The sequence below is a fragment of the Cynocephalus volans genome, chromosome 3, assembly GCF_027409185.1.
Source record: "Cynocephalus volans isolate mCynVol1 chromosome 3, mCynVol1.pri, whole genome shotgun sequence".
NCBI lineage: Eukaryota > Metazoa > Chordata > Mammalia > Dermoptera > Cynocephalidae > Cynocephalus > Cynocephalus volans.
In genome coordinates this window covers 17766750-18055107 of record NC_084462.1, presented here as the reverse complement: position 1 = coordinate 18055107, position 288358 = coordinate 17766750, and the positions used below count along the sequence as shown (strand labels likewise).

Genomic DNA, 288358 nt, shown 5'->3' with positions numbered 1-288358 from the left:
TTCCAAGATACAATGGTGGGACAAGCATAGGGTACATATTCCCATTCAAAAAGGGAGAAATATGCCAAGAGAAAGGGGTAGAACGTCCTAAGCAACTCTGAAACCCAGCAGGGCAGGTGTTAAATCTTAAAGCTGGAGAATAATCTCCCTTGACTCCATGTCTGGCATCCTCTGCATGCTGGGGGTTGAGCCTCCAAGTCCTCAGGCAGCCCCACTCTTATGTCTTTCCTGTGCTTGGCCCACACTTCAGCTCTCCCAGGCTGGTGTTGCACTCTGGTAGCTCTACAATTCTGGGGTATCCATGGTGGTCCCACTCCCATGGCTTCACTAGGCATGGCACTGTTGGGGTTTTTCTGCTGCAACTCTGACCCTACATTTCCACTGGGAGTTGCTCTATGAAGGCTCTCTGGGGTGACTCCACCCCTGTGACAGATCTCTTCCTGGGTCCCCAGGCTTTTCCACACATCCTTTGAAATCGGGGTTCCACAGCTCTTGCATTCTGTGAGCTTGCAGACTTACTACCTAAACTATGCTAACACTTCCAGCTTGTATCTTCTGAAGCTCTGGGTCCAGCCGCACCTGGGGCCAATTTAGCTATAGTTAGGGCAACCAGAGAAGCCAGGGTGCTGAGAGCAGCATCCTGAGATGGCCCTGGGCAGCAAGCCCATGGTGGGTACCTCTGGCCTATTCCCTAAAACCACTCTGCCTCCCTAGGCCTGTGATTGGAGGGGTAGCCCCAAAGATATCTGAAATGCCTTCAGGGTCTTAATTCTCTTGATGATCCCTTCTTTTTTTTTTTTTTCTAACCTGATCTCCTTAGCAAAGAGTTGCTGGCTGCACCCTTGGTTTTCTCTACTGAACACGTCTCTTTACTCTTTATGTGACCAGGGTAAGAGTTTTTCAACTTTTTACCTTCTGCTTCCTTTTTAAATTTCAGCCTTACATCATGCCTTTCTGCCATAACTGAGCATAGCCTGTTAGGAGTAGCCATGCAGCTGCCTGAATGCTTTGCTGCCTAGAAATTTCTTCTGCCAAATACCCTATTTCATAACTCTTAAGTTCTACATTCCATAAAGCCCTCCAGCATGGACTTAATTCAGCTAAGTTTTCTGCCAGTTCATAACAGGGGTGACTTTTGGTCCAGTTTCCAATAAGCTCTTCCTTGTTTCCATCTGAAACCTCCTCAGAAGGGCCTTTACTGTCCTTATTTATATCAGCATTCTGGTCACCACCACTTAACCAGTGTCTAAGAAGTTCCAAACTTTCCCTGATCTTCTTGTCTGGTAAGCCCTCACCAGAATCTAGGGTTTCTCTAGCCTGCTCCTCCAAATTCTTCCAGACTCTGCCCACCACCCAGTTCCCAAGCTGCTTCCACACTGTCAGGTATTTGTTATAAGCAACACCCTACTTCTTGGTACCATTTTTCTGTATCAGTCCATTTCAGTTGCTTATAACAGAGTAGCTGAAACTGGGTAATTTAGAAAGAAATAAAATGTATTTCTTACACTTTGGGAGGCTTAGAAGTCCAAAGCTCAGGGGGCACATCTGGTGAGGGCATTTTTCTTGGTGGTGACTCTCCTAGCAATGCAGCATGTCACATTGCAAGAATGACATAAGAGGGGTGACCTTCTCACTTGCTCTCCTTTTAAAGCCATCAGAACCACTCCCATTATCTTATGAATCAATCAATCCATTCACAAGGGCACAGTCCTCACAATCTAATTACCTGTATCAAACACCTTTCGAATATCATAATTGGATTTCCCACTCTCTTAACACTGTTACAATGGGGATCAAGTTTCTAATACATGAACTTTTGGGGGATACAATTGACCCACTACAGTATGTATAGGAAAAAACATAGTACATGTAGGGTTTGGTAGCATTTGCAGCTTTGGGCATTCACTAGGGGTCTTAGAACATACCCTGAAGATAAGGAGGGACTGCTGTATAGATGTTGTCTAATTTATCAGTCTTCAGGTTTTTTCTTTTGGTAGATGAGGTTCACTTGTGTAAAGAATTCCTAGGGCCCCAGTGGGATTGAGTTTACTCCCAGGGTGTATGCTGAAATTCTACCCCTCTCCTCTGCCCACTGAGATATCATTACAGATTTTAGATGTGTGAAAGCACAGTATTGTTTTGGAGCAACCACCTCAAAATAAAGCACTCTTAATTTTTTTCTAAATTGAAATATACTTTGCACACCATGAAATGCACAGATCTTAAGTGTACAGTATATAGTTTAATCCTTTTTGACCAACGTACACCATCAAGATATTGAACATTTTCAACACTCCAGAAAGATCCATCATGCCCCTCCCAGTCTGTTTCCAACTTTCTCACCAGAAGCAGCCGCTGTCCTGATTTCTTTCACAATGGATGGTCTTGCTTGTTTGAGAGCTTACATAACTGGAATCATACAAAGTATGTGCTCTGTCGTGTCTGGCTTCTTTGCCTCAACATGTTTTTGAGATTTTCCCATGTTGTATGTATCAGTAGTTCTTTCCTTTTCATTTCTTTTTATTATCACAGTTTGTTTATCCATCCTTCTGTTGATGGGTGTTGGGGTTGTTTCCAGTTTGGGGCTATTCTGAATGAAGCTGTTATAAATAAACAGTCATGTACAGGTCTTTACATGAAGATGTTTTCATTTTTCTTGAGTGAATACATAGGGTCTTTAGTCATAGAATGCTAGGTATGTGCGGTGTCATGGGGATAAGTATATGTTTATTTAATCTGCCAAACCATTTTCTAAAGTGGTTGTACTGTTTCACACCACCACCACCTACATGTAAGAGTTCTAGTGGTTCCATATCCTCATCGCATTTGATTTTTTTATTTTAGCCGTTCTACTGGATTAGCTGGTATCTAATTGTGGTTTTAGTTTGCATTACCCTGATGACTAATGGTGTTGAGCACATTTTCATGTGATTATTGGCCATTTATGTTTCTTTCTTTCTGAAATGCCTGTTTAAGTCTTTTGCACACTTTTTATTGAGTTGTTCATCTTTGTAATTTTTATTTGGGGAGTCCTTTGTCAGATATACATATTGCAAATATTCTCTCCAAGTCTGTGGCTTACCTATTTGTTTTCTTATTAGTGTTTTGATGAGTAGTTTCTAATTTTGATGAAGTACAATTTATCAATTTTTTCCCTAATTTTATGCTTAAGTACTTTCTGGATCCTGTCCAGGAAATCTTTGCCTACCTCAAGGTTATAAAGGTTGTCTTATGTTTTCTTCTAGAAACATTATAGTTTTGGTTTTTATGGTTAAATCTGTGATCAATCTTGAATAACTTTTTGTATCCAGTGTGAGGTAGGAGTTGAAGTTCATTTTTCCCATGTGGGTATTCAGTTATTTCAACACCAGTTGTTGAAAAGACTTTCCTTTCACCATTGAATTGTCTTGGTGTCTTTGTCAAAAATTAATTGATTATATAAATGTAGGTCTATTTTTGGACTCACTATTCTGTTTCATTAATTTATTGTTTATCTTTACGCAAAATCCACACTGTCTTGATTATTGTAGCTTTACATTAAGCCTTAAAAGTCCTTCAATTTTGTTTTTTATTCTTTTTCCAAAATTGTTCTGGCTATTTAAAGTCCCTTGCTTTTCCATATACATTTTAGAATTAGTTTGCTCGTAGTCCACCAAAAAAAATGCTTGTTGGGATTTGATTAGAATGTATTGAAAATGTAAATCAATTTGGAGCTAACTTAATAGTATCTTAAAAATTTTAAGGAATCTTCCAGTCTGTGAACATGATATGTCTCTCCATTTGACTTAGGGCTGCTTTATTTTTCTTAGCAATTCTTTGTAGTTTTCAGTGTACACACTGTACACATCTTTTATTCTATTTAAATCTTAAGTATTTTATGGTTTTGGATATTAGGTTTTTTTATTTTTGTATTTGACCTTCTTTCCTGTGACCTTGGTAATTTGGTGAATAATTGGTATTAGTTATTACTAATTGGATTATTATTAATTTTAGTAGATTTTTCTGTAAATTCCTTTTGATTACTTTTTAGACAATCACATTGTCTGCAAATAATGAGTTTTGCCTTTTCCGTTTTAATTTTTATCCCTCATTTCTTCTTGCTTTATTGGACTGGCTAGAAACTCCAGTACAATGTTGAATAGAAGCAGGTAGTGTGAATATCCTTGCCTTGTTCCCAGTCTTAGAGGAAAAACACTCAGCCTTTCATCACAAAGTGTGGTGATAGCCGTTATCAGATTAAGAACAATTCCTTCTGTTCTAATTTGCCAAGAGTTTTTGATATGAATAAATGTTGGGTTTTGCCGAATGATTTTTCTGCATCTGTTGAAATAATAAGACTTTTTTTCCTTCTTTATTCTCTTAATGTGGTGAATTATATTGGTCGATTTTTGAATGTTGAACCAACCTTGCATTCCTGGAATAAATCCCACTTGGTCATGATGTAGTATCCTTTTAATATATTTCTAAAATTTTTGCTAAAATTCCATTAAGGATTTTTGTATCAATGTTCATGAAGGATGCTAGTTCATAGTTTTCTTTTCCTATAATGTTTTTGTCTGATTCTGGAATCAGCATAATATTGGCCACATAAAATGAAGTAGGAATTGTTATGTAATATTGGTGTTATTTCTTTTTGAAATGTTTGATAGAATTGACCATTGAAGCCATATGAGTCTGGAGTTTTCTTTGTGGGAGAGATTCTGATAATGACTTTAAGTTCTTTAATAAATATAGGGCTAGTTCAGATTGTCTATTTCTTCTTCTGTCCATTTTGGGAATTTGTGTCTTTTGAGTAAATTCTGTTATCATTCTATGTTGTAGAATTTGTGGGCGTAAAGTTTTTCATAATATTCCCCAATATACTCTTAATGCTTTTTGGGGTGTTAGTGATAGCCTCTCTCATTCCTGATATTGGTAAATTTTTTTTTCTTTTTTCTTAATCAGTCTAGCTAGAGGTTTATCAATTTTGTTGATCTTTTCAAAGAACCAGCTTTTGGTTGCATCGATTTTTCTGTGCTGTTTAAAAACTTTCTGTCATATTGCTTTCCACTCTTACCTTTTTAAAAAATCTCTTTTCCTCTTCCGACCTGGTATTTCTGGTTAATGTAAAAACAAAGACCATTAATTTTAAATCATTCTTTCCTAGTAGAAAATTATAAATTTATCTGTAAGCATTGATTTAGCTGCATGCCACAAATTTTGATGTTTTGCTTTTGTTTTCATTCATTCAAAATGTTTTCAGATTTCTTTTTAGTTTCTTTTTGGGCAAATGTGTTACTTAGGACTGGGCCATTTAAATTTCCAAATATCTAGGGAATTTCTAGGTATATTTCTACTTTAGCTCCATTGTATCAGAGAACATATTCTATATAATTTTCATCCTTTTATGTTATTGAGACTTGTTTGATGGACCAACATAAATCTTGGTGAATGTGCCATGTACATTCAAAAAGCATATGTATTCCACAAGGTATTTCACAGTTGTTAGCTGTAGTGTTTTTTTCTAAATGTCAATTAGCTCAAGTTGGTTGATAGTGTTACACAAATCTTCTGTATCCTTGATTTTTATCTACTGGTTCTACAAATTAGTGAGATAGGGCTGTTGAAATCTATGACTATAATTGTGGATTTGCCTATTTCTCCTTTCAATTTTATCAATATTTGAATAATGTGTTTTGAAGCTCTAGAATTGGTGCATACGCATTTAGGATCATTACATCTTCTTGATGAATTGATCTGTTATCGATATGAAATGCTCCTTTTTGCCTAAAGTCTACTTTTATGATATTAATATAGTTACTTCCATTTTTATGAAGTGTTTTCACTTTTCCACTTTTCCCTTATCTGTGTCTTTATATTTAAAGTGTGTCTGTTATAAACAGCATATAGTTGAATCGCTTTTTTAATCTACTGTAATAATCTCTGCCTATTCATTGAAGTGTTTTGTCTATTAACATTTGCCACATTTCCTTTCAATGTGTCTGTTCTTTGTTTCATTTTTCTTCCTTTCTTACCTTATCAAAAAAAATCAAGAATTTTTTGATGTTCCATTTATCTCCTCTACTGACTTGTTAGCCTACCTCTTTGTTTTATTTGTGTATGTGTGTGGTTGCTCTGTGGCTTATGAAATGCATCTTAAGCTTATTACAGACTACTTTGTATTAATATTATATCACTTCACATGTACTGTAAGAATCTTACCACCCTATGCTTCCATTTAACTCACTCTCATCCCTTGTGCTATTATTGTCATTTATTTTATTTCTACATATGTTATAAATTGCACAATAGATTGTTATTATTTTTGCTTTAAGAAATTGTCTTTGAAAGAAATTAAGAATGAGAAAAATACATTTACTCACATATCTACCATTTTTGTCACTTGTCAATCCTTTGTGCAAATCCAAGTTTTCATCTGGTATTATTTTTCCTTGGTCTGAAAAATGTCCTTTAACATTTCTTATATTGCAGGTATGCTGGTGATAAATATTATCAGCTTTTGATTTATCAAAGAAAGGGTCTTTATTTCAATCTTATTTTGAAAGATATTTCTCTGGATAAAGAATACTAAGCTGACTTGTTTGTTTCAGCACATTCCATTGTTTTCTTCCTTGCATTGTTTCTTATTAGGAGTGAACAGTGATTCTTATCTGTGTTCCATTGTATGTAATGTGTCCTTTTTTCTCTATCTGCTTTTAAGATTTTCTCTTTATATTTGGTTTTTAGCAGTTTGGTGAAGATATGCCTATGTATGGTTTTGTGTTTATTTTTCTTAGGATTCATTGAGTTTCTTGGATCTGTAGGTTAATATTTTCATTAAACGTGGAAAAATTTAGGTAATTACTTTTTTTATTTGGTCTTTTAATTTTTTTAAGTAATTTCTCTTCCAAACTTTCTCTTTATCTTCTACTTTTGGGAATATTAGACCACTGGATATTATCCCACAATTCACTGATTCACTATTCATTCTTCTCAGGTTTTTTTTCCTATGTGCCTTCATTATATAGTTTCTGTTGCCCTGTTGTCAAGTTCACTGTTATTTTCTTCTGCAATAGCCAAATTATTGTTAAGTCCATTCATTGAATTTGTAATTGAGATATTTAGATTTTTAGTCCTAGAATGTTCATTTGATAATTTTTATTTCATTTCTTATTTTCATGTTTACATTAAATTTTTGGCATATTTATAATAGCTGTTGTAATGTCTTTGCATGCCAGTCCCACCATTTCTTTAATTTCTGGGTCTGTTTCTGTTGAGTGGTTTTTCTCCTGATTATGGGTCAAATTTGCTAGCTTATGCATATGTTTAGTAAAAGTTTTTATTATGTTCTGGTCATTGTGGATGCCAGATGGTTGTGTTTCTGGATTTTTTGGTCTTTCCTTAAGTTGTGATAAGTCTTGATCTGGCAAATAGTTAATTTGTGTATGAACAGCCTTGATCCTCTTGAAACTTATTTTTCAGCTTTGTTAGGTATATCTAGAGTAGTTCTTATTCTAGAGTTAGAGTAGCTACTCCTAAGCTATGGACTTTTGGGGTCTTTTAATTCTGAGGCAACTCTGGGAGGTCTCTCCAGTCTGGCTACTTGGAACTCCAGCATCTCTCAGTCCTGTGTATCATCTAAATTCTCTTCAGTTCACAGGCCCTTGATAGTCGTTCTCTGCCAGGCATATGGAATCTTGCCCATGCATGTTTAGTTTAGTATTTAGCCAAACAGTCTTTCTCTGTGTAGTTGTCAGATTCCAGCCTCCTCAGCAGCCCTGAAGTCTGATCTCCATTGCCTCAGTTCAGTGAAGCTGCAATGCTCTGTCTGGGCTCCATCTCTCTGCCCCATGATGTCTAAAGTAAATCCAGGTGAAAAAAACCCAAAGTGATGGCAGGGATTACCATATGTATTTACCTTCTGTCAGTTTCTGTTCTGAGCTACCTGTTGTCCAATGTCTGCAAATGTCTTGTTCCATTTTATAATTGTTTAATACTTTCACTGTTATTGTTAACATGTTATTTTCCATACACCTCACAACTGATCCAGATTCACCAGGCCAAATTACAGGGTATTATAAAAGATTGGCCATGAGGTGGGATTTGTCGTAGGTAGAAATCATTGGGTACTCTGTAAGGAAAATAGACAAATGGTCAGGCTCCCTTAGATGTTCAGAATCTTGCTGACATGATCTAGCCTTTTTAATGTAGATATGTTAATTATGCATGTGTGCCCAGGTGTTCCTTGGTTATTGTCTGATGTAATCACGCATGAGCATCTAGGTGTTCCTTGGTTATTATCTAATGTAATTGCACATGTGTGCCCAGGTGTTCCTTGGTTATCTAACTTGCACCCAGGTGTCCCTGGTTTATCTGACTTAAGTATAAAGGACAAATGGCTCTGATCCACATGGTCCCTGGGATACCCGCCTCCCTGGGAAGCCACCAGGCCACTGCTGCAGGCTGCTGTAAGCTGCTGTTGCTGCTGCTGAGTAGGCTAGGGGCTGAGCTCATATCCAAATGAAGTATGTCAGCTTTGCCAACAGCTCCCAGGATCTCTTTCCAGTTACCTAGCTTGTGATCTGCATATGAGAGGTCTGTGACCCAGTCTGCATGGCATATGAGGGGTCTGTGATCCAGCCTGTGTGTGAGGGGTTTGTGACCCAGTCTGCATGGCATATGAGGGGTCTGTGACCCAGCCTACATAAGAGGGGTCTGTGACCCAGTCTGCATGGCATACGAGGGGTCTGTGACCCAGTCTGCACAGAACAGGTTTGAAGGGTCTATGACCCAGCCTGACAATGGGTTTGAAGGGTCTGTGAGCCCTAGCCTGACAGCACTCTGTCCCCCAATGAGACTTCAAGTACTCCCCAAAATCTTGTCATATGAAATATTGTTAGATTTTTATAAGAAACATTGTGGGGCTTAATTCTTACTTTGCACTTCACTTTACAAAAGGACTAGTCACAAATAGATAGTGCCTTCCTTAATCCACTTAAGCAATTGGAAGATGGTTCTTTGAAGCAGAGGTTGGTAGTGGGCAGTGGATCCCTAAGTCCTGGATGTTTTTTCTAGGTAGAGTTGTCCGTCAGGAATAAAGTTAACGTGTTGCAGTGTGCCCAAGTATGTGGGGCCCGCTAGCAAGGCCAGAACAAGGTGAGGACCACTGCAGGATGAAGTGTGAGGACTTGGCCCAGCTCGGGGCTCGGTTACCTAGAAGACCCTTGAGTGTGTGGAGCCAAGACAGGAAATCAAAGACCATCAAAACCAGGCAGAGGTGTGAGCCAGGAGAGACTCGCACATGTTTCAAAGAGATGTAAGCAGGGAGTGAAGAGGGAAGTCAGCAAGCTGTGTCTTGTGAGCCGGGAGGAGTGCATTAGGGAGTGAGCCAGAGTGGAGCTTATCGATGTGTATGTGAATCACCTGGGGAACTTGTTAAAGTGCAAGTGCCGGTTCAGAAGGTCTGAGGTGAGGTTTGAAATGCTGCAGGTCTGACAAGCTCAGGTGATGCTGATGCTGCGGCTGACAAGCGACACTTTGATTAGTGAGGAATTAAAGTCAGTGAGCAAGGGCTTGCATAGGACGGCTCCTCACGTGGGGAGTCAGCTGTGCTAAACCCAGTAAATGAGAGGAAAGGATTTGATTTACACAAACTTGGCTTATGCATGACATTTAATCATTGAAGCTAGCTGCAATTGTTGGGGCTGACAGTCATACCCAAAGAGGTTCAAGCTCCAGCATCCCAAAAATCTCAGTAGTGACCCAAATTCCCTGCAGAGCCACAAGTTGCTGAAACATGCTGTTCCTACTTGTTCAAGAGCCAGAACCCAAATGCCTGCAGAATTGCAATATGCTTCAGTTAAAAAAAATTTTAAAGCAAGAAGGAAAAAAACCTGTCAAAAACTCTATTACCTTCTTCCATAAACTTTTCTCTAGAATACAATCCTGTGTGCCTTGACTACAGACTAAGCCTAAAGTTTTATGCTGCAGGCTCCATCAGGAGGGAGTGTGGCTGTCTCTCTCTCTCGTGTCTAACAAGTATTCAAGTTTGGGGAGTCCGTGTACCCGCTCTGTGTGCAGAACACATGCAGGGGGGTGTGCACAGGCACGACCTCTGCATACTTGAGGGACGCAGCCTTGTACCATCCGCACACGCTGGGACTTTAAACACTGTAATGCAGAAGAGCTTGTGTGTGCACATGTGAACACGCTTTGGTGGATGTTAGCATTATGTCGGCGCCAACCATACATGGGTTGGGTTTTTCTCCAGCATGTTTGGGGAATTATCAACAATGTTTTAACTCCAGCTTTTTGGATAATGCTTTGAGTAGTCTTCTGATTTTAGTGACTTTGGGTTTAACTAATGATATTGTACAAAAATGATTAAAAAAAAAAAAGCTCCCATTTATTGAGCACCTACTATATTTCAGGCTTGTGCTTTAGAAATGCATTTAATCACCACTAAAATTCCATGAGCTGTGCGTGTTATTATTCCTACTTTATAGATAGAGAAATTGAGGCCAGGAGTGGATGGAGGAACAGGGCGGGTGTTGGGTTTTGCGTGTTTCATGAAGTGTGAAAGAGAAGTGCACAGCCCTTCTGACTTTGGGGGCTGTGAGAAGAAGTGAGCTGACAGCTACCACCAGGAAGGCTGGCTACTGGGGGTGAGTGCTCCTCAGCAAGCCGCTGTTTATCCTTCTATCTATCGTGAGGCAGAATGGACCAAGTGTTTTTTCCCACTCATGTTTAGCATCAAGCAGAGTAGCTGGGCTCTATCTAAGCTCTAGTGGCTTTTCCTTAAGCTGCTTTGCAGAGATCCCTAATTGTTCCTGGTCCCTCCTTTCTGCCGTGGACAATGTTCCATCACAGGAGTTTGAGAGAGAAGACAGAAGCCGGGCAGAGTCAGAGAACCAGAACCAAAAGGATAGAGAGAGACATATATAAGGGATTTATTATGGGAATTGGCTCATGCAGTGATGGGGTCCGAGAAGTCCCACCACCTGCCTTCTGCAAGCTGGAGACCCAGGAAAGCCAGTGGTTTAATTCCATCTGAGTTTAACAGCCTGCAAACCAGGAGCTCCAATGTCTGAGGGCAGGAGAGAGACAAAGAATTTGTCCTTCCTCTGCCTTTTTGTTCTACCTGGGCCCGCAACAGATGGGATGGTGTCCACCCACATTGGGGAGGGCGGATCTTCTCTACTCAGTCCACTTATTCAAATGCCAGTCTCTCCCAGAAACACCCTCACAGACACACCCAAAAATGTTTCACCAGCTATCAGGACATCCCTTAGCTCAGTCAAGTTGACACACAAAATTAACCATCACACAGTATGTGACTGCTGTGCCCAAGAGCTTCCCAGAGACGCAAGGAGGGGACACCTGCTCCCAAACCCACGTCTGCCTCTGCCTGAGTGAGCAGCCCCTCCTTGTCCTTCCCAGCCAGAGACTGCTCCTCTGCCAGCCACCTGCACTCCCAGGCTTGCCCAGCCACGTGGCCGTGGGAGGAGCCAGGAGGGGTTGGGGGAGAGAATAGCTAAGAGGGCGGTGGGTTCTGTGTTACGGGATGTTCTCTTTCCCTCTCGGCATCTCCAGGCTGGCTTCCATGGCAACTTCATTAGCAGCAAGCTGCTAATTAAATTTCATATTTATGATCAGAAAATAAAATCATTGGACTTTTCTGAAATAGGATTTTATGAGTTTGGGCTCAGGCAGCTGAGTCCGCAGTCAAGGGCCTGCACCGATTAGAACTGTAGCTTCAACGTGGAGATGGAGAAAACAAACCTGGGGAGGAGGCTGAATCCTAAGCCGTGGATGGGCCTGGTCCTGAACTGGTTTGGGGGCCTCAGGAGGGACAGACCTGGGCCCACTGTGGGAACGGCATCAGGAACAGGGGCTCCCTCCCAGCCCCCGTGCGGTTTGGGAGGGCTGGGTCTGAGGCTCGCACACCAGGGCCCCTAAGTTGAAGTCAGGTGCGTTCCGTCTCTGGGGTCGACGAGCTCCTGTGGGGCTGTTTTTCTGCAGAGCCGGCTGTTTCATGTTTTATTTTTCTAGCCATCCTAGAAAAGTCATTCATCACCCACAGCTCAGATGCGTAGCTCACTGGGCGTGCATGCCGGAAGCTCCCGGAGCCACTTCCTTTTCGAGTGTGACTCAGTTACTGCCACCTTGAGTGTCTCTGAAGTCCCCTCTCCCCTGAAGCCCCCAGCAGCTCCCATGAGAGAGCTCAGCTCCTTCTGCCCTCCACTGAGGGCCTGCCTGTGATGCTCCCTGGACGGGCCCAGTGGGAATCTCCTCCCCTCTCGTGAAGAAAAGGGAATTCAGCACTTAATTCTACCACTTACGTTTGGGTGTCTCTGATGGGGAGTGTTTTAGAATCCCAGAGGTGGAAGGGACTTTGAGGGGGTCTGACCCCACCTTTGAACGTGAGGACATCCTTTCCCCTGAAATCTCCAGCCCCCTGACGAGGCACCTTCCCTCAGCGTCTTTTGGGTGGGGTTAAGCCTCCTGCTGTCGTAATGGTTGTCTCCCCTGTCTGAGCTGCGGAGGGTCAGCTTTACTCGGGGGCAAGAAGAGAACAGGACGGGTGATGGACAGGCCGGTAGGCAGACGTGTGAGAAGACCGGGATCAGTCCCTGCTTCTCCCCTAACTCCCTGTGGGGGTCCTGGGGCTGGCATTCTTTGCCTCCCTCCTCCAGACCCTCTTCTGCAACGTGGAGGACAATGTGACCCACTCCACAGGACAGCTGTAGGGAAGATGATGTGAGAAAATGCAGATAAAGGTCCCAGCTGAATCTGCATGATGTAGGCACTGGGTGACTCACAGATGATTTTCATTCATTGACCCATTTTACCTCCTGCTATTTCTATTCCTGCAATTGTGAAATGGTGGTTTGGTGACTGCAATAGCGTCAAAGACCCCTCCCAGCTCTGAAGTGTTATCTTACTCTCTGGCTCGAAAAAACTGAATTTTCAGACTGTACGAGGTTGACATCTCAGCAGTGCCCACGCACAGCAGGTCACAAGAGGGTGGTCCCAACCTGTGTGGAGACTCAGCTGCTGCTCCTTCTGTTCCCAGCAGAGCCAACCCGTAAACCTCGTGCCACCCATGTGAGACCTTGGGCAGAGCCTACAACGTCTCTGAGCCTCGGTGTCCTGGGTATAATAGCAGCCGCCACTCAGGACTGCTGGAGGAGTTAAAGGGGACACAGCTAAGCAGGTCTCCCCACCATGTCCTTCCCATGGGTGGCAGCTTCCAGAACCAGAGTCCTTGAGAGCAAAGAAGAATAAGGAACTTTGCATCTCCTTAAGAGATAGAACCCATCGCCTGCCCTGAGAGAGGAGCAAGGCTGCCTTCTTCCTCCTTCCATCAGTTCATGTCAACAGGCACGCTCTGAGCCCTGGAGCATGTGTGTGGTCAGGAGACAATGCAGTCTCTTCCTATGCTGCTGGACAACACAAGGCTGGACATGCCTGAGGGGAGAGCACGCAGCTCCCAGGCCCCGGGCACTGCCTTTGCAGGCTTGCCTCTTCCAGCCATCATCTCTTTATCCTCACACTCACAAAGAAGTTGTCACCCTTGTCCCCAGAAGACAGAAGAGAATTGCACTGCAGACCTCCCCTCCAGTCCTCTGGGCCCAGACCCTGACCTGTGTAAGCCCCCTTCACGGCTTCTTTGGCTTCTGCTTGGGTTTGGCCCATGGGAGAGCAGAGAGAGGACAGAGGTCTGACATTGAGCCCCCTGGGCCCTTCCCTGGTGTGGCTGTGCCTGTCAGGCATCCAGCTCCATGCAGGTTTCCAGCCCTCCAACCTCGGGTGGGAACCCCCCCTCCATGGTTGTCAACCCCAGAGTGCTGCACTGTCCCCTGTTAGCTCCCTGCCCACACCTCTGTAAATTGTCCCCTTATTAAACTCTCCCCCAGACATCTGACATATGACATCTGTTTCCTACTGGCCCCTGATTGAATCACTCAGAGCCCTGCCCATAGCTACTGTGGGTCCTGTCTGGAGGTGCCCAGGGCCGGGGAGGACACGTGAGGTGAGGGCAGTCAGGGAAAGCCTCATGGAGGAGGTGGCGTTGATGAGGGACGGCCTTGTGGCTGGACAGGAGTTTGACTGGCAGAGACTGTTGGAGAAACTGGGGGTGTGTGAGTTTCCTGAAGCTGCTATAACAAATGACTGCAAATCAGGTGCCTTAAAACAATAGAAACTTATTCTCTCACAGTCATGGAAGCCAGAAGTCTGAAACCAAGATGTCAGCAGGGCAGCACTCCCTCAGGGGCTCTGGGGGAGGGTCCCTCCTTGCCTCTTCCAGCTTTGGGCATTGCGGTCTCCCTGGCACCATGGCTCCCCACTCCGGGTCTGCCCCTGTCCTCACTCGGGCTTCTCCATATCTGTGCACATTCTCTTCCTACAAAGATACCCGTCACTGGATTCAGGGCCCACCCTAATCCAGTGTGACTTCATCTTAATAATATCTGCAAAGGCCCTATTTCCAAATAAGGTCGTCTTCTGAGGTTCCAGGTGGACATAAATTCGGGGGACACTGTTCAACCCCCAGATGGGATTTGGGGTGGGCAGAGTACAAAAAAGAGGTCCAGATGGAGGGAAACGCCACAAGCAAGATGAGTCTGGAAGCGTGGGGTGTGCAAAGTGACAGGAGCAGTCCCCACCCCTAGGAGGAAGGCCTGAGATTCCAGAGCCTGCCGCTGCAGGTGTTGGCCGGGGTGTGGAGGAGCTGGGACTCTCAGCCACTGCTGCAGGAGGCAAAATGCAGAGCCACCTTGGAAAATGGTGCGGCCGTTCCCTGTTACATTAAGTGGACGCCCACCATAGAACTCACGGTCCTACCCCAGGATGTTTACCCAAAAAAATGGCAACATGCATCCACGCAAAGACTTGTACAAGAATGTCACAGTCCAACAGGAAACATCCCAGATGTCCACCAGCAGTGAACGGATAAACAAACTGGAACGTGATCATGGGGTACTGCTCAGTCACAGAAAGGAATGAGCTACTCATGCACCCTGCAGACGGCAGACACACCTCAAACGCTGAGTGACGAGCCTAGAGCCAGACCCAGCAGTGTACTTCCTGTGCCATTCTGTTCTCCTGACGTTCGAGAAAAGGCAGAGCTGATAGAAATCACAGTCACGGTGCCTCTGGGGATGGGGGATAGGATGGAAAGGCCCTTAGAGAACTTTCGGGGGTGGGGGTCATTGGGCTCCGTTTCTTCTTACACCGGTGTCTTCATAACTCATTGAATTGTGTACTTAAGATCCGTGCAGTTTACCAATTTCTCCTCTTTCAGAAACAGGAAAGGGAACACCAGGTGATCTTGCCATTGGTACAAGCTGAGAAATAGGGAGGAATCAGGCTAACGTGGTAGATTTGGGCCATGTTGTGTAGGGCAAGGAAACTCGGATGAGGAACTTGCGTTTGGCGGTACAGGAATGGAAGGGACATTGAGGACTTTTAGGAAGGGAAGGGGATAACTATTGATCCCCTGCATGTCCAGGACGCTCAGACAGGCGATTTCCATGCATGCCTCAGTCCATCCTTCCCACAACCCTTGTGGCCTCCATTGTCCTGTGAAGACACTGTGCTACCCCGTCGGGTCCCCAGGAGTCTACACCACTGGGCCTCCCAGGGGAATGAGGTGATCAGAGCTCTGCAGGCAGCGAGGGGTGTAAAGGGTACACCGGAGAGGGGCAGAGAGAAGACACAGATTATCAGAGGTGGTTAGTGGTCCCAAGGTGGACGCCAGCTGGTGGCAGCAGACAGGGCAAGTCCAGGGTACTTTGGGCTCCACACCCACTAACAAATGTCTAAGGGTCAAGAGGAGAAAGGGATGGAATATGATGTGTGCTCACAGAAGCATCTTCCCTGGAATATTCCGAGCCCTGCACTTCCCTCTGGATGGTCTTCCTCCTGGGTGGAGTTCAGAGGCAGAGGACCGGGGTCTCCTGGGTGAGGTCTGGCACAGCAGCAAGTGCCAGTAGGAAGGGCAGAGCTGCTGCGATCCTGGGCTCCTGCCCTGTTCCTCCCTCCCCTCCTGTGCCCCCCCACCCCCCACTGTGGCAGATGCAGCCCCAGTTCTCTGTGGGGCACCCCACCTACCCTACAGAGTATGTCTCCCCTTCTGTTCTCCCAGCCTCCCGCCTCCGTGGAGTAGAAAGTCACCCACAGATTCAGTTCAGAAAAAAAAAAAGGGAAGTACGGCAGCCCACCCTAGCCCCCCCCCACACCACAGCTAAAAATAGAGGCAGCCTCTGAGGGGGAGCCGTGCAGGCTTCCGGGGGAGGCCGCCGTTCCCTTGCAGCATCAGCGCTTTCTGGGGACCTTGCCAGCGATCAAATGGAGGAGAAATTTGGGATTTGCGAGAATCGCCAAGAGACCTTAGCCAGACCCAGGACATAGCTAGTTTATAGACACGTGAGTATGTTCTCCAGCTGGCTGTTTCTTGCTCAGCCCCACATGTGCTGAGCTGGCAGAGCCACATCCTGGGGGGCTGCTGTGTGATCCCCCCACCCAACACCTGGTCCTCTTGCTCCTGTCTGCACCCGTGTGCTCTCATGGCTTCATGTGTGTTCCTGTCCGTTTCTTAATCCTTAAGCAGGACAGTGGCATCTCAGCAGCTCAGGCTGTAGCTTGGATCATACAGAGCATGGAATCGAGCCCACAGAAGGCTCCCCATAGATGCCCGGTGATCCGTGCACACTGGGACACTCCTGTTGTCATGAGTTGGCTATTATCTTCTGACTAAGGACAGTGCCAGGGGCCAAGGAGCAGGCACCGTGCACAGAACGTGTCTTGTAGAAGGACTGAGTCTCCCATGACCCCCAGGGGGTGCGGAGGAAATGTGTTCCGCAGCTGTTTCAGAAGCTGAGGCCCTGCCTTGTTCGGAAGCACATGGCACTGCAGCCTGGCCCTTCCTGGGCCTGGGAGGGATTTCTATCCCCCCACCCCCCACCCTTTCAATCAGTTCCTCTGAGATTTCTTGAAATTCCAAATGCAAAGAAATGTGCCTGTTGCTAAATGTTGTCCAGCAGTTAACCCAAGGCCCAGCCCCGGCCGAGAAGCAAAATGGAATGAGAAAGAAACACTAGAGGCATTTGTAGGGCGCGCAGCCTCCCAAGGAGGCAGGAGGACCATGGGCTCCAATGGGGAAGTTCACCTCCCCCTGGGGGCTCCTGAAGGCATCCGAGAAGGTTTCTTGTTTCCTGATGGAATGCTTCAGAAATCCGCTAAGTCCTGCGGGGTTGCAGAGCTCTTGGCAGCGCCTTGAGATGGTTTGCTTATGAGAGACTACAGTCTTCTTTTATGGGTTAAACTGACTTCACTGGTTTGAAAAGTCTTAGAGGTCTCCTTTAAAATGAGGAATAGAATGATACATTCCTGGTGTCTCAAAGTCACACAGCGGACAACCTCCCTCCACACAGAACTTTCAGGGTGACCCTGCTGTCACCGTCTGCTGGGTAGAGCCCCCTCCTGCAACACGCTGTGGAACCTTCCAACCCAGCTTCCTAATGGACTCATTCAGAGCTCCTCTCTTCAGGCAAGAAGAGAGAGATGATGATGAAACTGCCGGGTTACCCCCGCTCCACTGCTAAGGAAAGGTGCCCCTGACAACCTCAGGTTCACACTGATCAGCAGCTGCTGGGTGCAGTTTTGAAGGTGCCTCATTTCATTATTGGTGATTGTAGCTCTTGGTGCACACTACAAAAGGTTTCTCTGTTTGCACCTGATTTATCATTGTTCACTCACATGGCAAGAAGCTAGAGATGATCTCTGAGCCTAAGGAGCCCCAAGCTCCTCTCCCTGGTGCAGGGTAATGTACTCCTTTCACAGCTGTGGGGTAGGAAGCAGAAAGCATCGGAAAAACGTGGCCTCGTGTTTGCTGTTCTTGTATTTTAGCAGAGAAAGTGAAAAGAAACGCCCACAAGCCTCCAACCCGACAAATTCATTTAAAGACATTTTTACACAATAGATTGTTAAAAGAGAAAGAGGGGAAGGAGAGAGGCCCGCTGCAGGAGTCTGTCCCCTTAGAAGGAAAATTGGTGTATTTTGAGATGTTTTGTGGCACCCCTTCCTCACTTCTCTTACCTTGCTCAGATCCATGGAAAGTGTGAGTCTAAGTATTTTTAAGTTTCAAGATCACCGATAGCTTTAAAACAGGTGAGCCGGCGTACGGGAAATTTCTCAAGTTCATGAGCAAGTGGCTTGCAGTCTCAGGAACTCTCAGGAGGAGGGATGTGACCTGAGACCCGCCCTGCACCCTGTGCCCACGCCGCCCCCCCACCTCTCCTCTGTCCATGTCGTCTTTCATTTCTCTTTCATTTTCTCAGCTCTGCACCTGTGGGTACTAAATAAAACTCTGAGTTCTTGTTCCCTTTTCTCTGTCACAAGCTCCCTGTCCCCACGGTCTCCTCTAACCCTGACCCCACCCCTTCTTTCTCCACCTCTGCTTCTCTTGTGCCTTTTCCTTGCTCTAGGGTCCTGCCAAAGTCATTCCTGTGATTCCCAAGAGTCTTCCAATGTCGAGCATATGGGCTTGCCTCCTGGGGCTCAAACCCCAGCTCCCCTCATCCCATGACGTTCCCCAGTGGTTTTATGGTTTCATCTGAGATGATGATATCTTCCTGGCCGAGCTGTTCTAGGAGTTACTGTTGGTTGGGGCCTGGCCCCTGCTCACATCGTCTCAAGAAATTGCAGCTTTTTAATTTTATTTTATTTATGGAAGTGAAATTCACATAACATAAAATTCACCATTTTAAAGTGAATGACTCCAGTGTGTGGCATTTACTACATTCACAGTGCCGTGCAACCACCACCTCTATCTAGTTCCAAAACATTTTCATCACCCCAAAATGCAACCCCATACTCATTAGCAGTCACCCCCTCCAATCCTCCCTCCCCCCAGCCCCTGGAAACCACCAATCTGCTTTCTACCTCTATGGATTTACCTGTTCTGGACATTTCATGTTAACAGAGTCATATAATACGAGTATGTGACCTTTTGTGACTGGCTTATTTCACGGAGCATAGTACTTTCAAAGCTCATCCATGTAGTAGTATGTATCACAACTTATTCCTTCTTACAGCTGAGTAATATCCATTGTGTAAATAAGATGTCTTTATTTTTAAATGTTATTGGCATTAAGGGTTCAGGGCTTTGGGGACTGTGAAGGGAGCTGGGCAGAGGGAGACGAGGAAACCTTGCTCGGCACCAAAGGCCACATGGAAGCTGGAAGCACTCTGCGAGTATCTCTGCAAGTCTCCCTCACTTGTCCCACAGGACAGTTCTGTCTTGCTCGTGAAGGCTGAACTCCGAGCCGGCCCTTGCAGGAGGCTTGTTGCAGAAATAAGCAGTTACGGCCAGCCTTCCCATGCTGCAGTTTGGCTCTGCTCCTGAGTACATTATAACAATTAATTACAGCCAGCCCTTGATTATCTGAAGTAATAGGGGACCAGAGTAACACAGAGCTAATTGAAATGTGGGGCTGCGTGGGTGGTAGGAATGGAGGGGGTCCCCTTCCGTGAGAGAGCTGTTTATTTTGTAGTTAATTATAAGTAAAGAGACACTTTTTGAATCCCCTTCTCTCACCATCTCTTTTTCTCCCTCTCAGAAGCCTAACATTTAATTGGATGCACAAACCTATTTCGCTCCCAACGTAGTGACTGCTCAATCAATGCATGTCAGCTAACAGACTGCCTTGGCATCTCTTTGGCAAAGCACCCCAGAATAGAAAATCTGACTGGTTTGAGTTTCGCTTCTGTACCCACGTAATCACAGATGGAAACCCTCACTGTTATAACAATAGTGGTAATAAGCTCGCCGGACGTAGGCATCGTGCTTTGTTCTAGAAATGCCTCCCATAAATGGTGGTGTTACCACAGACACACAGAAGAAAGGGACATGGGGAGAACAGGGAGTCTGCAGCCCCCACAAACTCGGGCCATTAGTCCCTGGGGACTGAGAGGTGGTGGTGTCTGTCCTGGTAGGTGCCCTTTCCTCAATGAATGGATCTTATTTTCCTGTCCCTTTAAAAATGAAAGATCTCTGTTGTGTCCTGCAATTTTCCATCACCAGCACCTGGATTATTCGTTTTCCTCCTGGTAAGCCCAGCCATGCACTAGAATAATCCTAGATGAGGTGACAGACGGCCTAAACGTAACCGTGCAGAGCTGGGGAGGGTGGACTTCCTGCTCTTCTGTGCTACAGCCGTCTTTTCTTAGATGCTGTCTGTCTCTGCCCTCAAGTCTGTTGTGGGTTTTGTTACTGAGTCATTCTGTCCTTCTCCAGGACTGAATGAGTGCCCAGTACGTGTCTAATGCTCACAGCACAAAGCCACTGTGCCCTGGTCGTTCAGTAATGTGCCTTCTGAAGGTCACCTGGTAAAGATGCGACCATAAGCTTCCTGTTCCCTCACACCATGCGGGAGTGAGGTGGCTGGTATAGGTTATCAATTTTCAAAGAATTAGAATTCCACAAATGGAGCAGAACTCCAGAACACCCAGATGGGTAGAACGGGCTCTCACCTTGATGTGGAAGGTCCTTCAGATTCGGGTAGTGCCCAAGTGGGCGCGCATTGGAGATAGCACTGATGCGGTGTTTGGGGACACCAGCTCTCCCTCATGAGATGTAGGACCAGCTGCTCTTCTGCATTTCACCCAGTAAAGATGGTTTGTCACAGGATAGCTCTGTCCCCGCAGGTCAGAAATTGGAGGGACGTCTCTTCTAGACTTCTAACCCATGACTGATTGAGAATACAAGATAGATGGGTGCTTGGCTCCAAATTGCCGACACAGCAAAACAGCCTGGGTACACACGGAGGGCATCTGAGCCCGTCAGCAGGCTGTCGTGGTAAGAACTCTCACCACACGTGGGGAGATAAAGGTCTTATCGGCGGAAGGGAGGAAACTACAACAAATAAGAGAAAGCCGGCGTTTATCCATTGGAAATCAATCACTTTATAAATATTAAATGCCTATTTACGTAAGACACTTGCTAGGACACAGAGTGTACAGGAAATATGAGATGGGTCCCTGCCCAGCGATTATAAGGAACATGGTAGATAAAAAGATGCTAACACCACCAGGTGGGTGAGCTTCAAATTGGAAGCCCAGATGGAAGGATTCAGGATAAGTCTTTTAAGTTTTTCTCTACATTCTGTTTGGTATAAAGGTAATGATACAGGATGACTAGGGAGAGAGTTCTTGTTTCTGTCACAAGGTTGCTACTGGCTGCTAAGTGACATTAAGTGCCCACCTTGTGTGCTACAACTGCCTTAAGATGTTAGTGCTGCTCGTTCAATGTTACAAACCAAAAAAGGGGGTCAAAGAGGTTAAGCAACATACCCAATGCCACACAGCAGCAAAAGGCAGAACTCGAGTTCAAACCCAGAGCTGTCTTCCTTCGGGACGTTTCCAGTAGAACACAGAGGGTCCCCGAATCAGCCAGCCACAAAAAAATAAAATGAGGAATGCATAGAACATAGAGGGGAGCTGTCACATAGCTGTCACATAGAACACAGACGGGAGCTCTTTATGCAAAGATTTTTTGGGTTTGACTTTCTTTTTGTTTGATTAGAATTCCTGTAATCCTTCCCCCCAACCCACACCTTTTTTGGGGGGAATGATGTCACTTCACACCACCAAGCATAACTTATTTTAATTTCTTGGGGGCAGGAGCTATGTCTTCCTTATTTGTGGGTGCCTGCATATGGAACCCAGCCACCCACTCTCTAAATCTACAACAGAAGGAATCTTCAGAGACTGCTCATTTTAGTAAAGTCAACTGAGCCTAGCCCTCATAAAACAACTCCCCGCCTCTTATTTTTTTCTACTGCCTGGAAATCTGGCCACTGAACTGATATATGAGAAAGTGCAGTTTTGATCTCAAGCTTGGAACACCTCGGGGTAAAATAAGGAAGCCTGAGGCCTAAATAAAACCCAGGTCTTCTGCTTCCTGCACCACATGCTGGCCAGACCTGAAGACCTTTCCAGAAAGAGGAGCTGGGAGCCCCGTGCCTCCCCAGGGAGAGCCAGGCCTCCAGCCTCCTGCTGGGGCTTTCCTGCTGTGGTTGAGGTGACTTACCCCTGATCTCACATGTTGGCAGATCCTGGGACAGTAATGGGAGAACTAGAAAGCTGGAGGCAGCAACCACTACCGCCACCCTTTTCCAATATAAAAAACCCTGAAATCCACATTTTTCTAGATACTAACCTTCTAGTTGATTGAAAAAGTTGGCAGAGTCGTTTTCAAACACATGGAAATGTGTTTAGAAGGGTTACTGCATTTCATAAAAGACATGGCCCCACAACTAGAAATGTATTTTAAATTGATCGCCGCGTCGACTCTAAGTATATTTTCAGGGTGTCTTATAAACGCAGAAGGGAGCGACTGGTGCTGGGTCTGTGTGCTGCGGCTGGGCCAGCTCTGGGCGTCGGAGATAACTTCATTTTAGCTGCAGGTAGTGACCCGAGTGATCTGCTCTGCATTCCCTTGGTAAATCACTGTGCTGTGCCTCTGATTTGCATTCTCTGAGCTAATGCTCCCCTTTAAAATATGAGCCAGACTGGGCTGAAATCCAGGCTTCCTTCTCCCTTCCTCTCCCTGTTCACCACTCATCAGCCCCCATCTTTCTTACCACTGCTTTCTTCCAGTGACCCTGAGTGCCTTTTTATCGTCATTCCTGCAAGTTTCTCCCTCCCTGCCTCTTTGACGCAGCTGTGAACGTTCCTACATTTGTTACTTGTGTCTTATTCTTACCTGTCTTTGTCTTTTTCTCCCCTGAATCTTGTCATAGTTAATTTCTTTCTTTCTTTTTTATTCTTCTGCCTTCTATACCTAGTGATGCTTGCTGAATCTAACGAGTGAGGGGATGGATGGATGGATGGATGGATGGATGGATGGATGGATGGATGGATGGATGGATGGATGGATGGGTAAATGAATGAGGGAGGCTCCCACTCCCCCGCCCCAAGTCCACTCTGGAATATCCTGGTCACCAAACTTTGCACACCCTCCCTGGGTTGACGTCCAAAGGCATCCAGTCCCTGGCCTGGTCTAACATTATCACCTTGTCCCATGCTCCTTTGGGACTCCAGTGCCAGCCAAGTGAGATGAGAAGAAAATAAAAGGGGGAGATTTAAGATCTGACTGTGGCTCCCACAGAATCTTCCTACTTCTGGTTCTTGGCCACTCTCCAAGTGGGACCCTTATTTGATGATGTTGGTGACCTTTTCTATGAAACTCAAGGGCCCAACCTTTTCACTTAGAAGATTCTTGGGGCCTCTGGGTCCACCTGACACATTCACTCGCCAGTCCCAACGGTTCCTGGGAGCAGGATTCTGCTGGTTAATGCTCAAGTTTAGGGCAGTGCCTTTCCCAGGACTGATTTAGCTCCTTCCAAACTGCCTCCCCAATTCCTCCAATCAAAAAGTAACCTCTCATCTTCCAGAATTTAATTTCCCTATGGTTTATGCACAGAAATACATGGTCTGTGTCACACATTGGGGCTGCTTTTGTATCTAGTCTTCCAGGCTCAACTCTGGAAAAAGACTTATTTATTCACGTGCTCTGCAGAGGTGTGCCAGGCAGACATGAGCACAGCACAGGCCTCCTCCCAGGGAATTCACAGCAGGCATGGGAGTAAGTAGGGACAACACAGGGCGACAAGCACAAGCTGCTGGTTCGTGCATGTCTGGGGTGGTTACATCACTGACACTAAGTTCTTCTTTGTTGACTGATAGTGAATACAATTCTGTGAACACAGAATGTTTTTCTCATAAAATCTTAGATCATTAGAGCACTCAGTTTAGCAAACATTTACTAAAAACCCACTACATGCCAGGTAGCGTCGTTCTAAACGTAGTCACGACGGACGTGAAGATTCAACGAGGGACAGTGGAGTCTTCTCTGAATCCAAAAGATAAGATGATAGCCAGGACATTGACAAATATGCCAATGAAAAAGAATTTCACTGGGTCTACAGATGAAGCAAAGTGTCCATGTTTGAAAGCATAGAGAAGTATTGAATTGGAATCAGATGGTGGTCTCAGTGACATACCAGTGTCCTGTGGTGAAGGCGGATTTGTTGACCAGGCTTTGAGCCTCAAAGGCAACAGCAGGAGAGAACAGTATTTCATTATTATCAAGAATTTCATTATAATCAAGCTGCACTTCATGATGACAAGGCTGCACATCACAGGAGTCTGAGAGGGTGACCTCACTCTGGGGTTTGGGTTTGGCAGAGTGATCCAGCTATGGCTCCTGGTGGCCATAAGAGCTGTCAATCTGCCGTGTGCACAGCCTGGAATCCAGACGGGGCAAATGCTCATAAAGAGCCAACATGATAAATTGATACGCATTTCAGAACAATTTAAATCTGTCACTCCTAATTGTGCTTTTTTTTCAAAAGCCTTTCTGCGGTAGTGTTAGAAAAATGAGAGCTGGAGAGAAAAAAAAAAAAAAATCACAGCAGTGTCCTTTGGTAGTGCAAGAGGTGTCGTGTCCTTCCAAAATCCGTTGTCTTGGTAAAAGTCTGGAGCCACTTGTTCGGATGCATGACAGGGCTGGTAGGGGGCAGGGTTGGGAGGGGACAGGGTTGGTGTTTGGTCATGACTTTGGTCTCTGGGGTTAGCAAATGTGCCCTGCCCATCCGTCCTTACTTCCTACTGATGCTTCCCCCTTTCTTAAAAAATAGCAAGTGTGAGACATTTTTATCCACAGAAACCATTGGCTGTTTGCCTGGGTCACCTGAAAATAGATGAATGTAGCCCCTTGAAGGGGTTTCAGGTATAAATATTATTGGCAGCCTGGTGCCCATGGAGGTGCCTGGGGGTGGTGAGCAGTGCTGTGGGCTGGGGAGCCGGGCTTGCCTAGGATGCTGGCCGAGAAGCTTGACCATGATGTGAGATGGGGAGGAGGCTGGAGCACGTGGACTAAAGAGGGCTGATGAGAGAAGAGATGGAGCCTGGTGGGTGTTCCAGAGGCTGGAGTAGTGACTACCTAGACAGAAAAATGAGGGGCGTGGCTGAGGATGTGAGGCAGGACCACAGCAGGCAGGTGAAATAAATTGTCCTCGCAACACACCCAAAGCCAGGAACAGTTAAGCAAATAAATGGATGGTGGTGTCGCGTGTTACCATTTCTTGGGCGATCCCTATCTCCTGTTGGTATTGGTAACCCCTTGAAGTTATGCTGTTTTTCTCCCCACAGCACTTTATACATGGGTAGTATTTAGTCCTTCCTGATAGCTTCTCAATGCTGGTTTTGTATCTAGAAGAAAGAAATGGGAACGAATAGACAGATAAGGCTGTTGTTCAGAGTTTAGGGCTCAGAAGTCTGTGGCTAAGAAGGCTTGGATCTTATTTTCACATGTCATTTGTCATATGACTAAGAAGGCTTGGAACTTATTTGTCACATGTATCTGTTAGGACTGTTTTCAGCTACAAGTTATAAAACCACAATAGATTTTATACATACAAGGGTTTTTATTCTTCTCATGGACCAAGAACTCAAAGGTAGCTGTCTAGGACTGCCTCAGTGACCCAAGGTTCTTTAGCATCCTCTTTGGTCATCCTTAAAGTGTGTCCTTGTCATCATGGTCACAGGATAGTGCACCGCTTCTCAGCATCACATCCACATTCCAGGTAGGAAGACAAGGACAAGGCTTTTCTAGACGTCTCACCCAGAAATTTCCACTTACATCTCAGTGGTCAGAAATGTGTCTACAGCCACCTTTTAGCTGCAAGGGAAGCTGGAAATACAGTTTTTTAGATGGGCACAGTAATGCCCCAAACAAAATCGAGGACCTGTTAATATGTAAGAGAGACGAATCCTGGCTTGGCAGCTGGCAGTCTGCCACTCCACTGTGAATTTTAAATGATAATTTCTGCTTTCAAAATATGTATCAGTGAAGCTCTACTGATTGCTGTACACATGTTAATTGATGGGAAATATTATCATCTCAATATTTCAGTTGAATGAGCTGAGATAGACGGAGGTTAAAAGTTAACTGGGATGCCAGGAAAAAGTCTTGCAGAGGGAATTTTCGAGCTGCTTCTGTAAGTGCTCTTCTTGGAGGAATGAAGGGGATTGGTGGGGTGGAGAAGACATGTGGAGGGGTGGTTCTGGTCCTCTTCTATGAAGCTTTTATTTCATAGCTGTAAACATTGTGGAGGGCTCGAGTCCAGGTATGTACCAGTGTCTCTGCAGTTCATTCTTGCAAGCAGTAGATCATCCTTTTAAATAATCTTTTCCCTTTTTTTTTGCCAGAAATCTTTTCAATTAAGTGGAGGTTTCACTGGAATAATTAAACTCTGCATGCCAAACCATTCACTCCAATCATCCAAGCAAATCAATTTACCAGAGATGCATTTATCTAACTGTCTGTTGATTCCCTTCTGGCTCCAAAGCTTTTGCACTGGGGCAGCTCTTGGAGAGAAGAGGTGTCTGTCTCTCAAAGATGGCTCATTCCCAAAGGGCTTGGTGTTTTCTGTGTTTGAAGCAAGAGAAACCTTATTGTTCATTTTATTCAAGATTTTATATTTATTTTTTATTTATTCTCCCAACAAGTATGTATTGAACACCTACTAAGAGTAAGGCCCCATGTTAAGTTCTCCTGAGGATAACAGAGCAGAGATGAGACAGACATGTGGCAAGTTGCTGGACCTCTCTGAACCTCAGTTTCCTCTTCTGGAAAATGAGGAGAGTAGTAGTAACTACCTAATAGGGTTGTGTGCATATTAAATGAAATAATACACACAGAGCAGTTAGCACTGTATCTGGCATATAGAGAGTATCATATCCCTTTTTATCAGCAGCTATTATAGTATATGCTCTAGCAAAATGAGCAAATAAAGCAATAAAGAGGAAGATATGGAGCCCAAGAAGCAAGAACTCTAATTGGTTAGATGACATTCTATGCTTAATAAATGTTAGCTGTGATGATTGATTATTTATTTATTTACTTGCTTATTTATTTATTTATTTATGGCAACTGGCTAGTATAGGGATCAGACCCTGGACTTTGGTGTTATCAGCACCACACTATAACCAACTGAGGTCATCAGCCAGCCCAAGATTACTAGTCTAATTAAGATCAGATGACATGGAGCTTGGAGGAATTTCTGCTCTTGTACTTATTGGCTATGAGTTCTCACTCCATTATTTAACTCTCTGGTCCTATCTCCTCATCCATAAAATGAGGATAATAAAACCTACCTTATTGAGCTCCTGTGAAGATTAGGCATGGTGACATCCAGGAAGGGCTGGGCACACAGTCAAACACCTCTAGTTTATGAAGGGGTGAGCTGTCTCACAAGCATTACAAAAGACAGAACATGGTGTGTGTGCAGAGAAAGGGGATAACTATTTGATTCTTCGTGCTTAAATGCGTTATTCATATTTTCAACAATTGGCATATGTTGTTTTTTTATTAATTTTTTACCAAAGTAATACATGAGTCATGCAGAGTTAGAAAGTAAAATAGGCTTGTAAGGAAAAACATCAATCCCCAATCCAGTCCTGATACCCAGAAACAACCACTTCTAACTCTTTTTTGATGTTGTTTTCTTGTCATTTCTTCTGTTATTTACTCATTTTTTCTAAACAATATGCTTTCATTGCTATTTACTAATATATTAATTTTACAACGTTATTGATTGACATATTGTTAGGTAAGTGAGAATTTAGCTCTTTTTTACTACTAATCTTCCACTCCAAGCACTTATTCCTCATTCTTTCATTATAGTAGGTGCAAGGTCATTATTATCAAGGAGTTCTTAAGTATCACATCTTTAAAATAAATAACTACAAAGTCCAAAAAGATTTTTTGAGTGTCAGATCATCAGTAGTGATAGGTAAATACTGCTCATGTCGAGGCAAGTTGTGTGCTCTGGTTGTTTCATTTTTTGTCTGTGTTTTTGTTTTTTCCTGGAGTTAATATTGCCTCTATTTTTTTTTTTCATTTGCTCAGTTTTAAAAATGTACCATCCTTAATTTTTTTCCCATTTGACTCTTAGATCTGTCATTTGCCTAATAATATCATTTCCTAAATTATCAGATAACCATTCAGGATATTTCCCCTGGCAACCTGCCCCTGGTGGGCCCTCCATGATCTGCTGTAATCTTGGCCAGCTGCTCCTTTCTGCTTTGCTTTATCCTGGGACTTCTTGCTGCTTTCTCCAATTAGATTCCTCACTTCCTGAGCTCCATACCTTCCTCTTTATTGCTTTACTCCCTTATTTTGCTGGAGCATATCCTTTAGTAGCTGCCTAATAATAGGCACATCAGAGATAAATATTTAGAGTTCTTGCCTTTCTGAAAATAATTTCATTCTTTATTTACACATAATAGTTTGAGTGGGTATAGAATTCTAGGTTAAAAAGTATTTTCCATCAAAAATGTGAAGGCATTGCTTCATTGTCTCCTAGTGTCCAGTATTGCTATTTAGAGGTCTGACACTACACTTGCTTCCAGTCCTCTGCATGCAACCTGAGGTTTTCCCTCTGGAAGCTTCTAGGGTCTTCTTTTATTCCCTGGTGGCCTGAATCCACAATGATGAGCTCCAAGAAGGTTATTTTCCACTGGTTGTACCAAGCACTTAAGGGGCCCTTTAAATCTGAAGACACATGTTCTTAAATCCAGAGAATTCTGTAATATAATTTCTCTGATAATTTCATCCCTTAATTTATTTTATATCCCAAAAAGATACACAAGAAAAGAAACACAGTCTCTGTAATCTCCTTCTAGGATTTCTATTTATTGGATATTAGTAGACCTTCTAAACTAATCTCATTTTTCTTATTTTTCCCCCCTTCTTACCTTTCTCTTTAACTTTTTATTTAACTTTTTGGGAAACTTTATCTTCCAACCCTTCTATTGATTTTACATTTTTGTTGCCTTTTTTGCCAAGAACTCATATATATAATTATATATATATATATTTGCCAAGAATTCATTCTTGTTCTTTGATTTTCTTGTTTTTTTTCATAGCATCCTACTATTGTTTTATCTCTTAATGGATCTTAATTATTGGTCTGTGTTTTTTTAAGTTTTCTCTTATTCTGTACATCGTCTGCTTCCTGCAGGTTCCTTGTATCAGTTTCTCTCTCTCTCACTCTCTCTCCCTCCCTCCCTCCAAACCCATAAAATTGGTGTTATAAGGCTGTGTTCTAACCAACTGAGATACCCAGCCAGCCAAAATGAGTTTTTGTTGATTTTTTTGTTTTGTTTTTTGGGGGCTGGCTGCTACAGGGATCAAACCCTAGCACCACAGTCTAACCACCCCCTGAGCTAACCAGCCAGCCCACTCACTAATTTGTCTCTTTTGATCTCTACCTTTCATGTGGAGAATTTCTTCAAACATCAAGTGATCCTTGGCTCTCTGTTTATTCCGAAATGGGAGGCAACCAAAACCACCATTCTGCTTGTCAACTAGAGGCCTTCACTGTAGGCTGAGGGGACACTGATTGTGCTTGAGTAACACCAATGATAAGGAATTTATAACCCACTGCAATTGATTCCTTTTGTGAGAAGCCATAGTTCTTTTTAACCTTGAGGTGGTATCTGCCATCTTAGAATTTGGTTTTCACTCTGTCTTAAGCTTGTTTGTTAAGGTGACATTTCAGGGAGTTTTGTACACACACATTCTCCTATAGCCTCTAAAAAGCAAACTTAAAAAAATGCAATTCTAGAGGCTGTATAGTAGTGATTAAGGGAAAATCAGAGAAGCCTGGGTCCAAATCCTACCTTTTATGCCAGTTATGTGACCTTGAACGTCTCCAGGCTTTTATTTTCGTGGCTGTAAGATGGTGGTGATGATGATGATGATAATAACACCCACCTCGAGGAGCTCTTGAGGTTTGTCAGTCATGCTTAACAAAGTGCCCAGCACACAGTGAATAGTCTATAAGCATTAGAGATGATATTTCGACCACTTAAATGTTACAAGTCAATCTCTCAGTGATCAAGAGATTGATTATCAATCCTAGAAATTTTCCCTGACATTAGGATCCAGTTCTCAAAGGCTATCCTCAAAAGTCTGAGGGCTTTTTGGTTGTCTTGTGCCTCAGTTTTCCCATCCTATGCTGATGTAATGGGAAAACTGAACGGCAGGCGTAGTTGTACAAACCCATTTTCCCTTGCTTGCAATTAAAACCTTTCATATAATTAAAAGGGGAGGGGGTGTTTATTCTCATGATGAAAGAAACACGTGCTCTCTTTAAGAAAAAGAAAAAAAACCCAGAAATGCAGAAAAGTATAATTTCCCTTTGCGTTTGCTCCTTGGCCTGTGGGCCGCTCTGCTGACCTTCACTGGGGTACTCGGCTCTGTAGATCACCTCCTCCCCAACCGCTGGTCACATTCCTGGGCAGCCATGTGGCTGCTTCTGTCCCAGCCACGAGGCAGGGGGCCATGGGGAGACCAAGGAGAAGGTGTCCTCCAAGGATGCACGTGGCAGCCACCTCCCCAGGGCTGAGGACCTCTGACAGCTCCCTCCAACCCAAGCTGACATCCAACAAGAGCAACCTCTGTCTGCCCTGGGAGATCTGATGTCACCTGTGATTAATCCTCAAAGCCACAGCCAAGCAAGTTCCTGATTAAACAGCAGCAGCCTAGGTCCCCGTCACTCCTGAGTGGAGCAGTCTTAGAGCAGCTGCCTGAGGCTGCCACAGGGTTCCAGGCAACTGTCAGGACAGGTGTAACGCTCCTCCTCATCTTCCCAGGGTTTGAACCCCATCCCCTTTCTCCAGAAGGAGAACTGGCCCTCCCAAAAAAACCTACAGCCGTAGCTGGGCTCCTGGAGCAGCTGAGCTGGGCATTAACAATGGCCTTGTCAGTCACTGTAAGGAACGTCACCTTTGGGATATTACAGAGTGTCTGCACCATGGCGTGATCCTGCCCAAACCCACAGCAAGCTGGAGGCTGAAGACATAATTCACAATGAAGGGAACTCTTCTGGGTTCAGGAACGTGGTTTGCTGCTTTTGACCTAATGAATTAGTAGCTGATTAAAGCATCTATACTCTGCAGATGCTGTTAGCAAAACACTGTAAAGATCTTCTACATTGGCCATGAGTAACCCCAAGGTGACCATCTGTCCTCTCCAGGCCCAGAGGTCTCAGGACCTGTGGTCAGTGGCCTTCCAGGCTGTTCACTCCACTGGCTAGGACAGAAACTTTTCCCTTCAGCAGCTCCTGGTGTGGTCTACCCTGTCAATGTCACCTGGAGAGACACATACCTTAGGACTTCCTGGCCTTTTCCTGGCAGAGCTTCCCTTCGATACTGGAATGGTTCCCTTTCTCTCCAACCTTTGTTTTCTACTCCAAGTCTGATTATCTTCTCCTTTTCAGATCCTGGCCATCTCAACTCCAGATCCAGCAGGAGACTGGCTCGAGGGAAGACAAGACACAGCCACAAAGTTTAAAAGTCAGACCCCAATAACAGGATAGCAGCTCCTGTTTATTGAGCACCTACCACATGCCAGGTACTTCACATGTATTACCTTTTTTATATTGAAAAACAGAGAGAGAGTGAGGATTACTTGAGGCTTGGTGGGGTAGTGGTAAAGGGAGGGAGCTCTGACAAGAGCCCGAGCTCAGTGGCCATTCAGCAAAAAAGTCAGCATGCCTGGGGTATGGTTGTGATGACACCGTGAGGACTGGCAGAAGGCAAGTCATGCAGGGCCTTGGAGGTCAAGATCAAGATTTTGAAATTTATTGTACCAGAAAGAGGAAACCACAGAATAAATGACTTGAGTGAATGTGGGAGGGAAGTGAGCCTAGCGGCTGTCACAGAGTCTGTGCAGGGACAGGTAGTTTCCTCGTCCTGTGCTTCCCAGGTAAAGGTGAGCAAAATGGCCCTTCCTGTGGAGCCTGGCCCAGGATCCTTGAACCTGATTTTAGGCTTTGTAGACAGACCGGTGTGGTCTAGGATCTGAAACAGACTGGAAGCCAAACGCTGCTGAGGGTTGGGTCAGAGTTGCCACAAGCTCTGGCTAAGACTGAGGGTGGAGACAGACCATCCAGCCCTGTAGGCTGTTAAAATTCAGAGCCTCGGTATCTAAGGGTACATTTATGGGTAAATTGTTTTCAAAGGAACTGCCCAGAGTTTGACACAAACCACTGGGTTTGTTCCAGATGATGAAGCTGAGTCAGGCTGAGTTATAGTGAAGTGTTTGGAAAGGAAAGTACATTTGAAATTGTGTCTGAGACATTGTTTTTTTTCTTTTGAGGCTAGCTACACTATTGGTAGTTTTTGTCCATCAAATATTTCACACAGTAAAAAAATATATATAATGTGCATCTATGAGACAAAGAACAACAAAATGGACACTCGTGTCCCCAGCTGAAGCAGCTTTATCATTGATGTCCCCTGGGTGTCCTTCCAAGGTCACACGTGTATGGCTGGCCCCTTCAGGGGGAGCCACATTATGATTTTTGTCAGTCCCTTGCTTCTCAGTATTGTCTTGCTCTATATCCTTAACAACACTAGGGTGTTTGGTTTCCAGGTCTTTGGGTACACGATGCTGCTGTGGAACATTCTTACACAGGTCTCCTGATGCACCTGGGTAGTTTCTCTAGGGATTCTACCTAGGAGGGAAACCTGGGTTGTGTGGTATGCATGTCGAAGCCTAATGGGCAAAGACAACTTGTTTTCCAGTCCTCAAGTTTCTTTCAACCACTAGCAAATGTCTATAGGCGGGCCACTGCTGGGAACAGAGGTGCGATGTCATCCTTACTCTTTGTCACTCCAAGTGGGAGCAGGTGGGTCCAGATCATCAATCCTGATGGCTCAGGTTCTTTGCCATGTGAATGCTAATCCTTCACTCAGCTACTTTATTTAACCTCTCCTTCTGCCCAGCAAACTCCCACTCAAAATGCTACCTGCTCTCTACAGAGAGGAATCTTCGGGAGCCTTAGTGGCGGGGGGAGGTCTGGGAGGGAACCCCAGTTAGGAAGTGCTGTGTGACCTTGAGCAAGTTGTTTCAGCTCTCTGTTTCTTGGTTTCCTTGTCTACAAAACAGGGACAATCACATCCATCTCTCAGAGTCACTGTGATAACTGAGATGATCTCTATAAAGGGTCAGACACAGTGCCTGGCACACAGTGGCAGTCCAAGCGGGGAGCACTTCCTGCCCTGTCGGCAGGGTTTACTGCTGCCTGCTGTGCAGGAGGTGCCACTCCTCATGCTGCAATGCAGTTGTTTGTGTAGGCGGCCGGCTCTCACCACCCAACTCTGAGCACCTCGCAGAGGCAGGGACTGTGTCGGAAACATCTTTGCATGTTCAGTTCCTAGCATAGCACTCAGTGTGGGGCTGACGCACACTCAGCATGGCTGAGGATGGGGAGGCCCTCACCACCTGGTCAGCCATCCCCGGTTCTACGTGACCAGTGGCTGCTAAGCAGCTGAGCTGCACAGGAATGTTCACAACAGGACAGGTTACAGTGAGATCGAGGGTCTGTGATTTCCTCGCATCTGAGGGTCCCTTTCATCTCTGTTTTGGAAAGGTTTTGCCCTAGTCATTTCCTGCTTGCTGACAGGCTGCTGAGGTGGCGACGGTGGCCATGCCGGTCCCTGGAGGAAGCGTTCCTATGGCACCGAGCACTCTCGTAAGGGGTTTCACGTGTGCCAACAACAACCTGCTTGTCCGCGAAGGGCAGTGAGAAATGCTTCTCGTTCCCTCCAGACCTGCCTGTCTTCCTGCCTTGAGCTGCCATTTGACCAACTGCTAGGCACGTGCCTTCTGACCTCACGAAAAGTGTAAACTTCTTAATATACCTGAATTTTGGTTCTCCTGCACACTCGCGGTGCTGAGCAAGCCTTTGTACAAAGTAGATACATTCACTAGTTAGGAGGCTTTGGGCTACAAATCACACTAGACCCAACTTCACATGGCTTAGGGCAAAGGGCATTTATTACCTTACAGATGAGGGAGTCTAGCGGTGGGAGGGGTCTAGTGCTAGTTAATTCAGTGCCCAGGAGGTGACATCCTCTAGGACCAGGGTCTTTCCATCTCTCTGGTGTGCCTGGAGGGTGTTAACCCTCAGGTGAGTCCTCAGGTCACAGGCTGGGTGCTGCACCCCCAAGTATCACGTACACATTAACATCCAAAACTCAATGTCAGGGTGTCCCTTCCATGCGTTCCTGTCAAAGATCAAGGAAAGGTACCAGAATTGCTCGCAGCAGACTTTCCTGCAGGTTACATGGGCGAAAAAGTGCTTGACATGTTTATTCCTAAACTGCTGGTAGAGACCAAAGGAGATCCACTCCTTGCAGCTCAGAAGATGCCTCACCTCCCTGAAGCATGAGACTGCCTGATTCCTGAAACAAAATTGGGATTCTGTTAGCAGGAAGAGTAAGGGGACAGTATGGATAAACAACAGCAGTGTCTGCCATATGCTCAGTAAAAACCTGTTGAATCAAATTCTTTGGATGTCGACTCCTTGAATATAATAAAGTTAAGTACATTTCCCTTTGTGAGTGACACATTGTCAGCATGAGCCATTGTAGTGGGCACATTTATGTTGTGCTGGAGTCACCAAGTGACCCAGGTAGCCAGTACCATGTATTAGCAAAATGGACTGTAGAGGTTAAGACTTAAATTTGTGAAGCAAAGTTTTTGTCTATGCAAATTTCCTTGGATTGAATGGAGACTAAATCCTCAGTTTTAATCACTTTAAATCCTCTTGTTGCTCTCAAAAATAAATAGATACTTTTACTCAGGGTTCTTAAGATTCATAGAACAAAAACCCACTTAAAATAGCCCAAATTAATGGGGAGTTTATTGAAGGCCTACAACAAGGACCAGACAGCACACGCAAGGACTGGAAACAGCATGCAGTCAAGGCTCATGGGGGCGAGAACTGAGTTATCCACCACGAGAGGCATCCCCTGCCATCTGTCTCTCATGCAACCTCATGATCTCACTGAAGCTTCACTCAGCAGACCAGCTTCCTCTGCTGACTTATCCCATCTCTGCCCCCACAGCCTCGACCAGCCTGTGTCTTTGACCTACCCTGGCCCAGCTTGAGCCTCCTTGGCTACCCCGATGCCACCTTCTAGCTCAGTTTCCCACAGCACACTTGTCTGTCCCACCATCTCTCTTTGGTCTCATATGAAATCCCCAGGTCTAGAAATTTGACTGTTGCCTGTGGATTGGCTCTCCTTGGCCAGGACAGTTAGCTGTGGCCAGAGGGTTTATTTGGTACCAACAAGGAATCAGGGGTGTGGCCTTCAGAGAGGATGTGGGAGGAAGGCTAATACTGGATATTGGGATATCTACTGCCCTAGACTTGACTTTCATCTTTGTTAACTTTACTTTTCTTTTTTTTTCAAACTATGCAAGTAATACATAGATACATGCTTGTTGTAAAATACTGAGACGGTGTTGACCACTAACCTCCGAACTCATTCCTGTTCCCAATATAATCATTGTAATGAGATCCCTTCAAATCTCTCTATCTCACGCACACGCACACACACACACACACACACACACAAACACCTATATAATTGTGGTAGGAATGGTTTTGCTTTGTGTTAGATTACACAAATGATTTCATATTGTTTATATTCTAAAATTTACTTTTTTTAAAAAGTGTTTTGGAGAAGTTTTCATGTCACCACATCCTTCAAAAATAGTATATGAGGGCACTTCAAAAAGTTCATGGAAAGATTCATATTATCTTTCAATTCTATTTTTCCAGGAACTTTTTGAAGTACCCATGTAGTATACTGCAAAAGGATCAGAAATGTCTATTGATGGACAATTAGGTTGTTTCCATTTTTTTTCCTGTTACAAACAGAGCTAAGTGTTCTTGTGAAATACTGGGGAAAAATGAAATATCCAGCAATAAGAGTATGCATAAATAAATTGTGTATTCTTGTAATGAAATAACATACAACAGTTAAAAATGAATGAACCAATCAAAGATCAGAGAAGATCAAGATCACCTCTATACTGTCTATAATAGACACACTTTAGATTCAAAGATATGAAGAGTTTGAAAGTAAAAGGACAGAAAGATATATCATGCTAACAACAATCATGATGGAGCTGGAGTGGCTATCTTAACATAAGAGACTTAAAAATAAAAATAAATAAAAAGACTTTAAAACAAACAAAAAAATTACTAGAGATAAAAAAGAACATTTTATAATGAAAAGGGTTAATACACCAGCAAGATATAACAGTTATAAGCATAGCGCATCTAACAGAGTCCCAAATACATGATGTAAAAACTGACAGAATTGGGAGGAAAAATATACAATTCAACAATAATAATTGGAGACTTTCTTATTCTACTTTAAATAATGGATAGAACAACTAAGCAGAAGATCAAGAAATAGGAGCCCTGAACAACACTGTAAACAAACTAGACCTAACAGATGCCTTCAGTACCTTCCAACCAACAGCAGCAGTAGGACACATTCTTCTCAAGCATACACCCAAAATATCTTCAGGATAGATTATATGCCAGTCCGTAAAACAAGCCTCAATGAATTTGAAAGAATTACAATGATACAAAGTGTGTTTTCCAACCACAATGTAATTAAATTAGAAATCAATAACAGAAAGAAATTTGGGGCCTTTACAAATATGGGGAAATTACACAGCACACTCCTAAATAACAAGTGGATCAAAGAAGAAATCACAAGGAAAATTAGAAAATGTGAGGGCTGGCCCACGGCTCACTTAGGAGAGTGCAGTGCTGATAACACCAAGGCCACGGGTTCAGATCCCTATATAGGGATGGCCGGTTCGCTCACTTGGGAGAGCGTGGTGCTGACAACACCAATCAAGGGTTGAGATCCCTTTACCGGTTATCTTTAAAAAAAAAAAAAAAAAGAAAGAAATTAGAAAATGTGTTTATACAAACTCAACATACCAAAACTTACGGGATGCAGTAAAGCAATAGTCAAAGGAAAAGTTATAGCTATAAATGCCTATATTAAAAAAATAAGAAAGATCTCAAATAAATAACTTAATCTTCCACCTTAACAAAAGAAGAAAAAGAAGCATTAACTAAACTCAAAGCAAGCAGCAGGAAGAAAATAATGAAGACTAGGGCAGAAATAAATGAATCTGAGATTAGAAAAGGAATAGAGAGAAGCAATGAAACCAAAAGTTGGTTCTTTGAATTATTAACAAAATTGACAAACATTTAGCTAGACTGACCAAGAAAAAGAGAGAGAAGACTCAAATTACTAGAATCAGAAATGAAAGAAGGGATATTATAATTGAACTTACAGAGATAAAAAGGATTGTGAAGGAAACTCTGAACAATTCTTGCCAGTAAATTAGGTAAGTTAGATGATATGGACAAATCCTAGAATGACAAACAATTGAAACTGGCTCAAAAAACCCAGAAAGTATGAACCAGATCTACAACAAGTAAAGAGAATGAATTCATAAAATAATAATAACAACCTACAAAAAAAGCCCATGCCCAGATGTCTTCACTTCTAAGTTCTACCAAACAAAAGAAAAAATTAATACCAATACTTCAAAAATTCTTCCAAAAAGTAGGAGAGGAGAAACACTTCCCAACTCATTCTATGAAGCAAGTATTACCCCAATATCAAAACCAGATAATGACATCACAGGAAAAGAAAACTGTATGCCGATATTTCCTGTGAATATGGATGCAAAAATCCTTTTTTAAAAAAGTAAGAAATTGAATCCAGCAACATATAAAAAGAATTATACATCATGATTAAGTGGGATATATACCAAGAATAGAAGATTTGTTTAATATCTGAAAACCAATTAATGTAATAAGCCATATCAATAGAATAAAAAATAAAAACGACATGATAATCCCAATAGATGCAGAAAAGCATTTGATAAAATCAAGCACTCTTTTATGACAAAAAAACTCAACAAACCAGAAATGTAAGAGAACTTTTTCAACCTGATAAAGGACATCTATTAAAACAAAAATTCCATAGCTAACGTCATGCTTTATGGTGAAAGATTGAATGCTTTCCCTTTAATATCAAGAACAAGACAAGGATGTTTGCTCTCACCACTTTTTGTCTATCATTGCACTGGAGGCTCTAGCCAGGGCAAATAGGCAAGAAAGAAAAGTAAAAGGCATCCAGATTGGGAGAGATAAAACTATCTCTATTTGCAAATGACGTGATCTTATATATACAATGTCATAAGGCATGTACTAACAAACTATTAAACCTAATAAATGATTTCAGCATGGTTGCAGAATTCAACATCAGTATACAAAAATCAGTTGTATACCTACATGCCAGCAATGAACATTCCACAAATGAAATTTTAAAAAAACAGTTCCCATTCGCAAGGTCATCAAAAATAATAAAATACTTAGGAATATAATTTAACAAAAGAAGTGAAAGGCTTGTACACTGAGAACTATAAAACATTGCTGAAATAAATTAAAGAAGATTTAAGTAAATGGAAATATATCCCATATTCATGGATCGGAATACTTAACATTGTGAGACAGCAGTGTTCCCCAAACTATCTACATATTCAGCAAATCATTATCAAAATATCAGCTGCCTTTTTTGCAGAAATTGACAAGCTAATCCTAAAATTCATATGGAATTGTACAGGGCACCTAATAGCCAAAATAATCTTGAAAAAGAAAAACAAGGCCGGAGGACTCATATTTCCTGACTTCAAAACCTACTACAAATCTACAGTAATCAAGACAATGTGGTACTGGCATAGGACAGACATATAGATCAATGGAATCGAATTGAGAGTCCAGAAACAAACCTTTGCATCTATAGTCAGTTGATTTTCAACAAGTGTGCCAAGACCATTTAATGGGGATAGAATAGTCATTTCAACAAATTGTGCTGAGACACCTGGATGTCCACACACAGAAGAAGGCAGTTGCACCCCTACCTCACACCATACACCAAGAAAACCTCAAAATGGATCATAGGCCTGAATATAAGAGCTAAAGTATAAAACTCTTAAGAAGAAGTCAGTAGGATGCTTTCATCCACTCGAATTAAACAGTAGTTTTTTACATGCCAAAGACAAAAGCGAATAAATAAATAAATAAATAAATTGGACTACATCAAAATTTAATACCTTTGTGCTACAAGGCCCTTAAGAAGGTAAAAAGACAACTGACAGAATGGGAGAAAATATTTGCAGGTCCTACATCTGATAAGGAACTTACATCCAGAGTACATAAAGAACTCCTACAACTCAATAAGAGACACACATTCAACTCTAACATGGGCAAAGGGTTTGAAGAGACATTTCTCAGTACACAAATGGTCAGTATTTGCATGAAATGATGCTGAACATGATTAGTCATTAGGAAAAGGGAAATCAAAACCACAATGAGACACCACTTCCCACCCTCTAGGAAAGCTGTAATGAAAAAGACAGAAAATAACAAGCGTTAGCAAGAATGTGGAGAAACTAGAACCCTCATACACTGCTGGTGGGAATGTAAAGTGATGCAGCTGCTTTGGAAAACAGTTTGGCAGTTCCTCAAAATGTTAAACATACAGTCACCATATGACTTAGCAATTCCACTCCTTCCCCATTTCCACTTCTACCCAAGGAAAATGAAAACATTCATCCGCCCAAAAACTTGTATATGAATGTTCATAACAGCATTATTCATAATAGACAAAAGCAAAAACAACTCACATGTCCATCAAGAGATGAATGGATAAACAAAATGTGGACTATACATGCAATGAAAAATCACACGGCAATTTTTAAAAAACGAATTCCAGTACATGCTACAACATGGACAGACCTCAGAAATATTAGGCCAGATGAAAGAAGCCAGTTGCAAAAGACCATAAATTGTATTATTTTATTTCTATGAAATGTCCAAAAAAGACAAATCCACAGAGACAGGAAGTAGATTAGTGGTCGTCAGGGACTAGAGAGATATTGGAGGAAAATGGGGAGTAACTAATAAAGCGTGAGGGGTTTCCTTTTGAAATGATAAAACCTTTAAAATTGACTGTGGTGATGATCGCACATCTCTGAATATACTAAACCAATTTAATTGTACAATTTAAAAAGGTTAATTGTATGGTATATGAATATCTCAATAAAGCTGCTTTTTAAAAAGAAAGAAATGATATTGACACAAGCTTCAACATAGATGAACCTTGAAAATATTATGCAAAGTAAAAGAAGCTAGTCACGGAAGGCCACGTATTTTAAGATTCTATGTATATTAAAAATCCAGAATAGGCGAATTTATAGAGACAAAGTAGATTTTTGGTTGTTAATGAGGGAGATGTCAGGGAGAAATCAAGAGTGCCTGCTAATGGACATGGGGTTTCTTTTAGGGAGGACAAGAGTATTCAAAAATCAGACAGTGGTGATAACTGCACAACGCTGTTGACTATGTTTTTTGTACATTGTATTGTACACTTTAAATCAGTAATTGTATGGTATGTGAGTTATATCTCAATAAAGCTGTTTTTTTTTTTAATTTATTCATTAGACCTATATGTACCCACCTTGGCAAATCTCAAAAAAATGTAGACGGGCGAAAAAGCAAATAGAAAAGGAACCATAAAGTATGGCACTGTTTATGTGAAAATTTAAGACAAAACACAGTAGTATATAGTGTTTGGGGAAAGATACAGTCTTAGTAAGATATAAAAACTTGGATGTAAAGGGATTTTCTCTTTATTCCTCTATAGATAATCTTTAAAACATTTTATGGCTTATCCTTCCATTGTTTGTTTAGTATGTAAGGAAATATATATATACACACATATCCTCTTCCTTTAGATAAAAGGTGAAATGCCACATATACTTTACTATACTTTCCTTTAACTTAACCATATATTCTAGAGATCACTCTAAAGGATGTTACAGAGCTGTCTCGGTAAGGCTCTTTTATTAACCTTGTTGGGGTTTACGTCCGCAAGGAGGAGGGCCAGAGATGGACGAATACATGGAGACGCTGAAGGATGAGGAGGACGCCCTGTGGGAGAACGTGGAATGCAACCGGCACATGCTGAGCCGCTACATCAACCCCGCCAAGCTCACCCCCTACCTGCGCCAGTGCAAGGTCATCGATGAGCAAGACGAAGATGAAGTGCTCAGTGCTCCCATGCTGCCATCCAAGATCAACCGGGCAGGTAACCTTAGGAGCACTCTGGGAGACAGGGTGGGTCACCACACTCGCCAGCCTTAGGACATGCCCTTCAGTTAGCTGTACCAAAACGAGGTATTTTTAGGTCAGGGACTTTTAAACTGTGGTCTGTAGACCACTGCCCACCCCTGTCCCCCACCCAAGCTGTGTATTTCTATACACAGAGGATCCATGAACTTGGAGGGAGGGGAATAACATCTTTATTTTACCAATTTAAACTGAAATTTAGGGCCGGCCCGTGGCTCACTCAGGAGGGTGCGGTGCTGGTAACACCAAGGCCACGGGTTCGGATCCCATATAGGGATGGCTGGTTAGCTCACTGGCTGAGCGTGGTGCTGACAACACCAAGTCAACGGTTAAGATCCCCTTACTGGTCATCTTTTAAGAAATAAATAAATTAATTAATTAATTAAACTGAAATTTAGCATTGCCTTCAATTATGAATGTCAGTAGGTAATAAATCACTGTAGTGATTAGTAATACCTTTGACACACAACACAAATTACAGATATTACATTACAGCTGTTGCAGATATCTCAGAATACCATTTATACTTATCTCTCTCTTGAAATTACAGTAGTTATTAGACCTGCCTAGTGATCTCGTTATTTAATGCATTAATAAAGTACATTTATTACTGAATCACAAATTTGTTTAATATTTGATAACCATATTTTATTATAATTGGCTTACTTTGTAATCTAAAGTATTGTATCTGTTTGAAAATATTATTTTGAGGCAGGGGATCATAGGCTTTTCTAGACTGCCTGAGGGGTCATGGTACTTTCTCATATTCAGTACTGGGAGTAAGTATGGTTTGTGACATTTGTTTTAGCTTATACATGTACATGTGTATATACATATATTTGGGTACTTATCTATGTACAGGGACAGTATGTAAAATGTATTTCTCTCTGTGGATCACAGTTTTAAAAGTTTAAAAATCACTATCCCACAGCATGACTGGTGATAAGTAGCTTAAGCGCTGTGACTCTTTTGCATCTATGGCAGACGTCACTAAGTACCCACAGCATGCTTTCCCACTGAGCTGGGATGTAACCTTGGGATCTTACTCAGCACAGTGCTCCAGGCAGCTTCACCAAACAACCAAGGCTGACACAAGATGAAACTTATTTATTACATCTATCCTACGAAAAAGTTAGAGTTTTAGGACCTCTGGGGAAGAAATATCCGAAAACAAATGTTTAAAGAAATGGCCAAGAAATGTAAACAATAAGTAGAATCAGTAGTATAGAAACTGGAAACTGCTGGGCAAAGTACATTCAGGTTAAAGATGTTTCCAGAGTGTGTAACAATTCCAAAAAAGAACATGGAGCTATGCCTCCTTTCTATGACTTTTCCAAGCTCCGCACCCAAACATTTGTCTTCCTGCTCTGAATCCCAGAGAGCCATGTGTTATTATTCCATAACTGATATTGTACTTCCAACCTCCTTCAGTCACAGAAGCGCTGGTGTCTGGATGGCTCATTTTGGCCCTGGTCAATTGGGAAGCTCTTTGAAACTGTTGGTTTCCTGTGGCTACAATTCCATTTATTCTGGTTCTACCAATTTGTTAGAAAAGGAAATGAATGCTCACTGAATCCCTGCTGAGAGCCTAGCACTTTGATTTACGTTATCTGAACTCCAAGATACAAGTCAGGAGTGATAGAATGTGGTGAGACTGTCATCTTAGAATTTATTGAGGGGTGTAAGTCCAGGATAAGAATGGACATGGAGACTTGAATCCAATCAGACATATATTCTTCTCATGGAGTGATATGGTCTTTCCTCCAGGCCGATTGTTGGATATTCTACATACCAAGGGGCAACGGGGCTACGTAGTGTTCTTGGAGAGCCTGGAATTTTACTACCCAGAACTGTACAAACTGGTGACTGGGAAGGAGCCCACACGGAGATTCTCCACTATTGTTGGTAAGTGGTTTTGCCATCAGGAACATTTGGACTCCAGTAGGAGGTGCGTGCGCGCGCACGCGCGCGCGCGCGCGCGCGTGTGTGTGTGTGTGTGTGTGTGTGTGTGTGTGTGTGTCCATGTCCCCAATGGTGGGACAATTTTAAAGATGAGAGTCTATGGCATTAGGACAGTGCCCTTGAAGGACTCTTGGACCATAATCCACTTATTTTGCCTGATAATGAAAGGTAGCTAGATGACAGAGGGTCAAACAAGCAGGGGCCAAGAGAAGTGGGAATTCACGGAACATCCCCATGAACGGTGCTGGGGTGGAACAGAATTTCATTCTACCCTCTGCACCTTGTCCTTGCCTTTTCTGCTCTCTTGCCAGTTTCCCATGGGCCAGAGCCCTCAGACATCTTGTCTTAATTTTCCTGCTAAACATTCTTGAATCAGTCTTCTCTCCATCTTCATCACTACCCCAGTCCAGACCCCCATAAGCCCATCAGCTCCCTACATTCATTCCTGATTTGTTCCAAAAGGTTACCACCCCCAGCTTAAAATCCTTCAGTGGTTTTCCATTGCTTCTATGTAAAGACCCAGGTCTTTAATGCAGTCAACTAAGACCCTAGATGGTCTCATACCTGCTGACACACTCCCAGCCTCACCTTTCTGTCTCCCTCTCTCACTCTGGGCTCCAGCCACTTTGATCTTCCTTCAGTTCCTAAAATATGCCAAGTTCCTCCCTCGTCCCCCTATGGCCTTGTTCCACCTTCCTAGAATGCTTTTGCCCTCCTAAACTTGTCCTTTGAGCTCCACCGTCAGGAACCTTGTCTAACCCCTCTGCCTACCAAACTGGATCTGGTCCCCTGCTACAAACTCTCACAGCCCCCTATACATTTACATTGTGAAATCCTCACAGTCTATAGTTATATTTGTGTGTGATCATTTGATTTTTTTTTTTTTTAATGTCTGTCTCTCTTACTAGACTATAAGCTCTACCAGGACCAAGGCTGTTTTGCTCACCCTGAATCCCCAGTACCTAATGGGTTGGGCAATAAGAGCTCAGTAAAATGTTGGTGAGTGAATGAGTGAACGAATGACCCCTGCCCGGCGTCTGGAACCTCCTTCCCCTCCCAGTCCCCAGGCCTGAGTGGGTGCCCCTTCTCCACAGTGGAGGAGGGCCACGAGGGCCTCACGCACTTCCTGATGAACGAAGTGATCAAGCTGCAGCAGCAGATGAAGGCCAAGGACCTGCAGAGGTGCGAGCTGCTGGCCAAGTCGCGACAGCTGGAAGATGAAAAGAAACAGCTGACGCTGACATGGGTGGAGCTGTCGACCTTCCAGGAGCGGTACTACAAGATGAAAGAGGAGCGGGACGGCTACAACGACGAGCTGGTCAAGGTGAAAGATGACAACTACAACTTGGCCATGCGCTATGCCCAGCTCAGTGAAGAGAAAAACATGGCAGTGATGAGGAGCAGAGACCTCCAACTTGAGGTGAGGGGTGCCCTGGGGGCCACTAGGCCCAGCTGAGTGAAGTGGAAACGAATGTGGCTGGGGTTCAAGAACCCCACACGGGTCACGTGTAGACTGGAGCACATTGGCCCACCAGATCTTTTCACCCAGCCAGGTGAGGGAGAATAGAGGACACGGCTTTGGAGGCCCAGACCCACCATGCGCACACGCATGCGGAGCCAGTAAGGCTTAGTGCCACTGGCTTAGCCGCCTAGATCCACTGTGCGCATGTGCAGACATGCGCAAACGGATCCAGTTGGGCTTTCCTCTTGTGGCTTGGGGCCCAGACCCACTGTGCGCATGCACGAACAGACCTGGTGGGGCTCAGCGCCACTAGATGCCCTCTGTGCATGCGCAGACACGCTCACGGCCCTACGGTAGGCGGGGTAAGACGGGAAATGGAAGACTGGGAGGTCCAGGCTATGGGCCTCGAGAACATTAGCAAGAAAGTGGGCATTGCACCTACTCTGTGGGAGCATGAACTCCTTGAGGCCAGGACTCTGTCTTTCAAGGCAATCCACAAAACTCAGCATGGCACCTGGCACACTGGCATAGTCAATGCATTTGTCACTGAGTGATCCACCAACCAAATGGCTGGTGTTGTTAATTTTACTTTTGAGATGGAGAAAGGCTAGAGGATTTGCTTCACTCATTCATCCCTTCTATTTTTTGAGTGCCACCATGCACCAGGCTCTTTTCCAGGGATACATAACTCAGGCTAAGGTCCTGCTGTCGTGGAGCTCACATTGTGATCAGTGAACACACACAAGTACCTGGTAATAATAAGTGCTATCAAGAAGAGAAGACAGAGTGTGAGGATAGAGAGTGAGGGGTAGTATGTTAAATAGAGGGGTCAGGAAAGGTCTTTGAGACGGGGATGCATCAGCAGAGATCTAAAGAAACGGAGGGAGCCACCATGCAAGTCTCAGGGCGGGTAAAGCAAATGTAAAGGCCCCAGGTAGGGAGCACGCTTTTTTTTTTTTTTTTTAATAGCAGGCGAGCCAGTATGGCTGGAGCCAACTGAGCAAATGGTACAAAAGGAAGAGGGAGAGATGGCCAGGGCCTAGATCACGGGGGCATGGTAAGAACTTTGGAATTTGTTCCAGTTGTGATGGGAAGCCACTGAAGGATTGAGAGCTGGGAGTGACAACTGATTTATGTCTTAGAAGGATCACTCTGGCTGCTGGGTGGAAAATAGATTCTCAGAATGTTTATTAAGCACCTGCCATGTGTAAGGCCTGTGCTAAGCACTGTGGGGGACACAGGGATAAATAACCTGAGCTCTGCTCAAGCCACTTACAATTTAGTGAAGCAGACAGATCAGTAAACAATCCACTAGAATTCGGGTGAATTGAGCAGTGGCAGAGTGGGCAGGAGAGTGTTTCAGTCAAAAGCATGAGCTTTCAAGTCTGATAGGTTTGAATTCAGATTCTGGCTTCTGGCTTAATCACTTACTTGGCTATTGGTCTCAGTTTCCTCCTTTGTAAATGGCAATAATGAAAACCATACCTATGCTTCAGGACTGCTGAGCTACAACACCGTTAAGTCTTTGGCAGAGTGGCTGACCTGTAAGCACCCCACAGTGTTAGCACTCCATGCCGACTCGTGTGGACCAGGACTCTTGGGTTGTTCTTTGAAGATGCTGAGGAGGATTTTTTTTTGCATGACCAGGAGAAGTTCCTGTGCTGTTTTCCCTAGGATTTGGGGAAATCAGCCTGCGTCAGGGACTTATAAGTTTCTATACTAGAACTTTCCCCTGTATTACGTTTCTCTGGAGGTATATTAGTAGTAAGAAAGTGTGTGTAGAACTTGAAAGAACATCTGGCCACCTGAGTCCCTGGGTCATTTCTCAGCCCCAGGCTGCTTCCCTGCCTGCCCCTTTCTTCGTTGTCTCAGACCACTGGGGTGCTTTCCCCACCACCAGATTTCTTGAGACCATTCTCCCCACAAGCTTAGACTTGGAAAACAACACCCACCCCTTTGTCGCCTCCTTTCCTTACAGCCCATGAGCACAGTCGTCTTTTTTGGGATGATTTACCAAGGCTAAACAGTTTGGGGAAACAGACAGGCTTAGTCACAAAGGTTCAAGAAGGCTTCGGCTGGTCCTAGTTCCTGACATTAAACTCTTGAGGGTAAAGCTCCGTACATCTCCAGTTGTTGAATTTGCAAATGCAGTAGCTGCCTCCTCCAGGAAGCCACTGTTTCTGGCACTAAGTCTGGGTAGGTCCTTTAGGCCATAGAGCCTGTGAAGTTACAGTCTGGCAGATTTTAAGCTGTTTTTGTTTTTGTTATTTTTAGCAGCAATGCCATTTATTCAAATAAAATTTTGTGTAAAACCTAAGAGGACAAAACATACAAGTGGAGTTGCTCTGGGGGGTGAAGTCAGGGTGTTTTAGTTGGTCGGTGGCTCTCAAACCTTCAGTGGTTTCCCATCACAACTAGAACATTCTAATTCCAAAGTTCTTACCATGACCCCATGATCTGGGCCCTGGTCATCTCTCCCTCCTCCTTTTGTACCATTCGCTCAGTTGGCTCCAACCCCAGTGGCTCTCCTGCCATTTCAAAAAAAGAAAAAGGCGTGCTCTCTACCTGGGGTCTTTACATTTGCTTTCCCCTTGCCCCCCAAGACTTGCATGGTGGCTCCCTCCCTTTCCTTAGATCTCTGCTCAAGGTGACTTCTTAGCCATCTCTTCATCCCCTTCGATAACCCTAGGATTCTTCAGGGGAATCCTGAGTCCCAAGGATCAGAATTTGCAGCCCACCATAAAAGGGCATTGAAATGGGTAATGTACCTTGAGAAAATACCGGCTGGAGTATCTTTTATCCAAATCTGTTACCTGCGTCACCCCGCAAAAGCGACTTGAGAGAATTTTCTAAGAGACATATAGCTCCTTTAGAACTATTCTAAATTAGCTAATCAGGAACTCCCCCCTCAACAAGGAGATGCTGGTTCGTTTTATTGGAGAAGGTTTCTTTGAGCCCTTCTCTGCCATCAACTGAAAGGGGGAGAAAGGGGGCATAACACAGTGGGAAGTCCAGCGGGATCTGAGAAAGCACTGCCTTTTCTGAATGTTTTTGCCAACTGCATTCTCCCCTCGGTCCCCTTGGGGTGTTTCAGATCGATCAACTAAAGCACCGATTGAATAAGATGGAGGAGGAATGCAAGCTGGAGAGAAATCAGTCGCTGAAACTGAAGAATGACATCGAGAATCGGCCCAAGAAGGAGCAGGTTCTGGAACTGGAGCGGGAGAATGAGATGCTGAAGACCAAAAACCAGGAGCTGCAGTCCATCATACAGGTGAGGCCCTGGGAATGGGGGACACTGTGGGCAGAGGGGAGGACGAGGTCTTGGGGGAGGGGCAGACACACCTGCCTCTGGGTGTGAGTCCCAGAGGCTCCACTTGCTGACTGTAGGACCCCAGACCATGCATGTCATCCGTGGGCATCTTAGTTTCCTCCTCTGTAGAGTGGGGGTAACCACACAAATGCTTGTGAGAGACATGACATTCTATAATAGTTGTGAAAACGCTTCCTTAATTGAAGAGCTCCGTGAAAATCACCATTCACACAGAAATCAATGCCCTGGGCCCTACAAGAAGAGAAAAGTACATCCAGGAAACCTACTTCCCCTTAAAGATGTCAAGAAACCCAACTATAAACTCTATGCCATTTCTTCAAACCTCAAGCCTCTCCCCACATTTGTCATCTCAGAATCATTTGTGGGTATGGAGGAGGAAGTTGCTGAGGAGTAATATCCCAAAATACGTCTGCAAGGAAAGAAAAAAAATGCATCCCCCTACTTCCTCCAGAATTATTCCCCCCAGGATTGGCAGCCTGGTGTTGGGGGCTCTGTTTCAGAGCAGAGGATGCATCCCGGTTTAATGGGAGCAGGTTAATTGATATTTCAGGGGAGGCGTCTGGAAAATAGATCAGCCTTCCCTTTGTTGTCACCTGTGAAGTGTGTTGAGGAGCAGCAACTGCTTCTCTGGGCTCTGATAAGAGCTGGAGCAGAACAAAAGGGTCAGGATATTCCTGAGCAGGAGTGAGTTTTATGCTTCTTTCCAGGTGATAAACTTCTTAAGTGATAAGCTGCTTAAAGACCCCAAGAGACACAAAACCTTCTGCTTTCCTGGCACAAAACCTTCTGCTCTGTCAGTGTCTTCCCTGTCTCTTTTGTCCCCTGCCTTCCAGGTACACCTTGCTCCCCACCCCACCCCACCCCAACACTGTTAAACCTTCCTACCTGTCCACCCAGGCTGGGAAGCGCAGCCTGCCAGACTCGGACAAGGCCATCCTGGACATCCTAGAGCATGACCGTAAGGAGGCCCTGGAGGACAGGCAAGAGCTTGTCAACAAGATCTACAACCTGCAGGAGGAGGTCCGCCAGGCAGAGGAGCTGCGAGACAAGGTGGGAGCCCTAAGGGACAGTAGGAGACAGTGTCTGCCCAGCCAGTTCCCTCAGACGGGACCCCTTCTCACGAGGGAGCATGGATGTGTGCTAGCAAGACCTCCCCAGCCCCACACTCCTTTCCAGGGACTAGGTCTGACCCCTGTTGTAAATTCCCTGTACCTCCCAGCATCCATCCCCCTTGCAGTTATTTACGAGGTACTCAATATTAGCACCTGTCTTCCTCTCCCGACCAAAGGCCACAGGAGGGCAGACACGGTATCTTCACTATCCTCCTATACTTGGCACATAGTAGGTCCACAACAGTCCTTAGTTGATTGGCTGAGTCTACTACCATGGTCGCTTCCAGTCGGACAGCTGGCTCTCAGGAGTTTAAGCCATGTTCTGTCCACAAGATCTTGGAGAAGGACAAGCCAACTCCAGCCAGCCAGCAGAAAGGCACATCGAGAAAACAGCTGCCAGCCCTGACCTATTGATTGCTTGATGCACGTATTGATTTCTCTGTGTCGCTCACAGTACCTGGAGGAGAAGGAAGACCTGGAGCTCAAGTGCTCGACCCTGGGAAAGGACTGTGAAATGTACAAGCACCGCATGAACACGGTCATGCTGCAGCTGGAGGAGGTGGAGCGGGAGCGGGATCAGGTACAGGCACCACCTGGAGCATGTGGGACCGAGAGGCTGCACGGCAAAGCCCACAGCCCAGGCCACTGCGGCCCATCAGAGTGTTTTGCCCAGTGTAGTGTCACTGACTATACAGGGATTACTCATGAATCCATCGTCCCTATTTCTATTCCAAAGAGGAATTCTATCTCAAAAGTCTTTCAGAATTCACAGGCATTTGGGTATCACAGGGGTCCGAGCTGGGTTCCTATGGCTCCCACAACCAAGCATGGTTCTTAAATGCCTGGTCTCTTGAGTGGGAGGGGCAAGTTGGGATCCTAGCCTGTCACTCATAAGGTAGGTGCCTACAGGCAAGTATCCACCCCCTGGAAACCTCAGCGCCTTCATCTGTAAAATTGGAATAATTACAGTAGCCCTACCTCATAAGCACAGGACGTGGACTCCAAGAGATGCTGCGTTGAAGCTCTTAACACAGTGCCTGACACTAGCAAGGGCTGGAAAAACAGCTCTAAGAGAGTATTAATGAGGATGGTAGCAACTGAAATGCCTGAGAGTTGGGGTCAAGAGAAGAGCAGCAGACGGTGTGGCTGACACCCGTGCTGGAGATGATGCAGGTCCCTGGATCCGATTTGGTTTGGTCGGGGGCGCGGGGAGGGGAACCTCAGCAGCCCTTGTCCTTCTCCCTGGCAGGCCTTCCACTCCCGAGACGAAGCGCAGACCCAATACTCACAGTGCTTAATCGAAAAGGACAAGTACAGGAAACAGATCCGCGAGCTGGAGGAGAAGAATGACGAGATGAGGATCGAGATGGTGCGGCGGGAGGCCTGCATCGTCAACCTTGAGAGCAAGCTCCGGCGCCTCTCCAAGGACAGCGGCAGCCTGGACCAGGTGGGACTGGGCTGGGCCGTGTCCCCCACACCTGAGCCAGGTACCCTCCTGACACCAGCTGATGGGTGTCCAGCGTCATCACCTTCTCGTGCAGTGGCTCCTCTTACATTTGAAGCCAGAAGGACCCCTTTTCCCTCCCACACCTTGTCCTTTAACCTTCTGCATGTGTCTGTGTAGTGATGAGTAGAAACCACTAATTTTGGAGTTAGAAGATGCAGGTTAAAATCCTGGCTTGGCCACTTCCTAGCTGGGTAACTTCTCCATTAGGAGCTTCGGCACCCTGTCAGTTGACAGCAGCCAGCTGCTCGCCTCTCATGGGGGCTGCCCCCACCATCTGAAGGGTCACTGGGTTTAAGATGCCCTGCTTTTGAAGTTGCTGGTGGCCCAGTGTAAACTCTCACTTACGGACAGTGTGAATTTCAAAGTACATTTCCCAGCAGGGCCCCAGGCACTCAAAAATGAGTGAATGCTGCCATCAAGGTAGATGACGTTGTCCTTATTGTAGCTGTGGGTTTTTCGGGCACCATCAAATGCAGGTACTGTGCTAAGTGCTTTCTGAGCAACATCTCACTTACCCCACAGAACTGTCCTGCAAGGAAGATACACTTACTGTCCTCATTTACAAAGGAAGGGACCCAGACACACATCGCTGCGTAACTTGCCAGAGAGCACAGCTAGTCCATGGCCTGGGGATACTGTGATAAGACCCACCCCCGCCCCTCAGAAGATTCAGAATCCAGCAGTGGAGGCAAATACAGGAAAAAGACATTTCAACATAATGTTGTAAATTCCAAGTTAAAGGGTTGCTACGGGAGGCCAGGGAGGAGGCCTTCACTCCCTCTGGGTTTCAGGAAAGATTCTCTACAATAGGAGCTCAGGACTCCCACCTGGAGTGCTCTTCCCCCAGCGTCACCTGGCCAGGTCACCTGGCCTTGGATGAAGTGCCATTTCCTCAGGGAGACTTTTTTTTTTTTTTAAAGATGACCAGTAAGGGGATCTCATTCCTTGGCTTGGTGTTGTCAGCACCACGCTCAACCAGTGAGCTAACCAGCCATCCCTATATAGGATCCGGGGCCTTGGTGTTCTCAGCACCACGTTCTCCCGAGTGAGCCATGGGCCGGCCCCCCAGGGAGACTTTTGTTGGCCCCCTTAATGGAAGCCAGGAGCCTCTGGATATGCTCTCACTCTCTCCTTGGAGTACTTACCATGGTTTGTAATTATGCATAAGCTCCATGCAGTCCCCTCTGTTTCCAATGCCTAGCATGGTGCCAGGCTCAGGGTAGACCCTCAGTGAGGATCTGCTGAATACATGCATGAAGGTGTGATGGCGCCTGATTAGGTGAGGAGAGATGGGCCAGGCATTCTAGGCCACAGGGACAGCATGAGCAAAGTCCTGGAGGCGTGACACCTCCTGTTGCAGGCCACGATGCAGCTGGAGTGGGAGGTGAGGAGAGGCAGGAGGAAGTAACGGAGCAAGCCAGGGTGGGCTGCGTGCTAAGGAGCTTTGCTGCTATTCTAGGACCGTGAGGGGTTTTGTGCAGGGAAGTATGGCAGCAAGCTTTGGGCTTGGAGACAGCACAGCATGAGAGTGTGTGTGGCTTTGTGGGGGCCACACGGAAGTCACATAATGCTCTTGCACCTCAGCTTCCTGTTTTATGAAAAATGATTATTGACGATGTATACTTGTCACAGAGGATTAAATCAGATCATGGATGTAAAGCACTCAGGACAGTTCCTGACACTGTTTTATTTTTTTTTTCATTAGTCAGTCATTCAGCGGTAGTTTTTGTATTTTTGGTTCAGGCACGGGGCTAGAAATTGGAACTATGATGATGGCACATTTGATGTAAGGGCCAAGGCCAGTTAGGAGGCAATCCCGTTACTGTTATAAAGAAGACAAAGGCCTGGTCCAGGTTGCTGGTAGGAGGGAGAGGGGACTGGAGGCCGTGAGGAGGAGAGACTTGAGCTAGAATGATGTTCTTGGCTTCCGGGTGGACGCTGGGCTCGAGGGAGAAAAACAGGCTGCCCTGAGTCTCAAGTCTGGGTGCCCGATGGAACGATGACACCATTAGCCAAGCTGCCCTGCTGGCCAGGCTGCTCGTCAAGCCCCACCACCAGCTCCGGCTTCTCTCTGTCTCCAGAGTCTGCCCAGGAACCTGCCAGTGACCATCATCTCTCAGAACTTTGGGGATGCCACCCCCAGGATCAACGGTCAAGAAGCGGATGATTCTTCAACCTCAGAGGAATCCCCTGAAGACAGCAAATACTTCCCACCCTACCACCCACCCAGGCGCAGGATGAATCTGAAGGGCATCCAGGTGCTTGGATGCGGAGGGGCCATGGTGCAGGTGGCGCAGGTGCCTTGTCAGGCCACTGAGGGGCGGGAGGGACAGGGAGATGGGAGCCCCCTGCAGGCGGGCGGTGGCACGGCGTGGCCATGCCTGGTTCTGCTTGGGACTTGGGCCCAGATGTGACTTGACCTGTTTCAGTCCCAGAAACAGAAATCATGCCAACTCATGTTTTTTACTTGTTTATTGTTTTTACTGATTCCTTCTCTCATAAAAGTAATAGAAATTTAAAAAATGAGAGAGAGAATGAAATAAGTATTATTTCCAAATTCATTTGTTTATTAACCAAATAAGTATTGAGTGCCTATTATACACCTATCCCATGCCAGGCACCGTTGTAGGAGCTGAAGTGACAGCAGTAATCTTGCCACTTTGCTCTGGATCTAGTGCAATCTGTGGCACATGGCTGACTCTTGATGAGTAGTGAATGAATGAGTGAGTGAGTGAGTGAGTGAGACCATTTCATAGAGGGCCCGACGTGCCTCTGCCTCTCCCCATCTTGCACACATCGGAGCCCAACTGGGGAGCCATTAGCATTCGTGCCAAGGTGGAGCAGCTGCCTGAGAGCCCCATCCTTCCTGAAGATTCCCCCGCATCATGACCCGCTCTGCCTAGCCTCACATTCCCCACACATCGCCCCTTCCCCTCTGCTGTGCTTGGCTCTTGTCCTGTCTTCTGCTAGAAGCCATATTGCACAGCCTCCCAGGAGGAGAGCTTGTCTGTACTAACAGCTGCCTGATCCAGGCCCAGGGGAGCTGCCACTCTTGTCCCGGCAGCAGGAGATGGGCATTGTGTGCGTTCTGTGCCGACCCAGGTGGCTGTGTGATGAGGGGCAGGATGGCTCGCCTTGTTTTATTTTTTTCCTTAGCTCCAGTGACATGTGTCTAGGGCCTTGTTTGATTTGTGTCCTGTGTCTTGTTTCTTCCCCTCCCCTCTCTTTCAGCTGCAGAGAGCCAAATCCCCCATCAGCCTGAAGCGAACATCAGATTTTCAAGGTTAGTGAGATGCCCGGATCCCTCTCGCCTGTCTCATCTGTCACTCTGACTCTCAGTCCATCTGTTTCTCCCACTAGAGCGATCAGTCCTGCAGGGTAAACCTGGGCTGGGCCTTAGGGGTCCCAGGGTGGTGGGGTGTCCATCCAGATGGTAATTAATGTTCATTGTTTATGAAGCAGGCAGGAGTCCTGACCGCTGAAACATCATCTCTGTGGTTCCTCCACCACCCCTGCCCCTCCCAGTGGGTCTGTCCAGAGCCCCCAGTGCTTCAGCTGAACTGTGCATTTTTGCTCATGGCTTATTAGCTGGAGGATTGCTTGACCTTTCTCCAAGACTTCTGGCTGGGTGGTCCCGGGCATGCGAGGCTGCCGGTTCATCCGTAAGCCCCTGGTTCTCTGAGATACACACACACTGCCTTCAGGATTCCTCTCTTTTGTCCTCACTGTGGCTCTAGGAGTGACAGATGGGCTAGCGAGGGTTTTCCCAGGCACATCAAGCACCTACTATGTGCCAGGTACTGGAAGGTCCAGGTAGATGACCCTGGAGCCTATGCACTCAGGCAGGACCATAGTGAGGAGGTGGAAAGTGTATGGGACACTCAAGGTTGGAGAAGGATCCATTAAGAAGGGGACATTTAAACTGGGCCTGGAAAAGAGAAAGTTTTGGCCAGTGGACAAAGTGTCTGGAAGGACTCCTCAGGATAGAGGGAGGGAGCATAAAGAGAGGTGGGACAGGCGTGCGTGGTGCGGAAAGCTGCTCTGCCGTTCCGGAGCACAGAGCAGGACAGTGTTGGGAGTGAGACCGTGGGGTGGGCAGGGCCTGGAGTGCCACGCTAAAGATGTGGACTTCATCCTGCCCCAGCAAGGGCTTTGAGGAGGGCAGGAGTGTGAGGAGTCCAGACCAGGGCTTTAGGCAGCTCTCTTGGGGTACAGAGGGCAGGGGAGGGAGCCCAGAGCCAGGGGTCTGGTCCAGCTCCCCCATGGCTACATCAGGTATCTCAGCGACCTTTTTTATCAGAATGGATGTGCAAAGGACCCAGGGCCTATGGGAGGTAGAGAGGGTGTCTGCCCCAAAAAGAAGAGAAAATGTGTAGTGGGGCCGTGGGGCTTTTTTGCTCCTCACCAGACCATGACGGGCTGCCTAGTGTGAGGTGCTGGTGGCCCAGGGAAGCACAACACACAGTTCCTCCCCTCAAGGTGCCCACAGCCTGGGTGCACGTGCACACACATGCATGAATGCACAGCGGTGGGGGAGGGACACAAGTGGCAAAGCCGTCTGATGAGGGCTGAGGGGAGTGTGCACAAAGCCCCAGGCAGCCCATGATGGAGCAGGGAGGGCACCAAGGAAGGTTTTTCTGAGGAGGTGACAGACTTTGCTCCCAATTTGCCCTAGTCCCCCAGCCAGCCAACCCTGTTTATCGGGGAAAGGTGGACTCCATTCTAGTGATGGAGTAATTGGGCAGGAGTATTCTTGCTCCACTGAGAGGCTTGTGCTCCCAGTTGTCCATTGTCCATTGCCAGCCAGGGACCCCCTCCCAACATAGATCCCCAGAGACAAGTGACATGCTTCAGCCTTGACTGAGGCCACACTGGGCCGGCCCCAGCTGGGGGCAGGGATATGTTGGTAAACAAGACCAGCCCCCCTCCGGGAAAAAAGAGTAGAAGGTTTTGAGGGCTCTTCTTCCAGCGGATGCCAGAGAGGGGCAAGCAAGCCCCCAAGGGAAAGAGGAGCCTCGTCCCCATCCTTGGCAAAAGGAGGTTTGGGACCCAGAGCCAGGCAGAAAAGCTGATTGCTCACTGGCCACAGTGGCTCTGATTTCCCTTTTCCCACCCTTTTTCCTCTCTCCCCTCTCTCTTCTACCTCAAACCCTCCCCCCGCCCTACCCCTTTCTCTGTCTCTCCTGCCCCATCTCCAATGAGGACAGTTAAGGGACACGAAGAAGACGGCACAGACGCCAGCCCCAGCTCCTCCAATTCTCTGCCTGTCACCAGCTCCTTCACCAAGATGGTGAGCTGCAGTCCTGCTTGACCCTGCCACCGACGCCCCTTGCAGAATGTTGTCCCCAGGGCCACCAGCTTTGTCCACCCCCAGGCCCCAACCGACCTTGCCTTCCTCTCTGAGCCCAGGCCTGTGAGCAGCGTCACTCTCTGTTCAGGGTTGCAGCCTTGGCCTTGCTTATGTTTATTTAAAGATGTTTCCACAGCCTTACAATGTATTTACACCTTCTTGCCGCCTCCTTTCCCAATTTAACACTTGGTGGGAGGAGGAGATGGGCCTCTGAGGGGCCATAGCGAATTGCACAGGCAGCTGAAAATTCTGCCGCAACTTCTCAGCCGCCGGCAACTCTGGCAGCCTGGGGAGGCAAGTGGCTGGAGGCAAGTGGCTGCAGAGCTTAGGCTTGGGGCCCCCTCGACCCAAGAGAGGCCCCCACTCCTCGGCTCCAGCCCACCTGGACAGAGCCAGGCAGGGTCCCAGCCACCAGATCCAGTGTCACTCGCCCCCAGCCAGACAGCAGAAGGCACAGGATTAGAAATTCTAACCCCAAGGGGAAGCGCTAGGAAGTTTGTCAGCTCAGCTTCCAAAATCAGGCCCTGGGGGAGGCAAAGATTTTATAATGAATGATTCCTGTCTGATAGCAGCTCTGAGTGGCAAAATCCAAGACTCTTATTTTAGGCAGCCCTTGCCAGGAGCCTGCAGGCCTAGTTTCAAAGGTCACCCTCCAGCAGCTGTGCTGCTGGGGGGGTATCCATTGCCCCTCCCACATGCCGGGCCCACACTCTCCATTGTGTCCAGAGCAGGTGCCCACAGCGGGCACAGCCTCGGGGACATGGACCTCAGCCTGTGCAGGGTAGCAAGGCACCACCTTGGCCTGCCGAGCCTTGGTTGGTTCCTCCTGCATCCTCCCCTGGAGCAGATGTGCGAGCAGATGTGCTCCAGGCTCAGTGGCTGCAGCCGCCCCAGGCTGAGCACAAGCCTTCTCCGGCCAAGGTTGCTGCTGAGAATGAGCTTGCTGCCGGAGTTGGAGGCAGGAACAAATCCAAGTTAAATTTAGTCCCCATGTATATAATATTTATGCCCACAGAGGCATTGGCGTATAAATATACAGCTCCCATAACACATTTGCGTGTGTGTGTTGGAAGCAGCCCCACCGGAGCCGCAGCAGCATCATGTCAATCACCGCCGAACCCCCAGGAAACGACTCCATCGTCAGACGTTATAAGGAAGACGCACCTCATCGCAGGTGTGTGGCAAGTGGAGGGAGGAGGCGGGGCATTTGCCTGGCCCTGCTGTGTGCCAGCTCACTTTCCTGTCCCCATGCCACTCCACTCTTACTAATTCAGCAGTCCTTGAAGCAACCTTGAAAGGTGGGCAGGATGGTGTGCATTGTTCACATGAGGAGACTGAGGCTCGGAGAAGGGAAGTGGCCTTCCCAGGGTCACCCAGCCAGCTGTCAAATGACAAAACCTGTGTCACTTGGCCCCATCCTGCCTAGAAATCAGGTTTTATCTCCTGTGGCCCCAGGGCTTGGCTATTTCAGCAGAAGAGTAAGAGACCCATGAGTGGCTTTCCCACTTTCTGCCCCCATCTTCCACACCTCCCAAAATAATTCATGTCCTCAACAGGGATAATCACAGTGGAGGTGACCCTGGCATCCAGGTGTTTACAATCAGCCAGATATTTGGCACATCACATTCAAAGTCAGAGGTTGTTGGGTGGTTTCCAAGGGGCTGAGAGCAAGGCGTGGCTGAGGGGGCTGGATGCACATCCCGGGTCCTGCCAAGAGCCTGCATGCAGCCCCCTCAGCGTGACCTTCCCTGTCCGGCTCTGGGCCAGCAGCAAAGAGCCACCCAAGTCCGTCCATCAGCTCGCTCCCCACTGTGGGACCACTCCTCACAGTCGTCGTTGGCAGGCTGCTGTCTCCTGGCCAGCTTGAGGAGGTGCTGGAGGTGGCTTTTGGAAGCCACATTGGCCCTACACTGATGCCGCCACCACCTTATGACTCTGTTGAGGACTCCTGGGGCACACTCAGGTTTGCTCCCATCCCCTCCTGTCTGGAGGGCACTCGGCTCTCTAGATCCATCCAGCCGTGCAGCCCATCTGAGTACAAATGGATATTAATTACTCTCTGTTTCAAAGAAGAGTGAAAAGGAAATGGATAGCAGTGGGGCTGTCGGGACCTCTGCGCACCTGCTCTTTATCTTTCCTCCTCACCTGCTGGAGGACGCAGCACCCTCTGCTAGCTGTCCTGCCGCCCCTAAACCTGCACGGTGCGGCTTCATCCAGCCCTTCTTGCCCCGTACCCCTCTGCCCAGCCTCTGGCCTTCCTTTCCTGCCCACACTGCCCTCTCAGAACCAAGGCCTCCCAGAAAGCTGGGGTGTTCCGGAAGCCCCCCACCTTTCACCCACCTACACACACGCACACAAATGCCCTCCCCATCCCTCCCTTGTGTCTTGCAGCACAGTCGAAGAGGACAATGACAGTGGTGGGTTTGACGCCTTAGACCTGGATGGTACGTACCTGTCGGATCTGAGGGGTGTCACGGGTGCAGTGTCGCCTGCACTCCAGCATGAGCAGGGCCACCGCCTACAGGCCTCTGACTCCCAGCAGGGCCTGCCTAGGAAGGAGCCTGGCCCATAGTAGGTCCTCAGGAAGTATGTACGGAATGAATTCAAAGGGTAGTGCCTGAGCACAGAAGATAAGCCTGTCTCAGGTGGGCTTCTTACCTGTGGCCGGGAGATGCACCAATTTTGTAGGCAATAGGGGGCCATCCAGCTGTTGAGCAAGGGATCAGAATTAGGTCTGGGTTTTTTAAAAAGAACAGTTCTCATGTACTGTAACTGAGCATTGTGAAGGTGCTTGACCTGTGTACCTGATCCAGCTTAATCTGATTTCCACAACTGCTTTCAGAAATGCTGTTGTCATCCTCATTTTACAGATGAAGAAACGAAGTCTTAGAGGCGCTAAAAACAGTAGAGTGGAGGGGGGATTAGAAGCAGGGAGTTCTCATAAGAAATGCTTGTGTTAAGCTGTTAACCAACCTACACAAAATGAGTAGTAAGAATGGGGCAGTGGGGACCGCAGCTGAAGCAGGTGGGAATCAAAGTTATTCTCCATCCCCTAAAATTGGAGGTATAAGGCAGGCAGACACTGGGGACTGAGACCATGTGATAACCCTGAAATGGCCCCATGGGTAGAACTGGAGTTATGGAGCGGGTATTCCCTTGGCCCAGAATAGGCCGTCCAGAGAGCCTGGTGTCCAGCTGCAGAGAACGTGTGTGAGACACCCACCACCCTCCTCTTCCAGCCAGGAAGTCCTCTTCAGCCCAGCACGTGCCTCGCCAGGCCCTGTGCTAGGTGCATGGGACACAGAGACTCATGTCCCTGAGTCCTTGCGTTGGCAGAGACTGTGGTGATATAGCTGTAACCCAGTGGGCAGGTAGATGCAGGTTTGCAAGCCCAAGGAGCATCTGGAGGATCAGCAGGTGGAGGCAGAAAAGGAAGGGCTGAGTAGGAAGGCCCCTCGGGAGATGGCTCAGTGCCTCGGGAAGGTGGTGGCTTCTCCTGGTTCTACAAAGCTGGCAGTAAGGGAGACTAGCTCGGAATCCTCCGGGTGTGCCCTGCCAGTCCCCTCAGTCACAGGGCTCCCCCTAACCTGCCTCCACCCCTTGCCAGCTAAGGCTGCAAGCAGATAAAAGATTAGTGGTCCTTCTTAATGGGGGACCATCAGAAGCTATCAAGTGTTAAAGAGAGGTTAGCACCTAATCGAGGCTGGGTAATGAGAAGAATTGAAAGAGTTTTGTAAAGGAGGGAGCTGGGAAGAGAATCCTGGGCAGCCATCCAAAGTATTTTTGCAGCGTCGGGAAAAAATCCCTTTGCAGAGAAGCCTTTGTTATCAACCCCAAGCAGGATTTGCAAATCCCTCCATCACAGTGTCCAGGAGTTGTATGGCCTGGTCATCTTTCCCCCAGGGTCCTTGGGGTCCAGCTGAGGTGAAAAGACAGGCAGGGGCCTCCATATCTGGTCCAGACCTGGGTCAGTCCCATAGGCCAGGAAGCCAGTGGGTGGTAGTGAGACCCAAGTGGTCCCAAAATGAAAATCTGGGGAACCAATTCAAAGCAGAGCTAGCAACTATTCACAGGAAGCTCCCCCCTTTCCAGATACAAAAAGGGATTCTTAAAAATCCAGATACTTGGTGAGGCTTCCTAATCAGAGGGGACTCCTGCAGGCAGGGAAATGGCTTTATTGGAGAACAATCGAGGACTCCACCGTCTGTCCTGGGGGCGCTCATAGACCACGCTCTTGAGAGACTGGGAGGGAGCTCAGAGGCTGGAGGACTCCAAGTCCACCACCCAGTGCCCAGGCCAACTTCCCTTCCGTCATTAATGGCCATCCCAGCAGGTCCAGGGCCACCCCTCAGCACTTCCCCTGGCTGTTGCTGGGGCCTAACAGTTCCTTTCTCCTTTGCAGATGACAGTCATGAGCGCTACTCCTTTGGGCCCCCCTCCATCCACTCCTCCTCCTCCTCCCACCAGTCTGAGGGTCTGGACGCCTATGATCTGGAGCAGGTCAACCTCATGTTTAGGAAGTTCTCTCTAGAAAGGTACCATGGCGGTTGTGGGAAAGGGGAAGCCAGGACGGGGAACAAGGACAGGATAAAGTCCTCTCACTCCCTCGCTCCCCTGCAAAGGGGACCATCTGAGTCAGTCTAGGAATCATAGCATCCCCGAGTCAGAAATCACTTCCTCTTGTCCCCCTTCCCCCAATTGTCCAAGTGAAGAAACCGAGGCCTCCAGATGAAGGGACTTGCCCAGGGCCACCCAGCACAGCTTAGTAGAAAAAGAAACGTTACCCAGCTGCCTGACAGGCCTGGGGCCCTTCCATGACACACCAAAGTTCAGTGAGCAGTGCTCAAGCAGCCCCTCCTGGTGTGGCGAGCAGGGGCAGGGTAGCCACTGCAGGCAGTCAGCCCTGTGGCCTCAGGTCTCAGCCTAGACAGTGTCTCACTGTGGCTGCTGCGGCCAGGGAGGGCGGCTCAGCTCCTCATCTGTGTTTCTTATGGCAGGAGCCAATTGTGAGCTCTCACTTGACGTAGCCAGTAAGGTGGCTGTGGTGTGATCGCAACCCCTGGGAGCCAGGACACCCCAGCATCTGATGAATGCAGGGGGCTGCACTACCGGGTCCCCACCCATCCTCTGGCATGTCCTGGGTAGAGTGTTTCCTCTTTTCAGCCCAGCTGCCTAACTACTGTTTTATTTCCTGATACAGACCATTCCGGCCCTCAGTCACATCTGGAGGGCACGTGCGGGGTCCTGGGCCTTCAGTGCAGCATACAACACTGAATGGTGACAGCCTCATCTCCCAGCTCACCCTGCTGGGGGGCAATGCACGAGGAAGCTTCATCCACTCAGTCAAGCCAGGCTCCCTGGCCGAGAAGGCGGGCCTCCATGAGGGCCACCAGCTACTGCTGGTGAGGAACCGGGGGCCGTGGGAGCGGGCAGCACAACCAAAGAGGTGTGACGTTTACTGATGGAGGGAGGGGGCAGATCCCCTGAGCCCTGCATTAAGCTACAGATTCCCGGCCAGGAGGTGGCCAGGCTGTCAGCATCTCCAGGTCCCTCCCTCCCCACTCCTCACTTGTGTTTCTAGAGCCTGTGCATAGGCACACATGCACACGCGTGCACACACCCCAGCACACGCGTGCTCTAGGAGAGTAGACGGGAGGCCAGTTCATCCCGCCAAAGCAGGATGCTTTCCTTCCTCTCAGCAGTGCTGAGCTAGTCATTCGTTCAGGGACAGATACTTTTATTTCCTGTGTGGAGCAGTCTCACACTGCAGCTCTGTTAGCCTATGGGCCCGGAGAAGAATAATGTTTCTTTGTATCTAGCTAGAAGGCTGCATCAAAGGCGAGAGGCAGAGCGTCCCCTTGGATACATGCACAAAGGAGGAGGTGCACTGGACCATCCAGAGGTGCAGTGGTCCCGTCACACTGCACTACAAGGTCAACCAGGAAGGTGAGGCCTCGGCCAACAGGACAGACAAGGGGGGCCCCCTGACTTTAGACAAGGAACCTCACCGCCCAGCGCCTCTACTTGCTCATCTGTTCCAGTGGGAGGAATGAACCCCTCCCCATGCTGTCAGGAGGATGGGGGCAGGGGCAGGTGTGGGAGAGCAGGCAGGGATGCAGACCACCGTGAGCAGGGCTTTTCTGTCTAGCACTGGGCTCTCTAGGTAAGTCCACATGCACCTGCCCTGGAGTGCCTCGGGCTGCCTGCCTGGTCATAGGGACACAGCATCCCCAGCCACAAGCACGTGTGTTGGAGCCAGGCAGGAGGAGACAAATGCCCCAGCTGACGGGCTGCTTCCCTGCCTGGCCCATCTCACCCCTCTGCCCGCCAGGTTGCTGTTTGCTTCCTCTCTCCAGCTTCCTGGCCCTGCCTTGGGCAGCAGCTGTGGGTGGCCTTGTCAGCCAAGCAGGCCACTGAGCCACATCTCAGCCCCCAAGCCTTTCACTCTGTGGTCCCCCAGCTCCAGGGCAGGTGGGCCTCACCGTTCTCATCTGGCGTCCAGCAGCTTTTTAATCGTATCTCCTCTTTCTCTTCCAAGACTCCTGGGCAGAGAGCTCTGAGCCTTGTTTTCTATTTCCCAAAGTCTGAGTTCTGTTCTCACCTCCGGGTTTTCCTGCATGATTATCTCTGCAGCTGGATCTTATTTTTAACCGCCAGGGCTCATGAATGTTTCAACAGAGCATAAATAGCCAGTTTCTCTCTAGCTGCTCTCCAAAGCTGCCTGCTCATGCTCCTTCCCAGCAGTCTCCTGCTGGAGCAAAAGATGATAACGACACTCTGTTCCCAAACACAGGGCTGAGTCGCTCCCACATGTAGGGCTGGCTCTTCCTGGCTCCTGTGGCCTGGTTTTCCAGCCTGGCAGAAAATCTCTGGGCATTGCCCTGCCCACTGGCCAGCCCTGTCACAAAACACAATGTGAGCAGTGCCCCTCCAGAGCTGTGAGCAGATAGCCCTACAGTATGGAGCTCCAGGGAAAGAAAGTTCTCTCTAGCAGGGTCCTGTTTGTAGGCACTTCACTCATGGCAGGCAGAGAGCTCAGACAGCAATTGGTGTTGACCCTGGCCCGGTGAGCAGGAAGGATTCTGAGATGCTCTGGACAAAGCCCCTGAAAGAACCAACAGGGAATCCCTGTCTCTCCATGCCCAGTCAATGGGAACATTAACCAGTCAACCCAGACAGCCAAAAATGTCCCTGGAACGTGCAGTGTGGACATTTGACAAGCCTCTCTGGGCCTGGCTGTGTTATGCAGCCCTCTGCATGTGCTACTGATTAAGGGATACATATTATAGATTTATATCATGGATATTCACTTAGAGCTTGCTGCATTTGTTGTATTCATGGCTTATGCCCTTCCAAAACATTTGCAAAAATTTACTTGAAAGGATGATGACATTTAAATAAGGTTAAAACAACATGTGCATGGTCCTACCACTTCGGAAAACCGTTTGGCAGTATCTACTAAAGCTAAGTATATGTATACTCAATGACCTAGTAATTCCACTTCTGTGTATATATCCAAGAGAAATGAGTGCACATGTCCACTGCAAGCAATGTGTAACTCATAGCAGATTTATTCATGATAGGCAAAACTGCAAATGATGCAAATGTGTGCACAAGAGAATGGGTAAATGCACTGGTGTGGAATACTACACAGCACTGAAAAAGAACACACTACTGCTACATTGCCACATCATGGATGCATCCCACAGACATAATGTTGAGCATAGAAGCCAGAAGTGAAAGACTATATTCTGCTTGGTTCCATTTCTATGAAGTGAGGTACAGCTTTTCTGTAGTGATAGCAGCCAGGATAAAGGTTACCCTTGTGAAGGAAATTGATAGAGAGGGTTCTCAGAGGTGGCTACCCACGTGTATACATTTGTGAAAATTCATCAAGTTGAATACTTAGGAATGTGTGCAGTTTATTGTGTGTAACTTAAGCATCAATTAAAAAATAAAGAATAAGAAGGAAGTACCATGTAATGGTGGGGAAGGCATAGAGATTATAGCAGAAATGCTAGGAAAGGTAATCATTGCAACATGGTAAAAATTTTAGCTCTAAGATTCCTGGCAGCCAAGACAGAGGAAAACCCATAAATGACATGGCTACCCATTCATCAGGGAGGAAAGACTTCCCTAGCCATGAATTGTAAAAGGAACGTATCCCACAGGCATATGCTCTGAGGATGGTGGTGAGTGAATTTGCTCTAGGAGGTGCCCTGACTGTTGGGGGCCCTACACAATAGACAGCTGGTGCACATTTGGAACATCTTTCCCTCTGCAGGGTACCGGAAACTGCTGAAGGACATGGAGGAGGGCCTGATCACATCAGGGGACTCATTCTACATCCGGCTGAACCTGAACATCTCCAGCCAGCTGGACGCCTGCTCCATGTCCCTGAAGTGTGATGATGTCGTGCATGTTCGTGACACCATGTACCAGGACAGGCACGAGTGGCTGTGTGCACGGGTCGACCCTTTCATGGACCATGACCTGGACATGGGCACCATTCCCAGCTACAGTAGGTGAGGCCAGAACCTGGGCAGGGCCTCAGTTTCCCTGACTCTGTGGAGGGACCAGGCGGGGGACGAGATGCTGTGAACATCAGCAAAGCGGCTTACAGAGGAGCCCAGGCCATGGAAGGCCACTCCTTTGCCCATTAACAGTGAGGTCCCCAGTCCCCACTCCTCCAGGAAACCTTTCCTGCCTCCCGGGGACATTGCTCTCGCCATTCACTAAAATCTCGTAGTAGCCTCTTTCAGTCTGGTAACAACTAGACAGCTTGGCACTCAATTTTTTGCCCTGTTGTGTTTGCTAGTCATTGCCTTTCCGTAGGCCACACCCCAACAATGTGGTGTAATTAGAGCAGTACTAGCTGGCAAGGACTGAGCACAGGCAATGTGTCAGATACCACAGCAGGTATCCAGAAAGCATCTATAAGACTTTAAAACTGCACATCAACACTATAGCATCTATAAGACTGTAACACTGTTTCTCAGGCCAGTCCTGCAAGGTAAGCAGCATCAGACCAGATTTACAGATGAGGAAACTGAAGCTCAGAGAAGTTAAGCCACTTTGCCTCAGCCCCACTATACATCCGTGCTAAAGTAGGATTCAGACAGTGATGTGAGGTGCCACATTCTCCCTGGGGTTCCCTCAGGCTCAGGGCTCACCCCATCCACAGGGCCGTTTCTGCACAGGGCCAGGTACACACCCCACCCACGTGGGCATGTTGCAGTGGCCCTGCTGGCTTCCACGTGCTTGGCCTTGGGTTCTGTTCCAGCCCCTGAGGCTCCTCTTCTCTTGCCTCCCCAGAGCCCAGCAGCTCCTCCTGGTCAAGCTGCAGCGCCTGATGCACAGGGGCAGCCGGGAGGAGGCAGACACCGCCCACCACACCCTAAGGGCACTCCGGGTAGGTCTGCGAGCAGCCCTCCCAGGGCAGCATGGACAGGGATCTTGCCAGCTTCAAACCTGCCTTTTGGAAGGAGTAAGAATATCCATTAATATTATTGGGATGGTCAATTATGGGGGACTTGGTTTCTTCGGAATAGGACACCTCCACCAGAAGGAGCCCCATCCTTTTGTGCTCTCCCCCAGGATCTTACTTTGTAAGAGAAGAGGGTGTTTGCTGAACCAAGGTTTTTGGTCCTGCTGGAATGCAGGAAGGCCTTTGTTCTACATCTCTGGTCCCTGTTGGGACAAGCAGCCTTCCCCAAGTCTCAGGACTCCTCTTACCCCTCCCCATCTGCTCCCCATCTGAAACTCTTTGATTCCACGGCTGAAGCTTTAGCACAGAGGGGGCTTGAGGACAGCTCTCTGGTTCTCAACAGTATTATTGCATTCATGAATCCTGCCAAGCCCAGCTAGGTCTGACTGATTGATAAACTCATTTCAGAACACTCTGCAGCCAGAAGAAACACTTTCAACCAGCGACCCCCGGGTCAGTCCCCGTCTGTCACGAGCAAGTTTCCTTTTTGGCCAACTCCTTCAGGTAAGGCTCCCCAGAGTGTCTGTTGACTTTTCAATCACATTTTGCTGCAGCTCTGCCCTCTTCCTACCAAGAAGAGAAACCCGTATCAAAATAACAGTGCTTTGTGTTTGTACACCACTCGCAACTTTTCATAGTGCTCACATCTCCTGTCCCATTTTATCCTCTCAATGACAGGTTGGTAGACACTCTCTACACCCATTGGAAGCAAATCCCACTTTCACAAAAGATTTGAGGAAACTTATGGCTAAAAGAAACTTAAACAACTTGGCTGTTAAAAATATTCATAGAAAAATCAGAATCAGGGGGCCGGCCCATGGCTCACTTGGGAGAGTGTGGTGCTGATAATACCAAGGCCATGGGTTCAAATCCCATATAGGGATGGCCGGTTTGCTCACTTCATAGAGTGTCGTGCTGACAACACCAAGTCAAGGGTTAAGATCCCCTTACCAGTCATCTTTAAAAAAAGAAAAAAAAGAAAAATCAGAATCAGTGTATCAGGAGAAGAAAACAAATATTCCAAATATCTAGGCAATTTAGTTCCTCAGATTGAGCATTCAGTTTAATTGAGCATCCTGGCAGCCACAGAAAAAAGCTAAACCCAGCAAGTTTTTAAAAATCCTACCTGACTATGAGAACATGGTAGCTCTTTGGGACCAGAAATGATTTTTCCCTTGTACTTAATTCTGAAAGGAAATTTTTTTTTTGCATGGATCGTTATACAAAGAACATTGACTAGCATAGCATGCAATATCCTCAGAAGTGATTTTACATAGATGCAGAAATGTTCTTTGTGGCCATTTCTTATAATACCAGTTGACAAAAGCTGAGAGAGTAATGTTGAAATGTGGCCACATGAGCATGTTCCTTTGCAGGAGCTGCACTAATTAGACCCCAGTGGAGTCATTGTGATGCTCCACTGCTCCGTCCTGATGTCGGAATAGACAAAACCCAGAGAAATGGCCTGCAGTGTGACACTAAACCCCAGGTAGACACAAGCAGGTGGTAGAGAGACACCCAGGTGGGACGGAACCCTGGCGAGTCTGCGCAGTGGGGCAGGACCATCTGAGATGACACATAACATGCCCACGTGTCAGCAAGTCTGAAACTTTGAGAGTCTCCTCCAGAGACACGTGACCAGTTAACCCCAGAGCCAGGCGGAGATTTCAGCCCCGTAGGATTTTCTTCGCTGCAGAAGGAAGGGTGTGGAGAGGCTCAGAGTAGCCCAGGGTATAGGTACAAACCTGGGCTCGGTACCCACTGCTGAGGTATCCATTTCTGCCCTCCAGGACTCAACTCTGTGAATTATAGAAGGGAGCAAGTGCTCTCCAGAGGGCTTGGGGATGCCAAGATGGGGGTTGTGGGGAGTGTTAGGGGAGATGAAGTTGTCTGCCTGCACATGCCCACCAGTCTGTGACTGTCCCTGCTGAAGGGGGCTCCCAGCCAGGGGTCTTCACCAGCTGGGGCATGTCAGGTCTCAAAGTGCCAGCCGAGGCTGCACCCAGAGTTTTCACGGGAATGTAGATGGACTGACTGATTCATCAAGGCCTGGTTGGGGAAGAGAGCAGGGACATTTTTTGACAGCTGATGGTATCTATCCAATAGCTAAAGAACTCCAGCCGCCTGCTAGGTATCTCCTATTTTTATAGGGGCAGTGGCTGGCCCTAGGTCCACCCCCCAGGGGCAGAGCTGGGATTTGAACAAAGGTCTGACTTTTTTCCAGATTGAGGCTGCTCAGTCTGGTTAGAATCAAAAACAGGGAGAACAGTACCCCTCTGTCCCTGCAGTTTGTCAGCAGGTCTGAGAACAAGTACAAGCGGATGAACAGCAATGAGCGGGTCCGCATCATCTCCGGGAGCCCGCTGGGGAGCCTGGCCCGGTCCTCCCTAGACGCCACCAAGCTCTTGACAGAGAAGCAGGAAGGTACGCAGTGACCTCCTGGCCCCTCCCTGCCACCCACGGGTCACACAGGCACACACCCCTCACCCCTGGGAGGTATATCAACCCCATGAAGCGGCTGGAAATCTGCTCCTTCAAAAGGGAAAGGGAAGAGGTGCAAGGGAAACTCTGGCCAGCCTTGGCTCAGGGGGCCATGCGCCTCCCGTGGTGACGTCCCTGCCAAGCTCACCCCCAACTGACACTTGCTGTAGCTGGTTTGGGCCCACACGCCCATGTTAATTGGCACTGTTTGCTGTGAAGTATTTATTTATTGATTTCTCTCCCCACTGAGTGCCTCTTGCCATTTGTCAAGCCAGTGAGGGGCTGCCCGGTCTGCCGTCCCCCGTGGCAAACCCAGCTGATTGCCAGCCAGCCCCTCCCCGCGTCCCTCCCGGGGCCAGGCTGGCCACGCTCGGGGAAAGGACGCCGAGCCCAGCGTTAATTGTCAGAGGAAGGCCAGGCCTCCTCCCACAGGCTGGCCATTCAGGAGTTGGAACAGCCAGGTCAGGGGACGAAGTGAAGGGACGAGCCGCTGGTTTCTGGGAAGCGGTTGGTCAGGCTGCCTGGGGCAGCCTTTAACAGATCCGCGCACCCCTGCCGGCCTCCACGTCGCTCCCCACACAGCAGCCAGAGACGGCTTGAAACTGCAGCGGAGGCTGTGCAGTCACGCCCTGCCTCAGCTTGAGGCTTCTCAGTGCTCCCGAAAGACACCCAAGGCCTTGCCCGGCCGTCCCTGCCCCCTTACCACTCCCACTCTTCCCTCGGCGTGGACTGCTCTTGCCCAGATCTTCTCACCATTCTGGTCCCAGTCAGGCGCCTGCTCCGAGAAGCTGTCCTTGACTATCCACTAAAGCGATGTCTTGCTTCCCAGCTCAGCCATGTCCACGATGAGCAGGGTTTATATGTATCTGTGACCCCTTCCTTGTCTGCCTCCCACCACCACCTGCCCTCCATGGCATGTGAGCACCCAGAGGGAGGGCTGGTCAGCCTGGATTCCAGAGCAGTGCCCGGCCCACGGTCACCTCAGGACGTTCCTGGATGGAGCGTGAGCGTCGCTCTGCGCAGTTGTCTGCAAGAACCAGCCCCAGGTGTCCCATCCTCCCCAGAAGGCCTTCAAGGCTCTGTGGGGCCAAGAGGCTGCCCAGGGCCTCCCTGCCCTGTGTCCCTGGCAGGCAGGACTCTGACAGCCAGCCTTCTCCTGTCCCCACCAGAGCTGGACCCCGAGAACGAGCTCAGCAGGAACCTCAGCCTCATCCCCTACAGCCTGGTGCGCGCCTTCCACTGCGAGCGCCGCCGGCCCGTCCTCTTCACGCCCACCATGCTGGCCAAGACGCTGGTCCAGAAGCTTCTCAACTCGGGGGGTGCCATGGAGTTCACCATATGCAAGTCAGGTGAGCACAGCCAGACACAGCCACCCTGGGACGCCCACCCACAGTGATGATCCTCCTCCCTGTTTCCTCCTTCATCCCAGGGCTGGAGAAGTGGATTCAATGGGCAGCACTTCCTCCTCGCCCGGGGTAGATGGCGAGGGAGTGGAAAGCCTTGGTCTCCACGTTTTCCCTGCCTGAGTTCCCAGTGGCCCAGGGGGTGGGGAGAGCAGACCTCCTCTCCCCCATTTACACTGAGGGTGACAGGGTGAGCCAGGAGTTCGGATCCCCACTCAAGGCCCTTAGGCACAAGGTGAGCCACCTGTCACTCTGGGCCTCAGTGTCCTCGTGTGTAGCCGGAGGCAGTGACAGTACCCACCCCACCAGCTGGCATGAGATGAGGCAGACGCTGAGCCCCAATCCTGGCTGGACACTAGAGTCACTGTCGGAATCGTCTGTATTTAAAATACAGATGTCCAGGCCCACCCCGGACCACTTAAATGTCAGACATTCAGGGTTTTTTAAATTGTGGTAAAATAAACATAACACAAAATTTACCATCTTCACCTTTTTAAGTGCACAGTTCAGTGGCGTTAAGTTCATTCACAATGTTGTTCAGCCATCACCTCGTTCATCCCTAGAACTTTTTATCCCACAATACTGAAACTCCGTGTCCATTGAACAGTACCTCTCCATTCCCCCCACTTCCAGCCCCTGGTAACCACAATTCTTTCTGTCTCCATGATTTCAGATAAGTTATCAACCTCTGTTTCCTCTTCTGTAAAACCAGGACAATGGCGGCCACTTTTCCTAGAGGTTGGGGAGCTTGTGGGTGGGCAGTGCCCAGCCCTCAGGGGTTCTCTGTCCCCCAGGTGGAGCAGACAGGGCACAGACATAGGTTCCACTCCTCTCTGAGCAGCAGCTATGGCCCAACTTGTTCCTCAGCAGGGTCTGAGTGCCTTCATGGCCCCCGAGGCCCAGCTGTTGGGGTGCAGGAACCTTTTGAGGGAATGCGCCCTGGTGCCCTTCTCCCTGACCCCTGAGAGTCACACACACCACTCCAGGGACAGGCTCAGGGAAAGGGTTTCACTTCTGCCTGAGGCCTCCAAGCACTTTTCAGCTGATACCTTGTCTGATAGGATGCTTGGTGAAAAGTCCTGCTTGAAAATCCCACTTAGCCCCCACTGGACTCTGCAGATGTGTCCCGTCTTTCCCTGGTGGCTGTGGACACTGTCAGGGTGGGAGAAGGAGGCTCCCTCTCAGACCCCTCCCAACTCACTAACCCATGGGCTGAGTTTGCACTCTGAACCTGAGGACTGAGGTGGGCTTCCCCAAGCCAGCCTGGACATGAGCAGAGACTTTCAGGCCTGGACTTACTTCTCTCTCATCCTTTCACAAGTGGAGAATCTGAGGCCCAGAGAGGTTAAAGACATGTTCAGGTTCACCCAGCAAGTGAATTGGTGCCTCCGAAATGCACCTTCTCCTCCAGGAAGCCTGCCTCTCTGCCACACATCCTCAGTGCTCTCAGAATGAGTAACCCATCATCACACCCTCTAAATTGTTTTATAATTATCCATGTTCCATATTCTTCTCCCCAGCTAGATCCTAGTTCCTTGAGTATAATAGCTGTGCTTTTATTATAGTTTTATTTCCAATGCCTGGCCTTTAGTAGGGTCAGGTAGGTGGGTGGATAGTTGGATGGATGGATGAATGGATGGATGGATAAACTGATGGATGGGTGGGTGGATGCTGGGTAGATGGATGGATGAATAGATGGATGAATGGATGGATGGATGGATGGATGGATAAACTGATGGATGGGTGGGTGGATGCTGGGTAGATGGATGGTTGAACAGACGGATACATGATAGGTGGATCGACGGGTGGGTGGATGGGTGGATGGATGGATGGATGGATAAACTGATGGATGGGTGGGTGGATGCTGGGTAGATGGATGGTTGAACAGACGGATGCATGATAGGTGGATCGACGGGTGGGTGGATGGGTGGATGGATGGATAGATGGATGGATAAACTGATGGATGGGTGGGTGGATGCTGGGTAGATGGATGGATGAATAGATGGATGAATGGATGGATGGATGGATGGATAAACTGATGGATGGGTGAAGCAGGAGATTCTTCATGATTGCCGACTGGTGATCAGAATTGCACCACAGTGCCTGAGCTGCTTTGTCCGGCAAAACTTACTGCTGAGAAGCCAAACCACAAGTATTTACTAAACACCTGCTGGGTGGGCTGCCGTGAGGAGTGAAGAAGTGTCACCTCGGCCCTGCCCTCAAGGAGCTTCACCGTCTAGTGGAGCAGACGAGATTCATTTAAACATGGCTAGAAGGGGATCAGACAACAAGTTCTGTAGAGCCCAGAAAGAGGCAGTCAGGGCCTGGGTGAGACAATCCACCCAAGACCACCTCGTGCCACCCTCAGGACAGACCCCTCTCTCCGCAGATATTGTCACAAGAGAGGAGTTCCTCAGAAAGCAGAAGACAGAGACCATCATCTACTCCCGAGAGAAGAACCCCAACACTTTTGAATGTGTTGTTCCTGCCAACATCGAGGCTGTGGCAGCCAAGGTAAGGGGGTGCTGGGGTGCTAGGAGGCTGGTCGGGGCCATGACACCGGCCTGGCTATCCTTGTGAAGCCACCTGGGCCATGGGCGAGGGTGGGGTGAACAGTCGCTCTCACCTCCTCATGGCCAAACTGTCTCGTTCCCCTCCTGTCCGCACCTGCCCATGTTAACTTTCTCCCCCATGCCCTCATTCTCTGGGCTCTGACGTGGTTTTAGATTTTGGAACTACCTTCTATTTTAGATGGCTTCCTGGTGCTGGTATGCTAGTTTGCATTGTTTAGGGGTGTGTGTGTCTGGCTGTGATAACAGGACCAGAGGTAGAGAGGGAGCATGTCAGAGCGAGAGACAGGACGCACGAGCGGGTGGCAGTCATTGCGTCCGCCAAACGAGGGGAAACCAGGACATCAGAAGAGTTATTGGCAGTGATGCAGAAAAGGCATCTGTGCAGATGTGACCCTCATCAGCCCTCAGCATTGGGTTCTTGTTCAAGAATTCGATGGAAGAAAAGCTCTCAGCCTGTGGCAGTGGGATGCTACCCCAGAGTCCTGGGGGGTTGGCTCCATGGTGGGCAGTGCCCTTGGGGACAGCAGTGGCAGGTGCCCAGCCAGGAACTCCATGCTTGCCACCCAGCTGATGGTCACTCCTGTGCCCTCTCCACATTGTCACTTACACAGATAAGAGCACAGGCAGAGCTGTCAGCCAGCTGGGAGCAGTTTGTTGTTTTTAAAAAAGTCTGGGACGTAGCAGATTAGAAAATTCTGATAGCTGGAGTGGACAGGAGGTGAGCAGGCAGGGTTGGAGCCAAGATCGTTTTAGTTGAAAAGGTGATGCTGTCTGATGAATCTGTGCCATTAGAAGTCTAGGTAGTGGCTACATGGTGACGGGTGGGTGATGGATTGAGACCACAGTGACTGGAAGGTAGCCTGAGAGGGCTCTGGGCTGGTCCTTTCCACCTCTGGACCTGGGTATGTTTAGTTCATGAAATCCATTGAGCCGTGCACTTAAAACACTATATTTATGTTCTATTTTGATGGAAAATTTTGTTTGTTTTTAAGTGATGCCTTCAGCAAAGCAGGGATTGTCCTTTCTCAGAAATGACAGGCTCATGGTTAAGAACACTTGCAGATACCCAGGGCCTTCCAGCCTGCCTCACATTTCATGTGTTTTCCACCCTCTCGCTAGTATCGAGAATGCCTTTGAAGTCCAGTAGAGTAGCAGGTGTTTCATCCCAACTTGTTCACGCTGCCTAATTCTCCCCAGACTGTGCCTGGTCTCTGCTGATGAGATCAAGATCGCTGTGCTCAGCAGAGTCATGCAAGGTGTCCAGATGTGCGGGGGCCTTGTCTCCCTGAGGCCCAGCTTCACCTTGGGTTTTTATCTGGTTCATCCAATGGCCCTCAGGGCTCTTCCCGCCACCCCCCCATCTGTCCCCTGGAGCCTGATGCTATGTCCAGTCCCCATCTGGGTGCCCCCATAGGTTGGGGAAGGTTGGGGCCCCCTGCTGACTTCTGGCTGCTGTGCCCACAGAACAAGCACTGTCTGCTGGAGGCCGGGATCAGCTGCACGAGGGACTTGATCAAGTCCAAGATCTACCCCATCGTGCTTTTCATCCGGGTGTCTGAGAAGAACATCAAGAGGTTCAGGTAGGGTCTCCCCGCGCCACCCCCTCCTCTCCCTAACATCTCCCCTGGGTGCCTTTGTCCCTCCGCCCATCCCTTTAGTAAATCTTCATTGAGGGCAGGACCCCAGTCCAGGGCAGACACAGCCCCTGACCTTGCAGTGGAGACAGTGACTCACACATGTAGGACACATCCAGTGGAGACAAGCACTAGAAGGGACAGGGTGGGGTGCCACAACACCTGGGTGGTCGGGGAGGGACATGGGGATGAGCCCACAAGACCCACTGCAGCGAGGGGAGGGCAGGGCAGATGTTAAAGGAGAAGCAGTCTGGGCAGAGGGAACAGCGGGCACCCAGAACCTGAGGCAGGGACAGCCCCAAGGACTCCAGAGTTTGGACAGAGCAGAGAGAGGAAGCAGGTGTAGACCAGGAAGGACCATCTTATTCCTCGTGAAGGTTTTGAGCAGAGGAGTGACATAGTCTAACTCAGTATGTAAAAGGCTCCCTCTTGCCTCTGTGTTGATAAACCCAGGTGAGGATGACAGTGTAGGGCCAGGGTCCTGTCTGGGAGACCATGAGAAACAGTCTGACTCTGGACCTGTGTTCAAGGTCGAGCCTGCAGGCTTTGTGAAAGGGTTAACTATGGGGTTTGAAAGAAAGAGAGGATGGCCCTGAGGTTCGGGGCCTGAGCAATGAGGACAGACCTGCCTGTAAGTGGCACTATCTTGGACCCCCATCTCTCTTTGTTCGCAACTACAAAATGAATGTCATGACCCCATTTTACAGAGGGGGAAACTGAGACTACAAGAGGTTAGGCCACTTCGTTCTTTTTCACCAAATATCTGCTGAGTACCCATTAAGTGCAAACAAGACAAAAATCCCTACTGACCACCTCACACCCATTAGGATGGCCACTAGCAGCAAACAGAAAATGACAAGTGTTGGAGGATGTGGAGACATTGGAATCTTGTGCACTGCTGATAGGAATTTAAAATGATGCTATGAAAGATAGTACAACGACGCATCAAAAAGCTAAAAATAGAATTACCGTATGTCTAGCAATTCCACTTGTGGGTACACACCCAAAAGAATCAAAAGCAGGGTCTCAAGAAGACATCTGTACACCCGTGTTCATAGCAGCATTATTCACAAGAGCTAAAAGATGAAAGCAACCCAAGTGTCCATCGATGGCTGAATGGATAAACTGAAGGTGGCCCATCCACACAATGGAATATGGTTCAGCCTTAAAAAGGAAGGAAATTCTGACACGTGCTGTAACGTGAGTGAACCTTGAGGACATTATGCTGAGTGAAAAAAGCCAGTCAGAAAAGGATAGATACTGTATGATTCCATCTACATGAGGTCCCTACAATAGTCAGATTCATAGAGACAGAAAGTAGAAGGGTGGGTGCCAGGGGCTGGGAGGAGGGGAAGTGGGAGTTCGTGTTCAGTGGGTGCAGAGTTTCAGTTTGGGAAGATGAAGTAGTTCTGGAAAGTGGTTGCAAAACAGTGTGAATATATACCTAGTACTACTGAACTACGTACCTTAAAAATAGTTAAAATGATACATTTTATTTTATGTTTATCTTATCACAATTAAAAACAATTTATTTTAAATCCTCACCTCTTGGGATTTCCATATGAAGGACATAAAAGGACAGTACACGGTGTGTTAGGAGGTGGTGGACGCTGTGGAGCTCAGGGCAGGGAGGAGGTGGGGAGCAGCAGCGGTCAGTGGGGTGGCCAGAGAAGCGAGGGTGACTCTGGCACCACAGTGTCTGGGCGGGTGCTCTGGCACCACAGTGGCTGGGCGGATGGGCACTGCATCAGCACCACTTCCTGAGGCTTTCCCAGGGGTTGGCAGACAATTGTCCCACACCATGGCAGTCCAGCCTCAGCCACAGCCCCCCACGTATCTCTCCTGCCAGGAAGCTGCTGCCCCGGCCTGAGACGGAGGAGGAGTTCCTGCGCGTGTGCCGGCTGAAGGAGAAGGAGCTGGAGGCGCTGCCGTGCCTGTACGCCACGGTGGAGGCCGAGATGTGGGGCAGCGTGGAGGAGCTGCTCCGCGTCATCAAAGACAAGATCGCCGAGGAGCAGCGCAAGACCATCTGGGTGGACGAGGACCAGCTGTGAGACGGGGGCACCCCTGAGTCTGAGCAATGCCGCAGGGGGCGAGGGGGCATCTTGCTGCCCACAGAGCTGCCCCAGCCTGGGGACTCTGTCCTACCCAGGGATGGAGCCCCTCCAGGGAGTCCCCGGGGACAGATACACCTGGGGAGGGAGGAGCAGGATGGGTTTATTCCACCTGAGGCTGACCTGGCTGAATCCTTTGGCCCATCTGGCATTAGCAGAGAGAGAGGGCCAAGCAAAGGACACCAAGCCAGGGGCCGAGGCCAGCCAGCCCATCAACACCGGAGCAGCAGTTGAATGTAACACATGGGACAGGTGTGCTACCTGTAGGGCTGGGACCCCACCAGCCAGGGTGCTCACCAGCCTGGGGATGCAGGAAAAGCACATTCCCAGGCAGGACAGGCGTGGGAGGGGAAGGGTACCATGCTATTTCTATTGCATTAAAATTTCTCCATTTCTTTGTTTTCAACCTTTTTTTTTTTAATTTAAGAGTTTGCAGAGGTTTTCAGCTCTAGCCACCTTCCTAACCTGAAAACCACTCCCAGCGAGCTTAGTTTAGGCCTAGAGGGGGCTCAGTCCCCATGTTCTTGTGTAGGGTGCAGGTAAGGTGACAATACATCCCAGTTTTTGCAGAACAAGCCTGATTTACACCTGAGTTTGGGGCGTAATTATTAATAGCACCCCCTTTGACTTAAATGCATCCTGATTTGGAAGATAAATTATATGGTCACTCTGGGACAGGCCCATCCTTTCATAGGCTGCTTGGGCGGGGGTCTTGCTGTTTATGTCCCTCCATCCCCCCAGCTCCAGCCCTGAGGCCGAGACACCCTCTTACTCAGCTCTTCCTTTCACGTTATTGTCCCTGTGCGCCTGTGCATTTAGCATTCCTACAGCACAGCCTCCCTTCATCCTCCTGTTCTGGAGGAAGCATGTGGGGTAAGGCCCTCTAGTGGACTTGCTTCTTACTGTCCAGGAGCTGGGGTTAAGGGAAGCCATGCTTCCTCCACAGCAGGTAGCAAAGTCCCTGTGGGTTCTAGAAGCATTCTTCTCCTTGACCCCCTTGATGCAAACTGTCCAAGCAAGGACCCAACAGGGCATGGCCAAACCAGGTTTGGAATCAAACCCAGGTCTGTCTGTCTGTGGGAACTGTGGGAGAAACTGCAAGCTGACAACTCAATATCCACACTCCTTTTCTTACTAACAGAATCCTTATTCTGCGAATCTGTGTGCACAGCTGAAAGACCATATTTCCCAGCCTCCCTTGCGGCTAGGGTAATCAGGGAAATATAAGAAAAGGTTCAGGGAGAGACAAAGCAGACAAACAACCAGTCTCCAGTTTCCTGCCTGGGATGCAGGCATGATGGCTGGAACTCCAGCAGTCATCTTGGATCTTGAGGTGATCATGAGGATGGAAACTGCACAAAAGACACAGCAGAAAGATAGAAGGAGCCAGAGTCACTGATTACAGTTAGGAGCCTGGGACTGCTGCCTGGGTTTCTTTTACATGAGACAGAAATAAATTTTATTTGTGTTAAATGGCTGTTATTTCAGTTCTCTGTTACTTGCAGCCTAGAGCAGTTCCTAACAGATATAGGAGCAACCTTTTTTATAGTTTCAGATACCATGGGCCTGGGGCATGGGTTGATCCTCTGCTAGGTTTTTGCCACATAGTCAAGGTATGAATTGTCAATAAAATAACTCTATTAATAAAATGTCTTATTCTAAAAAACAATACTGTGTGGCCTGTGGCATTTTCTGGCATTTTGACCCTCAGAAGACAAATGTGCACTGTAAAGCCCCAGGAGGTGCAAATGGATGGACTGAGGGGGGCCCCCAGGAGGGCACCTCATTCTCTCCTCCCTCCCTGATCCTCCACGTCTACACCACCTGCTCTGAGTTTGCGAGGGAGTGCAACACCTTTAAAAACAAAGTACTTCCCTCCAAGAACTACTCAGTGATGCTGCTTTCGCCAGAACTGCCCCCAGAAACAAGTTGAATGTGCTGGATGTGGAGAAGCCATGATTCCGAACCCAGTTGCGGTTCGTTAGAGCCAGATAAACTACCACACAAGGAGATGTGAGGGCTGAAAAGTCTTCTGCTTCCATCTTGTAAAAAACTTTAAGTTACACAGAAAATTCCCCCTAAGCCGAGGGCAACGTGTCTCCACTTAGAAGCCATGCTTCCTTGTAAAGTACTTAGTGCCGAGGGGACAGATGTGACTGGAAAAGAGTCCCGGATAAAAGGCCTGCTGATGTATTTATATTTATTTAAAGAATTCTCAGGCTGTTCATGCAGAATAACTGAACTTGTGGTTTGCATATAATTTGGGGGGGGGGGGTAAGGAGGGTGAAGATAGACAATGCATGCAGAAAGATAGCTGAAAAGAATTTGCCATGTTTGGGTTTTTTTTTCTGTTCCCCCAATGATTTCAGTCAGGCTTCAGCATGCAGGGCTGTGGGTAGATATGTGCTAATATGAGGATGGGAGGAGACAGGGCCAAGGGTGGGGTAAGTCAGCTGCAGTCTGGGATTGGCACCCCGAAAAATGGTCCAGTCTATGTGAAGACTTCAGAGAAGACCCCCTAACATCATCTGCTCCAGCCCCAGGCTCCTATTTATCAGCTGCCAGCAAAGCCTGTGGCTGCCTGAAGAGCCAGGCAGGTCCTGGGGGCGCTTGGGAGGGACTGAACAGGGCTCCCTGCACAGTCTATCTGCATCTCCAATTATCACATAAAGGTCTGAAAGCCGAGTTTTCACTTTGGAGCTGGCCCGGGGCTCAGGGAAGCTGTTGCACAGCCAGGAAGCCTGGAGCCTGAGGCTCTAGAAAGGAGCCTGTGCCCGGCTGATAACGCCAGTTTCAGTGCTGGGTCCACCTCCATAGCACCAGCCACGTAGCTCAGAGCCACTGCAAGAGGCGAGCCCCAGAAAGTGTCATATGTGCAGACGTACACTTTTCTGGGGAGAAAATCCAGGCTTTCTCAGATTCCCAAAGGATCCTGACACCCCAAAAAGATTAAGAACCATTGTTCTTGGGTTTGGCAAATATAAGCAACTATTCATTGATCTTCTGCTCTGTGCCAGCTCCTTGAAAATGTTATTTTACTTACTTATCCCAAAGCTCTTCTCCATTTTATACAGGAGAAAAATTGAGGCAAGCTGGAACTCCACCCAGGTCTGGCAGATTTACCCATTGCAGGATCTCGGTGAGAACTTCCAATTCAGAGGTGCTGTTTGAGGCCCTAGTCATGCTTCTCTGCTGCTCCACCAGTGACTGGGAAGTGGTTGGTGTCCCCAGGAGTGGCTAGTTTGGAGTTGGGGTCACAGGATGATCGGATTGGATGAGGCAGCCTGCTCACGCCCCAGCAGCACCTGGGTTTCTACCTAACCCGGCCACAATTCTGGGAAACATTGGCTTTCTCATGCAACCCAGAAAGGGACTACTTTGGGAAGGGAGGGGACACAGGAGGGGAATGTCTTTGAGCCCTGGCATCATGCCATCATGCTGCCCTCAAAAGCCACTGCACCCGCTGGCCTCATTTTCCTCTGAGTGCTTCTGTCTGGGTTAGAGTCCCACTCAGCCCTGCCTTACTCCCTTCTAGATTTTTTTTTTTTTTTTGGCAATTCCATCAAGGTCAAAGAGGATGCTCTGGTGGCTTGGTTGGGAGACCTGACTTCCAGCACCCACTCTGGTCCCTTTTATTACCCAGCGTGTCCTACGGGGGCTCCACCTGAGGAGCAGCCAGAGCAGCTGTCAGTGCTGACCTCGAGACCCCACCCCTGTTAATTTCCAAAGTCTTTAGGGGTGATGTAGATTGAGCCCCAAGAGAAACGATGCTGTTTGCCTTCGCTCCTCACCCACCTTCCCGTTTCCTGGGCATCTACCTGTGATGACTCCAGTGGACAGGGCCTCAGGGATGGCCTACGGAACTCCCCAAGGGCCCGGGTCAGCTCTATCCTATTAACCATCCTTTCCTTTCAGGGCTCATGGAAGCCCGCCTTCCTCTCCCTGACCCCAAGAAAGGTCTTCTGAGGTTTTGGCAGATAAAGGGGGCACAAATTCTTTAACCCTCCTCCCGTAGAGGGTTGGGGTCTGCTTTCCTTCCCCTCTAAACTGGGCTGGCCTGGGTGAGACTGTTTTGACCCAAAGAGTGACTCTCTGCTGTCTGTGGACACTTGAAGTCCTGAGCTGCCCTGTAAGAAATGGAAGAAACCCCATGGAGAAGCTCCAAGACTGCACGGAGAGGGAGAGGATCCAGCCTCCCAGCCATCCTCTCCAAGGCACCAGGCAGGTGAGGGCAGCCAGCTCAGACCTCCAGACCAGCCCAGGCTCCAGCTGAGAAATCCTGAGTGACCCCAGTGCACACCGCATGGAGCAGAAGGTAAGCCCAGCCAAGCCCCGCCACAGTCCTGATCCACGCCAGGAGATACAATAAAATTCAACAACAAAAATACAACAAAAACTCTCCGTCCTGCTTTCATTCCACTAAGTCCGGGGTGTCCTCGGGGGTTCACACCCAGGGCACATTCCAACTACTTCTGAAGAGTGGGCATCTTGGCCCTGTGCTCTGAGGACTGGGGCATGGGAGGTCTCCAGAGGCTGGGAGATCTTCACTGAAGCTGGAGCCTGGCTTCGGTTTCAATTTCGAACCCCAGAACCCAGACAAGAACAAAAGGAAGTGCACCCCCAGTCCCGCTGTCCTGGCCATCACATCCCCACCCCACGCAGGCCTGTGGTCACCAGCCTGCGGATCGCTGGGGAGGGAAGAAGAGAGACTCAGAACGATTCTGACCTCACGGGCTTGTCACGAGATCAAATAAAGCCGCAAGTGTAGAACACCTGCCGGGGCCTGTCCACAGGTGGCCACAGGACACAGGGGCGTCCGGCCTGTCGTCTCTCAGGCCAGCTGTGGACAGCGAACACTCACCCTTCTGTCCACAGAAGTCACAGAGCAAAAGTTGCAGGGAACCAGGAACCTCAGAAAGGAGAGAGGCTTCCTGGTCGTGAGCCTTTGCTTTTTATTTGAAATTCTGTATCTGTTTTAAGTAGATAAAATGTTCACAGAGTTCAAAAGCCACAGACTATAAAAGGCTGTACATTTAAAATACACACCTCTCCCCCTGTTGCCCTGCCCCACCTTCCCCCAGTACACACAGGAAACCACGTTTATCGGTGTTGGCATGTCCTCTCAGAGTTCTCTGTGCACGTGCAAACCACGTATATCCTTATTCCTGCCCCTCTTCGTTAAACAACAGGTAGCACGTTACACACTGTTCTCTACTTCTCTACCTTGCTGCTTTTTTTTTTCTTTTCGCACTTGAAACGTATCTGGGAGCTCTTTGCTCCTCGGTGCATATGTGCTCTGTGCTCACATGTTCTTTTCGACAGCTGTGTAATATTCCACTGATGGCGTCCCATCTTTATTTCACCAGCCCTTGTTGATGAAAGTCTCATTGTTTCCAGGAAATAACTGCCTGGGCATCATTTTGCGCAGAGTCTCTCTCTGCAGGATAAGCTCCCCCAAAAGGAATTTTGCACTTATTTCCTTGGAAGGGACCACATGGCCCTCCATAGAGGCAGCGCCTATGTCCACAGGCTGGGGCTTTCGTAGCTGATGGCCAGAGCAGGCTCGGGGCTGTGGTCTGGGACATTTCCATTTTGGCCCACCTGACCCACAGGGGCCGTTCACATACGGATAGTGGACTCACCTGTCACACTCCATGACTGAGTTCTAAGAACCTGATCCCAGGAGCTGCTCTTTACTGCAAAATGGTACCTGTGGTTTATGAACTGTGGTTCCACCCAGGGGTTCTGGGGGGATCTTGGTGCTGGGACACCCCCCCCACTCCCACCCCACCTCTGCTAGATACAAACTGGTCCCCTGCTCCTCCTGCCGTCCTCTGAACAACATTAGTACATGTAGGCCTAAAACTCAATTCATCCCTCTACGCCACAAACCTGCCCCACCCCCAACTCAGTCACTCAGCCAGAAACCTGACTCACTCTCCCCCACCCTCTCCCTCCTTTCATCCCTCCCTCCTTCCCCCTCTCTCCATCCATTTCTGGCCTTCTCTCTGTCTCTCTCTCAAACACACACACAAACACGCACACACATCCCCCAGTCACCTCATCCTGTTGATTAAACTCTCAACTCTCTCTCTCGGATTCATTCACTTCCCTTGCCCCCTACGGCCGCCACCGTGGTCCAGGCTGATTTATCTATCACTAGGCGATTAGGACACCCTCCCAAACCACACACGCCACACCAAACCACACCGGCCCCCTTCCTTTTCCTCTGGCTTCTGGGGTTTCACACACACTGTTCCTCTTCTTAGAAATGTTCCCTTCACGCTTTGCCTGGTGAACTCCTGCTCATCCTTCAGGTGTCAGCTGGAATGTCACCTCTGAGGGTGGGGAGCGGACTGGGTGGAACACACCCTTGTCACAATTCTCATCACCCCGCATTGGAATGACTTTCTTGATGATCTTTTCCTCTTGACCTTGAACTTCACAAGGGTGGAGAGCTGTCAGCCTGGTTCACCCCTCGCCTTCAGTGCCTGGAACATAGCTGATGTAAATCCTTACTAGTTTAGCACTCTTGCCTCTACTACGTGGCTGGGAAAACTTGGATAAGTCATATCCCCTCTCAATGTCTCAGTGTCCCTTGAGGAAATTTATGCTATACTTGTGAGATCTCCCACAAACCTACTATGAGGGGAAAGGCCAGGATACCCAGAAGGATGCTGGAAGGATCCGAGCACTCGACACCCAAGAGGTAGGCGAGGTCGGTTCCTCTACTGAGCCACGAAGGCTGGGACACAGGGAGAATTCCTCTCTGACCCTCAGACCCAGCAGGTCTATAGGTTGTAGAAGTCACACACTGCACAATAACAGAGTCTATGTGAATGGTGCCTCTCAGAGTTGTGTAGTGCAGAACCTGGGTGGCTGTTCATGGTGACCCTGTACCTGGCTGAATCCTGATGCACAGCAGGGCTCTGTGGGTCCTGAATGGCTCCCATGGGTGTGACTTTCCCTGTTTCCAGGGTGGCCAAAGGTCTAAGTGATAACAGCTTACATTATTGATCCCTCACCATGTGCCAAGCATGGCACAGAGTACATGCATATTCCCTTACACAGACCTTTCGATAGCCCTGTGAAGACAGAACTATTATTACCCTCACTTTCCAGCTGAGGACCCTGGGCTCAGAGAAGTAAGTGGCTGACCCACAGGGACACAGCTCACAGCAGACGAGCCTGGGTTCAGACCCCCAGCCCCGCTTTCATTCACTACACCCCATGCCTCAAGCATGGGCGACAGTGGACCCTCAGTAAAGAAAAAAGTGAAGAAAAAACTGACTGTAAAATTACAACATGATCCAGCAATTCCACTCCTAGACAGTTACCCAAAATAATTGAAAACAAGTATTCAAACAAATACTTGTACGCCCATGTTCACAGCAGCATGATTCACAATAGCCAAAAAATGGAAGCAAACCATGTCCATCAGCTGATGAACATATATATACAAATGTGGCCTGTCCAATGGAATACTGCTCAGCCATAGAGAGGAATGGAGCTCTGACACACAGTACAACCTAGACAACCTCAAGAGCATTACGCTAAGTGAAATAAGCCAGGCACGAAAGGACAAATATTGTAGGATTCTGTTTATACAAAATGTCCAGAATAGAAAAATCCATAGAGAGAGAAAATAGCGGTTGCCAGGGGTGGGAGGAGAGAGAAATAGGGAGCGATTGCTTAATGAGTGTGGGGTCTTTTTTAGGGGGTGATGATAAGGCTTTGGAACTAGATAGAGGTGCTGGTGGCACTACATTGTGAATGTACTAAATGGCATCGAGTTGCACACTATAAAATGATTAAAATGGTAAATTTTATGGTATGTGTATTTTACCACAATTTTTAAAAAAGAAAAAGATGGATCCTTCCTCTCCCTCTGGCTGCAGGAGGCAGGAGCACCAGCAGCAGAGGCCACAGGCCCCGACCATCTTTCCTTCCATCTCACATTCATTCAACAAGCAATTTCAGGGCATCCTTAGGGTGGGGCATGTCCCACATGAGGGGTGCCTGGTCAAAGTGTGGGAGAGAAATGGAGAAGAAAGAAGTTAATTCCTCCCTGCAGCCCAAATGGGGAGGGTCAGAGATGAGGCCAGGCTTGAAGGCTGAGTTGGATCTCACTGAGGGTGTTTCCAGTAGACTCTGCCGGGCCGAGGGAAAGCTGAAGCAAAGGTCTGAAGTCTGGAAGGAGTGGCCAGGAAACCGGTCAGGGCTCCAGCTGCTCATCACCCCAGCATGGCTGACCCATTGGGAAAATACTGGATTCTGCCAGATGGTGGGCAGTTCCTGCCCCAAACCCCACCCCTACCTCCCTGATTATGCGCCTCTGACAGTCCAGCAAGTGAAGGGTTAATGTGAGCACTGCAGGAAACCTCCAGCTCCTGATCCAGCCCTGGGCCAGGGTCCCTTCTGGCTGACAGAAGCCTGATAGCTATTGTAAACTTTCTGAACGTCATCTCAGGAGCTACCTGATGAATGGCCTATGAGTCTCTCTGTGTGGTGACCTGGAACTGGACCGTGTCTGGCTTTGAGTCAGTGGCTACTGGTGCAGGGGTGTGAGCAGGAACAGAGGGAGGTCCCCACATGCCCGTGTCTGGTTATCTGATGCTGCATAACTAATTGCCCCAAAGCTTAATGGCTTAAAACAGCATCCATTTCATTGAATCTCCCTATTTAGTGGATCAGGATTATAGGCAGGGCTCAGCTGGGGGCCTCTCCCGCTTCTTGTGCTGTCTGCAGAAGTTACTGGTTGGTTCTTGATGGTGCTCTCGTGGGGAGGGCTGGAAGGCCAGTGTCTTAGTCTATTTTGTGTTGCTATAACATAATACCGCAGACTGGGTAATTTTTATTTTATTTTATTTTTTTATTTTATTTTGTCGATATACAATGTGGTTGATTATTGTGGCCCATTACCGAAACCCCCTCCCTCCTCCGTCTCCCCTCTCCCACCCAACAATGTCCTTTCTGTTTGCTTGTCGTATCAATTTCAAGGAATTGTAGTTGTTGTCTTCTTCTCCCCACCCCTGGTTTTTTTTGTTTTTTGTTTTTTGTTTTGTGTGTGTGTGTGTGTGTGTGTGTGTATGTGTGTGTGTGAATTTATTTATTTATTTTTAGCTCCCACCAATAAGTGACAACATGTGGTATTTCTCTTTCTGTGCCTGACTTGTTTCACTTAATATAATTCTCTCAAGCTCCATCCATGTTGTTGCAAATGGCAGTATTTCATTCGTTTTTATGGCTGAGTAGTATTCCATTGTGTAGATATACCACATTATCCGTATCCACTCATCCGATGATGGACATTTGGGCTGGTTCCAACTCTTGGCTATTGTAAAGAGTGCTGCAATGAACACTGGGGAAAAGGTATACCTTCGACTTGATGATTTCCATTTCTCTGGGTATATTCCCAACAGTGGGATAGCTGGGTCATATGGCAGATCTATCTGCAATTGTTTGAGGAACCTCCATACCATTTTCCATAGAGGCTGCACCATTTTGCAGTCCCACCAACAATGTATGAGCGTTCCTTTTTCTCCACAACCTCGCCAGCATTTATCATTCAGAGTCTTTTGGATTTTAGCCATCCTAACTGGGGTGAGATGGTATCTCAGTGTAGTTTTGATTTACATTTCCCGGATGCTGAGTGATGTTGAGCATTTTTTCATATGTCTGTTGGCCATTTGTATATCTTCCTTAGAGAAATGCCTACTTAGCTCTTTTGCCCATTTTTTAATTGGGTTGCTTGTTTTTTCTTGTAAAGTTGTTTGAGTTCCTTGTATATTCTGGATATTAATCCTTTGTCAGATGTATATTTTGCAAATATTTTCTCCCACTCTGTTGGTTGTCTTTTAACTCTGTTAATTGTTTCTTTTGCTGTGCAGAAGCTCTTTAGTTTGATATAATCCCATTTGTTTATTTTTCCTTTGGTTGCCCGTGCTTTTGGGGTTGTATTCATGAAGTCTGTGCCCAGTCCTATTTCCTGAAGTGTCTCTCCTATGTTTTCTTTAAGAAGTTTTATTGTTTCAGGGTGTATATTTAATTCTTTAATCCCTTTTGAGTTGAGTTTAGTGTATGGTGAAAGGTATGGGTCTAGTTTCAATCTCCTGCATATTGATATCCAGTTCTCCCAGCACCATTTGCTAAAGAGGCAGTCTCTTCCCCAGTGTATAGGCTTGGTGCCTTTGTCAAAGATCAGATGGCTGTAGGTGTGTGGGTTGATTTCTGGATTCTCTATCCTATTCCATTGGTCAGTGTGTCTGTTTTTATGCCAGTACCATACTGTTTTGGTTATTATAGCTTTGTAGTATAGTTTAAAGTCAGGTAGTGTTATGCCTCCAGCTTTATTTTTTTTGGTCAGCATTGCTTTGGCTATGCGTGGTCTTTTATTGTTCCATATAAATGTCTGGATAGTTTTTTCCATTTCTGAGAAAAATGTCTTTGGAATTTTGATGGGGATTGCATTGAATTTGTATATCACTTTGGGTAGTATGGACATTTTCACTATGTTGATTCTTCCAATCCAAGAGCATGGGATATCTTTCCATCTTCTTGTATCCTCTCTAATTATTCTCAGCAGTGGTTTGTAGTTCTCATTATAAAGATTTTTCACATCCTTGGTTAACTCAATTCCTAAGTATTTTATTTTTTTGGTGGCTATTGTAAATGGGCAGGCTTTCTTGATTTCTCTTTCTGCTTGTTCACTATTGGAGAATAGAAATGCTACTGATTTTTGTGTGTTGATTTTGTATACTGCTACTGTGCTGAAATCATTTATCAACTCCAAGAGTTTTTTTGTAGAGGCTTTAGGCTGTTTGATATATAGGATCATGTCATCTGCAAACAGGGACAGTTTGACTTCATCTTTTCCAATCTGGATGCCCTTTATTTCCTTCTCTTCTCTGATTGCTCTGGCTAGTACTTCCAACACTATGTTGAATAGGAGTGGTGAGAGTGGGCATCCTTGTCTAGTTCCTGTTCTTAAAGGAAAAGCTTTCAGCTTTTCCCCATTCAGGATGATATTGGCAGTGGGTTTATCATATATGGCTTTGATTATGTTGAGATACTTTCCGTCTAAACCTAACTTATAGAGGGTCCATGTCATGACTGAGTGTTGATATTTATCAAATACTTTTTCAGTATCTATAGAGATGATCATATGGTCCTTGTGTTTGACTTTATTAATATGGTGTATCACATTTATTGATTTGTGTATGTTGAATCAACCTTGCATCCCTGGGATGAATCCCACTTGATCGTGGTGAATAATTTTACATATGTGTTGCTATATTCTGTTTGCTAGTATTTTAGTGAGGATTTTTGCATCTATATTCATCAAGGATATCAGCCTGTAGTTTTCTTTTTTGGTTATATCTTTACCTGGTTTTGGTATCAGGATGATGTTTGCTTCATAGAATGAGTTTGGGAGATTTGCGTCTGTTTCAGTCTTTTGGAATAGTTTGTAAAGAATCGGTGTCAATTCCTCTTTGAATGTTTGGTAAAATTCTGCTGTGAATCCATCTGGTCCTGGGCTTTTCTTTGTTGGGAGCCTTCTGATAACAGCTTCAATCTCCTTTATTGCTATTGGTCTGTTCAAATTTTCTGCGTCTTCATGGTTCAGTTTTGGGAGCTTGGGTGTGTCCAGAAATTTATCTATTTCCTCCAGATTTTCAAATTTGTTGGTGTATAGTTGCTTATAGTAGTCTCGAATGATTCCTTGTATTTCAGATGAATCAGTTGTAATATCGCCTTTTTCATTTCTAATTTTTCCTATTTGAATCTTCTCTCTTCTTTTTTTGTTAGCCATGCTAATGGTGTGTCCATTTTATTTATCTTTTCAAAAAACCAGCTTTTTGATTCATTGATCTTTTGTATTGTTTTTTGGGTTTCAATTTCATTAAGTTCTGCTCTGATCTTAATGATTTCTTTCCGTCTGCTAACTTTAGGTTTGGATTGTTCTTGTTTTTCTAGATCTTTAAGGTGAAGTGTTAGGTTGTTCACTTGCCATCTTTCCATTCTTCTGAGGTGAGCATTTAATGCAATAAATTTCCCCCTTAATACTGCTTTTGCAGTATCCCACAGGTTTTGGTGTGATGTATCATTATTTTCATTTGTTTCAATAAATTTTTTTATTTCCTGCTTGATTTTTTCTTGGACCCATATGTCATTAGGTAGAATGCTGTTTAATTTCCATGTGTTTGTATAGTTTCCAGAATTTCGTTTGTTATTGATTTCTAGTTTTAATCCATTATGGTCTGAGAAAATACATGGGATAATTCCAATTTTTTTGAATTTGTTGAGACTTGATTTGTGACCTAATATGTGATCTATCCTGCAGAATGATCCATGTGCTGATGAGGAGAATGAATATTCTGAGGTTGTTGGATGGAATGTTCTGTAGATATCTGCCAATTCCAATTGGTCTAGAGTATTGTTTAGATCTTGTGTTTCTCTGCTGATTCTTTGGCTAGATGATCTGTCCAATATTGACAGTGGGGTGTTCAGGTCCCCTGCTATCATGGTATTAGTGTCTATTTCCTTCTTTAGGTCTAATAGAGGTTGTTTTATATATCTGGCTGCTCCAACATTGGGTGCGTACATATTTATGATTGTTATGTCTTCTTTTTTTTTTTTTTTGTCTTTTTGTGATCGGTAAGGGGATCGCAACCCTTGGCGTGGTGTCGCCTGCACCGTGCTCAGCCAGTGAGTACACTGGCCATTCCTATATAGGATCCAAACCAGCGGCGGGAGCGCCACTGCGCTCCCAAGCGCTGCACTCTCCCGAGTGCACCACGGGGCCAGCCCATTGTTATGTCTTCTTGATGGATCAGTCCTTTTATCATTATGTAGTGTCCCTCATTGTCTCTTTTTATGGTTTTTAGTTTGAAGTCTACTTTGTCAGATATAAGAATAGCTACTCCAGCTCGTTTTTCTTTTCTGTTTGCATGGTAAATCTTTTTCCATCCTCTCACTCTTAGTCTATGTGAGTCTTTATGGGTGAGGTGGGTCTCTTGAAGGCAGCATATAGTTGGGTCCTCCTTTTAATCCAGTCAGCCAGTCTGTGTCTTTTGATTGGGAAATTTAAGCCTTTTACATTAAGAGTTGTTATTGAAAAGTGTTGATTTATTCCTAGCATTTTATTGATTGTTGTTTGGTTGTCTTAGGTGTCTTTTGTTCCTTGCTTTCTGATATACTGTTTGTTTTCTGTGTTTGTTGGTTCCTTAGGTTGTAGATAGCATTTTTGTTTGTTTGTTTTCTCTTCATGAATGCCATTTTTTATTATACTAGTGGGTTTAGATTTTTCTTGGGTTTTTATGGCAGTGGTAGTTATTTTTCAGGAACCAAGCCCAGTACTCCCTTGAGAATTTCTTGTAAGGGTGGTCATGTAGTGGTGAACTCCCGCAGTTTTTGTTTGTCTGAGAAATATACTATTTGCCCTTCATTTCGGAAGGATAGCCTTGCAGGGTAGAGTATTCTTGGCTGACAATCTCTGTCTTTTAGAATTTTGAATATATCATCCCATTCCTTTCTGGCTTTTAGGGTTTGTGATGTAAAGTCTAATGTTAGCCTGATTGGGGCTCCCTTATAGGTGATTTGATGCTTTTCTCTTGCAGCTTTTAAGATTCTCTCTTTGTCTTTGAGTTTTGCCAATTTGACTATAACTTGTCTTGGAGAAGACCTTTTTGGGTTGAATACATTTGGAGATCGTTGAGCTTCCTGGATCCGAAGATCTGTGATTTTTCCTATACCTGGGAAGTTTTCTGCCACTATTTTGTTGAATATGTTTTCAATGCAATCTCCTTTTTCCTGCCCTTCTGGAATACCCATGACTCGGATATTTGAGCGCTTAAGGTTGTCTGATATCTCTCTCAGATTTTCTACAATGCCTTTGATTCTTTTTTCTTTTTTTCTTTTTGTCTGCTTCTGTTATTTCAAACAGCCCATCTTCAAGTTCTGAGGTTCTCTCTTCAACTTCGACAAGCCTGCTGGTTAAACTCTCCGTTGTGTTTTTTATTTCACTGAATAACTTCTTCAGTTCAGCAAGTTCTGCTACATTTTTTTTCAGGGCATTGATTTCCTTGTACATTTCCTCTTTCAGGTCCTGTATACTTTTCCTCCTTTCATCATGATGTCTAGCTGAGTTTTCTTGTATCTCATTCAGTTTCCTTAGAATTATCACTGGAAATTCCTTGTCAGTCATTTCAAGGGCTTCTTGTTCTATAGGATCTAGAGCTTGAGATTTATTATCTTTGGGGGGTGTACTTTCTTGATTTTTCGTATTTCTGGTATCTTTTTTTGGATGTTTATTCATTGTGGCAGGGGGTTTCACAGTCCACAGGTTTGACACTATTGACTGACTAAGATGTTGCTGCGGTTGCCAATTTGGTATGGCTACCTCTGTGACTACTCAGTTGGCCACTAGTGCCTTGCGTGTGTGGTTGCCTCGGGTCTTGGGCCTCTCCGGGAGCCACCTCTCAGGTCACCTTGGACTCTGCCGGGCTGCTGGGTGACGGGACGGGACCGCAGGGTGTCGCTCCTGCTGCTGCCGCTTCCCCCGCTGCTGCCGCTGCCACCGGCACCAGTGCCGCTGGCTCCACTGCTGCAGCTTCCCCTGCTCCCACCACTGCTGCCGCTACCGCTGGTGCCACCTTCCCCCGCTGCTGCCGCTGGCACCGCTTCAACAAACTAGTTTCTGAGGCTTTGACAGCTTCTGAGAGAACAATGCCAGCAACTCCAGTCTTGCACGGGAACGTTGGTGGCTCAGTGTGCTGGTCCAGATCTTTGTCACATCCTCATCAGATGCTGCTTTGCTGAGCTTCAGGGTGAGCTGCATGATCCATGACTCAGTGCAGGAGATCTCTGGAAGCCCTGGGAAACTGACAGGAGCTGTTAGCCAGCCAGGAAGGATGTCCTCACTCAACGATGACGATGTGAACATGTATGGGGGCGTCTCCGACTCCCAAAACGTCCCGAGAAAAGAATGTGGTCAGAGGAGGCTGCAAGGCCTGAGCACACGACGGCTTCCCGCGTTCAGTCGGGAGGATTTCTTCCCTCGTCCCCTCAGTCCACGGGACCTGCCTCCGGCTGAGGATGAGCGAAGACGCCGCGGCTCCTCCAAGGAGCTAGAGTCCCTCTTAAAACACAATTTATTCTGCCAGTTTGGGGATTCTCTTTCATTTAACACCTCCACCAGGTCTGTGCAGTTCTCCGGTAATTTATTTTTTAAAAAAATGCATTCCATATAGTTTTGGAAGCTGGGAAGTCCGAGTTTGAGGGATTCGCATCTGGTAAGAGCCTTCCTGCTGTGTTATGCTATGGGGGAAGGCAGAAAGGCAAAGAGAGAGAGAGAGAAATTCATCCTTTTTTCAGGAACCCACTCCCTAGATCCCAAGATAACAGCATTGATTCATTCATGAGGGCAGCACCCTCATGACCTAATCACCTCTTAAAGGTCTCACCTCCCAACACTGTTGCATTGGGGATTAAGTTTCCAACACATGAATTTCAGGGAACACATTCAAATCATAGCAGCCAGGCTCAGCTGGGGCTGTCAACGGGAATGTCCGCACGTGGGCTCTCCAGCATGGCGGCTTCAGGGTACTGGATTTCTCACATGGAAGCTCAGGGCTCCCAGAAACAGTGTCTTAAGAGATTTTTATGACCTAGCCTTGGGAGTCCCAGCACAACACGTCCACATGTGTGAGTCATGAAGGCCAACCCAGGTTCAAAGGAAAGGGAGGTAAATTCCACTTCTAGTGGGAGAGTCCCAAAGAATTTTCAGCCTTGTTCAGTCTGTCTCATCCCCAAACACCCTACTCCGAAAACTGGGCTGAAACACTGGGAAAAGGAAGTCACCTTCTGCTCAAACAGGATGGGACAGAAGGAGCTGGGAAAGGGAGGAGTACTAGGGTGGCTGGAGCTGCTCCATTCATAACTCACCGACCAAATAGCTCTGAAAACAGAGCAGCAGAAAACTGCCCTGGAAGCTACAGAGAGATGGGCATGACTCTCTGTTACACTAATGGTAGCCACTAGCCACAATGGCTATTTAAATTTAAATCAATTAAAAGTAAATAAAATTAAAATTCCAGTTCCTCAGTCACACAAGCCACATCTCAAATCCTCAATGGCCTCATGAGGCTAGTGGCTACTGTATTGGGCAGAGCAGATTATAGAACTTTCCATCATTTCAGAAAGTTCTATTAGACCATGCTGCCTTACACAGTTGCTGAGTTCCTGCACAGGGATGGTTCCTAGAACCCAGAGATTTATCAGCTGCAGTCCCTATTCTCAGGGTGCTGGCAGCTCACTGGGATGGGCGTACAATTAAGCAAGTCACTGCACTGCTACTGGAGTTGCCCAGGGGCTAGTGAGGATGTAAATGAGTGAAGTGAGCCAGCATAATGCAATAGGGACAGGTGGGGAACATGGCACACTGGAGAGCACATAATCCACCTAAAAGGGGCCCGTGGTACTCAGCCGCAATTGCTTGATGTCATGTAGGAAGCAGGCTCTGTCTTGTCAGAACTAATGCTCAAGAGAACTGTTGGTTTTGTCAGGATAGAAGCCTCATCGTTCCCAGATGGCTGCCACAAATCCAGCCATCCCGTCCTCACAAGCTTGTGCTCAAAGCAGAAAGGGAGGAAAAGGGGGAAACCAAAGTCCTCCTCGTGGTGGGAGTCTCTCCTTTACTACAGAGGAACATCATGCAGTCCCCATAGTCCTTTCCTTACATCTGATCGGCCAATACTAAGTTGAATACTTACTGATTGGTGCCCCTCGGCCAGTCACTGGCAAGGGGAATGGGACGTGATTGGCTTTGACCAAACACGGTTCTCCCCCTGGGGCTATGCACATTACCACTGAGAGACAGAAAAGAGGGCTGGTCATTGCAGAGGCGAACGATGTGTTTGCCACAGGGGAGCTTGTTTAGATGGCATCGTTTCTTCGAGGAGGTGACATTTGAACAGAGGCTTACTAGGAAGCGATGCGAAGTTCTGAGGCAAGAGCACACCCAGCATTGGGAGCAGCCCATGCAAAGGTCCTGAAGCAGCCACAGAACCCTGTCCAAGCAAACTCAAGTGAAAAGGGGCAGGGCTTACCATGGGATAGGATAGACTTTCCTCTTCACTACCGAAGTTCGAACTGGCCTGCTCGGTTTCTTTCTCTCTCTCTCCCCCAAGAAGGGTTCTGCCACTCTCAGACTTGGGCCTTTTATATCAGGAGGAAGGTAAGAGATGCATTGGGGACAAGAACGGGGGTAAAAGTTTGGGGGAAATTTTCCAAGAGAAGAGAAGGCAGCTCAGCGTGAAAGAAGTCTATGGGAGAGAAAAGAAAATAATCTAACATGTTACTATGAACAATGTGTTTGCTTCATAATATTCAAGAAACGCAAGTCTTGGGATTGTTTTTTTTGGTTGCTGACTGTGTTTCTTGGCTTCAGACACTTCTGAGAGACTATCCTTGAGTCACATCTTCAGAGGGGCTGAAAATATCCATAGCCAGAAAGCTCTTGGGAGGGGTCAGCAGCCAGGCTCTGTGGGGATGGGAAAACCGTCAGAAACCAAGCTTGCATCCCATGGCGGGGCTGGAGCCACTGTGTACCAGCGAGAGCCCACTGGGGGCATCCCTTCCCAACTCCCCGGATTCAGTGACTCTACATTGGTAGCTTGATATTGGCATGGTGGGAGTGTTTATACCATGGGAATTGGCAAAAGCTATAAGTTAGGGCTTTCTTCCCCTGGGAAGCAGATTGTTAAACCTTTACCAGCACATCTGTCTACATCTGGCCCCCACCTTTTTGCACACCAGGCTCCACTTTCTCTCTCTCTCTCTGAGCCACTCCTCTTATACATGGCCCTGCATCTTCTTGACTTCCAGCTCAGTCCCCCAGGTCCCAATTCGTGTGGCAGGAATCTGATTGGACCAGCCTGCTTCGGGCTCTACCCACCGTGGGCAAGGGCAGGTGGTGAAAATGTGGTTGCCTGGGCCTGTGCGTTCACCTGGGTTGGGGGGAATGGTCATTCTCAAAGAAGAGGTCATGGGGGTGGGCACCCCAGGTACACCCACTCTCATAAGCCCACGAGGCCGCCTCCTCTATCATTCAGGCTTTTCTCATTGGCCCGTCTCATTCCTCAAGCCTTACACGACCAATATGCTGAGGAGGAAAAGAAAAGAAAAATCCAAGAAAACACCTGGGGGATAATATTACACGCTGACAGCTCAGAGATGCAGTTCAGAGAGAGAAGGGGCCGAGGAGGGCACTCGGGACAGCTCCATCTGTGACCTTTCCTTGGCTCATACTTATCTTTTCTTCTATCCAAGTGTTGCATTGAATTTTTATGCATTTAAAAAAAAAAAAACAGAAACCAACAGCAGGCGTTACTTTAACCCGTGGCCAGCTCATGGGGGCCTCAGGGGAGCAGGGCCCAGCTGTGCTCCACCTTAGGGTTAAAGGGTCTCCCCTCCTCGCGGGCTGGGGTCCCTTTGCCCTTGGCAGCTCCCCTCCCTGCCCTGGCAGCTCGCCCAGCCTCTCCTTATCAGATCTCTGCTTATGAATCGAAGCAGCAGCGTCGGGGCTGGGACAGCACAGCCCTGCCCGTGTTTCCATCGATCCTCCCATCACATTCCATTACCACTGTTTACTTGGTGTGCTTCTGCACACCCGCGGCAGGTGAGCCAGGCGGGGATTGCCTGTTCCCTTGGCTTGGGGCCTCTGGGTCTTCTAACCTCAAAGAATACCCTCGAAACTAGCCAAAGAAAGCCGCCTCCTCCAGGGGACGAAGACATCTACTGTGTGCTGGGCTCATGCACATGTGTTACTTCTGAACCTGACACCGATCTGTTCCCGTGGAGATTATCACCCCCATGTACAGATGGGGAAACCAAGGCTCAGAGGGGTCTCACAGCTGGGAAGACACAGAGCTGAGATTTAAAGAGGGGAACCTCAGGGCACTTGTCACAACTGCCTCAGGGCTTCTTTGGTGCGGGCTCCATTGGAGTGTGCAGCGGGCTCCGTTCCAAGGGCGAAGGTCAAGGTCAAAACAAAATTCAGGAAGGCTGGAGTGCCCAGGTCTTCAGGAAGGAGTGCTGAAGGAGAGGGGTGAAGACTCAGCTTGGCCCCTCCGTGTCACCTCTACCGGCCACCCCTCCATGCCTTCCCCCAGCTCTGAAAGTTTGGTCCTGGCTGAGCGTCCCCCAGCACCCTTTACTTCCCACATTGCCCCTGGTGCCCACAAAGCCCTTGGCTCCCAGGCCTTGTCCTACCCTGGCAGAGCCACTGCGAGGCTACCACAGCCAGTGGCAGGAAGCCTGGGGCTCGTGAACATGGGCAGGAGCCACATGCACCAGGAAGGGGGTAGGTGAGGAGAGGGTGTGGAGGAGAAAGGTGAGAGATTTTCGGCCTTCTGGTTTGTTTGTATACTAAAATTAGCCGTTTGCGAATGAGGGGGCCAGAGGCTCCCACCCTCTCCTCTCAGCACACGCTGCTTTGAAACCCCAGGTGCTTGGCTAAAAATTATATTGAAAATTTCCACACTGGTTGGGGTGACTGGAAATGAATCTCTAATACAGGAATTTTTTTATTTCTTATTGCATGTCATGTTTGGTTCTGATCTTGTTTTGACTGATGCTGCGTGCCTCCCCCGGCTTGTCTGGTGGGTGGGGTTATGAACGTGGGCAGAGGCTGTGAAATTGCATTTGCCTGTGTGTGTGTGAGAGAGAGGGAGAGGAAGGAAGGAAGGAAGGGAGGAGATGGAGAGACAGAGAGACAGAAAGAGGAAGTGGGAGAGCAATCAGGGAAGAAAGACAGAAAGAGACCATTAGCTCCTCAAGAACAAGATTGGCTCTTACTGCCCTGTGTCCCCACCCGCGGCCCAACATGGGTGAACATCAGACATCTTGGTGACAGGGGAGCCAAGCCCTAGCTGTGCTCAGCCGTGTGTGACTTTGTGGTGAGGAGTCCTTGGCAGTCGGAACTGGGTGGCTGGGAGATGCTTGTGACTCAGAGTGATGGGGATCTCAGGGATAGGAATGAGTACACCTGAGCTCTGAGACAACTTTCCATAAGCCTCAGGTTTCCATTTCCTCATCAGTAAAGTGAGACTACAAAAACCTGGGGGACATGCTACACGAGTCACTACGAAGACCAAGTGAACTCAGGCAAGTGGACCCCCAAACTAGCACCTGCAGCCCGGCTGCTGTTAAACTGCCAGCCTAGTGAAGCCAGGGCCCCTTGGCTTCTCCGCTTGGATTTCCCCAAATTAAACGTCCAAAACCAAACAAACTCAATGTTTCCCCCCTAAAACCTCTTCCTCTTCCCCCTTTGTAAATGGCATCATCAGTCCCTGTCACTCAGGCTAGAAGCCTACGACTGAGCCGTGATTCCCAGCATAACCCCAACATACATTTCAAATCCTCTACTTCTCTCCAGCCCCACCGCCAGCCCCCTTTGACCTTGCCTGACTGCATCCCCCACAAGTGGTCTTCCAGCTCCCTCTGTGTCAAACCAGCCAGCAATGAACCTCTTGAGCATCTGAAAACCCGGGGACCCCCTTCTCAAAGTAACATTTTTAAATGTGTAAAATAAAACACATAGGATTGCAAAGAAAACCAACTTTGCTGAAATAGTTATCAAAATATTTAAAGAGCAAATGTGTAATCTGGTAATTTATGTGCTTTTTTGGTGAATGCATTAAAAAGTAAGATTCAAATGACAAGCTCTCGAGATGGGCCAACAGCTGTCATTATTTCAAAATTGTGATGAGCATAAACAGTATTTCCAGTTACCCGCACCTGCTGCAGCAAGATGTAAAGATGCCCGTGTCTCTATCAGGGAATAAGTCCCGGGTGGCACAGAGGCCCCGGTGGTGTGTGGTCTCCGTTCACAATGGAAGGAAATGCCGACTTTCGATTAGGAGTTGGGGAAAGTAAAGATGTCATTCTTTTCTGGTCAAAATTCACAGACCCCCTGGGTTCTCTATTCACAATTCAAGTTAAGAACCCCTGATCGAGGGACATTTCTGGTGGAACACAAATTGGAATGTCACACCCCTGCTCTAGACCTTCCCACTGGAAGCTGGATATGTGCCCCTGGGCCAATCACTGGCAAGGGGAATGGGACACGATGGGCTTTGACCAAACCTGCGTTTCTCCCCCTGGGGCTATGCACATTACCACTGAGACACAGAAAACAGGGTTGGTCTTTGAGGAGGCAAATGATGTGTTTGCCACAGTGGAGCTTGTTTAGAAGGACTCGTTTCGGTGAGAACAACTTGCCCTGCCTGCGAAGCCCAGCCCCATCTGGCTCCTTCCAGTTCCTTCTTCCTCTTGGTCACTATATCTAGCCACACTGACCCCTGTTGGTTCCCAAGACTCTTTCTGTCTAAGGCCGGGGGCCTGCTGGTCCCTCTGCCACCCCTTCCTCTTCCCACCACTCTTCAGCCCTCTCATGCTTCCCTCTACAGCTCAGCCCTGCTTCTCTTATTTGCCACATTGCTTTCTTATTTATTGTCTCTCACCCTGTAGCCAACTGAACTATGTCCCCGCAAGAGTTATGCTCAAATCCTAATCCCCAGTACCTGTGAATGGGACCCTTATTTGGAAATAGGGTCTTTGCAGATGTCAGAAGGTCAAGATGCGGTCATACTGGGTGAAGATGAGCCCTCATCTAATGACGGTGTTCATCTCAGAGAAAGGAGAGGGAGATTTGGATACAGAGACACAGAGAAGGCCTAGTGAAGAGAGAGGCGGAGTTTGGAGAGATGCGGCTGTAGGCCAAAGAGCCCCAGGAGCCTCCAGAAGCTGGAAGAGACAGGAAGCATCCTCCCCTAGAGCCCTTGGAGGGAGGGAGGTCCTGCCAACACCTTGATCTCAGACTTCTGGCCTCGAGAAATGTGAGGAAATATATTTCTATTGTTTTAAGCCACCTAGTTTTCAGCAATTTGTTACAACAGCCTTGGAAACTAGTACAGGTTGAGCATCCCTAACCCCCAAATCCAAAATGCTCCAAAATCCAGAACTTTTTGAGTGCCAACATCAAAGGAAATGCCCATTGAAGCATTTCAGATTTTAGATTTTCAGATTAGGAATGCTCAAACAGCATGTTTCAAAAATCTGAAAAAAATCCAAAATCTCAAACATTTCTGGTCCCAAGCATTTCAGATAAGGGATACTCAACTGGACACACCCCAACTAGAGCTTAAGCTCCAGAGGAACAGGGGCTCTGCCTTCTTAGTCACTGCTATACACACAGTAGGTGCTTAATAAGTGTTTGTTGCGAGAATGAATGTGTTCTCGAAAATGTAAACATCTGTCCAGGTGTGAAGCGTTACGGTTATCCTCCCGGGTCTCCCTGCTGGCCACCACCTGCCACTCTGTCCACCTCATCCCACAGGTCTGCAGTCAGGATTGGTCCGACAGCTCCCTACTCCATTGGGAGCCCCTCCTGAACCCCCTCCATCCTTCTCTCCCCAAATCCAGCACAGTCTGGAGCATGTAGGAAGTGTTTGATTAAAGAATGCTGCAGAGATGGGGCCACGGCCCCCAGTCCTGCCTTCACTATACGGAGACAAGGAGCAAGGTACAGTCTGGGAAAAAGGACTGAGCAAGCCAGGACCCATTGCAGGCATGCTCTGGACTCAGAGCCCAGCAAGGCAGAGGGTCCCATGGCAGAGGCCACTCCAGCCATCTCATAAATGACCATGACCTTGAACATGGCTGAGTGTGGGCACCCTAAGCAGTCAGGAGAACAGCCCCTCAAACAAAACCAGAGCCCAGGAGGCCTGGCCCAGAGACGCACCTCTGAAAAAGCCCATCTTCTTCAGTCCTTGGAGACCCTGACAGCTTAAATAAAAACTACACAGACACACACATTTGCCACTTGCCTTGGATGAGAGCAAGGGAAGATACGCTGCAAACAGGAGTCAACTGAAAACAGCTCTTGCTGGTCCTGGTTCTCCAGGAGCGAGGTCTCTCCTGGGGCTGAGCAGGAAACCTGGAGCAGGGGAGGTGTCAGTAGCCCAGCCACTGCTGGGATCCCAACTGGGGTCCCTGCCCAGCAGAAAGGGATTAGACTGGCCACACGGAGACATTTGCAGGACCAGTTTCCTGCTGCATTTCGGGTCACTGTTGGAGAGCAGAATGGCTAAGATCCAGGGATGTCGCCGTTGGAAATGAGATTTCTTACACTGCCCCCAACCCACGTAGGTCTCAGTGATGCAGAGGGAAGTTATAAGGGAGGTTGGGAAGGAGGTGTACACACCTGCCACAGACCTATAGAAGGGCCAACTCTGGGTACACATGTCAGGAAAAATCTCAGTGCGGCTTATTGATCTGGGAGGGAAGGCATTAAATATCTGTGTTAATCTGGCAGTGTTCCGTTCGTACTTTATTATCAGCCTCCAGGATTTACGGGTGTCGTCGGCTTGAATTACCATCAGCTGCTATATTTTTCAGGAGATTTTCTTTTCTTTTTCTTTCTTTCTCTTTTTTGGCTCTCTCTCTCTCTCTCTCTCTCTCTCTCTCTGTGTGTGTGTGTGTGTGTGTGTGTGTGTGTGTGTGTGTGTGTGTGTGTGTGTGTGTGTGTGTGTTCATGCATCAGTTTCAGCAAATGAATTTCTGCTGGGAAGACTTCTAGTACCCTCTAGTGGTGAGAAGGGAAGGGATTCACTGTTGGCTGCATGTGCCTGTGCACACATGTGTTTGAGTATGTGCACGTGCACGTACATGCACGTGTGTGTGGATATGCATGTGTGCGTGTGTGTTTGGTTGCACACATGCACATGTGTTTGGGGGTGTGCACACATGCATGTGTGCTTGAGTATGTGTCATGTGTGTCTCTTCTCATGCTGGAATGTGGGGTGTCAGGTTCATGGTGGGGCCCTCACTGTGGTCCCACACACATGCATGGAGACCCCACCCCTGACTTTCTTTCCTCACCCCCAGCCCCACTGGTGGCCCTGTTTCCTCTAAGCTGTAACTGCCAGCTGCCCCTAATGCATTCCACCCTCTTCGCATCCCTCCAAACAGGCCCACGGCCAGCTCGACAAAACCCAGCCCCCCAGCAGACCCTCCCTCTCAGGCCCACTAACCCACCTTTCAGCCAGAGTGACAGAGAGTGGTGACTGGGACCCTGGTCTTCTGACCCAGAGTTCTGCAGTCCTTGGTGACATAAATCTCCCAGGATTAAGCTGTTCCCTGCTCTGTGGAGACATGGCATGGCCCTGTCACCTCACAGACCACAACTCTGTGCACCATCTTGCTGGAGCAAAGAGGTACTGATTTCCCTTCTGCAAAATCACACGGAGCCAAATGGCAGGCTCTTGGTTCTTCCCTTCTCCAAGTGACCTGGGCCCCCTGAGGCCTCACATTCCCAGGGAGGTCCCCACGTACTAAAAGTCATTCTTATAAATCCAAGCATCCTCATCCCTGGCCCAGGGTGGCCTGTGTGGAGGAGAACTTTATCTCCAGGGCCCCCTGTGATCACTAAATGAAAGAAACTTTGAAGTGAGAGTCCTAGGGTTCAAGCCTAGCTCTGGCACTCACGACTGTGTGCATTTGAGCAAGTGGCTCAGTCCCCTGGGCCTCAAGGTCTCCAACTGTAAAATGGGCACAGATCTATGAAACTGAAAAAATTACTATATATATTATTTATGGTTATGTACATACACAATAACAGTATAAATTCATGCAGTGGAAAAACAAATAATCTATTGAGAAGGTGGCTCTCTCTCAGGAGGGTGAGAAGGGGAAAGGACTAGGGTAGGATATATGGAGAGAGGGGCTTCTATAAGTTCTATCTTGATCTATTTCTTCATAAAGTCCAAGAAAAGTACTTGCATAGGAAATATCAGGATTCACTGGAGCTGAAAGGCAGGTGCATGGCAGTCGTTCTGCTGTTCTGTAGTTCTCTGCATGTTTGAATTATTTCGTAAAATCATAGTGAAATGAAGTGGGGATATGAAGACCCCTTCGAGGGCTGCTGGGATAGAGGCAAAGCATCCATTCCAGTGTCTGGTGCTCAGCAAGTGCTCGTTCTGCCCGCCCCTGCCACCTGGAGCCCAGCACCCCACCTCATGTTACCCTGCCCAGTCCTGATCCAGGGTGGTAGCCCCCATCAAAACTCAGCTATCCTCTGACCTTCCCCAGAATCCCAGAAGAGCAACCTAACCAGTTAACTCTCATGAGTGGGTTTGCTTTCATTCAAGGAACGCATATATTAACAACAGCCTGTAGCAGCCAAGAGTCCTTAACCCAAAAGAACTCAGTCACAGTCTCGGGCTAAGGGAGTGTTTCCCAACATGCAAGGTGATTTGAGAGGGTACACAAACTTTTAAAAATAATATTATATATAGAAGAATATATGTAGTATACATGTTATATATATCCATATATCATGTATGTAATATGTAATATAGGAGGGTACTTCAAAAAGTTTATGGAAACAGAATTAAATCGTAATATGAATACGAATCTTTCCACGAATTTTTTGAAGTACCCTTGTAAGAATACAAAGTGTATTGGAGACATTTATTTTTGTGTTATCTATTTTGGGGCAAGCAATACTGGTTTCCCATAAATCATGCCAATAAAGTTTCCTTTTATAATCACTTTGCTTATATTGAAAAAAAGTGATTTGACTTGAAAAAAGAAGAAGGTGGGGTGAGGGTGGCACCTGGGAGCCGATCAAGGTCCTTTGTACCCAGCCAGGTGTCTGAGTAGGGCTAAAGGCCAGCCTGTGCCTGCTCACCAGGCCACACATGCTGGTGCTGGGATAGGCCACCCAGAGGATGCGGCGTCTTTTTCTATACACAAAGGGAACCGTCTGCTCACCAAAAATTGTGAGAGTAGAATTTGAAGTCTGGAAATCAAAGGGAGAGCAGGACACCAGCCTCCTCTCTATCTGATGATGCAGGAGCAACCTACGTCTTTCCTATCCCCCTCATTCCATGGGGACCACAGGTCTGAGCATGCCTCACCCACGTCCACACCTCGGCTGGTCCCAGCTCTCCCGCTCACTTGCTGTGTGACCTCAGGTAAGTGCCCGTCCCTTTCTGGGCCTGAGTCTGTCCATCTATCAGATCAAAAGGTGGGAGCTGAAGATTTCTAATGGTTTCTAAAGACACCTCCAGTATAGACAATCTGGGATTCTCTCTCTCTCCCCCAGTCTCCCTCCCACACACATACCCTGCATTTAAACTGATGGCTTTACTTGATGGCTTCACTTGACAGCTCCTGACAGCACAAAACAGTCTCCACCTAAAACTGATGGATTTATGCCTTGCTCATCAGCCATGGCCTAATCAGTCTGTTCTAACTCACTGATGGGGGCAGCGCTGCCTTCTGGCCCCTGCACAGTGCACGTGTCACAGGCGGGGCTGGGAGGAGGACTCCTGCACTTGGGTGCCTGCGGGTGCTACGACAGGCAGGGCACAGGTGGGGAATGGTCCACAGGCCCTCAGCAGCCAGGCCGACCCTCAGTTTTACTAATGGGGGCCTGTGGCCTGCAGCTGAAGCAACGTGTCGAGGGTCACACAAAAGCCACATGGCAGGACCCAGATGAATGGCCAGGTGTCCTGACAGGGCCACCACAGAGGGAGAGGCACAGAACAAGTCCCAGGTGTTGCTCCCAGCCTCACAGGCAGGTCAGCAGAGCCCTGCAGCCCCTCCTTGACACCCCCCTGCCTCCCTACTCAGCCTCAGGGAAGGTCCTGGCCCTTTTAGCTCCTGCCTGGGTAGATATAACGCTTGCACCAGGATCTCTGCTCCCAAGAGGCCTCCCAGCCCCTCTGTGAGGCCCCCTCCTCACTGGGCCCTAAGGAGACCATTGTTCTACTGTGGCCTGGGGGTGGGGTCCTGGTGGCACTCGCCCCCAGCAAGGTCTGGGAAAGCCCTAGGTTCCTGCAAATTTTGCCATCATGGGGGGCCAGATGTTTGTAAACATGATGCCTGTAATCCTTAAAATGTTCAGGGGTATAGGTTCTCTTGTCATCTTTAACTTACAGAAGAGGAAACTGAGGCTCAGAGAGGGGAAGTAGGTTTCCAAGGCCAGGGATGTGCAGCTGGGATCTGGAACCAGGCCAACCTGACCCTGAAATGTTGAGCCTATGTGACCATCCAGGGCACATACACACCGACAGGAAATAAAGGCCACACAGATGCCCACAGGGAGCAGCGCCCGACGCTCAGCAAGCCCTGGAAAATACTATGCTAATATCGCGATACACAGCAGTGGGTTTTGATGCATCATTCTGGACACCTGGGAGAGGAAAGGAGCTGGGGACTCCTGAGGAGCCCCAAGAATCATTACCCTTCTCCCCCCAACACCTGGCGAAGCTTCTAGTTCCCATAAAGGGAAAGAATGGGGACTCCCCAGTTACTGAGCTTCCTAGAGGTTTACACCTGAGCAAGGCAGGAGTGACCAGGTAGGGGGATGCACCTTGCCCATAGCCCATGCTGGCAGCACCTTGGAACTTTGGGGTGCAGATGCTGCTGAGGTGCCCATCATTCCCTCCTGTAGGATTTGGCTGCTGGCGCCCTCACAGAGCGAGTCCCCATCCTCGGGCTGAGCCCATCTCTGCCCAGGCACACCCTCGCCCCCCACCGTGGCCTGAGATATAAATTAAAATTCAATTTCATTAAAGCCAGTGAGCAATCAATCCCTGGCTCTGGCTAACAATGCTGGGCAGGGGGCCTCCGCTTCCTCCACGGCTGTAACTCACTCGGCCTCCCCTTCTCTTGTTCGCAAACTGCTAGAGCTGCACTTTCCGCCCAAATTTATGGCACTGGCAGTGTCTGGGGCCTGAGTTACAGCTGCAGGTTTGATTGGGAACTGCATTATTCTGCATCTAATCCTCACACCCTGACAGCGAGGGGAGGGCCTGTTGTTCTCCCAAGCTGGGCATTGTCCTCTGGCCAGCCAGGCTCAAGGGGGGCCAGGGGTCCTGGGCCTAGGTGCTGAGCCATCCACCCCCAGGCAAGACACCAGCGATCAGAGAGCTCAACCCACACTATCTCTGACAACTGCCAAACACTCCCCCATTTAATCCTGTGAAAGAGGGAGTGCTGGAATCCCATTTCACAGATCAGCAAACTGAGGCACAATGAGGTCTTCTGACCCAGCAAGCCAGCTCTCAGCCTCTGCACCATACAAACACTCCCTCAATGGCACACCAATTATGTCCAATGGTGCCCACTGCAGCATTGCCTGTAATAGCTCAAAATCAGAAAAAAAAGAACGCACAACTATCAATAGGCCACAGAGCAAATCAATAATGAGACCCATGGACTTCTAGGCTTGTGAAAGAGCAAGGCAGCTCCATGTATCCTGACATGCAAATATGTACGAGGGATACTGGCACATGGAAGAAGTGGCATGTAAAACAGTGTATGTGGTACACGGGGGAAGCACGTATATATAGATATGCAAGTTTGTGTATGCACAGAAAAGTCTGGAAACATAGATTCTACATCATTGCTTCTGGGAACCATATGATTTTTTTCAAGACTCATTCCTCACACAGGGCATCTGGCTGCATCTGAAGTTTCTGCACCCCATCTGGGCATCAGATGTTCACTGCTGGTCTGTAGGAAGAAGGCTCAGCTGTCCATGTCTCCCACTCCCACCTACATGCAAAGTCTGATCTGCTGGGACCCTGGGCACCTCTCACAAGGGCTGGGACAACCAGTCCAGGCTCCCTGACCTCTGACCTCCTTGGCCAGCCTTGGCGGAAGGGGTGCAGGTGTCCACAGTGCATCCCGGAGGCAGCATCTCCCAACCTCTTCCAGAGACGCTGTGGATCCTGAGTCATTTCTGGCTCCCACAGCCAGGCTGGGCCCCCATCTGCCCACAGCCTCCATGAAATGAGGCTGATAATTCCTCCCACATAGGAGAGTTCCCAGGATCCTGCAGCAAAGTACTTGCCCCCTGTAGGGATCAATAAAAGGCGATTCTCTCCCCTTTTAGCATTTTTATTTTTTGAGTACCAGTATTGATTAAAGCCTCTTTTGTATCCCTGAGGGCTACAAGCAATTGTCAGACACAATCCCTGCCTTCCAGGGACTCACAGATTCAGAAGAGAAGCAGATCCAAAGTGAATGGGAGAGGCAGGCATGGACCCAGGCTGAGCCCATGCCAACCTGGGCAGCGGTCCAGACAAGGGAGCCTGCAGGGCAGGGGCCGCTCAGGGGAGGGCCCTGTCCAGCCTCCTGCCTGGATGTGTCTCATGGTCCCTTTCTCTCCATCATCGCCTGCACCTCCCAAGTCCAGGCCACCATCACCACTGGAGATAGCAAGGGTCTCCCCCTGTCCACTCTAGCCCCCTCCAGCCCACTCTCTTCCCCGTACCCAGAGGGATCTTTTTATATGCAAACGTGACCTGATCATTCTCCAGCATAAACCTTCCAGGACTCCCCACTGCCCTGGGGGCACAATCTGTCCTCTGTAGTCTGGTTTCCAATGCTCCGTGCAGTCTCTTCTCTGTTCCCTGCACTGACTTTATCACCGTGCCCCTACATGTATGCACATGAACACACACACATGCATGCACACACTCACAGGCACACACTCATGCATATACATACACATGCACACTCACACTCCAGCCATGGCGAACACTTGCTGTTCCTCCTTCCCTGCCTTTGCCTGGGCTGCCCCACCCCTATGTCTGGCTAATTTCTACTCCTTTAAAACTCTGCTGTGGTAGAGACTGCCTGTGCACAGCTACAAGGGTCCCCTCTTCTAGATACACAGGCAGTTTACGCTTCCCGCCCCCTTGAAGTCGAGCTGCATCACATGGCCAGGCATAACCAATGGACCATGTCACTTGCAGAGCCGGGCATCAAATTCACCCTCCAGTCCTCTCCCCCTTCACAGACCAGCACAGGCTGGGAGAGGGCACCAAAGATAGAAGGGACAACTCCCACTGAGAGTTGCGGGGACCCACAGCCAACTGTGTGTGACCCAGACATGAAGCTTTGCCATTCTAAGCAACTGGGATTTGAGAGTATTTGTTACTGTGGCATAACTGCAGCCTAATCTGACTATTACATACATCGATCCAAATGGCATTTCCTCCTAGAAGCCATTCCTCCCATCCCCAACACAAAACAAGGTTAGATAGCCTTTCTCTAGCACCCACAGCCCCACACTTCCTCCATGAACACCCTCAGCACAGTGCACCGTGTGCCTGCTCACACGGTAAACTCAAGGGCACGGGCTTTGCCCTGTTGGATTTAGATGCTACTGCAGGGCCCAGCAGAGACGAAGCGGTTTGGTAAATGATTGCTGAGTGAATGAATTAATTAGTTAAGGTTGGAAATGGAACCGGGCTTTGAGCAATGGGCAGGCATCAGATAGAAGAAAGTAAGGAGCACAGTCTGGGTGGGGGACACTGTGTAAGCAAAGGCACGGGGGCAGAAAGGAGCCCAGAGGAGGTGGGGGCTGGGAGACAGGGAGAGGCCCCATCGGGCTGGGTGGAGAGTAGCAAGAGGTGAGCCTGGGAGACTCAGGGCAAGCTTCCCTCCATGAGTAGTACTGAGTGTTAACTGCATGTGACCTGTTGTGCCTGTCCCTGCACCAGGATAATCCCAGAGGCCAGGTCCCCAGCCTGGAAGTCCAGGACCCACTGATCACACCAGCATGGGCTAAGACCAGCTGTGGCACAGACCAGGATTGGCTTCACGGGGCAGCCTACAATCTCACCCTCTCCCACCATGCTCTGGCTCTTTTGAGGTGACACCCTTCTGGGTCCTGTGTGCCCTTTCTCGGGGGACAGCTGCCTCTCCCCGAGAGCGACGACCCCTGGTGGGGCCAGGCTGCTCTTTGCTCATTCACTCGGCTACTTTGTGAGTTGGAATGTATTTTTTTCCTTTTCCTAATTAACTTCCTGCCACCCCGCTTGCAGTAAAGGCTGATTTATTTCCACCTTTCTGCATTCAGGGGACGGGCTATTTAATCTTAGCCGCGTGGACTCCGACACACTGTCTCAATGAAATGCAGATCGCTCATCCTGTGAGCATCCTGCCAACACTCTTCCATCTTCCTGCTGTCCACGAGCCTGGCCGTCCAGGTGGCTGCTGCTGTAAATCACACGGTCTCTCTTTTATAATAACACCCTTTGCCCTTTGGCCACACCTTCAGCAGGGCTTGGGACTCTGCCGAACCACAGTTGGCTGCTCACTTCTATGGGCAAACCAGCCTCAGGCAGGGCCTGCCTGGCTAATCCACAGGGAAGCCAGACATTTGGGAAAAAAAAAAAAAAAAAGCCTGATTTCTAACTTTCACCAATTTTGGTGGTGTAAATATTCCCACCGTGGCTAATTTCAAGTTAGAAACATAATGTCAGTGAAGGCAAAGTTAGGAAGAGATGCGCACATGCTGAGCTCTTGTTCCCTGATCGGAGCCGGCTCCAGCACACCAATGGGTGGGAGGGAGTGGACAGATGCCCCCGTACCTGTAAACATGACCTTATTTGGAAATAGGGTCATTGCAGATGTAATTGGTTAAGACGAAGTCACACTGTTATAGTGTGGGCCCTAATCCAATGACTGGTGTCCTTATAAGAAGGAAATTTGGACACAGACACATACACAGAAGAACTTCATGTGAAGACACAGAGGCACACTCACTCACAGGGAGGAGGCCATGTGAGAATGGAAGCTGAGGTTGGAGCAATGTGGCCACAAGCCAAGGAACACCACGGAATGCTGGCAGCCACCAGAAGCTGGAAAAGCACCAGGGAGGATCCTTCCTCGGAGAAAGAGGAAGAGAGGGAGAGTGGCCTTGCCAAAACCTTGATTGCAGGCTTCTGTCTTCTAGAACTGTGAGAAAATAAACTGTCATTGTTGTAAGCCATCCAGTTTATGATAATTTGTTATAGCAGCAAAACAAAACTCATACACCCTCAATATCACACACTCTATGGGCCTTCCTCCCTTCCCTGTCTCAGCTCCCATGTCTTTATGGTTGGTTCAGCGGTCACATACCAAATAAAATACTTGTACCCTGTACCCTCTCCCAAGAGTCAAGGAGTACATTGGATTCAGAACCTCAAAGCCCTGCTCCAATCCCAGCCTCGCCATGCCCAGGTGTGGCACTGGGCAAATCCCTCTTGGTCGTTATGAATGGTTCCTGTGTGGCCTGACCAGAGACAGGGGTCTCACCACCAAGTGACAAGACCTCAACCCTTCTCACTCTGAGTACCTAAACAATGAATTTGGGGACCCATAGTCTTCTCCAGAGGTAGCTGTCCTCCTTATTCCTGTGATGTCAGTGACCTGCCCTTGGCCTCTGATAGGTCCTTGGGGTTTCTTTTCTCACAATCACTGCAGCCTAGAACTGCTGCCACGAGCCTCCCAAAGCTCCAGCAACCCCCATTTTCTCCCTTATCAGGAGAGAGACACTTTTCTTTCTCACATTCCCCCACTTCAGGTGGTCCTTTATCTTCCTGTTCTCACACAGGGCAAAGCAGGAGAGCCAAGAGAAGGAAAGCAGTAAAGGTTCCACTCAACTCTGACCATAACATAAGGCATTGCTCCTTCTCCCGTAGCCCTTCTCCCTGAGTTTCCCCATGACGACCAACTCTTCTAATTATGGTGAGGCTTTTTTCTCAAGGGACCCTTTGCTTCTCCCCACAGGTTGGCTTTCATTGCCTTCCCTCCCTGCCTCTATCTATCAGACACATCCACACATGTTTAAAGCCCTGTTGGAAATATGGTTCAAATTCCTTCCCAGAAGACTCCTGGGCCCCATGCAAATCAGGGAATGTGACTAAAGCTAGGAGAAGTAAAGATGAAGAGAGATTTTCTAATTGCATATACCAGTACATCTGACTCCTGCTATTACCCAGTTTCAACCCTTTACATCAGTCAGCTTTGGCTGGATATCAAACAGCCACAAAAACCTCAGCAGAATAAAACAACAAGTATTTCTTGTATCCTGCTGTTCTAGACTGGGTTTCCTGGGCATGGCTCCAAGCTGCAGGTGAGGCTTATGCCTATGGCCCAGCAGGCTAGCCAAGGGATGTTCTTCTCATGGTCAAAAAGAGGGCAAGAGGGCAAGCCCAACCATGAGATGCATGTCAAGCCTCTGTTCTCATTACATCTGCTCACAGCCCGTTGGCCAAAGCAAGTCTCTTGGCAGAGCCCAAAGTCATAGTGCAGGGAAGTGAATAGCTGTGAACAGTAATATCATCTACCACACACCATGACACATGCAAATCCAAGAATTAGTGTTCCCGTCCTCAGCAAAGCATAAACTTGCTGATAACTTTGAGACCAGGCATGATCTGCTTTGCAGGAAGAAGGCTGTGGCTTCTCTCTCCTGATTGTGTCACTCCAGTCTAGCTTCTTGCAAGGATAAAGCAGGTCATTTCCAGTTGAGCTTGTGATCAGCATCTCTTAGCTTTATTCCTCACTGACATATCTTTCCATCCTATCCATGACATTCCCTGAGAACTTCATCGTGCCAGATCTCCCACTGGCAATGAATAACCAGACCCCATGGTGGCCTCAGCCTGTTTGGGGGGTGGGGGAGGACAGATGGGCCTCCTGTCCATGCAGGAACAAAATTAGCTCTAGAACAAAGGCACAGGCCATATATCTCGGACACTTGAGAATAGGATCAGAAAGCCAGTGGGTGCAAGTGGGAAGGAAGGGGCATTTGGGCTGGATATCAAAGGGTGAGTAGGAGCCTCACAGTCAGAAGAGGAGAGGAACAGAAGGGCACATTCTAGAAGAGCAGGAGCAAGACCTGAAGCATGGACAATTTACATGGCAAATTTTTTTTATCTGTTTCAGAAATTATGTACAGGGCAGGACCATCCTGACTGAGGGTAAGCACACCCTTACCATGGCATCCAACACTGCACCTGGCACCTAGCAAACATCCTCTCTGACTGCAACAAACAGATGAATTTCTCTTCCAGATGAATGAGCATATGAGTTCTATTTCATGATGACAATCATCCAGGTGTTTTTGGACAAGTCATAAGTTGGGTCCCCCAGATGCATTTTTTACTGAAGTCACTGGCCACATTCCTCACAGCCTAAAGGGCTAATGTGTTCTCTGTCCCCATTCAGCCACTCTCTGGGTGAAGGACCCAGAACAAACCTTGGCCTAAGTTCCCACCTGGGTGGAATGAGGAGATGGCAATAGACCAATGGTGTTTCTCAAACTCAGGAGGATGTAAGAACCATCGGGAAAGCTTATAAAATGCAGATTCTTGGACTCCACCTCCAAACATTCTCATTCTGTAGATCGGGTGTGGAGCCTGAGTGTCTACATTTTTAATAAGCTCTCAAGTGTGGCTGCTGGTCCACGGATCGCATTTTGAGTAGCTCTGGACTCCAACCCCAGAACCCTTCTCATTTGGATATTCTCTAAAGCCTGCATTGGAGAAAAAGTCATTCACCTCATCCTAGGACATCACACCAGTGGTGTTGGGCAGGAGTGGTCAGAATGCCAGAGAATACTAGGGGAGCATTCCCAAGGCTGGTAGGTAGCCTGGGGCCAGGGCCTAGACTAGGCCACTGCGGGTGTTTGGTTTGAGCTGGCCTGCCCATTGGAATCAAAGTGAGTCAGGACAGGACCCAAATCCTACTCATGGCCCTCAGGCCCTTCAAGACTGGCTCTTGCCACCTTCACAGCCTCACTTCACACCAGGACTCCTTCCCTCAACTTGCTCCCCTGATGCTGTCCTCTGTCCAGCCCCTCTGAGATGCTCTTCCTCGGGGCCTCTACCCTCTGACACTCTCGCACCGACCCCTTCTCCCTGGTTAACATCTCAGTTGTCAGGCACCTCCCAGGGAAGCCTCCCTGACCCCAGGCCCTTGGTCAGTTCCCTGCTGCATGTGTCGTATCAGCCTGTATGTCACACTCATGGCAGTGATGCTGCGGTTCGGTGGCAGTCCTGGTGGTGCTGCTCAACTCTCCCTTCAGGAGGCAACTGGCCGAGACTCTACGAGAGCAGCATCGCAGTGTGATGCTGCTCCCACCTAACCCTCCTTCCTTCCCCTTCTCCCTTCACAGGAACCAGACCTGCATCACGGTCCACCCTTCCACTGTATTTGTCCCAGGCATTTCCTGTAATAAATCTCTTGCACACCTACCTCTGTCATGTCATCTGTATCCCAGACAATCAAACCGACACAAGTAATCAAATGAGTAACGCTCTAATGCATTCCCTGAAGTCTGTCTGCCTTGACAGACTGCAGGCTCCATGAGAGCAGGCCTGCGTCTTTCTTATCATCACTGAATCCTCAGCATCTAGCATAGAGCTTCACAGGCCATATGTGCTCAGTAACTACCTGTCACATAAATAAACGAGTTAATGAGAAACCTGAGGGCAGTACCATGGGCCCCTGAGGCGTAGAAAAGACCTGGGTTCTTTTTTTTTTTTTTTTTTTTTTAAAAGATGACCGGTCAGGGGATCTTAACCCTTGACTTGGTGGTGTCAGCACCACGCTCAGCCAGTGAGCTAACCGGCCATCCCTATATGGGATCCGAACCCGTGGCCTTGGTGTTATCAGCACCACACTCTCCCAAGTGAGCCACGGGCCTGCCCAAGACCTGGGTTCTAATCCTGACTCCACCATGTATACAATGGACCATATTGGGCAAGTTTTTAAACAATCTGAACCTCAGTTTCTTCATGTGTAAACTGAAAGTGATAATAACATTGACCTTGCAGAGTTGTTGTAAAGATTAAATGTGTGTATAAAGTACTTAACACATTGTGAATGTTCAGAACTTGTGAGATACTAGAAATATTAACTGGGCTGGGCACACAGCGTTTTAATTTTTTTTATATATTTATTTTTTAAGATCCCCGGGAAGGGGATATTATCCCTTGACTTGGTGTTGTCAGCACCACGCTCTCCCAAGTGAGCGAACCGGCCATCCCTATATAGGGATCCGAACCCGTGGCCTTGGTGTTATCAGCACCACATTCTACCAAGTGAGCCATGGGCTGGCCCTTATCGTTTTTTATTTTTAATTGCAATATAATTTATATATAGTAAGATTCACTCTTGTTGGTGTATAGCTCTGTGTAGGAATGGATTCAGTTGTATGACCATTGCCGCAATCAGGATCCACAATTCCATCACGCCAAAAGGCCCTGTGCTGCCCTGTAGAGTCAACCCCCAGCCACCACTAATCTTTTCTGTCTGTACACTTTTGTCTTTTCCAGAATGCCGTATAAGTGGAAGCATACTGTAGGTATCCTTTTGGGACTGGATCAGTCCACGTTGTTGCATGTGTCAGTTGTTCATTCCTTCTTATTGCCGAGTACTGTTTCATCGTGTGAGAAATGCCCCGACCCATCCAATGCCAAAGGATGGACATGGAGACACAAGGTACAGCGAAGTGAGACTTTCATAACAAGCTTTCAAGTCTGGGTGTCTATGAATGGCACAGGCACACAGAAAAGAGCTGTAGCAAGCAATTTATGCCCTAGTATGCCAGTCCCTCGCCCCACTTCCTCATCGGCTAAGTACTACGGGGGGGGCACAATCTTCCCAAATGATGCCTGAAATTTATTACCCCCTTGCAAGGAATTCCTTTGTCTGCGGGCTCAGGACAAGCCTACAAAAAAGACCCACGTAAGCCCTGTGAAAGGAGAAGCACCAGGGAATGAAGAAAACAATGGGGGCTAGTAACTAATTACCATCTCAAGGAGAACTCTGTCTGTTCAGAGACCCTCTGGGAATGGGCTGGACCAGTCAGACAACTTTTGGGCTGGGCCTGAATCAGTTAACACACCCTCAGATAAGTCATTCCTGAATATGAATCCCTTAGATTATTTTCTTACAATTGTGTGGATGTTTATCCATTTTCTAGTGGAAGGACGCTCAGGTGGGCTCCACTGTTTGGCTATTGTATTAGTCCATCCCTGTTGTTTATAACAAAATACCTGGAACTGGATGATTTATCAAGAAAACAAAATGTATTGCTTATAGTTTCTGAAGCTGGAAAGTCCAAAGTCTATCTGATGATGGTGACAGTGATCCAGGGGTCTCACATTGCAAGATGGTGGAAGCAGAGAGAGCAAGAGAATAGCCTCCTCAGTCACTCTCCTTTTAAAGCCCTCAGAACCACGCCCCTGACCACCATTTTTAATCCACTCACTGCTGCAGGGTCCTACAATCCAATCACCTCTTCAAGGCTCCACACCATAATAGGATCTCCCACCCTCTTAACACTCACAGTGGGGGCCAAGTTTCTAATACATAAAACTTGGGGGACACAATTCAAGCTTCAGGGAGTTTGGGGGGAACATAAGTTAATCCATTACAGCTATTGTGAATCAAGACATCATAAACATTCTCATACAAACTTTTCTGTGGGGCTGGCCCTGTGGGAGAGTGTAGCGCTCGTAGCACCGAGGCTGCGGGTTCGGATCCTATATAGGGACGGCCAGTGCGCTCACTGGCTGAGCGTGGTGCAGACAACACCTTGCCGAGTGTTGTGATCCCCTTACCGGTCAAAAAAATAAATAAATAAAATAACAACTTTTGTGTGAACATAAGTTTCCATTTCTCTTGGGTAAGCACCTAGAAATGAGATGACTAGGATACATAGTGAGTGCATATTTAACACTATAGGAAACTGCCAAATCACTTTTCAAAGTGACTGTGTGCTTTGTATTCCCACCAGCAGCATAAGAGAGTTCCAGTTGTGCTGCATTCTTGCCTGTGCTTGATATTATCCATATATATATATTTTTTAATTTTTACCATTCTGACAGATGTGTCTCTCATTGTGGTTTTAGTTTGTATTTCACTAATGGCTAATGGTGCTAAATGTACCATCCACATATCATTTTTGGTGAAGTGCCTATTCAAATCTTTTGCCCATTTTTATTAGGTTTTTTTTTTTAATTATTAAGTTTTGAGAGCTCTTTATTCATTCTGGATACAAGTCCTTTGTCAGATATGTGTTTTGCTGCAGCCTCGTTTGAAGACCAAGGCCCAGCTCCCAAGGGTGAGTCTCCATGCACCTCAAAGTCACAGTCATTAATCTGTAAAACAAATCTGTACCACTGACCACTCAGAGGTCTGATCAGAACCCCAAAGCCAGGGGCTGGGGGAGTCTGGAGAAGCCAGCAGTGGGGCATCCTGCAAACCTGAGGGAAATGAGAGCTGATGGGTCAAGAGGAGCAAGACAGGTAAAGGAGGAGGAGAAAGTGTGCTAGGGGAGGGGGAGGAGAGAATGTTCTAGAACTGCTCTGTCCAACATGATATCCACCAGCCACATGTGACTATTGCGCACTTTAAATGTGGCTTGTGAGACTGAGAACCCAAATTTTTAATTTTATTTGATTTTAATTTGAAAACTCCTATAGGATTCAGTTACTGGGAAACTTTTTAGTATGTTTGAAACAACTCTGATATGTTAATCTGCTTTTTCAACTGTAGGTTTTGTGAAATCTTTAGATCAAGTATTGCTCGTTAAAATTTAGCATCTGACTGGAGATGCATTGTAGGTGTAAAACACACTCCAGACTCTAGAGACTTAATGTGAAAAGAACTTCAGCTATTTCATTAATAACTTTAATACCGATTACGTGTTGACATGATAATGTTTTGGACATATTGGCTCAAATAAAATATATTATTAAAATTCATTCCACCTGTTTCTTTTCACTTTTTTAACAAGGTTACCAGAAAATTTTAGGTGACATATGTGGCTCACATTGTGTTTCTAATGGTCAGCAGTTCTGTCCATTAGCTTCTCACCGTGGGAACAGCATGCCCAGCACACTGTCAGCATATGCCAGCCAGCCCGGCCGCACCTGCCCTGGCCCTCTGTGGGGCCTGGGCAGGTCTCTGCCATCTCAGTCTGCAGGTCCTTGCAGAGACAGTGCCCAGCAGCCATCCACCCAGAAAATCAGCTGGGTCAGAGTACTGGTGGCAGGCATGCTGGCAACCACACGACTCGGGCTCGGTCCACAGCCACAAAGCCCTACTCCAGAGGGGAGATTTGGAGCTCAGCTCCTGCTGCCAGGTGAGTCAGGCGTCTGGAGCTTCCTCCAGGAACTGAGCGCAAGGTAAAATGCCACTAGCCTGTAAGAGGCTCAGCCCAGCAGCTAGCCAGGAGAATTTATGTTTTCGGAGGCCCGAGATTAGCAATGCAGGGTGTTGGGGAGAGCAGAGGCCCACAGGCCACAGAATCTAGCCTTGGTCCTGATGGGTGCAGTGTGGATGCCCTAACTAGCCTTGACTTCATTCTTCTGGCTTCCAAGGCTTCAGTTTCCCCGCCTGTACAGTGAAGGGGGGTGGTTGAGCCATGCAGCCACAGAATTTACACGTAATCCCATGCCTGGCCCTCCCAGGCTTTGTAATCAAAATCTCCAAAGGGACTGATTGCATTCTTACAGCAAACCTATGAGCTAAGGACCACAGTCATCCCCAATTTACAGAAGAGCAAGCTGAGGCAGAAAGAGACTAAGTAACTTGCCCAAGGTCACAGCCAGTTGGTAGCAGAGCCTGTCTGACCGCGGGTGCTGTGCACAGCCAGGCCCGCACCCTGCCACACTTGGCCATTGAGCTCTGAGAGGGCTGAGAGGGGACAGGCAGGGAGGTCACAGGCAGAGAGGTCACGACACCACCTGCAAGGAGTGTTGCTTGTGTGGGGTCAGACTGGGGTAGGAGTGGGGGGTCCTGGGAGACCCTCAGCCCCTCCTGTGCATGTGGGAAAGGGAGGCCCAGAGAGGGCTGGAGGTCACAAGGGTACCTAACAACAACAGAACCAACAAAGTGCTTCCGGCCCATGAAGGTAAGGAAAGAGAAAGGTCTGTTGGTTCAAGTGTCTCGAAAAGCCACTGCATGGCTCACGGAGCGCAACAGGGCCCAGATCAGGTACTTAACTGTCTCTGGGTTCTTCCCCCACCCTTGCCACGGCCTGCGCTGCTGCTCTCTGGGTTCAGGCATCTTTCTGGGTACAGGCAGCCACTGCAGTCAGGCCCTTTCCATAGGGACACACAGGGCCCCCAGCACCCCAGCTCCTCCCTCCTGGGGGCCCAACCAGAACGGACTCTCCTGGGTATGTGCCTCTCCCTCAGGCCACATCACCACTGCCAGAGGTGTGCAGAGGTCCGGGTTACAGGCCCAGGACGTGTGTGTGTGTGTGTGTGTGTGTGTGTGTGTGTGTGTGTGTGTGTGTGAGAGAGAGACCATGCATGGGTGTGGGTGTGCACATGCGTGACTATGTGGTGTGTGTGCACACGTGTGTGACTCCTTGTGGTGTGTCTATGTGTGTATGACTCTGTGAGATGGAAGAGGGTGTGTGTGCATGTGTGTTTGCGTGTATCTGGGAAGGGCCCCACCAGAACTGCAGTGGGGAATGGGGAATCGCCCAAAGGAAACTGGGAGCCACTACTTAAATAGAAAAGACAGGATGCTGGTTAGACAAAAACAGAGCTGTCCAATACATATTGTCATTTCTTTTTCCTGAGCCTTAGTTTTTCCACCCATATAATGGGAATAATCATGTCTGCTGGACTTTTGTCAGGAGGCTGTTTCAGGAGTCAAAAAAAATGTGAGCAAAATGCTTCAAAGATTTAAAGAGCCGCACAGACGCAGGTACAGTGACAGCACAGACACCGTCACCTTCCGGTACTTAAAGAATACTGAGCTCTGAGTACTGCTCTAGACATGGATGCTCAAGAAGGATTTCATGAGGGTGGGAATGTCCACAGAAAGACACCTGCTATCGTGGGACCTCGGGGCTGGCCCACGCTCCTCCTCATCAGTAGCCTCCGTCTGGAACAGAGGCCAGGAGCACATCTCCAGGGATGAGGGTCACTTTGGTCTGCAGGTCAAAAAACCTTAGAGGAAATAGCTCAATAGACAGATGGGGAAACTGAGGCCTAGAAAGGTGAAGAGGACTGCCTAAGACTGCACAGCAAGTCAGTAGCAGAGCAAGGCCAGGAGCGCAGTGAGGTGCTCACTGTATGCAGATGGCAGGAATGAGGCCATGTCCCATTCACGTGGGGCAGGAGCGGTTCAGAGAAAGGAGGCAGCGCTGCTGGGTGTGTTAACCCGTGTCTCTCACGCACATGCACGTGCACACACATGCACACACACACAAGCACACCCTCTTCCTTTCAACCCCACGACCCTCCCTGTCCAATGGGGAGCCATCTCCTCAGGGCAGAGAACTTAGAATGCAAAATCTTCACCACAAAAAAAATAAGTTCCTGATGTGATGGATATGTTAATTAGCTTGATTTAATCTTTCTACTACATATACATAGATCAAAGCATCACATTGTACCCCATAAATATACACAATTATTTGTTAATTAAAAAGAGAAGGGGCCGACCCCGTGGCGCACTCGGGAGAGTGCGGCGCTGCGGGTTCGGATCCTATATAGGGATGGCTGGTGCGCTCACTGGGCAGCCGGTCACACAAAAAATAAATAAATAAAAATAAAAATAAAAATAAAATAAAAAGAGAAGGAGGGAAGGAAGGAAGGAAAGAAAGAGAAACTGCTCAAAATTAATTAACAAATGTAGTATTTGCTAGCTAACGTTTGATATTTTATAACTAGGAAATAATGTGGGGAAAACAAAATTTGAACTCATTTGAACTGAGACATTTTGTATTGTATTTTGAAAATCAATGAATAGATTTTAAGCATTCTCGCCACAAAAGCAGTAAGTATGTGAGGTAATGCATATGGTTATTAGCTTGATCGAACCATTCCATCGAACATGATTTCAAAACATCACGTTGTGTACAATAAATACACACGATTGTTCTTTGTCAATTTTTAAAAAATTAAACAAAAATAAATAAATAGAGGTATTTAACAGAAGGGGGGAAAAATGCAAAATCTTGGCTATTGTGTTCAAAACAATGCAGTTCCAGAAAGATTTGGGAAGCAAATCTCCCCACTCGATCAAGCTCCTTCCAGCTGGAGAGGCAGGAGGACGGTCGAGGGGCAGCAAGGGCTCTAGGTGCCCATGGGGGCTGCAAGAATGTCTTGCAGCTGCCCCCTCAGGAGGTAGAGAGGAAGAAACTCACACAGGCTGGACACCTGGGGACAGATGGAACCCAGGGAAATGGTTAAGTTGAGGGCACGTCATGCTAACATGGGCAGCAGCTGGCAGAGGGGCCAGAGAGGACAGTCCCCAAGTCTCCCAAGGCCCTCAGAGGGGCCTGGGAGGACAAAGGGCATAGAAGTTAGTAAGGGACAGCTAGCGGGCTGACACAGAAGATACGCCCTCCACAGAGAACCCAGCACCTCAGGGACACTCAGCACGGGGATGAGACATGACCATGTCCCTCCAGGGGATGCCAGCATAGTGAGTGACCAGGTGCCTCCCCAAACCTCTAGAGCATAACTGCCACTCCAAGCCAAAAGAAAACCAAAGGAACACTGAGATTGTCTGAGTTTCAGTAACTGAATTTACCTGGAATTGGCCAACATGACATTTTTCGCCCTCAGTCAGAATAGGGGCTCGAAATAGCGATTGGCTTGAGGTACAGAAAAACAGTCCTGGTTTTGCTTCCCTCAAGTACATGGAGTGAGAAATGAGTACCCGCTGGCCGAGTGATGTGACCATGTTCTTCCCATAGAGGCCAGGAAGCTCCTAGAACTTGGTTGTGTAGGCTGGAGGCAGGAATGGCCAACTCAGCCTCAGAGAGATATCGAGGTGACCCCCGGGGCTTGACATGCAGGCTGAGCTGAGACCCTGGCACAGGGAGAAGGGCAAATTCCCTCAGAGCAGTAGCAGGAAGCTGCATTTTCTCCTTAGGACCTGCTGATTGTTCCTGTTTGGGTGACAGCCTGGGAGGGGGCGTGTCTGGGAGAATGCCGCTAATGAATGGCCTTACCAAGCCAGCCTTTCTTGGGTGGCCAAAGACAAAGCTGGTGGCAGAAGAGGGCAGTGGCAGAGCTACTAGCTGAGTGGAAGTGATGGTCCCAGGCCTCAGCCCCTGCGTCCCCCTCTCCAACACCCTCCTGCTTTCTCATCTACAGCTGCCCATAACTGGGGAGAGGGGCCCTCGGCCCACAATGGTGGTCACACCTGTCTGGTTCTGGAGTAGGAAGTCCAGGTGCTAATGAGAACAAATGGCAGCCTGGAGAACTCATTTGTAGCTCACAGATGACATTTCTCCAGCCCCCCTGCACCAGTAATTCTGCAGAGCACATTAATGGGGTTCCTTTTGTGACATGAGCGACACCTGGTGGTCACGGGTGGAAATTTCAAGTCACTTTTTCCAGGATGCCAGGGGCGCCCCACCCCGATCCTATCCCTCTCTGGGCAAAGGCGGGACCACTTACTGAGCTTAGCAGCTGCTCAGCACATGCCTGAGGACTTAGCAGCAGCAAGGAGGTATAGATATGGGGACCACACCTCCCAATCAGGGGGCATTTTTTTCTTTCATTTATTTATTCATTCATTCATTCATTCCCCCAGGCCTTTATTGAGTGCTCGCGGCACGCTGGGCGTTAGGGATAGAGGAATGAACAAAATAGTCATGTACTTGGCTTCAGGAGTTTACATCCTAACAGGGGAGGCATATAACAAGCATGTAAATAATAAGATAATTTCATACTGTGTTAAGTGCTGTGAGAATTCACAAAGTTCAGAAATGGAGTTCAAAATCTTTCTCAGCACCTTCAGTGAACCTCATCTCGGCCTCATCTCCCAACACTCACTTGGTCCTGGGTTCTGGGCCCCATCTTCATGGTGATCCCATCAAGTCCAGATCTGCAGGGGCCGTCAAGGCCTCAGGGCCTTTGCACATGCTATTCTCTCTCTCTGCGGTGCCCTCCCCACCTCATCCCCCTAACCAATCCCACTTTTTACAACTAAACCCAAGGATCGCCTCTTCCATGAAGCCTTCCCAGATACTCTTACAGAAGGTCAGAGAGTAGACCAACTATGTGCAATAGATTTGGAGTCAGGAAGATCTTGGGTTCCAACCCTGACTTTTCTACCTCCTGATCTGGTGGCTTTGGGCACATTTCTTAACCTTTCTCATCCTCAGTTTCCTCAACAGAGAAAAATGGGAATTATACCAGGACCTTATAACAGGACCTATCTCCTAGTTGCAAAAACTTAAAAAGCTATAATGTCATAAAGTACTTAGAGCATCTCCTGGCACAGAGAAAACACTTTAAGTAAATATTAGCTGCTATCATTACTGATATTATTATTGAGCCCATACTCCAGACCAGCACCTGTTTTGTTGTCTGGCTTCTCCACTAAGCTGTGAGCATCTTCTGTATCTTATCCTACTGAGTGAGCCTTTTCCTGTTGCCTCAGAATTGATGCCTGGGACTCCAAGCTGGAGGCAGAGCAGTACCAAGTGCTCCCAAATGGCAGCAAAGGGAGTAAGAGGTGGCCAAAATGTTACCCCACCCTCTCCTCACCCTCCGCCCCAGCCATATTAGCAGGAAACTGTGGAGGAGGCTCCAGGAGAAAGCAGGAGTCATGCGCCAGGGGTGGGGAGTGCAGGGGTGCTGTGGTCCTGAGACCTCATCCACACTCCTTTTGGGTGCTGACCACAAAGAGGACACACTGGACAGAGGCAGTGACAGCCAAAGGCAGGCCACTGTGGCATGAGGTAAATAAAAAGCACTTGTTTCTCCGCCTCCTCACCCTTTCCCCCTCAAAAAAAGAAGGAGCAAGAGGAAGGACAAGCAGCCAGTCCCCCCCCCCCCAACCCCCTCCCATGCAGCTGATTCTACAGGAGGGGACAAGATGAGCATGAAATTGGATTTGAGATGGAAGTTTCAGATGCAATCAAACCGGGCTTTTTATTCCCTAAAGTGCACACGCCTTAGCGAAGGGACAGGAAGTGGAGACTGGAAAGGGCAAGGCTGAAGGGAGTGAGTCACCAGCGGGGAGAAAATGAACCATTTCCTGTGTGTTCCCACAGAGGTCAGAGCATTCAACAAACAGCTACGCTCGGCCCCCAGGGCCTCAGAGGGGCTCTGGTGCCCAGCCCAGCACCACCATCGCTGGAGGGCTGGCTGTTCTGGCTGCCCAGGGCGTTCGCAGGCCCCAGATGTGTTCCCAGTGAGGGGCTCAGCCTGGCTGTCCTCGGCTCCTTCCCCAGACCCTCCCCACGGCCACGTCCTCGGGAGCTCTGGGCCCACGCTTGGCTCAATGCTCCGCTATCGCTGTCTTGAAATTCTAAGTTCTTTTTGAAAAAGAGGCCCTGCATTTTCATTTTGCACTGGGCCTCACAGATTATGTAGTCAATCCAGGAGCACTTCTTGCTTTCCAAGGTCACAGCCAGTGAAGGGAACCAGCTCCAGGGTTCGTGTACGTCTGCACTCCACGAGTACTTTCTAGGGGTATCTGAGCCCAGGCAGATGCTCCCCGCCCTCCTCCTCTCCCAGGAGGCAGGCTTTGAGACCACTGCCCATTCTGTCCTTGCACTGTGAGAGCCTCTGTGCACAGACCATCGGAAGATGGGCTCAGCTGGCCAGGTCAGGGCTACCAGGGCACCGCTCTTGTGCATTTGTTGGCAGGGAGGTGGGGGGTATTGCTACAGGCCCTCTGGGGCAGGTAAACCTGCAGCAAGTTGGGTAGACTTTCCAGGCAGTCTTAGCAGGACAAGGAGGCCAAGGGCAAGAAGGGAGACAGACCCATAATGGGAATAATACTAAATGAACTCCTCATGTGCATTAGCCCATTAAATCTTCACAAACGTTCTACACTTAATTAGTTCATCTCCATCTTACAAAATAGAAACTGAGGCACAGAGAGGTAAGTACCTTGTTCAAGAGTCCACATAGCTAGTAAGTGGCAAAGCTGGGGTATTCCCAGGATATACTTTGCACCCTGGGTGTTTTCCATACATTATTTCTGATCTCGCCATTAACTCTGTGCTAGTTATTAGTACTAAGTATTTTGGATGTCTTCAGGGTAAATGATAGGACTGTTCTTCCTGGCTCCTTGGTTGGGGTGAGGGGGACACAGCTAGTATTGCATTAGTTTGGGCATTCTCCAGAGAAATAGAACCAATAGGAGATTATATATTCAATTAATAAGTAATATGTATAGTAGAGTCCTCCCTTGGTATCCATGGGGCTTTGGTTCCAGGACCTCTTGCAAATACCAAAATCCATGGATGCTCAAGTCCCTGATATAAAATGGTATAATATTTGCATATAACCTATGCACATACTCCTGTATACTTTGAATCATCTTTAGATTGCTTATAATAACTAATACAATGTAAATGCTAAGTAAATAGTTGTTATACTGTATTTTTTAGGGACTAATAACAAGGAAAAAAATCTGTAAATGTTCAGTACAGATACAATTTTTTTTCAAGTATTTTTGATTCGAGTTTGGTTGAATCCACTGAGGAGGAAACCACAGATGTGACGGCTGGCTGTACATTTATTTACATGTATTATATAACATAAAACACAATGAATAATATATTAATTATATAATATCTAGTATCTATATATACATGATATACATAAAGAGATTTATTTTAAGAAATTGGCTCCCAGAATTTTGGGAGTTAGCAAGTCTGAAATCTGTAGGGCAGGCCAGCAGTTTAGAAACTCAGGCTGGGGTTGAAGCTGCACTCTTGAGTCTTGAGGCAGAATTTGTTCTTCTCCAGGAAGCCTCAGTTTTTGCTCTGAAGGCCTTCAACTGATTGGCTTAGGCCCACCCACATTATCGAGGATAATCTTCTTTACTCAAAGTCCATTGGTGGTAGATGTTAGCCACACCTTCAAGATACCTTCACAGCAACACCTAGACTAGTGTTTGATTAAATAACTGAGTAGGAAGGCCTAGCCAGGTTGGCTCACAAAACTGACCGTCACAAGTTCTGTCCAGGAAGCCGCGTGCAGGATCGGCATGTCACCTCCAGGTTGCGCACTTGATTGTCAGTGCAAAACACTCTAGAGCTCTTTCCTTCCCTCTTCTCAGTGTCTGGCAATGTTCAAGTTAGTGGCTGCTGGGTCAGCCTGGGTCCTGGAGAGAGGTGACATGAAAGGGAGTCCCCAAACCAGAAATAAATCTTGAATATTAAAAGCCACAAAGGGGTGTTTGTTACTACATCATAACCTAACTTATCCTTACTGAAACAATGTCCACATAGCAGTGTAGTCTAATAATGAGACTTGGGGCACATCTGTCTACATTTGGATCCTGGCTCTACCTGCTACAAGCTGTGTGATCTTGAGCAAAGTACTTAACCTCACTGTGCCTCACTTTTCCTCATCTGTAAAGTGGGAGCAATAATGGCATGTATGACAGCAAAATAGGGTTGAAATCAAGATTTAGTGAAATAATAGAAAGTCCTAAGATCAGTGCCTGGCACAAAGCAAGCTCTCAAAAATATTAATGACTATTATTACTATTATTATCTTCATATTATAGACAATAAAACTCACACTCAGCAATGTAAAGTCTCTTGCTCAAACTCATACACCAAGGAAGTGGGAAGACCAGAATAGGAATTGCAGTGTTTTGGTCTTACTTGGCCCCTTAAGCTCACTGTCACTCCTTCAATTCTCTCCCAGGCATTCACCCTTGGGAGTTAGGCTCAGACATTACTTTCTCAGGAAAGCTGAACCAACTCCAAACTCTCCCCTACCCCACCAAACTAGGCCCAACTCCCATGGTCTTCCCCCCAACCCCAGTGCTCCATGCTTTTCATTCCTAGCATTTATCATACTTAAAATGATATGTGCAATCATATGCTTAATGTCTGGCTCCCCAACTTCATCCATGAGGCAGGGTCTGTGTCTCTATAGGTAGGGCTGGAGCCCCTGTGCCTGCTTATGGTAGGAACTCGACCACCGTTTGTGAGGTAGATGGGTGGAAGGAAGGAAAGATAGAAGGATGGGCAGATAGATGAATAAGTGGATCCATTGATGAGTAGATGGGTGGATGGATAGATGGACAGATGGATGGATGGATGGATGAGTTGATGGATGGGTGGACAGATGGACGGACAGATGGATAGATGGGTGGGTGTGTGGATGGATGGATAGATGAATGAGTTGATGGATGGGTGGATGAATGGATGGATGAGTGGGTAGATGGCTGGATGAGTTGATGGATGGGTGAATGGATGGATGCATGGGTGGGTGGATGGGTGGATGGATGGATGGATGGATGGATGGATGGCATAATCTCCAGGGGCCTTGAGAGCATTGTCAGAGGGCCCTCTCTTTAGAATGGTTTTGTCACTTCTCCTGGAAGTGGACAAGGGGACGCTCCAGGGTTCTTCCAGCCACATTTGGAAGAGAGAGTTAGTTGTCTTGCTTGCTGATATTCTCATTCAAAGTCAGCATATTTTTGAGGAAGAGTTGGTTGTCGGACCCAGGCCTCGTGTTCTGAGGCACTTCCCTATTTGAACCTAGGTTCTACTTACTTGTGCTCCAACCTTAGAAGGAGAACATTTATGGGAACTAATGGTCAGCAATCTTGAGAACTAAGTCAGCAGGTTGGAACAGAGGGTTACTTTCTCAGGCACTGATCGAAGTTCAAGCATCGTGGTTGGTACATGTTATCATTTCATTCTGGTAGCAATGCATAGAGCCTTTTATAACATTACCTATGACAAACAATCTGGGGCCTGGGGATACCCTTTGAGGATGTTCAAGAAACAGCAAGCCCATTCCTAAGAGCTGCACACATGCAAGATGAGAAGAGGAACTCAGCTTCTTTGGAACTGGCTTAGTTTCACAAAATTCTCCCTAAACCCAGTCTCTATATGGTATAGAATTTAAGGTATGTCTCTCAGATAGTTTTAGGAAAGTATCCCCAACAACAAATAAGAGGGAATGGGTGACTTGGGGGATTGAGGAGCTGGAGTTAGAACCAAAGCTGTTCTCCAAATGAAGGAAATACCTTAATTATCTTTAAAAATGCATGTGAATATCTCATGGTATTAAAGTATACTTTCATTTGTAAGCAACAGAAGAAAAAAAAATCTGGCCCAAGTTTTTAAAAAAAGTATGTGTGGTCTTGTGACTAATAAGTCCTGGAGCAGTGTGGTGGCCCTATGATCCCCACCTCCTGGTGTCCATGCCCTTGTGGGATCCCTGGCCCTGAGTTTGATGGACTTGTGAGTTGCTTCTAACCAACAGAATACAGCAAAGATGATAATATGTACATGATTGCAGGTGCATGATAGTGCTACATAAGATTGTAATGTCTGTCTGGCTGAGAGACTCTCTCCTTTGATAGCTGTAAAGAAGCAAGTTGCCTTGTCATGAACTGCCCTATGGAGAGGGCCACCTAAGGAGCTGAGGGCAGCCTCTGGTTGACAGCCTACAAGGAACTGAAACCCTTAGTGCAGCAGCCCACAAGGAACTGAATGCTGCCAACAAGCATGTGAGCTTGGTAGCAGATCCTTCCCCAGTCAAGCCTCAGATAAGAACCCAATCCTGACCAAGATTTTGACTACAGCCTTGCAGAGAACCCAGCTAAGCCATGCCCAGATTCCCATCCCACAGAAACTGCGAGATAATAAATTTGCGTTCTTATAAGCCACTAAATTTGTGGTACTATTGTTACATAGCAATAAATAACTTATATAAGTAGTATGCCTTCAGGCATGGCTAGATCCAGGAGCTCCAAAGGCCCTTCTGGCACGCACATTCTAGGATTGGATTTGGAAAACACATTTCCCCTTGAGCTTCCTGGAGACCAGCCAGTGACTGCCAAATTCAATTTGGAAGTTATAGCAGACCTAGTCAGTCTACATACCCTGAGCTTACCATTTTGTTGCCACCTGCCCGTATACAGAGGCTGGAATGCACATCTCTTTGCCTGGGGGCTTTCTCCAAAGCCACAGTAGACAGGGAATTAGCACTCCCTAATTCCCTAAATTCTAGGGAATTAGCACCACCCAGGTGCAGGCACCCACCAACAGGGAGTTGGTGGATAAATACCCCAGCTCCCTTGCTTTGTGCGTGGGGCAATTCAGACGTGTGTTCTACACTCTTTCCCGGAGTTCACCCAGCAGGATTAAGCTCCAGAGGCCCACAGTGGTAACTGGCATAGTAAGGCACTTTACTGACGGTCTTCTTTCCCTTTCCTACTTCTCCCGGATAAACTCTTTGTGATTGAATACTCGTCTCGTGGGCTGCTTTGGGGGTATCTATACTAAGACTGGGCTGGGGCTCTGAAGGGCTTGTCTGAAGACCAGAGTGTTTCTGATGTTTATCATGATGGTTAATTTTATGTGCCTTCTTGGCTGGGCCACAGTGCCCAGATACATGATCAAACATTATTCTTGATGTTTTTGTGAGGGTGTTTTTAGATGAGATTTACATTTAAATTAGCAGATTTGGAGTAAAGCGGATTGCCCTCCGTAATGTAGGTGGGCCTCATCAAATCAGTTGAAATTCTTAATAGACCAAAGACTGACCTCCCCTGAGCAAGAGTGAATTCGGCAGCAGACAGCCTTTGGACTTGAACTGCAACAAGTCCCTTTGATTGTTCCTGGGTCTCCAGCCTGCTGGCCCACCCTGCAGACTTTGGACCTGCCCATACAATTATGGACTCATCCATAATTGTATGAGTTAATTCCTTAAAATAAATCTCTTTATATGTGAGATTTATTTTATATATATACACACACACACAGTATACATACATACACACACACACCCTATTAGTTCTGTTTCTCTGGAGAAATCCAACTAAGGCAGATTTTATTCCAAAATTCACAGATTTAAACTGTCCCTCTCGTCAGGCCGTGATGCTCCCCAGAGTGAGGCAGCGAGAGGGAAAAGTCAGGGGCAAATTGTGTGCTCCTGCCGGATGGGCCAGCCCCTTTCAAAGGGTTTTCTGGAAGCCCCTCCCAATGACTGCCACCCACATGTCATCAGCTACCCTGTGCTACAAGGGAAGCTGGAACGGAAACATTTCCTTGAACAATTTGCCAACCCAGTAGAGGCAGGCTTTGGCTACCGAGGATCTGGGGGAGGCAGAAACATGGTTTACCACCAAGGACCCAGTTTCCTGGAAAAGTCTCTGATCTGACAGACAAGAGAGGGGCCAAGGCACCCAGTTGTTCCCTCTTCTTACCCAACTTCCTTACTTTTCCAAAGCCTTATTTTTCGTAGTGGACAGCATGCAGTCCTGGGAACCTGGAGACAAGGGCACAGTTGTTCGAGCTCTGCTACAGCTTGTGTGTATGACCTTGGGCTGGATGCTCAGCACCTTGAGGCCTGTTTCCTCAGCTGGAAAGTGATGTGGAATGGATTTCTAAGTGCCCCTTTAATTCCACGATGCTAATTCTGAACATTAACCCCTCTCAAGTCCTGGATCTACACTGGGTTCCATTAAAAGGCACATGCATTTGCATGAGGTCTGGGACCACAGCTGGCAGGCATTTGCCCAGATCAGAAGTGGAATGCCTGAGTGGGGCGGCTCCCACCAGCTGTGAAGCGGCTGCCCATCTGGGTTGCTGAAGCATCTGGGTCTGAGTGTCTCCAGGACCATGCCCCCCGTATGATCTTCAGGCATCAAAAGGAGACTCTACTGCTGTGCTGTGTACTGCTGTTGAAGGTGTTTCACTGTGCTCTGATTCTGAAAATTCATCCTGCACAGGGTGGGTCCAAGACAAATCATCTTAGTGGTGTCCTGGTGGAGTCAGACAGGGACTCAGAACCTGCCTGCTATGGTTTGAATGTTTGTCCCCTCTAAAACTCATGTTGAAACTTAATTGCCATTGTAACAGTATTAAGTTGTGGGACATTTAAGAGGTGATTACAAATTATCCAGTCTCCGGTACTCTGTTCTAGCAGCACAAAACAGACTAAGACACTGACCATGACCCGGTGGAACCGGCCCCTCCACATCTGTTTGCAAATTAATATAGGCCTCTTTGTGCTTCTTTCCTTAATGACTGAAGCGGGTGTTTGAGGAGGGCCAACTAGAGGTAAGAGCAGAGCCAAGAGGAGAGTGGAGTGCTCCTGAGGTGTTCCTGACCCCTTCCCAGTCCCCACGCCAGCTCAGCCTTGTTCTAATACATGTACCTTTTAAAGGGACTGAGTGTAGATCCGGAATTTAAGAGAGATTCAGGGTTTTTGCCTTTTGCAGATGAGGAAACTGAGGCTCTGTTTTCCACATGGGGCTTTGAGAAGGCTGAAGGGGTACAGCACCCACTCTTACAGATTTTTTTTTTTTTTTTAGCTTTAGGATGAACCACACAGGGACAGCTCCCAGGGAAGGAGGAGCCACAGTGGCAAACACACAGGGGGAACAGATGATCAGCAGACGCTGCAAATATCGATGGAACAAAGTAGATCTTAACAAGGGGCCTGGCTTATGAGCACTGTCTCCCTGGGGACACTTAGCTTTCCTGGGGGGCACCTCGCAGGAACTGAGACCCTGCAATTATCCAGGTGCTGGCTACCATGGCAACAGAAATCAGGAAGTAAAGTCAACACGACCTTGCATATTCTTGCAACATGTGAATCCAGGGGAAATTCAGGTAACACCAGAGTATTTGATTCAGAATGACACCCCATCTCCATGCAGGCTAGATAATAAAGCGACTCCTGAGCTACCACCTTTAATGCAGTGAAAGCCCTTTATCCCTGGAACTACAGTTGCAAAGAAATCAATGAATCAGCTAACAGATTTTGCATTAGTCAGCTATTGCCGTGATAATGCTGTATAACAACTCATCCTAAACCCAATGGCATCCAAGAATAATTTTTTCTTCTCACTCACCCATCTTTGGTTTGGCTGTGAATTAGCTGATCTAGTCTGGGCTCAGTTGGGCTCTGCTGGGTCCAGATCTGCTGCATGTATCTCTCCTCCTCCTTGGATCTGTGTTTCTCCAGAGCACAAGAGACCAGCCAAACCATACAATCTTATTTCAAGCCTCTGCTTATACCCTATCCATTAATATAACATTGGCCAAGGAAAATCACATGGTCAAGCCCAAAGTCAATGGGAGGAGAAGCCCACTTCTACCCACCGGGAGCCCCTGTCAGAGGTGCAAATGTGTACTCCAGTTGCAACAGAATGAAAAAGTTGGAACCAATAATTCAATCTACAGTTTTTAAAGGCTACTCTATCGGCCCGTTTTTGATGATATAAAGAGAAGGCCCACAGGAAATAATACTCCCACAGCAACTTGCTCTAGGCAGAAAGAAATATATTCAATCCAAACATCGGAAAGAGTAATACTGAGCTAGCCAAGAGAGAAGAGGGCCAGGGAAGTCCTGCCCATTGAGAAGTGCAGCCATTCACTCATGGAGTGGCAGGCTGGGGACACAGTTTAGTTTCCCTGAGTTATTCTGCCTGTCCCAGCCTAGTCCCAGCCTTGGCCAACTTCCTGGAAAGGGTTTGAATTGTACCTTCCTGGTGCTGATGTCATCAGAGATCTCACACCTCACTCACTTCAGGCACCCTTGAGGTTCATGTTATCCTATCAATGCCTTTTTTCTTCCTTCTTAAGGTTTATTTTGCTGTTCTTCTTCTAACTCATTATTTTGTATGCTTAGCTCAATAATATTCAACTTCTCTTCTTTTGTAGTATAAATATTTAAGACCATGAATTTCCCACTAAATTCATCCTCTGTTGCATCATGCATGTTTTGATATGTAGTAATATTATTGTTGTTCAGCTCTAAATACAGTAATTTTGCTTTAAGTTTCATCTTTGCTTGAAGAGTTTATTTATAAGTGTATTTTTAATTTCTATAACTCTAGAGTTTTCAGAAGATATCTTTATGTTAATACTTTTAAATTTAATTGCAACATGATCAGAGAATGTGGTCTGTATGATACCAATACTTTAAAATGCATTGAAACTTGCCTCGTGGCCTAACGTTTGGTCAATTTTTGAAAATGTTCCTTGTATTTGAACAGAATATGTTTTCTTTAATTCTTGGACACACTGTTCAGCATATATTTGGTAAAACTTGCTAGTTGTTGCTTCAGGTATCTATTGGTGCATAAAAAGCCACTCCAAAACTCCCGGGATTAAAACATATTTGGTCACGATTCTATGACCTGGGCTGGGTTCAGCTGGGCTGTTCTGCTAGTCCTTCGTATGACTACGTTCATCTAGCAGATTGGCTGACGACTTGGCTCAGCCAACACTGGAATGGCCGGGACTCTTTTCCTTCTAAGTACTCTCTAGGCCTTTGCCTTTCTCTGTGGTCTCTCCAGCAAACTTTTTACATGGCAGCTCAGGGCTCCAAGAGCACAAAATCAAAACCTATGAGGCTTTCTTAAAGCTTAGACCTGGAACTAACAGAATGTCATCTCTGCCACATGCTATTTGTCAAAACAAGTTCCAGGTCTAACCTAGATTCAAGCAGAGAGACTACATGAGGACATGAACATCAGAAGAAGAGGTTCATTTGGGGACTACTACTATTATGGACTACCACAATTGTACACCACACCCCAGCAATGATGGTGGATTCCTCAATTTATCCATGATATTCAGTCAATTTTTTGCCTTAAATATTTCAGGCTATGTTATTAGGTGCATACAAGTTTTGAATTGTTATAGGTTACGAATGAATTAAAACTTTTATTGTATAAAATTACCCTCTTTTTTACTAGAAATTCTCTTAGACTTAAAATCTACTTAGTCTCCTATTAATATTGATATGCCAGACTTCTTTTGGCTAGTATTTGCCTGGTAAATCTTTCTTCATTCTTTTACTTTGATCTTTTCTGGGTCCTTAGGTTTGTCCCTTATACACATGTAGCTGGACTTTGTTTTTATTTTCTTCAGACAGGCAGTCTTTGCCTTTGAACTATTTTAGTCTATATACATTTATTTTAATGAGCCATGTATTTGGATTTATTTCCACCTTCTTACTTTGTGCTGTTTTAAATTTTTATATTTCTTTTTTCTTCATTTCTCTCATTCTTTTGCATTGATTGGTTTCCTCATTTCATTTTCTCCCCTCTGCTAGTGTGTAATTTATACATTCTATTTCACTTCTTTTTCCATGTAACCTAGAAATTTTAACATGAATATTTAACTTTACAAAGTTTAACATTAATCAAAATATTTATTCTCTTCTCAAACAATTCAAAGATCTTAGAACACTTCAGTTATTAGGGCTTTCTTCCCTGCATGTACAAGTATGCCTTTAGTGTTAAATATTTTAGTTCTATTTTTTTCTTAACTTTGCAAGTTAAAATTATAATTGTTGTTAGTGCAGTCAATGATAAGAATTATCTATATGGTCACAAAATGTCTGCCCTCCCTTTTTATATATCAGACCTTCCTTTTGAGATTATTTTTCTTCTTCCTGAAGCACACTGTGTTAGTTTGCTCAGGCTGCCATAACAAAGAACCATAGTCTGGGTGGCTTAAAAACAGAAATTTATTTTCTCACAATTCTGGAAGCTAGAAGTCCAAAATTAAGGTGCTGGAAGGGTTGGTTTCTTCTGCGGTCTCTCCTCTTGGCTTGTAGGTGGCCATCCTCTCCTTGTGTCTTCACGTAGTCGTCCCTCTGTGCATGTCTGTGACCAAATTTCCTTTCCTTTTATGAATATCAGTCGTATTGGATTAGGCCCCACTGTAATAACCTCATTTCAACTTAATTACTTCTTTAAAGACCCTATCTCCAAATGCTCCTCATATTCTGAGGTACTGAGGTGTTAGGATTTCAACACATGAATTTTGGGATGGGAGGACACAATTCGGCCAGTAACACATATTATTAGTATAAAACCATACTCTGTTTTTGTTTGTCTGAAATGTCTTTATTTTCCCCATTTTCTTGGGAATATTTTTATTGAGTTTACAATTCTAGGTCAGTGAATATTTTCTCTGGATGCTTCTGAGATATTATTTCCCATCTGGCTTTCACTTTTGTCATTGAGATATCAGCTCTCAGTTTATGTGGTTCCTTTGAGGATGACATGAGTTAGTACATGCAAAGTGCCTGGCACCCAGTAACCATTACAGAAGTAGTAGCTATTACTATTTTCTCTCTGGCTGCTTTTAAGGTCTCTTTGTCTTTGATGTCCTTCTATTTCACTATGGAGTATCTTGGGCTGGATTTCTTTTTTTATTTATAAGCTAAGCATTTTATGTCATTTGTCAAATTAAAATTCCCAGCTATTATCCCTTCAAATATTCTCTCTATCCCTGTCTGGGTTTCTACTTAGATAGGTTTTTCTTCCTCTCTCTTTCCTGTCCCTTATTCTCCCATTCACACTGTCCCTACATTTGACCGTGTTGGATTCAGTGTAATTTTTTCAGATCTATATTCCACCTCATTCTCTTTAATCTGTGTCTTAGTCTGCAATTTAACATTCATTAAGTCTCTATTTCAATTATTATGTTTTTCATTTTTATATGTATTATTTGGTTCTTTTTCCACATCTACGCAGACATTTTTATATTCTCTTATTCCTTACTGATACTTTTGATACCCTCTTTTATTTCTTTGGAAATATTAAATATATTCTCTAATTTGTACGTGATAATTTCAGTATCTCCAATCTCTGTGGGTATGATTTTGCTGTCCGTAGTCTTGGCTGGCTTTCACTCATGATGCCTTCTTTTCTTGTATGTTTAGTGATTTTTTTTTTTTAATGTGTACTCACTTTCCTTGGAACTTAAACTGCTGATAAATAATTGGTATCAATACTATTGATTTTACTGGTTCATCTTTTTGCTGAACGCATGGTCCTTTGTGGTCTTGGGTTTATGCAGTGGCTTCTTATGAGACTCCCTACCTTTGAAGATCTCTAAGCTTTGTCTCCTGTTCCTTACCTGAAGCCAGGAATATAGAATGTCAGATATTTACAGTGGTTCAGCAGATGTCCTTGGGGCAGCTGGAGGCTTCACAACTTAGTTTAACTCTTTTAATTTCTGCTTTCACTTTGATTCTGGCTGCTGAGGCTTCCTTACTCAGCTCAGTGACACAAACAAAGTTTGGAGTAGTTTGCACAGTATTTTTATTTGTTGCTACAGGAGGGTTGGTCTGAGTATTTGGTCCACTATACTCTCAGTAAAGGAAGTCTCTATTATTTCCTTAAGTATTTCCTCTCCTCCATCTTTTTTCCCCTTCTCGTTCTGGAACTCTTATTCATATATTAGATCGCCTGGATTCTTCCTCTTATAATTTCCATCTCTTTATACTTTTCCTCTGCATTCTGAGATATTTCTTTCAGTTTATCTTCAGGTCTCTCATTTTGTTTTCAGCAGTTCTCAATGGTCAACACTCCCTCTTCTATTAACTTTTTTAAAAAAATCATGATTCACTGTTGTTGTACACCATCTTTTCATGCCTAGAACAATTCTCCTAAGGTGGGATGATGATAATGATGATGATGAAGGTGGTGATGATGGTGATGATGATGGTGATGATGATGATGATGACTGTGGAGTATACTAACATTTATAAAGCAAATGTATTTCACAGGGCCTAGTTTCCAATGCCCTGTAGTTTCAGGTATAACCTTACCTTTTAAAATTACACATAGAAATGTTAAGCTTGCAAAAGACAGGAAAACTTTCCTCAGGCTAAAGTCTCTGTTGTAGATAAAGAATTGTAACACAGCGAAATTGCAGGCTCAAGGACAGATGCCCTTGGAGCAGGTTAACCTAAAGTTACTTTATTGTTATGTAAACATACTGAGGAAACTGCTATAGGAAAAGACAGAATTTGCTAAGAACAAGCTTTTGTTGGTGGATTGACTTAACCTTTTGCAAATTGCATTATGGAATGTCACTTTGTTATTTCACTGATGTTACCATCCTCTATTGTTAAACTATACTTAGCCATAAATCCACCTATGTTCCTTTTCTGTAACTTTCTGGCCTGGAGGATAAATAGTGAGACAGAATCCCAGTTCAGGGTTAATTTCCTGAGGAGGAATGCCTCTCTGTTGAGGGTTCCTGGAAATTAACCCCTTTGGGGTTTCTCACTGCTCAGAAGAAATGGGCTTTGAGTAATCCTTTGAATCTCCATCACCCAGGGGAAGAGAGGTGACAAAGAGAGTGCAGCAGATGACGATGGTGACAATGATGGTTATGATGATGATGGTGGTGGTGATGGTGGTGGTGATAATGATGATGGTGGTGTTGGTGGTGGTAGTGATTGTATTGATGATGATATAAAGTTTCCATCTGTTTATCACTGTTTGAAATATTCTACTTTTCCTTCTTTTCTCTTGCACCTGAGTCCCCTTAAGTCTATTTAAATTTCTTTTTCTTACTCATTGCTCTTAGGCTTTTAGGGAAAGTCTTTAGGGCTCTTATGCAGTGGAAAGAGGTGGGATAACAGGCAAGATGCTGCTCCTCTGATGAGCACTGCCTTGGGTTGAAAGTCCCCCCAAAACTTAGGCCCCACTGTGACAGTGTAAAGAGTGTGGAAAATCCTATTATGGTAATTGAAAGGTAGGGCTTCGAAGAAGTGATTAGACTATAGGATGATGCCATAGTGAATGGATTAAAAATGGTGGTCATGGGCATGGTTCTGAGAGCTTTAAAAGAGAGGAGAGTCTGTCACTCTCTCTGCTCTGCCATTTTTTGCAATGTGATATTTTGCCATCACTGAAGTCACCACCAAAGAACGACTTCACCAGATGCGTTCACTGAGCTTTGGTCTTCCTAGCCTCCGAAATTATAAGCAATAAATATCATTTTCTTTACAAATTACCCAGTTCCAAGTATTTTTGTTACAAGCAACAAAAACGGACTGATAAAAGCACCAAAAGGAAGCTCCCAAGTCTCAGCAGTTGCAATTGTTGGCAACCTCCCATGCTCAGGGATGAGGAAAATCCACAGTCCCCTCACCTTATACAGCTCTTCCACATTCTCCCCAGACCAGAGAAGCCCTACTAGGACCTCACAAGGAGTCTGCATGGATGGGATCCAAGGGGATCCTACCCTATCTCAGGCCTCTGAGCTGCTGGTCTTCTCACTCCCACCCAGTGTGGAGAGTGGGAGTCCTGTGGCTGCTCCCTTTTCTAGAGATTCCACGTGAGCTCACTGTTGCACATACATGTTCCGGGCCCTGCCATCAGGACTTCCCTCCTGGCTGCTCCTTAACTTAGGAGGTAGGATTGAACACCAACTGGGAGGAGCAGTCGGTCCTCCCCTCCTACTACTCTTCCAATTATCTATCAACACGTTGCGGCCTAAGAAAGCACGTCTGTGAGCCATCTGTTTACAAATTTTGGCCTCACTTATTCTTTTTAGAAACTGTATGTTATTGCATTTATATGGATGTACCTTAATTTATTTAACCAGACCATTTCCCAGGTCTTAATTTTTAATATCATACAATGTATTGTCCTTATAGAGTCTTCATCATCATGCCATTACTATTATTCTAAATTTGCAGTACCTGCTTCCCAAAGTTCCGTGATGATGATAATAACAATGATACAACTTACTGAGTGTCTCTTATGTGCTAGGCTCTGTGCTAGGGACTTATATGTATTAACTTATTTAGTACTTATCACAGCCCTATTTTTATCCTGAGTTTACAGATAAGGAAATTAAGTCTCAGAAATGCTAAGCGACTCATTCAAGGTCACACAGCTAGTAGATGGCAGAGTCAAGCTTCAAAGCTCTCATACTTTCTTCCATCCTATACTGTACATGGAAAGTGCACTGTGTCAGGCTTCCAGTCCAGGTTCTGCAATTTACTAACCATGCTTCCTTGACAAGAGATTTTAGCTGCCTGGGACTCAGATTCGTCTAATACAATCATCTCTGTCATGCTTCCCTCCCAGCAGATTAGAGAGAACAAATGACATAACGCATGTGGAAGCACTTTAAAAATTGTAACATGTTTCCTTGTGCAGCTTGGCCAAAAAAAAAAAAATTATGATATGCCACTCAAATGTAAGGGATAATTAAGAGATTATTATTGAGTACACAGACAACCTTGTTTATTTCAAGCATCTTAGCCCCTTGACATATGTGAGGGATATGTCCAGAGACCTCGTCAAATTCCCAAATTGGATACCTCTAATAGTACATAATTTCTCCCATAAAATGCCATAATGTGTCACTAAAAAATGTAAGTGACCCTTTAAAATATTTAATGGGAGCTGGCTGGTTAGCTCAGATGGTTAGAGCGTGGTGTTAATAACACTAGGGTTTAGGGTTCGATCTCTGTACTGGCCAGCTGCCAAAAAATAAATAAAATAAAACATTTAATGATTATATAAACACAGGAATAAAACTATTTATAAAGATGTAAAGTTATTTGTAAATGTTGTATGGAGGACTTGCTGAAACTCTCCTGTGAATCACCTTTTCTTTTTATTTTCGCTGAATGAGGAATGAACTCTGCTCTGAATTCCACAGTCCCTTCTTTACAGGTTCAAAGTTCCCTATTTTCTGTCTCAGAAACATTGCTTTCTCAGGCCTCTCCACTTTCTCTACACTTCTGTCATAATACCAGTGTTTGGCTTTCTGTGGGAGGCCATTTTCACAAAGAAACAAGACTTTCTTTTTAGCCATTTTTCAAGGATTACAAAGTACTGGATAATAAGAGTCATAAGTGACACAAATTTATGCCGTGATTTGTAGCATTTGTAGCAAATGACAATTGCTGCATGTCATGTGCATTTAGGGTACTCAGGGAGTTTAGATCTCTGAGTTAAATCCTTTAATGTCATGGTTCTATGGCAGAAAGTAGAGATTCCTTTAGTCTCCACCTTGCCCAGTGATTTGAGCAGTCTGGCTCCATAAAGTTCCTGGAAAGATAGAATTGAAAGATAATAGAATATTTCCACGAACTTTTTGAAGTACACCCGTATAAATTTTTTGAAGCAAAGGTCGCATCTTCTCACTCTTCAGATTCCTCTCCAACAGTTCCCAGTGTCTGGTGTTTTCATGATCATGTAAAAATTATTTATAGAATTGGATGGAAGCATTCACTGATTGTTTTTTCTACTGAGCGTACTCCTCTTGGTTAGAAGCAGAATGATATAGTAAAAGAGCAGAGTTCTCGTCGGCCCTGGTGTGACCTTGGGTCAGTCGTTTTTCTGCTAGTCTTCATTGTATGCTCCTGTACATGGTGCGGCGGGGGGGGCTGGACAGGATAATCTTTAAGACCATGGTTCCCAAATCTGGCCTGTTACCTGAAGATCTTAAGAGATACCTGAGCTCCTTCCAAGAAGTTCTGATTCAATTCATAATCTCAGTTTATAGCTTCACAACCATGTGAGGTAGTCGCTATTATCTATCACCCGCATTTTACAGGTGAGGAAAGTGAAGCTAAGAACAGCAAAAAGAACAAATCAAGTTGCTGAAAAGGTTATGCAATTAGTACAACTGTTAACTGGTCGAGTGGAGATTCCAACTCAGGCCCAGCAACTCCAGATCCCACTGTCTCAATCACTATGCTAGATGAGACCTTTTCAGAGAGCTTCTGGTGATTCTGATGATTAGCCAGCTTTTAGAAAAGCTTCCCAGAGGCCGAAGCAGCTCTCACTGGGTACATTTGTTTGAAATGTATGACCCATCCCCCTCCAGTATTTCTGGAAAGAAAATCGTTCAGGAACAGGACTATCGGAGGGAATGAGACCAGCAGCTGGACTTCTTAGAGGCATTTCAGCTTTCGAGCAACGTCCCAGTCCACTCTGCGAGGTTCCAGGTCTCACAGCTAACCCGACTTGGGAACCAAGGGAGCCTTTTTCTGTACACCTGGCACTTCTGGTCACGCCTGGTTCCGCGAAACTCCAATCCCAAACCTGTTCACCATGATTGACTTCGCCTCGGAGCAACTATAATTGGCCATGGCGGACGACTGCTCCGCCTCCCCAGCGACTCCGCCTCCCTTTCATTCTGAAAGAACGAACCTTGGCCTGGGTGTCCAATGAGAAGCGCCCCCACCCCAAAGATCCCGCCTCTTTCGGCGCCGACCCCGCCCCGAGGGCGGGAGGGACGCCCGCCTCCTGAGGAAGGGTGGTCCAGTCGGAGGGCTCGCTCATCCGGAGAGACGACAGCCGCTCCAATCCGCCGGGCCTCGCGCGGAGCCGCTCCGCCCCGCCGCGCCCCTCCCCCGCCCTCAGCCGGGCCAAGCGGCGGCAGGGCTAGTGCGGGCCTCCGGGCGGCGGCGGCGGTGGCGGCGGCGGCGGCGACTGCAGACGCGGCCTGAGGGGAGCGCTGGCACGCCGCCCCGGGCGTGGGGCGGCGCTCAGCCCGGGCTCGCCCTCGCCGGCAGGCGCGTCCATGGCCCCCGGGCCCCGGCGGGGCGCGGCCGCGGCCTGAGGGGCCATGTCCGGGGTGGTGCGGACCCTCAGCCGCTGCCTGCTGCCGGCCGAGGCCGGCGGGGCCCGCGAGCGCAGGGCGGGTGGCGGGGCGCGCGACGCGGAGCGCGAGGCCCGACGGCGCAGCCGCGACATCGACGCGCTGCTGGCCCGCGAGCGGCGTGCGGTGAGGCGCCTGGTCAAGATCCTGCTGCTGGGCGCGGGCGAGAGCGGCAAGTCCACCTTCCTCAAGCAAATGCGCATCATCCACGGCCGCGAGTTCGACCAGAAGGCGCTGCTCGAGTTCCGCGACACCATCTTCGACAACATCCTCAAGGTGACGCGGGGGGCTCCCGTGCCCGCGGCCGGCCCCGCCCCACACACCTGTGCCCAGGTGGGGCACGGGAGCGGCCCGGCCGGCCGTGCCCGCGATCCCTTTTGTCTCCTGGGTTGCGGCGCCGGCCTGGTTCCCTCCATTGTCCGCTCACCGGCCCGGCCGCTCCGACCGCAGCCCGAGCGGCCCGGTGCCCCCAGCCGGCTCGGAGGGGCAGCTGCGGGGAGCCGGCCGGGGATGCTCTCTTTCTGTCCGGCCTGCACCCCTCCGTCGGCCTGATAGCTTTGCCTCTGCCCGTTCTCGGGTGCGTGGGAACGGTGGAAGAGGAAATTCGCTGGCCGACTTCTGGGGATTTGGAGGCGGGGGGTGTCTTAATACTGGAGAAAGCCCCCTTCTGGGCGCATCCACGCAGGATGGCATCTCCCCGTTTCCCACTTGCAGCTTCGTGGGGTGAGGGAGCCTAACTAGTCCTGCCCTCCAACAAACTCAGAAGAGCAGTGTGGACTGAAGAGGGAACCAGCCACAAGTCTCTCCTTTTAAACGTTTAGTAGGAAAATTTCGTACAGAAGTAGAGAAAATAGAACGGACTGTAATGTACCCAGCCCCCCAACTTCAACAATGATCAATTCTGCCTCCCCGCCCCCCCGCCCCCGTGATCGCGAAGCAAATCCCGGGCATTGTATGGTTGCATTAGAGAACATTTTAGTATGTGTCGCTAAAAGTTAAGTCCTCCTTTTAAAAGCATAACCACAGTACCAAAATCAAATCTCAAAATCAGTAATAATTCCTTAATGTCATCAAATAACCTGTCGGTGTGCAAGTTTCCCCCGTTGTTACATAATTGTCGTTTGAATCCGCGTACAAATCCGTACTTTGGGATTCATTTTCAGGTTCTCCTATGTCTTGCTCCCTTATTATTTTTTGCCATATTTGTGAAAGAGACTGTAGAGCTGACAAAGTCTGGGTTCCAGTCTGTCACTATTGTGAGCCTGTGCTAAAGGGCCCCAAAGAAGAAATCTGGAGAAAACTGATGATGAGAGAAAAATACAGTCTCTCCTGCACCTAGATAGGTTTTTTTGTTTGTTTAAGTTTCTTGTCTCTACCCTTTCTTTGCCCCCTCCCCACTTTTTCTCAAACCCATTTTATGGAAACCAAGTTACAGGTATGAGGAAAGTTATCCCAAAGCAGAGGTAGAGAGGTTTCTCATACAAGGAAACCTACCTGGAGACTAGATTTTATGGTGCCTGAGGGATTTTAAATTTAGCAAAGGGCTGTAGAAACCCAACTGGTACATTTCTTTCACTTCAACCATAAGGAAGCTCCAGGCTGGGCAGTGCAGATGAGGTCAGTCCTTACTGGGATTTCTGTGCTGGAACCCTGGGCTCCAGACTACCAGGCCAGTATTTCTACTTTACATATTTGTTATTAAACTATCTCATTTTAATAGAAATAGCTCTTTTAGGATTGTGATGGAAAGAAAATAATTTGAATGATAAAACATGTCTTTCCTTTTCACCTCTTTCAAAAGCCTCTTGGTGAGTCAGAGCTCTGGCCAAATAAGTACTTCATGAACTAGGTGCCCAGTGTAACCCACTAGGGATTGGTTGTGTGTTTAAAAATTCCCCTCGTCTTCTGGGGTAAAGTGCATTTTATTGTCTCTCAGGGCCTGCTGTCTAGCTTCTTTGTCAAAGACCCTGATTTTATTTTTGCTGCTTTTCTGGACCTCATAACCTGGCAGGCAGGGAAGTGTAGAGACTTAGCTGATTACTTCTCAATTTCTTTCAACTCGGGAGGTAAATATTTAGAAACATAGAAAATATTTAGAAACATAAAATCTTAGATCTAAATCAGTATATTAAGTGCGTGTTAGAAAAATCAGTCTTAACCTTTCCCAATGCATATAAACTTTAACTTTACTGACTTTCATGTCAATAGAAACAAGATTTGTTAGTTAATATTCTATTTTCCTTCCCAACTTCTTTACTCATTGTAGTCCCATATTAAACTCACTTTATCTGCTGTGGCCATTTCAGTAACTAGTTAGAAATTCATCTTTCAATTTAAAACCAAAAATTCTTCCTTTCCCCTCAACCCCCCATTTTTATTTGGACAGATCACTTTGGGAAGAGACTTTTTAAATAAATTGCTTTGTAGTGGCTTTAGTAGTGGACATTTGAATGATACGGTTCAGGGTAATACTTGTGTCTACATAGAGATTTAGTGTTAACGGGTTATTTTTTACATTGCACCAGGTCTTTTCATACAACGGCATTTAATTTTCATAATGTTCCATTTGGTATTGCTCCATTTAGCCAATGAGGAAATTGAAGATAAAGAGTTTAAAATCTGCTCAAGGTCAGCTACCTAATTAGCAGCAGGTGGCAGAGCTGGGCACAAAATCTGGTCTTTTTTTTTTTTAATTAAACTTTTAATTTTGAGATAATTGCAGTCCCATGCAGTTCTAAGAAATAATACAGAGATCCTATGTACCCTCTACCCACTTTCCCTCAATGGTAATATCTTGTAAAACTATACAACAGACTTACAGCCAGGATATTGACATCGATACAGTGAAGATACAGAACATTTCCATCACTAGAGGGATCTCTCATATTGCCCTTTTATACCTCCTTCCTCTCGCCTCTCCTTTCTGACCCTGGCAATGGCTAATCTCTTCTCCAATTCCATAATTTTGTAATTTCAAGAATATTATGTAAATGGAATCATGCAGAATGTGACTTTAAGGAATTGGTTCTTGTCACTCAACATAATTCCCTGGAGATACACTTGAGTGGTTGGGAGTATCAATAATTTATGCCTTTTTATTGATGAGTAGTATTCTGTGGTATGGATTGAACTACAATATACCATTTAACCATTCATCTCTTAAGGACATCTGGGTTGTTTCCAGTTTCTGCCCATTATGAATAAATCTTTCCTGAACATTCATGTACATGTTTTTGAATGTACATAAGTTTTTATTTATCTGGGATAAATGCCCAATTTCTGGGGTTGTATTGATAGTTGCATGGTTAGTTTTATGAGGAACTGCCAAACTGTCTCCAAAGTGGCTGGATGTACCATTTTACATTTCTACCAGCAATGTATAAGAGATCTACTTTCTCTGCATCCTTTCCAGCATTTGTTGCTGTCACTATTTTTTATTTCAGCCATTCTGATAGGTATGTAGTGATATCTTGTTATGGGTTTAATTTGCATTTCCCTAATGGCTAATGATGTTAACATCTTTTCATGTGCTTATCTGCCATGTATATATACTTTTTGGTGAAATGCCTCTTCATGTTTTTTACTCATTTTCTAATTAATTAGATTTCTTGTTTTTTTATTGTTGAGTTTTGAGAACTCTTTATATATCCTAGATACTAGTCCTCTGTCAAATATGTGGTTTGCAAACATTTCTTCCCAGTCTGTAGCTTGTCTTTTCATCCTCTTAATAGGGTCTTTCACACAGCAGAAGTTTTTTGTTTCAGTGAGGTCCAGTTCATCAATTTTTCGTTTTATGGATCATGCTTTTTGTATCAAGTCTAAGAACCCTTTGCTTAACCCTAGATCCCAAAGATTTTCTCTTATTTTTTTTCAAAGAGTTTTATAGTACTACATTTTACGTTTAAGTCTATGATCTATTTTGAGTTAATTTTTTATAAGGTATGGTTTAGGTTGAAGTTCATTTTTTTCTGTCTGTGGATTCCCAGTTGCTCCAGTGCCATTTGTTCAAAAGGCCATTCCTTTCCCTTTGAATTGCTTTTGTGCCTTTTCTTCCACTTTTTCTTTTTCAAGATTGTTTTTGCTATTGTAGGACCTGTGCCTTTTTCCCATATTAATTTTAAAATAAGCTGTCTATGTCTATAAAATACCTTGTTGGGATTTTGATAGCAATTGCATTAAACCCATAGATCAATTTGGAGAGAATTAATGTCTTTACTCTCTTGAGTCTTCCAATCCATGAACACAGTATGTTTCATTTATTTAGGTCTTTGATTTTTTTCATCAGCATTTTGTACTTTTCAGCATGTAGTTTCTGTACATGTTTTATTAAGTTTATACCAAAGTATTTTATTTTCTTTGAAGCAATTGTAGATGATATTGTGCTTTTATTTTCAGTTTCTACATGCTTGTTATTAGTGTATAGCAATGCACTTGATTTTTGTGTCATGGTCTTGTGTACCATGACGTTGCTGAACATAGTGGTTCTTAGAACCTTTCTGTGGATTCCTTGCAATTGTCTACATAGATCATCATGTTATCTGCAAGTAGGGATGGTTTTATTTCTTTCCCAGTAGGTATGCCTTTTACTTCTTTTTCTTGCCTTATTACAATGGCTAGAACTTCTAACATTATGTTGAATAAGAGTGGTGAGAATAGTGATATCTTCTGTTTCTTTACTGATATTGGTGATTTGTGTCTTCTCTCTTTTTATTTTTGTCAGTCTTAGAGATTTGTTAATTTTATTGATTTTTTTTTTCTGACCAAAAGGAACATTTCGTTGATTTTTCTCTATGGTTTTCCTGTTTTCAATTTCATTTATTTCTGCTCTTTATTTTTTCTTCTTTCTACTTGTTTTGAGTTTATTTTGCTCTTTTTTTTGTAGTTTCTTGAGGTAGAGACTTAGATTATTTATTGAGACTTTTCCTCTTTTCTAATATAAACATTTTAAGTGCTATAAATTTCCCTCTCAACACTGCTTTAGCTCTGTCCACATATTTTGATATGTTGTATTTTCATTTTTGTTCAGTTTCATGTGTATTTTTATTGACTTCTTTGATGTGGATTATTTAGAAATGTATTGTAGTTTCCAACTGTTTCGAGATTTTCCTGTTATCTTTCTGTTACTGATTTCTAGTTTGATTCTGCTGTGGTTAGAGGACATACTTTATATGATTTTAATTCTTTTGAATTTGTTGAGGTTTGTTTTATGGCCCAAAATATGGTCTGTTTGGCATATGATCTGTGGTCCTATGTTCGTGAATGTTCCATAGATACTTGAAAAAAATGTGTATTCTATTTGGTGGAGTGTTCTATGAATGTTAGTTAGATCCTATTGGTTGATAGTGATGCTAAGTTCTGTGTCCTTGCTGATTTTCTGTTTAGTAGTTGTATCAGTTGCTGAGAATGGGGTGTTGAAATCCCCAGCTATAATCACAGATTTGTCTGTTTCTCCTTTAGCTCTACAGGTTTTGATTCATGTATTTTGTGGTTCTTTTGTGTGGTGCATAACTATTCAGGATTATGATGTCTTCCTAGTAGATTGACCCTTTGTCATTATGTAATGTCCCTCTTTGTCTCCAGTAATTTTCTTTGCTCTGAAGTGTACTTTATCAGATATTCTAATATAGCCACTCCTGTTTTTGTTCATTTGTGGTTTATGGTTTTTTTATCCCTTTACTTTTAACCTACCCATGTTGTTTTGAAGTGAGTTTCACGTAGACAGCGTATTGTTGCATCATATTTTTCTAATCCACTTTGCCAATTTCTATTAATTAATTTGTATATGTAGATCATTTACATTTAAGGTTAAGGTTATTATTAATATGTTATGGAATAATTTACCCTTTTTTGTTGTTTGTTTTTTGTTTTTTGCTTGTTTCTTTTATTTTTACTTTCCTGTGGGTTATTTAAATGTTTTTAGGAATCCATCTTGATTAATTGGTTGGTTAGTTGATTTTTGAGTATATCGCTTTGTATTGTTTTCTTGGTAATTGCTCTAGGTATATAATATAGGTATGTAACTTATCCCAGTCTACCAGCATTGGTGTTTTATGACTTTAAGTGAAATGTAGAAACTTTACTTCCATTTAGGTCTCTTTACCCTCCCCTCTTTTTAAATATAAATGTCTTAGTATTTCTTATTAGACTTTGAGCACCATATCAGGTGGTTTTACTTCAATGATCAAATATGACTCAAGAAGCTCATAAGGAGTAGGATATTTATATCCTCTATTTACCCATTATATTTACCCTCTTTTACATATTCTGATGGTCCTCTTTTCTCTTTTCCTAACATTATGAACGTATGGAAATGATGGTCTTTTCTTTCTGAAATTCTAAGCTTTCTTCTGTTACCATTTTCTTTCCATTTAGAAAACTTTCTTTAGCCATTCTTTAAGGATAGGTTTACTTGCAACAAATTCTTTTAGCTTTCCTTCATCCAAGGATGTCTTTATTTCCTCTTCATTCTTGAAGGATATCTTTGCCAGATATAGAATTCACAGTTGACAGTTCTTTTCTTTTAGTATTTGAAAAATGTGCCACATTCTGCTGGCCTCCATGATTTCAGATGAGAAATCTATTGTCATTTGAATTGGTGTTCCTCTATAAATTGCTGTGTTATTTCTCTGTAGCTGCTTTTAAATTTTTTCCTTTGTTTTTAGTTTCCAGAAGTTTATGACTTGTCTTGGCATAGTTTTCTTTGTGTTTATTATATTTGGAGTTTTCTCAGCTTCTTGATGCTGTACATTTATGTCTTTTGCCAAATTTGAGACATTTTCAGCTGTTATTTCTTCAAATACTTTTTCAATCACACTGTCTTTCTCCTCTCCTTCTGGGACTCTGATGATAGGACTGTTAGCTCTTTTGTTATGGACCTCTGGATTCCTGAGACTGTTGCCTTGTTGAGTGGGATTGTAGCATCAGCTCCCCTCTGGGCCTGGCTGATGTCAGGGAAGGAGAGAATGGTAGCAGAGTGAAAGCTAGCCTGCCTCCCACCCCTTTCTTCTGCCTCATTGGTCCTAGGTGAGGGTCAAGCTCAGTTCCCCACTGGGCCCTGCTGACTACCCCAGTGTCAGCAGGGCCCAAGGCTTCTTGCAGGCAGAGGATAGAAGATTAGATCCCTGCTTGGCCCTGCTAACACTACCTGGTGAACCACTTGGAGTGTGCCATCTGGTTCCTTGGGTCAGAAACAAGGTGGAAGATCAACCTCCCTCTCAACCCTATTGAAACGTCAGTGGGTGGTATATGGGGTTTTCCTGTTGTATTCAGCCAGAATAGGGTGGATATTGCCAAAAAGGTCTTCTGTTGTAAGATCACCATTTTCCAGATCTTTTGGCTGGAGGAAGAGGCTCTTGGAACTCTTTTCCTCTTTGCCTTTTGGTTGTTCCAGGTTGGAAGCTTCTGTAGCCCCCTGTCTTGGATAGGTAGGAGGCCGTAAGGACACCTAGGAAACTCACTGCTCTGTTGCTTCTCAAGTCCTGAGGTCCCTAAACAGCCTGCCATCTTCTTTCCACCTTCCTTCCTATGCTTCCTTGTTGTGTTATATCTAGAGCTTTTTTTTAGCTGTAATGGGATGAACCTGAGAGGAATGAAGCTACTACATCTTGGCAGAAGTAGAAGTGTCCAGGGCCGAGCCCGTGGCGCACTCGGTAGCGTGCTGCGCTAGGAGCGCGTCGACGCTCCTGCCGCGGGTTCGGATCCTACATAGGAATGACTGGTGCACTCACTGGCTGAGTGCCGGTCACGAAAAGAAAAAAAAAAAAAAAAAGAAGAAGTAGAAGTGTCCATCATCCTAGTCTTTTGATTCCACATTCAAGGCTCTTCATCACAGCTATGCCTGAATTTGAACATACGATTCCTTTGACTTTATTATGTTGCATCATCCTCTACAATTGATTATTTGAATGTACTAGTTACTTTGACTTCCTCTACATATTCCTAGTAACACTTTCTAGTTTATTCTTTCTATTTTTATAATCTTAGAGATGATACTCTCTCACTTCCTAAGTGCACTGTCCTCAAAGTTCATGTCTTTGGTGTTTCTGAAATTGTGTAATAATGCCTCTGGTGATAATGTATGCCCAAACCAGCTTGGATTTGTCTCACAGTGGTTCCACTCCCCGATCTATGTGTGATGCATTAAATTTCAAGAGTATTTTTAATTACTGAATTTCATATCCAATTAGAAGTGAATAAAAATGTTAGCTGTTTAAAGGTTCTTTGTTACATGGACTGGAAATCATGATATCATCCATATAATAATTACATTGGTATATCATTTAAACACTCGAGATATATCTGCCTATGTGTATATGTATTGCTGATTTTAGAAACTTTTTGGATTAGATGATTAGAATGGGTGGTCTCTTGTTGACACTGATACAGAAGAATTAAATCCAAGAAAATATCCAAGGCATTGTGCTAGGATATTTAATGAATACTGCCCAGTCCCTACCCTTTAGGCACTCTGTCAAGCTGGGGAGACAGTTGCACAAGTAACTTTAGTACAGAGTATGAATGTGTACCATGTTAAATGCCATTGTAGAGGTAGAGAGATGATTCAGCGGGAGAACAGGGAAGATTAATTCTGGCTTAGGTATCTGAAAAGCCTTGTCAAGGAAGTGTGATTTGAGCTGGCCTTTGAAGGCTCCATTGGATTTCAACAGATAGAGAAGAATACAGAAATGAAACCATCTCAATGCTATACCTTTGTCCATCGGTTAGACAGAAAATTCTAATAGGTAGAGATATTAAAGAAGAATCAGGGTAGGATCTAGAAGGAACTTTCTAGTCCAAAGGAGTGACAGAAAAGGAAAGAAAAGAACTAAAGGAGTGGTCATAATGTGATTGCTTGCTGCAGACTGTAGTCACAACACTCTTTAGTTGAAAGATGTGGGCCTTCTCCCTAGAAAATTCATATATGTGCATATATGTAGTTTCAAGGGGTTGCCTACAAGTGACTTCAGGACTTCAGATTAAGAACTTTAGTTGTAGAATATCTAAGATTATATTAAATTGGGGGAAATTTAATTTTTTTTTTTCCTCTAAGAATTGTTTGCTGTATAACATTTATTTTTGCTAAGGTATACAGGACTTTGAAGACACCTCCATTGCTGTTCTGTATTTTTAAGCACTTTGACACTCCTGGCTTGCAATAGTCTTTGTTTCATGGGTTCAGAAGTACCACCTTGGGCTTGATGCTGCAGTGGTTCTGCATGAGAGCAGAAGCATAAGTGTGTTTCTGGGGTCTGGGAGCACAGTTAGGTTTTCATTGCCTTGTTGGCAAATTCCATCTAAGTAAGTAAGTTTACTTTTACACTTGGACACACATGGATGGTCCTTCTGTAATGCCAGAAAACAAAAACAAAAGCAAAAACATCTTTTTCCATCAGTTAAAAAAATCCAGAGACCTCTCTGGCCATTGTTGAGGATTTTGAGCACAAGAACGATTGATCTTGCCCTCCATCTTTCAAGTTTACATGTTAATTATTTTACCAAATCATTTAAGGGGAGCATTATTTGACCTTCAGTCATCTGTCATGTGAGATTTGTAGTATAGCTATGCTTGATGCTTGATAGTGTTCTGTTGACAGCTTATAATTATTTTGTTTTTACATAGTTGAGAGTAGGTACATGGATCTTATCAGTTTTAGATGGAACTGAAGATTTAAACTTAAGGGTTATCTAGAGATGTAATTACAGGATGATCTTCAAACCAAAGAAGCTAATGTTGTGTAATGGATCTGGTACTTAACTTGCATTACCTGAAGGACAATGCCATCTGTAATGACAGGCTGGTTCACTTTATGCTTTTACTATTATAGTTTGTTTGTATTTAAACAAAAGAAATGGAGTCATCTTTGCATCTTCTGTCAAGTGGGCTAGACAAAACAGCTGCTTAATATCAAATGTGCTCTTTTAAGGTGAGCAGAGTATGAATAATAGTTGCTGACCATATGATATAGATTAGTCTTTCTTTTTTTTTTTAAAGATGACTGGTAAGGGGATCTTAACCCTTGACTTGGTGTTGTCAGCACCACGCTCTCCCAAGTGAGCTAACTAGCCATCCCTATATAGGGATCCAAACCCATGGCCTTGGTATTATCAGAACCACACTCTCCCAAGTGAGCCACGGGCCAGCCCTAGATTGGTCTTTTTGTGTGTTTCTTTTGTAAATTAAGATTTTTGTCTTTCTCTACATTAGGATAAATGTTCAGGTATATTCAAGTACATTGGTTTTACTGAATGGAAAACATATTTTTTATTCTGCATTAATATATCTGTTAGGAAAGCTAAGACTTTTGTGTTGGTTCAGTGGGATGAATCCATTTGGACTTGAGCTTTGGAAGTGCAACATCCAAACATAAGAAAATGAACAGTCCTTATTCTTGTAAATGGGTAGTAAGTAGCTAGAGAGCAGCACATGAGGTTGTTCTAGATGTCAAGGAAAAGAAAATATACCTGATGCCTACTTTCTTAAAGAAGCAGAAGCCATGTAAATGGCAACTCTTTCTGAACTTTGGCGTGTATTTTTTTGTCTGGTCTAAAACCTGTGGCACCAACTTTGTTAATGGCCCTGTTACATCAAACTGCAGCAGCAAAGACTAGCCTTAATGGATATTCACTGGTGTTATCTGGTGCACTAGGCCTTAGGTACTCAAATAACTACTTAAACTAAGCTAAGCAGAAACTGTAAGCCAAGGGAACACTCAGACTCAAAGGATTTGTGTAAACATTGTCATTACCTTGGTGGAGTGTTCTAGTGACTGTGCATGGTGTGGATTCCACTGAGCCTCCGAGGGCCTGTTTGGGGCAGTCAAATGGAGGTTCCCTGCTATAACCTGGGAAAGCCCAGGCTGGATGCTGAGTCCACAGGAAGACTTGCTGCGTAGTCCAGAGCCAGGCTCGTTGTGCTATGCTATGTATACAGTGGTGAGAAGAGACATAGTCCTCATCTCATGGAGCTTATCTGCTGGTTGGCTTCTCTGGGGACAGGGAACACAAGGGGAGGGCAGGGCAGGAGATGGAATATTACTAGTTAAATCACTTGGAGGACAGGGGAGCCCTTGCCTAGCTGAAGGAGGCCATAAGACTGTGTATAAGATGCATGGTGAGATTATCCAGGCTAATCTAGCAATATCCTGGGGTGAAAATCAGTTATTAGGATTGCTGAGGAATTTGTAACAAAACAGTTCAGTGCTCAGTTTTGGTCAAGGTCAGCATACCTCTACAGTCATTGACAAAACACCTGTGATGCAAATTGCATTAATTTTTAAGGTAAAATTTTGTTCATCTTTGTAGGCAAGATACACAACGTTCCAAGTGAAAGACTTGACATTAACTGAGGAACACAGGGTAGTAAAATCTCACCTTACTTCTGGTTTCCATTACAGGTAAAAGGGGGAATAGCTGCTTCAGGTATTTTTTTTTAGAATTTTTATAATACTTATTAAAAGTATTTTAAATTGCTTTATGTCTACATGAGATGACCAATAACTGTACATTTTTCTGGCCACTTAAATGCTTTTTCAAGGAAATGAAGTTCTGTAGTTTTAGTTTTAGGACAGGGGAAGAAAATGTTTTTCCCTGGGGTTCTGATGACTTGATTAGATAGATATAGGTTGAAGCTCTCTTTAAAGTGTGGAGTGGTATGGAACAGGAGGAGAAACACCCTGGGAGATCAGCTGTTCAGAATTGAGAAATAGAAAACTGGTCATTTACCTTATCAGTACATGTTTGGTACAACTATAAAGTAACGAGACTTTAAACAAACATACCAGGACTACCAGAACATACTAGATAAAGCAGATGTCTCATTAAAAGTAATCATCTTGGGAAGCCAAGTCAACAAATACCTGTTAAGTGTTTGTTTATGTGCTAGACACTGCAAAAGCTGCAAAGGAGGAGACAGTCAGCCTAGAAGGAATGTTACCTTCTCTGTGTATTGGGAGCTTTTGTTTTTGAAGCACCTTATCTGTTATCTTATTTGATTTTCTGAGAGCCTGTAAGGTTAGGTTGGGAGTTGTACTCTGATGGGAGGGATTTTCACTTTCCTAGCCTCGTGCTTCTCTGTGGGGGGATTTCAGCTGCCATGTTCTCTTGCCTTCTCTCTCTGTCCCTTGTCCCTCTATATTCAGGAAAGGAGGAGCAACTTGCTTGACTGGTGAGTTTTGGAGAAGGAAGTGAGCAGTCTGGGCCCAACGCCTTCTAGGTTCTCTCTTCCGGAGCCACCCTGCCCACAGGGGACATACATTCTTGTTACTTCATGCCATATGATCTAGGGGCCACCTCATGTGTGTTTATGCACCTGTGCCAGTGGGCAAGCCTACTTGGCTGCAAATCTAAAACCAAACTCTTTAGTAAGAAAGCCAGTGTTTTTTGATCTCCAACTATCCGACTTCTGTTTTGATTTCCAAACCGATTCTAGACTTGGGAGCGGAAGAAGAAAAATTGAGACTCATGAGTATGAACACTGCAGCCAGGGGCAAAAAGAGAAGATTCTAGGGCCATGTAGTACATCTTTTGACCTCAGCCTCAGTCCCTAAAAGTAAAATTGAGGAAAGAAGGTGAGTCAGTGCAATCCTGAATATTCTCACTAATACCCTCTAATTTGGAGAGAAGCAGACCCAGGGGTCTGGATAAGCCCAGGGACAAGTTAGGGGAAAACAAAGCAAAGGGACCTTGGCAGAGGCACAAGTGTGTTATCTCCAGAGCACTGTGTCAACCCCAAGCTCCTGGGATGGGAAGCAAGCTCAAGGTCTAGGACACTTAAGAGGATTTCAGAAGAAAATCCATTCAGCCCAGACACATTTTCAATTCTCCTCACCTCCATTTCCTCAGACATGGATTGGAAGCAACATCTGTCTGTCAGATTCCATTTCTGATCTGAGAAGACAAGGTAAAAATGGTATCAGGGAAAATTAGCCTAGAGTGCTTACTTCTGAGAAGAATAGGTTGTAGAGAGCTAAGCATGGGAAAATTGCAAAGAAATGACATGGCAACTCTTAAGTACTATATCCAAAAAAAAGAAGGGCAGGAAGGAAAAATAGCATGCAAGAGAGTCTGGAAAAAAAGGTAAACAATGAAACAGAAGTAGATGCCCAAGAGTGCTTTATATTGTATAAGAATAACAAGCATGTAGGATACATAAAATGAGAGCTCAAGGATAGGAGGGAGATTGCACAGTTAATGAGATAAATCGAAAGCCCAGATGACATCAGCATAGATCTCAAAAATAAGTCAGAAACAGGAAGGAATTTAATAGACACAACTGAATAGTAAATTAATAATGATGTCAGGGATGAGTCCATATCTGACTCATCATCGGTGTTCCCCACAGCTATAGAGTTAGGAGTTAGAGAGACAACTGGACTTCTTTGGAAGTTTACCTGTAAAACTTACACCTAAACTTCAATGTCCAAAGAAGCCTACATGTTTTCTTATCAGTCCCCGCAGAGGGAAATAAAAAGGTGTATTTGCCAATTCTAAGGCTGTGCTCTCCTTCTCTCATCTCTCTAATTATAAATTGCTTAGGGCAGGGACTGTAAATGGCCTTTTGTACTGTTAGCCCATCTCTGCTGTCACTGCTTGGGCCCTGTTTACCTCATTGCAATCAGCAGGTCATTTTGATGTGGGTATATACACTAAAGAAGGATCTATTCCAGCAGGGGGAAATTTATTTCTTTGGACACCTGCTAAACTGAGTTCTTCAAGAGCAAGAATAATTTTATTCGTTTTTCTTTTCCTGGTGTTTAACCTAGTGCCCACACATAATAGGAATAGAAGACAAATTGGGTGCAGGGACCTACAACAAGTGTGGTAAGCAAGTCTTTGGCCTTTTTCCCAGCTGCTTGCTTGGTACCATATAACAATACTGAGTACTTTCACATGTTTATGTCTTTACAGTTTTCAGACCCCATTTAACATAATTATCTTGTTTGTTAACTGGTGGCAGGTTCACAATAAGTGGAGAAAGGCAAGGCAGGGTTATATTTCAGATGAGAAAACTGAGATAGTTGACCCTTTATAACACCTAACTCCCTATTGGGAACTATGTTGATTTAGTTAGGCTCAATCTTAAAAAATGGGAGTATTACATAAATGGTGGTAATGTTTCCAGCAATAGTTTGTAGTTTTTCCTGTACTGTGAGGCCAGTAGTAGATTTGGGAACTCTACCACAGTGTAGTAATTGCTACAAGTGAACATAGCATCGACTGAATCTTACATACGGCACAATGCAAAACTCAGAGGGAAACACATGCACACATAACACACTCACACATTCTCATAGTGACACACTCAAACACTCACACACTCTCAAACACACACAGTACAAAATAGTTCATGTACTGTGATTCTGTTGTAAAAATACATGTAATCATACCTAGAAAAAATATCAGAAGAGTAACAAAATATTGTGTTTATTTCTATAATTATGGACTTGTTATTTTTAAAAATATATTTTCTACACTAAACATTATTTTAGGAACTGCATTGGTAATAAGCAATTTTATAGTACAAGTCCTCAGGAATATAATTTAAATAGAAGTAATTATTTAAAGCTTTTTATCCTATGTTAATTCCTCTGCAATTACCAGAAAGTTTTCATTTTGAATTGTAGGTATGTTAACTTAATTTCTGGTGTGAAACTCGCTTTAGAATTTTTATCATCTTTAATATTTTCAGAATGTGTAAATATGTTCCAAGGAGACCACAGCATCTTCAGCATTTTTTTTTAATTGGAAACTTGTCTTGTTTCTTAATTCTTGATAACTTCAAGAAAAGAGCCACCAACTTGCCTGAGCTCTCTTTCCTGTTATCTGGTACAAATTAAAACTTTTTCTGTTAAGTAAGATGCCCTTTTCTAGTCTTTTATTAATTTTAAAAAAATTATTAAAAATAAAGAATTGGGGTAAGGAGAATGTTTTAAATGTGGGTGTTTTTGAAGCAGACTAAAAAGAATTAAATCTTGAATTGAGCTTTTTAAAAAAATGTCCAGTGTTTTTATAGTTAATTAGCAATACATTATAATAATAAACATGTATATTTATTTTCTTTGGTGTGTTTTTATAATCAGTACTCAGGGGATTGTTTCTTTGAATATGACTTCTTTTTCTCGGTAGTTTTGACATTAATCCTGTTGTCATCTATCCTGTTTTACGTAAAGTCCTGTTGACTTTTCATATCCTGAGTCCTTTTCTTTTCCTTCTGCAGTACTGATATCCTAGTCTAAACCCCACTCTCTCCTGCCTGGTTATGCAGAAGCCCCCCAGTGGTCCCTCATGGGAGTCAGTTTGTTGGTTATTTCCCCAGTTTAGGTGCTTTACGTTATTAGGATGACAGTGTTTGAATTTCTAGGGGACATTAGAAACTTCACCTAACCAGCTAAAGTTCCTTTAATAGAACCTTTTTATATTTACTCTGCTTTTTTTAATAATTGAGGTAAAATTTACAAAACATAAAATTAGTCACTTTAAAATATGCATTCAGGGGGGCTGGCTGGTTACCTCAGTTGGTTAGAGCATGGTGCTGATAAGGTATGTATTCAGTGGCATTTAGTACATTCACTATGTTTAATTAACCACCACCTCTATCTAGTTCCAAAACATTCTCATCATCCCGGAAGGAGACCTGGACTCATTAAGCACTCACTCCCCAGTACCCCCTCCCCCCTTCCCTGGCATCCACTAATTTGTTTTCTGTCTCCATGAATTTACCTATTCTGAATATTTCATAGAAATGGAATCATGTAATATGTAACCTTTTGTGTCTGGCTTCTTTCACTGACTTTTTTTTTTTTTTTTTTTTATTCATAAGCTTTAACTTTTAGAGCAATTTTACGTTTACAGAAAAACTGAGCACATTCCCCAAGGTTCCCCTATTAGTTACCACTCCCACCCCAAGTTTCCCCTACTCGTAACACCTTGCATTAGTGTGATACATTTGTTGTAACTAATGAACCATTACTGATACGTTAGTTTTAACTAAAGTTTGTAGTTTACACTAGGGTTCACTCTTTTTGTTGTATGTATAGTGCTATGGGTTTTGACAAATGTATCCACCACTGTAGTATCATACAGAGTTGTTTCACTGCCCTAAAAATCCCCTGTGCTTACCTATTCATCCCTGTCCCACTCCCCTCAACCCCTGGCAACCATTGATCTTTTACAGTCCCCATAGTTTTGCTTTTTCCAGTATGTCATGTATTTGGAATCATACAATATGTAGACTTTTCAGATTGGCTTTTTTCACTTGGCATTATGTATTTAAGGTTCCTCTGTGTCTTTTTGTGGCTTCATAAGTTTATTTCTTTTTATTACATATACTTTTATATGCATGTACCACAGTTTGTTTATCCATATACCTGTTGAAGGACATTTTGATTGCTTCCAAGTTTTTGGCAATTATGAATTAAGCTGCTTTAAACACTTGGGTGCAGGTTTTTGTGTAGATGTAAGTTTTCAACACATTTGAAACATAATTGCTGGATCATATGGTAAGAGTACTGTTAGTTTTGTAAGAAACTCCAAACTGTCTTCCTAATATTGCATTCCCAGCAGCAGTGAATGAGAGTTCCTGTTGCTGCACATCCTGGACAACACTTGCTATTGTCTGTCTTTTTTAGGATGGCCATTGTGGTTTTGATTTGCATTTCCCTAATTGTGTGGAGGATCTTTTCATGTGCTCCTCTGTGTTGTTCTGCTTTTGATTAAGACTCTTCTTTTTGACTTCTTGCCTTTCACTTCCTATTTAATCAAACCTATGTGAGAATTCATCATATTTTTATAATCGTCATATATTTGAGAGCTAGTGATGATTTGAGGCACTTGGATACCAAAGAATTGGAAATATTCAGTGATTTTAAAGAGTTTTATTATTAATATTTTGAAGAGAATGTTTGGAATGTAAATTGGAATGAAAGTACTTCAAAGACTTGTTCTTTTCATCTATCTTCATTGTTTTATGCCTGCATTTCCAGAACAGCTGTTTTGCTGGTTTCTCTACTTCCATGTGCTACTTCATTCGGTGTCCTATACACAACTGCCAGCATAAGCTTTCTTAGGCATTTTTCATAAGGCTGTTCTCCTACATAGGAAATTATAATATGTTGGAGGTAATAAAAATAAATAAATAATTTTTAAGAGGACAACAATCATAATAATTTCTTGAACTTGTTAAGAGAACAGAACTGAGGTTGCTGGGGGTGGGAAAGGGGGAGAGGGAGAGAGGAAAGGGAGAAATTGATAAAGGGCCACAAAAATCAATTACACTGTATAATGATAAATTAAAAAAAGAAAAAGAAATTATAGTGACTTTAACCTCCCATCAGGTGAAATAATTTCTAAGCCAGAAATGACAGTAGCTATACAGTGACACCAATGCACTCTCCTTCCTTGCTAGGATAGCTCCCGTCGCCCCAGTGTCCAGTGCCTTCTTCCCTACTTTATGCTTCCTTTTTTTTTTTTTGTGGAAGACAGGACATCCCCATCATAAGGATGCTGTATTTTATTTAATTATTTTATTTTATTTTTTAACAAGGGTATGTACATTTATTTACTCAAATAACAACCACATAAACGAATAACAGATGAATAACAATACTTTGTAGGAAGTAGGGCTTCTACTTTTCACAAAAACTAGAGATGTAAAATTTATTAAAATTTACATATTTCATTTTATAATCTCTACAATCATTTGAAACAGCTCTCTAAAGTCTTCCAAAAGCATGCAAATATCAAATTAATTTCAACAAAGGAAGATGAATAAATTTTTCAAAGGCAAATTAATGTCTATGCAAATCAACAAGTCCACTTAATAAAAAGAAATCAAGAACAGAGATTAAATATCTAAGTGTATAGCAGCATAAATTGCATAAAAATCAATGAAACAGAATATAAACACAAGCACACTTCAAAAAATTCATGGAAAAAATAGAATTGAAAGATAATGGAAATCTTTCCATGAACTTTTTGTTTGTTTAAATTTTTCCTGTTTTTCTTTTTTAAAAAAGACTAAGATCATGGAAAGTATGTTCTCTGACCTCAATAACAGAAGGAAATTTAGAAAATTCATAAATGAGTGGAAATTAATGGTCTGCTAAATAAACAATGGGTAAAAAAGAAAAAATCACAGAGAAATTAGTGAGTGCTTTGAGATAAAGATCAAAGCACAACATATTGAAATTTATAGGATGCAGGGCTCATGCAGTGCCTAAAGCAAAATTTATACTTGTAAACACCTATATTAAAAAGAAGAAAAATCTCAAATCAGTAATCTAAACTTCTACCTTAAGAAAATAGAAAAAGTAGAGCAAATTAAACCAAGAGCAAATATAGGAAGGAAATAACAAAGATTACAACAGAAATATATGAAAGAGTGTATTAACAAACAGTTGAGAAAATCAGCAAAACCAAAAGTTGATTCTCTAAAAAGATCAATAAAATTTGCAAACCTTTATCTAGACTGACCAAGAAAAAATAGAGAAGACTGAAATTACTAAAATCAGAAGTAAAGTAGGCGTATTATTACATTGTCACTGTGGCATTATGTGGTGGTAAGATTTGTTTCTTTCTGTTTCTCGTTTGCATTTTTGGTTCTACCAGTACATTTTGTTCTTTCTTGTGTATTCATGGTAGTGGTTATTGTTTTCCAGATTCCATATGCAGGACTCCCTTGAGGATTTCTTGTAGGGCTGGTTGTGTGATGGTGAACTCCCCCAGCTTTTGTTTGTCTGGAAAATACGCTACTTTTTCCTCATTTCTGTAGGATAGCCTTGCTGGATGTGATATTCTTGGCTGGCAGTTTTTTTCTTTTAATATTTTGAATATATCATTCCATTTTCTCCTGGCATGTAGAGTTTCTGTTGAGAAGTCCACTGATAGTCTGATAGAGGCTTCCTAATGGGTGACTTGACTCTTTTCTCTTGCTTCTTTTAAGATTCTCTCTTTGTCTTTGAGCTTTGCCAGTTTGGTATAATGTGTCTTGGAGAGGATCTTTTTCGGTTGAATCTGTTTGGGGATCTTTGAGCCTCCTGGATCTGAAGGTCCATGTCTTTCCTTATACCTGGGAAGTTTTCTGTTATTATTTCATTGAATAGGTTTTCCATGCTTTTTCCTTTATCCTCCCCTTCTGGAACACCCATGATTCAAATGTTTGTGCACTTAAGGTTGTCTGCTAGCTCTCTTAGATTTTCTTCATTTTTAAAAATTCTTTTTTCCTTTTTTTTTTTTGGTCCACCTGGGTTATTTCAAAAAGACTATCTTCAAGATCAGAAATTCTTTCTTCAGCTTGCTCTAGCCTGATGCTTACGTGCTTGGTTGTGTTATTTCATTGAGTGAATCAGTTCCACAAGATCTTCTATATTATTTTTTTTTAAGGTATTAATCTCTTTGTAAATTTCCTTCTTCATATCCTGAATTTTTTTTTTCTTGTTTCATTATTTTGTGTAACAGTCTCCTCATATCTCAGTGAGTTTCCTGAAGATTGGTGCTCGAAATTCCTTTTCAGTCATTTCAAGGGTTTCCTGCTTTACAGAGTCTGGTATTTGAGAATTACTGTAGTCTTTTGCTGGTGTCATATTTCCCTGGGATTTTGTGTTTCCAGTACCTCTACTATATACACTATGATGTCTGGTCGTCTGGTAGAGCAGTTGCTTCTTCTGTTACTCTAGAGTGGGCTTTGAGGAGAGAGAGATCTTTTTCTTTTATTGGTCTCTGCTGGTGACTCTCCCTGTGTCAATACAGTCAAGCATCTGGCAGGCTGCCTGCATGGTGGCATTGGCTGCTGCTGTGATGTCAAGCTGCTTTTTTGGCAGCTGTGGCTGTGGCAGTAGCTGTGGTAGGCAGAAATGGTGTTTTCAATGTGCTCTCTTGCCTGCTGTTGGGTGGAGGGTACTGCCATCGGCTCCTTGCCTAGCACCCCAGGCATTCTCTTTTGCCTTCTTCCATGCGGAGAGAGCTGTGGCCCTCAGCTCCTTGCCTAGGACCCTGGTGTGCTCTCTTGCCTGCTTCCAGGCAGAGGGGGCTGCAGCCCTTGGTTCCTTGCCTAGCACCCCAGGCGTGCTCTCTTGTCTGCTTCTGGGTGGAGGGGGCTGTGGCTCACAGTTTCTTGCTTAGGACACTGGGCATGCTGGCTTGCCTGCTTCTGGGCAGATGGGGCTGCAGCCCTTGGCTCCTTGCCTGGGACCCTGGGTGTGCTCCCTTGCCTGCTTCTGGGCCAAGGGGACTGCGGCCCTCGGCTCCTTGCCTAGAACCCCAGTCGTGCTGTTTTACCTGCTTCCGGGTGAAGGGGACTTTACACTTTCTTAATATTGGCTTCTTAATATTATCATACCAAGTGAAAACACACCCATTTTAGGTAAAGGGAAATGCTTCCTCATATACCACGGGGGGAGTGCATGCCAATAGTTTCTGTTTGTCCCTCTCCATTCTCCCTCCACCCTTCTGCCTGGCTCTCTGCCCTGGGGCTGACCTGTACAGACTATAGCAGCAAATTTTGTGCTTTCTGGCTTCTGGTTGGCCAGTGGGGAGTCCTGGCAAGAGATCAGAGGGAGGGGAGGGAGGGAAGAGAGTGAGATCAAAGTATTTATTCCCCCCAAATTTCCTCCCCTGTGCTGTGTCTTGTGGTTCCCCCACACCTTTGTAATTAATCACCAATTTGAGTGTACCATTTATTTTCCGTCAGATGCTGGATTGATTTAGGGCGTAAATTGGTATAACCTCCCCTTTGAGGACAATTTCATGATTAAAGATGGTCTTGAAGACTTGTGTACTACCCAGGGCCAGGTCTAGAATGAGACAAGCCAGGCATCTGTCATGCTTTCATGGCCTGAGAGAGAGAAGAGCCTCCTTGCTTCACCTTAGCACAGGCTCTGACCAGACAGTGCTCCTTAAACATTCATGTGCATATAATCAGCTGGCAGTCTTGTTAAAATGCAGATTCTAATTCAGTAGGCCTGGGTAGGGCCTAGGATTCTGTATTTCTGTAAGCTCCCTGGTGATGTTTATGCTGCTGCTGGTCCTTAACTCGCTTTGAGTAGCAAGGATATTCATTGTAGTGTAGTTCACAATATTAAAAACCTGGAACAACTTAACTGCCAACAGTTAAGGATAATTGGTTAAATTATAGCATGTAATAAGTGCCACATAGCCATTAATAAGTCATTTGATCAACTGATATTTATTGAGTGCCTGCTGTGTGTTAGGTGCTTAGGATATATCACTGGAAAAACAAAAACAAAAAACAAATTCTTACATTCTAGTGTGGGGAACAGATGATAAACGCAATAAACAGGTAAATCTTATAAAATGGTAGAAGGTGAGAAGTGCAGAAGTGTGGGGGAGTACAAAGGCTTACGTGGAATCAGAGTGGTGGGTGCAGAGGGAGGGAGGAAACCATGGGAATGGGACAAATACAGGTGTGAATCCCATGGGCCTCCGAGTGGCACAGGGTTCCTTTTGAGGGTTTCAGCAGAGGAGTGACAGGATCTGACTTGGACGTTCACAGGGTTACTCTGGCCACTGTCACCAGAGGGAGACCAGGGTGGAAGCAGGGGCAGCAGTTAGAGGCTCTTGTAGTGATCTGCGAGACCAGGTTGTAAGGAGGAGAGATGGTGAGAAGTAGTCAGATTCTGGAAATGTTTTGAAGGTGCTGATGTTGAAAACAATATTTTTTGAGGCATGGAAATGTGGTGTGATATGTTTAACTGGAAAAGGAGTGAACTATTTTTTAAAAAAAATAAATGATGCTGGTGGGGTATGATAATAACATTCACTAAAATGTAATGAGTATTTATCTCTAATTGAAGTGGATTGATTTTTATTTTTGCTTATGTCTATTTTCTAGAATGCACATTACTTTTAGAGAAAATAAAAACTTACAAAAAAGCCTTTGCTTTCTTTCTCTACATAATTTTACTGCATGCCCTTTATTCCATTAAGATTACTCATTTGCGTTGCATTTTATAGATGATAATAATATGTAGTTTGTACTTTATGTCTACAGCGTGTTTTTTAATTTAAATTTTTTTTGTAGTTTTTGTCTAGCCAGCTAGACTGCAAGATACTTTGAAGTTCAGGCTTGCATTTTGCTTTTCTTTGTACTTCAGCTTGTAACAGATTCTTCCTAAGTGCTTATTGAGTGAATTGTTTTAATTCTTTTGAGTAATGACTAGCCTCTTCCAAAACAGTTTTGTTTTTCTAAATCAGCAAAGGTTTATTATTAGCATGGTTGAAAGACCAAAAATTGATTGTCTAATTCTTTAAGGTTCTCATTTCTTCTTCTTCATATTCCTATTACCTTCCCCAAGTACTCTTCCCAAATACCATCAACAGGTTCTTAATTTGAGCTAGTACAAGTTGTAGTGTCAGAACATGCTTTTGCCCTTACTGGTATCAATTCTTTGGTTAGATATGTAGCCTTTTAATATAAATAGTTCCCTCTTGTCTCTGCGTAGTTGTAGAAAACAGGCCCCTGGGGTTTTCTTGTGTATTGTATGAAGCAGGGAAGAGGGCTCATCAGGGCATGGGCCAGCTCTTCGTGCACCAGGAAGTGTGGAAAAGGCCCCTCCATGAACAAAGGCTGCCATAGATGCCTCAGACCCAACTTTTTTTTGTTACAAATAATGTATGAATAGTTACTGAGAATTAAAATTACTTTTTTTCAAGGCCATAGTAGTGATTGGTAACTGTAGTGCTCCTGAAAGACTTATTGTCTCTAATCTCTTAACCATATTGAATTCCAGTAAATATGAGGTCAAGGAATGGGCAGAGGAACGCTGATGATAAATTCTTGTAGCATCTCTTTAGTTAGTGCTTTTAGGAGTGGTTTTAGCAGACTACCTTAGGGATTGGGGGTTTGAGAATGTTTATTTTGTTAACTCCTTTGCAAGTCACTGTCTTTGATCTTTATTAGGGTTTGAGAAAGGGACTCACTTTGATATATTTTAGATTTGGGAGGTAAGAGTGTGCCAAATCTCAGGCCCACATAATTTGGAATTATCACTCTTGGTTACTGGACAGTCTATAGATACTAGTTCCAACAGGTAGATCTTTGAATTTTGAAGAAATTACCCCAGTGTAACCTGGGAGGTGAAGCAGAGAAACAAAACCTACGAAAGGAGAATATCTCAAAGGAAGTGCAGCTTCAGAATTTGCGGGTTTGAGTAAAAAGTTATGAAACAGAATGGAAAAGCTGAATAAATAACATTATAACATTTGTAAGCTAGGTTTTTCAAGAAATTTTGGTGTTAATCCGAATCATCTTTGTTTGTTTATGTGCACATTACATTTTACATAGTCAGTGCATCCTGGAATGTCAGTCCTGAGTGGGCACGCAGGGACCTGGTCTAGTTCCCCCTGTATCCTTAGGGCCTGATGCAGTGCCAGCACATAGTAGGCATTCAGATATTTGTTGGCTATATGTTTATTTATTTATTTATTTCTCTCTCTTTTGTTGGCTATATGAATAATTACTTTTAGAGGAGAAAAGTCCGAATGAACTTGAAAACTAAATTTTAATATTGAGGATCTTGTCAACAAAATATGTTTCATGTTTCAGTAACACGAAGGTCAAGATTCTACTGAGCAGAAATATAGTTCATAGTTCAACTTTGTGTTTCCTGGCAGCTAGTTCTTTGCTGGTAGACTTGCCAAAGGAAGAAAAATAGCTACCTGGTATTGTTTATAGATCTCTTGCTAAGGTGTAAGGGAAAGTGGAGCAGAGAGCTCAGAAAATAGACTAACTGAAGGAATTTCCATTGTCCCTTGGGGAAATGGTTCAGGAGTGAATTGTTTTGCTTGGGGCCACCCAGTGAGTTAGCTGGGAGTTGGAAGCCTCATTTCCTTATATAGAGTCATTCATGCAATTTGGGAGTTTCATGAGTAGAGATGAAAGCAACTCTGTATTCATTATTCTCTGTGACAGCAAGTGGATATAATTTCTCTGCCTTCAGCTGGAGACGCACATCCATTTTCGCACACTATCTCTCTTTATTACTAAAGGGAACACTGGTTGCTTACTTCATTCCCATGGTCTTTGTGCACAGGTCAGCATCAAGACCGGCATCTGGCCTCAGAAAGCAGAGTGTATCAACTGTTGAGAGAAGAGGGAGTCTCTTCTCAAGATACAGGTGGAGTGATTGTATTTCTCAGCCTGTCTTTGTAGTAATCTAAGCATTGTCACAAAAATCCTTAAGCCTAGAATAAGCAGAATGTTAATCAGAAAGTAATTGATTAGCATCTTTCACTTAGACAGCATTTTTGTAGAATGGGAGTGATTCCTGTGGAGTTCTGTCCATGTTGATTAAAATGTGGTTGCAATTTCATCTTTATAAGATTATAAGGCAGAGGCTATGGTGGTTGATTAAACAGGAGATAGTAACTGTTGGGAGCAGGTCTGGAAAACAAACAGTTAGCATATTTTGTGTCATTTTTATACACAAAATAAAAAGTTCCCCAATAACTGTGCTTCACATCATTGGGGAATTGTCTTTTGCAACTTAAAAAAAAAATAGCAGCTTTATGTAGATATAACTCACATATTATTCACTCATTTAAAGTCTGCAATTCAGTGGACGTTAGTATATTTACAGAGTTGTGCAACCATTACAACAATTTTTTGTTGTTGTTGTTTTTGGTGACCGGTAAGGGGGTCGCAACCCTTGACTTGGTGTCTCCCGCACCGTGCTCAGCCAGTGAGCACACTGGCCATCCCTATATAGGATCCGAACCCGCGGTGGGAGCGCTGCTGTGCTCCTAGCGCCGCACTCTCCCAAGTGAGCCATGGGGTCGGCCCACAACAATCAATTTTTAAAACATTTTCTTCATCCCAAAAAGAAACCCTGTACCCATTGGCAGTCACTACCCATTTGCCTCAGTCTTCCTTCCCAGGCCCCAGGTAATCACTAACCTATTTTCTGTCTCCATTGATTTACCTTTTCTGGATATTTCATATAAATAAAATCATACAATATGTGGTCTTTTGTGACTGCCTTCTTTTGCTTAGCATACTTTTTTCAAAATTTACCTATGCTGTAGCATGGTAGAATTATTCCTTTATATAGCCAAATAGTATTCCATTTTGATATACCGCATTTTGTTTATCCATTCCTCAGCCAGTGAACATTTGGGTTGTTACCATCTTTTGGCAATTATGAATAATACTTCTGTAAACATTTATGTTCAATCTTTGTGTGAGTATGTTTTCATTTCTCTTGGGTCTATACCTAGGAGTTTCGGAATTGCTGGGTCAAACGGTAACCAACATTTTGAAGAGACTTTTCCAAATTGGCTGCGCCATTTATATTCCCACAAGTAATGTATGAGGGTTCTGATAACATTGTTTTTATCTCTCCTTTTGATTCTAGCCATCCTAATGGGTATGAGGTCCTACCTTATTGTGGTTTTGATTTGCATTTCCCGGATGGCTAATGAGACTGAGGATCTTTTCATGTGCTTATTGGCCATTGCATATCTTCTTTGGAGAAATGTCTATACAGATCCTTTCCCATCTTTTATTTGGATTTTTGTCTTTTTATTATGGATGCTGGAGAATTTAAAGGGACTGTTTTTGATTATTGTGTTTCTCACTTATTAATCTCACTTTTTAGTAATTGGTCACATACTCCTCCACAGCCGTTTTAGTTTTCTATTGTTGCTGTAACAAATTACCACAGACTTAAAACACTTATTTGTTAGCTCACAGTTTCTTGGGTCAGAAGTCTAGGCACAGTGTGGCTCAGTTGGTTGCTCTGGGTCTCATGCGACTGAAATGAAGGAGTCAGCTAGACTGCATTCGTTTCTGGAGGCTCTGAGGATGAATCGGCTTCTGAGTTCATTCAGGTTGCAGCAGAATTCAGTTCCCTGAGGTTGTAGGACTGAGGTCCTGCTTCCTTACTGGCTGTCAGCAGGTCCTCCCTCAGCAACTAGAGGCATCCCTCCAGTCTTGCACGTGGCCCCTGCATCTCAGAACTAGCAATGGCATGTTGAATTCAGTGCATGCCTGGAATCTGCCACACTTCTCCACCTTCCTTTTTTGTTGTAAGGACTCATGTATTTAGATCAGGCCCCTGAAATAATCCAGGATAATCTCCCAGTTTTAAGGTTAGCTGCTTGGTAACCTTAATTATGTTTGCAAAGTCCTTTCATTGCAGTACCTAGATTAGTGTTTGGTTGAGTAACCAGGGACATCTTTAGAATTCTGCCTACACCAAAGCTCATGGCCCTCCTTATGGCACTATTGGTGAGGGGACCAAAAAAGGGTGGTGAGGCTGATCAGAGAGAACAAGTAGAGACAGAAAATAAAACCTGTAAGAAAGGCTGGTTTGGAGAAAAACCTCCACTGTTTTTCTTTCTTTTTTTTTTTTTTCTATTATAAATTGGTATTTTTCTTATTACAAGCTGTAGTCTAGCTTCTAGGTCAGTAGTTCTCAATTGGGGTGATTTTACCCCCCACAGGGACATTTGGCAATGTCTGCAGACAGTTTTGGTTGCCACAGCTGGTGGGTGCTGCTGGCATTTAGTGGGTAGAGATTCTGCTAAACATCCTACGGTGCACAAGACAGCCCTCTAAAACAAACATTCACCCCAAAATGTCAGTACTTGTAGTGCTGAGGGTGAGAAACCTTGTTCTGTATCAAATGACCAGGTTTTTAATGGCAGGCTTGCACTGATGTAAATAACCGATGTTGTAGTGATGATCCTCCAGAGCCTACAAAATCCTGACATACCCTTTAGGTCATTGTGTAGATAATCATTCCATGTTAACTTATAGAATTAATTTTAATATATTGCATTGAATTTTAGTGCTGTTTGAAACGTTAAGATTAATTTTATGGTGTTCTAGTGCATTTTAAAGTAGTAATTCATGTGCAGTACTTATGGAGACTTAAAAAAAGAAAGGAAGAGAGGTAAAGCAGCAGAGGTTGGAGGGAAAGAAGGAAAGAGAAAAAAGGAGGGAGTGGAGGGAAGGTGGGAATGATAATAAACATTACCCACGATTAATGTGGTAACACTTGTCATACTTACTTTAGATGTTTCTTCCTTTTTATTTGCTTCTGGTATTTCTTTTATACTCTTTTTTCCTCCCCAGTCCTAGTACTGGAACCAGACTGCTAGGACTGGAATCTTGATTTTACTCTTCTCACTCTGTGATGTTGGATAAATTGCTCTCATTTATTAATTCCACAATTGTCTGAGTTCCAAGAGTTTTTTTCAGATTGGGAATATAGCAGTGGCCAAAACAGAGCCCTTGCTGTCATGGAACTTACATTCTGGGGGGTGGGCAGGTTAGGGATAAATTAAGGAATAAGTAAACAAATATGTAATGTCAGATGATAAGTGGTCTGAAGAAAAATAAAGCAGAAAAAAGGGAGGTAAAAATTGCTTGGAGTGGGGTGTGGTTATGTGCTATTTTAAAAGGAATGGCCTCTCTGGTTAGTTGATATTTGAGCAAAGACTTGCAGAGGAAGCAAACCATGCTTATCTGGAGAAAGAGTGCTCTAGGCAGAGGGATCCTTAACGGAGGAAGCCTAGAAGCTGGAGTGTGCCTGCGGGTTGTAGAGACACTGAGAGGCCAGTGTGGGTGGACCAGAGTGAGCAAGGGAGAGAAAGAGCAGTGGGACACAGGGGAGACCCAGGAGGGGGAGGATTGTGTAGTCTTGCAGGCCATGGTAAGGATTTTTTCATTTAACGTGATGTATGATGAGAAGTCATTAGAAAGTTTGAGAAGTGAAATGATCCAACTTATGTTTTTAGAAGGACCGCTTTGTGTGCTAAGTGGGGAATGTAGCCCAGGGTGGGAGGTGGGAGTGTGGGTGAGAATGAAAGCAGGGACATCCTTGGAGGACAGCAGTGGTCCAGACATGCTATGTTGGTTGTTTTATTAAGCGGGAGCAGTGGAAGTGGTAAGAAGTCATTGGAATGTATTTCACAGTTTTCATCATTTCACTAGCTTCAGTTTTCTCATCTGTCAGATAGAGATAATAATTGTACCTGTCTCATGGTTGCTGTAAGAATTGAGTGAGTTGATGCGTGCCAGACTTGTACCTGGATATAGTAAGAATTCAACTTATGTTAGCTTTATTATTCTTACAACTACTGTTTCTGCTACCCTTCCTCCCTAGAGGCAACCACTATCATGAGTTTAATACCTATTTAATCTATGTTTTTATACTTTTATTACTTATATGTGAACCCATAATCAATATATATATATATATTGTTTTTAAGAATTTATATAAACGGTATCATTTTGAATATATCATTTAAAAAATTGATTGGCTCAGCAATACGTTTGCATTTTGTCCATGTTTGTACATGAGATCTAGTTTGTTAATTTTCACCATCACATTACTTACCCTAATTTATAACCCATCCCCCTATTACTGCATATTTAGGTTGTTTTACCATTTTCCCTATGACCAACACACAGTGCTACACTGTGTGTCCTTGTCCACGTCTCCCAGGATATTGCAGTCACAGTTCCTCTGGTGTGTATACACATAGATGCAGAATTGCTGGGTCCGAATTATATGCAAGTCCAGCTTTCCTAGATGCTGTCAAATGTTGCTTCTCATGGGGAGTCTTTGTTAATAAGGCTATTAAATGAACTGCAAAACCATATTCCTTATTTTAGATAAATGAAAATTTCACTGCATATGTTTGTATAGGTAATTATTGGAATTTACTGAGTACATATGCCGCAGAAAGGAGTAGAGAGAGGATGATATGAGATGTCCTCGGGATTTGTTTTAGACAGGGAGGATAAGACACTCAGACGGAAATGGCTGTCATGAAGGAGGAGTTTATACTCACAAATGAGCAATACACCACACAAGGCCACACGGGAAGCACTGGGGTCAGTCAGGGGGCAGAGGGGTGCGGGGGATGTGGGCAAGGGCCTTCACTGTGGTTTCTGCAGAAGGAATGACCAAGGCAGGGTAAGCAGATGTGGATTGGATAGTTTGAATCATGTCAGAGGGCTCTGGGCTAAAGGGGTGGTCCCTAATTATTCAGTACCTGGCCCTGGGGTGATTAGGGCAGAGGCATGTTGCCTCCTGGAGTATAAAAGCCAGATGAAGGAGGTGGTTCTAAGTATGGGCTCTGGACTGGTTGTTTGCATATGAAATATGCTCATAGGGAAGTGTTCCACTATCTCTGGGAATTGGCTAGCCCTCGGACGGGGCAGTCTTTCCAGGGTCAGTAGGCCCCTAAGGTGTCAAAGCATCATAAATACAGAAAGGAGAAAACATGATTAATATAAGAAGTAATCCAAAGATAATTAGGTCATAGATTTTGAATGCTGATTGAGAAGTCAATCGTTTTTTCTCTGCAAGCCTGTTACCCTTCCTGGTTTAGCTCAGCAGTAGTTGGGATAGTAGAATCACCAAAGAGCTCTTGGCAGTACTCAGCTTGGGCTTCATCCCCAGAGACCCTGATTTAATTGGTCTGGGGTGCCGCCTGGAGATCAGGAGTTTTAAAACTCCTCAGCGATTCTGAGGGACAGCTGAGGCTGGGAAGCACTTATCTGGGGAGAGCAGATTCTCATAACCCACTTGTGAGGATTGTTTTGTGAGATAAACTAACCTTGAGAGGAAGAAGCCAAAGTCCTAGGAGTCAGCTGACTGTTTCTGTAAAGATCAGATAGTAAATATTTTACATTTTGCAAGCCAAGAGGCAATATCAAGGATATTATGTAGGTTCCTATATAACAACACCGAAAACAAATTTCCCTGAATTTTTTATTGATGATATTCAAAATATAATAATGATGACAGAGTACAATTTTTTGTGGTACAGGTGTACTAATGAGAAGTGTGGAATTCTTTCTGGGGGAATAGCATTTCACTTAATTGGTGTTCAAAGTTAGTGTTCTTTACCATCAAACCAATTGCAAACATTCATCTGTAAAAACCATTCCTAGCTCTCAGGGCTGACCAAAACAAGAAACAGGATGGATTTGGCCCACCAGCTATCCAGGAGATAAGCAGGCAGAAGTATCTGTCCTGTTGTGAACTAGGGTCATGAGTCCGTGTCTCTCTCTTGTTTCTGTGGCACAGGCAGAACAGCATTCCCTCCAACTCCTGGTAGTTCTTAAGCTAGGGTGGTATGGGGAGAAACTTTAATTTTATTCTTTGGTATTGTGATAGTATAATACAGACCCAGTCATAATGCTCTGAGGTTTTTGATGTTTTTACCCTTAGATTCAGACTGAATTATACTTTTCTTAACAAAGCTCAGCTCTGAAGAATATGCAGTCTCAGATAACCTCAGAATAAACGTTAATTGTAGCTCTTTGAATTTGTCAGTAAACATAAAAAACAATTTCTTAAAATCTCTGCTCTTCCCTAACTCTGATGCTGTGTGATGAGGACATATGTAAGTAGAATCCTCAGTTTTATTGTCTTGACTGATTGTGGAAAAATCTGAAAGTTCTTCGCCTTTCATGCACAGGATAAACATATAACCCAAAATGCCAAGTTCCCAAATGAGCCATTTCTGAGTCTACTTTGGCAGACTTTTAGAGATTTTTTTGATAAAATGACACTTTGGCATTAAATCTCTCCTATTCCTCAATTGTATTTTATAATATTTTCAAACAGTAGTCAAGAGAAAATCTAAAAGACCCATGTGGAGAATGGACCACCATTATAGAGCCATGCACTCACTGCTGCTTTTAGAATCTTCTTTCCCACATGCTCTAGCCTCTCTGATGTTTTGTTTAGTTTTTCAAAAATGCTAAGCTCAGGGCCTTTGCTCACGAAATTCCTTCCACTAGGAAAGTTCCTTCTGCTGCTTGCTGAGTGGCCGGCTCCTTCTTATCTTAAGGTCAGCTTAAATGTCACCTTCTTAGCGGTCTTCCCTAACAACCCTGTTTACTTACAGCAACCTCCTTTACCATTCCTTCTCCTCGCTCTTTGTTTTTGTTCCTTGTAGTTGCAAAAGAAATCCCCTAAAGGTCTTGGTTTATAACTTTGGCTTTATTCATGAGCTTGGATGGAGTTGAGAGGGGGCCTTTTTCTGATGTCTTTAATTGTCTTTAATTCTGGTTATTGGAATTCTTAAAGATAAGTGTTGACTTGCATGGTTCTGGAACCCTACCAGATGGAAACTTGAAAGTGCTGCCATTTTGAGCACACACTAATTGCAAGCTCTGGGTCTATGGTTGAGTCTTATTCAGCTCCACAGCTACAACATCGCTCGGAGCAAACAGAGTCTCCTTGATCTCTGTATGGGTCAGAGATCTCCAGAGAAACAGAATGAACAAGATATACAGATATATAAAAGAAGATTTATTATGAGAAATTGGCTCACACCATTGTGGAAGCTTAGAAGTCTCACCATCTGCGTCTGCAAGCTGAAGACCCAGGGAAGCTGGTGATGTAACTCAGTTTGAGCTGAAGGCCTGAGAACCAGGGAAGCTGATGGTTGAGATCCTAGTCCAAGAGCTGGGGAAGATGAAATGAGATGTCCCAGCTCAAGCAGTGAGGCAAAAAAAGGGGCGAATTCTTTCTTCTTCTGTTCTATTCTTCTGTTCTATTCAGGCCCTCAAGGATTGGAAGATGCTGGCCCATTGGAAGCCACCTATTCTAATGCTAATGTCCTCAGAAACACCTTCACAGACACACCTGGAAACAGTGTGTAATCTGGGCACCTAGTGGCCCAGTCATGCTGACATATAAATTTAAGCATCACAATCTCTGTGTTCTCTATCTTGTAGACAAGGAGTCTTTGCAGAAAAGCTGATATAAGGCATGGCCTCAATACTCTAAAATCTCGTAACTAATGCAAATTAGTTTCCTGTTTCCTGCTTCTCCAGTTCTAGTCACGTCACACTGGATGGTTGCCTCTCTTTCCATTTTTTACTTTCCTTCACAGATTGGTCTGCCTTAGTGAGAGCTCTCCTTGAATGACTGTCATTTTGTCTCCAGCTTCTTCCTTTGAGGTATCCTAGTTCACTTCCTACAAGGAATGCATCACCTGTATTTGACAATGATATTTCCTTAATGTTTCTGCCCCCTTAAGCAAACTTCACTGGCTGGGAACTTTTGTTTCCTCTGGGGAGGGGGAGGAAGGAGGATGGGGTAGGAGGGAGACTGTTCATTGGAAACCCTTCTGTACCTAATGAAATTTATACATGGCACATATTCATCTGTTTTTAAATGATTTAAAAAATAAAAATCAACCTGCTGAGAAAGAGCATTGTGTTTCATCAAAGCTTATAAATATTTACAATTTTGAAACTTTATTTCATCTTAGAGCTAGAAAATATAAACATTCTTTTTACTAGAGGTAAAGCAATTACATCTTAAAGGTTGCTTAATTCTTTTGATTTTATATATGTATTTGTCATTAAAACCATCAAAAAAAGCCTAAATATCTGTACTTTGTTCACCAACTTTTTTATTAGTTTGAGGGAGGGTTTTTCAAGTCATCTGGACAGACTTTGAGGTTTGTGATGTCTGTCCTTTCAAGTGGCTCTGAGAGACCACAGTTAGAGAAAGTGACTATAACTGATCAGGAGCATAAGTCACCCGAATTTAGCAAAGCACCAAGATGTAAAGGTTGTCTGCCAGTGACTTAGCAGCTTTAGAAGAAAAAAAAAGAAAGCTAAGAAAAACATTGTCTGAATGATTTATCATAATTTTGATATGTGAGTCCTGAAGGGGAGGGGTTCTTACTTTCTTGAAAACTGAAATTGGTTTTTTCATAGAATTAGTAACAAAGGAATTCACTCACTCAGTTTTCGAGTTTCTAGGAAAGAGTCGTCTGAAATTCTAGTTCTGTTTAGCACTTGAAATCTTTTCTGACTGCCCCTCAGGAAGGTGCAGTGCTGCCTCACTAGGGAAACTTCTGGGAGCTTCCCTCCAAACTTGAAGAACTAATGTTTTGTGTGTTAAATAACAGATTTCCTTCCGTTTCACGTGGAAGCAAAATGGGACTTTTGGCCTGATTCCTAATGGAAGGCACTTTTTGAGAAGTGGACACTGGTGTCCAGCGTGGCCTGCTGGATTGTTTCTTCCAATAGTCAGCAGAATCCATCTGAAGTGACCACCTGTCTCAGCAGTGTGTGTGCTGCTGAAAAGACTTGGATGTACATTAGAAGCCAACATGGTTCCTAGTCAGACTGGCCCAACAGGCCCTCCACCAGTGTTGGCTGGGTAGAATTTAATTGAGTGTTGCTCGTTGGGAGTCTATCAGTAGAAATAATTTTTGTTTTATAATTCTTCTTCACTACTTTATAATCTTATTAAATATTAGACAGTATACTTTCAGGTAAATTGATTTTACTTTGAGATCTCTTCTCAAATGATTTTTTAAGAAGTTGATATAGTAAACAAAAATTTGATAAAAGTTACTTTAGTGGTCATGACATTAAATTTATCTGAGTAATGATATGAGGATACTTCAAAAAGTTCATGGAAATATTTGTATTATCTTTTAATTCTGTTTTTCCACGAACTTTTTGAAGTATGCTCATAGCAAATTTTTTTTCCTACACCTTTGAGACATGTTGACACCTCTAGTTGTTCTGGGCTTTCTCAGCTACAGTTGAGAAGCTGTAAAGTCTTACAGCTTTGTTGCTCTTTCGTTTTCCATGTAAGTTGGCATAACTTTAGCCAGTTTGCCTTTTGAGTACAACATAGTCACTATGCTGAGGGGACTGGTATAAGGGAAAGCACTGGTTCTATGCAGACAGCCAGCCATAGGTAGATGTGATAGAGAGGAGTCAGCCCTACCCAGTTTAGTAGCTGAGCCTTCCTTTCTGGATCTGAAGTTGCTTTCCTGGACCCCACCTGTGCCCAGCCCAGGGGCTTTGTGTCTGGGTTTTCTGTATGCCTGTATTTTCTTTAAATTCTGATCCTCTTTTGCTGCTGGAAGGTGAAATACCATCACTCAGTTACTCAAGAAGCATCTGTTTCTTCTGATTCTCTGGACCCTCTGTCTCTAAAGGCTGAGCTCCTGGTCCGGGTGTCCCTGTTGAACTAGAGCTTTCCGGGGGCCTTCTTCCACATCTTTTTTCATTATCTTGCCACTAACTGCTGGGATCTGTCATTTGGGATTCAACTTTTATTATTATTGTTATCATCAGCATCATCATTATTATAAATAGGATCGGAGCTAAGTTCCTCCTAAAGGATATGGCATCGTTATTATTAGTAGTATTACTAATACCATTAGTATTATTTTACCCATTTGCAATGCTATGGTCTGAATGTTTGTGTCCCCCTAAAATTCATATGTTGAAATTCTAACCCCCAAGGTGATGGTATTAGGAGGTGGGGCCTTTGGCAGTTGATTAGGTCATGAAGGCAGAGCCCTCATGAATAGGTTTGTGTCTTTATAAAAGGGACCGCATGGAGGTTGATCACCCCTTCCAACATGTAAGAACACAGCCAGAACAGTAAGAACACATGCTGTCTATGAGCCAAGAAGTGGGCCCTCACCAGACACTGAATCTTTGGTCCCCTTGATCTTAGACTTTCCAGCCTCCAGAAATGAGAGAAATAAATTTCTGTTTATAAGTCATTCAATCTGTGGTATTTTGTTATAGCAGCCCTAATGGACTAAGACATGCAGCGAACCCTGAAAAATTAAGCTAGATACTTCATAAGAGATCCACTCCCTTCTTGGGGTTCACCCTTTTCTAATGTCAAACCATTTCCCTGCAAGAAAGTGATTGTACTTATAATATCTGTTGACTGGGAGAAGATATAATACTGGAAGTCTGCTCCAAATTCAGTAATGCTTTTAAAGTATTATCTATGCAGTATTTTATTAATCGTAAAAGCATCTGTATACTTTGAAAAAAAAGTAATACATAGATATGTGAAAATTGCTTCTATGTAAACTCTGTCAGTCACTTCACAGTTTTAATTTATCAGCGACAGTAAATTAAGCTGTCTTCTTGTTGGTTGAACTTTTCCTGTCAACAGGCTTTTTTCTTTTATCTTTGACATATGAGAAGGAGATCATTTTTAAAGTATTTTCCAGACCCATTATACCACTAAATTTTTTTCAAATAAAGTATGGACCAGTATTAATTTATTAACCTCTATAATGAGTCCTTCTGTTGTGAGATTTCCAGTGAAAAATAACTTGAAATGACTAATGATTTTTGGTTTGTATATTATTTGATCAATTTTGGTACAAGGCAGATCTAATTAGTGTAAATATCTAATATAAAATGTCTATTACTTCAGGTATTCCTCATGACAGTCTCTGAGGTAGAAAGGATTGTTGCCCTTATTTTGCAGATAAGGAACCTGAAATCCTTTCATTCATCCTCCCAACAAGTAGAGAGCATCTACTGTGTGTGGGACCTGGGAACATAGGAGTGGATAAAACAGAGTCCTGTCCTCATTCCATTGGCAGGAGGGAGATAATAAACAAGGTAAATGAGTGAACTCTAGAGTATGTTAGCTAGTGGAGGAAGCATGGGAAGAATGGGCATGGGTTGGGAGAAGGTGGCAATTTTGTATAAGATGGCTAAGGGACAGCCTCACTGAGAGAGGGAGTAAGCCCTATGGATATCTGGGGCAAAGGGGTTTCAGACATCAGGAACCAGAAGTACTATGGCCTCAAGGCAGAAACAAGGATGCAGGCATGGCTGGAATGGAGCAGGAAAGGGAAATGAGGAGGAGGAAATGAGGTAAGAAGTAACAGTGAGTCAGGTCACGTAGGGCCTTCTGGGCTTTTGCTCTGAATGAGATGATGACTCTCATAGGGTTTCAAGCAGAGAGAGATATGAACAGACTTAGGTTTAACAGACTGACTTGGCTGCAGGTTTTGAGAGTAGACTAAAGGGAACAAGCATAGACATGAAGAGACCAGCTAGAAGACTTGCAATAATCCAGGTGGGAGATGGTGGTGGCTGGACCAAAGAATTAGCCCTGGGAGTGTCAGGAAGTAGTCAAGTTCTAGATTTATCTTGAAGGTAGAGCCAAAGGCATTTGCTGAAGGGCCCACCTGGATAATGGGAGAGGAGTGAGATGCATTAGTTTTAGCTGTAGGCTGCTGCTGCACTCTAGCTGGTGAAGGCCTGTAGGAAACATGGTCCTCCTCTGTCCAATACAGGCCTTCTCTTGACCCTTGTGAATTCAGGTAGGGGTGGTTAACTTAGAGTGCCTGGGCACTGCCTACTGCTACCGGTGGTCAGCCTATAGAGGAGACGTGGGCTCCAAGGGCACAGTCTGTCTCTCGGCCCCTGCCCCTGGTGATCTACAAAGGGTACTGAAGTAACTTGTCCAAAGACATAGTGGTAGCAGGGCCTGTGCACTGCCAGATCTATCTCAACCTAAGCCCAGGTTGTTAACTGTTGAACTGTCCTACCACAGGTGAGGTGTTGGGAATTACTGTGTATGAAGGTCACTCTATTTATTAAGAAGCGGGGAGTAGGGTATGAATGAGAAGGAAATGTATTAACAGATTTCTGGAATAGATATTGAAAATTGCGGAGACCAACTCTGCTTTTTTATGTGTGCTAATTAAGTGTAAACTAAGATTTTTGTTTTTAACTATCTAAGCTATTATCCATCCAGTCTATAGAAGAGAAGACATGCCTGAAAGCAGGATTTCATTAAGAAGTAGCCCAAGTCCTAAAATGATATGAAAAATTTTATTGAAATTGTTGACTGAGCCTAGTTCTTCAGTTGGAAACAAGAGAGTTTAGAAATTAAAACATACTTGTGAAATTTAAGCATTTTTATTTTATGTATTATCTATTATTTATTATTGACTTATTATTAATGGGTCAGAGGAAAAATGAATATAAAATATAAAAATGAATATAAAAGCTTCTTTGAAGTATAGAAGTCAGATGTCTATTAATTTTCTATTTTTTTCTAACTTTGGGTTGTTAGTATACATATACCAAATTTGCTTCATTTTCAATTGCTAATTATGTGATTTCTCTTTGAGCTGTGGTTTGAAGATGTGACTGCTTAAATAATGTTGTTGGAGGACAATTTTAGTGAAGCAAATAGATTTTTAAAAAACGCTGGTTAGGGCCGAGCCCGTGGCGCACTCGTGAGAGTGCAGCTCTGGGAGCGAGGCGACGCTCCCGCCGCGGGTTTGGATCCTATATAGGACTGGCTGGTGCGCTCACTGGCTGAGTGCCGGTCACGAAAAGGACAAAATAAATAAATAAATAAAAAACGCTGGTTAGAGCGTGGTGTTATAACACCAAGGTCAAGGGTTCAGATCCCCATCTGGCCCGCCACCCAAAAAACACAAAAAATAACCAAACACAGAAATAAATAAATAAACAGTTTGAGGGAAATTAAAGGGAAATGAAAAGTTACTAAATGTAAATGTATAAATTACTGCAATCTTTCTAGAGAGCAGTTTAGTAATATTTATCAAAACCCTCAAAAATGTGTTGCATACCTTTTGACCCAGCATTTCTGTAATTTAATTTCTAGGAATTTATCACAAGAAAATAGATATGTGAAAATACATATGTATCAAGGAGTTGTTTGTATTGTCATTTATACTTTCTGTACATTGGAAATAATTTAGATATTCATTCAGCAATAAAGGATTAGTTTAATTATAGCATGTCTGTATGTTGGACTACTATGCAGCAATTACAGATCTAGAAATTTGAAGTATTTAATGACATGAGAAAGTACTGATATATTGCTAGAAATGTTTTTAAAGGGTTATAAACGTCTACATGTACACACAAAGAGAAAAAGAGAATTTCTGTAAAAACTGAGACAGATCGGTTCCCCTTACTGACCAGCCACCAAAAAAAAAAAGAAAGAGATAACATTCCCAGATGTTAATAACAGTTATTTCTAAGTAGTGATATTTTTGAGGATTTAATTTTCTTCTCTATGAATTTCTGTATTTTTCTCTATTTTCTACACTAGAAATATATTGTTTTTATGTTCAGAAAGAGACAAATTCCATTTTTAGAAGTGTTATCATACAACAGTGCTGTCCAGTAGAAATGAATGTGAGCCAAAAAAGTGAGCCATGTGTGCACTTTAAATTTTCTATTAGCTACATTAAGAAAACTAAAAAGAAACACATAAAATTGTTTTTAATAATGTATTTTGTTTAACCCATTATATCGAAAATATTATTATTCCAACATGTGATCAATACTTTTATTTTTTTTACAGAGATCCCTGATGGGATTTCTTAATTTTTTAAGCTTATGCCAAGTAGATTGATACACATATGGAATTGTGTATGTATTTGGTCAATAATTTGTACCCCGAAATTTCTTCATATTACAGTAGAAAATAGTGGAACATTTGAACAGATTTTTTTTAAAAATTTTTTTTTTTAATTTTATTTTGTCGATATACAATGTGGTTGATTATTGTGGCCCATTACCGAAACCTCCCTCCCTCCTCCCTCTCCTCCCTCCCACCCAACAATGTCCTTTCTGTTTGCTTGTCCTATCAACTTCAAGGAATTGTAGTTGTTATATCTTCTTCCCACCCCCGGTTTTGTGTGTGTGTGTGTGTGTGTGTGTGTGTGTGAATTTATTTATTTTTAGCTCCCACCAATAAGTGAGAACATGTGGTATTTCTCTTTCTGTGCCTGACTTGTTTCACTTAATATAATTCTCTCAAGGTCCATCCATGTTGTTGCAAATGGCAGTATTTCATTCGTTTTTATAGCTGAGTAGTATTCCATTGTGTAGATATACCACATTTTCCATATCCACTCATCCGATGATGGACATTTGGGCTGGTTCCAACTCTTGGCTATTGTAAAGAGTGCTGCGATGAACATTGGGGAACAGGTATACCTTCGACTTGATGATTTCCATTCCTCTGGGTATATTCCCAGCAGTGGGATAGCTGGGTCATATGGCAGATCTATCTGCAATTGTTTGAGGAACCTCCATACCATTTTCTATAGAGGCTGCACCATTTTGCAGTCCCACCAACAATGTATGAGAGTTCCTTTTTCTCCGCAACCTCGCCAGCATTTATCGTTCAGAGTCTTTTGGATTTTAGCCATCCTAACTGGGGTGAGATGGTATCTCAGTGTAGTTTTGATTTGCATTTCCCGGATGCTGAGTGATGTTGAGCATTTTTTCATATGTCTGTTGGCCATTTGTATATCTTCCTTAGTGAAATGCCTACTTAGCTCTTTTGCCCATTTTTTAATTGGGTTGCTTGTTTTTTTCTTGTAAAGTTGTTTGAGTTCCTTGTATATTCTGGATATTAATCCTTTGTCAGATGTATATTTTGCAAATATTTTCTCCCACTCTGTTGGTTGTCTTTTAACTCTGTTAATTGTCTCTTTTGCTGTGCAGAAGCTCTTTAGTTTGATATAATCCCATTTGTTTATTTTTCCTTTGGTTGCCCGTGCTTTTGGGGTCGTACTCATGAAGTCTGTGTCCAGTCCTATTTCCTGAAGTGTTTCTCCTATGTTTTCTTTAAGAAGTTTTATTGTTTCAGGGTGTATATTTAAATCCTTAATCCATTTTGAGTTGATTTTAGTATATGGTGAGAAGTATGGGTCTAGTTTCATTCTCCTGCATATGGATATCCAGTTATCCCAGCACCATTTGCTGAAGAGGCAGTCCTTTCCCCAGTGAATAGGCTTGGTGCCTTTGTCAAAGATCAGATGGCAGTAAGTGTGTGGGTTGATTTCTGGATTCTCTATTCTATTCCATTGGTCAGTGTGTCTGTTTTTATGCCAGTTCCATACTGTTTTGGTTATTATAGCTTTGTAGTATAGTTTAAAGTCAGGTAGTGTTATGCCTCCAGCTTTATTTTTTTTTGCTCAGCATTGCTTTGGCTATGCATGGTCTTTTATTATTCCATGTAAATGTCTGGATAGTTCTTTCCATTTCTGAGAAAAATGTCATTGGAATTTTGATGGGGATTGCGTTGAATTTGTATATCACTGTGAGTAGTATGGACATTTTCACTATGTTGATTCTTCCTATCCAAGAGCATGGGATATCTTTCCATCTTCTTGTATCCTCTCTAATTTCTCTCAGCAGTGGTTTGTAGTTCTCATTATAGAGATTTTTCACCTCCTTGGTTAACTCAATTCCTAAGTATTTTATTTTTTTGGTGGCTATTGTAAATGGGCAGGCTTTCTTGATTTCTCGTTCTGCATGTTCACTATCAGAGAATAGAAATGCTACTGATTTTTGTGTGTTGATTTTGTATACTGCTACTGTGCTGAAATCATTTATCAACTCCAAGAGTTTTTTTGTAGAGGCTTTAGGCTGTTTGATATATAGGATCATGTCATCTGCAAACAGGGACAGTTTGACTTCATCTTTTCCAATCTGGATGCCCTTTATTTCCTTCTCTTCTCTGATTGCTCTGGCTAGTACTTCCAACACTATGTTGAATAGGAGTGGTGAGAGTGGGCATCCTTGTCTAGTTGCTGTTCTTAAAGGAAAAGCTTTCAGCTTTTCCCCATTCAGGATGATATTGGCAGTGGGTTTATCATATATGGCTTTAATTATGTTGAGATACTTTCCCTCTATACCTAACTTATAGAGGGTCTTTGTCATGAATGAGTGCTGAATTTTATTGAATGCTTTTTCAGCATCTATAGAGATGATCATATGGTCCTTGTGTTTGACTTTATTAATATGGTGTATCACATGTATTGATTTGCATATGTTGAACCAACCTTGCATCCCTGGGATGAATCCCACTTGATCGTGGTGAATAATTTTACATATGTGTTGCTGTATTCTGTTTGCTAGTATTTTAGTGAGGATTTTTGCATCTATATTCATCAAGTATATCGGCCTGTAGTTTTCTTTTTTGGTTATATCTTTACCTGGTTTTGGTATCAGGATGATGTTTGCTTCATAGAATGAGTTTGGGAGATTTGCGTCTGTTTCAATCTTTTGGAATAGTTTGTAAAGAATCGGTGTCAATTCCTGTTTGAATGTTTGGTAAAATTCTGCTGTGAATCCATCTGGTCCTGGGCTTTTCTTTGTTGGGAGCCTTCTGATAACAGCTTCAATCTCCTTTATTGTTATTGGTCTGTTCAAATTTTCTGCGTCTTCATGGTTCAGTTTTGGGAGCTTGTGTGTGTCCAGAAATTTATCTATTTCCTCCAGATTTTCAAATTTGTTGGTGTATAGTTGCTTATAGTAGTCTCGAATGATTCCTTGTATTTCAGATGAATCAGTTGTAATATCGCCTTTTTCATTTCTAATTTTTGTTATTTGAAACTTCTCTCTTCTTTTTTTTTGTTAGCCATGCTAATGGTGTGTCCATTTTATTTATCTTTTCAAAAAACCAGCTTTTTGATTCATTGATCTTTTTGTATTGTTTTTGGGTTTCAATTTCATAAGTTCTGCTCTGATCTTAATGATTTCTTTACGTCAGCTAACTTTGGGTTTGGATTGTTCTTGTTTTTCTAGTTGTTTAAGGTGAAGTGTTAGGTTGTTCACTTGCCATCTTTCCATTCTTCTGAGGTGAGCATTTAATGCAATAAATTTCCCCCTTAATACTGCTTTTGCAGTATCCCACAGGTTTTGGTATGATGTATCATTATTTTCATTAGTTTCAATAAATTTTTTGATTCCCTGCCTGATTTCTTCATTAAGTAGAATGCTGTTTAATTTCCATGTGTTTGTATAGTTTCCAGAATTTCGTTTGTTATTGATTTCTAGTTTTAATCCATTGTGGTCTGAGAAAATACATGGGATAATTCCAATTTTTTTGAATTTATTGAGACTTGATTTGTGACCTAATATGTGATCTATCCTGGAGAATGATCCATGTGCTGATGAGAAGAATGAATATTCTGAAGTTGTTGGATTGAATGTTCTGTAGATATATGCCAAGTCCAATTGGTCTAGAGTCTTGTTTAGATCTTGTGTTTCTCTGCTGATTCTTTGCCTAAATGATCTGTCCAATATTGACAGTGGGGTGTTCAGGGGCCCTGCTATTATAGTATTAGTGTCTATTTCCTTCTTTAGGTCTAATACAGTTTGTTTTATAAATCTGGCTGCTCCAACATTGGGTGCGTACATATTTATGATTGTTATGTCTTCTTGATGGATCAGTCCTTTTATCATTAAGTAGTGTCCCTCATTGTCTCTTTTTATGGTTTTTAGTTTAAAGTCTATTTTGTCAGATATAAGAATAGCTACTCCAGCTTGTTTTTCTTTTCTGTTTGCATGGTAAATCTTTTTCCATCCTCTCACTCTTAGTCTATGTGAGTCTTTATGGGTGAGGTGGGTCTCTTGAAGGCAGCATATAGTTGGGTCCTCCTTTTTAATCTAGTCAGCTAGTCTGTGTCTTTTGATTGGGGAATTTAAGCCTTTTACATTCAGAGTTGTTATTGAAAGGTGTTGATTTATTCCTAGCATTTTACTGGTTGTTTAGTTGTCTTAGGTGTCTTTTGTTCCTTGCTTTCTGATTTACTGTTTTCTGTGTTTGTTGGTTCCTTAGGTTGTAGATAGCGTTTTTGTTTTCTCTTCATGAATGCCATTTTTATTATACTAGTGGGTTTAGATTTTTCTTGGGTTTTTATGGCAGTGGTAGTTATTTTTCAGGAACCAAACCCAGTACTCCCTTGAGAATTTCTTGTAAGGGTGGTCGTGTGGTGGTGAACTCCCGCAGTTTTTGTTTGTCTGAGAAATATACTATTTGCCCTTCATTTCAGAAGGATAGCCTTGCAGGGTAGAGTATTCTTGGCTGGCAATCTCTTTCTTTTAGTATTTTGAATATATCATCCCATTCCTTTCTAGCTTTTAGGGTTTGTGATGAAAAGTCTGATGTTAGCCTGATTGGGGCTCCCTTATAGGTGATTTGACGCTTTTCTCTTGCAGCTTTTAAGATTCTCTCTTTGGCTTTGAGTTTTGCCAATTTGACTATAACTTGTCTTGGAGAAGACCTTTTTGGGTTGAATATGTTTGGTGATCATTGAGCTTTCTGGATCTGAAGATCTGTGATTTTTCCTATACCTGGGAAGTTTTCTGCCACTATTTTGTTGAATATGTTTTCAATGCAATCTCCTTTTTCCTCCCCTTCTGGAATACCCATGACTCGGATATTTGAGCGCTTAAGGTTGTCTGATATCTCTCTCAGATTTTCTTCAATGTCTTTGATTCTTTTTTCTTTTTTTTTTGTCTGCTTGTGTTATTTCAAACAATCCATCTTCAAGTTCAGAGGTTCTCTCTTCAACTTCCGCAAGCCTGCTGGTTAAACTCTCCATTGTGTTTTTTATTTCGCTGAATAACTGCTTCAGTTCAGCAAGTTCTGCTACATTTTTTTTCAGGGCATTGATTTCCTTGTACATTTCCTCTTTCAGGTCCTGTATACTTTTCCTCATTTCATCATGATGTCTAGCTGAGTTTTCTTGTATCTCATTCAGTTTCCTTAGAATTATCACTCGAAATTCCTTGTCAGTCATTTCAAGGGCTTCTTGTTCTATAGGATCTAGAGCTTGAGATTTATTAACTTTTGGTGGTGTACTTTCTTGATTTTTTGTATTTCTGATATCTTTTTTTTGATGTTTATTCATTGTGGCAAGGGTTTTCACAGTCCACAGGTTTGACACAATTGACTAACTAAGATGTTGCTGTGGTTGCCAATTTGGTATGGATACCTCCGTGACTGCTCAGTTGGCCTCTAGTGCCTTGTGTGTGTGGTTGCCTCAGGTCTTGGGCCTCTCCAGGGAGCCACCTCTCAGGTCAGCTTGGACTCTGCAGGGCTGCTGGATCACGGGGCGGTACCGCAGGGTGTGCGGTCTCTGCTGAGTTTCCACTTCCCGTTCACGACTTCTCCCTGTTCCGTGCGCTCTGGCCCGGGCTGCTGGGATGCACCGAGGCACCGCAGAGCGTGTGGTCTCTGCAGAGCTTCCCCTTCCCCTACAGGATGTCTCCCTGCTCTATGCACGCTAGGCCAGGCTTGGGATGGAGCCGGCTGGCGGCAGTGAAGCCTACCTGCTGCTGGATCACATGGTGGTGGCCCCCCCACAGGGTGTGTGGACTCTACGGAGCTTCTATCTCCCTTGCTGGATGTCTCTGTGCTCAGTACACATTGGGCCAGGCTGCTGGATCGCATAGCAGCAGTGTGGTCCCCGTGGAGTTCCCCCCTCCCCTGCCGGATGTCTCCCTTCTCCGAGCGCACTAGGCGGGGCTGCTGGATCACGCAGTGGCAGCCCCACAGGGTATGTGGTTTCTGCCGAGTCTCCGCCTCCCTAGCCGGAAGTCTCCCCACTCTGTGCGCACTGGGCTGGGCTGCTTTAAGCAAGACGTCTGTTTGGTTGTCCTGGTGACCTTTATGGAGGCTGGGAAGTCCAAGGTCAAGGGGTCCACATCTGGCAAGGGCTTCCTCAATCCCTACAGCTTCTCAGACTACTTCAGATAATCTTCTCTGAACAGATATTCTAAATAGGCTATATTCCATGGCTGTTAGTTTCTGAGGCTGGGAAGTCCAAAGTCCATCTGATGGTGGCGACAGTGTCCCAGGAGTCTCACATTGCAAGATGGTGGAAGCAGAGAGAGCAGAGAGAAAGACCCCAACATGTGATCAATACTTTTTAAAATGATGTTTACATTTACTTTTTATACTAAGTCTTTGAAATCTAATATATATTTATAATACATCTCGATTCAGACTGGCCACATTTCCACCACTCAGTAGCTATGTATGGCTAGGACAGAGCAGCCAGAGGATGCTCTAATTCTGTGCTGCTAAGATAGTGTGTATGAGTGAAGTTTTTTACTATTTGGAGATTTTACTCAGTATGATCTGAACTCACAAAATTTCTTTTAATTCAGCCCGGTATACAGCCCATACTTCTAGATTTTAATTATTGTTTTTAAAAAACATTCTAGAGAACATCAGAAATGTTGGGTGCTTAAAGGTCAACTCAGATCTGGTTCTAGTCTCAATGCCTGCTGTTAGCTGAGTGAAAAGCAGGCAGCAGATAGGACATCTTCCACCTCCCACCTCCCCTTATCTCCCCGGATATACCCATAGCAGTATAGAATATAGTTTAAACATCTCTAGATTTAGAATCACTAAATCACACTTAATAGCTGTGTGACTTTGAGCTTCAGTTTTCTCATCTGTAAAATGGTCATAATGCTGTTCACCTCCCAGAGTTATAAAGATTAAATGAGCTAATGGATGTTGAGCACTTAACACAGTATTCACATGGCAAGTACTTAATACAACAAATGATGCATATTATAGTTTCTCTGAAACAGCATTTTGGTTGTGAGACTAGCATGAATTTTATATATATCTGCAAATGCTCATTCATTTGACACCTCAGTATTTACAGGCTTTGTGGAAAGGAATTGCAGTCACTTTTGTGACTTCTGAGCTTTTATTTACTAGAATATGCCAAGGCCCAAGCTTGATCAGGTTGGAAGCAGTGGCAGTTATTCAGGGAGAAGGTTCTAATGAACACTTCGTGGGGGTATAACCACCACCGTGAATGACACATGTCATGTTTGGATAAGTTAAAAGGCAGTCTTTCTAAAGTGAATATTCACTGCATATCCTCTTTAGTGTCTCTACTGGTAGAAAACATCATGTGATAGCTCTGTGGTTCTCAGACCTTGCGATTCAAAATGGCCATGACAAACGGGCCAAGATTGCATTTCATCAAAACACTGCCCCCCAAAGGACAAACATTGAGCACTTTTCTCACACCTCTTCACATAGTTTCTTTCCACTCTTAATCAGTTCTTCATAAAACCCAACTCACTACTGTTTGGACTTCTGACACTCAGCACAGTTCTGTTAGATTTGGAGTGGTGGGGCACAAGAAGGGGCCAGCCTCCTAGCAGGCTCATTTACAACTGTGTTGTCTAGTGGCTGTCAGACTACAATCCACAGAAAAAAATACACATTACCATTGCAACCTAGTGTGCAAGTGTGTGTGTGCATATATCACACAAACATAAATACATATACATATCCCTCCATATGGATATGTTTTACCTAAAATAAAAATTATATGAAACTCTTACCTTTACTGTTTACAATTTATTTAGATACAGTCCTTCAAATTGATGTTCATGGAAAAATAGAATTGAAAGATAATACCAACCTTTCTATGAACTTTTTAAAGTACCCTCATATTTCCATTATATTCTATTTCATTTTTAAAAAATGCCTACTAAGTTGTTTTCTAATGTGGGTCCTGGCTTGAATTTTGAAAACACTGAATTAGCACATTAAGCTATGCTACCCATGTTTGCAGGCTTTTTCCCCCTTGGAATGATATTTAACATTTATTTATTCTCAAATTTCTTTAATATTTTCTGTACTTAACAGGGAGGCTTTATCTTCCCCTTTGTACCAGTGTTTGTGTTTATAAAATTTAGTGAAATATTTGGTTAAAGAAGATTCCGAGAAGTATAGCCTGACACCTGGGAGAATAGAATAGAAAAATTTGTTCTATATATGTCTCCAGAAGGTGATTTCAAAGTCTCCAGTCTGCTGACTCTTGCGTTCTGAAATGTATCATGGGTTTTCACATTCCAGTTTAGGAGATCTGAGGAAATTTGAACTGATGTTAAATTCCTCTTCTTTTTTTTTTTTTTTTTTTTTTTCTTTTGACTTTCAGGAAAACGTTTTCCTAGGCAGCTGGGAAAAGCTAATGATGATAGTTTGCTTCTCCTGTGTACTTTCTAAGCCCAGAGTTTTTCCTACAGTTTCATCTATTTCCTGAACATTTAGCTTGGATTTCCTGTTGTCCCATTAAATTAAATTTGTCAAAAACTTACCCAAGTGTCAACCCTTTCAAGCCATCCCCTCATCTGGACTTAACATGGGAGAACTGGTTGGTGTCCTTCATTTGCACAGACTGGTCTCTCGCTGCCTCCTCTGCTCTGCATGTTGGGTGAATTCAGTTCTTTTGATTTTATATCTCATCGTCCTTTTGAGGGGCTCCTCAGGCGAGAGCATTTGGAGTCTCCTTCAGTCATGCCTTCCATTGCTGCCGGTCCCACCCACTGTGGGGTCTGGAGGCAGAGCTCTGACCTTGTCCTGCTCCTTTTCCAAAACCTTTGATCGTCCCTTGTTTCTTACAGAATAAATTCCAAATTTCTTAGCTTGCCACATCCTGTCTTTAAACTACTACTCTCACCAACAGTGACGTTCCTGGCTGTCCTTCAGCATTCCTCCTCTCTCCGATTATGGTGTTTATCTCTGGACTCCATATCTGATGCTCTTGTTGCTTATCGGCTGTGCTCTGTCCTGCTGCTGTGGTTGTTTTGAAAGCTCTCTTGAGCAGGAGCCATGTTTGCTACCTCTTGGACTTTTTCCCTGTTACCTGGCACTTTTCTTTGCCAAGACACCAGCCCTCAGCATAGTTGCTGGTAGAACTATGTAGATGGCTTTCCTAGGGAAATAATGTGCCTGTTCTATTAGAACAATACATTTGTTCCAAGAAGCAAACATGAGTTATAGTGGGGACAGGGGAACAGAACTAGGAGGCCATCCAGCTTTGTTGTAAAATAGAGGCACCTTCACCAACTGGCTTGTCTGCTGGCTGCTTCCTTTTCTCCCTTTTTCTCTGACCTTTAAATTAGAGGTATCCTACACCAAAGTTTTAGAGAGAAACTAAGAGGAGCTGTCTTTGCTTGCTGGATTCATTAGCTTAAAGAAATGTATCCTGTTTATATTTCTGGCAGCATTTCTTTTATTTGGATGGTGGCCAAAGGCAAACAACTCAACCTAGTGGGTTTTTAAAAGACAGAGCTTTCCAAGTACACACGCTGTTGTCTGAGTTAACATTCCAAACCTTAACACTGTTCATGTAACTGTTTCATCCTGTGGAACAAGCTAATTCTTCCTACTAGCATTTTATGTCTGTCTTAGCTTTTGTATTTATTGTGGGAAGATTTTAGTAAGGAATGACTAATCTAAAATGATTTGGTTTGATTAGGGGCTAAACTAACAAAAATCTATTTTGAAATGAGATAACATGAATTGCAGTTTTTGGTCTTCATCCAGTAAAACCAAAAACCCCCCAAATCTGTATCCCAGCAGCCAGGGAATCTATTCATTGACTAGAAGTTTAAATTGCTGGATTTGTACATTGTCTTAAAAAATGTGCTCCTTGAACAGTTTGAAGTGTTACATTGTGTTGGGATGCAGTTATCAAACCGAGACTTTAACTGTGTACATTTGAGTAGCTGTATAAAAGTGTGGTTATTGAAGACATTAATACTTTCTTGTAGCCATTTTAGAGACTTGAGTAAATTATCTTCTGCCTTATTTTTTTTTTTTTTTCTTTTAAGTGTATATGAGTTTTAGGATTTTCTTGCTCTTTTTGTGTTTTTGGAAATTGGTCTTTTATTGGAAAAGGATAGAGGCAAGATGTTTAATTATTATAGTATGCTTCCTATACTAGTATTTTACTGTTAGCCATAAACAACTTTATATAATGATGGTGAACTGTATAACTACCAATTCTGCAAAAGTACAGTAAATGCAGTGTTGCCAAAGACCTTAAGCTACAGAGAGAGCTTATATCTCTCTCTAAAAAGGAAAAAGAGTAGATCTGGAATTTAAGCAGTTGTCCCAAAGTAAAAAATTTCCCTAGAACTCAGTTTTGGATTTTCAGAACAAAGTTGGCAGAGAGAAGTTTTTGACTAGAATAATTTCAAAGGGCAAGAGAGACATCCTTTTTTCTTGATGCCTTTTTCCTCCAAATGAAGTGAAAACAGTATAGAAAATGGACTGTAGTTAAGTGCCGTAATTCAAAGTTTGTCAGCAGTTTTGTCAACTTCCTTGGATTTTGAAAAAGAGAAATAGGGAGTCTTTTCTTCGTGATTGGGTGCAGTTCCAGCTTGCTCGGGTGGCATTGTGCAGTGGAAATACAGACTGCTGTTGGACTGGCCAGTTTGTGTGTGTGTGTGTGTGTGTGTGTGTGTGTGTGTGTGTGTGTGTGTGTGTGTGTGTGTGTGTGTGTGTGTGTGTGTGTTTAAGTTAAACCTATGTTTACCTCAATAATTGGGGATGGTCTGGTTTGTGCAGTGTTGAAAACAGTCTTCGTAAATGACCTGAATTCAGGCTTCTAAGTTCATTTTCGTCCTGTGCCTTACTCTCTGATATATAAAAATTAAACTCCCAGGGATGATAGATTTGATTTAACTCATAAGTGAGGTCTCCCTCTTTGTGAAGCTAAACTTTTTAATGTGTAAAAATAGTACCTGAAAAGATATCTTGTGGCTCAGACCCGATTTGCTACATCCGAGTTGTTTAAGAAGGGCCATCAGGAATGGAACGTGGGTTGGTCCCTTGACTAGGAGGGCAGGTAGAGGGTGAAATCCTGTCAGGATCCTTTTGCAGACTTGGGGCTACATCTGCCTGGACAGTGGGGAGCCGCCTTCTGATTTGTACGAAGGGGCTGAGACCCTTTGCCAGGGACCTCACCACAAAAGTCTAAGCTACCTTCCACATACTCAGATATTTTTGTTGTGCATAATGTCGAAAATGGTAATAATCTTTGTTTCCATGGATTTTTGAACCTTTTTGGATTTGTTCTTTTGGGAAGCCAGGAGTTTTGGTGTGGTGTAGTCAAAAAAAGCAGGGAGATGGCAGGAATCAGAGGTGGAGAACAGAGTGGAAGGAAAGTGGAGGATTTATCTAAATCACATTTTCCCTATGAATAGATTCTAATCTACTGTTGCTGCTTGTTTAAATTAACCCACACTTCAGAAATCTGTTTGAGACCCATCTCCAGTTAGGATTTTTCCAAGCCTCACCTTCTCCTAATTTCTTTTCCTTTGGCCTTTAATAACCTTCCCTTTCCACACCACATAGTTGGAACATATATTGCCATGATTGCTAGTTAACTTTTGAAAAACTTTTTATTTTGAAATAATTATAGGTTCACAGGAAGTGGCAAAGATAGTACAGAGAGGTATCACCCAGTTTTCCCTAATAGTTATGACTTACATAATTACAGTACAATATCAAAGCCAGGAAATTGACACTGGTACAATGTGTGTATGGTTCTACACCCTCATTACCTGTGTAGGTTTGTGTAACTCCAGTACAATCAAGGCCACAAAGATCTCTTCATGATGCCCCTTTCTAGTCACACACACACCCTTTTCCTCCCCTTCACTAATCCCTGGCAACCAGTAATCTGTTTGTCCATCTCTGTAATTTTGCCACTTTGAGAATATTACATAAAAGGAATCACATAGTACATGACCTTTTGAGCTTGACTTTTTTCTTTTTGCATAGGTCTTTGAGATCCATCCAGGTCTTTGCATGTAAATAGTTGATTCCTTTTTATTGCTCAGGAATATTCCATGGTATGGATGTACCACAGTTTGTTTCCAGTTTTTAGCTATTATGAATAAAACTGCTATGAACATTCCTGTACAGGTTTTTCTGTAGACATTGGTTTTCATTTTTCCGGGATAAATGCTTAGGAGTGAGATTACTAGGTTGTATGATAAGTGTATGTTTAGTTTTTAAAGAATCTGCCAATATTTTCTAGAGTGGGTATATCATTTTACTTTCCTACCAGCAGTGTATGAGAAATCCAGTTTCTTTGCATCCTCATCACCACTTGATGTTGTCACTGTTTTCATTTTAGCTATTTTAGTAGGTGTGTAGTGATATCTCATTGAGGTCTTGGTCTGCTTTTCCCTAATGTCTAGTGATCTTAAACATTTTTTCACCTATTTGCTATCCGTATGTGTTATTCAGGGAAATATCTCTTCATATCTTTTTCCTATTTTCCAACTGGATTGTTTGCTTTGTTAACTGTTGAGTTTCAAGTGTTCTTTATATATTCTAAATATGAGTTCTTTGTCAGATTGTGGTTGGCAAATATTTTTTCCCAGTTCATAACTTGTCTTTTCAGCCTCTTAGAGAGTCTTTTGCAGAGAAAAAGGTTTTAGTTTTGATAAAGTTCAATGTATTGATTTTTCTTTTTTCTTTTTTCTTTTTTTTTTTAATGAATTATGCATTTGAGTTCATGTCTAAGAACTTTCACCAAGTCTTAGGTCCTGAAAATATTCTCCTGTGTTACAGTTTTACATTCTGAGTTAATTTTATATAAGCCGTGAGGTTTAGGCCAAGGTTCTTCTTCTTTTTTTTTTTTTTAATTTCTTTGCCTATGGATGTATAATTACCCCACCACCATTTGCTGAAAAGGCTATTTTTCCTCTATGTAATTGCTTTTGCATCTTTATAAAAACCAGTTGGCTGTATGTGCCAATACCATACAGTCTTGATTGCTATAGCTATGTGTAAGTCTATATGGAGTATTCCTTCCACTTAATTTTTCTTTTTCAAATTTTCTTTAGCTAGTGCTTTTCCATATACAGTTTATAATAATTATATCTATATTCATAAGAGATCTTGCTGGGATTTTATAGAAATTGTGTTAAAACTGTTTATCCATTTAGGGAGAATTGATATTGTTACTATCTTGAATTTTCCAATCCATGAACATGGTATATCTCTTCATTTATTAGATCTTTTTTGGTTTCCTTCATCAACATTTTGTAATTTTCAGCATATAAGTCCTATACATATTTTATACTTATTTCATTTTTTAGAAATTTATACCTATTTCATTTTTAGATTTATGCTTATTTCATTTTTTCAGTGATTGTTAATAGTATTGCATTTTTAATTTCAGTTTCCACATGTTCGTTGCTAGCATATAGCAAGACAATTGACATGTGTGATTTTATATACTACGACTTTGCTGAATTCATTTATTTATTCTAGGTTTTTGGTAGCTTCCTTGGGACTTTCTATGTAGACTATCATTTCATCTGCTAATAGGTTTAGTTTTATTCTTTTCTGTCTGATTGTTTCTTTTCCTTGCCTCATCACAAGGGCAAGCACTTTCAATACCATGTTGAGTAGCAGTGGTAAAAGTGGACATCCTTGTCTTGTTCCTAGTCTTAGAGGGAAAGCATTCAGTCTTTCACTATTATTTATGATGTTAACTGTATGTTTTTTGTCAGTGTTCTTTGTCAGGAAGACAAAGAGAAGTTCTTCTCTTAGAGTTATGTCATGAATCAGTGCTATTTTTTTTTTATCCATACATTTGTCTCTCTAGTCAGATTCTGAGTTTCTAGAGATCAGAAACTGCTTCTCAAACAGTTTGTTTTCCCCACAGTGCCTGACTTGGTGCCTTTCCCTGAGTAAGCATTGAACAAATGTTTGTGGTTTGATAGAACTGGACATGGTCAGTGAGGGCAGATAGATGAGGGAGGCCTTGAGGAGGGAGCTCATAGCAATATCCCTAACCAGACAGTCCTGGGCAGCTAGGTCTGGATGAGAGATTGTAGCTACTCCTTTTGATTATCATTACATTCAACTCTGGTTCAAGGCAGATGCAGAAGTTATAGGCACCAAACTGATGCTGCAGTAGAGATATGAAGAAGGCAGAATGAATTTATCTACTCTGCTCCAGGTGTTAGAAGTGAAACTTTTTTGGGTAAGTGCCAACTAAAAACCATTGAGTTGTACACTTTAAATGGGTGAATTGTGATGTATAAGAATTATATCACAATAAAGCTGTTGTTAAAAAAGGGGAAAAGGTAAATACCAAGTGGGCAGTGGTTGCCCTGGTGTTCTCTGTACTGGAGGGCAGGGTGTTGCTCTCAGTCTGCTCTGATGTGGGAAGGCTCTTCCAGATGGAAGGACATGCACTTTACTGCCTTCTTGGGGCCCTCTGCTCCTCTGCACTCACCTCAGCATTGATCACACAAGAAAGCATTCAGTGCCTCCCCTCAGAGGAACTCAGAAACTTTTGTAGTTACTGTCTTGCTCATTTTGAAGCATAATCTAAGAATGATGAAATAGACCTACTTACTGCACAGTGAGGCAGTTTTCACTGAGACACAGAGTATTTTCCACAGGCTGGATGCTTTCCCTAATACTATTTTAGTTTAGGCTGTTTCTCCATCCCCTTGACCCTGTTTGTGAGGTAAGAAAAAGGCAGAAAATACTAACTTTATTTTTAACAGTGAGAAAATAAGCAAAAGAATGAAAAATAGCTTCTCATTATCACAATCTAGATTTAATCTGGTGTTAAATCTAGAACATGATCCCCTGGCTCCTGCGTCAGCGGGCAGGCCATTCCGCTTGTGTCGTATTTTAGTCTTTTCCTGTCTCATGACTCTTGACTGCCTGTATTTGTATGTTTTCCCACCCATTTTAAGTTGGAACAAGCAATTGTACCCTCCTTGTGTTGAGGAGCTGCCAGGTTTCAGTGATAATGATAGCAGTAGTACTAACAGTAGTAATTATTGTTTTTAAAACATTGTCTGTTTTACTGATACCTTTTATTTTCCAGTGAAATTTGCTGAATTTGCTGCCACTTCTTCCCCTCATTCAGTTGTCTCCTTTCCAGTAGCTTTTTAAATGAGTGATAGCAAAAGGCAAACCTATTGGTGTGATACATATGTACACACCTGTCTAGGTAAGGTTATGTTCCTAGTAATTAAGACATTAATGCCATGACAGAACAAACAGACAGACAGATTCTGGTTGCAAATTTGATAGCTTGTGAGTTTTCTGTTTTATGACAGTTGGTGTCCATATTGAGGTTCCCTATTATGATTTAGTATTTAGTCTTTGGAGCACAATTAAATCCTCTTTTATTTCTTTTTTTCCCTAGGGCTCAAGGGTTCTTGTCGATGCACGAGACAAGCTTGGTATTCCTTGGCAGTATTCCGAAAATGAAAAGCATGGGATGTTCTTGATGGCCTTTGAGAACAAAGCAGGGCTGCCTGTGGAGCCTGCTACATTTCAGCTGTATGTCCCCGCTCTGAGTGCAATCTGGAGGGATTCTGGCATCAGGGAAGCTTTCAGCCGGAGGAGCGAGTTTCAGCTGGTGAGTGAGCCCTTTTTTGGGGCTACATGATTGTGTTTTACGTGACTGTTTTTGACCTTTGGTAGAATTTCCTTAAAAACTGCATGAAAGTACAGGCAAGCTATAAATTGCCTTAAGTCCTAATATTTAACAACAGAAACACATGAAAGAGGCAAGTTAAACTATCTAAATGGTCAAGAGGGAGCAAGATTCACTCAGGCTAGATAAATGTGTTTGTTCAGGGAATAAGAAGGATTCTTAAAATATTAAAGATGGGTGCAACTCAAGGAACTCAAATTTTTTGAGAAGGGTCTTATTCATAGTGGGAAGTAAACAACTTTCCAGCTTGTGATGTATGAATATGGGCAAATCATGAATGTTTTTAGATCAGTGCCTTGGAAGCTAATTTGACCCCTGCCAAGTCATTCCCTTTAGATTTGTTCCTTTCATTTTAAGGTCTGAAAGTTTCAGGGGTTTTTTGTTTTCGTTTTTTGTTTGTTTGTTTTTTTAGCAGCTGGTCAGTATAGGGATCCAATTCCTTGACCTTGGTGTTAAACACTGTGCTCTAACCAACTGAGCTAACTGACCAGCCCTTAAGGTCTGAAGGTTTTAACAAGGCTAGTCATTTTAGTCATTTAGACTCATTTAGGATATTAGTCTATAACCAGAAAATTTTGGGTGTTTTGCCTGTTCGCTCTTGGTTTTTTTCCTAACATTAACTGTATACAAAGAAAAGGATGTAATTTCTCCTATAACCAGAATAGATATGCACAGCTGATATTAATGCACACCCAGAGTATCCAGAAATACTACTGACTTTTGCATCCCTCAGTACCTAGAATCCCAGGTTGTGAGTCATTAGTCCCTTAACTTTCTTCATGGTTTTGTTATAATGTATATTTATTTGTAAACAATATAGGCTTGAGTTTTACTGGTTTTTAAACTTCATATAAATGGCTTCTTATTGTATATATTCTTCTGTGACTTAACTTTTTCACTCAGCATGTTGAAATGTATTCATGTGATGATAGTAGCTGTGGTTCTATTTTTTTCACTGGTGTCTGATATTCCATTGTGTGATTACACTGAGATTCACCCCTTCTCTCATCGGTGTATTTTTGAATTGTTTTCCATATTTTACTATTACAAACTGCTGTGATTTTTAGTTTTTGTTTTCAGATGCATGCGTTTAAGGGTTTCTCCAGGATTTATACCTTGGAATTGAATTGCCGGTTCATAGGGCGTATATGTCTTCAAATAGCCAAATTCTTTTCCAAAGTGGTTATACCAGCTGTACTCCAAGAAGTTGTTCCTGTTGTTCCTCATCCATGCCAATATTTAGTGTTATCACACTTAAAAAACTTTAATCGTGTCTCATTATGGTTTAATTGAAATATCCCTTATTATGTTTATTGGCTATATGTGTTTTCTCTTCTGGGAAATGCCTATTCATGTCTTTGCCATTTTTTTTCTATTGAGTTATTTTTATTTTTCTCATTCATCTGAGAGGTTCTGTATATAGTCTTCTATATGTTCAGTTTTCATATACTGTTCACCCAATTTCCCCTAATGTTAACATCTTATACAACCATAGTATAATTATCAAAATCAGAAAATTAACATTGGCACAATAGTATTGATTAAACTATAGACCTTATTTAAATTTGGTGTTTTTTCTCTAATGTCATTTTTGTGTGCCAGGATTCTCCATTGTGTTTAGTTATCATGTCCCTCTAGTGTCCTCTAATCTGTGACAGCTCCTCAGTCTTGTCTTGTATGACCTTGATACTTCAAGAGCACTGGCCAATTATTTTGTAGAATGTCCCTATTTGGGTTTCTGGTGTGTTACTTTTTGTTTGGCAAAAATACCACAGAAGTGATGTTGTCCCTTGCTCGGAGCATCACATCAGGAGGTGCATGATATCAATATGTCCCACTACTGGTGATGGGAGCCTTGGTCACTTGGTTAAGGCAGTGTTTGCCAGCAAATTACTATTTTTCCTTATGTTATTGATACATATCTTGGGGAGATACTTTGAGATTATGGAATTATGCTGTTTCTTTTCAAGCTTTTGCCAACTACTTTCAGTGTCCATCGGGGGATCTTAAGGAAGACGTTTTTATTAACCCTTTTTTCATTTGCACATTCTTTCTCAAGTTAACTTTAACAGTTAAGGTGAAAGAATCAAAAGAAGTGGAAAATGCAGTTGCCATGGAAAGGAAATTTTAATCTTCTGAAAGTCAGGAATATAAGGAACAACTGGGGAGTGCGAGTTAATACCAAAGTGTCGAATTGAGGTCTAAGTCCTTTTCACCATAAACTCACATGGTCTGGTAAAGAAGATTCTAGTCTATTCAGAACTTGAAAGGAAATTGCTATTGTTAATTGAGGTTTTCTCCAAAGGAGAAAATATAAACATCCAGAACCAATTATTTACAAATAATGTGCAAAAAGTATTCTGTCTAGGATATCAGTGTGGTAGGGTGGCGGTGTCAGACTTTTGTCATTTGCCTTATTCCATTGGATACAGTGTTTTAGAGCTGGATGGGACCTCCTAGCTTAGCAAGTCAAATCTTTGTATTGTTACAGACATGGAAGTAAGCCCAGAGAGGTTATGGCTTGCCTGAGGCCGCATCTTGGTAATCACTGTGAGAAGCATGGACCTGAAAGTTCATTCTGCCTATTTCTCCCTGTGTTCATCCATTCATTCATTCTAGGACCTACTAGGTGCTAGACAGCATGCTATATGCTGGGATTCAGCAGTGAATAAGACCAAAAATGAGCCTGTCTGTCCCCTGAGAGCTTTTAATCTAGACATAGACATGGCATATGATTAGGGTAATGTTGTCATGAAGTGAGTCAGTAGTCATCCCTTTGTTCTGAGCTTGTATTTCGAACAGCTAGACTTTTTGAGGATACACTGTTCAAGTCGATTGTGTGTTTTTAAGTATTGCAGTAACCAAAAGCAAACGTGACAGTGTTAAATTCTTGTTTATTGGGTAGTGGGTATATGGGTGTTTATCATTCCTATACTTTGTACATTTCTGTATTTTTCTTTTTCTTTTTCAAAAAAATTTATAGAGCATCTTATTAAAATAGCTAGATAGTAGGCCCTTAATAGCCATCACTGTCAAGATAACAATTACAGCAAAATTTAAAAAGCATAATTATCTTAATTCACTGTTATCAGGATTCCCCCGCCCCCCCACCACTTCAGTAGGCCCTTATTTCTCTTCTCTTTTAATCTTTTTCTTAGTGTCAAAAACCTTTCCAGGACAATGTTTCAGCAACTTGTTTTTTGCCTTTTTTTTCCCCCTCCCCAGCTGACAGAACTCTTAACAGCCTTTCAAAGTCTTACAGTGGAGACACCCAGCTGCTTTGAGAATTGCTGTCAGCCAGGTGTTCAGCTTTTCCTCCTCTGCCGTCTTGGTTGTGCTTGCCATTCCTGTCACAGAAACAAAAAGAGGAGGAAAAAAAGTCTGCGTCTGGTGATTACCTTGTGACGGCCCTTTCTCCCCTGAGGGGAGTCGGGTGGACTTTTGGGGGCTGCAGCAGGGGGGCAGCGATCTTCCCTTTCCAAAGAGAAGACAGCCTTGCCTTCTTCCTCACTAAACCCTTGTCACTGCATGTTCACTGGTCTCCACGGCCTTTTACACACAGGGTTTGATATCACTTCTGTAGCTCAATAAAAAAGAAAGGAAGATGACCTTGACACTTTAGACCTTATCTTTTAAAACACAGTTAAGACATAGGAAGACACTTAACAGAAAGGTTTTTGTATAACTAATATAAATGTTTTCTTATATGCCCTCTTTAATAAAAGTGAATTTAGAACATTTTATTTATTTTTTTTAATTAATATTTTTTTATATTCTATGATGTTGTTGCAGAGCTGTTGGGAGGGAGAGGGAGAGGGGAAAATGGGAGGAAATAGGATGGAAGAAGGAGGAAGGTGGGGGGACTGGATTGAGGCCTGTGGCACCCTCCTCATTCCCACAGGGGAAACCAGGGAGCTTTCAGCAGTGGCTTGATCATTGCCAGGCTGGGTGCAGATGTCACAGGGGTGTGGCAGATTCCCTCACCCCCCACCACCCTAGCTCGGGAACCTGGGGCCCTTCTTGCTGCCGCTCAGTGATCATCATTGGGCTGGTTGTGGGTGTCGGAAGGGGCATAGCCAAGGGCCCCCACTGCCCTGGCTTGGGAGAGCCTGAGGCACTTCCTGCAGTGGCTCAGTGGTCGTCGCTGGGCTGGTTATGGGTGTCGGGGGACACAGCCGAGACCCAAGGCCCCCCACCATCCCAGCTCAGGAGAGCCCAGGGTGCTTCCTGCAGTGGCTCGGTAGTCATCACTGCGTAGAACTTTTTAAATGTAGCATGCGAATTATCATTAACTAATGTGTTTATAATATAGCAAATGGATGATATTACTGTGGATTGTCTGCTTTCTATTACACCTTTTATTTGGGGGATTTAATTAATTAGAGTGGTACAACATGGGTTTATCAGTTTTCTTTTGTGTATAACTCTAAAGTGAGAGTGACAATGAATTTGTATATCATAATTCACCTGCTGTGCCATGTGGTGGGTGTTCTTTCAGTGAGTCCTTTCTGTATGCCAGGCACTGTGTTGAGGTTAAGTCCCATTTCTCAAAAAGCTGATAAAACAAAAAGACATCCCAGCAAATAATCACAATAAGATGTGATAAGAAACATAATTGAGGAATATATAGGCTAATTAGGCATAAAGGGAAAAAATACATAATTCTACTTGGCAGGAGGAAGTTAGGGGAGAGGTTTTGGAGGAGATTTTTCTGAAGATAGGTAGGGATGAACCAGGGGACAGTGGTAGTGAGGTGGTAGAGGTGGGGGACTGGGAAAGCCCCAGACAGCTACAGAAGTTCACTTAGCCAGAGGGCAGCAATGAGAGCAGCAGGTGCTAGCCCTGCAGAAATCCCAACTCAAACTGGCTTGACCAATAAAGGGACTTTATTAGCTCAGAATTGACAAAGCCCAGGGGATGGAGGACAAGGCAAGAGCTTTATGTGCAGTTTGAGCTGTTCAGTAAATTTCTTAACATCCAAGAAGTGTGAAGCAAGAGGTATCAGAGGAAAAGAAAAGAGTTCAGCCTTTCTACATGTATGGCATATCTATTTGTGTAGTCTCCCCAACATCTGAAACAAGCAGATGTGCAGCTCATGATTGGATAGTACAAATTGTGAATCATTATTATACATCATTTCAGTTCTTACTTCGAAGTGGAAGAGTATTGTGCTTTCTTGAAAATGTTTTCACTCTTTAGTCTTTGAGTTAGATAAAACACCCCAAATGACCAAAGAAATCCTAAGCAAAAAAAATAAAGCCAGAGGCATTACACGAGTTGGCTTCAAATTATACTACAAAGCTGTAGTAACCAAAACAGCATGGCACTGGCATAAAAACAGACACACAGACCAATGGAACAGAATAGAGAACCCAGAAATCATCCCTTGTACTTACAGCCAACTGATCTTCAACAAAGGCACCAAGAACATACACTGGAGAAAGGACAGCCTCTTCAATAAATGGTGCTGGGAAAACTGGATATCCATATGTAAAAAATTGAAACTAGACCTGGACTTCTCGCCATATGCCAAAATCAACACAAAATGATTAAATATTTAAATATAAGACCTGAAACTATAAAACTCCTAGAAGAAAACATAGGGAGAATACTTCAGGATGTAGGACTGAGCAAAAACTTTATGAATAAGACCTCAAAAGCACAGGCAACAAAAGAAAAATAAACAAATGGGATTATATCAAACTAAAAAGCTTCTGCATAGCAAAGGAAACAATCAACAGAGTGAAAAGACAACCTACAGAATGGGAGAAAATATTTGCAAACTGTACATCTGACAAGGGATTAATATCCAGAATATACAAGGAACTCAACCTAACAGTAAAAAAATAAGTAATCCAATTAAAAATGGGCAAAAGAGCTGAACAGACATTTCTCAAAGGAGGACATACACATGATCAACAGGTATATGAAAAATGCTCAACATCACTCATCATCAGAGAAAAGCAAATCAAAACCACACTGAGATATCTTCTCACCCCAGTTAGATTGGCTTTTATCAAAAAGACGGAATAACAAATGCCAATGAGGATGCAGAGAAAGGGGAACCCTTCTACACTGTTGGTGGGACTGTAAATTAGTATAGCAATTATGGAAAACAGTATGGAGGTTCCTCAAACAACTACAGATAGAACTACCATATGATTCGGCAATCCCACTAGTGGGTATATACCCAAAGGAATGGAAATTATCTTGTTGAAGGCATACCTGCACTCCCATGTTCATTGCAACTCTGTTTATAATAGCCAAGGTATGGAACCAACCTAAATGTCCATCGACATTTAGGAAAATCTGGTATATATACATGATGGAATACTACTCAGCCATACAAAAGAATGAAATTCTGCCATTCACAGCAACATGGATGAGCTTAGAGAAAATTATGTTAAATGAAATAAGCCAGGCACAGAAAGAGAAATACCACATGTCCTCACTCACAAAAAGGAGCTAAAAAATAAACAATAATCACAATAACATATTGGTCTTTCAGAAGGAGAGAGCAGAACTGTGGTTATTAGAGGTGGGGAAAGGGGGCTTATTGAGAAATTGTTAATGGACACAAAGCGTGAGTATGTTTTGTAATGATGAGTATGCTAATTATCCTGATTTGATCATCACATATCATACACAAGTATTGATAGTCAGCTCTGTACCCCATAAATATGTATAATCAATTCTGTTTCAATAAAAAAAGAAAGAGATCAAAACTCAGTTTGGAGGAGTCAATTCATGTTTTGTTTTTTTATTTTATTTCTATTTTTATTGAATCATAATTGATTATACATATTTTTGTTGCTTTGCCTCACACAGATTTGTCACTTTTCTTCCTCTGTGCAGAGCCACAGAAGGATTACTCAAAGCCCATCTCTTCCTAGCAGTGAGAGACCCTGAAGAGGTTAATCTCCCAGAACCCTCAAGAGAGAGGCATTCCTTCTTTTTGGGAAATTAACCACAAACTGGGGTTCTCGCCCCACATTTAGTCTCCAGACCAGGAAGTTACAGGAAAAGAACATAGGTGGGGTTATGGCCAATTATAGTTTAACAGTAAAGGCTGGTAACATTCAATGAAACAAGCAAGGTGACATTCCATAATGCAATTTGTAAAAGGTTAAGTCAGTCCACCAACAAAAGCTTGATCTTAGCAAACACTGTTTTTCCCTACAGTAATTTCCTGGTATCTTACATATCAATCAGTAACTTGTCTGTCCTTGAGCCAGCAACCTTGCTGTGCCACAACTCTTCATCCACATCAGAAACCCTAGCCTGAGGAAAGTTTCCTGTCTTTTGCAAGGTTAACATTTCTATATGTAATTTTAAGAAGTTAGGCTAAACCTGAAACTGCAGGGCTTTGGAGGCCTGTGGAATACATTTGCTTTGTAAATATTGGTATATTCCACATATTTGGGGGGTTCAACATTGACATGTGTTGTTCAAATCAATATTACAGTCAGTTTATGTTGATAGCACATTTCTTGATTTCTGGAAATCAAGTGATGTGCTTATTATAGAGATTTTTTTTCAGTCATGTTTAAAAGAATCAAATCTTTGTAACCTTACTAGGGATTGCCAAAAAGACTGGATGTATAGGATGAATTTTAGATGTAGAGGAAAAGCAAGAGAAAAGTTATCCATAGTGGTTGTGTGTGTGGATGCTGTTGCCTTAAAACCAAATGAGTGTGAAATTTTAAGAGGAAAATTACCCTGTGGCTTAGTGAGTAGCATGCTGAGAATAAAAAGAATCACTGAAATCACTGGCCTTGCTCCTGTTCTAAAATCCACATGTGTTGTGCTTAGTTGTTCTTCTTTTTTTAAGAAGATGACCAGTAAGGGGATCTTAACCCTTGACTTTGTGTTGTCAGCACCACACTCAGCCAGTGAGCGAACCAGCCATCCCTATATAGGATCCGAACCCGTGGCCTTGGTGTTATCAGCACCACACTCTCCTGAGTGAGCCATGGGCCAGCCCTTGTGCTTAGTTTTTCTGATGTCTGGCACCTCAGAATTTCCCCAGGTTAATTGCATTAGCACACACATCCACTGTTTTGTTAGCCCGGCCTTATCCCTGACATGTTGTGCTTTTAAGGGCCAAGGGCCATAGAAACATGGTTTACAAGTTCTCAGGCTTGGAATGATTTTTTGGTGAAGCTCTGGGATAAAGTGGTGCCCAAAATTCTCTTTTGCATTCCTGAAACAACTGTCAGTTTATGCTGTGTGATAGTTATGTCTTTTTAGAAAAGAACAAATGAATCACTTATTGAAATAACTTGATACCACTGGTTAACGTTCCTTTGGAAACTTGCCTGTGCTTTTGCTGATATTATTTTAATTGACTTTCAAAATACTTTCCCTGAGCTTTCTTAGTAAGCTTTTGAGACACTAGAGGGCTGGACTAAATAGAAGAGGTGGTGATTGATAGCTATAATAATTTTTTTGTGATTTTTCCCTGAGTCTGTGTTAAACTAAGTGACTTATACTGAACAGTGCTGTTTTGTGCATTTTCTGTGAATACATGTCCTTCTAGGAAAGAGATCTACTATATAATTATTTGGTGGTGACTGTCAGGTACTCAAGGAACAGTTTCATTGTAGCTGGTTTATTAGTAATAAGACCTGAAGTAGCAGCAATGCCTGTCAAATGACAAGTTATGTTTCTGGGTTGTTTGGGGACAACACTGAAGTGTTTTCCATTGTGTCCCTGCAGGCTGTTACTAGTCTAGTCGTTTCTTTGCCCACCTGAGTTTTACCTATGCCCACCCAGGATTAGTTGTAATCCTTTTGCAGGTGTAATTCATTGCCTTTTCCTTATTCTTTCCTCTTTTCTCTGTTATTAAGATATCCCATAGACTTGATTTTTAAAAATAAAAGACTAGAGGAAGAAGGGAAAACCCCAGCAAGTACAGATGAGGACGGTGCCTTTACCCTCTGATGTTTCTTGTACAATTTGGGACATTTCAAAGAATTTTTCTACTTTGAAACTGTATTGGTCTCCTCCTATTTGTAGCAAATGGCAAGAATTCCTGGATGTCTGACTGTTACAATTAAGTTTGGTTGCATGTCATGGAAAACCCAAATTAGCAGTGATACTTAAATGTGGTAAATTTTTTTTCTCTCTCATATGAAAAAAAATTCAGATAGCCAGTCCAGGAATGATATGGTGAGTCTATGTGCAAACCTTTTCCAATGACCTGTTTCATGGCTCCTGTTCTCAGGCTTGGTCCTCAGACTTTGTTCCAGACAGAAGGAGGAGGATGGGGAAAATGAGTTCACTTTCTTCCTTTTAGGGTGACTTCCTAGAAGTACCATCCAACACTTCCTCATAAATCTCATTAACTGGAACTTAGTCACATAGCCACACATGCAAGGGAGGCTGCCACATGTAGGTTCTTAGCTGACAAATTGTCACTGAGGATGAGAGGCAAAATGGTATGAGACGAGGCATCCAGCAGCCTCCACCAGAGCCCCTCTGGGACCTTTTCTGCCTCTAATCTGATGCTAGGAAAGTCAGTGCTTTGTGAGGAGCCCAAGCTAGGGATGACAAAGTTAGGCTTTGATAAGTTACTCTAACTCTCCTTTGCTGAGTAAAGGGGAACATAACACAATAGTCTTTGAAGTATTATGTGGGCTAATGGAGATAAATTACAAGTGTGCTTTCAGTCTTGTGTGTCTATTTCAATTTTATGCAATTCATTTATTCAGCAAATATTTATGGAGCAGTCACTGTGTATCTACTTATAAGTGCTGGGGAAATACTAGTAAATAAAGACCTTGCTCATATGGAGCTGACTTTCTAATAAGAAGAGATAGACAATAAATTAATAGATAGGAGTATATGTATGTGTGTGTGCACGCATGAGTGTTTGCGTATGTATGCACACATAAGGAAGTGTTATATGTATAGAGAAAAGTAAAGCAGGGAACTGGGGTAGAGAGTATGAGGAGAGAGGAGGCTGGATAGATACATAGGGTGGCCACGGGCATTTCTTCAGTAGATTCTTTGTTCTCCGGTTCTCTCCCACATTTGCTCTCTCTTCTTTCATGGTAGCAGGGTTGGGAATGTGGCCTCAAATCTACATTTTCTGCTTTCTCCATGGTTGTGAGTAGCCTTAGGACTAAATTCTGAGTCTTGCTCTTGAACTGACTGGATGTGTTCACCCCTAGCCTCTCTCCCGCTTTCTGATGGCTGTCCAGTTTCATGACTGAGCAGTCAACATGCACCCACAAGTGGCATATAGAGTGTGGCAGAGGCACTCCCAGCTCATCTTAAGCCTCTGTGTTTTGGCTGGTGGCCCTAACTAAAGGAGCTTTCTAGAGTGGTCTTTTCGCTGAGAGCTCAGAGAGAGGTGGGTGTCGAGGGAAGGGAAAAAGTGTCCTAGCTTGGAGACTAACAAGTGCAAAGGTGGGAGCAGGCTCTGTGATCCTGAGTGCAGCAAGAACACCAATGTGAGATGGAGCTGAGGGAGCAGATGAGATGAGAGAGGTGACAGATTCATGGTGCAGGTGAAACCACATTGTAGAAGGCTTGGGAGGGCTGCTGGAAGGACCTCGGCTTTGGGCAGAGGCCTAATATGGTTTGATTTACGTTTTTTGTTGGGGTTTTTTTTGGCGGCTGGCTGATATGAGGACCCAAAACCCCTAACCTTGGTGTTCTAGCACCGTGCTCTAACCAACTGAGCTAACCGGATAGCCACTTAATTTAGATTTAATAGCATTGCTTTGGTCGCCATACTAATGATAAAAATAGACCTATTTGGAGGCTTCTGCAATAATCTAGATGACAGATAATGAAGGTGATGAAACCTTCAGGTTCTGGGCACCTTAGAACTAGAGAGGAATTTAGAGGCCATCTAGTCTAACTACTCATCCAGGGTTCTCTGTGCATCAACCCTGGTGGTAGAAATTGAGCCCCAGTACTTTTTTTTAATTTAGGACACTTGATATAGTCTGTTTTTTGTCTTTGTGAGCAGCTCCCAGGCTTCCTCTGTCTGGAACCTGCTGCCCCAAGCATGCAAAGCTTGTGGAACTAAACCCTGTGCTGAGTGTGGCACCAGTGAATGTGTCTAGTGTCTGACTTCCCTAGGGCCTTGTTCTCTGCCAGAAGACTTGTTTTAGATCATAAGTCGCCAGTCTCCTTGTGAAGTCTGATTACCCTTCATTTCCTTCAGGTGTTGAGATGGGCGTCCTGGGTTAGGAATGCTCAGAGGAAAGATCTTGAATGGAGGAGGGAAAGGTTATGGCAGCTCAGAGATGTCTCAGGTAAAGCACCAGCCCCATTCTGTGCTGGTCGGGGAAGTAGTTGAGTTCTAAAGTGTTCAGTTAGTTTTTAATTAGGGTTTAATTGGTGGAAATTAAAATCAGCAAATCTATACCCACTTATACAGTATATGAAAGGATTTTTTCCCATACCCTCAGCCATGTAGTTTTATTCTTCTCAAGTTTTTGCCAGCTTGGTAAGTAAAAGTTTCTGTGATTATTGGTTCTTTTCATATGCTTATTTGCCATTTATATTTATTATTTTGTGAATTGGCTATTGACATCCTTTCCTTTTTTCTGTTGGGAACAAGTTTCTTTTTTTAACTTCTTATTTTGTAATAATTATAGATTGACAGAAAGTTGTAAAGATAGTCCCTCATATCCTTTACCCAGTCTTCCCCAATGGTTACATCTTACATGACCACAGTTTAGTATGAAAACCAGGAGACTGACATTGGTACAATATGTATGTGTAGTTCTCTGTCATTTTATTACACGTGTGGATTCATATAACCACTGTTCCGGTTGAGATGCAGAACTGTCCCATCACCAGGATCTCCCTGGTGCTGCTGCTCTATAGCCACACCCACTTCCCCATCACCATCCCTTACCCCTGGCAAACACTAATCTGTTCTTTATTGCTAAGATTTTGTCTTTAGGGGAATATTATATAAGTGGAGTCATACAGTATGTGACTTTTGAGGTTGACATTTGTCACTCATTGTAATGCCCTTGAGATCTATTCAAGTCATTGCATGTGTCAATAACATGTACAGCTTTTTATTTCTGAGTAGTATTCCATGGTGTGCAGGTACCACAGTTTATCAAAAAAGAAAAAAGAAATATATATATACATATAAACACACACGGATATAATATACACACACATATACATATATAAGAAGTATACATTGTTTTTATCTTATAGGATAGGTGAGAAATGTCAGAAATTAGTAAATAATTTCTGGAGAAAATGGAGTTATATTTGAGATACCAAAATATCAGAAATTACTCTCTCAGTTTTGTTTGGTACTTTGTATGTGTATGACAGTTTTTAACCTTTCAAACTAAATTAACTTTCAGTGTGATTCATAGTGGAAAATCTCAGCTTTCTTGAAACTTACTGTTAAAGTCAGAAGACTTTGAGTTCTTTAACCAAATCCTCCTGTTTGATATTGAAACTGTTTACTATTTGAGGCCTGAGAGTTGATGGAATTTGCCTGACATGACAGAGCTAATGAATGGCCAAGATTTGAGTGCAGGAACTTATAGTAGCCTATGCAGTTTAATGCTTATTTGGGTCCGGATCCCAGCTCCAAAGGGGGTAGGATGCTTAGTTTTCCTCTGGGGTGGCTCTTGCCTGAGGTCACAGAAGCAGGAAGCTGAGGTATTTGCTATTCTTGGATCATGTACTGGTGAGAAACTTGTGTGTTCCTGCTTATGATTTTGGCCTTTCCCCTTCATTTCATTAATCATGAATAGTATTATATACTTATAAACCTCTAGAAATCTACCCCTTTAGGGGGAAAAAAAAAAGAAGTGTTATGTATTTTAACCTATATCCTTATGGAAAACATTGCTAAAAAGCTTTACCTCTGGAGGGTTTGTAAGCCCATGACATAGTGGCCCAGGATGGAAATGTGATATTCGTATAGTCGAATTAGTAATGAAATCTTTTACATGATAACAGAGCCAGAAACCCTAAAGGAAAATAATTATGGATTTGATTACATAAACATTTTTAACTTTTGTCTGGCAAAAGTCAGCATAAAGAAAATTAAGAGGCAAATAACAAATTAGGGGGAAGAATTTCAACATATAAAAAAAGATGTTTTTATATGTTAAGAGAGTGTGTAAAACAACTGCAGGCTGCATAAAAGCGCTCTTATGAGTCAATAAATGAGGGATTTATCCCCAGTAGAAAACTGAGTGAGAGAAGAAATAAGATTACCAACCTTACTACTAATTGTTGTTGAAACATGTATTATTTTTATAATCAGAAAAGACCACGAAAGCATTTTTAGAATGAATTATAAAAGTTAACGTTCACAAAAAACAATTTGATAAATCTTATGCATTATTTCTGAAAGAAAGCTTATGGTTTAAGTAACTTTGGTTAACTATAATACACTATTAATCTGAAAGTTTCAAAGGATGGTAATATCAACCACATTCCCCACCTCCTTTTTTTCAGAGTTCAACAAATGTAACCAACTTCAGCAAGTACTGAATGAAGTCCAGTGAATGGCAAGAGCCCAGGACTCTCTCTCACCATTTTTTTCAGTTCCTTAGCTGTCAAAGAGGGCAGTAATACTCTTAGATTGATTCTGGGAGATGTGAAAACATCTAGCACCATGCTTGGCACATGGTATTTGTTTACTAAACTGGTTCAATGATTTAGAATTTTTGTGCTCAATACTGGGTTATGAGCTATAGGAAGAAGATTCCCTAACTTTCGTCTCACTGAGAGCCAGGGTTTGAATGCCCGAAGCAGGTGCCTGTATTATCCAGTGTGTGTAGATATCATTAGAATTTAGTTCCAACTCCGTGTAAGTGCGGAACTGATGGTCAGAGTGTCATGGAGGAAATTAGATTTCAACTTGGGTGGGTTTCTAATGAAAGATTAAATTCTCAAAGGAAATGAGAGGGAGGAGGACACGGAGGGTTGATAAAATCCGTAAGTGGTTATCAGACTCTGAAAAGCTGCGTTACTCTAATGACAGAGTCATGTAGAAAAGCAAGGGCTGCCCTATTCTGGCTGTTCTTAGGAACGCTTTTCTGAGAATTTTGCATTTAAGCCAAATGAAACAGTTGATTTATTAACTTGTTATGACTTTTTTCTTTCTTTCTTTTTTTATTGTGGTGAAATATACTTTTTTGCTCTTTTAAATCTCTTGTCACTAAATCTTTCTAGCAGAGCAGTATTAACAGTTGAACAACCATATCCCAGTGAGTCTTTGGAAAAGTTCAGGTTAAGGTGGCATAGATTAGTTTGTGTGTGAGCACTTCCTTCGAGGGATTCCTTGTGAATGTGAATGCAGTTGTGATTTACCATTAAGTAAATCAAGAGATTAGAAGGGGCCCTCATCTTCCGAAATTGGAAAACATCTTTCCTAGGATCACGAGGAACACCTCAAAAGTTATTATCAAATTTTTTTATTTCCTTGCTTCCTTCCTTTCCTTCCTTAAGGCTTTCAGATCTGAGTGGGCAGATTCCACAATAGAAGTATCTTCATCATATTTTCTGTCTTAGCGTGGGCTGCTATAACAAAATACCACAGCCTGGGTGACTTGAACAACAAACATTTATTTCCCACAGTTCTGAAGGCTAGGAAGTGCAAGATAAAGCCGCTGACAGAGTGGGTTCTTGGTGAGGGCTCTCTCCCTGACTTGCAGACTGCTGCTTTCTCTCTGTCTTCACATGGTGGAGAGATCTCTTCCTCTTCCTATGAGGGCACTAATCCTATCATGGGGGCCCACTCTCATGACCTCATCTAACCCTATTTACCTCCCAAATGCTCCATCTCCTAATGCCATCCCACTGGGGATTAGGGCTTCAACACAGAAATTTTGGAAGGACACAAACATTCAGTCCATAACAATGTTGTGACATTGTAAAATATATGTTTGGTTTTCAGCCCTGTTTCCAAATACACAGCTTCACCCTTTCAGGCACCTGGTATAATTGAGTTAGGAGACAATATTATCTCTTGCTCTGAAACCTCCTTTTAGGTGTTAATGTACTATTGAATTTTCCTCTTTATTAACCCATATTCATTCCTCTACCCTCAGCTTCTCTTCATTTCTACTCAGATTTTTAGGCAGCAATATAATCTAGCAAGTGCTTCCCCTTCAGTTCATTCCCATTCATATAGGATAAGATTGCACAGGTACAGAACTAGTGGGCTATATTTACCACCAGGCAATACAGCTGCATTCATTGTTAACTCCAATTTTGCCAGACGGGGTGAAGGCACAGCCTACCCTCATCAGACCCTTAGGAATTCTGACATAAGGTTTAAAAATACAGTTTACAGTTTCTTGCCTAGGAATCATCCCTGCTTATAGCGCTTGTAGTTGCAAGACCTGGTCCTAGGACCACTGCATCAGGTCAGGGGGAGTCAGGGGCAGTGTGGTTTGAGGTGATGTGGGGAAGAAAGAAAAAAAGTATAATCATATTAGCATACTCCTCCCTTGGCAAGAATTGCATAGTCATACCACTATCCTCTCATACCCATTCTTCCCTAGATCCACCAGAAAAACAGAGGAATATATAGTGGGGACACTCCTTTAGTCCCACTCATGCTGAGTGTGAGCACACACTTCTGAAGATGTGTGCTTTTATCTCCCCATGTTTCAGACAACTGTTTTAATTGCCTATTTCACTTCTCTATCAAACTGTTACTGAGGAGGATGTGTCTCTCTCCCCATTGTTGGACATTATGGGCTGTACAGTGTGTTCCTCAGCCTGAAGAAATGACAGTCAGCCATCCAAATCCATGCAATATCTTCTGTTCTAATTTTTCTTTGGCACTCTGAACATTTGCATCTTCCACTGAGTAAGCAAAGCCCAGTCCAGAGTCATTGTCTATTCCTGGCAAGACCCATTTGTAGCCCCCAGAGGCTGCCAGCATAAGTCTCACTTGCCAGCTGTGTTCAGGGCCTTCCCCCGCAGGGAATCTGCCCCCTAGCCATTGGCAGTCTCTGTTTCTCTTGCTGGCAGACAGAACAGTTACCATCAAGTTTAGCTGTACAGACCTTTTTCACAGTACAGATCTGGGCCCTCTACCCCTGGATAATCTGATTCCAGTAGTCCACAGGTGCAGGTGGGGCAGGGCCCAGACATCTCTGTGTGAGAATCTCCCTAGGTAATTCTGATGGCCAGCCAGTATTGAGAACCATTAATGAGCGTCTAAGGTCTTTTCCATTCCTGACATGATTTGGAAGCCTAGTTCCTTCTACTTTAATTCATAGGCAGGGTTTAATGGCGGATATCCCTTCCTAAGAAAATTCACCACTTTAGAACAGGCTATTTGGATATGACACAGGACACTTAGTATTCAGGGTTCTTCAAATGCACATAGACCAGGCAGTTCTGTTTTTCAGCTGCATTTATTAATAGAGTTGGCAGAGAGCTTCAGCTTCCAGCTCTTTTTGAGACACTGGGCACAATGGTCCTACTGAGCTCTGGTGACTAAGACAGAAAGAATTGAGAATCAAGGCTTTATTTTCAGATTATTTTTCCTCCTGTCTGTTATTCTTTACCATTTTTAATCTTCCAGAATTTTAGACCACATTCCTTATATCTCATCACCCAAGACAATTCAGACTGGCTCTATCTCATTCCAGCCAATTTATAGGATGATATTCAACCCTAAATTGGGTTGTAAAATAAAAAGCAGCATACTAACACTAGGAAAGGGTTACTTAATCAAGCCTGTTAAAATAAAACCTAAACACTCAAGAAACTAGTTACAGTGGTTGCCTATAGAGAAGAGAACTGGGTAGCTGGGAGACTGACTTATTTCTCTAGTGCTTGCCTCCCCCTTTATGGATTTTGTACTGTGTGCATGTATTATCTATTCAAAACTTCAGAGAATTTTAGTAGTTCATAATAGAGAAGGGGAAGTAATTCATAACGTAGTGAAAAGTTCAAATTCTGTAATACTTTAAGACAAGTGTATTACTACCAAATTCTAAAGAGATGTCAGTAAATGATACAAGTCATACTACTTTTAGAATATTATTGATAATAATAATATTAATAGTAACTTCCATATATTGAGTACTTGCTGTGCCAACCACTATGCATGAATCATAAACCAAACCTCAAGTAAGAAGCTGGCTCCTTAACACAAGATTTAGCTTCATAAATATGTATGACATTGTTTTTTTAAAAAAAAAAAGGGAAAAAGCAAATAACCTAGGCTTTATTTTTTTTTTAACGTATTTACTTATTTATTTATTTTTACATTCTAAGATGTTGTCACAGAGCAGTTGGGGGAGAGGGAAAGGAAGAGGGAGATAAGGTGCAAGGAAGAGGAATGGAGGGTGTGGTCAAGGCCCATGGCACCCCCCTCATTCCAGCTGGGGAGCCCAGGGGGCTTCTGGCTATGGCTTGGTTGTGGCTTGGCTGGATGTGGACTTTGGGGGCAGGGGATCATGGCTGAAGCCCTCGGCAGCCCCGCAACCTTGGAACCTGGGGAGTTTCTGGCAGCAGCCTGGTAGTTGTTGCTGGGCTGGATGCAGATGTCTGAGGGATGTGGCTGAGGTCCTCGGCCCCCCACCACCCCAGCTCTGGAGCCCAGGGTGCTTCTGGCGGTGGCCTGGTGGTTGTCGCTGGGCTGGATATGGATGTTGGGGGGCATGGCTGAGGCCCTTGGGCCCCCATATACTTATTTTTATACTTATAGTTGTTTGGTTTTATTTATCTTTGAAAGAGGTTTGTGTAAAAAGGAAGACAAATCTGTAAGTCTAAAAGGAATATTCATTGACTACTGTTGACTTTGGGTTCTTAAACCTTCTACTTTTTTTGAAATTTATACAATTAAAGCTTTCAATGAGTTAGTGATCTGGACTCCCATTGTTCTCCACAACCCCATCTACTACTACTCTTCCTCTCATTCATTCTGCTCCTGGCATATAGGCCTTCTTGCTATTCTTTGCATATTCTAAGCACGATAGGACCTCTGCACTTCCTTTCTGCCTAGAATACTCTTCCTCCTTTATCTTGTAAAGGTTTTGTCTCAGATGTTACCTTAGCAAAGTCTTCCTTGACAATCTTGATTAAAATCACGACCCCACCCACCACTGCCTCGCACTTTTCCCTGTTTCATTTTAAAAATATTTTTCTTGGAGAATTTGTTATATATGTATATATACACACACGTATATGCACATATATATGAAATACATATATAGAAATAAAAGTGCATATATGTTAACTCAATTGGTTTTTACAAACTGAACATAACTGTGTAACTAGCAATCATCTCAGGAAACAAAATTACCCACACTGCAGAACCTCTTTCATCTTTATTCAGTCACTACCTTCCACTCTCCAGAGGTAACCAATCCTGATCTTTAACAGCACAGAATAGTTTTGTCTGTTTTTGTACTTAATATGTATGTGGTATCATACAGTATTTATTCTTTTATACCTGGCTTCTTTATTTCAACATTATGTTTTGTGAGATTCACCCATATTGTGGCAGATAGTTAGATGATTCATTCTCGTTGCTATAAGGTATTTCATTATGTAAATATACCACAATGCCCATCATTGGTTGGTGATAGGCATTTGGGTAGATAATAGTTCAGGATTATTACAGAAGTGTTACTGTGAATATTCTAGTATGTGTCTTTTGGTGAACAGATGTAGGCATTTCTGTCAGGTATATCTGGGAGTGGAATTGGGACATCAGGTATGCCTCTGTTCAGTTTTAGTAGATTTTTCAAGATGGTTGCATCAATTTGTACTCCATCAGCAGAGTACAAGTTCCAGTTACCTCACCTTCTCACCAATGCTTGGTACTCTTTTTCATGTAGCCATTCTCGTGCCATGTAGAGGTATCTTGTGTTTGTTTTAATTGAAGTATAATTTATACATGTAAAATGCAGAAATCTTAAGTGTATACAGCAGAATGGATTTTTATTTGTGTACGTACTCATATAACCACCACTCAAATCAAGATAAAGGACATTTCAGTATCCCTTCTGCATCTTCCCAGTTGATGACACTCCTCCAAGGAATAACACTATTTGACTTTTCCACTATAGCATTTTGCCTGTTTATGAGGTTCATTTAAATGGGATAGTTTAGTATGTGCTCTTATATCTGGCTTCTTTGCTCAGCATAATGGCTGTGAGATTCATCTGTGTTGCTACATGTATTGGTAGTTTGTTCTTTTTTCTGTATAGCCTTTCATTAAATAAATACACAATAATTTATTTATTCCTTCTCCTGATATGGACATTTTGTTTGGGTCTAGTTTTTGGCTAATGTGAATATAGCAGCTTTGAGCATTCTTGTACATGTCTTTTTTTTTTTTTTTTGTCTTTTTGTGACCGGTAAGGGGATCGCAACCCTTGGCTTGGTGTCCCCCGCACCGCGCTCAGCCAGTGAGTGCACCGGCCATTCCTATATAGGATCCGAACCCACGGCGGGAGCGCCACTGCACTCCCAAGCGCTGCACTCTCCCGAGTGCGCCACGGGGCCGGCCCATACATGTCTTTTAATGAGCAGATGCACTCATTTCTCTTAGGAATATACCTGGGATTGCTGGGTTTGTAGGGAAATGCTGCCAAATATTTCTTCAAACTAGCCATACTAGTTTATACTCTCTTCAGCAATTTGTGAGAGTTGTCCCATATTCTAGTCAATACTTGGCATTGTCTTTCTAATTTTAAACATCCTGGTGGGTATCCCATTGATGTTTTACTTTGCATATCTAAGTAAGTACTTTGCTGACTAAATAAGTTTAGCAACTTTTAAAAGACTGACCAATGGAATATCCATTTCTTTAACAGGATTGTGCAAATATTTTGCACTTTTTTATATTGGACTGTCTGTCATTTTCTTGAGAATTCTTGATATTAGTCCATTATCTGATTAAGAATATCTTCACCGACAGTAGATTGCCTTTTTCTTTTTAACAGCACTACTGATGTGTAATTTACATACCACAACATCCACTTGTTTAAGTATACATTTCAACAATTTTTAGTAAATTTACAAAGTTTTATAACCATCACCATTCCAGAGTTGTCCAACCATCACCTCAGATATTGCCAACTGATAAAAAATGGAGGCATAGATAGAGCCAGCAACAGGCATTTTCCTAGCTTTTCCTTGCTGTTCAATCTGTACTTAAAAGATAGTTATCTTGGCCTCTAGCTGAAGTGGATTAAAAGGGACTGGATTTACTGTCCTTGCCTGAAGCAACCAAAAAACTGGACAAAATATGTGAAAGAACAGTGCTTATGAAACTGAACCCAAGGCAGTGAAGGACAGTGATTTCTGAAAGATGGGAGCAAACAAAGTGGCCCATACAATTGCCCCAGCTTGCTGCCTTCGAGAGTTTTGAATGTGCAGCACACAGGAGAGAAACAAACCCAGGTGTACCCCAGGAGAATCCCTGAGTTGAAGAGAGGGAGCTGAGAGTTTAGGGAGACCAAGGCAGATAGAATTTGCAGGACAGGGTGCAAGAAATTTTTGCCCATTGAGAACTCCAAAGATCCACAGAGACCCTCCTCAAATAGTCTGTGTGGTACTGACTGTTGCATGCAGTGAGAAACTACCCATGTCCAATCTGAAAGGATTAGTGGGAACAGCACCCAGTGCTTCACAGGGTTAGGAATAATGCCTAATACACAGAAAAAATATTTGAATCATTTTGGCCAAAATTTGTCTAAATGTGATGAAAACTATAAACCAACAGATCCAAGAAACTCAACAAACCCCAAGCTCAAGGAATGTTGAAGAAAACTACACTAAGGCACATAATAATCAAATTGCTTGAAACCACTAAGAAAAAGAGAATCTTAAAAGCAGCCAGGAAAAAAAGGACATGTTCCAAACATTGGAGCAATACAAGAATAAGGGAAGATTTTTTGTCAGAAACAATGCAAGTGAGAAGACAGTCGAGCAACATCTTTCAGGACTGAAAGAAGAACAAAAAATCCATCAGCCTAGAAATCTATACCCAGCAAAAGTACTTTTCAAAAATGAAGGTGAAATTAAGAGTTTTTGTTTAAGACTTGCAAAAGCTGAATGAGTTCATCACTATCAGACCCGCATTATAAGAAATGCTAAAGGAAGTCCTTCAAGCAGAAGGGCTATGATACCAGATAGAAATATGGATCTTTACAAGGGAATAAAGAGCATCAGAAATGGCAACTACATGGGTAAGTATACATTTTTTCTTATTATTTAAATATCTTAAAAGATAATAATCTAGACAGAAAGATAAGACCTGATAATATCATTTGCTCTGAAATATACTTTGTCTGATATGAATATAGTCACTCCAGTTTTCAGAGCTAATCCTTTTAGATAGGCCAAGGGTAGTTTTCTCACTGCATGTGACAGTCAGTACCATACAGTCTATTTGAGGAAGGTCTTTGTAGTTCTTCTTGTAGTAACAATGTAGAAGTGAAACATATGGTGACAGTAGCACAAAAGCTGGGAGGGGAAAAATGGGAATATGCTATTGTTAAGGTCCTATTTTAAACATGAAGTGGTATAACATTACTTGAAGGAATGCTGTGGTAATAAAGTTAAAGAGGAATACTATAAACCCTAATGTAACCACTAAAATATGAAAAAAGATATGGCCAATAAGCCAACAAAGGAAATAAAATGGAATCATAAAAAAACAAAACAAAACAAAAAAAAATCTAAAAGAATGTGTAAAAAGAGGAAAAGAGAACAAAGAACAGATGAGGCAAATGAAAAACAAATAATAAAAGGACAGGCTTAAAATTAATCATATCAAAGACATTAAATATGTGGTCTTAACACTCCAGTTAAAAGGTAGAGACTCTCAGATTGGATACAAAAGCAAGACTATATGCTGCCCATGAGAAATGCACTTTAACTATAAAGACACATAGATTAAAAGTAAAAGGATGGGGAAAGATCTATCATGTTATCATTAACCAAAAGAAAGCTGGAATGACTATATTAATATCAGACAAAGTATATTTCAGAGCAAAGAAAATTAACAGAGATGAGGGTCATTTCATAATGATAAAGGGGTCAGCTAACGAAAAAAACATTAACAATTCTAAATGTTTATGTGCCTAATAACAGAGCTTCACAATACATGGAGCAAAAACTGATTAAACTAGAGAAAATACAAGAGCCTGGATTATCTTGAAGTGTCAGAAAGTAAAGCAGTGCTCAAAAAACAAAAGGATGGGAGCATGTCAAAGGGACACAGGAGGCAACCTGAAGGGAATTCCCAGTAGCCAAAACTTGAAATATTTAAGCATCAAAATAAATAATGTAGTATTAGATTATAATCCAAGTATAAAATAAATATACCTGGGTCCATACTGATATAAATGATTGAATAAACAAGTCAATTGGGAGGTGGAGGGAGGAAGGAATACTTTTATACTTAGAATTCCAAAAAATATATGTAGATAAACCCCTCTCCAGGAGTTATATCTTAATCCCCCAATCCCTTTGGGTACAGGCTGGACTTAGTAAATCACTTCCAAAGAATAGAGAATGGAAAGGTAAAAATAGTAAGTTGATGGTGGAAAAACCCAGCAGACACTGCCTTAACCAAGTGATAGTAGTAACCGTATGATATTCTACACCCCCTGATGATATGATGAGAGTGGAATTTCATCTCTGGTGTTCTTCCCAGAAAACATATAATCCCAGTCTAATCCATGAGAAAAGTCACACAAACCCAAATTGAGGACATTCTGCAAAATATCTGACCAGTACCTTTCAAAACTATCAAGGTCATAAAAAACAAGGGAAAACTGAGACACTATCACTGACCAAACAAGGAAACATGAGTACTAAATGTAATGTGGTATCCTGGACAGTGGTGAGAGTTGCACAGCAATGTGAATGTACTTAATGTCACTGAAATGTACACTTAAAAATGGTTAAAATGGTAAATTTTATGTTATGTATTTTTACCACAACAGAAAATCCCAACAAAAAATGATGGAATTGCAAGGGAAAATAGACAAATCCATATCATAGTTGGAGATTTCAAACCTCTTTCAGTAAGTGATGGAATAAGTAAGCCTATGGAAGACTTCAACTTTATCAACCAGCCTGACCTAATTGGCCTAATAATAGCAAACCACACATTCTGTTTCAAGTCATACAGAATATTTCTCAAGAGAGAATTTTTTCCTTGGCCATTAAAAAAAAACCCAAAACTCAATAAATGTAAGAGGATTCAAGTCATAAAAAGTATTATCTGACCACAATGCAATTAAATTAGAAATCAATAAGTGAATGATCTCTGGAAAACTTCCAAATATCTGGAAAGTAAATAATACATTTATAGGGCTGGCCCGTGGCTCACTCGGGAGAGTGTGGTGCTGATAACACCAAGGCCACAGGTTCGGATCCCATATAGGGATGGCCGGTTAGCTCATTGGGTGAGCGTGGTGCTGACAACACCAAGTCAAGGGTTAAGATCCCCTTACCGGTCATCTTTAAAAAATAAATAAATAAATAAATAATAATAATAATACATTTATAAATAACTCATGGCTCAGAGAAGAAATCAAAAGAGAAATTAGAAAATATTTTGAAATGGATGAAAATAAACATACAACATCAAAATTTGTGGGATGCTGCTAAAGCAGTACTTAGGGAAACCTTTATAGCACTAAATGAACACATGAGAAAAGAAGAAAAGCCTCAAACTTCTCTGACCTCAGCTTCTACCTTAAAAAACTAGAAAAAGAAAGAAAACCAAACCCAGAGTAAGCAGAAGAAAAGAAAATTGAAGATCAGAACAGAAATCAATGAAATAGAAATAGAAAAACTAGACAATCAATAAAACCAAAACTAGTTCTCTTTTTTTTTTTTTTTTTTTGTCTTTGTCATGACCAGCACTCAGCCAGTGAGTGCACCGGCCATTCCCATATAGGATCCGAACCCGCAGTGGGAGCGTTGCTGCGCTCCCAGCGCCGCACTCTCCCAAGTGCACCACGGGCTTGGCCCCCAAAACTAGTTCTTAAGAAAATCAGTAAACTTGATCAACTTAGACTCATCAGGAAAAAAGAAGATAAAAATGGCCAATACCAAGGAGGGAGGTTATATCACTATAGATTCTACAGTTATTAATAGAATAATAAGGGAATATTATAAACAACTTTATGTCAATATAATTTAACAACTTAAAGAGACAAATTTCTTGATAGATACAAATTATGAAAGCTCACTCAAGAAGTATCAGATGACTTGAATAGCATTGTAACAAAGAAGTTAAATGTAGTTTAAAGCCTTCCTCAAAAGGGCCGGGCCGTGGCTCACTTGGGAGAGCGCGGTGCTGATAACACCAAGGCTGCGGGTTCAGATCCCTATATAGGGATGGCTGGTTAGCTCACTTGGGAGAGCGTGGTGCTGATAACACCAGGTCAAGGGTTACAATCCCCTCACTGGTTATCTTAAAAAAAAAAAAAAAAAAAAAAGCCCCAGAGAAAACTCCAGGCCCAGGTGGATTTACTGTTGAATTCTACCAAGAATTTAGGGAAGAAATCACAGCAATTCTATACAAACTCTTCTAGAAAGTTGAAGAAGAGGGAATGCTTCCTGATTCACTTTATGAGATCAGTGTTACCCTGTTACCAAAACCAGACAAAGACATTACAAGAGAAGGAAACTACATGCCAATATCTCTCATGGATATAGACACAAAAATTCTAAACAAAATATTAGTAAATCAAATAAACAACAAAAAGGATAATATATCATGAGCAACTGTTGCTTATCTCAGAAATGTGAAGTTTAACATTCAAAAATTAATCAGTATAATTTACCTTATTAACATATAAAAAGATCACATGATCATCTCAGCAAATCAAGAAAAGCATTTCACAAAATCTAATACCCATTGCTGATAACTCAGCAGAGCAAGGATAGAATGGAACTTCCTCAGCCTGATAATGGGCATTTACAAAAAACTCACTGCAAATATCACACCTTGTGATGGAAAAACTGATGCTTTCTGCTAAGATCAGGAAGAAGAAAAGGACACCTACTCTTACTACTTAAAATCAACATTGTATTAGATAGAGGTACAATAATATAAGAAAAATAAAGTTAAAACATCTAGATTGGAAAGAAGGATGTAATACTTTATTCTCAGATGACATGATTGTCTATGTAAAAAATCTAATTGGATCTACCAAAAAAGTTACCAGAACTAATAATTGAGTTTAGCTAGCTCACAGGGTATGAGAATAACATACAAAAAGCAATTGTATTTTTATATATTTGCAATGAATAATCAAAAATTGAAATAAAAGCATTTACAAAAGTTTGTCAAAAGATGTACAAAATTTTGAAATTTATTGAAAATTATAAAAACAAAGCTGAGTGAAATTAAGGAAGACCTAAATAAATGGATAGACTTATGGCCTGCATGGGTCAAAAGACTTAATATCATGAATATGTCGATTCCCAAACTGATCTACAGATTCAACACAATCCCTCTCAAAATCCCAACAGGCTTTTTTTGTAGAAGTTGACAATTTGATTCTAAAATGTATATGGAAATGCAAAGAACCTAGAATAGCCACAGTGTTGAAAAAGAATAATGAAGAGTGCTAACACTACCTGATTCTGAGACATATGTTATATTACACAGCCACAGTAATCAAGACTATGTGGAATCGGTATGATAGACAAATGGATTCATGGGACAGAATAGAGAGTCCAAAATAAAATTTTGTTTAATTAAATTTATTTTTTACTTTAATTAATTTAACTAAAATTAAAGTTTAATGAGTCCAAAAATTAAAATCTTCTGCTCTCAAACAAAACTGTTAAAAAGAATGAAAATAAAGTATTTGCAGTTGAATATCTGATAAATGATTTTTATCCAGAACATGTAAAGAATACTAAAAACTCAATAGTAAGAAAACAACCAAATTTTTTATTTAATGGACAAAAGATTAGAACAAAGAAGAGATTCAGATGGCACATAAGCACAAAAAAACATACACAGCATCATTTGTTGCTGTGGTTTGAATATCCCCCCAAGCTCATGTTAGAACTTAATCTCCAATATGGTATTTGAAAGGTGAGGCCTTTAAGAGGTGATTGGATTGTGAGGACTATGCCCTCATGAATGGATTAATGTTGAGGGTTAATTGTTTAATGGATTATCAGGGAGGAGACTGAGGGCTTTACAAGGAGAGCAACTGAGCACATAAGAACACTCATCCTCCCTCATCATGTGATGCCCTGCACTGCCTCAGGACTCTGTAGAGAGTTTCCACCAAGAAGAAGGCCCTCACCAGATACACCCCTCCACCTTGGACTTCCCATCCTCCAAAACTGTAAGAAATGAATTTCGTTTCCTCAGAGATTACCCAGTTTTGGGTATTCTGTTATGAGCAACAGAAACCAAACTAATATATTAGTCATGACATAAGTGCAAAATAAAGCCACTACACTCTCTTAGGATGGCTAAAATTTAGAATGCTGACCATACAAAGTATAGTGAGGATGTGGAGGAACTCAAACTCTCATACACTCCTGGTAGGAGTGTAAAGGGTAACCACTACGTCAGAAAAGAATGTGACACTTTCTTAAAAGTTAGGCATACACCTGTCACGTGAGCTAGCCTCTACTTCTAGGTATTTACTGAAGAGAGATGAAAACGTATGTTCATGCAAAGACTTGTGCATAAATGTTCATAGTAGCTGAAAACTGGAAATTTATCCATCAGCAATTGAATGGGTAAACAAATTGAGGAACATCCCTTCACTGGAATACTATTCAGTGATAAAAGGGAATGAACTATGGAGACTTGCAGCAGCATGGATGAATGTCAAAATAATTATGCTGAGTGAAAGAAGGCAAGCAAAAAACGGTACATGCTATATATGATTTTATTTACATAAGATTCTGGAAAATGCAGACTAATATAGGGACAGAACCAGATGGATTAATGGTTGCCTGGGGGCAGGAAGGGAGTGCAAGGGAAAGGAGGGTTTATTAAAGGGACATGTGGGAATTGTGGGAGGTGATGGATTATTTGTTCACTATTCACATTACAGTGATGGACCCACAGGTGTACTCACAGGTGTACTCATACATCAAAAGTCATCAAATTGTGGACTTTGAATATGTGTAGTTTCTTGCATATCAATTATATTTCAGTAAAGCTCTTTTAAAAAAGATAATGCTCTTAATTCACTGCGAGCAGTTATTGGGTCAGATTTTAAATGGATTATTTTCCTAGTGTCATATGAAACGTAACTCATTGAAAGGAAGCTTCTCTGAATGTGACTGTCTTGTTTTACATATTCAGTTCTCCTTGCCCTTGGATGATGATTGGGGAGGGGCAGGAAAGGACTTCCTTTCTTAAAGAGCTCCCAGAACAAAGCAATCTCCCTTAGTTACCACTGTCATACCTGAGGGTCTTCCCTTCACAACAGCGAGGGGTCCTGCTCCATGAGTTCCTTTTCCTTAGGATAATTGTCTTGAGGACTGCCTGGCCCCCAAAAGCAAGCGCCTTTGTATTTCTTGACTTAATTAGAACATTTCAGTGTAATTGTTTGGAGACGGATTTGTATAGTCCTTTTCAAGTTTATTTCTGTTGTGTAAGAGTAGTCTGCTGGTGATATTTTATCAAGCAAGCTGCTTCAAAAATTCTGTGCCACAGAATTGTATCCTGAAAATGTGGTACAGAAGTTGGAACTTTGGCACCCATTAGTTGGAACTTTGGCACCCATGAAAATGGAAAAGACGGACAAACCATGTATACATGGAAAGCAGAGATATTTTATTAGGAGAAGATGAAGGGACAGGGAGAGAGAGAGAAACCATAAATTATAAAACAGTATCCCCATCTTGTTGCAGTGGTTTAACCACACTAACTAGTAGACTTGGTTGTCATTTTGTAATTTTAGGCACAGGGATGTTGTTGTTTTATGTTTGTCTACAAAGCTGAGTGGAATGAAATTTGCATATCGAAGATTCGTAAGCTCTGCAAATTAGGTTCTTTTCTTTGATTTTAATAATTTGGTTTACTAATTCTATTCTCTGTCTATTTGCTCTGGCAGGAAATCATCAAAGTACAATGCTACCTGTACTGCCAGGTCCATGTTCATGTGGTTAAAGCATTGCCAAAATTCTAAATGAGGGCTTGGCATTTAAGCAGGCAGCACTATTATTCCTTTGGTATACAGTGAAGGAACAAATGGCTTCAATAATTCTGATTTGTAATAATCCCATATGAGGAAAGAGCATTACAAGTGCAAGATCCCATTAGCTGTGATACTCAGTAAAGTCTAAGTCTCGCATTCAGTGCCAACTCCAGTGGTCCAGCATTGCCCTAATAACAAACCTAGTTTCTCACACTTTAACTCTTTGCACTTGATGTGGTTCTAGTGGCTATTGAGCCACAGTGTGTCTAAATTTACAGTTTGTATGATTATATAATTGGATATCCAAACCAGTGCATGATTATAAGTAAGAAGAGACCCTACTGAATAATTTTGCCAAGACATTAAGCGTAAACTAAGACTCTCCAGGGCAAAGTGGAACATATATGGTTATCCTATTTATAATATATTATGGCAGTGAACTTCAGTAAAGTCATGCATTTTAGATTTGTTTACCTGTGGCTATCTATGCAGTTTAATAACGTTGGGAATATATTTTGTTTTCCTCACGATACTAGGACAATCTGTAGCTTGAATTGAATCTTATCTCTGCATATCACCATGATCTATTTTTATGGTGACTTTTTATTATAATTTTTTTTTTACTTTTTAAAAGTAAAGTAAATATGAAAAAATGCTTGACACCGGCCCTCTGCTGTGATTTTAAAAAGCAAAAGCAAAATCCTGGACTAAAAGTTAATAAAATATTACTTTTTACCCATTGAATCGGGGAAAAAATTAGATTGATAATATCTAGTGTGGCAAGAGTATGAGGAAATAGATATCTTAAACCCTTGTTCATAGGGATATACTCATAAATCAGTACAACATTTTAGGGAGGCAATTTGGCCAGAGTTATTAAAAATTTAAATGTGCATGCTCTTTGACCCAGCTATTCTATTTACAGGTATCTAGCTTAGAGATACACTTGTACATGTCCCGGAAGGGGTAGACATGAGAATATACTACGGTGTTGTTGGTAATAGCAGAAATTGAAACTCTAAATGCCCACCAGTATGTATGTCCACACTATAGAATAATGGGTGGTTGTTAGGAGGAATGAAGATCCACACAGAGTTTCTCTAAGACATGGTATGTGTAAAATCCAAGTTACAAAACGCTATGTAGTATATGATCCCATTTATATAAAACCAAACATATCATAAAACTGTGAATTTCTGCACATAGGTATATACATATTAAATACAGAGACAAAGATCTGGAAGAATATATACCAAAAGTAATAATAGTGGTTAATGGTCGCAGGGGTGAGTATAAAATTTTTTTACCTTGAGAGTATATCCAGCTGTTACCTAGTTTTATAAATGAATTAATTTTTTAAACATACATAACAGCATTACAACAATTTTGGAAAAGAAATTATCACTATTAGTATGTGGTTTTATTCTAGTCTTTTTTCCCCTGTATGTTATATCCATGATCTTTAAGGATAAATCTCAGAGGACTTGTAGGATGTTTTTCTTTCATTTCTAGCAGTCCTTTAATGTAGTTGTTTCACTGAGTTTCCTGAAGCATAAAAATATTGGGAAAACCTTATCTTGTTAAGGAAGGACCTAAAAAGGAATGCTACTCACCTTCATTGTATGAAACTAAGTAACTTCGAAGCTGACAGATACAGGTTTGCATTAGCATTTCCTTAGCCACTACATTTAGTGTATGTCAATTTTGAAAATGTCTGATAACTTATTTGGATACAAAACCTGATCTGACCCAATGTAGACTTGTTTGGTGGCAAAGCCTGCCCTCACTTACCTTTGGACATTTATGGTCTCCCTTCCTCTATTAGTATAACTATTCATGTGTGAGTGTGTTACTATAGAGATATTAGTGTATTTAATTATGAGGTGATACCCCAGACAAAACTGGTGATATTTAGTAATGTATAGCATATGTATAGCATTATCTTTCCAAAATCTAAAAATTTCTGAATCCAAAAATACATCTGGTACTAAGGGTTTCAAGGTAAGGGATCATAATACAAATGAAGAAATGAAGAAGTGAAAAATAAAATTTGAAACAAGCCAGCCAAGAGTTAATTTTAACTACTAAAAGACTGGGAGATAGTTGCTCTCATGTATGAGAGAGGCTTATATAATCCCATCATTATTCCTAATAGTAAAAGACTGGAAACATCCCAAATGGCTATTGATAGGGCCAAATACATTTTTGTACACTTATTCAGTGGAATGTTCTATAGCTATTTTATTTTATTTTTTTTAATTTAAAAAAGCTTATTTTTTTCTCTTTGGTCCTTTTACAAACCCTTGTGTTGAGGGCTGACTCTCAATAGATCGCAGCAAGGGAGATGTTCTGCTGCAGATGAAATCCCAAGATAGAAGTTGTGATAGCTATTTTTTTTTAAAGTATCATACATTATATTACACCGTGTACAAAAATTAACTCAAAATGGATTAAAGACCTAAACATAAGAGCTAAAAGTATAAAACTCCTAGAAGAAATTCAGGTGAACAGTTTCATGATAGTGGACTTGGAAGTGATTTCTTGGAATGACACCAAAAGCACAAGCAACAAAAGAAAAACAAACAAATGGGAATACATCAAACTTAAAAACTTCTGAACATCAAAGGATACAGTCAATAGAGTGAAAAGGCAACCAATGGAATGAGAGAAAGCATTTGCAAATTATATATCTGATATGGGGTTTATAATCAGAACATGTAGAGACTTCTACAACTCAACAACAAAAAATCAAATAACCCAATTAAAAAATAGGCAAAGAACTTATGCAAACATTTCTCCAAAGATGATATATAAATGGCCAACAAGCCTATGAAAGGATGCTCAACATCACTAATCATCAGAGAAATGCAAATCAAAACCACAATGAGATATCACTTCTCATCCTTTAGGATGGCTACTATCAAAAGAATAAAACAAAAAATAACAAGTATTGTCAAGGATGTGAAGAAATTGGAAGCCTTGTGCACTGTTGGTGGAATGTAAAATGGTGCAGCCGCTATAACAGTCTGGTGGTGCCTTAAAATATTGAAAGTAGAACTACCATATGATCTAGCAATTTCACTTCTATGTATATATACAAAAGAATTGAAAGCAGGGTCTCAGAGATATTTGTACACCCATGTGTACAGCATTATTCACAATAGCCAGAAGGTTGAAGTGACCCAAATGTCCCATCAGTGGAGGAATAAAAACAAAATGTGGTGTATACAGTCATACATCACTTAATAACGGGTACATCCTGAGAAATGCATAGTTATGTGATTTTGTTGTGTGAACATCATAGAGTGTACTTACACAAACTTTGATGGTATAACCTGCTACACAGCTAGTCTATGTGGTATAACCATTATAATCTCATGGGACCACCGTCATATATGCAATCTGTCGTTGACCGAAAAGTCACTGTGCAGTGCATGACTGTGCATATAGTGGAATAGTATTTAACAAGGAAGGAAGTACTGATACATGTTATACAAACAATGAACCTGGAAGACATTATGCTAAATGACATAAGCCAGATAAGACAAGAAGACAAATACTGTATGATTCGTTATATGAGGTATCTAAAGTCGTCAAATTCATAGAAATAGAAAGTAGAATAGTGGTTGCCAGAGGCTGGGTGTGTTAGTCCGTTTTGTGTTGCTATAACAGAATACCTGAAACTGGGTAATTTATAAAGAAGAGAGTCTTATTTGGCTTATGATTCTGGGACAGCTGCATCTGGCACAGGCCTCAGGCTGCTTCTACTCATGGCAGAAAGTGGCAGGCAGCCAATGGTACAAGCAGATCACATGGTGAGAGGAAGCAAGAGAGAGAGAGAGAAGGTGCCCAGGGTCTTTTTAAGCAACGAGCTCTCGTGGGATCTAATAGAGCGAGAACTCACTCATTAATCCCCCCTCCCCCAGGGAGAGCATTAATCCATTCATGAGGGATCCGCCCCCATGACTCAATCAGTTTCCAACACTGCCACATTGGAGATCAAATTTCCACATGAGTTTTGGAGGGGACAACACATCCAAACTCCATCACTGGGGAAGGGAGAAAGGAGTAGTTGTTTGTTGTTTAATGCATATAAAGTTTCAGATTTGCAAGATGAAAAGGTTCTGGAGATCTGTTCCACAACAATGTGAATACTTTACTGAACTGTACACTTAAAAATGGTTAAGATGGTAAATTTTATGTTAATGTGTTTGTTTGTTTGTTTGTTTGTTTGTTTAAAAGATGACCGGTAAGGGGATCTTAACCTTTGACTTGGTGTTGTCAGCACCACACTCTCCCAAGTGAGCTAACCAGCCATCTCTATATAGGGATCCGAACCTGTTACCTTGGCATTATCAGCACCACACTCTCCCAAGTGAGCCACGGGCCGGCCCTATGTTAATGTGTTTTTTACCACACACACACACACACACACACACACACACACACACACACAAAGACATGTATGTGGTAATGTGGAACAGAACATACAAGATATGTTGTTATGATAAAAACAGGATATAGAACTCCCTACTTGTTGTTGATTTTCTTTACATTTAATTAAATATTTGAGTCAGAATATTTGAGTCACAAAATTCAGAAGTAGAGTTTTCAAGTTTACAGAGCATCTACTATTCCCTTCCCGTTTATACATTTAGCAAAATCTTATTGTATTGACTTTTGCCATCAGCCTGGCAAAATTGATAAGTTCTTCTTCCCTTAAATTTTATCACACAGGGTTATGAATGTAAAGGGTTAAAATTTTGGAGAGTTACTAGGGGTTCCTGGAATCCAAATTTCTTCTTGTCCTTCAAGGAAAGATTTTCATTTCTTCATGATGCAGAGAGCAACCAGATTATTGCTTTTCCACCATACAAAATGCAGTTGACGTACCTTAACACTTTGTGTATTCAGCCTGAACAGAGCATTTAAAATAATTAATGCTTCCTTAAGGCTCTAAGGATTTCATTCACTAAGAGGATTGGGACAAAGCAAATTCAGCTGTAATTAATCTCTGCATTCCCTTCAGGATCCATTGGCACATGCTGTGAGAAATGAAAGAAGAGACTTGAGGTACTGCCCCAGTTTCCAACTGTGGCTAAAACTGCTAGGGTTTACTCAGCTCCTCTCCAGTTTTCACAGAAACAAAGAGAAACTTGAATACATTCAGATGGAACCCCAACTTAGAAGGCAGGCCTTGGCTTTTATTAAAGTAGCTAATAGGCATTGGGTCCCTAAATCATAGTAGAGAAAATAATTCATATATATGTTAGAAACAGAGCAAAACCTCTTGCCCAGATGCCAACAGAGAAGAGACTGGATTATGAAATAAAAGCTGAGTTCCACCATGATCATGATGAAAACTCTTTGTTATTGGGATGGTTTGGAGGATTCAAATAATTGAACAAATAAACTTCTTAGAGAATCTCAACTGGAATCTGGTCAGCAAAATCCCAGAAGTTTAAGATGCACTGTTCAGTAAATAATAAACCAGCCAGAGGACATCAGTGCAGCAGCCTTGGGGAGACTTGTAGAAATGTATGCAGGTCTCCCTTTAGGGGAGAGCTCTGTACTCATTCTTCTATGACATCTTTATAGGAAGGTTGGATACGTGACCAGGCAGACACGAGTTGTTTCATCTTGAGTCCCTAAAGCAGCAGTTCAGCAGAGAGGCTACCACCCATGGTGTGTGGTGATCTTGCTGTTCCAGGCTGTTCCAGACCTCCCAGGGCAAAGCAGAGACTGTGTGAGAGATTTAGTGAAGAAAAACCACTTTTAGGAGAAACTTTGGTTTCCCTAGATATTCCCTGGCTTTCTTATTCTTATCTAGTCAAAGAGAATTTCATGAAAGAGACTCTGAAGACACATTTATTTGGCTGCCTTTTTTGAAATATTGTTAACTACCTTCCTTAGGTAGTATTTGTGTGCACGTTCATGAATGCAAAATGTGTCCAATTATAATTTTTTTAACTTTTTGTTTTGAGATCATTTTAAACTTATAGAGTAGTTGCAGGAGGAGTTCTAAGAACTCTGGTCTGCCTGTCACCTGCATATCTGCATTATCTTTATCTTCATCCGTCTCCCCTCTCCCCCTCCGCGCCATATGATTTTTTTTTTTTTTTTATCTGAATAATGTCTCTTAATCCTTGCCGTATTTCTACCTCACGGTTGTAAGATACAGACATCCTGTTATACTTCCCATCAGGCACTAAACTGCTTTAATAAATTATAAAGATTATGATTTTCTCCCTTTCATAAGTGCACATAGTAAAGAGGGTTTTTTCCTAACTTTTAAAGAGTAGAGTAGGGCCAGCCCGTGGCTCACTCGGGAGAGTGCGGTGCTGATAACACCAAGGCCCCGGGTTCGGATCCCATATACGGATGGCCGGTTAGCTCACTGGCTGAGTGTGGTGCTCACAACACCAAGTCAAGGGTTAAGATCCCCTTACCGGTCATCTTTAAAAAATAAAAAAATAAAAAAAATAAAGAGTAGAGTAGTTTGGGTCTTACATGAAAAAGGATTTTGATGGTAAATAAATTTCAGAAAAACAGATAAAACAAAGAAGATAAAACAGATAGATAGGCTTCTGGGCAGAATGTCTTCCGGCCTCTGCTGCAGAATTGTGCCTCTCTAGGAAAGAGCTATAATTTGCTTCTACCCAGACCTCTCTTTGAGGAAGTGCATCAGCGGGGGATACACTCTGGGAATCCCCAGACTAGAAGCAATACCAAGCTAAAAGTTTGCTTCTGCTTTTCTAGGGGATTCTAAGAGGATGGAACTCTCTATCAGCACAAGTCATCCTCTTCACTGTGCCAGGGTTCTCAGGATCGTTTCTGTTCCTGCTTTCCGTTTATTGTGGGAGCATAAGATGTGCCTTTGAAGAGAACATGCAGAAGCCTGTAGTTCCATTTAGGGATATTACTGGGTTTCGTTTTCATTGACATTCAGGGTCTGTTTAACTTCGTGCTGCTATTTTGTTAAATAACTGTGGTTTAATAAAGTTGAAAAAGCCCTGTAACAGACTATAATTGAAGCTTTACCTGCCCTGAAAATTTTGAACCTCTCAAAGAGTTCCTAGACCTGAACCAATGTTGAGCTACTTACAAGTTATTAAGTGGGAGATTATTAATTCTCAGTGTGAGCAAAACAGGAGCATTCTTAAGTAAATAACTTGGTTTTTCTTTTTATGCAGTTCTTTAAAAGTGTACAAGTCAATGAGTTTTAGTAAGTTTACCAACTTGTATATCCATCACCATAAACCAGTTTTAAAACATTTCCATCATCACAGTGAGATCCCCCCTGCCCATTTACACTTAACCCCGGCTCCCAGCCCCAGGCAAACCTGCATCCACTTTCTGTCTCTGTACATTTTCTGGGTATTACCCATAAATGGAATCACACTATATGTGGCCCTTTTGTGTCTGGCTTCTTTCACTAAGCATAATGTGTTTGAGGCTCACTGATATTGTAAAATTCATCATCTACCAGGATTTCGTTCATTTTTATTTCTGAATAGTATCCTGTTTTATAGATAAACCACATTGTATTTTATCTATTCAGCAATTGTATGATGGACGTTTGTGTTCTTTCCTTTTTTGGCTACTAAAGATAATGCTGCTATGAATATTCTTATGCAGCTTTTTAAAAGGAATGATAAATATTAGTGGTGATTGTAAGAGAGCTGAAGTTTTGTTCTTTTTAGGGTGATTTTTACAATAAATAATATTTTATTTTTCTCCCCCTGTTTCCTTTTTATCCAGCATTATATAAGAGTCAGGATCTGTTAATGATGGTGAGTTTGATCATTTTAGTAAAAGTCAGTTTTTGGAAAAGAATGAATTTCTATCCAAGTAAACTTAGTTTAGCATTATGAAGTCAGTGAATAGTGAACCAAACAGCAAAGTCTCCTCCACAATATTGATCTTTCTCCCTTTCTCCCTGACCAGCTAATAACTGAGCCTTAAGGAACAAAATTGTGTGAAATAACCCTACAATTCACTTTTATTTACTGAGCTTAAAAGAATTTCAGAAATATCAAGCAAAATTCTCTGAGAAGATGGAAAACATATTGCTTTCAGAAGTGATTTATTGACACCTTTCAAATGTCACCTTTGTTCAAGAGGTTCCTGCTGCTCAGGCTGTGGGTGGCTTACGTTTTGTTTGGCTCTGTTCCTGAACAAATCCCTAATGTTGTTCTAAGGAGGCACCCCAAAAGCAGCCTGAATTCAGTGTGTGCGCATTCATAGGCTGTTCCATGGATGGGCTGTTCCACCTACTCCTGTAGGTGGACACTTTGCTTGCAAAGGTCCAAGTTCCAAGTGCTTGCGTGGCTGGCACCAGTTCTGGAAGGAAGAGAGCTGATTGGATATTTATTTTACATCCCATTTTCTAATGCAAAAAAATTTTAAAAGAGGCAGGGAATTGATCAGGAAGCTTGGTTACTGATTGAGGTTTGATTTCTAAATTGCTTAGCAAATCAGTTTCACAGAAGTAATTTTATTAAGACTTTCATTTTCTGCCTTGAACTGCACATTACTTCCATAGATGATTTTTGTCAGGCTGTTCTTGTATTGAAGTTGTCTCCTGTGGTAACAAATCAGGACCTAATTAAGTAAAGATCATTTTGTTCAGCCTGATTTGTTTTATAAGGTAATTTTTATTTAAGACTGAGGTTAACTAAAATGAACTTTTTTTTAGGTTAATTAAGAGCAATTGTGAAAGTACCAAATTTTGAAGTACGATGGCATGATCCAATAATAAACAATAGTAATAAACAATACACACAGGTACCAGAAGATGCCTGTGTCAAGAATCTTCTTTTTTCTGCCTATTATTAGGAAATGTAAAAATTTTTATTGCAGCTCTGTTCGGATATTTTAGACCTTGAAATAATTCTTTTTTGTTTTGACCTAGCTTTAGATTGTAGTGCCATTTCGAGTTGAAATACTGCTTAGTACACATGTATCAGAGCTTCATCCTCACTCACAGAACAGTGCTGTTGCCAGGGTTGAGAGAGTTTGGGTAGCTTTTTCAGACAAGGCATTTACTCAGACAGTTGGCAAGGCCAAAGGAAGAACTCCTTTGTGGGCTACCTGTGCTGGAACTCTGAGTGTTCCCTGCCAGATGAAGCAAATAAACTGTGGCGAGTGCATGCTGGCATTCATGCCGCAAGAAGGTCGTTTTGTGTCTGAATTTCACACGATTCCTCTTGTAGATCATGGGGACATGAGTTTCTCCTATGAATTACCTTTGCTATTTATACCACTCTGTGTGTGTGTGTGTGTTTGGGAAGGAGGATTCTCTTATGAAATCCTCCTCCTCTTGTCAGCAGAAAATTTGAGAAATGATTTTGAGAGGAGAGAGGAAGACAACTGAGGCTGTCAGTCTCTGGTCAGAGGCCAGTAAGGAGTTCTCTGATCTTTTGCAGTACAAGTTCAGAGTACTGGTGTAGGGGATGGGTGTGCTGAGTCAGTGGTCCTGTGGCCTACAGGCCTGTTAGGCATCTCATAGCCACAAGGGACAGCACAAGGGTTCTTTGTGAGGAGAGGGAGGGCCCTGGCTTGAGTGTCTGGGGCATCCCTGCCTCTGGCCCCTTCTCGCAGCCGGCCACAGCACAAGGGTTCCATGAGCAGAGCTTGCCTCTTCTTGCTTCAGAGAGCCAAGCTGCTGAGCACTGTGGATGACTCAGTGTTTGGCAGACAGAAGGCTACTTTGAGCACTTTGCTTTCCCTTTTGTTCAGCCTGTGGCGGGGGAGGAGAAGGCCTGGTAAACATCCAGCTGGAGGGCGCTGTGACCCCTTCCCTTTGGCACTCCTCCACCATTGAGTGGAGGTGATTTCCAAATGATTTATCCTCTCATTGTCTTCCATCTCTGTGCTCCGTCTCCACTACATTCATGTCTTATCAGGAATGGCATTACTGTCCTTGTTCAGATTTTTTAATTAAATTTTTAGGAAATGCAATTGGACCTAACTACTAAAAGAAAGCTTGGAATATAGTCTTTTGAAGTCAACAGTTCACTACTCATCTCTCAAGCCCTGCACACAGAGTGGTTAAGGGTTTGGACTTTGGAGTTAAATAGCTTCTTTGACCTTGGTCAAGTTAACTTCTAAGCTTTTGTTTCTTCAGCTAAGGAAATGGAAATCATTGTACTAGTCTGGATTAGATGAGATAATATATGTCAAGTGCACAGTCACACAATACCTGGCACCTAGTAACTGTTACTGGTGTTATCATCCAGCTGAGTGATGGACTGTGCTGATCCAGCCTCATTCCCTATTTGTGATCTTTCATAAATTAGATAGTCATCATAAATCAGATAGCCATTGGCCATTTATGAGCAGGGCATAATGCTAAGCCCTTATCACTTCTCCTAGAAATGAAACCTGTGATAACCTCTTCAACCTCAGTGTCAGAGTTTTGGGGTGTTTTGAATCAATATCTCTGGCATGTCTTGATTTCACAGATTTCTCCACTGCTTTACCTTTTCTATTGAGGGACTGGAGGTGGAGATAATAATTGTGGTGAGGAATAAGGATCTAGCCACAGCATCTCTGAAAGTGTTGTCTGTGAATGTCTGTGAGATACGTAAGTGATGGTCTGGCTGTAGTGTTGGTTAGACTGGGGGGCAGCCAGGGGGCATTCTACATGATTCTCTTAAGTTCTGGCATGTTGTTGATATGGCAGATGGGAACAGGTGGACCGGTTGGGAGCTGAGTTTTAAGTAGTGATTAAAGAGGTGTTTGGCACTAACCACTATCAAAAGAATGAATGCAATATTTTCAGTTGCCATCTCTTTACTTTTTTATTGCAATAGTGCTTGCTAATGGTCTTTTTGTTTTCTGGTAGCCCCCCCCCCCTTTTTTTTTTTTAGCAAATTCAAAGAAGAACCAATACCTGCAAATTGTAAATCAAGTAAAATTTTATTTGAGTTAGGGCTGAGAGGCTGGTTTTGGAAATATGCCCTCTGTAAAATGGGAATTGTTTCTATCCGTAGAAATTAAATAGATAAAATAGTAATAATTCTGGAGGATAATACAGTAAGTTCTGATAGCTATGGAGGAGGACATAGCTCTTTAAACTTTCTCTTCCATTTGACCTGAATAACATCAGGTTAAAAAAAAAGTTTGGGTTTCCTTCCTTATTTTACTTTCCTTCTGTAATATCTCAAATCCTGTCATCTGGTCAGCCATCCCTGGAATCATGTGTAGCAAAGATGTCTGGCTTCAGTAAAATAATTAGTTACCATTTGAGTGCCTACCCTGTATCATTCATGCATTCTCAGCCTGAAGACAACTCTGAGTTCTGACTTTATACAAAAGGAAACTGAGGCTCAGAGAGATGGTCTGCCATCCACAGTGAAGTGCCAGAGCTGGGGTATGAACTTCCTGTGGATTTTTGTGCTGATTGTTGCTCATAGTGACTTAAATAAAGTGGCCACTTTTTTTTCTTCTATAAGTATAGATTTTATAAAAGGATCCCCACAATTAAGATCCAGGTGGTATAGGAAACTGGTTTTTGTGAGGTATGTGCTGTGTTCATGACTCCATTTAAATTTTATTGTTTTGAATCTAAAACAACAAGCTATCCCAAAATGAGTCATGAACTATGAGGACTCATACCAGGCAGACTGTGTTGAGACTGTGTAGGATAGAACATTCTGGAGCAAGGAAGATTCCAGTCAGAAGAGGTCCCCTTTCCCCAAAAAAGAAACCAAACTGTTGTAAGGATTTGATGTGTCTTCAGCATGTCGCTTGACTCTTGTAGCAATGCAAGTGTCCAGTGCTTTTGTAAAGCCTTGCAGCTGGGACAGTCCCCAGCAGTGGGGAACTCAATCATGACCCTGGAGGAAAGATTAGAAATGCTGGTAGCTAAACTTAGCTCCCTGGATAAGCTGCCTGTAGAAGGAAATGAAGATGGATTTGGAGGGGGTTGGGAAGACTTAAAGGGACAGGGTGCGTTAGGGGTGTGTGTGTGTGTGTGTGTGTGTGTGTGTGTGTGTGTGTGTGTGTGTGTGTGTGTGTGTGTGTGTGTGTGTGTGTGTGTGTGTGTGTGTGTGTGTGTGTGTGTGAGAGAGAGAGAGACAGTATTGTCATGCATTAGGGTGTGTGTGTGTGTGTGTGTGAGAGAGAGAGAGAGAGAGAGACAGTATTGTCATGCATTAGGGTGTGTGTGTGTGTGTGTGACAGAGAGAGAGAGAGAGAGAGAGCGCCTTCATGGGCTCTGCTGTGGTGCCCCTCAGAGACTTCACTGATTTGACATTATGCCATAGATATGTCTTAGGCATAAAGAATAAGCTGTGCCCAGAAGTAAGTAAAAGCACAGTGTTGACTTGATGGGTGGAAGAGCATTTTAAGCTCTCAAGAGTTTCCCGTTGTGTCTGGGAAAGACTGATGGGATTGGTTACTTTGGTTTACCTGGCACTTAGTGATAAGCTTATTCAGAACCTCTGACCTGGTGTTCCACTGGTGTGCTGATAAAATGTTTGGATTAACTCAGTGATGTATAGAAAACAGAAGGTGTATGGACTTAGAAAAGGCAGCACTATTTAGAAGTAAGCCTGAGTAATTAATTTTGGTAAAAGTGATCTCTCTCCTACTTGGAATCCTGAATAATTCATAATTTAATGTCTTTTTAATTATCTTTCGACATTCTCTACTTCTTCCCCAAGGCAGAGACATGGGTAAATAGGAAAGAACAGAGCAGAGTGATGGTCAGCAAACACAAGTACCTAAACACACAGTGCTTTTTTTTTTCCAGCCATGTATACAATTTATATATTGTGAACAAAGGTCTTTGATCTTTTTGACTTTTAGTTCCTCAACCTTGAGGTACCAGGTATTTTTATGTTTTTTAAAAATACTTTTTAAATTGAGTATCCATGTCATTTTTGTGTGTTCTTAGTCAGATGACAAAGCCACTGGTTGCTTCTAGCCTGAGCAGTCTGTGTGGCAGGAGGCAAAGAGCACAGCCTTGTCTGAACGACCCTCAGCTGAGTGTGGGGCTTTGAAAAAAGAGGTGAATGCTCATATTTAATGAGATCTGCACATATCTGAAAAACCACTTGTAGGGAGTTGCCTGCTTAAGGGTTGTTTTTTAATGCCCTTCATTGTGGTTTTTTTTCTCCCCTACTCTTTTAAAAGTGTGAAATATATAAATATTTCTCATGTCCTATATGACTACAGAACAGAGACTTAAAACGTGCATGCACAGTTTAAAAAACAATAAACCAAACATACCTGTACCTACAACACAGATTAAGAACATCAACAATAACTTATAAATCTTTGTGTGCACCACTACCACCACCCCTATATAACCACTGTTCTGATTTTTGGCTAATTATTCCTTTTCTTTTACTTGTATTTTTACCACCTACATATCCCTAAACAGTAAATTATGGAACCATATAACTTGCCACTTAGGCAAGTTACTTAACCCCTGTATGTCTCAGTTTTATCATCTGTGAAATGGGGATAACAGTAATACCTACCTTAAGTATTACTGTGAGGATTAATTGAGTTAATATATGTAAGGCACTTAGAACAGTGTCTAGCACACAGTAAGCACTATTTATGTATTAGTTTTTATAACTATCATTATTTTTAGTTCTGCCTGTTTTTTAACTTCATGTAAATAAAAAATAGAGTAGAAATTTTACTATGGGGCCGGCCCAGTGGCTCACTTGGGAGAGTGCGGTGCTGGTAGCACCAAGGCCGCGGGTTCGGATCCTATATAGGGATGGCTGGTGCACTCACTAGCTGAGCGTGGTGCGGACGACACCAAGCCAAGGGTTGAGATCCCCTTACCGGTCAAAAAAAAAAGAAAGAAATTTTACTATGACTTGTTTCTTTAGTTCAACAATATATTTGAGATTCGTGTTGATGCACATGTTTGTCATCCTCTCATATTCATTCTTCTCTGGTATTCTATTATATGAATAGACTGCAAATTACTATCGATTAAACTAGAGGTGGATATTAGTTGCTTCCAGCTTTGAGTTATCAGGACCCTACTGCTAGGGGCATTCTGGTACACACATACCAGTCTCTAGGGCAGTGGTTCTCTAGGTGTGGTCTGGGCGTCCCTGAGACCTTTTCAAGGGTTCTGCAAGGTCAAAACTATTTTCCTAATAATGCTGAGACGTTGTTTGTCGTTTTCACCCTCTTTGACTTAGGAGAGTAGGGTGGAGCTTTCCAGAGGCCATGTGGCTATGACAGTGTTATCTCTTGGATGGCTAACTAGATACATGCTTGTATATTCTTGGTTTTTAAAAATGCTCTCAGTTTTTCTTTCTAATATGATAATTATTGATAGTTTAGGAAATGATGAGTTTTTTGTCTTTGTTTTATTTGAAAATAGGGTAGTAAAAATACAGGGGCTTTCCATAAAGAGCCTGAAGAAACCAGATGCTGACTCATCCCATTTGTTTTGACTTAGCTAATGACTAATGCCTAAGCAAGTGATTTTTCAGACATTTATTAGGTTTTTAGTGCTTATGTTCCATGTTAATCAGGCAGCTCCATTTGTAAGAGGGAGGGAAGAATCATTCCTTCTTATTGCTATTCTGATGTGGAGGCAAGCTTTTCTAGTAGGTCCTAGACAGTGAACAGAAGTCAGGAAATCACTAAGCTATTAAAGGAAAAAATGTTTAAGCTAGCATGAGAGGAATTAGCTTTGAAAGAAAAACCTGACTTTACTCAGCAAGCATTCAGTACCTATGAAGTGCAGAAGACTTCTGGGGCTGAGGATATACAAGTGAAGATGACATTTTCTTTTATGTTTCATGTTTTTTGCCCTAAGAAATTAATTAAGTTTTTTGTTGCTGGATAATAGATTACCACAATGTAGCGACTTAAAACAATACACATGTATTATCTCACAGTGTATATGTGTCAGAAGCCTGGGTACTTGGAGTTTGCTGGGTTGTCCACTCAGGGGTTTCACCAGGCTGAAATCATGTCATTTGGGGCTGCAGTCTCAACTAAGGCTTGCGGTTGTTTTCCTAGTTCACTGGTTATTGGCAAAATTGATTTCCTTGCAGTTGTACAACTGACATCCTCATTTCCCTGTTAGCTGTCAGCCAGGGACCACTCTCAGCTCCAAGGGGCTGCCTCAGTTCCTTGCCATTTGGCTCCCTCCTTTCATAACATGGCTGTTTGCTTTCTTCCAAGCCAGCAGAAGGGCACCTCTTTTAAAAGGCATGTCTGATTAGATCAGGCCCACCAAAGTCACCTCCCTTTTGATTAGCCTAAAGTAACCTAATTGCTGGAGTGATGCCCCATCATATTTGCAGGCTCCTCCCAGATTCAAGGGGAAGAAATTGAGCAAGAACATGTGTCATCGAGGCTCATCTTAGAATTCTGACAGCACAGAAATCTTTTACTAACCCAACTTCACAAACATTTTCTCCTGTTTTTTTGGTTTTTTTTGGTTTTTTTTTCTAGAAGATGACCAGTAAGGGGATCGTAACCCTTGACTTGGTGTTGTCAGCACCACGCTCACCCAGTGAGCTAACCGGCCATCCCTATATAGGGATCCAAACCTATGGCCTTGGTGTTATCAGCACCACACTCTCCCGAGTGAGCCATGGGCTGGCCTTTCTCCTGTTTTTTTTTTTTTTAAAGGCTTTTGGTTTTGGTTTTTACATTTAGATCTGTATCCATTTTGAGTTAGTTTTGTATATGATTTGGTTAGGGTCAATGGGATTTCTTTTTTTGTTTGTTTTTGTATTGTTGTTGTTGTTTATCCATACAGATCACCAGTTCTTTCAGCATCATTTGTTGAAAGTCTTCCCTTTCCGCATTGAGCTGCCTTGACAACTTTTCAAAAATCAGTTGGCCATATATATGTGGCCCTATTTCTGGACTCTCATTTCTATTCAGTTGATCTGTATATTTTTTCTTTTGCCAGTACAAAACTCTACTATCACTTTATAGCAAGTCTTGAAATGCGGCATTGTAAAAACTTTGTTCTTGTTTTATAAAATCATTTGTTATTCTGTGTTGTTTAAAATACTTTTTGAAACAAACTTGTCAACTTCTCCCAAAAATTTCCTTGCTGGAATTTTGCTTGGGATTGTTTTGAGTCTACAGATCAATTTAGGAAGAATTGATGTCTTAACAATATTGAATATTTCAACTCATGAACAAAATATATCTCTTCAATTATTTAGGTCTTGAATTTTTTGCACAAGTGGTCTACAGTTTTTAATGAAGAGGTTTTTCACATTTTAAAAAAAGAATTTCTGTTTTAGCCAATGGAATAAGATAAGAAAAAGGAATATAAGACATACAAATCAGAAAATAAGAAATAAAACTGTTCCTGTTAGCAGATGACATGGAAAATCCCAAGGAATCTACACCAAAAAGTCATAGAACTAGTAAGTCAGCTTATTGGCAAGGTTACAAGGTACAAGATCAATACACAAAAAATACATTTTATTTCTATATACTGTAACAAACACATAGAAGGAGAAATTTAAAATATGATACTATTAATAGTCTCTTAAAAAATGAAATACTTTGGTGTAAACTTAGCAAAACGTATGCAGGACTTGTATGATAAAAGCTATAAGACATTCATTAAAGAAATCAGAGAAGATCTAAACAAATGCAGAGACATATTGTGTTCATGGATTGGAAGACTGAACATTGTAAAGTTGTCAATTCTCGCCCAAATTGAAATACAGGTTTAACACAATTTCTATCAAAATCTCAGGACTATCTTTTGTAAACATAGATGTGGTTATTCTAAAAGTTATCTGGAAAAGCACTGGAATAGCCCAAAAATTTTGAAAAGGAAAAATAAAGCAGGAGGAATCACTCTGTATGACTTTAAGACTTATTATATGCATAAAGTATTCAAAACTTTAGCAAAGGGATAGACACATGGGTCAGTGAAACAGATTCATAGATAGTTCCACACAAGAATGTCAACTGATTTTTGACAAAGAGGAAAGAGCAATTTAATGAAGGAAGGATAGCCTTTTCAATAAATGGTGCTGGAGCAATCAGATATCTGCAGGCAAGAAAAACTGAACCTTGACCTAAATCTTAAGCCTTATACAATAGTTAACTCAAACTGAATTACAGATTTAAATATAAAATGTAAAACTCTAAAACTATGAGAAGAAACTCCTTGGGACCTAGAACTTGGTGAAGAGTTCTTATACATTATGAATAAAGTGTAATCCTTAAAAAAAAAATCAGTTTTGAAAAACAGTAATTTTGGTTGCACCAAATGTGAAACTTTTGCACTGCAAAAGATCCTATTAAGAGGATGAAAAGACAAGCTACAGACGGAGAAAATATTTACCAACCACATGTCTGACAAAGCACTCATATCTACAATACATAAAGAACTCTCAAAACCATACTTAAAACAGTACTCAGTGGTTCTAAAACAGCCCAAATAGAATGTGAGCAAAAGATATGAAGAGATTTCACCAGAGAGAATGCACAGATGGCAAATAAGCTCATGAAAAGATATTCAACATCACTAGCCATTGGGTTATTACAAATTAAGGGAAATGCAAATTAAGACCACCTTGAGATATCACTACATAGCTATTAGAACAAATAAAATAAAAAAGAGTGGAAATACCAAATGCTGGTTAGAATACTGAGAAACTGGATTTCTCATTCATCACTGGTGGGAATATAAAGTGGTACAACCATTCTGGAAAACACTTTGGCAGTTTCTTTAAAAAACTAAGTATACATTTATCATATGACCTAGCAATCACACTCCTGGGCATTTATCCCAGAGAAATGAAAACTTATGTTCACACAAAACCTATACATGAATGTTGATAGCAGCTTTGTTTGTGATAGCTAAAATATGAAAACTACCAAAATGTCTCTAGATCAGTGAGTGATTAAATAGACTGTTCCATATCATGGAATACTACTCAGCAGTAAAAAGGAACAAACTATCGACACACTCAACAACTTGAGTGGATTTCAAGGGCATTATGCTCAGTGAAAAAAAAACGATTTTAAAAGGCTACATACCATATGATTCCTTTTCAAGCACATTCTAGGAAAGCAAACTATAGGAACAGGAAACATCAGTGACTATAAACTATAGAGATGGAAGTCAAATTAGTGGTTGCCAGGGATTCAGATGGTGGAGGAAGGAGGGTACATGTGACTACAAAGTGGTGGGACACAAGGGAGACATTTGTGGTGGTGGTACAGTTCTGTATCTTGATTGTGGTAGTGTTTACATGAATCGACATAGGTGATGAAGTGCATAGAACTATACACACACATTGTACAATGTTAGTTCTCTGGCTTGAATATCGTACTGTAAGTATGTAAGATGTGACCATTGGGGAAAATGGGTTAGAAGTACACTAGATCTCTCTGTACTATTTTTCCAACTTCCTATGTGTCTATAATTATTTCAAAATAGAAAATTTATAGCAAAACAAAAAAAATTCTAAATATTTTATGTTTCTGGGTGCTATTGTAAATGGAATTGCTTTTTTAAAACCTTATATTCTAGTTGTTTACTGCTAGTATATAAAACTGCACTTGATTTTGGTACATCGGCGTTGTATCTTGTGAATTTGCTAAACTCACTGGTTCTATTGTTAGTTTTTTAATAGATTCTTAAGGATTTTGTATTCAAACCATTATGTGATCTGCAAAATCAGTTTTATTTCTTGCTTTCCAGTCCCTATGCCTTTTATTTGTTCTGTTTGTTTACTTGCTGTTTTGCTTTTTTGCACTGATAAGACCCTCCAACACAGTGTTAACCAGAAGCAGTAAAAGTGGGCAACCTCGCTTTATACCAAATGTTAGAGTGAAAATATCATCATTTCACCATTAATTATGATGTTAGCTGTAGGTTTTTCAGATTAAGAAGGTTCCTTTGAATTTGTAGTTTCGTAAGTTTTAGCCATATTTTCAAGTGCTTTTTTCTGCATCTATTGGAATGTTCATGTGTTTGTTCTTCCTTAAAATGGTATTCATTTTCTATTTTTTTGATGTATCATCCTTGTTATATATTGTTGAGTTAGATTTGCTAAGGTTTTGTTAAGGATATTGTGTCTATGTTCAAGAGGGATATTGGTCTGTAATTTGCCTTTTTTGGTAATGTCCTTATCAGTCTTGATTTTGCTGGTCTCATAAAAGGAGTTTGGAATTATTCCTTCCTCTTTGATTTTCTGAAAAAGTTTGCATAAGATTAGTGTTATTTCTTCTTTGTGTTTAATAGAATTCACCCTTGAAACCATTTGAGCCTGGAGTTTTCCTTTGGGGAAGATTTTTAATAACAAATTCAATTTTTAAAAATAAATATAGGTCTATCCAGATCTTTTGATTTTATACTGTGTCATTTTGGTAAATTGAATTTTTTAGAGCATTTTATCCATTTCATCTATGATGTCCAGTCTGTTAGCATAAAGTATTTCATAACATTCTCAATATCCTTTTAATGGTGTAGGATCTCTAGTACTTCTTTCTCCAGATACTGGATATTTGTCTTCTCTTTTTCTTACTTGATTCCTCTGGCTAGGAGTTTATTAATTTTGTTGACCTTTTTAAAGAACTAACTTTTGGTCTTGTTAATTTTTTCCATTGCTTGGTTGTTTTATATTTCATTGATGTCTTTATTATTTTCTTCTTTCTTACTTTGCTATTCTTTTTTAAACTCTTTGAGGTAGAACCTTTGGTCAATGATTTGGGATCATTTTTCTTTTCTAATATAAGCATTAAAAGTTACAGATTTCTCCTCTACGTACTGCATTTGATTTTCATTATCTTTCTTTTGATTTTTTTTCTTGATTTTTAGCATTTCTGGGTGATTCTCTCTTAGAGTTTCCATCTCCCTGCTTACATTACCCATCTGTTCTTGCATGTTGTCCACTTTTCCATTAGTGCCTTTAGCATATTAATCGTAGTTATTTTAAATAACTGACCTGATCATTCCAAAACTTCTGCCATATCTGAATCTGGTCTGATGCTTGCTTTGTTCCTTTAGGTTTTTTGTTGTTGTTTTGTTTTTTGTGGAGGTTTTTGTCTTTTAACATGCCTGTAACTTTTTCTCGAAAGGTGGACATAATATGTCAGTTGCTGGCTCGAACCACGTCTTCTGTTCCTGGTAAGCTGTGATTCTCTGTATTCATCTGTCTGTCTCTCTGTCTTTCCCATTTGGGGCAGCAGTTTGCCCTATTACGTCAGTTCTCTGGTGGATCTAAGAAGAGTTGTTGATTTTCAGTTTGTTCTTTTTTTTTTTTTTTTTTTTCTTGTTAAGATGGAAGTAACAACTTCCAAGCTCTTTACACGTCAGACCAGAATCGTGTGATTTTTTTCTTTGACCCATGGGTTGTTCAGAAGTGTGTTGTGTTAAATATCCTTGGTAAAATTTTCTTCATATTTATCATGTTTGGAATTTGTGGAGCTTCTTGAAATCTGTAAACTTATGTCTTCCAACAAATTTGGAAAGTTTTCTGCTTTTTAAAAAAATTCTCTGCCCCATTCTCCTTGTTCTGTCCTGTGGGATTCCAGTTACTTGTGTGTTAGGCCTTTTGAAATTGCCCCCACAGATGCCTGCATCTTCTTCTTTGTTCTTTTTTTCTCTTTGTATTTTAGATATTGTATGCTTTAGTTCTTAGATTTCCATTTGGTTCTCTTTATATTTTCTGTGTATCTGCTAGGATTTTCTATGTCTTTATTCATTATAAGCATATTTAACCTAATTGAGCATCATTATAATAGCTGCTTTTAAGTCTTTTTCTAATAAGTCCAATATCTAGGTTACCTGGGTTGGTAAATAGTGCTTATTGTGGTGTTATCACACCAAGGTCAAGGGTTTAGATCCCTGTACTGGCCAGCTGCCAAAAAGACAAATAAAAAAAAAAAAAATAGTGATTATTTCTCTTCAGGATGAGTGCTCTCCATATATCGAATGATTTGGGATTGTATCCTGGCCATTATTAACGTTATTTTAGGACTCTAGATCCTTTTATATTCATCCAACTAATGTTGATATTTTTGCTTTAGTAGACAGTTAACTTGGTGAGAACAAACTGCCAACTCAGTCATGCCTGCACTGGCAGTAGCTCAGATCTCAGTTGGACTGCTTTCAGTTTACCCCACACATGTATGGTCACGGGGTCATCCAGAATCATAGGCACAGTTTATGCACAGAATTTGAGGTTTCGCTCCTCTGACCCTCTTCTTTCTCTGGTTCCCACCTCACCCCCTGGCAATCCTGATTGCTCTTTCCTCTTGTGCTGGACAAAAAGATGGTAGGCTTTTCAGCAGAATGTTAGGTGTTGCTGCATCCCACTGTGACTGTGGCTCTCAGCTGATAGGATGTGTATCTGGAAAATTCAAAAGATTCTGCAGATACAGACACACCTCAGAGATATTGCAGGTTCAATTTCAGACCACCACAATAAAACTAATATTGCAATAAAGCAAGTCACACAAATTCTTGATTTCCAAGTGCATATAAAAGTTATGATTACATTATACTGTAGTCTGTTAAGTATGCAATAAATAGCATTATGTCTAAAATCAATGTACATACCTTAATTAAAAAAAACTTTATTGCTAAAAAATGTTAACAATTATCTGAACCTTTAGCAAATCATAATCTTTTTGCTGGTAGAAGGTCTGGCTGCTGACTGATCAGTGATGGTTGCTGAGGGTGGGGTGGCTGTGGTAATTTCTTAAAATAACATAACAATGAAGTTTGCCACATTGATTGACTCTTCGTTTCATGAAAGATTTCTGTAGCGTGAGATGCCATTTGGTAGCATTTTACCCACAGTAGAACTTCTCTCAAAATTGGAGTTAATCTCCTCAAACCCTGCCACTGCTTTATCAACTAAATTTATGTAATATTCTAAATTCTTTGTGGTTTAAACAATGTTCACAGCATCTTCACCAAGGATAGATTCCATCTTAGAAACCACTTTCTTTGCTCATCCATAAAATTTTGTCATGAGATTGCAGCAATTCAGTCACATCTTCAGGCTCCACTTCTAATCCTACTTCTCTTGCAGTTTCTACCACATCTGCAGTTACTCCTTCCACTGAAGCCTTCAGCCACTCAAAGTCATCCATGAGAGTTGGAATCAACTTCTTCCAAACTCCTGTTAATGTTGATATTTTGACCTCCTCCCACGAGTCACAAATGTTCTTAATGGCATCTAGAATGGCAAATCTATTCCACAAGGTTTTCAATTTACTTTACCCAGATCCATCAGAGGAATCATTATCTATGGCAGCTATAGTCTGACAAAATGTATTTCTTAAATAGCAAGATTTGGAAGTCAAAATTACTCCTTGATCGATGGGCTACAGAATGGGTATTGTTTTAGCAGGCATGAAAACAACATTGATCTCCTTGTACATCTCCCTCAGAGCTCTTGGGTGAGTGGGTGCATTGTCAGTGAGCAGTAATATTTTGAAAGGAATCTTTTTTTCTGAACAGTAAGGAGGTCCCAACAGTGGGCTTAAAATATTCAGTAAATCATACTATGAGCAGATATGCTGTCATCCAGGCTTTGTTTTTCCATTTATAGAGCACAGGCTGAGTACATTTATCATAATTCTTTGGGCCCTAGGATTTGGGGATGGTAAATGAACAATGGCTTCACCTTAAAGTTACCAACTGCATCAGCCCCTAACAAGAGAGTCAGTCTGTCGTTTGAAGCTTTGAAGGCAGGCATTGACTTCTCTCTAACTATAAAAGTCCTAAATAGCATCTTCTTCCAGAAGTGATCTTAGTTAGATCTTCTGGATCACTTGCTGCAGCTACTGCATCAGCACTTGCTGATTCTCCTTGCGCTTTTGTTATGGAGACAGCTTCTTTCCTAAACCCTCATGAACCAACCTCTGCTAGCTACCAACTTTTCTTCTGCAGCTTCCTCACCTCTCAGCCTTCATAGAGTTGAAGAGAGTTCGGGCCTTGCTCTGGATTAGGCTTTGGCTTAAAGGGAATATTTGGCTGGTTTGATCTTCTATACAGATCACACAAACTTTCTCCATATCAGCAGTAAAGCAGTAAAGCTGTTTTGCTTTCTTAGCATTCGTGTGTTCGCTGGAGTTTCATTTCCTTCAGGAACTTTTTCTTTGCATTCACAACTTGGCTACCTGTTTGGCACAAGAGGCCTAGCTTTTGGCCTGTCTTGGCTTTCAACATGCCTTCCTCATTAAGCTTTCTAGCTTTTGATTTAAAGTGAGAGATGTGAGACTCCTCCTTAGCGGTCACTGTAGGGTTATTAATTGGTCTAATTTCAATATTGTTGTGTCTCAGAGAATAGGGAGACCCGAGGAGAAGGTGAAAGGCAAGGGCACAGCCAGTCAGTGGAGCGGTCAGAACACACACAACATTTATCAATTAAGTTTGCCATCTTATATGGGCTTGGTTCCTGGCTCCCTAAAACAGTCACAATAGTAATGTCAAAGATCATTGACCACAGATCACCATAACAGATATTATAATAGTGACAGTGTTTGAAATATTGCAAGAATTACCAAAGTGTGACACAGAGACACAAAGTGAACACATGCTGTTAGGAAAATGGCGCTGATTAGACTTGCTCGTTGCAGGGTAGCCACAGACCTTCAGTTTTTAAAAAACACAGTATCTGCAAAGCGCAACAACATAATAAAATGTATGCCTGTATATTGTTAGAATGAATATAGAGCTTAGCAGAGTTACTAGACACAAGTCAATGTTCAAAAATCAGTTGTAATTCTATAAACTGGCACAAAGAATTAGAAAATGAAAAAATTTTAAAGGTACCATTTACAAGCAGCTAAAAAATTAAATATCTAAGAATAAATCCAATAAAAAGATATGTAAAACCTCTGTGCAGAAAATGTGTAACATTACCAAGAGGAGTTAAAGACCCTGTTCAAAACTCTGCAGATTTGGAGGGTAGGGGGGGGTAGAAATTGACAACTGATTTTGGAACTAGTATGGAAGAGCAGAGGGCCAAAAAGACCCAATACATTCTTCAGTGTGAGCACCAAAATAATGAAGGACAGTAATGAATTGCAAACCATGAAAAATAAAGGCATCCATGAGTCCATATAGATAGTAAATAGATAAACAAGGGAGAAGGGAGGACTCTTGTTTGCAGTAGAATGTCACCACAGGCTGGCGAATGTGGAGTAGAGCTGATTGGAAAATCATTTTGCGACTATCACGTTAAAGATTGGAAACATTACAAAAAACCCAAGGGGCCAGGGGGTTGGGGGCAAGGGGTACATGTGTGGCTGTATTCTCCAAAAATGTCAGTGTTTCAGATCAAAGGAGACTAAAGAGACATGACAACTAAATGCAATACTTGATTCTAGACTGAATTCTGGGCTGGAGGAGGAAAATGCTACAAGGATAGCAGTATTACATCAGTGTTAAATTGCCTGATTTATCATGGTTGTAGAAGCAAATGTCCTCATTCTTAGGGCATACCCACTGAAGTTTTTAGGGGTCAACAGGCAGCTTGCACTGAAATAGTTCAAGAAGGAAAAAGAATATATATTGAAAGGGAGAGAACAAATGACAAAACAAATGAGGCAGGATGTTAACAATGGGTGGCTCTATATAAAACATGGATGGAAGTTCTTTGCAATATGCTTACAACTTTTCACATGTACCTCTGTCCTGGTCCAAAAGAGGCCTGGAATTTGGGTTCTGGCTACTACATTGAAGAGGCTGGAATCTGGTGTGAATTTCCCCCAAAAGTAGAAAGGTAAAGGGGAGCCGTGACTGTGACATGCCGAGTACAGTTTTTAGGGATTCTGTGGTAGAAGCCTTTAAAAATTGGGTAAGCTCTCCTCACCTTCACCCCTAGTCTTATTATTGAAGTGCTTTCTTATCTGGAGGCAAGGGAATATCTGCAAACATGCTCTAAAATTTCTTTCTAGCTAATTTTTCTCTGTTGACCCCTGTGGTATGAATGAAGAATCCAAATCTACAATTTTAAAGGCTGAATATATAATTTGGACCATTTCACTTTTGTTTAAGAATGAGCCTGACAGATCCTCATATACCCACTGCCCAATATTAACATATGCTAACATTTTGCCATCTTTGCCTCTGCTATAAAAAAAATGCATGAGTTCATAATTGTGTTAATCAGCTCGGGCTGCCATAACAAAATACAATGAGTGGGTGGCTTAAACAATAGAAATCTATTTTCTCACACTTCTGGAGATTGGAAGTCCAAGATCAGGATGCCAGCAGGGTTAGGTTCTGGTAACGGCTTCTTCCTGACTCGCAGACAAAAGCCTGCCTTCTCAGAGTGTCCTCATATGGAGGAGAGAGCGCACATGCAAGCTCACACTGTCTGGTACCTCTTATAAGGGCACCAGTCACATCATGAGGGCCCCCTTTATGACCTCATCTAACCCTAATTACCTCCCAAAGACCCCGTCTCTAAATACCATCACACTGGGGGTTAGGCCTTCAACATACAAATTTTGAGGAGATATAAACATTCAATTTATAACGATAATGATACAGATAGAACTACCTTAAAACCCAGACAAGACTATAATATTATGCCACTTCACACCCATTAGGATGGCTACAATCAAAAAATCAGAAAATAACAAATGTCAACAAGGATATAGATAAATTGAAACCTATGTACATTGCTGGTGAGAATGTAAGTGGCGCAGCTGCTATGGAAAACAGCTTGGTGATTCCTCAAAAAATTAAGCATAGAATTACCATATGACCAAACAATTCCACTTCTAGGCATACACCCAAAAGAACTGAAAACAGATATTCAAACAAAAACAGATATTCAAACAAAAACTTGTGCACAAACATTCGTAGCACTATTCGCAATAGCCAAAAGTTGGTAACAGTCCAAATGTCCATCCACTGACAAATGGATTAACGAAATGTGGTATATCCATACAAAGGAATACAGGTATTATTCAGCTTTGAAAAGGAATAAAGTCCTGGTAGATGCTACAACATAGATGAACCTTGAAAACATTCCACCAATGGATGAGATTACTGACAGAGAAAAAGGTAGGACCAAAGTCATCCCCTAGTACAGTGATCTCAAGGGCCTGGTCTTGTATAGTGTTGAAAGATTTGAGGTGCTTTCATTATAGTCCTAAATTAACTGAAGGAGGTGCATGAGGCCCGCAGACATCCATGAGGGGGCAGCTTCATTAATGCAGAGATGTCAGAGCATGGACAGATGGGTCTGCAGCAGGGTGGGCGTGATGGTGTCTGACAGAAGCCTTGAGCAGCAGCAAGCCCAGCATATATCATCCACCCTCTGGAGGGCTACATGGCAGATGCTTCCAAAGAAGATTTGGTGAAGGATGAAGTTGGTCTGCTGAAAGGTGGTTCTGTTTACTGGGGTGTTCACCTAGGCCCTGCCTGCTATCTTCATGTCACATCGCCTGTCTGTGCCTAGCACAAGTCATCGGCCCCCAAATCAACCTGCTGTTTCTTGAAGCAGACAGCCGATCTAACCCCTGCCTCACACTCATGCGTTCTGGTGCTAATGAGAAGTGTTTTACTCAGAGACTGAGTCAGGAAGGCAGGCCCGTGTCAAGTATGTGCTCAGTGGCCTCTGGTCCCCACCCTGAGGAATTTGTTTTGTTTAATCCATGAATCCATCTCCTTATTAATCTTAAGTGATTTAATTTTTCAAACCAAGGAGGATTATAAAAAGCCCATTTTGGATTTACACTTTTTTGTTAGACCATGTTACTTCAGTAGCTGTCAAAAGAGTCCTCTAAGATTGTTTTGGCATGCATTATACTCTCTCTATAATTGTGCTAAGCAGTTAGTTTCATGTTAACATCTCAGTTTCTGCCACATGCTGTTTCTCTAAAGAAATGACTGAGTTCTCCTAGTGTTGAAAATATATTGGGATTTTAAACCTGGACCTTCTAATGAGCTGATGCTATGGAATTGAGAAATCCATTGCAAACAATTGTCCTGTAGGCTACATGCCAAATCAAATGATGCATTATTCAATCTAATAAACCACAGTATACTAAACCTTAGTTCCAACTCAGCCCAGTAGGATAGCAGAGTGGACTTTAGGGACTGAGTTCTGGTTTGAACCAAGTGGATTGTGTTCCCTTCCTCCCTCCCTTCCAACAGACCCTCTGCACCTTGCAGTTCAGCAGCAGCTTTTACATGGACCCTCTAGGTTATTTATCCAGACAGGCCAATATGGTGTGAAGTTGGGTTTGACTCCTCCTGTGTGGTCCTTCCTAGAAAGAGTTGATGTCACCAACCATGCAAAAGGCTAAAAATCACAGATAAGTTATGTACATTTAAAGTAGTGAAACAAACTGCTGAGATAAGTTAAGTGAGCCATTCTGGTGGAGAAGGAAACAATAAAGATCTTTTTATATTAGCATTTGTTTTAAAGTACAGTTGGGATGATCCTGGTTTCAAACTCAATAGGAATATTCAAATTTAAACTGGGAGAAAATATCCTTACTTTTTAATACTTTGTATTTGGCTCATTGTGTCCTCTGAGGCACTTTTCATTTCATGTCTGTACCATTTGGGTAAAGCACATGCACCCAAGTCTCAGTATCTTATGGTGATGAGAACATTGACTGTGGCATTTGCCTTGCTGTGACTTCTTATGTCCAGCAAAGGTAAGACTGCTGGTAGGAGAGCTTATTCCTCTTTCTTTCGCCTGGTGCCACCACCTGAGCAGAAACGGGGAAGAGTGGCCCAGCCTGTGAGCTGCTGCCCCTGCCCACCCTTCCTGGAAGAATGTGGCGAGCACCTCTGTGATTCAGACATGGCAGGCGGTGGGTGAGGGACAGTGTCTCGATTCTTCATGAGCTCTCATTACGCCTGCGAGGACCCTGGGTGAGAGGCAGTAGGAGCAAGCGAGAGGTAAGAGAGAAGGCATTTAGGGGAAGGAATACGTCATGAGTCAGGTGAGTTCGCTGTTTGCTCCAGCAGCTTTCTTGCCCCCCAGCTGTTTCCTGTCTGAGTGTGGGAGGCGGCAGGATGTGCAGACAAAGCAAGACTACATAGCTCAGCCAGCGGAAAGGGCTGAGTTGCCTCACACCATCCAGACGATGGCTTTCCCCACATCGAAGACTGGTGCGGAAGGGAAAGAGAAAGGCATAAAAGCCGATTCAGTTGTGCTGTGGAGCTCAGGGTGCCTGGGAAAGTGAGGTTTTTGTCCTGGACTCTTGGATGCCTTTTCCCTGTGTGGCCTCTTGAAAGCGAGCTGTCAGGAAATCAGACTGTGCTCCAACAGTATCTAACATTAAGGAAGAAAATTTTATTTGCTAATTATAATCATTGCTATCATGGGGGGAAAATGTGTATGTTTGTATCCCCTGAAACAGAATACTCTCTTTTGAGTCACCTAAAAGGCCTTCATTCTAAAATGAGAAGGATGATTCTCCACTAAATGAAATTTACTCCCTTTGGACTTGCCTGGGACCAAGGAGGGAAAGATGAACTAGATCAGGAACTAGTTGTTCCTGTTGTTCCTCATCCTTTTTTTTTTTTTTTAAATGAAGTCACAAGCTCAGACTGTAATCTAGTGCCCTTCCAATGGTTTTTCCTCCTTAAAAATCTAAAATGTCAATTTTCCGTGTGTGTGTGTGTGTGTGTGTGTGTGTGTGTGTGTGTGTGTGTGTGTGTGTGTGATGTGACCTCACCATTTTGTACATTATGTGAGAATGTAGAAAATGACATAAACTTTTCCTAGGGCAACTCTTCCCACATACTCTTATGTAAGGGTAGCACATGAAGCCTAGGACTGGCTTTGGTATCTTTCAGAGTAAGGTTCCAAATGAAATGGTTTAGAAAGCTGCATGCTTTTTGTATATGTGGTATAATTAATTTTCAACATTCCACCTTCTAAGGGAAACTTGTGCATGCCTGTTCCCATACTACTTCCTCTATTTAGCTCCATTTCAGACAAAATTTGAACACCCTGTGAAGTCTTCTCATGCCCTGTGAGTGCCACTGCGTTTGTTCGTTCAACACTTCCTAAAACAGAATCATGAGTGATTTTCTTCTGGACTGAATGTCAATACAGACTTATCCCTCTACCACAGGAATCCAAATTAAAGACTCTCCTTTATTCTTTACTGTAAATCAGGTCATAAAAATGTGTGAAGTAATAATAGAATATTTCTAGAAACTGGAAAATGTTTTGTCTCATGCCCCTTCTCTTCAATATTTACTCTCTTTGAAAACAAGGAATGAGCTAAGCCAGTTAGCTGTATCGGTTAGAGCACAGCTTTATAACACCAAGGTCATAGGTTTGGATCCCCATGCCAGTGCCAAAAATGTCTTGGGTCCATTGGGCCATCTTTGTCAGAAGCAAAAGTGTGCATAGGAACTGAAATCTAAAATTCTGGTTCTAGTCCCCTCCCTTCCTGGCGGCATGGCCTGGAGCAGGCTGGTCTCCACATCTGGAAAGGAAGAGATTAGCCTGGTCGGAGGGGCCAGCATCCTGCCAAGCATCGGAGTCCAGTTGGGGAGCTTTGAAAAACACAGTCTGAATTTAAATCTTGGGGTTGGAGCTAGAGAAACTGCATTTTTTAATTTTTTTAAAAAGTTATGTGCTTTTAATTTTAAAAGTACATATACACTCTAGTCCTTTTATTTTGTTTTACTGTTTACACAGAGGCAAAATAACACTCTTGTTCCTCTATTAAGTTTCTTCTATATGCCAAATCAGGATTCCCCAATCAAGGCTGAGTCATGAATATTTTTCCTTCTTGACAGGGTGAATCAGTGAAGTACTTCCTGGATAACTTGGACCGGATCGGCCAGCTGGTGAGTAGAAGACTCCCCCACCCTGAGAATCTGTAATCCAGGATTAGAAAACATTTGTGTTGAGACCAGAGCCATAAGCTATACTTATGGGCCATGATTGTTACATCAGATAACTGTGGATACTATGATAATGTCATGCTCCTGCTTAGACCTGGGTTTTGTCTTACATTGTAGGGGAAGAAATTGCTCTGTAAGAATGACTTCACCCAAATCACAAAAAAGGAGACGGAGGAGTTCTTTAATCAAAGGAGGATTTCCTGTAACTTTTCGTATGGAAAATTCAAACATGTATAAAAATAAATAGTATAATGAAACCCCAGGTGCAATAATTATCACTCATGACCACCTCGTTTCATTGACCCTAACCCCACCCCTAGGAACAAATCGGTCATCATATCATTTCATCAATATTTTAGAGTGTATCTCTAAAAGATAAGACTCTAAAAACCATAACCACAATACCACATGCTCCTAAAACATTAGCAATAATTCCATAATGTAAACCAGTGTCCAGTCAGTTTTGAGATTTTTCCCAATTGCCTCATTAATGTTTTCTTGTTGATGTTGCTTTATTTTAGCAGTTTGTGTTAACATCCTTATGAGGTCCATACATCGCAACTGGTTGATGTCACCTAAATTTCTTCTCATCTATAGGTTTCTCCATTTTTTTCTTCTTTCAGTTTATTTATTGAAATAACCGGATTATTAATCCTGTTCCATCCCTGCAGTGTTATTGAAGATGTTTCTGTGTCCCCTGTACCTCCTGTGAATTGGTAGTTAGTCCTGTAGATCTAGGCTTGATTATATACCGATTTCATTTTTTGGTGAGACTGCTGTGATCGTGTGCACTAGTCACTGGAGGATTTTTAATAGTGCAAAATCGAAGTGGTTCGAGAGTTCTATGGATGTCCGTGTGTTGCCAAAGATTCTACAGTTTTCCAAGAATAACATATTAAATATATTGCAGACTAAATTTAAATAGAATTGCAAAACCTAAATTAAATTAGTTCATAGTAATGTAGATGCTCTGGAAGTTAGAGAAATTGGAAGGTATCTATGGTATGGAAACAGAAGAGATGATAAATTTCCTTTGGAGAAGAAAAGGAATGAGATTTTGCATTAGGGCTGACAGTGAGAATTCTGATAATTCTTCCTCAGACTAATGAGCCTCCATTCATTTTGAAATGAGGAGTTTAATTCTTTCACTTTTAGTTTCATGGTAAATCTGTAATTTTATAAATGAAATTTGCTTTTGGTATTTGGTTCAACTTCTTACAAAAGTCAGTCTCTCCCTCCACCCTATCTATTGCCATCTTTTTGTTATTTTCTGACTTTTTTCTTCCCCTCCTAAACCTCTCCCTTATTTTATATTTCACAGAATTACTTTCCTAGTAAGCAAGACATCCTGCTGGCTAGGAAAGCCACCAAGGGAATTGTGGAACATGACTTCGTTATTAAAAAAATTCCTTTTAAGATGGTGGATGTGGGTGGACAGCGGTCTCAGCGCCAAAAGTGGTTCCAGTGCTTTGATGGGATCACATCAATCCTGTTCATGGTCTCCTCTAGTGAATATGACCAGGTCCTCATGGAAGACAGGCGTACCAACCGGCTGGTGGAGTCGATGAACATCTTTGAGACAATAGTCAACAACAAGCTCTTCTTCAATGTTTCCATAATTCTGTTCCTCAACAAGATGGACCTCCTGGTGGAGAAAGTGAAGACTGTCAGCATCAAGAAGCACTTCCCAGATTTCAAGGGTGACCCACACAGGCTGGAGGATGTCCAACGCTACTTGGTCCAGTGTTTTGACAGAAAGAGACGAAATCGCAGTAAGCCACTGTTCCACCACTTCACCACTGCTATAGACACTGAGAATATCCGCTTCGTGTTTCATGCTGTGAAGGACACAATCCTGCAAGAGAATCTAAAAGATATTATGTTGCAGTGAAAGAGAAAGTCCCCTTTTTTTTGTCATCCTTCAGCAGCCTCCATGGCTACTGGTCAGATCTCTTTGGTGTGTATTATCTATATGATTCTTGAGTTGGTTTCTCGGATCCATGTCATCGAATACCTGGCTCAAGAATGCTGTAAAACCAGCCAGGCCAGCGAGCTCTAGGCAAAAGGACATGGAAACTTTGATGTTAGCTACTGAATCCTGGGGACTAATGAAACTACTGATAATCCAAGTGATCACTTTGGTATTAATTTGTAATACCTAATAACACAGCTTCCTTTCTTTTTGCAGAAACTTTTTTCCTTTTTTGACACAATTTAACTGATGTTTGTGTGTGTGTATGCACATGCACACTCTCTCTTTAATGACAAAAACACAAAAACCAGCTGGCCTTGCAGATGGCTTTTCTCTCTAACTTGCAAGTCTTCACTGAGACACTCTAACCGGAAAGTTTTGCCAAATAGTAGTTTGTAGGGATCAAGTGCATGCTGATGCTGCTAAACTCAGAGTGCCTGAGCCTGGCCTTGCACCCCCAGCCTCAGGGTCTGATACCACCTCCCAAAGTGAATATGTTGCCTTTTAAAACTTGTGCCAATTTCCTAAGAGACCCTGGTCCAGGCATATTAGATTAAGCCGAGGAGCTGTGCCAAGGATTCCCCCCTTCCCAGCTGTAGAGGACGGAATTGGGAGCTTTGCAGGTGTGGACTTGCCTTAACGCCCCTGCAGCATGCTTGGCTCTTCCTGCCTTGTCAAATTGCCCAGCAACACAGCATGGAGTGGAGATGGGACGCTGACGGTGAATGTTGCCCTATCTGTATGCACATAGTGGTGCTTCTGACTTCTTCCCACCCAGTGGCAAAGACATAGAAACCAAGTAACCTTGCAGATGACTTTTCTATCTTACTTGCAAGTCATCTTCTGACACTACAGTTGGCAGCATGTAACATTTCCTCCTTTTGGAAATAATAAAGAGCTTCATATTCCTCTTCTGGAGCTTCTGAAAGCTGGCAAGATTACTAGCAAAGCTTTTGTTAATGCCACAGCTATGTGGTGAGTTCCTAACAGCTGACCTTTCAGGAAGCCCACAAACTCTGGAGAAATTGGAGTTTCTCCAAACTGCCTGTACACCAATGCCTTTGGACAGGTGGCCCTGTCCTCAGCTCTCCTTTAAGACTGATTCTTATCAAAGGCTCTTGCTTCTATTACTGTACATGCAGAACAAGTAAACACTATCTGATATAGTTCTCATCGGGGTGAATCTGCAGAAGGCTGTGAATGTTGATATGAGCTGGTAAATCTTCAGCTCATTTACCTGCCAGGTTATTTTTCACTGTGTTTAAAAATACACTGCATTCCAAACTGGTCCCCTGTGTGTATTACTCTACTACAAGAGTCTGCCTAGTGTGTTTAGGGATTTTTCCTAGCATTTAAAAGAAAAAAAGCTTCCTTTTCACTGGCACCAGAATGTTACTGTGGCTTAAAAACATATCCAAGGGACCTTGTCCTGAGGCCACGCTGTTCCTGACCCTCGTGTTCCTTTTGTATCTCACTCTTGGCTTGTTTTCAGCAAACCAGATAAACATGAATCTCGTGGCAGATGCTGAACCAGAAGAAGAAGGAGGAAAAAAACCTGCTTCTGAGTCATCCTTGTTATCACAGCATTTTAATTAGGAGACAACATGCAATGCTCTTTCTCTTTGGAGGCTGAAGGGTTTGTGTCAATGTTTGCTGGGGTTTTGCCCCCCCCCCCTTTTTTAAATTTGGCTGGGAAAGAAAATGTTGCTGTTTTTGTACTGCTTCCTGTGGCTTTTCACAAACTGTAAGGATGTGACCCAGGATTAGTGCCAATGACCATATTTTAAAGGAAAAAATATACTCTTTTTTTTTAGGGTTCATCAGCATGGTCTCGTATCACATTTTCAGTTTGCAGCAGGTTCACAGCGTGGTGAGCTTTCCCTGCCCGGGTCACCTTTCTGTATCTCATACATTTGTTAGGATCCAAAGCCCAGAGGAAATGCAAGATACTCTTCATGTGTCTGTTGGAGAGTGCTGCCTCCATGATTGGTATAACTGGTGGAATTGTTTGAAACACCTTCCTGAAGAGTTTCAGGGAGCCTTGTCACTGGGTGCTTTTTTCCCTTTCAAGTCTGATACATTTACTAATCACTTCAAACCCGCGGAAGCATGTAGTAATGAGCTAGCATGACTTCTGTTTAACTGATCAGAAAGCCAGGGTGGGACGGCCCAAAGGCCTGGGTCCTTACCAGCTCAGCCACTGACCCCACCGCCTGGTTGCAGCACTGGCTTTGCTGAGCCTGGACCTTCCCCTTCTTTCTAATGACCGGAGTGAATTAGAATGTCTTTAAAGATGCCCCTGCTCTAAATTCTGTGACATACTGTAATTGGAGAAGAAGACAACTATTTGCAAGGCCAACCTGAAATTATTTACAACTTTTCTAAACATAGATTGTAGTCATTTTTGTCTCCAAAACCCTTAGGCTTTTGTAATTTTTTAATTTCACTGTTAATCCTTGATTATTGTCTTTTTTTATTGAGATGTTGGAGAAGCAGGAGGCAGTTGTGCCTCATCCATTATTGCAAAAAGGTAACAATAAACTTCCTCAAAATAAGATATTTTCCTCATAGTGATACTGTTTACACATAAGAACGCATGTAGGTTTTTTACTGAAATATATTTTTTAACTCTTCTGTTTGCAGAGAAATTGTTTCAGAGATTTTGAGTCATATCTCAATAATTTATAGAGATCTCTAGAATTCTTATTCTTGTAATTTTTCTACTTCTTTGATTTTAAAAAAAAGGTTATTTTAATTCCAAGATTAAAAAAAATCTTAAAACAAGATTATAAGTTATGACTGACTAATTTAGGGATCCTAGGAACAGACATAAAGATACTCATTAGCATGAAAGCAATCTGGACTCAGCTGCTCATGGCTTACACCTTGCACACTGTATTAGCATTGACTGGGAGGGTCTGGTTTGCATATTAACCACCTTCAGTTTCTGGATATTTACTAAAATAAATCCTTAGTTTTTCTTTGCTTAATATAAAATATTGCTCTGCATTCAAAACTAACACTAAATTTTTTTTTCCCAAAAATTCAGAGTAAATAATTCCAATCCTAATTTTATTTGAAGGTTCATTATTTGTTAATCACAGTGTTTATTTCTACATACTAAACAAAGCCTGGCAGGCGGGAGAACCAGCCTAAACATTGTCTTGAATAAAAAACCTCTGGAACACATCTTCAAAGCATGTAATAGTGGCACATGCACATAAAGCACACCTGTGTGTGTGTAGGAGAGGGGGAAGCCCTGCTGTCGAAGACCTGGCTGCCCCAAGAGGAAGGACCTGCTGACTGACACTTGCCTAGAGGAGCCCCAGGGAATGAATGATGGGGTGAGGGTTCTATGTTGCAGCTCCTCCTGCTCAAGAAGCGTAGACCTCTTCCAGTCATCGGCATTGTTTGTGATCAGAGCCTTCTCATGGTCAGGATTCTGCCATAACTGGCTCTTCTGCACAATTGGTCATCTCTTTTTCCCAAACAAGCAGGTTTCTAGAAAGAGGAATGTGACAATCGTTCAGTGCTGTTGCCTGTGTGTGGTGGTGGGGGCTTGGACCAAACACAAGTGGGAAAAATGCCAGCCATACTACACCATGGGCTGACCTCTTTGAGTTTCAATTTCTTCATTTGTCAAAGTTGGACAAGATAGTGATTCTCAGCTCTGGGGACACAGCCAAATCACCTGAGGAGCTTTTACCCCATCCCTGTACTGAGCCTCCCAAGACCAAATACAAACATCATATATAGAACTTCAATTTCCTAATGTCCCAGGTGCTTCTGTGTACAGCCAGGGTTGAGAGTCACTGAAGTAGACACTCTTGGAGGTTTCTTCAGGTTTGTGGAATTCTGTATTTATCATGGTGAGAATTATGTTTCACCATAAAACGAGTCACTGAGTCTTTCCCTCGCTGTGACCAGCAACCTGCTTCAATAAGTACAGTGATCATGGATTTTCTTTTAGGATTTAAGTAAGTGAAAAGAGGAAGTCCTTGCTAATAAGCCTTTCACAACTTGCATGCAGCCCTTTCAGATCATATGGTGCCGTTTTCTCTGAAAGGTACATCAGATATGCTAGCTGACTCATTCTAAAATGATACCTTAAAATTTAGGAAGCTCTACTTATTACTTAATTTGCACAGCAGCTCCAGGCAGAGACGATCATTAAATATGTGGTCCTTGTGTGTTTCCTTGATGCCTTGGCATTTAGGGGAGATAGCTCTGGTCTGAGACTCAGCCGTGGGTCTGCAGCTTCTGCTTACATGAAGATGGCACCAGAGGAGAGAACCTGCATGACATCGGCTGAAAGGGGATGATTCTACTGACTTTGGCTTTTCAGTTTCCGGCTTCTTTTGTGAGGCATTGTGTTGGGCGTGTTGGGCTGTGAATAGAAAGGTGTCAGGTTCCCCGAGATAGGGAGCCCATTTAGTTTAGTTCAGACAGTTTGGAAGCTAAAACTGCTCTTAACAGACTCTAAGGGCAGATGGCATGCTGTTTTGTGCTGTGTCCAGAGGAAGGTCTGATCTGAAGTTTGGGTGGTGACTGCAGGTGGGGCTGGGCCCTGGGATGTGGACATACCACTCCTTCCTCCGCAGTCCCACCTTCAGGGTTTGTTTTTCCTGAAGAAAGACGTCAGGTACTGGAGACCTGTTCTCAGGGCTTTTCACTCACTGCTCTCTCTCCCTTCAGAACTCTCTGGAACTTGAAGGCTGGTTATTCTTTAGTGTTCATAATGGCATATTAAAATTGGTGGGCTTGATTTCCAGACAACAGTGTTGGTATCTCTTCAGGTGAAAACTTACCTCAAACCACAAACAGGTTACCAATTGCCCAAGGCATCCCTGTCCCCCTTCTCTCACATGGTTATAGCTGAGGCCTCCCAGGCAGAGTGGCTCCTTCATGTAGACCGCAGGTGAAGAGTGGTCCTGCTGATTCTGAAGATTGTGACTGCACCTCTATGTTGGGCATTGCCTGACCCATATCTTGCTGAACTACTCCCTAGTAGAGCTGAGCTTTTCTCAACATTTGCATTTCCTATTCAAAGGATACAGTCCCAAGGACACAGCAGGAAGAAGCAGAATGTCACCAGAAATACTTGAGTTCCCAAATAGCCTGGCAGGATGGGTAGTCCTAGGAATTGGTGTCTACGGGTAGTGAGGGGGTAGGAAATGGGGTGGGACTCAGAAATAGACCACAGGTTCCCGTTCAGACAAGCAGACTATACATTAGAGCAGCAGGGCTTCTCTCTCTAGCAGGTTGGGGTATGGTATAGCCAAGACCAAGATAAGAATTGCTCTTATATTTAACCCTAACCTTTGGAAATTCTGAAAATGTCATGGTGAGATTCTTACTTTAAGAGACCTGGCAGGCATTGCCTCTGGTTGATAATGCATTTTCTAGGAGCTACAGTGGAAACGTGGCTTTGTTGCTGACTTCACAGTAAAAGTGGACACCTAGCTAAACCTAAAAATTAGGTGCCCTGTTTCTGAGCTGGTTATAGAAGGTAGTTTTTCTTCTGAAGGTGTTCTTTTTTGTGTGTGTATGTAACATGAACCAAAGCGGAACACTAGAGCAGCTCCTTTGGCATTCCTGAGTTAGCCTGGATTTCTTGCTGGGCAGCCTGGCCCTCTGACAAGCAGCGTGGGCGGGGCTGGGGGAAGACACCGAGGGGTGATGGCTGGTAAAAGACTGCCCTTTACTAGCCAGGTCCTATTCAGTGAAAATAAAGGGCTATTGTTCCAGGCCTGTCACTTTGGTGCCTTTTTATTAACAATGAATTCACTTATTTTGTATTTTTAAAAGCTGATGTATTTCACCCAACTGAAGTCAAGGTGGACTTTTCCTGTGGAACCACATTTTCTCGACAGGTCGCAGAATCCAGCCTTGCCCAGGGTTTGTCAGTCTTGGCTGACTTGGACCCCAAGAAGTTCAGACCAGAGGAAGTTCATCTCCTCAGAGGCAGATAGAAGAGTAGGCAAGAGCATGACCCTTCAATCCCAGTTCTGGTGCTCTCTGGTCCTGGTGCAGGGGTTTGCCTCTTCTAGCTGACTTCAGAGTGACTCCTGTCCAAAAGGGAGACTCTGAGAACAGGCTTGCGGGGGAAGGCCCCAGTGTCTGGCCTGCAGCCCTGTTACATCTGAAACTTCAGTGTCTACCCTGAAGTTGTGGTCAAAGACTGATCCGAGCTGTCACTGACAGTCTGAGAGGGTTTTCAGGCAGCTGGACATCAGCCCCTCTCTTGACTGCAGGGGGCCGTCCTCCTCTTCCACCCAACAACCAGTTCCTGTAGCAGCCTTCCACAGCCTTGGGGTGATGCAGGAGGGCTTCACCACCAATGTCTTTCACATTTGCCCTCCCCAAAAATGGTTAGTCCAAACTGTATGCAGAGACAACTCAGGCATCTAAAAGACTTTGAAACTCGGATGTCAAAAATTGAACCAGACGTGCATCTGAAAATAAGACTAATAAAGTCAGCTTTTGTGTCTCTCCTACTTACTCAATCTGTTTGGATAAACCTAGGTACATTCTTCCAGATTCACCTGCAAATAATGAACAGAGCTCTTGCTGGCTCTTCTGTGGGTGGCGGGTGGAGACGCGTGTCTACAGCAGGACTCCCGTGCAGCCTATAGACAGCCTAGGCCTTCTCCTCCCTCATGTTTTCCTGTTAGGAATTAACCTGTTAGGTTCTTTAACGAGACTATTTTATTAAAAAGTTAAAGTAGATCTCTGTTGAGTCTGTCAGTCTCTAGAATCTTGAAGAATTACTTTTTGACCTATTATGCAAATTGATTCAAAATGTCCTTTTTCTTAACTCCATTTGAATTAAGTAAAATTGACTGGCATGTTATTCTCTGTTGACACAAGGGTAGCCAGGAAACTCAGTGTTACTGTGCCCAACCCCTACTTGTTCTCACTCTGTCCTGAACTTGCCCTGTCAGTGCTTTAGCTTGTAGCCTGTCCATGTAGTGCAGCAGCGCACGCTGCTGAGGTAACTTGGAGAACCCTGCAGAAGGGACAAGGTAAAGATGGCATTTTGGCTGTGGCGCCTAAGCGTTCACTACAGAAACAGAACCTTGAACCCTTCAAGGGTCTTCAGTACTGAAAGGAAATGAGTGCTTCATCACGGGCACCTCCCTCGGAAGTAGCCCGTTGTGCTGTGATCGGTCTCAGTTTATGAATACTGTGTACTAGGTTAAAATATATATGATGAAGTGTAAAAAATGTATTTTATAGTTGTGGTGGTTAGTTTAACATGTTTTGTATATATGATTTTTATAAATCTATTAAAATTTGCCTTAAATTACATTCATGTCCCTGGTGTGTTGTATCATGTCACAGTGCCAGCTCCTGCTGCCCCCACAGCTACTGCGCAAGGACGCCTTCTGAATGTGGCCACCACCCCCCACCATGCTCTTGTGAATGGAGCGATATATGTAACAGTTGATCCTGGGATGGCTGTGTAGTGTTGCATCCACGGGCTTCCTGGGTGAAATCCTACCTTTTGGGCAGGCACCCTGCTATGTACACACATGTCTGATTCAAAGGCCACCAAGCAGGAAGATGAGGCAAGTGGTTGTCACAGTGCGTGCTCGGCCTGAGCCCCTTCCCCGTGCACCCTTAGCTCTGCCGCCTCCTCCTCCAGGCGCTGGCGTCCTGGGCTCCTCTCATCATGCCCGTTGACAGGAATCTCATATGCCATCCAGTGACTGTTTCACAATAGAGTCAGTCATTTTTCAACTTAATAACCATCACAAGCACAGACCTGTAGGTGTGGGTGAAATAGAAGAAAGCAGCTGGGTGACAACGTGGGACCTGCAGGGTCAAGGTAGTGAAAATGCTATAGGTGACATTAATATAAATAGAAATAATGACGCTACCACCCCCAAACAAACAAAAACTGGCCTTTCCTTTTGTTATATCAAAAGCATCAACCCTGACCCTGGAAAATATGGAAACCGGGAGTGAGCATTTATGAAGTGACCCAGTTCGGCTGACCTGTTAGCTCAGGTGGTTAGAGTGCAGTGTTATAACACCAAGGTCAAGGGTTCAGATCCCCATACCAGCCAGCCACCACAGAAAAACAAAATACATTGATGTAAAGTGACCCAGTTTGATAAGTTTTTTTAAAACCTCCAGCAGAGTGATTGACCAGAGGGGTCCCTGGTAAATGTTTGCTGCATGGATCCATGCATGGGTAAATGAAATAAAGACTCTTCCAACCTGTCCACGTCAGCAAAGGAACAAAGTGTCAGAGAGGAGGGCCCTCCCTGGAGTAGAGCAGAACATTCATTGCTATAAGCAGTGCCTCACACAAAAAACTCATACAAGGAGAGGCGACCTTATAAATAAATTCTAATGGGTACCTTGTATGCTAAACAGGAAGGAATTACTTATTAAATTCAAATAGTGAATTCTGTTTTTAATTGACTGGAATTTCATCTATTTTCTTTAAGGCTTTTTTCTTAATATGGGTTTATAGCATTTATTACTTTTGAGAATGAAAATGTAGTATGTAAGCATTATAGAAAGTCTAGATAACAAGAATTTGTTCTGTACATCACAGTCATCCATAATCTCTGTATGATGATGTCTACGTTTAGGTGTATTTACACTTGGACTGGACTTTTAAAAATAAGAACAATGCAGTACAACCTAGTAGTGATTAAAGCTCGTGTGATTAGGGCCAAGTTGCTGCCATCGAGAGAGGCCTTTTGGGGGCTAATGCTCTGGGGTCTGCGGGTGCTCTGGGCCCTGCTGTCCAGGCCAGTGGAGGGAGCTGTGCCCGGTGGACTCTCCATGCCTCCTTCAGGCATCGCTCCTGTGCAGAGTCCATGGCAAGCTTTGAGTTTGTTATCAAGAGCCCCACATGGAATGACTGTTTGAGGGTGAAGCAGACAGGAACAGCAGCCCAGAAGAACAGCAGGAGAAAAAAGAAAATGATGTTTGGCTGTCGCCTCCCCCATAAACCCTGCAGGGCCTTAGCTCTATCCCATCAGAGGTGTTGGGGTGGCACCCAGGACGGTGCTGACCCCGCCCTGCCTGTCCACTAAAAAGGGCCTCTGGAGCTCCTCACTAATGGGACATCTGAGGGAACCGCCACAGGTCATTCCAGAGGGGCATGGGGGGAACGTGGTTAAGGTTTGATCTCATTTCAGATTAAAGAAAAAAGATAACCGTCTTTTCTACTTGTGCATTTAGAACAAATGACTAGAGCTCTTCTGTACCCCTGCCTGTGACATTAAGTGACTCCTCTTAGAAAAGTGCGTTTTCTGCATGCTCAGGCCTTCTGTTGTGTGGAATGGTCTCACCTCTTTTTCTCAGGAGCCCCTTTGATCAACCAGCTCCATTTCTCCTGGTTCTTGTGACTCCTCTGTTAAATGAAACAAGGATGAGAAGCCTGTCACATATGGCCAGACTTCTCCCAGGAGCATTCCCACTGATGGGCTGAAGACCGGGAAAAGAAAGCCCCTGCCCAACGGGAAGCAGCTCGGCCCCGGCCCGTGTCCTGGGGCTGGCCTCAGCGCCACCTGCCCGGCCATTCCCTTACCACATGACGAAGCCTGGTTAAAGCATTTCTTCAGGATGAAAAAAACTGGCCCAGTATAGAACAGCCAGTAACTGCATTTGTAATTCAGCTTTTACTTTAGACAGTGTTGGGAGAAACAGTGAAAAGTCAATTGCCTTTTATTACTAAAAGGTTGACTGAGAAGAGGTAGCTTCAGACTGGATCAGATGCTGCCCTGAGGGGACCCTGCCATGCATGTTCTCCTATGTCTGGGTGGCAGGTGAAGTGCATGCGTGCCTGTGTGTGCTGGAACGTGCCCAGAGTCGGGGCTGGACAAAAGATGACATCCTCATTAGTACCCACCGATCACAGACCAATGAGAGATGCCCATTAAACAAACATATAAACTGGTAAATGCCATCGAGAAACAGAAGATGGTACTTAGAACATCTGTGGGACCAAGAAGGAAGACATATTAGCCTTTGCCAAGATTGACATTAAAGCTGTGCTCTATCCAGAAAGCCAGACACACGGTGGAGGGAAGAACACCCACCTCAAGAGAGACAAGTATAGAAAGGGCCCAAAGTGCAGGAAGGCCGTTAAGGGTCGAGAAGCTAGAGCGTCTGGACCGTGAGAGGAGAGTGGGGCCCAGGTTTCAGTACAACAAACGCGCGTGCATTAAAATGCCTGGGTAGGAGACATTTGGGGCGGCCCTCTTGTGGAACCTGGTTGATTTAGCTTCTGGATAATTTGGTGAGAGCATGGGGTTATTTCAGAGAGGACACCGGACTAGACGGGCCTTGCTGGGGTGGACTCTCAGTGGGAGCGAGTCCTTTTGCAGCCCCAGGAAGGAGTTACATTCAATCGACTCCGATGAATATTTTGGATCACAGCAGATCATCACTGGGAATACTGGAGGGGGGAGGATAGGACTGAATGTGTAGTGACCCCAGGACATTTCTTGGAAATGGCTTTTTAAAATAATCCCCTGACATAAGCTTGTTTTCATTTGTCTCTTTACCCAAGAAGCCAAGTTCAAAAATAAACCTGTTATTTTGGGTTCTCATTAATCAAGGTGATGTTGTATGATTTTGGAAAAGGAAAGACTTTATTAGTCATTCTCACCAGTTATTTGCATTTATTTTAACAGCTTTCAAAAGCCATGGCTCTTTACAGTAAAGCAGGAGGTATTTCCTAGATTACTCTGCAGTGTTTATCTTTGACAGCCTGTTGTTCTAAGGGCCATAAATTTGCTATTTCCTTGGGTTTCCTTGAAACTGGGTTCCTCTATGTGGATAGTGGCCCCCACAGGGATCAAGACTAATACAGCTTGACTAAAGACTTCAGCTCAGCCTCTCCAACCCCCAGCTCTGGGAGCAGGCTGCGGGGAGAGTGCCAGACAGCCCTCGGAGCTAGGGCAGCTGCTCCCCGGGGCCCCTCCTGGACGGCGGCCGGGCTCCCTGGCTGTAGCTGCTGAGCCCAGCTGGTGGGAGGCAGGCCTTTTGTTCACTGAGAGCACACGTAGGCAGGCTCCGGGTCAGGTTCACGAGCCTCCTGATGAAGCCCTGATTCTCCCTGTCTTCACAAGGATAAAAATATTCCTGTTGGGGACTCACCCTCTTTATACAAACACATCGATGAAGCCCCAGCAACTCTGGGTTTTGCTTTAGTTGACCTCTTCACCTAAGAGAGCCGGCCAACCACCCAGGCTGTTCCTCGGAGAGCCTGAAAGTGCTGCCACTGCCAACAGGCTTCCTGGTGATCTTAGAGGCCAACGGCTAAGAACGGGGGTGGGGGTTTGTTCAGGGATCCGGGGTGCAGGATTCCCAGACCCTTGTGCCTTCTTTCTTATTCTCCTTCCTATTCAGACGTATCCAGTTTGCTTTCCTAAGAAAGCCCGTAGAACACAGCGGGCTGGAATTAAAGCAGACTAAGTCAGAATTCAGCTCCGCCGCTTCTTAGGCCGGGCAAGTCACCAAATCTGCCTGTCCCAGCTTCCGCAACCATAAACTGGGGGTGAAAGCATCTGCCTTGCACAGTTGTTTTGAGAATTGAGGATGATGGATGTAAAAAATTCCCTGCTACTTAGAAGGGACTCGTTAAGATGTGGGGGTTATTTACGAGAGAAGATTTGCCTGTCCTTCCCAAGCAGATTTGAGCAGAACAGCCATCCTGCCTTCAGAGGCCTGGCCATTCCAGCCTGTCGGGTCTGGAGAGCAGCTCCTCTTGGCACTATATGTGGACCTTTGACGTGTGGTGTGTTCCCGGAATGTTCTAGCATCCCCTTTGAACTTGTGGGATCTAAATTTGGACTCCTTTACCATTAGCTGCTTGACTAAGCCACTCCATGTTTATTTTTTGTAAGCCCTTTGGAGATTTCTTTCATCACAGAAAGGTCTGAATCAGATGTGACAGGACAGCATCCCTCCTTCCTGACCCATGCTCTGGAAATGGGGGGAGGGGGAGGCTAAATTCACTTTCCCATCAGGGTTTACACCATGGGCAGGAATTGGAATGAGCCTCCCCTCGCTCATCTGATGATAAGTTTGGGTTCTGGGGGAAGAGAAGGAAGCCAGGGCTGCCCGAAGAGGCACTTAGCTGGGGGCACTGCTTTTCCCCGTGCCTTTGATGCGATTTTGATGTGTGAGTGTGTTAAAGCCCCTGTTGGAGGCACGCGTCAGGTTTCCTAGCCCTTCTCACACGCTAACGGCAATGCAGATAGTGTATGTCATGACCCTAAAGTATTTTTAGCTCCATTCAAGCTCCTCCAATAACCAACAGAGACATGCGAGGCTCTCGGAAGAGAGGCCATCATCAGGCTAGAAGACCTATCCTTGCAAATCACAGGGACATTTGACAGATAAGGAGAAGAGAAAGCAATTGAGTCGACTTTGTACATTTCTTTTTTTTTTTTTTTTAATTTTAAACCACGGCCCTTTGTTTCTTGGAAACCATTATCTCTAAATGTCAGTTCTACTCTGTTATGGTGCTCAGCTGTGTCCTGTCTCAGGCTTGAAGAGTTTACAAAGATTTGTGAACTGTGACTACTGGAGGAGATAACGTTCATTACCTCTTCCTCTGCCTCAGCCCTTTCCCATGGTGACTGTCCCAGATTACAGAACCTGAGGCTAACATCTGAGCCGAGGAAGGAAACTTTGATCTCTGTTCCTAAAAGTTTTATTTTCAAAATGTTCCTCCCAGCAGCTGTCTTAAAAAATTTCACTCCCGTCTGCAACTGGTAAAGGCTGTGGATAAAAGTTCTGTTTTTAGTGGTTTGCTCCTTCCCACTTCAAAGTGCTTTTGGGGGACACTCGTCACAGTTGAGAGCCAAAGGGCATGTGTGCAGATAGGCAGCACTGAGGATTAGGTACGGACCACCCTGGCATGTCCGTAACCCCAGTGAGCTCCCACCCTCAGTCTGAGCCAGGCTGTTCTGTCCTCGTCACCTCTGTTTAATCTGACATCATTCCAGTCATTAACCTTTTTCAGAAGACAGAAGGGAACTGGAAAACAGGTAAGATTATGTAGCAGGTGTGATTGCCAAATCCAAGCAGTGAACACTGAGTGGGACAGATTTTTTATAAATGGCCACAACAATATTTTCTTATCTTGCATGCTCTTCCAGAACCTTGCCATGCCTGCATTCAGAGGTGGAACCTGTGTCCCCTCCCCATGAACCTGCTGGGCCTTTGTGACTGCCTCAACAGAGCACAGAGGAAGTGACACTCTGGGACTTCTGAGGCTGCATCATGAAAGGCCATAGAGCTTCCCTCTGACTCTCTCAGAATGCCCACCTTAGGAAGGCAGCCGCCATAGTGGGAGGGAGCCCGGGGACCCTAGAGGGGCTCACATGGCCAGGAACTGAGACCTGAGGCCCTGGCTGAGCTGTCAGCCAACAGCCACTCGGCAGCCACGTGAGCAAGCCATCCTAGAGGCAGACCTTCCCATCCAGCCACAGGGGCAACCCTTCCCCACCAACCTCTGTCCAAATCACAGATCATGAGCTAAATAGATTGCTGTGGTTGTAAGCCACTAGGTTCTGGGTGGTTTGTTCACAGCAGTCGACACCGGGCACTGGCTCTCGTCCTCTGTCACTGTGTGCTCTCTGCAGCTGTCTTCTCTGGGCTCACTTCTAAAGGCCGGCTCTTCCTCTTCTCCCCTTCACCCCATCACAAGTGCCTCCTGGAGAAAGCGGGGTAGGGGGGTGAAGAGGTGATAGCACTGCTTTGAGCAGCTTTGCTGCTTCTCTGCACTCACTATGCGCTCATTCGTACCTTTGCATTTTTCTGGACTGGGACCCTGCCCTCTGCCCCACTGTGTCAGATCCACAGAAAGCTCCAGCACTCCCCACCTACATAGGCCCCTTCTAATTTTACATTTGTATTTTGAATTGTTTTTCTTAGAAGGCCCCCCAAAATGTATAAGCTACCCACCCACAAAATATATAAGCCGCCCTTTTCTTGCCTCTTTACAGATGGGGAAAAGAGCTGTGATCCCACCCTCCTCACCACAGGGATTTTGCTGTCAGAACTGGAAGATTCTCTCCCTGGGACTCTTACATTACAGCTGACTGAGACGTTTGATAATGATAAAGGGTCAGTTCATCAAGAAAACAGAATCAAATGTGTATGCACATAAAAGGGCTTTGAAATACATGAAGTAAAATCTGACAAAATTAAAGGGAGACATAGATGATTCCACAGCTATGGTTGGATATTTTAACACTCTTGTTTCAGCAACTGATAGAATTAAACCAAAAAAAAAAAAAAGTCAGTAAAGACACAATCTAAGCAACACTGTCACCAGCTTGAGCTAATTGGTACTGACAGCACGGCCGCCTTTGTCAGAAAACTGTCCCAAGAATGTCTTTGCAGTTTTTCACCACTGAAGGTTATGCAAGCAGCAGTCTCAGGGAGTAAGAAAGCCTCTGTCTAACGGAGTCTTAAGCCTGCAAATTAGACACCCTCCTTTCCTGCGGCATCTGTCAAAGAAATGGGAAATCCCAGTGGGCACATTCTCCAGAACTTTCACAGAGACAGCATGTGATGTCCCTAAGGATCAGAATGCCATTAGTGCCACAGAAAGCGACCCTTTCATGTGTGTGGATGACACTTTAGATAGAAACAAAACCCCTAGCTTCCCCTTTGAGTGGAGACCCTGTGTGGCCTTGGAAGCTGGATTTGCAGTAGCAGGGCCCACATGGCTATAAACAACGGAAGGGACTCGGCAGGGCCACACCCGCCAGCCTGGAAGGAGAAAGCAAGCCCACCACTTCCTTCTGCCTCTGCAGGCAGGTGCTCCTCCCAGCGTGCAGGCCACTGCACCAAGGGGGCCCTGAGGCTTTTGTGGGCCACTGGCTTTGGAACAGGCCTGGGACCAGTGGCTGGGAGTGAGTGGGTGGGACATGGGGATTGAAAGAGCCATCTTGGCTTCTCAAGAGGACCTTTCCTTTTAATCCCTGGTGGGTCGACATTGCTCTCAGTCACTGGACAGTGACAGCCGGTCGGTGTCCTAGGGAAAGGCAGATGCCGGGCTGCTGGCTTTCCTGCGCTAGATGGGACAGCCTTTGCTGTGCTAATTCTCCTCTTCCTTCCAGTGATAGGGAGAAGACTCCGCTTTGGAGAGTTTGCGCGTGCTCAGCTTCTTTCTTAGAGAGGAGAACTTATCCCCCAGGACCTTGCGCAGCCCAGCACTGTCTCTGCTGCAGGGCAGGTCCTGCCTGGTGGCCGGGAGCCGCCCCGTGAACATCTCCCACCGGTCCAGGGCATCCACAGCTCTGTCCACCTGCACCACCTCTTCCTCAGCCACTTCTCTCTCCAGCGCCTGGATGCACGTGGCCAGCCACCGTTCATGCTCCCTGATGGCCTCCACAGGGCCCCCGAGCTGTGGCAGAGCCTCCGAGGCCACCAGGGAGCTCAGCCCGTCCTCAGGCTCCAGCTCCAGCCCTGAGGGGAAAGCATGACTGCACGCATCAGGGGTGAGGGGCTCCGACAGGCTGGTGACAGGCTCCGAATCACTCTCACAGCACATGCCCGAGTCGGCGCTGAAGGGCAGGGTGTCCTCCGACACAGATGGCTCCCTTGCGTCCTGGCCAGACCATGTCCCCGTCACTGCCCGAGTCCAGCTGTAGAGTCGCTAAGAGGGAGAAACACAGGCTGAACTCCCTCTGTTTGGGCATTTGTCTAGCCAGAGAGCTGCCAGGAGACCCAGCTCCTTACCTGAGGGGACCCCACTGTCCTCTGCTGCACAGGGGCCAGTGCTGCTGGGGTACTGCTGAGGCCTGGAGCCCAGGCTGTGCCGGAGCCCGACGTGCCGGCTCTCAGGAGCCCACCACACACCTCTCAGGAGCCCACCACACACCTCTCAGGAGCGGCTCAAGCGGTTGGTAAACCAACCATTATGCAAAGTGAAATTGTATAAAGCTTATAATTAAATTGTAAATGTTTTAAAACAGAGGAAATACTCAGAAGTCATCACATCCTAAATATTTTTAGCTACATTTCACTGTTACCTCTGTTCTTAGGTTGTGTCATCCCCCATATCTGTCCAGTGACATACCCTATACCAGCGTGCTGCCGCACCCCTTCCCAACCCTGTGCTCCGTGGTGTCATGTTGGCAACTGGAGACTGGCCCTGCTGAGAGTATTTTCACTATGGAAATGGACAAGTACTACAACTCAGGGCTTTTTCTTGGAGAGAGCATTTCACTAACTACTATAAATGGATAGCAGAGACCTTTTCTGGCCAGGTCCTCAGTCAGCTCTGCGACACCCACCAGGAGCTGTCCTAGTGATCAGGGACCACTGAGGGGCACAACAGGAAGCTTGGGGGCCCTCCTGGGTCTCCCAGAGCCCTCCCTTCAGAGGGGCTTGGCTGCCCCTGAAGGGCCTTCCTCTGAGAGCCCCTCCACAGTCCCCGGAAGTGGTGCTCCCTGACAAGGAAGGGAGGGGGCTGCCCATTTTAGGGAGTGCTTTGGGCAGAAAAAAGGAGCTACACCCTCCAACCCAGATCCAGAGCAGGGACTGCTGAGCAGGTTAGGAGTCTGGGAAGGGGTCCCTGTTCAGGGAGTGGGGGTATAAATGTTATAAAGTCCACATCAGATAGTTGAGTAAGACCCCCAGTGAAGGACAAAAAATGAGAAATCTCAACGCTTTTTGCAGACCAGAGCTGCCTCTCACTTCCCATCACACAGCCTCACGAGGATCATAACAGCTGCTGCCAGCCAAGCCCTTGGACCGTGCACCAACAATAACGGCAGCTAGCCTCTGCGGGTGCCAACCATCATGATGGGTTCCCATCTAAGTAACGTGCCCCTCTGGGCCTTCCAACTAGGAAGGCTGTTTCCTCTGTGCTCCCTTCATATTCTATTTACTGCCAGAGTCGTTCAGAGAAGATCCATGCAGGCAGGCAGCCCTGTGACCTGGAAGCGCCCTGACCCTCTGTTTCAGGGGTTCTCAAAACAAGGTCCCCAGACCAGCAGCAATAGCATCACCTGGGAGTCTGGTCCAAATGCACATTCTCACCCCACATCAGAGGTGCAAATCAGAAACTCTGAATAAGGCGAGCTGAATCCAGCTCTCTAGGAGACAAGCCCTCCAGGGGATTGTGACAGTCTGAGAACACTCCCCTATTTTGCTTCAAGGACTGAGACCCATCCCCAGCCTCAGAGAGAAGGAGCTAGGGGCTTCCCAGAACTGCAGGGTTCAGCCTTAAACACAATGAGATTCTCTTAAAACTTTTGGTTTTAAAAGTAAACCAGAGCTATTTGGTTGATAGGTCTGTGCCTTTGTCCCAATGAAAACTTTTAACTTGTTTTCATCCAAAGCCAGGTTTAAAGAAAAATAAACACCACTTGCCTTTGAACTCTGAACTCAGACTTAAGTTTGAGTTTGCAAATCTTCCCATAGGAATAAGGCTGAGCCCTGTGCTCTGTGCATGCTTGGCTGGCCTGGGGCCCCCGGTCCCTGCCACGCCGCATGCCGACAGCAGAGGGCAGCCTCCCCATGCAGGCTCTGCCGGACGCCCGGGCTGTGCCGGGTTAGGAAAAGAGCGCCTGTTTCCAAGGCCAGCCTTGTTTAGTCTGTTCCGTCTCCTCCTCCTAAGGGGCCTGCACTTCCTCTGGGCAGCAGCGATCCCTGTATTCATGAAAACCATGGGGAAGGAGGAAAGAAAGGGATGCTGGGGAAGATGCCGGATGGCGGCTGGGGGTTGGGGGTTGAGGAAGGCCATTTGTGAGCAGCTACCAGCATGAGTAGTTCCAGCCACTGCTGAGCATTCAGCAAATACCATCTCTTCTTCTTGTTCAGAGAAAAAAAGCCAGCTGATCCTCCCCATCCCCCCAGCCCTCCAGCCCCCATCTCTCTGCCACCCCAGTGCAACATAAGGGTCACAGCCACTGTTGCCAGGGACTCAACACATGCCAGGCACTGGCTAAGGACTCAACCTGCTGTCAGTGAGATCTGTAAGATCTCAGAGGAGCTTGACACAAATTCAGGCCCTTTCCCTCCGTGTGGGAATTTGCAAAGAACTTGTTTCCCTCCTCCTCTGTGTGGTCTCCACACGGTACTCACAGGTTGTCCTCCCTGCCTCAGGAGCGCCTGTCCACCAGCAGCCAGAGCCACGCGACTCACCTTGTACCTCTCGATGAGCTTGAAGCGCAGGATGTACTGCAGCTTGCGCAGGCAGATGGGACAGAGATCCAGCGGCCGCCGCAGGGCCTCATCCAGGCTGAGTGTGCCCTGCATGAGGCAGCGGAGCCAGCGGCAGTTGCCTAGGCCGAGGAGGTGGCAGAGCTCATGGCATGTGACCTGAGGGGGGAAGGTCACCACCGCCCTTGCAGCCAGCAGATCCTGAGACACCTGGGAAGCCCCAGAAGGGCGGAGACGCAGCCCCAGGAGCCTCAGAAGCCCCTCCAGGAGTCTGATGCCCTGGGTGAGGCCAGATTGCCAGGAAGTGGTCCAAGCGCCCCCTCTAGCCCCTGCCCCAGGCTGCACAGGGCGCCAGCTGACGGCTCTGGCATGGCCACACCCGAGGTCCATTCTGGGCCACAGGGAAAAGGTGAGCTGGTGTGATCGGCTCTGGGGAGGCTGCACAGCGTGGGGTCTTGGGAGCCAGAGAGACACGGATTCAAATCCCAACCCTGCCACTTTGCAGCTATGTGGCCTTGGGTAGAAAACTTGGCATCTCTGAGCCTCGGTAACCTCACTCTGTAAGGTGGGAGGGATCGTCCTCTTCACTGTGAGGACTAGACGGTGTAACTGGCCAGACACACAGAGGGCTCGACCAGTGTCCACTCTCATTCTTCTGTCTGACCCCACATCCTCAGATCTCCCCAGCCCTTTGGTCCTCCTTCTGTCCCCTGTCCTCTCCACCTGTGCAGCACCCCCAGCCCCCAGCCTCCATGCCCACCTTGCAGCACTGGACCATCCCCAGAGTACTGAAGCACAGGGTCCGGCCTCTGTCCTGCAGGAAGGTCTTGGGGCCATCTGCTGCATCCTCTACCAGGGCTGGATCGGGGGCACTGGGCCCCGACTGTGGGAATTCCCCCGAGAACCGGGCAAAGCTGCAGATGCCCACTTCTGGGGAGAGGCAGAAAGAAGGAAGCCCGGGGGCAGCCTCAGCTTCAGGGAGCCCACAGTCAAGCCCACAACCTAGCCATGGCCTGAGGACACACCAGCCATAAGAGGCCCAGTCCTGCCAGTGTGTGCATGTGAAGGCAGGCCCTGGGGCAGAAGCCAAGCCTGGGGAATGGCCTCTTGCCCAGAGGAGCTAGAATGTGGGGCCTACATGCTCACGTGGCTGTTTCCATATATGCACATTACCTTGGGTGGGGGTCATTTGGAGTAAGAGCAATGAGTGTTGACATTCCCATGTGCGATGCCCTGTGCCCGTGAGGGGCCCGGGGGGCTGAGAAGGCTATGTCAGGCTTCCCTCCCATGCAGGAGGCTGCCGGGGTCCTGGCTCACCATGCCCTGGAAGGAACTTGCCGAAGGTGAAGCTCCAGGTCTCATGGGGGTACAGGTCGGACAGCGTGAGGCCCAGCACACACAATGCGTCTCCCGGCTTGTTGTTCTTCAAGAAGGACAGGATGCCATCTGAGGGGAGAGGACAAGAGGGACAGAGTCAGGAGGAGGCTGGGGACCCCTATCTTCCAGCCCCAGGCTTAGGGCAGCAAACCCTGTCATTCTCTTCTTCTGCCTGGGACCAGCCCCTTCCTGAAGTCAGATGCAAGCTAGCGGTTGGTCTGAGGCCAAGAGCTCAGGGCAACCAAACTGCAGGACATGGAGTGAGGGCCTGCCCTGGGCCTGTAGTCAGGCCAGCCTGGCTCATTTGGGCAAGAAACTTCTTAGGGGCTCAGACTACAACCATCAGGACAGCTGATCTGGACATGGTAGGTCTGAGATGCCCACTGACATCCAAGTGGGGACACTGAAAAGGCAGCTGGGCTAACGAGACTGGTGTTAGGGAGGTGCCATCGCAGCCATGGGAAAGCTGATCGATGGCCCCAAAGACATTCACATCCCCAGGACTTGGAATGTGTGACCTCACACAGCAAAAGGACTTTGCAGTTGTGATTAAAGATCTTGAGGGCCGGCCCGTGGCTCACTCGGTAGAGTGCGGTGCTGATAACACCAAGGCCCCGGGTTCGGATCCCATATACGGATGGCCGGTTCGCTCATTGGCTGAGCGTGGTGCTGACACCAAGTCAAGGGTTAAGATCCCCTTACCAGTCATCTTTAAAAAAAAATAAAAATAAAAAATAAAATAAAGATCTTGAGATGAGGAGATTATTCTGGATTATCCAGGTGGGCCCAATGCAATCACAAGGTCCCTGATAGGGAGGAGGCAGGAGGGTCAGGGTGAGAGTGAGAGATTGGAAGGGGCACTGCTGACTGAGTATGGAGAAAGGGGACACCAGCCAAGGAATGTGGGCAGCCTCTGGAAAAGGCAAGAAACAGAGCATCCCCTGGGATGCTCCCTAGGACGTAGCCCTGCCAACATCTTGACTTTAGCCCAGGGAGACTCCTGACCCACAGAACTGTAAGATGTGTGCGTTGTCTAAGCCATCAAGTTTGTGGAAACAAGTTAGGGGGCAATAGGGAACTGATGCAGATCCCAGAAGCGGGAGTGCAGACAGACTGGAAGAGCCCAGGGACGGAGGCTGGAGCAGGACGACATCCGTCGGGAAGGAGGAGCCTGGAGGGAGGGAGGCAGGGAGGCAGAGTGGCCCGGGAGGTCCCAGGAGAACCAGGAGAGGGTCTTAAAGTGACTGCAGAGAAAAGGCGGGTGAGGAAGTAGAGACAACCTGTAGAGAGAAACATTTTCCAGGAGTTTACTGTGAAAAGGAACAGGGAAATAGGGGAAAACTGGAAGGGCATATGGAGCAAAGAGATTTTAAAAGATGGGAGAAATAGCAGGAAGGAGGGAGGGTTGTCATCCTGTGTCTGGTGCAGGAAGGAGGGAAGGTTGTTGGAATGGGGTTTGGGAGCAGACTAGGAATGCGGGACAATGGAGGGTCTGTGAGCTGGTGGGGGCAGGGGGACGGGGTGGTCTTCTGGTGCCGCATGACCTTGACCAGGAGCGGGGGTGGGGGGCACTGTGAAATAGGAGGGAAGGCCAAGCAAGAGCGCAGTGCGGGCAGGTGGGGAGCGTGGTGGAAGACAGTCACAGAAGCTCTCCTTTGTCAGCACCACGCTCAGCCAGCGAGCTAACCGGCCATCCCTATATGGGATCCGAACCCGGGGCCTTGGTGTTCTCAACACCACACTCTCCCGAGTGAGCCACGGGCCGGCCCCAGAAGCTCTCCTTTGTTCATCTGTCCTCAGCAAAATGAATCAGGAGAAGAGGGGGGAGAAGCGGGAAGGGCCGGGGACTATGGGGGGCCCTCAGGGGCCTTGAGTCCATGGTCACCCACTTCTATGAGGAAAGCCCTCCAGTCGCGTGGAGCTGCGTGGGTAGACAGGGTTGGATTTAACCAGGTGTGGACCACGAAGGGATGGGGAGAGACATCTGTTGGTAGTGACTATGATGACGAACCATGAAATCAAGGCCTGGGAAGGTGACAGGTGAGGACAAGAAGCAGATAAGGCACCGTGAGGAGGTGGGAGGACCAACGGGGTCCTCATGGATCAAAGAATTGTAGCGTCAGGATACGAGAGAGTCTGAGCTGGAGACACCGGAGGTGTTCAAGTGGGACGTTTAAAATCCAAACTACGGAGACGATGCAGTTGCTGGTAAAAGCAAAATATAGCACATCACCGTCCGATAGAAATGCAGCATGAGCCACCCGTGAAACTTTGAATTCTTAATTTTAAAATAAAAAGAAACAGGTGACATTGATTTTAATAATATATTTGATTTAATCTAATATATCCAAAACTTAATATGTAATCAAAATCTTTAAATCATGAGATTTTTACATTATTTTTCATACTGTTTTCAAATCCAGTATATATTTTGCATTTACTACATATCTCACTTCAGACCACATTTTATGTGTTCAATGGCCAGGGGCTGCTGTCCTGAACAGTGCAGGCCAATGACATGACTTTGTGAAATGAGTGGCTGTTTTCCTGGAGGAGAGGCCAAGGGGATTTTGCTGTGAAAATGACAGTGACAATAATGATGATGACTGTCGTAAGTTGAACTGTCTCCCCAAAAGATAGGTTGAAGTTTTAACCCCTGCTACGTGTGAATGTGACCTTATCTGGAAATAGGACTTTTGCAGACGCAATCAAGTTAGGATGAGGTTATTAGGGTGAACCCTAAATCTAGTGACTGTTGTCTTATAAGAAGAAGAGACACAGGTAGAGACACACAGGGGGAAAGGCCATGTGAAGACAGAGGCAGATGTGGGAGTGATGCAGCTGCAAGCTGAGGAAAGCCAAGGATGGCCAGCAGCCACTAGAAGCTGGAAGAGGCAAGGAAGATCCTCCCCTAGAGACTTCAGACAGGGTGTGGTCCCCCGGATGCCTTCTTCTCAGACTTCCAGCCTCCAGAACCATGAGACAAGAAATTTCTGTTGTTTGTAGCCACTCAGTTTGTAGCATTTGTTACAAAGCCCCAGGAAACGGTTACAGTGATCTAAACCAAGTTAACCTGACCCCAAGAATTCAGCCAGCATAACCTCAGGGTTCTATTGGCTTTCTGTACCTTCCCGAGCCCACTTCCTTTCCCAGCACCCATGCATCTTCTGAAGTGTGGGGTTGGAGGAAAGCCCAGGAGTGACACCGTGGGACTCAGTGCTGGGGCATCTCTGAAGCACCACCATCTCTGGGGTGGGCAGGATGGAGGCTTGACATCCCCGCATCTCTCAGGGACACCAGTCAGGGAGAAGCAACAGCAGGTGGGATGGCATCTCGTATGGCATGAGGAGGAGAGGGCTGGGGAAGCTGAGGGCTGAGCCCTCTGGGAGGCAGGAGTCCCAGGCTCTGTTTGGGTTTAGAGCCAAGGCAGGCCATGCTGCCCCTTGAGTCCCACTCCAGACCCTTGGGGCTGGGGGAAGTCCAGCAAGCAGACTGGTTCTCAGAGTGACCAGACCTGAAGGCTGGGACATAGAAAAGAAAGGTGCCACTATGGAGATGGCACCCCACCCCAGCCAGGGGTCCCTGTCAGCTGTGAAAACTCAACACTGCCTGCTCCCTATAATGGTACACTAGGAATTTAGACCAACACTCCCACTCAAAGATAGCCAAACAAGCTAAGTAAAACACAAAGAACAGCTTCTTAAAACACCTAATATGGGAAGGAGTTGACCTACAAAAGGTCATTGAGGAATCCTGGGGGAGAGGGGAGGAGAGCTGTTCTATATATGATTATGGCAATGGCTGCATAATGTATGCATTTTTCAAGACTCACAACTGTATACTAAAAAGGAAGATTTTTACTCTCTAAATTATACCTCAATAAACACGACTAAATAAATCAGAGGCTTAATGAGAAAACAGGGAGAGGATTAGCGCTCAAAGAGATGAAGCTGGGCTGTTTCTGAGATGCAGGAGCAGGCAGGTTGACCTCAATGACAAGCCCCCTACTCTGACTGCTACTCCAAGTGCCACACCCTGGGAGGGATGCAGACTATACTCCAGAGGGTCAATGGCCCAGAAAACCTTCACATTTTTGTCCCAGACACTCAGACCTTGGGTCCTGGCAGAAGGCAAAGAAAATCCCTTCTGGAGAAAAAATATCATCCCAGGCCACAAATTTTTCTAAAAGTTAAATTTTTCAAATAAGATGTCCAACTAACAATTAAAAACAACAAGGCACACAATGAGGCAAGATAACTGAGAAAGAATTAGCAGAAATAACAAATATAGCCACATGGGCACTTCAAACAATGAAATCATCAGAAACAGACTGTAAAGCAACTATGTTCATGGACATAAATTGCAAATTTAAAAATTAGCAGGGAACTGAGAACTTTTTAAAAAAGTGACACTGCTAATTTGAAAAAGAATCCACTAGAAATTATAGAACTGAAAAATATGACAACAAATTAGGAAGTCAATATATGGGTTTAAAAGCACCTTAGACATAGCTATAGAGAGAATTAGTAAATTGGAAGATGAGTCTAATCTGAGACTAAAGCATGAATGGTCAAAGAAGGTAGATAGAAAATACAAAGAAGAGATGGATAAATACACATTAGTCTCTTGGTATCATAGGGAGATTGGTTCCAGGACCCCCCAACATATACCAAAATCCACAGATACTCAAGTCCTGCACTCAGCCCTGCAGAACCTGCAGATATGAAAGTTGGCTATCCCTATACACAGGTTCCACATCCCATGAATACTGTATTTTTGATCCACGATTGGTTGAAAAAAAAATCTGCATATAAGTGGACCCATGCAGTTCAAGCCCATGTTGTTCAAGGGTCAACATCCAACTGGAGTCCTAAGAGAAGAGGAAGAGAATGGGGCAGAGGCAGTATTTGAAGAAAGAGACAATAGCTGAGAATTTTACAGAACTGATGAAAGATACCAATCCATTCATTCCAGATCCAATGTCAGCTGAACAGAGACAGAGCTCCAGCCCCTTCTTGGGGACCTTCCTAAACTTGAGCCTGGCTCTCCTTTCCATCTGAGAGCCCAGTTCATCTGCACCTCTCAACCCGGCCTCACTCTCCCCAGCTGCCAGTGACCCGCAGGGATGGGGCAGGAGTCTGGGAGGTATGGGTCTTCTAGACACTCGTACAAAGTGCTTTGCAAAGACAAAAGGCTGGAGAGAGGCTGAGTGGCGTTAAATGGGCTTGATTCACCTGCTCTGTGTGCTCTGGAACTTTCCAGTGGACACTGGGCTGTATGGTCATGTCTCCAGAAAAGGGTGGGAAAAGGAACTCCTTGTTTTAGTCCTTTTCAAGAGGCTGGGAAATAGATGTTTCCCACCGGGGGGGGGGGGGAGTTCCCTCTCCTGGGCTCCTTTCATCCACCCTTTTGTTTCCCCCCAGAAAGAGCCTTTTGCTAAGTGGTACAGGCCTGACTGTCCTTGGCCTGAGCTGTGTCCCACTGTCCTCACTTACCCGTGTGGAGCTGGAGCCTGTCAGAGTCCAGACCAGGGCGCGAGGAGCAGTGGATGGACGTGGCCGCCACTGAGGGCAGGCACTTGACCCGCAGGCCCAGGAAGAAGGCCTCCACGCATCTGCGCAGGTAGTCCAGCAGGGAGCATCCCACCGGCCCCTCACTCAGATCTGGGGGCAGAGCAGCACTGTCAGCCCCGCTGTGCCCCCCACCCACCTACGACCATCTCCCCAGGGCCCCCCACCGGCACTGGCCGGCTGGGTGAATGAGTTCAATGTGAACCTGCCCACTCAGAGCAGAGAGGCAGACATAGAAAAGAGATGTCAAGCACACCTTTTTCAGAAGGGAAAAAAAGGACGTACATAGAAGAAAGGCCAGTGCCCAGATGAAAGAGGAGTAATCGCAATCGCAGGTGAGCTGGAGGAGGGTGTGGGTGGGGCCTCCTCCAGCAGACCCACGAATGCCCTGCGGCATTTAAGCTGCCCGGGCTGGGGCAGCTGGCAAGGGGTGGCAAGGGCGAGCAGTTTTTATGGCTGCAGAAAGCTGGCCTGGCTGGAGCAGAGAGTGGGACACGGGGGCAGAACAAGGCTGCCGAGGTAAGCAAGGGCTTCCCAAGGCAGGAAGGGACCACTGGAGGAAGGACAGAAGGACAGACGGACACGGACCCAGGGCAGTGTGAAGGAGACCAGGGGAAAGTGGTTACATCGTCCCCAGGCCAACAGCTTCAGCTTCACCCGGGAGCTGGTTAGAAATGCAATCCGGACCTCACAACCAGTGCATTTCAACAAGGTCATCAGAGTTTGAGAAGCGCAACTCTGAGCATTAGCAGGGGACGTGGAGAGAAGTGGACAGCTCTGGAGCTATTCAGGAGCAGAATCCACAGAGATGACTGGCTGTGGGGTGATGGAGAGCAAGATCCACGAACACCTGCAGGACCCTGCTCCCAAGGGGCGGGAAGGGGACAGGTGTGGACAACCACGGCTCGTGACAAGCCCACGTGGGAAAGCCCAGCCAGAACCCAGCCTTCCCTGGCCAGAACCCATCCCCTCTGGCTTGAGGGGATGGCATGGTCCACTGGTGTCTCAAATGGAAGCTTAATGCTGGCCCTTTGCTTCTCTCCAAAGCTGCATGTCCTGTGTGCCTTTCCCTGCCATGCTGCTGCCACCATGCCCTTGCTGTGCTGCAGGGCACAGAGGCCCAGCCCCTCACCCTGCCCCACACCTGGCTGAGCTGTTCCCTTCTGAGCGCAGGTGCCTGTTGTCTCAGCTCTCAGTCCATCCGTGTCCCCCGGTCTCTGCCAGATGAAGATTTCTGGAGGACAGCAACTACAATGGGAGCATCAGAGCCCCCCACCCTGCCCAGCCCAGCACCTTCCAGTGCAGCATCATGGTTAGGAGCCTAGGCCTTAGGGTCAAGTAGACCTGCATTCAAATCCTGCCTCTACTCTGTGACCAGTTCTGAGACTTTGGCAAGTCAAGTGACCTCTCCCAGCTTCAGTTTCCTCACCTGTGAAATGGGCTGATCCTAATTTCAGCACCCCACAGAGGAAGTGATCTTTGTAAAGCACAGAGCACAGTGCCTGGATGGCACTGGTCTTGACTGATGTAGCCAAGACTGTGCACACCTGAACGAGGCAGCATCTGTGTGTGGAATAGACCCATGGCCCTGGGCTTTCTGAACACAGTGGCAGAGATGGGGTGGGAGGAAGCCTCGGCCAAGCCAGCACCTCTCTGCCTCCACCCCGAGTCCTGAACACGCCCAGTGCCGTCTTCCCTCATTTCAGTCCTGCTTGGGGCCCCTGCACAAAGCCCACTCCCCCCACACACCTGTTACTATCTACAGGCCTGGTCCCCCCAGGAGGGTCCTGATGGCTCCAGGGTGCCCCCCTCTGTCACCATACCTATTGGCTGTAGGTAAATGTGCTTCCGAGCCAGGCTTTGCTTCCTGTGCTGCAGGGAGGCGTGGAAGGTCTCAAAGTCCTCGGGTGCCTCGGGGTAGCTCAGGAGCCAGTCAAAGGCAGTGTGGATGAGCAGCGTGCAGAAGAGGGTCCTCTGGGGGTTGTAGGCCTCAGACAGGAAGAGCCTCTCAGCAGGGGAGAAGGCAGAGATGTAGAGCTGCTGCAGAGCCGCATTGGTGGAGACCAGGGCATCCTTCAGGGCCCGGGGGCCAAAGCTGAACTCTTCGGCCCGTCTACACTGCAGCATGGTGGGCAGGTGGGGCCTGGTCACTCCTGGGAGCCTCTGCTGCTGCCCATGAGCCACCCAGGGGTCAGCCACAACCTCCTCCAGAACCTCCCCTCCGGCTGACTGCAGCAGCTGCTGGCGGCTCCCTGAGATGGTCGCTGGGCCGAGGGCTGTGTGGCCGGCTCTACCTGATGCTGGACCACCTCAGCAGTAGCCAGGAAGGGCCTGGGCACCCCCAGGCCTGCCAGCACCCTGCAGAGGACATACAGAGGTACCCCCGTCACTACTGAGCACTCACAGGCCTGTTGTTTCAGGCAAGGGGGGACAGGGGCTGCCGCCTCTCGGACCTCGTGCGGCTGTCTCTGCCCAGGCCTGGGGAGAAGCTGCACAGAGGATGACAGCATCAGAAGAAGCCCCAGTCTCCCCCCAGGACATGGCACTTCTGCCCAGACAGGGCAGAGGACACTCTTATTTTTTTTTCCTTCTCTAGCAGGCTGGGTTATTCATCCAGAACTGAGATGGGGAAGTAGTCTCCCCCTCAGCAGGGACATGTTTCCACAGAATCCTGCAAGGCCACAAGCTCTGCTGGAACCCCCCACAGAGGGTCAGGGGGCCCCGACATCCAGTCTCCCACTCCCTCTCACCCACCCCGACTCTCCTGTGAGCCCTCAGAAGGAAGGAGAGAGAACAGCCCACCCTTTGTGCTGAGCCCATGCAAAGCCAGAGGGGCCCCTCCAAGCAGACGCCCCCCTCCTCTTTGTGATCACAAAGTACGCCCCATCACCCGGGGCCCCCATCACCACAGCTCCTCCTTATCCCAACTCCAGGCTTTCCTGACAGGGGCCCTGCATGCACCTAGGAAGCGTATGTGGGGGAGGAAGGCAGCCCCAACAGCTCCCAGACCCAGAAGGTGCCAGGGCACGTGCGAAGGGCCCTAGATAAAAATTAAGTAGTCAGGGGCAGGCGCACGTGCCAACCACTGCAAGCTATGAATAGAGGGACGCAACAAAGAGGGTTTTAACTGCTGGGACAGACCAGGAGAGGAGAGGAGACCTTAGGGAGGGGTAGATGGGCTGGGAGGACCATAACAAAGTCACCACAAACCAGGTTTTCCTCCCAATCAGGAGTAATGACTGGTGCATTGGTATATTAATCAGAAACGCTCCTGAAAAGCTGGCAGTAAATGCTTGGCTCTGGTCACATGCCTGCTTCAGGCTTTTCTTTATGTCTCAGTCCAGAGATACATGAGATTGGCAAGGCTGGGTGGGGGACCTGCTGGGGACTGGCTGGGGACTGGCTAGGGACTGGCTGGGGTAAAGGGAGCCTCACGCAGCAGAGATAAGAGAGAGGGGAATGCAATGGAGGAAACTAACCAGAAGCCAGAGAAAAGAAGATGCACAGATAACAGCATGGAGAGCTAGGGGAATCAGAACTAAGGACAGAATAGAAGCGATATTTCACTTAGAAAGTCAAGTGATATGTAAAACCCATTTCTCTGCAAAGCATGAAGTTGTGAGACCTCCCAGCCCTAGTTGGAAAACCAAAAATGAGGCTTGCTGTTGTGGGGGGAACAAAGAGCCCCACACCCCCCTTAGCTAACCCCATTTAATACATTTACTTGGAAAATAAATTTATATATACTTACACATATGTATGTGTGTGTGTATATATATATGTAAATAAGTGTATACAAATACATAGGAAAATTTAGCATATTTAATTTTAAAATTTTCCTCTGGAAAAAAATTATACCCATATGTACACATATATATATGCATAGGTATAATTTTTTTCCAGAGGAAAGCGCTGGTTTAGATAAGGGGAGGGGCTGGGATTGAATTTCCTCTGAGACCCCTCCCAACGCAGAGAGTTTTATATATTTTCTTTCTCCATATATATTTTACAAATTTAAGATCCAACAGTATAATCATATCTTTTTGCTTAGTATATCATGAGCATTTTCCCAAATCCTTAAACATTCTATGAAAATGCCATTTTCAACGGCTGCCCCAAAACACCATGATAAACGTCTTTATACGTAAGTCTGTGTATTCATTCCTCAGAACAGATTTCTAGAAGGGAAAATACCTCATGTGGATGTTTAAAGGATCTTGATTTGTATTGCCAAATTTCCTTCCAGAAAGGTCACACCAATTTACAGTCCCACCAGCCCTCGAAGTTCTAAGTGGTTTGCAGCAAATAAAAACAACCAGCAGAGGCTCGGAACCCCGCTGTGTCCCAGGCAGGGCTCCATTGCTTTAATGCCCAGGGACATGGGTACGGTTTTATCCCCATTTTCATGAAGGTAAAATTCAGGCGGGGCAGGGTTAAAACTAACTTAACCAGAGCCACACTGCTCAGAAGAATCAGAGGTGGGATAGGGACACACCGATTTTCAAGGGCCACGGTTCCCATTGCCCTGAACAGCAGACCTGGCCCTGCTGGGAGCACCTGGGTCTGGTAAAAGGCATGATAAGCCGATATAGTACATAGCGTGATAGAAGGTGACTGATGCTGTTGGAAAAAGAAAAGGCAGAGTGGGGCGGGGGGCAGGAGTGCGGGCTCCGTTGCTACTTTCAAGAAGATGATCAGAGTGGGCTCCACGGGGAAGGAGGCCAGGGAGTGAGCGGAGGAGGTGAGGGGCAAGAGTGTCCCAAGCAGAGGCAGTGTGTAAACAGGCCACACAGCAAATACATCAGTGGGTTCAGGGGACAGCGAGGAGGCTGGTGTGGGTGGAGTGAAGGAAGGAGAAAGAATGGGGACGAGGTCAGGAAAGAGTGGGGACAGGGCCACTGCTGGGATTTGAGCAAGAGGGGTGACATTGCGAGCAGGGCTTTAGGAAGCCTGTCTTTGCCCCAGCTGGAACAGGCATCGTGGGGTGTGGAGGCAGGACCCCCAGCAAGCTTTGGGAGTGGTCAGTGGGCTGTGGGCCCCTGGCAGTCAGGCACGGAAGAGGTGCTCAGGAAACCCTTGAAGTCAACACCAGCTGGGGCTCTGGCATGAATTTGGCTCTCTGGCCTTTTACCCCACTCTGACTCAGTTTCCTTCCAGGTAAAATGGTACTGCCTGCCTTCCTTGCTCAGTGCACAGTTGGACCAAGCAGAAAGGAGAGGTGCTCAGCTGGCCCTGAGGCACAGCAAGCTGTCTCGGGCATCTGACACCGCACGCATCTCACTAGCCTATTTTCGTTTCCGGATGCTGGTCACACTGTCCCCAGACCTGCTCACAAACACTGTCACCCACGCAGTGCAGCGCAAGGCTTTACTGCTCACAGTTACCTCTAAATTATTCCCTTAGTGTCGCAGCCAGCTTGGAATTATTTTTTCTGTAATTGAGAGTAGCCTATAAATTATTTCTCTGGAGCAGCCCAGGGGCCTTCCGGACGCCCAAGGGGGTCTGTGTCATAGCTTTCCAGAGAAAACAAAAATGGGACAGACACTGATACTCTTGGGTGGATGGACTGAACTGGCCCATATCAACATCCCTCCTCACAGGTCCACTATCTGGCAGACCCCAAGATCACTTTTTGATCCACCACCTTGTCTGACCTCCATGATGACCCTGAGATGTAGTTATCAGTATTCACCCACCTTATCGCCAATGAGACTGCAGCTCAGAGAGGGAAAGCCACTTGCCCAGAGTTGCACAGCTTGCTAGGATCCTGACTCCCAATACAGTGTCCTTCACTCTGGTCTTTCTTACCTGTGTAGGGTCTTTCCCACCAGCACCCACTTCCCCCTTATCACCCATAGACTCTGGTCAGGGACTTCACTTCCAGTAAACACCCCTCCCATAGGCAAAGCCTCTGGAAGTGAGAAATACATTCTTTCTACCAAAAGTTCAAATGTCCTACCACGTTTGTCCCAGGTGTTACTTCGACCCAAACTGCAAACCTAAGGCTCATCTCAGCCGTTCAGAGAGGACTAAACCATGTGGCAACAGGAAGGGCCACAGTGGGCATGTTTTCCAAGAGGCCAGTGGGTGTGCAAAGAGGACCAGCAAGGACAGACCCAAGTCAGCCAGAAGCAGCTGAGGACACAACTGGCCTTTCCAAAGGAGGCCAGGTGGAGTCCTGTCGCTGCAATTCTCCATGTTTTGGTCTTAGGGCTTCTTTTTTTTTGGTGGCTGGCCAGTAAGGGGATCTGAACCTGTGACCTGGTGTTATAATGCTGTGTGCTAACCAACTGAGCTAACCGGCCAGCCCGGTGTTGGGGCTTCTTTATAGTCTTAAAAACTAGCGAGGACCCCAAATAGCTTGTGCTTATGCAGTTATATCTATCCACATTTACTATACCTGAGCTTAAATAGGAATGTGTAAAACACATTCACCTGCCATCACAGTGATATTATGTGGCCTCTGGAAAACTCTACTGTATTCTGAAAGAAAGAGAGGAAAGGGCAGATGACATCTCGGTATTGTGGAAATAGTTTTGACCTTACGGGTACACTGCAAAGATCCCAAGGATACACCCCCCTCCCGGGGTCCCCACAACACACTTTGAGAATTGCTGCTTCCTCTCTGAATCCTCCTCCCTGGGATGGCTGTTTGCACACCCACAAGCACAGTGGTCAGCGTGTGTGTGCTCAGAGCACCCACATAGGAAACCAAGTCAGAGAAACACCACTGAGATCCTAACATGGTGCAGAGCGTCCCTGGGGCCAGCAAACCTAAGAAGCCCAGAGCTTGGAACAAGTGGCCACATCAGCTCCTCACTGGCACAAGCTGAGGGTCACAGGATGACAGAGGAAAGGTCTGAAAGCAGCCACCTCCCACCATGAACTGGGGGATGGTGTGACAAGCTGCAGGTGGGGCATGAGGGTGTGCAAGTCCCTCTTCCCTCCACACAGATCCTGTGCTCTCTGGGGTCTGGAACAAGCAGGTCTGCCCAGTTGGCTTTTCCTCTCAAAAAGCTTATGTGGCCACATTCATCTTCCTAGGTCATTAAGGGAAACCCCTGTCCCCACCCTCAGCCACCACCTGAGTTCTTCTGTCCTGCCTGGTCATTTCTGTACCAAATGTAGAGCCAGAAGCTAGATGTGGACAGAGCCTAAAGGTGTGTCCCCGGCAGCCGGAGGTGCCCACGGGGAGGGAGCCACAGTTAGTATGAGGGCTTCCCAGTCCTCTCTGCCCCTCGCCGGCCCATTGATCTCAGCAATGGTGAATGTGCCTGAAAGGGAAATCTGCAAAGCCGGGGCTCCTAGCTGTCCTGTGGGTGCTGTCATACTTGGCCGCTAATTATCATCACAATGGCACCTAATGTGCACCAATGCCTGATGCTCTGCCCCCATCATTCAAGCCTCGTGACCTTGTGGCCCTGCAGGTGCCACTATTGTTCCTGTGTTTCAGATGGGGAAGCTGAGGCTTGGGGATGTTAGTGACTTGGTCGTGGTCACACAGCTAGGAGGTAGCAGGGCCTGGTTTCAAAGCCTCACACTGGATCCCCAACTCTTAGCGTGCTGGGGGGCTTCCAGAAGCAGAGATGTTCTAACAGTGAACTGAGGGTGGGACGTCTCCTTTCTCAAAAGCAATGTTTCTGCCCTGCCACTGTTAATACTGTGGCCAAACTTCTTAGCCAGCTCCACCTTCCTAAGGGCACCCTCCTCTCCTTATTTCTGTTTGGCCCGAAGCCTGGGAAAGGGCATGTCCCCGTCCAGGTACTTCCTCCCCAGGGCAGGGTCTGCCATTCCAAGCCACAAGGGCAGCCTGATTGGCCAGGTAGTCAAGGTCGGGCTGCCCATACCAGGCAGCCCCGGCACTTGTTCTCCATCTGACCAGACAGCTGCCTGGCCTTCAGGCAGGAAATCATGCTCCGATTCTTGTTATTCTGAATACGCTTTGCAAAACGTCCCAGCAGCTGCATAGAGCAATTCATTCGCTGACGGCCAAAACCTTCAGGGCATTCTGAGCAGCCCTACGCAGAAGGAGATGCACAAGGTTTGGGGTTTCACACGTATCAGAAGGTATCCGTTTGCTAGGAGGGGAGACCGAGGGCTTAGACCACAGGGGCCAAGTCCTACGTGTCAGACCCCTGGCTTCCTGTTGATTTCCCCTCCTCTGTGAGCCCCAAATTCCACTCCCACAGTTTCCTTCCCGTCACAGAGACAGGGAAGGACCCGCATCACTGCCCCTCCGGCCATGGCAGCATTTGTCAAGTCTGGCATCTCCGTGTAAACCCACCCCCCTGCTTTTCTGATCTTGAGATGCTGCCTTACTTTCCTAGAGGTGAGCCATCCAATGACTCTCCCAGCAATTACCTGGAGGTCGCTGGAGCCCCCTGCCGGGCACACACGGGCTGGGCAAGAGCCGCTGGGTGGGATGAGATTCTCCTCGTGCCTCCGTGCTCCCCCGGGACGTCCCACACCCACCCGGCTCGCCCCGCCAGGAATGCCTTCTTTCGGGCGCCTTGCCCTGGGCTCTCCCACCGCCTGTTTGCTCCCATCGCGCAGACGACAAACAGCGCGTGGGTCGCCCCGGCCTGGGGAGCTGACGGCGGGGAGTGGGCGCCGTGCCCCCTGCCTCGCCGGGCCTCCCCTCTGCGGGACCGGCAGCGGGCTGTGCCGACCCGGCGCGGCACTGCACCAAACCCTCCCTGGGCTCGTCAGCTCGCTGGGCTCCCCCACCTTCTGCCCAAGTGCGCCTTTCGAGTCCCCGCGGTCCCCACGCGCCAGGGGCGCACCCGCCGCCGCCCGGGCGTCCTCGAGCTTGCGCGGGGCCGGGACGGCGCTGCGGCGCGGCTGGGGGTGCCCGGCGCCGCCCCCTCCCGTCCCCCGGCACGGCGGTCCCCTCTCTGTCCCCGCGCCCCCGGGTCCTCCCGGCGCGCCCCCCCTACCTCGCAGCCCCGCGCCCTCCAGAGCCAGCAGAGGCCGCGCCGGGCACCGCGCGGAGGGCAGCAACGTGGGCACTTGGCGTGGGCCACGAAAATCGGGGAGGTCCCGGCGTGACGTCAGCACGCGGGGCAGGGACCGAGGCGGGACCGGGTCGAAAGTGCGATGGGGCCGCCGGGCCGGGAGGAGGGCCGGTCCTGCTGCGGGCGGCGCGCCCCTCACCCACCCGCGCGGGCGCGGCGGGCACCCTGCACACACGCGACTTCTGCTGCCTGCGCGTGGAGATCGCTCGGGACACCCCGACACTCCCAGAAATACCTGGGGGGTGGGGGGCTGAGACCTGAAAGTCAAGCAGGTGAGAGAGGAAAGCCAGCGCTGCCCAGGTGAGGCCCCAGGTAAGAGAGGTAAGCCGGAGATGCCCAGGTGAGAGAGGAAAGCCAGCGCTGCCCAGGCGAGGCCCCAGGTAAGAGAGGTAAGCCGGAGATGCCCAGGTGAGAGAGGAAAGCCAGCGCTGCCCAGGCGAGGCCCCAGGTAAGAGAGGTAAGCCGGAGATGCCCAGGTGAGAGAGGAAAGCCAGCGCTGCCCAGGCGAGGCCCCAGGTAAGAGAGGTAAGCCGGAGATGCCCAGGTGAGGCCTCAGGTAAGAGAGGTAAGCCGGGGATGCCCAGGTGAGAGAGGAAAGCCAGCGCTGCTCAGGTGAGGCCCCAGGTAAGAGAGGTAAGCCGGGGATGCCCAGGTGAGAGAGGAAAGCCAGTGCTGCTCAGGTGAGGCCCTGGCATCAGTGCTTCCCCAGCAACGCAGGGTGTGACCCCCAACATATGACACCCAGCCTACCCCTGTCATCGTACCACCGGGAACTTCCCCTTGATCTGACAGTCCCCCTGTTAGAATGTAATCATGATTTGTTCTAGCACTTTCTGTATGCCAGGTGCAACATTCTAAACGATTTAAATGTATTATCTTATGTCAGCCTCGTAACAGGCCTGTGAAATAACTACCCTTTCTGTCCCCATTTTACGGATGAGTAACAGGTGTAGGCAGGCCAAGTCACAGGCCCAGATGGCAGAGCTACAGCCTAATCAGCCCCCTGCACAACACTGCAACAGCACGACACCGAGTGCCTGTGAGGGCGGGGACCTGCCACTGCGTCCTGGCACCAGGCACAGAGAGCAGCATCTACTATGTGTCCAATAAACATGTGCACAGTGAACAACGTGCGCCCACAGAGATAGTCCTTCCGTCTTCAGTCCAGATGATCTTTGTCCTACGAGATAAGGGCAGCCCTTGTCCACAGAGTCCCTGCAACGCGCCAGTCTTGAGGCCAGTACATCCCCAGGAGAAGGGGCAGCAGCGACCCTTGTTGTCCCACTGCTACAGGGGCCGTCAGCACCCTTCGCCCACTTGCCACATCCCTGCTCCCCTTGAGAGCCGGATTTCAATACATGGCTCCCAGAGGCCAGCACAGCCATTGGGGACTGTGGCAGAGAAGAGGTCCTCCCAGCTGTCGCTAGAACTGCTTGTTCTGAGCCTCACTTCCTTCCTCCAGAACATGGTGGTCAGGAAAGTGTCGACCTCAGAAGGCCGAGGAGGAGCCGCTACGAGACGCACACACACACCTGGGCCCAAGGGAGCTCTGTGGCCTCTGCACTTCTCACCACACGTCTCGGGCCGCCAAGCGATGACAATGGTAACAGCTAACGTTCCCTCTTCCTTCCTTCCCACGGCAACCCCCAGCTGGTACAGGACCCCCGTCCTGAGTCGTCCTCATTCCGGACAGAGAATGGCTCAGGCCACATCCCCAAGGCCTTCCCTGCACCCCCCGCACCTGCACCCCTGCCATTGGCCCAGAGCCCAGGACCGTGGTGAGGAGAGACGAAGCAGCCCCGAGAGCTGCCCGAGTCATCGTGGCCCCAAGTGGCCCTAAGGTGGCCAGAGCTTGGCTCCTCGGACTCTCTCCCTGTAACCAGAGCCTGCCAATGGTCCTGCCGTTGTGTGGGATGGCCGTCGTCCCCACAGCCACGCAGGTGCACAGAGGCAGCCCTCAGGGAGAAGAAAGCAGAGAGGCACAGCCCTGACACCCGGAGGCGGTAGAGACAGAGACGCTGACAGTTGGCCCACCCTGCCGCTGCCCGTCGGAGGTGTCCAGCCACTTCCTGCCTGGGCTCTGGGAAATGCCCCTCCATCCTTTATGGCTTGAGTGCATTTTAATGGATTTCCCCTACTTACCCTCAAAGAGCCTGACTGAAGACAGGTCCTGTCCAGCAGGGTTTTGCAAGGATTCCCATCAAGCCCAGGTTGGTGCCAGAAGTGTCCTGGGCCATAGGGTCAGAGACCACCTGAGCACAGAGCCAGTGACCAAGCATCTAGATTCTGGATCTACTACTCAGGGGCTGTTCCCTCGCCTGTAAAACAGAGATACCCATTATTCCTGTGGTCTTCACAGAGTGGGGGGTTGGGGGGATGTGTCACCTGCAGGATGCTTCTCAGACAGAGCTGCTATGACGGTCGTTTGAAGCCCATGACACTCCTGCAGCAGCACAAGACACCCCTCCATGCACTAGACCAGGGCCAGGACTACATGGTCACCTCCTGTAATGTTTATGCCAACCTGGTGGGGAAGGAATGACTGCTACCCCATTTTACAGATGGAGAAATAGAGGCCCAAAGAGCCATGGTCACAGAGCTGGTAACCAGGCACTTGGATAAAAACTACGGTCTTTGTG

At 44.4% G+C, this 288358-nt stretch overlaps 3 protein-coding genes across 4 annotated transcripts; 2 read left to right on the top strand and 1 right to left on the bottom strand.

The window, feature by feature from the left end:
* The first annotated feature begins 40895 nt into the window (after positions 1–40895).
* CARD11 (caspase recruitment domain family member 11) lies at positions 40896–75503 on the top strand. The gene is made up of 23 exons (XM_063091503.1): positions 40896–41103; positions 42912–43049; positions 44201–44526; positions 47663–47842; positions 48800–48952; positions 49469–49594; positions 50264–50461; positions 52603–52779; positions 53753–53804; positions 55729–55811; positions 56945–57045; positions 58263–58315; positions 60274–60406; positions 61072–61273; positions 61691–61817; positions 64156–64396; positions 65187–65283; positions 65767–65862; positions 67647–67782; positions 69009–69188; positions 71632–71756; positions 73280–73395; positions 75299–75503. Exons 1-23 carry the CDS (start codon positions 40905–40907, stop codon positions 75501–75503), a joined length of 3444 nt encoding a protein of 1147 aa, XP_062947573.1. The 5' UTR covers positions 40896–40904.
* Positions 75504–137611: 62108 nt separating this feature from the next.
* Positions 137612–254154, top strand: GNA12 (G protein subunit alpha 12). The gene is made up of 4 exons (XM_063091417.1): positions 137612–138063; positions 191371–191586; positions 249520–249570; positions 250949–254154. Exons 1-4 carry the CDS (start codon positions 137755–137757, stop codon positions 251516–251518), a joined length of 1146 nt encoding a protein of 381 aa, XP_062947487.1. The 5' UTR covers positions 137612–137754; the 3' UTR covers positions 251519–254154.
* A 12530-nt stretch (positions 254155–266684) lies between these two features.
* AMZ1 (archaelysin family metallopeptidase 1) lies at positions 266685–278832 on the bottom strand. 2 transcript variants are annotated; one of them, XM_063091931.1, is made up of 6 exons: positions 278529–278832; positions 276631–276798; positions 271076–271204; positions 270519–270688; positions 269741–269917; positions 266685–267245 (listed from the first exon to the last, which is right to left on the bottom strand). In XM_063091931.1, exons 1-6 carry the CDS (start codon positions 278830–278832, stop codon positions 266685–266687), a joined length of 1509 nt encoding a protein of 502 aa, XP_062948001.1. The 2 variants fall into 2 exon arrangements, with proteins under 2 accessions (XP_062948001.1, XP_062948002.1); XM_063091932.1 differs by having other exon boundaries at positions 269741–269848.
* Positions 278833–288358: the final 9526 nt, after the last annotated feature.

Excerpts from the sequence above, each read along its gene's own strand:
- CARD11 (XM_063091503.1), top strand. The coding sequence starts at position 40,905 with ATGGACGAATACATGGAGACGCTGAAGGATGAGGAGGACGCCCTGTGG. Across the intron at positions 41,104-42,911 it reads ATCCAAGATCAACCGGGCAG|GCCGATTGTTGGATATTCTA; the intron begins GTAACCTTAGGA and ends TCTTTCCTCCAG. Across the intron at positions 67,783-69,008 it reads CTTGACAGAGAAGCAGGAAG|AGCTGGACCCCGAGAACGAG; the intron begins GTACGCAGTGAC and ends TGTCCCCACCAG.
- GNA12 (XM_063091417.1), top strand. The coding sequence starts at position 137,755 with ATGTCCGGGGTGGTGCGGACCCTCAGCCGCTGCCTGCTGCCGGCCGAG. Across the intron at positions 138,064-191,370 it reads TCTTCGACAACATCCTCAAG|GGCTCAAGGGTTCTTGTCGA; the intron begins GTGACGCGGGGG and ends TTTTTTCCCTAG. Across the intron at positions 249,571-250,948 it reads TGGACCGGATCGGCCAGCTG|AATTACTTTCCTAGTAAGCA; the intron begins GTGAGTAGAAGA and ends TATATTTCACAG.
- AMZ1 (XM_063091931.1), bottom strand. The coding sequence starts at position 278,832 with ATGCTGCAGTGTAGACGGGCCGAAGAGTTCAGCTTTGGCCCCCGGGCC. Across the intron at positions 270,689-271,075 it reads CAAGTTCCTTCCAGGGCATG|AAGTGGGCATCTGCAGCTTT; the intron begins GTGAGCCAGGAC and ends GCCTCTCCCCAG. Across the intron at positions 269,918-270,518 it reads GGATGGTCCAGTGCTGCAAG|GTCACATGCCATGAGCTCTG; the intron begins GTGGGCATGGAG and ends TTCCCCCCTCAG.